Source organism: Misgurnus anguillicaudatus, chromosome 3 (genome assembly GCF_027580225.2).
Source record: "Misgurnus anguillicaudatus chromosome 3, ASM2758022v2, whole genome shotgun sequence".
Taxonomy (NCBI): domain Eukaryota; kingdom Metazoa; phylum Chordata; class Actinopteri; order Cypriniformes; family Cobitidae; genus Misgurnus; species Misgurnus anguillicaudatus.
The window spans coordinates 5,199,106-5,442,068 of NC_073339.2; the positions used below are offsets into that span (position 1 = coordinate 5,199,106).

Here is a 242,963-nt window from a genome sequence, read left to right on the forward strand (position 1 = left end):
TGTGCTGTTATTTAGATGATGTGTAAATATAAATTATTTCTATGTATATTTGCTTATTTTTGTTTAATTTTCTGTATTAAATTCAAATAAGACTGCACGTGGAACAAGCGCTCTTTAACATCAGGAAACAGAGTAAAGATAAGGAAACCTGAGGGAGAGAGATAAAGAGTTAAAATGCACAATAGGTGGACATGCGTATCTTCTGGAGATCATCTTAAATCAATGAAGGGAAAGTTTCCATCACACTAGGAAGGAATAGCTCTTTTGTTATTTTAAATGGATCACCATGTTGAAATACCGATTGCAACCAAATACATTTATTATAGCCTTTAATAATTCAAGAGATATTTAATTGGAGTATGTGTACACTTACAAAGAGGTTGGCATAAAACACTGTGTGGTCAATGATAATAAATATACTCAAAAGATTCAAAGTTTTTCTTCCTGAATTTATCCTTCAACAACAGCCACAAATATCTTCTTACATCATTACACTTTTCTCTGTTTAACAAAACCAAACAGTAATGCATTGTTTTTAAGGACAAGTGCTTAACAATAATAACATAGATTTATAAAAAATCACTATTAGTGTAATATCACAATACATACACTTAAACCATCCTAATAAAACAAAAAAAATTCTCCTGAGAGCTCCTGGGTACTCAAAACAAGACTGTACATTTTTAAATAAACTACTGTGATTGTAAACACTCTGTAGTCAGTCAATGTATGTCAATTTTGGTCAACCCACCCAACATATTTCTATATCTAGACTTTTTAATCATCATTGAAAGCAATGTTGATTTGTACTGTAAAGAAGTAGAAATATTTTAGTACACTTTAATTTCATTGACTAAATTGTTACAGACAGTTTTGACTCCCATAAAATGAATATGAGAAGACATCCTAAAAAAAGAAATCCATGCCAAACAAAACTAAAGTATAATTAATTTGGTCTTTACGATCTAGATATTGTGCGAATCTGGAATGTTCATAGAGTGGATTTGTGCATGGACTTTAATGTTCAGCCTTGACAGTCTTGCTGGTTTGGCTGGTGAGAAAGGTGGTTTTACGTCGAGGCATCAGATATCAGTTCAGCTTGGTGATGGTCACACTGCCACTGATCTGTATGGTGTCAATGGCTGTAATCGGTGTCACGCGATGATAGAAGTCAAAGAGCTGGTGACCGTCTACGAACACACGAAAGCGCGTGTGCTCGCAATGGATTTCCATCTGCACAGACAAAGCAAACAGAAAGAAAACATAAAATATTAGGTGTTAAAAATCAACTTTATTGTGTTCAAATATGATGATGACGATACAGACCCTAAAAGGTTGCCCTGCAATGAAGGGGAAATACGGTATCGACCTCTCCTCATCGCCCCAGGCATCAGAAACGCAGGCGTTGCGCAAAATATCATGGTCTTCAAACCGTACGCACATGTCTAGAGCCACATCCCCGCAACCGCAGGTCAGACTGATGTCAAAACTGTCAGAGACAGAGAGAAGATTAACAAACAGGTTTTCAGCTTGTCATGTCAAAATGTTTGAAATAAGCACGCATGTACGCCATCGTTAACTTTAGAACAAAATTTGTTGATAAGAAACAGTAATATTACAATAGCAATACTAAAACAGTTAAAGGCACAATAAGTAATTTTCACCGCTATAGGTCACTAAACAACAACAACGGGCACAATTTGATGACGTTAATTAAGAGCGTGAAACAATGGGAAATGAACAATGTATTCACCTTTTATGAAGGTGTCTTACGCCGATTATGCTCGTAATAAACTCATAATATGTGTGGTCATGTAAAAATGTTTTCTTTTATCGGGAAAAGTGTAATAAACAGCATAAGCAAACAACAATCGGCACAGGTAGTTTTTTGCTCATTACCATGATTTCGTGTTGCATGTAAACACTTAACCGACTTTTTTGCAGTTTTGTTCATACGTGCATGTCATTAGCAGGACACAGCGGAGAACCAGAAAAATATGAATTTTATTTTAGAAAATATGACGAATACATTTTTTTCGTAAATAAAATTAATTAACCTAAGAAATATACGCAATTAATACAAAACATAACTTATAATACTAAAACAGTGAATTTTTTTCTGCTAAATACACAATTTTATTTAATAAATGTTTTAATTGTTTATTTTAAAATATCCAGCCATTATATTCAGCCATTACAGGCGCACAATGAATCTTGGGATAGCCTCTGCTGTGAAGGATCCATTCGTTCTATCCTTAGCAGCGCAACAAAATTTTGAGGCTTTGTTTAGACATCCTTCAAATTGGGACGCCCTTACTAGCCTGAAGTCGCGCAGTTGTGATGCAATCGGTCTTAGAATACGTCCTTCGAAGGACGCAGCTTTCGAATTGGGACCCAGCTTGTACTATAGGCGGTGACGTTACTGCCTGCAAGAAGCCTGACAAATCTCCAAATCCGATGTAAATGCAGTTTTCTGCATAGCCGTTTTATTGATTTGCATGTAAACAGGTTTTTTCTATAGTAAGCAGATTTTTTTATAGTTATCTGGTTATTCTAGGAATCGATCCAACAGGACTTACAAATCACGTTCATGGATTGCATTAAAAAATAAAGTTTTATAACCGTTAAACTATAACGTAACAACGCTAGACGTTACTACTTCCGCAATCTGTATACTTCCGCATGCAAAAATCGGTCCACAACATCAAATAATCGTGAGATAGTTTCGTGAGCAATACTCTTGCGATAGTTTGATGCCATACGCTGATCAATAGGGATGGGCAAAAAAAATAGATTTTTCGATTAATCTTTTTTTTTACATGGTCGATTCAAAATTGATTCTCTAAGGCCATAAATCGATTTTTTTTATGAAATAGTCTGATTTTGTTTGATCAAGGAATGCAACTGTTCTGACTTTTTTCAGCATACATTTTTCATCTTGCATCAAAATTGTATTGTATTTAACATAATTGTATGCATTTGAAAATTAGAGATGTTTTAGGTACCCAAGTGTACCTAAAATAAAATAGTTTAATATACAGATTTGTGGCTCTTCATTTCTTTTTATTAATTACCCACTTGTAAACTTGTGTTCACTGTTCTTTTTTTATAAATATAGTATTTGTATGAAATCTATATTCATTTAGTTGAACCGAGTATAAAACCGCCCCAGAGAATCAGAATCAAACCGAGAATCGAACCGATAGCTCGTTAATCAAAATCAAATCGATCTGGAACATCTGAATCAATACCCAACCCTACTGATCAATCTGCACAGTGCCACATGAAGTCAAACAAATCTATGGTTTCTATTTCAGCAAAAGCAGAAACCGAGGATAATGACGGCATTGACAAGTGACACTATGAAGAGAAGTGGAATGTTTTATAGAACTGCAAAATACTCTGGATTCATACATTGTAAAAAACATTTGAGATAACATAAATAGACATGTGAGCTAGTCATTTTTGGATATTTTAATGCAAAAATCTTACATATTGTGCCATTAATTTAGACATATTGTTCGGAACAACTGCGTAAAAGAGCTCGGTGTGTAAGTAAAATGTAAATTATCTCCTTTAACACTCTCATGATGACGCTCAAATCTCGATTTAATCAGCAGATCATCAGTTAAACCTCATGCTTAACGTCCTACATAATCACTAACGCTACAGATTTGAAAAGAGATTTACAGGACATGATCAGGCTTTTACAATGAGGGTTGTGTTTTCAGGGCGTGTCCATGCACCTGTACGAGCCACGCATGCGTGCGTGCGTTGACAATAACTACCTGTCCGGGTCCGGGTTCACGGCGCCCATGATGGTGATTTTCTTTCCGGACCGCAGTCCACCCCGTATGCCTCCACAGAACGGCACACCCTATCACACGGGACAATGAGTATCCACTGCGAAACAGTGTACAGACTCAAATATTTAAATCAGAGTGAATGGGACATTACCAGTTTTTGTTGCTCATCTTTTTGGGGGGACATGTACTCAACTGAACTGCTCAGATTTCTGTCTCTCTGTGGAAGATAAAGTATAAACATGACGTATAAGTAAGCAGCCATTTACACAAAAAACATGCAAATCGTATGGAGACACAGAAGTTGGAGAGGAGTGTTACGGTGAAAGAAGTTTAAAACTATACATATTTGAAGCTTTTTGGGATGATATACATGATAAAAATATTTTAAATGTTAGTTCAACGGTATGCTATCAAAAACATCAGGACCATCACCGGAGGTCAACTAGTAAACAAAGGGTGCCGCCCTCAAAGCATATCTTTCTTGACACTGCAGGGTATCCTCATCCTCATAATTTCGCCCTGGCCCCATGAATTTTAGTGATGTCCCTGTTGGGAACACATTATATTTTTGCATTTGACAGACACTTTAATCCAAAGCAACTCACTGAGCATTACAAGCTATGCATTTTATTAGTATGCATGTACCCTGGGGATTGAACCCATGACCTTTGCTGATAAATGGACTTTGATTCTATTTTCCTTGTTGGAGCTCAACGATCCCAGTCCCCATTCTACCTCTGTTGTTGTGTATAAAAGCGACACGAACACTCTTTAAAAAGTCCCCTTTGTTTAAATTATTAAGTTGCCTAAGGTGAAATGGACAATGGGCTTCATTAGACACTAGGATTAGTGTGAGTTAAGTCTGACAGAATTGTATTTATTCGGGGTGCACTGGTTCTTTAAATCTCCAATCCATGCAATGCATTATTTCATAGTACAATGACCCAGCTGGTAAACTTATTTCCGTGTGCGAATGAATCAGGACAGACATTTTTCCAATATGAACAACTACAACCATTGAAAACACACACGTCACTCTTCTGTATGGAAATACTCACAAGTTCTTGTCGGACTGCGCTTAACTCCGCCATTTTATACAATAATCACAATCTGATGTCCAGTCGCTGGTTTTGGGACGGGGTTCGGCTTCGGTTCGAATAGAGTTTGGCTGTGTTTTTAGCAGTCAGAAGATGAAAGGTGCGCAGCAGCGAAGGAATGACATGACACGTGAAACGCGACCAATCAGGACGCGCCCAAGTGTAAGTTTGGATTGTGACGCACACAGATTGGGCGTTTTCGCCTTCAATGTGGCGCTGCGCAGATCGAACGGCGTATGATATCAGAGTACCGCGAGAGCACAGCGTTCGAATAGCTCTCGCGGTACTTTATGTCATATGGCGTCCAGTCTGCGCAGCGCTGTGTGAAGTCGAGCACGCCTTCGTGGTTTTAAACTTTAATGAGCTTAATGACTTTAGTCTTGGTTAATCCTGGTCGGAACCAGCGAATTTTTTTGGGAATTATTTATACGTCACGGTGTAAGTAGAATCAGAAGCGCATGACTTGTAACATGGAAAAAAGTAACGTGTAAAATAGAAAAAATATAACTATATATAACTATAACTTTTTTATATATAACTATATTAATTATTATTATTATAATAATTATATATAATTTATGGCTGTCAAAAAGTTGGGCTGTCTTAAATGTATACATGTATGTATGTATGTATTTATGTATACAAAATAATTACACATAGTGCACACACATATATTATGCAAAAACAAACTTTTATTTTGTATGCGATTATTTTGACAGCCCTAGTATTTTATATATTAAAAAGTAAAAAAATGTATAGTAAAAAAGGCATCATGAAGTAAAAACAACTTGGTTTTGCAAGTCAATTCAACCTAACTTATAAAAACAAGTTGAAATTGTTTAACATTATTTGTTAAGTTAAAGTAACATAAAAATATAGGGCTGTCAAAAATATACTTGCGCATAATATACTTGTGTGTATTGTGTGTAATTATCATCTTTATAAATACACACATACATGTATACATTTAAGAAAAAATGTTATGTATGTATATATATTTTTTAGGGCTGGGCATAGATTAATTTATAGATTATAAAATAAAAGTAATTTTTTTGCATAATATATGAGTTTGTAATGTGTGTAAATATTATGTATATTTAAACACACACACACACACACACACACACACACACACACACACACACACACACACACACATATATATACATTTAAGACATTTTTATTTATATATAGTTTTTTATTTATATATAATTTAGAATATATAAAAATATAAATAAATATATATGCACATGTATGTATTCTAAAATACATACATGAATGTGTGTGTATTTATATATACATAATAATTACACACAGCACAAACTCATATGTTATGCAAAAAAAATACTTTTATTTTGTATGAGATTAATCTATGCCAAGCTCTAATTTTTTTATTTAAATATAATATAAAATATATTTAAGTCTAAATAAATATTTATATACATGTAAATGCTTCTTAAATACATATATGCACGTGTGTGTTTTTATATATACAAAATAATTACACACAGTGCATACATATAAATAATGCAAAAACAAACTTTTATTTTGTATGCAATTGACAGCCCTAAAAAATATAAGTTGATTTGACAAAACTTTTTTTACAGTGTATTTATATATTATTTTTTATTGCACGCTTTGTACAGAACATGATAATTGACTGACGACTGAAGAGAAGATACTATGAAATTCTAAAAAAATAAAATGTAATTTAAAAGTTACAAATAAAATATTTTTTTTCCTGTATCTCAAATAGTAGAGCATGGCTGTCAACGCCAAGGAAACATGTTTAATTCCCAGATTATGAATGTGTAGCTTGAATGCACTATGAATCTCTTGGGATATACGTGTTCGTCAAATGCATGCATAAATATAAATTAATCCAATCCACCAAAAGAAACTTTAGAGATGTAAGTGATATGAATTTAAACCTTTTTTTAGACTGGCCATTCCAGCATTCCTACAGTTGCGTCATAGTGAATTTATAAACAAATCTTCAAAAATAGGAAAAGGCCCAAAGCAGTGGAAGGAAATATGTGATTGGACCTTTTAAGATTTACACTCTCCAGTTGAAAAACATTGCGTTCTGTAGCGCATTTGTGCCGATGGAGGACTTTGGACAAAACATACTGCACGTAACCCACAGAGATTTCACATAGTGTGCTGTAAACATCATAAATTGGCTACTTTGTGATCTGACCATTAATCTTGTAGGCAACACAGATGCCTGTTTTATGTTGTGGCTGTATAGTATATACAGCAGGTGGCAGTATACAGCAATTCTGTAGTTTCACTAATATAGTTTAATCCTGCTGATTTCTGTCTTCATATGGCCTGCAGAAGCTTGTCTCATTACACCCATATTCTCTCCTAAAACCCAAAGTGTAGTTTATTTACTTGTGCATGCTAGTTTACACCTGCTTAAGCTAACTAAAAGCCAAATGAAGTGTGAGTGTGTGTATATAATAATAATATAATATAATAATATATGCCTTGACACAACCTTATCTGACATTTAGGAACAAAAAGATTTTCTAAACAAACAAATTTTTAAACATCCCATTGTCGACCTATTTATTCAAAATTATGAGCGTGGCAGCTTTTTGTTTGATCAATTCTTTCTCCAGGGCCTTTTAATAAATCATAATTGTTTTGCTGTGTCATGGTTGACTGTTTTGTGCATGCGATGCATGACCGGACTCAATGTGCTTGCATGGTAACAAGTTGTGTTCAACAGACAAAAACCTCTAAGACAATATCTCTCTTTTCTATCTATCTCCAACGCCCAACTATCACACACACACACACACAGGCAGACATCAGGACTCCGGCCAACCGGTCCTTTTGTTTCCCTCCCAAGTCCAAGTTCAGGGTATTTAAAACACACTGTAAACACGCTGGTGCTCATGGCAACTGTCGCCATGACGGCGTGACAACAAGCCATTGGCAGCTGGGGTAACTTAATATTTGCCTTGCGTTAGCATAACATTTTCATTATGTAAGGCCGAGGCAGCGGGGCGGCGCGCACCCATTGAAGTTCAGAGCAGTCAACGGTTGCTATGTTGCTGTGTGTTGAGTTGCAACTGTGGCAACAAACCCATGTTGAAGTACTTCCTTTAGAGAACATCTGGTGAAAAAAATGTCCCCGGGGCGTAGTGTGCTCTGAGAGAGTGAGACAGAAAGGGGAGGGAGGGGTGAGAGACAGACAGACAGACAGACAAAGTGATATGAAACAGGCTCGTACTGTAGTTGTGCCTATACGGTGTACAGACGTGTTTGATTTCTGTTGCCATGTAATCTGACTCAGTTTAGTCGGTAATTGCATGACTGAGGAGAGACTAAAGGTTGTAAGGCAGTGTGAGTAAACCTGTTTATGTTTGTGTGGACTACACCCATGGCTACACCTGTGTGTCAATTCAGCACACCACAATGACACCCTGCCGATGCATGTAAAACAATATATTAGTCAAACATGCACTCAAAGGCTTTATGAGCTGTTGAGAAACAATTATGTGATTTCATTCCCACAATTTTTTTCTCCTAGGTTCCATTTTTATTGTATTAAAAAAAATATTATGAAATGTGATGTTTGGTTCAGTAAAATGTTCATTTAGACTTAGACTACTAACATAGAAGGCATCTTTATAGAGGTAGTCGAGTTAATTGTGGTGTGTCTCATATTACAAGCTGTTCATGAGTCATTGGGGCATAGGTAAATGAAGTAAAGGGTTAAGGACAAAGGATTAGCGCCTGGGACTACATTACCCACAATCCCCCGCGCACTCATTAGTGACGTCAGCTCTCACGTTTCGCAGACGGGAGCGCTGCTGATTATCTGGGCAACTGTCAGTGCAGACAGACCGCTGGCGAACCCGACAACCGCGCATCCAGCTTCATTCCTGACATGCTTTTTGTATTTTATCGGAAAAATAGAGCAACTGTAAACATTTATTTGCGAGAAGTCTTGCGTCAGTCCACCTGGAGTTTGTTTTAAATTGACGCATAACTGCGAAGGAAAGATTAAAAGTTATATTAGAGGTAAGCTTTTACCTTGAGTGAAGAATGCAAAGTATATTATAATGCAACCTTTGTATGTTTTTCTGCAATTAAAAATGTGTTGCATAAAAGTAAGTCAGCAGAATTTAGGAAGCTTATCAAAGTCTTGAGAATAGCTATTATACATTCTTGATAGGCTACACTGAATGTCATTACTAGTGATTTTATTTGTTATTTATGAACAAAGTTGAGCGAAACCAGCTACACTTTACATCAGATTTTTTTTAAACGTAGGCTATATAATTTATGTATAATCAGAGTATGGTTTATGTATTGTTCAATGTATTCACCTAACATTATAATTTGCATATAATTTTGTTGTAGTGAGTGGTTTGATTCATGAGTTGATTGACAGCTGTCTGCATACTTCTCATAATTGTCTCTGCCTGCCACCTTCAATGTTCGCCCAGGTTGTTCTCGGGTTTTGGTTGCCGCCCGTTTGAATGCTGCAGGAGTTTATAAATAAGCGCATCATGTTACTATGGGTCTCTGTCCGTGTTTCCATGCCTGAAAAGGCTCCGGATCAGCGTTTATTTCATCGCAGTGAAAGCCCCATTAACAGACGCGCGCAGGGCTGGATTGTGTGCGCGCGGGGCAGTGCCACCGTGCCATAGAAGAACAGCGTGCGCGCGTGTGTTTAACTGCAACTTCTGAGGTTGAAACAAGTATTTAGAAAACAAAAGTTTGCAAACAACTCTTACCCTGGCAACAATTCAAATATCAGGAACCAAATGCTACTTTTATAGCCCCAAACTGCATCACTGCACCACGTAGCCTATCATAATATAAACATTGCGCATGACATTTCCAACAAAAGGTTTTACATTTTAAAAAGTTACTATAATTGCATTCATGCTTTATGTGGTTGTTGCTGATTTGATCATAATATATTCCAAAGTACACACCGTCTTACAATTTTTAAATACTTTTTTTGCTTAAAATGAAAGGTTTTTATGCGAACTAGTTGGTTTGATGAAGAAGACCCAATTAAAGACCAATCACATATGAAGATATTATATAAAGGCCATGATTCCCTGGTTTGATGTGAAGACCCCTTCCAGATGATTTTACGCTAAACTGACAGATATTCATCCACCACATCCAACATAGCTGACAAAGGCTCTCATTGGGGTCTTTGTGTGGGGCTGACTGCGAAACAGGCGTTTTGGAAATGCTTTGGCAAGTGGGTTGGACACATTTACATCTTACAGACTTGTTTAGCAATGTGACACTTGCCTTAACAAACATCACTAACCTTATAAATGAATGTTCGTTTTGTAGCACCTAGACTTGAGAGTTTTTAAACATGTGTAAGGATCTCTATAAATACAGTGGATCAATTGAATACAGACTGTAAATGAGCAATTTTGGCCAACGGTGTTTAGCGTGGACTTCATCTCTGTATTAGCGAGGAGGTTGTGTGTGAAATGATTCTTTGTTGTTTGACAGTGAAGTCACTCTTTGACTTGCGTGTCCCGTTGGGTTGGGTCTGTCCTGAGCTCGGCACCCAGCAAGGGGCTTTTAGACTGTGTGAATGAAGCTCTATGTTGACCCACCTTCTCTCTGGAGGAAACGACTCACACTCATACTGGAGCTTTAGTTGTTGTTTTTAAAGAGAGGTGATCGAGGAGCTAATGTGACTGAAAAAACCCATGGACTATTACTGAATAAGTGACCTTTACGTTTCCCAAAATAATTTTGGATACAGGTTCAGTTATTTTAAACATACTTTAGCGATTCAGTGTTTTTAAAAGCCATAGTTAAATTGAACATTCGCAAAGTGTTTGTTTGGAAAAACAGCTCTTAACCTGTGGTTATAGTTTATATATGACAAGTATGATGAGAAATAAGTATTACCATATATATGTGACCCTGGACCACAAACCCAGTTATAAAGGTAATTTTGATAATGAGATTGAATAAATAAAAAAGCTTTCCATTGATGTGTGGTTTGTAAGGATAGGTCAATATTCGGCCGAGATACAACTATTTAAAAATGTGGAATCTGAGGGTACAAAAAAAATCTAAATTTGGATAAAATCACCTTTAAAGTTGGCCAAATGAAGTAGCAACACATATTATTACTAATGATAAATACATTTTTTATATATTTACAATTTACAATAAGTTTTAATGAAATATGATTTGCACTTAATATCCTGCGGTAAAATAATATTATTGTGGAAAAAGCTTTTTAACTCCACATACAGTACTTGAGTAAAGTACTTGACAAATGTAAATGTGAATGCGTCTTTTAACTTTCAAAAACTTGCAGCATAAATTAAAATAACTTGGTTTTGCAAGTCAATTCAGCATACTATTTTAAGATTTGTCTTGTGAAATGTTGACATAACTTATTAAATCAAGTTGAAACGTAATATTTTAGTTAAAGTAACATAAAAATATATGTTGATTTGACAAAAATGCTATGTGTTTTTTACAGTGATTTGCCGCAATAGCCAACAATACATTATATGGGTCGAAATTATAATTTTTTTAAATGCCAAAAATCATTTGGATATTAAGTGCAGATCATGTTGTTAATTTCCTACCATAAATATATCAAAAAGGTATTTATTATTAGTAATATGTGTTGCTAATGACTTCATTTGGACAACTTAAAATGTGATTTTCTCAATATTTAGATTTTTGCACTGACTCAAAACTCAAAATGTTATTTTTGGCCGAGGTACTACATTTTCAAATAGGCCTAGTTGTATCTCAGCCAAATATTGTCCTATCCTAACAAACCATACATCAATGGAAATCTTATTTACTTTCAGATTATTAATTAATTTTTGAATTACGAAATTGTCCATAAATTCCGAAAAATATATTACGCCATTATCTGGGTGATGTCATCAACAACGCCTGTGTATTGCCAGCACTCTTAAAAATAAAGTAGCATTGCCACAGAAGAACCATGTTTTTGCTTCTTAAAAGGAAGAACCTTTCTGTAACACAAAATCTTATTCGTATTGGATTCTTAAGGCTATAAAGAGATTAATTTAGGTTTATTTAACTTTTGATTAAATGGTTCCTTGAGGAATCAAAAAGGTTCTTTATGACATCACTGTGAAGAACCTTTATAGCACCTTTATTTTTAAGAGTGAACATTGTTTGAAAGATGCGTGTGCGACAAAGTTACTAGTTTCAAGAAAGGATGTAATAATGTAATAGATGTAATAAAATAAGTCTTTGGTGTCCCCAGAGTGCGTATGTGAAGTTTTAGCCCACAGATAATTATAGCAAGTTAAAATTGACATTTTGTAGGTGCGAACAAAAATGTCCTGTTGGGTGTGTCCTTTAAAATGCAAATGAGCGGATGAAATGCAAACACTGATCACCATGATGGTGACTTGTTGAAATTAAAACTCAGTTGTGCTGTCATATTTTTTTCTCTTTCTCCTTCTCTCTGCACTAAATGGCACTACCGTGGTTGAATATTGCAGATTAAAGGTTGGTAATATTGTATACTCAGTATCTACGTCACAAAACTGGCGAAATCTGAATGACCTATTTTTTCATGTGCTCGGAGAGAATGGTTTACCAAAACTGGGTTGATCTTTATCACATTTTCTAGGTTGATACAAGCACTGGGGACCCAATTATAGCACCTAAACATGAAAAACTTCAGTTTTCATGCTATGACCCCTTTAAAAACCTTAACATCAGCATAGCAACACCCTAGCAACCACCAGGAACACTACAGCATATAGAAATGTGCTAACTTTTAGAAAATTTTTGATTAATGATCACTGGAGCATAGACTCAGAAAACAGGTACTAAAGCTATCACAAAAAATTCATATTAGTACGTACATATCTGTTCCTAAAGGGTACCATCCTACTGTCCCAGTTAACAGCTTATGCATCTTTTTGCTGAGAGTGCAGGATAGTCATTTAACAGGTGCTTGTAACCAAAGCAACTCGCTCTTATTATAGAAGTTGCAGTAACTTAAGGTCATAATGCATCTTAAATTCACAATGGTGGTAGTTCATGGATTAAACCTTATAGGTTTGTAACATTAACCTTTCATTTATAAGCAAGCACAGATCTTCCTCAAAAGGTTAAACATGCACACGCTTGTGTGTGTGGTTTTAATATACTGGAACCACAGAAACCTCTCTTATAAATCACGGCTCATCATTTGCAAACGTCTCACCGGCCTCCATACTTCAAAGAGTATAAACTCAGAGAGGTGTGTGCCCTACATCATCCAGTGTATACTCTGTTGCTGAGGAAACGTTGTGCTGTGTTTAAGCCGGCTGGCAGGAGCGCAAGCAAATGTCTGGCATAGATACAGGGACCGAGGTTGGGGTGTGACACACACACACATAGACAGTACATACTGCCCCAAGGGCTGACAGTCTCCATTCTTAGGAAACATATTTGCCTTTGTGAGCTTAGTGTGTGACAGGAAAGAAGAGATATATCTCTGTCATCTCTATGATTAAGTGATTAAAATGAAGATTATATCTATACTGTTCTCTCGCTGTAATTCAGATAGACCTGCAAAAAGTGCAAATTTATTGCATGTGTTTTCGTGTTATTGCATTGCTATATATTTGGCACAAGCACTTTATTGACTGACATCATGGTGTTTTTGTTTCGGAGACGTCTGCTGTCTGCTATTTATACATTTGTGGTTTTATCGCGTGTCAAAGTCGGCCGACTTTCGTGACCACTTGACCCTGACAAATCATAACAGAACTGGTGCCAGCTCACATCGAGAGGAAGTGAAACAGTGCCACTGCTTATTTCTGGAAGATCTGCTGAAACATTGCCACTTTTTCATATTTAAATGATATTGGATGGGTGGTTTGCATGTAACATTATCATTTGTTATTTTGGGATTTATTCCTGAACTTTGTTTTTATTATTTTGTTTAGGCTCCTCTGCTTAAAAATGCTTCTCTGTTGCACCACCTTGCAGGTGGAAATGAGAATAGCATCCTTAACACTTGAACTTTTTAATTTGGAGGCGTGCATCGTGGGAAGAGACAAAAATAGTGAATCAGTCAGAGATGTTATCGGAGTCATCCATTGCTTAGACACGCTAAGCACCGGATTTAGTGCCACAGATGAACGTAACCTGTTCGTTTTTGTGCTTTTACTCATTTGCAGACGTCTTATGTTTAGACGTGGTGGTGATGGTGGAGCAGTGAGGAGACAAGACCAAGAGATAAAGAAGAAGGTGGAAAAGCTTAAAATATATTTATAGGAAGCCTCTGATAACTCTTGCTGAAGGCCAAACAAATGTTGGCTCCGGAAGAGGAGCTACTGAGCTCCTCTAAACCCACCAAATACGGAGAGCTCATCATTCTTGGGTAAGAGCATCGCTATTCCTTACATATATCAATTTATTATTGACTAAAATTCAAAAGCTAAGTAAAGCTTTCTAATTCATGATTTAAAAACTTTTCTTTGCCACACAGTTACAATGGCTCACTACTGAATGGAGATAGGGGCAGAAGGAGGAGTCGTTTCGCTTTATTTAAGAGACCCAAAGCTAACGGAGTCAAACCCAGCACCGTTCACACCGGGTGCAGTCCGCAGACTGCCAAGGTACATCATTTTCGATAATACATTTTTTGTTTGATAATCTGTATCTATACAGCTATTATTGGTTACCACCAATTATTACCACCATTATGGCGATCAGTGTTTGCATTAGCTCATTTGTATTTAATGGCACATTTTTGTTCGCACCTACAAAGTGACAGTTTTAACATGCTATAATCAATTATCTGTGGGGTGTTTTGAGCTAAAACTTCACATATGTACCCCAAAGTCTTATTTTACATCTTTAAAAAAAATCTCATAATATGACTCATTTAAGGGCATCTGCACAAAACAAATATTCTCTGATGTTATCGCTTACAACAGTTATAGGCAATACAAAATGTCATGATTTGCACACAGTGCTGTTAGAAATTCCCGCTGTTTTGCTAACTTCAATCACATACCATCCAGCCAAAACCCTTTTAAAGATATGGCAGCAAACTCAATGTCAACAAACCCAAGCACAATCAATGATTGGCAGGGTGAGATTGCTTATGATTGGCCCGTGTCTCTTTAATGTAATTTTTAAAGCTTTGGGTTGTCATCTTTTATGTGTGATAGTCCAAAACAAAATGCTTTGGGATTTTATCCAGAGCTCCTTACACAGATGTAAGCCATTTAGTCTGTTCTGTAGAGAATTAATGTTCATGTTGTACTGGTGTTTATTTAAACCTGTTTTAACCTGATATGATTTATGTCACTAAGTAAAATGTGTTTTTTTTTGACAAGCGTTTGGTGTTTTATATGCAGGCCATCAGTAACAAAGACCAGCACAGTGTATCATACACCTTATCTAGGGCACAGACCGTAGTTGTGGAGTACACACATGACAACACCACTGACATGTTTCAGGTACAGCAACATCTGTTCTCGCTTATTCATATCTGATGAGTTTAAGAGGAAGGATTTATTATCTCTCTATATAAACACCCACACATGATCACTGATATCATTCAAACTTTCCTTTCCCTCTCTTCTTATTTGCAGATCGGTCGATCCACTGAAAGCCCCATAGATTTTGTGGTGATAGACACGGTACCCGGCTGTCACGGTAAAAGCGACACGCTGTCGTCCCAGAGCACGATTTCACGATTCGCTTGTCGGATAGTGTGTCAGAGAGCGCCACCGTACGCAGCACGCATCTACGCCGCCGGCTTCGACTCGTCCAAAAGCATCTTTCTTGGGGTGGGTCAAAGTGCCTGTCTTGACACACTCTTCCAACACAAACTCTCTTCTCTCTAACAGTCTTTCATATTCATCCATCCATCTGCTCCACGATCCATTCATGTGTTCACCTGTCTCCTATCAATGCTCCTGGAGAGGCTGAAATGAACAAGTGAGTGATTGAAGAGTGATTGAAAGTTAGAGTGACTGACTGAGTGAGTGAGTGAGGTTAGTGAGTTAGTGAGTGTGTGAATGAGTGAGAGAGTTATGTGAGTGAGTGAGTTATGTGAGTGAGTGAGTGAGTGAGGGAGGTAAGTAAGTGAGTGAGGTAAGTGAATGAGTGAGGAAAGTGAGTGAGTGAGTGAGTGAGTGAGTGAGTGAGGTATGTGAATGAGTGAGTGAGGTATGTGAATGAGTAATTGAGTGAGTGAATGAGTGAGTGAGTGAGTGAGGTAAGTGAATGAATGAGTGAGGTAAGTGAATGAGTGAGTGAGTGAGTGAGTGAGTGAGGTATGTGAATGAGTGAGTGAGGTAAGTGAATAAGTGAGTGAGTTAGGTAAGTGAATAAGTGAGTGAGTGAGTGAGTGAGGTATGTGAATGAGTGAGTGAGGTAAGTGAATGAGTGAGTGAGGTAAGTGAATGAGTGAGTGAGGTAAGTGAATGAGTGAATAAGTTAAGTAAGTGAGTGAGGTAAGTGAATGAGTAAAGTGAGTGAGTGAGTGAGTGAGTGAGTGAGGTATGTGAATGAGTGAGTGAGTGAGGTAAGTGAGTGAGTGAGTGAGGTAAGTGAGTGAGGTATGTGAATGAGTGAGTGAGGTAAGTGAATAAGAGTGAGTGAGGTAAGTGGATATGTGAGTGAGTGAGTGAGTGAGTGAGGTATGTAAATGAGTGAGGTAGGTGAATGAGTGTGTGAGGTAAGTGAATGAGTGAGGTAAGTGAATAAGTGAGTGAGGTAAGTGAGTGAGTAAAGTGAGTGAGTGAGTGAGTGAGTTAGTGAGTGAGTTAGTGAGTGAGTGAGTGAGTGAGTGAGTGAATGAGTAAAGTGAGTGAGTGAGTGAGGTAAGTGAGTGAGTGAGTGAGTGAGTTATGTGAATGAGTGAGTGAGTAAGTGAGGTATGTGAATGAGTGAGTGATGTAAGTGAATAAGTGAGTGAGGTAAGTGAGTCAGTGAGGTAAGTGAATGAGTAAAGTGAGTGAGTGAGTGAGTGAGTGAGGTATGTGAATGAGTGAGTGAGGTAAGTGAATGAGTAAGTGAGGTAAGTGAATGAGTGAGTGAATGAGGTAGGTAAGTAAGTGAGTGAGGTTAGTGAGTAAGTGAATGAGGTAAGTGAATGAGTAAACGAGGTAAGTGAGTGAAGTAAGTGTGTGAGTGAGTGAGGTAAGTGAATGAGTGAGTAAACGAGGTAAGTGATTGAGTGAATGAGGTAAGTGAGTGAGTGAACAAGGTAAGTGAGTGAGTGAATGAGGTGAGTGAGTGAAGTAAGTGTGTGAGTGAGTGAGGTAAGTGAATGATTGAGTGAGGTAAGTAAATGAGTGAGTGAGGTAAGTGAGTGAACGAGGTGAGTGTGGTAAGTGAGTAAGTTAAGTGATTGAGGGAACGAGGTAAGTGAGTGAGGTAAGTGAGTCAGTGAGGTGAGTGAGTTAGGGAAGTGAGTGAGAAGGGTAAGGAAGGGAGGGGGTTGAGTAAGTGAAGGAGGGAGAGGGGTGGGTGGGTGGGTGAGGAAGGGAGGGGTAAGTGAGGTAAATAAGTGAGATGAATGAGGTGAGTTGAATGATTGAGTCAGTGAGGTAAGTGAGGGAGGTAGGGAGAAAGGGGGTTGTGAGAGTAAATGAGGGAGGGAGGTGAGGGAGTGGTGTAAATAAGTGAGGTGAATGAGTTGAGTTGAGTAAGTGATTTGAGAGAGGGAGGGGGGTGAGTGAGGGATGAGGGAGGTGATTGAGTGAATAATTAAGTAGGTGACTGAATGAGAGTTTGAATGATTGAATGGGTGAATTACTAAATGAGTAAGTCATCAAGTGCATTAATGAATGAATGTGTTGGTGAATGAGTGAGAGTTTGAAAGATTTAATCATTGTGTGTGTGAATAATTAAATGAGTGAGTCATCAAGTGCATGAATAAATTGATGAGTCAGTGAGTGAGATTTTGAATGATTGAATGGTGCGAACAAGCGAATGTGAGTGTATATGTGAGAGTTCATGATTAATTCCGTGCGAGGGCGAATAAGTGAGTAAATTAATGAATGAATGTGAGTGAATAAGAGTGAATGAATAAATGAGAGTTGATGATTGAATCAGTAAATGGCTGAATAAGTAAATGAGTGAGTGGATAAATAGAGGGAGAATGTATTAACAGGTGAATAAATGAGCGTGCCAATGAATGAATACAGTGTGGTAGCACAGGCCGTCTCAGTCCAGCTATTCCCTGTGTACACACTGTGCTCAATTTCATGTGTTTTTCAGGAGAAAGCAGCGAAATGGTGGTGCGCAGACAGCCAGATGGACGGACTGACCACAAACGGTGTATTAGTGATGCGTCCCCAACACGGCTTCACCTGCGAGTCCAATCCGGGCACCTGGAGAGAGATCTCGGTCTGTGGAAACGTCTTCGCGCTTAGAGAGACAAGGTCTGCACAGAAACCAGGCCAAGTGGTGAGTGCCAACACAAAAGCTGTCATTCTGTCTGTCTTACACATATACACTGGCCAGGATCCTCTTGGCTGCATTCCCATTGTTCTTATCGTAGTGGTGCATTAGAGACATATATTAAGTCATTTATCAAAAGTAACAGCAAAAATGTTGTCATTTTAAAAATATAACCATATCATGTGAAAAATCATGGTGAGCAAAGATATCTGATGATAAATCAGGTCTAGCAGAAATTTCCAAAACAAGGTCCAAGAGTCATCAAGGCCTCACATGGTCAAGAGGTTACCAGTGTGATGTTTTGGTAAACATGATTAGCATGACTTGTTACTTGAGAAGTGTCATCACCAGGACATCTAAAGGGAAATTTGCTGCTAATTTTTGTTCTAGAACATTCCAGCGATAATTCCAAAAATTCCTTATCACCTGTTAAAGAAAGTAACACTTCACTTCTGCATTGTGACAAAGTTGTAAATCAGCGATCGCCAACAGAGACAAAATCAAAAACAGAACATGTGTCCCGTGTGTGTGTGTGCGTGTGTATATGTGTGGTTGTGTGTGTGCGGTGTTGAGCGTGATATGGCTTCCACCCAACTGCAAAGTTTGTTGTGTTTTTAAAATCTTGTCTCCATGGAGTCATAAGTCCGGGTCTGTAACCTCGCCATGCAGCTTTTTTTCTGGATGAACAGTGTGGGACGTTATGAAATGACGGTCGGTGGTAAACAACTGCAATTCGAAAAATCTCCCCAGTTCCTCTTGGAAAACCATCGAAAACATTTGTTAATATTTATAACTGAGGTTTAAAGCTCAGATGTAAATTGTAATGTTTTAGGGTAAATCTTATTTCTAAATTAAACTAAATAAAAATGCATTATGCAAATACATAAAATATGCAAACAATACTCTATTAATTCTATCTTAGGACAATGTTAATGTCATTTTCTTTGCAATTAGTCACATTTTCCTCACGACTTCTCGTGACTGTAATGGGAAAACATCTGATTCTCATTACTGTAATACTATAATGAAAATAATCCTTTCTGCACACACTTTTTAAAGTAAAAATCATCCCACTCACGATACATTAAACGATACATTGTTTGTTAATTACAGTAAATTGTTGTTTGATTATGATCATCTGTTTATTGCTTCATATAACCAAATTAACCTAGATTGCATAAAAGTTTGTAATGATTTTTATCTCCTGCTTAAACTTTAATAATAAAAAAAAATGTTAGAGAGCAGACCTTTTTTCAATTTTTTCTAATTACAGTAATACATTTTTTTAAAAAGGGGACATATTATGAAAATCTGACTTTTTTCATGTTTAAGTGCAGTAATTGTGTCCCCAGTGCTTCTATCAACCTAGAAAATGTGAAAAAGATCAACCCAGTAACCAGAGGTGGAAACTACTTAAGTATTTTTACTTTCTACATAAAAGTAAATTTTTAAGTATTCGTATTTTATCAGTGTTTTTCTCTGGAAAACATCCATTCCAAAGCATATTATCATAATTTTAACTCCACTACATTTCATAATTTCAAGTTTTTGGTTTATATTTAATATTTAAGTACATTAAACATCTAGTATTTTTTTACTTTTACTTAAGTAAAAAGTAATTTTGTACTTTTACTCAAGAAAAGTAAAAGTACAGATTTTATGTAATTAGGTATTAAATCAATTTTAATATGCAATATAAAAGGAATACACAGTGTGATTCTATGCTTTAGAATGTAGTGAACATTTGTTAGTGAAGTAATTTTTTCCCAAGACAAACACTCTACAAAGGACAGATGCTTGAAAAATGTACTTAAAATACTCAAGTAGTGTCCTGGCAGAGGCGGACACTTAGTTTTGGTAAACCATTCTCTGCAAGCATGTCAAAAAATTGAAATCTGGCTCCCCTTGTGATGTCAGAAGGGGATAATACCGCCCACTAATCTGCGCTATCCAACCACGGCACTGCCATTTAGTGCAGAGATCAACTCATTTGCATTTTAAAGGACACAAAACGGCAGTGTCAATTTTAAAATGCTATAATAAAATATAAAATAAAATATCTACATGGTATTTTGAGTAAAAAAACTTCACATACGTATTCTAGGGACACCAATGATTTATTTCACATTTTTAAAAAGTCTGGTGAAATGTCCCCTTTAAATAACATTTTGCAGTAAAAAATGAATATTTTTTTACACTACAATAGGTTATTAATAATCCCACGTTTAATCTTCGAAATATGCTTAGTTTTCTTAATATTTTTTTATTTAGGGGTTAAACCTAACCTGTACGTGTTTTTGACAGATTCCTCCTTGAAAGCAAATGTCACATTAAGCAGAGATAGTTTCGCACTTGTCAAAGTGCAGTATTGATGTAGTTCCAGCTGGGAAACGGTTTAATGGTAGGACAGCTTGTTTCGTGTGTGTTCATCTGGCTGAGAATCGGAGATGTCGGCTTGATTTGTGAGGTCTGGCTGAGACAGCGGTCTGTATGCAGACCTGAGGTGATGCTGGAATGTTTTAGTTGATATGTTTTGTTCTCTAAATAGTGGATGTGGTTTGGACTCAGTCCATGGTGACTCTGTGTGGATTCGCTGGAGATGCGAGTGATCATGTTTGTGTATCAGAGAGAGCCCTCTAGTGGCTGTTCAGAGTCATGAGATGTTTTGCATTAAGAGGTCACAGATGATGTTCTCAACTCATGTCAAAACACAAACAAATTCAAGCATTCAAGCTAAATTCTTTCTATCTCTCTCTTTTTCTCTATAGGTTGAAAATGAATGTCAGGAGCTGGTCGACGGCTCTTTAATCGATCTGTGTGGTGCGACTCTTTTGTGGAGGTCAGCAGAAGGCCTCTCTCGAACACCCACTGTCAAACACCTTGAAGCGCTTCGAAGGGAACTGAACGCTGCGCGGCCCCAATGTCCTGTAGGGTTACAAACTCTGGCCTTCCCCAGTTTAGATCGCTCCATCAGGGGTTCACCCCACGAGGACCAGCCCTGGGCGTATCTTCATTGCGGACACGTGCACGGCTACCATGCCTGGAAAGGGCGCCACAGGTTCATGAAAGTGGGCTCGACCGAAGAGGAGGAGGATGAGTCCGAGACGAAAGAAGCGATGGAGACAGAACTATTGATGGAGGGGGAGAGAGAGTGTCCGCTGTGCCGTACGCGGGGTTTGTACGTTCCCTTAAAGTTAGGCCGCGAGTCGGGCTTCTACCTGGACGCTGCTCCTCCAACACACGCTTTTAATCCGTGCGGTCACGTGTGTTCAGAACGAACGGCAGCGTTTTGGAGTAAACTGCCAATACCGCACGGAGCTCAAGGTTTTTACCCATCATGCCCGTTTTGTATGAAACCCCTCGCTCGGGACAGGAAGTACGTCAGACTTATATTTCAGGGACTTACGGATTAAGTGTATGTGTGTGTGTAAGTGACTTCACTGGACTAGCAGTGCTCCTACATGCTGCTCCTCAAAAGCCTAAGTTACATATTTAACCCACATCACTGTTTTTCACACAAGCATGTTCTCTGCACTGCCGACTGCCTCGTGCTGCCTGATTGGACGACGCGAAACGTTCGCTGTACTTTTGGTAGTTTACTGTTAAATGTGTCTGCGGTTGAGCTGAAATAAATACAAATACATGGTTACAAGATGACACAATCATTTTTACTTCTTTACTTGATCAGGAATTTGAGCTTATGCACGTCAAATAGTGGTCGACAGATATGTTTCTTTTGGGGGGGGGGTGCCGATATTTAGAAAGCAATGTGGCCGATATAACACAAATGTAGAAACAAGAAATGAGATCCAAATAGAAAATTGGTTAAACTACATAAACTTTCGTTATGCATAATATTTATTGACGGTTTCATCGGACGCACGTGCGTTGTCACAGTTACGCACCTGGCTCGAATTTAACTTCCAGTATGTGTTTGTTTAGCGTTCTGGCTAGCAGCTAAACTGAACTCTGGAACAAATACGTTGTCAAAAATAAAAATGTTTTCATTTTGTAGACGAGGGGAGACAGTGAGCATGAATCACTGCTGTGTAAAGAGAGGGTTGCAAGGCGGGTTATAATTCAAGGATCTGTAGATTTGTATACATCAATTTTACACAGTAATGTTAGCTCATTGTAGCACCTGATACACTTTAGCCATGATTTGTAATTTACTTGTTATTTATTTAGCTTATTATCAGAAATAATTTACTCTAAAAGGACTCAGGTTGTTATTCTTTGCGGACATCTACCAGAAGTTAAGTTTGGGCCACGAAAGTCGTTTGTTTATGTTGTTGCCACCGAAACCGTCTAAACTTCCCCAATACTTGAAAAATATTTAAAAGACAAACGATACATCACATTACTGTGTTGATCTGTGTAACACAACGTAACATCATGGGAAAAAATGAAGTATGATTGGTGAAAGGATTTACCCCCTAATGCCGTGAATAAAAAATATATTGGCAGATATATCGGCAACTGTAATATATCGGTCTATCACTAACATTAATGCACTTGTTGTCTGATTTATTGTTTTGGTCTCATTTTCTGTGCTTGATATTTCAAACTGCAACAGATTATCTCAAAATACCAAACATGTTTATCATTATTGAGTTTAATTTGAGATTTTCACTCTACAAAATATTATATTATTGTTACGTTATATTATTATTATATATATTATAATATTATGTGGGTTAAACTGTATTGTTGCATTTTCTCAAAAATGTTTTTGTATCATTCTTAAAGAATAAAGTTTTTATTTTAATGAGTGCCCATCCACTTTTTGTTATATATGTAATGTGGTCATTCAAACAGAACACTGCATCATATACATTATAGATAGATAGATAGATAGATAGATAGATAGATAGATAGATAGATAGATAGATAGATAGATAAGTAGATAGATAAGTAGATAGATAAGTAGATAGATAAGTAGATAGATAAGTAGATAGATAAGTAGATAGATAAGTAGATAGATAAGTAGATAGATAAATAAGTAGAGAGAGATCAGACAGAAAATCTGACAGACTGAGTGAAAAGAAATAAAGCAAAACACGAATACACGAATGAATGAATGAATTTATAAAAGAATGAAAAAAATTACAGAATGATAACATTAAATACATAAAGAAAAGGTAAATGACTAAATAATAAACAACAGATTAAGAGAGAGAGAGACAGACAGAGAGAGATAAAAACAGACAGAGAGAAGAGAGAGATCAGTCAGAAAATCTGACAGACTGACAGAAACAAACAAACAGCAGAAACGAATTAATTAATTAATTTTTAAACTAATGAAAATATAAAATACAGAATGGCAACATTAAATAGACAAAGAAAAATAACAAATAAATAATAAACAACAAAAAGAATAGTGTTGATTGACGTGGCGCGTGCAGCGTAAGCCGGAAGTGTGTTGCGCGCGGTGCATTGTGGGTGACTGGCCGGCGGAGCGCAGAGTATCACAGCGCTATCGAGATGTGAGAGAGACGTGATGAGATTATGATCACCAGGAGCCTCTTTATTTCACATAACAGGTACTAAACATCTCAAACACACAGCCTGCGGCGTTCACGAGCGTTTTAATCGCGGTTCAGATAATGTTTATTATCATTAGCTAACATGCTAACGCTCATTACGTGTAAACACAATAACAAACTCAACAAACTCCACAGAACACCGTAAATCACAAGTGTACGCGCTTATTGGGGATTATTTTACGTTGGTGTATTAATTAAAGCTAATGGGATGATACATTAGCGCAAAGGTGGTTTGTTTTGATTTTTATATTTATTTTAACTATTAATTATTGTGTCGAAATGCTTATACATCATGTCTAGCATCTTTAGATCAACATTTATTTGTTTTTTTACCGTTTTACAGTAAATCATTAAGACTGAGTAAAATACAGGTTTAGGCATTTGTTAAGCAAGTTGTTCATTCATAAGAATTTCATTGTACCAAAGTACAGATTGCAATGAAGATCTTTAATCTTTATAGTTTGACAGGTCTCTTCTCTGACTGATATTTTCAAACCACAGGCTTGTGGAGATGAAACCTCTGCACTTTCGTTTCACGTTTTAAAGCCCGTGTCAGCCTTTGACATTCATAAATACAGCCACAGATATCTAGAGTTACATCTAGACATTTAACCCAAAACACAGCTCAGAGCAAATGCGACTGCAGTTTTCTGTTGTGCAGTTCTGTGCAGACAAGCACCTGCAACAAACTGTTGACTGTAAAAATATTTGGATCAGTTCTCACACAGCTGCTGGTTTATTCAGGACACCGTGTATCTTAACCGTGTTCCTCTTTCGATTTTATTATGAGTTTTTATGCCCCTGTTTTTCAAGTGCATAACCACAAATTATGATCAGATATGAAGGGGATTTTTTTAGTTATTTCCGCTAGGTGATTCACGGAAACTAATCTTTTTCATTGTTTTGGTGTCATGGTATAAATCAGAGATGTTATTTTAACATTTTTAGCGTTAAACGTGAAACTAAAAACGTGAAATCAGAGATGTTATTTGAACATTTTTAACGTTAAACGTGAAACTACTTCAATCAATAATGAAGAAAGCATAATGACCAAAAGCACATTAAAATCATTGTGATATTCACTATTAATTTATTTTATTTGTCAGCAAGATGATTAATTTATTGCACAACGTTACATGCTATATTAATATCATATTGGTGTTATTCTTAGTTTTAGTCTTGCTTTCTGTCATACCAAATAAGGAGCCCTTTATACAACAACGTTTTCAACCTAAACTGTTTAAAAAAAAAGTTTTTATTCGGTTCCTGAAACAGCAAAATTTTGATGACGGGTTAAAAGTGTTTTGAAAATTAACTACGTAAACGTAAATCTGTGATAGCAGTGACATCATGCACATTGTGAAAAATGCAATGCATCTCCTAAGCTACACACTACATTTGGGGCTGCTCGATTATGGGCAAAATTATAATAACTTGGTATCATTATGAGTCTGAGTCGTTTATAACGTGGATTAAAAAAAGCAACACTCGTTATACAAAATCATTCAAAACATTGTTTATTATCATGAAAATACCTGAAACATTCATTGAGAAAACGCGCATTTGCATGGTTAATCGTTACATCCCTAACGCGTAGGTCATGCATGCACGTGCAAGAGATGGAGTTAGCGCTGTGCAATTAATCGTTTTGTACCGTATTTTCCGCACTATAAGGCGCACCGGATTATAAGGCGCACCTTCATTTAAGGACCTATTTTAGAACTGTTTTCATATATAGGGCGCACTGGATTATAAGGCGCAAAGAATAGAAGATACTGCAGTCAAACGTTTGACTGGGTTTGCGTTATGCATCTACTAGATGGAGCTGTGCTAAAGGGAATGTCAACAAAACAGTCAGATAAAGTCAAACTTTATTAAGCATTCTGACAACTCCGTTCACTCCCATGGTAACGTTGCTTAAACGTTAATGTGCATATTAACAATATCTCACCTCAAAACGTGGAGGGGAACCTTTCCCTAATTCAGTTAACACGTAGTAAAAGAAACAGTCTGTGAGAAAGCACAGTACCTGTGTTTACTGACTACGGTAGCCGTAATGCTGCAAGCGCTGCATTTTTATATATGAAAAATGCCGCGCTTGATCCATATATAAGGCATACCGGATTATTAGGCGCACTGTCGTTTTTTGAGGAAATTAAAAGGCTTTTAAGTGCGCCTTATAGTGCGATAAATACGGTAATTGTCAGAACTACAAAATTGCACAGCGCTAACTACATTCTCTTGTACGTGCATGCATGATCTACACGTACCAAGTATGCTCCGTTACAAAAGCCAGTTGGTGTGCGTACAGTGCGTGCGTACTTTTTTGATGACGAAATTTGCATCACGCACACTGTATGCGGACCCTCGCATATGCGTAAAAACTGAACTATACTTCTAGCTTTAGGCGTGCACGAATATAACCAAAACTACAATGGCGGCCTACAAGACTGTGTTTGTGCTGCTTAAGATATGATGCTTTTTCCATCTTGATCGTTTGTATTTATCATTCTGTACAAGAATGCACATAGGTAGTGTTTCTTTACAAACTAACATCGCCTTTTGGTGGCCTGGCACGCATAATACAGCATTTTTTGTCGTATTCGCGGATTGGTGTAAATACGGATCCCTTTGGCAGAGTTGTTGTGTCTATACGCAAAAGTTTTTTGTTGTTTACTACATTGTCTTGTAAACGTAGCATAAGACAGCTACTTCCTGTGATATCAGGATTTTGTATTCTTATTCATGGTTTTTCTTTCAGCCAGCCTCGTATGTGAGGAATCTGCAGTGATGTCCTCCAGTCAGGGCTCATCTCCGCTGCCTAAGTCCAGCGGAGGAAGAGGCACAAGCGATGGGCTTTTCCGCAAACCTAGGGAACCCTCCACGGCCTCCAGACACTACCGACCACCACGATCCCTTCCGGATGTCTGTCCTAAGGAGCCCACTGGTTGGATTTCACAAATTCCTTTTTATATCTATTTTTTTTTGCATATGTCTTCCTGTGCCACTTACATGAATACAAGTTTTATTAAATAGTCTGGATGGACTGTGTTACTCGAAATGTAAACTTCTGCTATCTCTATACAGGTGACGGACGTGGCCTCTGTGATGGCCCGTCTGTGGTGGCCGACCAGCATCGCTGGACTGTGTATAACTCTAAAGTGAACCTTCCCGCAGCCCTGAATGACCCCAGACTGGCCAAGAGAGAGTCAGACTTCTTCACTAAGACCTGGGGCCTGGACTTCGCCGAGACTGAAGTCATGCCTTCATTTTACCTGCCCAACATCACCCGAGAACACTTCAGCTCCTACCTTCAGGAGACGGCTCAGGTGACACGGCCATCTGAATTATTCAGACACAAAAAGACAAGAGAGTGAACTCTCTACATAGCCCAGAAACTCACACGTCTCTCACAGTGACTGTTTGTGTTTGTCTCAGAGGGAGAAGATTCACGAGCGCTGTAAGAATATTTGCCCGAACAAAGACGATCTGTCGGTGCCCACCATCACAAACAATCACGGTATGGTTTACAGAACATTCAATGAGAAGTAATGAGATATTGTATAAAAATAACAGATGACAAATCAGACAAAGAGGAAACGGCTGACAAGTATATATAGATGATGACACAAACAGAGAGGTTATGTGCTTTGAAAACGTCCTAAATTTGATCTAATGATCATTTCTCAAAAGCGTGCATGTGTGATTCATAAAACGGATGTATGCATAGAAAATGCATGTACGCTTCACTTTCAGACGTGAAATTTCCACCTTTAAACGAATTAATTTCACTGACATATTAAACATTGACAGGTGCTCTTTTATAAGTTTTTGAGCAGCAAAAAAGACTTATATTTAAAAAAAAAAAACAAGCAATCGGGCAAGCAAAAGTACGAACGTCTGCTCAGCACTAAGCACTTTTCCACATCAAAGACAGTTTTTATAAATATGAAATTTGCCGTGGATTTTTGTGTACGCACAATTTACAATCAAATCTGTGTAAATGCACGCTTTATAAATGAGGACCCAGTACAGATGCTGTTTTGTGATTATTTTATCGTAATTAATGTGATAATAAATATTTTAGTTGAAAACAGAGAAAGTGATGGACATTAATGAAATAATATTTATGTGTGTTCGTGGCTTATTTATCTAGATAAAGCCAGAGCTGAACTGGAGCAGGTGCCTAAGGTGAGAACTGAAGCTACTGAACATTTTAAACTAATCAAAATCAAAATTTTACTACTCAAGGCTTGGGTATACTTCACTTTTTAAGCATATGCAAGGTTTCAGTACATGTGGCGCTTATTTCATTATTGGAGTAGTATGCGCTAGTCGGAGCTGATGATGTAGTGGGCAGCGCTCTGACGTGTGGTGCTTTCGCACTTTCTGCAACCCGATTCCTGGCTCGTGGTCATTTGCCGATCCCATACCCCTTTCTCCTCCCTGTATCTTTCTGCCCTCTCCTTAATCACTGTCAAATAAAGACAAAAATATCCAAAAGATATCACTTTTAAAAAGAATAGTACACGCTACACACTGCAAAAAATTATTTTCAAGAAAAAAAATTCTTAGTATTTTTGTCTTGTTTTCAGTAAAAATATCTAAACATTCTTAAATCAAGAAAATAAGTTTAGTTTTTAGACCAAAAATATCAAATTTAAGTGATTTTGTGCATAAAACAAGCAAAAAAAAATCTGCCAATGGGGTAAGCAAATTTTTCTTGAATTTAGTATTTAAGAAAAATGTTCGAGATTTTTTGCTTACCCCTTTGGCATATGACTTAGTATATTGGTGCGGTTTTCAGTAGAAAATCTAAAAATTCTTAAACAAAGATTTATACAAATTAAAGGTGCTCTAAGGGAATTCACGTGTTTCAGACCAGTGGTTTTTAAACTGGGGGCCGCGAGATGGTGCCAGGGGGCCCCAGTTTTATGACATTTTATGAAATACATTAATTTATCATCAATTCTGTGTAGTTAAACCTAAAAAAATAAGGCTACTAACCAAAAGCACTACTTTTTTGTATAATTTAATTAAAATGTTAAGTTTTAGAACAGTTTTTTGTCACAAATTAGAGTTAGCTACGCTCCGTTTGTTTAAAAACATTTCAAACATCAACAAAAAGTGACGTCACACAGATTCGCTTAAAGCACCTTTAAGTGAAGAAGTGTTTAAGAAAAAAGAAACTTATTTCAAGATTTTTTTCTTACCCCATTGGCAGATCATTTAGCTTGTTTTAAGCACAAATTCACTTAAATATGTATATTTTTTTCTAAAAACTAGACTTATTTTCTTAGGTCAATTTGCTCATCAAAAAACACATCTCAATATAAGAATTTTTAGATGTTTCTACTGAAAACAAAACAAAAATACTAAGTAAGATTTTTTTTTTTGCAGTGTAAAGCCTGAAGTGTAGTCCCATTTTACGCGTACGTTAGGGTCCGGGTGCAGTGCGCATGACGCATATTTCGTCATCAGAATAATATTCGGACACTGTACGAAAAACTGCCGAATTTTTGTAACTGCACATTTATGAGTGTCGGTGTATGCAGACAAGTCAAAGGCTGTGTGTTTAACTTTACGTGTACGCTTACGTAAAAAAAAAACGGACTATACTTCAGGCTTTACTGTACCTGGACTTGTGCATCACCGATTTTTGTAACTGCACGTACTTTGTACGCGCAGGTCACGCATCCACAGACAGGAGTATGTAGTATGTAGACCAGTAGCGATGTTACAATTTGTCGCAATGCCCATGTGTTAACGCCTCTGTTTGAGTACTTTGCAAGGCTGTGCATTAGACTGTGTGAAAAAATGAAGTATACTTGGGCCTTTAGAATGAATGAACAGTTTTGTATAATAAGATTATTTAATTCCCCAATAAAAGTAAGCAGTCTTGGAATAGTGGAATAAAGAGTGGCAATCACACCTCTTCATTTTACACTTCTCTCTTTTTCTTAGATATTTATGAGGCCTGAGTTTGTCCTGAATGATCCTGCCACATTTAACGCCGTGCTGCCGTGGTCTCACTTCAGCATCGCCGGCAGCAAGAACAACCGAGATGTGGCGTCATCACGGTTACTACAGGAAAAGGTGCTGTCTGTTGTCATCTGGTGTGGGGTTATTATATCAAAGTTTTACCAATTTGAAACTAATATCCCATTGAATATACTTTATTTATGAAGTTAAATAGAAAATCGAGTATTTCCCAAAGTACAAAAACATATGAACTTAACTTGATATGTTCTTTATATTTGTCCTCTGCGAAGTTGAGTCACTACCTGGACGTGGTGGAGGTGAGCATCGCCCGACAGATCTCTCTTCGCTCCGAAGCATTCTTCCATGCCATGTCGTCTCAGCACGAGCTCCAGGACCGCCTCAGAGAGACGGCCAATGCGGTCGCAAAGCTACGGGCGCGCACCACCGCAATCGACCGGGTGATGTGTCGAGGACCGTTGCGCGTCCTGCGGGACGCCCTGACCCGTGACAACTGTGTAAAACTACACAATAAACTTAAGCTGATGGCCGCTGTGCACCAGACGCAGCCCACCGTGCAGTTACTCCTCTCCACCTCAGAGTTTGTGGGGGCGCTAGAGCTCATCGCCACCACCAAAGAAGTACTGCAGCAGGAACTGCAGGGGATTCACAGCTTCAGGTGACGCTGACACATATGTAACAGGACACGGATAAATAAGACATTAGGGTTTTAAGTTCACTTATAGACTTGACTAATATGTATTTTCTCTTATTCATCTTTTTGCAGACATTTGGGTTCTCAGCTGTGTGAGATGGAGCGGTTGATCGATAAGATGATGGTTGCTGATTTCTCCACGTATGCTCAAAGCGATCTCAACCGACCCTGTGAAGAGGACGCTCAGGTTCTGGAAAAGGTCAGTTTGCTTTTTTAATTAAAATATTAAAGGTATCATTGATAATGGACATCCGGGCATGTTATTCCACTATCTTGGACTATCTGTGTATTTTTCATTTTTGTTCATGTTAAAGTAATGCAGTAGTACATTTACGTTTATGCATTACGGTGGTTTACAAATATTTCCGCTTTTTATATCCATGTGTGTATTTCCTGGGTTGCAACCCTTTGCAACATTAATGCAATGCTCTATCACTGAGCAATACGGGACCACAACCACAAGCAAACCACAGCAGGTGTTTCCAGGTTGTAATCTAGTAAATCAGATCACTTTTACCTAGAATGAGTTTTACAGTGTGGGATTTTCTCATGTAGGTCACAAAGCCATCTGCAGCGTCAGGAAAGGTTGGTTTACCCCGAGAGTGAGACGTTTTTTTTCACTGCCCTAATTCCCACGCTGATGAATCAACCAAATGTTTACCCGCTCCAAACCGCAGAATATATTTCCTCAACAAGAAATTATCAGTTCATCCACTATCAAATCTATTATTGATCGAATCAATGTAGACAGCATGAATCGATAGCTGATTGTATTCATTTTTGTGTGCCGTCGTATCTGCTGTATGGTGACCCCTCAATTGGGTCGTTTCTGCAGTTGAGGGGTCAGTGGTTATAGCGAAGGTGTGTTTGTGTGTGTAAAAGGATCGTCTACAGTCTCTGGTCTTTGGGTTGCTGAGACAAAGGAAGCTGGATTTCCTGGACATTTACAGTGAAGAGATGAACCATGCAGCGAAGAACCTTGTACGGCAGGTACAGTACACGGGAAGGAGGGGCAGGAAATAAGGCGGGGACTGGACAGGAAATGGCTCACAGGGGTGTGAAATAGGGTGCAGGAAATGAGCCGGGGACAGATGCATGAACAGGAACTCGAGTCGAGACAGATCTTTTCAGTTCTTGTTGTTGTGTTATGATTTGATTTTGTTTTGTCTCTGTTGCCAGAGTGTTTTGAAGTCTGTGTCCCAGATCAATGAGACCGATGCAAACACAATCAAGTGAGTATAGTAATACTCTGAGATTGTTAGTGAACTGTGTATCACAACAATATCACAACTGACTCTGTGTGTGTTTGTGTCAGATTGCATGAGCAGATGCGTCTGATGACGTTCCAACGATGGTTTGATCTGCTGCTGGATATATTCGAAAATTTTGTCTTGTTTCTCAAAAGGATCAAGGTAACAAAACTCAACAAAAAGACACACAACTCAACTTTTCTCTTCTTGTGCAACAGTTGTGGTTGACAATAACCTTTATAGATCTAAAATCTAGTGAGCTTACTAACTATGATTTATTTACAACATGATTTGAAAGCCATTCCAAACAATAAAATGCATTGCATTTGGCCAAATTTTATAGTAGCATCACGCATTGATGTATGCAAATGAGGTCAATTGTATGCAAATTTTATTCTGTAAAAATTATATTGAATAATCCACATATCACATTATCTGTCTGTGTAGAACGTCCTAAATCAAACAGGTTTACTTAGGAGGCAGCTGTAAACTTTAGGCAGTAAAGCAACTTGTGTGTTTGTTGTAGGTCACGCTCAGCGTTATCCGAAATGTCGTGTTGGAAGTTCTCGACAGCAGCCAGAGGAGTCGACTAGCTGAAGCTACCCTGGCGATAAATCATTCTGACAGCAGGGCTAATGAGGATGAAGAGGAGGAGGAGTCAGGTAGTGTCCGTTCAGGAGAGGCGGAGCTTGCCTATCTAACCCACGAGGGGCTTTTCATAAGCGATGCACTAAATGAAGCTGAACAACGGGCCGGCGCATCCACGCAAACTCAGTCCAGAGCGCAGGTGCGCTTAGAGGCCTGTGGGAGCGACTCGGCCTCCGCAACCACCGAATCTTCCTCCAGCAGGGAACACAACTCCAACACTACCTCCTCCCTGCCCATAGGGGGCGCCGGTGCAATTAGTGAGTTAAACAGTACATAAAAATTACGCTTGATGGATTTTGCGCAATCCTGTATGTGTATAAATTAGAGATGCACCGATATATCGGCCAATAATTGATATGAGACGATAAAAGCACTATTGGCTATCGGCTGATAGTTTAAACAGCCGATAGTCGTGGTCGATATATCCTGACAATGAAAAGAGAACAGGAAAATGCGATGAATTGTATAGAAAATGTAACATCACTAGATTAATGCTCAATATTATTGGTCATCATATGAATGAATAACATTCAGAATTTAATTTAATGCAAGTTAATATATCATCCACCAAACTGAATTTGCAGATAGCAGTGTGGAAAAAAATCGGCTATTGGTTAGGGCTGGGCAAAAAAAATATTTTTTGATTAATCGTTTTTTTACGTGGTCGATTCAAAATCGATTCTCAGGCCATGAATCGATTCCCCCCCCCCCATATTCATTCCGCAAACATTGAACGTAAGATTAACGTTTATCTAATTACTAGACTTCTCCACTAGATGTCACCCTTTTTTTGCCTTGCGCGATGTTACCGAGGAGTGAGAGGCGAGCCTGTCATTCATTCATTCAGTCTATATTATAATAATATCATATAATATTCTATGTATTCTATATTCATTGAGTTATATTGAGTATGAAAACCGCCCCGAGAATCGAAATCCGAATCGATTTGATAGCTTGTGAATCGAAATCGAATCGATCTGGAACATCTGAATCGATACCCAGTAATATCAGCGCATCTCTAGTATAAATACCAACGCTATCTTACGAGAATTCGTACATATTTCATGAGTTGGCTAATCCGTATTAATTCATATGACCACATTCGTAAGTTTTTGTATGATTTGCCTTGACCCCTGTGGCGTTGGGGTTAGGTGCGTGTTTAGGGGTTTGGTTTTGTTATGAGAGTTGTAAGTTTTTGCACGATTTACTTTGTATGAATTTATACAAATTCGTAAAATATACGAATTCTCATGAGGTCAGGCTGATAAATTCATACCTTCATATATCATTTAGCTGCAGTACATTAACACTTTATCTTTTTCTAACAGTAGTGAGGACGTTATGCCATCTGATCTTGAGTTGGGTCAAGTGGCCAATAACATCCAGGAGCTGCTTTACAAGGCATCTGACGTCAGTCATGACCGCTGCGCCAAAGTACTCATGACCCGAGCTAAGGTACACAAACTGGTGCATACTTTTGTGCTTTAGTTAAAGACACACCTTTAGTTTTGGACACACCTGTCATTTTTCAGTTAAGGGGAACCAGTTCCATCAGTTTATCAAATGCTGTCAAAGTTAGTTTTCTCATCTCATTTAAGTTACACAATGTTTTCACAGTGAATTAAAACAACAATATACAACATGTCAATCAATCTCTCTGCAGGACGGCTCTCTGGAGCGCTTGAGTTCCTCTGAGTTTGTGTGTTTAAGTCAGGCCGTGGAGTCGTTCGTCAAAGACACAGAGGAGCTGTGCGGTAGACGCAGTGTCAGCCTGAGGGGGGCGCTGCAGAGTCAGGCACACCGATTCGTACAGCGCTTTCACGAGGAACGCAAGAATAAACTCAGGTATACGGTGATGCATGATGACACTCGTTTACTGACAAATAAAGCGATTCTGACTCATTGGTGTGTGTGTGTGTGCGTGTGCGTGTGTTTAGTCTGCTGCTGGATAATGAGAGGTGGAAACAGGCGGATGTTCCCGCTGAGTTTCAGGATTTGGTCGACTCCATCGCTGATGGACGCATCAGTCTGCCTGAACGCAAACTCACAGGTACTGTGAATCTGAAACCCAGTGACAAGATGTTTTATTTGGAATACATCAGATATCACTACAGATTATTGAGGTTCATGCTGTTTAATGAAAACGTTTGTGGTTTTTTAGGCTCTGAGGACCGGAAACCCAGTGAGTTTCTGTGTGTTGATGGGCAGAAATACGCTGTGGTCGGGTAGGTACTTAATTTCACCAGCACCTCCCACCAAATCTTGTTCCTGTGTGACCTTTTCCCTCTGCTCTCTGATAGGACGGTGCTGCTGTTGATCCGGATGTTTCTGGAATACTGTCAATGTGTAAACGACATTCCCTCCATCACTACTGACATCTTAACACGACTCGCTGACCTGCTTAAGGTGTGTGTATGTTTAAGTGTTAGGTGACTGAAATTCAGAAATAACTTTTAGTCATTGCTTTATTTCTTGCTATTGACACTGCTAGGAATTAGGGAGGATTCATATTAGGTTCGATTGCCTGGTCCGAATCCGAGTTCAATTGTTTCCCCCTCCCTCTTCGCATGCTGGTCTCTCTTCAGATATCCGCAAGCGCTTGTCATCAATGTAAATGAGCAAAAAAACACCCATATGTGTCATAAATAGCTGTTCACTTCTGTGATTTAGTTCAATTGTGTTCATATCAGCAGCGCTGTTCCCAACATCCAAAAAGAACCAAGCTCAGACGTGAAATGACCCAGGTGCGCACCAAAAGTGCTAATGTAAACCAAACCTTACTCTCCAAGCAAACCAACGTTTTTTATAACTAACATTGTGCATTATTAACTATTATACCACGGGTCTGTTGAATGCTGCATTCTGATTGGCTGAGAAATGTTCTATGGGTGTTGATTATTTTTCTGTAAACCGCACACCTATCTTTTCAAATGTCTTAAAAATAGGCACCAGAGCAATGTTTGTGGTAACCGTGGTATAAGCGGAATAATTGACTCCGGTCCTTTGAATTATTTGAAAATAATGCACACCTGCGGTGTAACGGCACTCCGCTTCGCGTCGTGCCGCATTACCACCTTGGTGTGCATTATTTTCTTATAATTCAATGGCCTGTCGTCAATTATTCCTTACATAATAAATCAGTCCCTCCAGAAAAACGCGATTGTGCGATCGCGCGATATATTGCATAATCAGCCAAAGTCCGCATATTTATGCGGGGCTGCATTTTTTCCAAATATGACGCACTTTCGCCGCATTAATTACATATTTCCGCACACAAAATATGTGTGGCTTGCATGATTTCATAATCTCCGCATTTTCGTAGCAAAAAGTCACATATATATTAGCAGAAAGTTGAAAAATGTTGCATTTACTTCCCAAAAGCGCAGTCGTGTCCTCTATTGCCATGGGAACGTTATGAAGTGACGTGATTATGTGACATGAACATCATTGCAGTATTTGCAAGTTCCGCAATATTTGCAAATTCCCGCAATTCCATCGCATAAATTGCATAAATATCCTGCATATTCCATCGCATTTTTTAAGAAAACATGCCGCAAAATCAAGGATTTTTGCCCGCAACAATCACAAAAAAACTCCGCGTTTTTCTGGAAGGACTGATAAATTAACCAATTCATTGATATTAAAAGTAAGCTTTGTATGAATTACAACCTACATGGGTTTTTATAATAAACAATGGCAATATTAAAGGAACAGTATGTAAGAAATTTATATCAATAAATCATAAAATGGCCCTGATATGTCACTAGACATTAAGAAATCATTTTCATTTCAAATACTTATATCACTGACAACAGTGGTCTGGCCAGGATATTGTCATTTAAAAAATGGAGTTGCAGCCCTCAACTGATGTTTATGTTGTCATTTTGTGTATTGGCCACCAGTTGTGTGATTGCAGTACCAGTTTTAGCCACAAGTTTTGTGATTGCAATACCAGTTTTGGCCACAATCCTACATACTGTTCCTTTAAGAGAGCAATATAACAGAGTGACTGACGTGATTCCAAAATAAAATAAATTGATTACTTTAAAAGAGAGACAAACAAAAAATTAGTGAAACTGAATAAACATTTATTATAAATATTATAAATACACATATTAAGGTACAAATAAAAAACAAAGCTTTTCACAGCGTGACATCACAATGAAAACTAAAATTATGATTCATCATTTTACCCCCAGTCAGACATTGACTTTACATCTAAGAGTCATTTCATTATGATAAACAATTTTAAGGAACCAAATGATTTATTGGCTGATGAAGAAGAATAAACTACTGATGCTCATAATAAAAAATTGTCCCTCACCAATATATCATCTACCATTATTGTCTACTACGAGTTGGTTTTTGGTTATATTAAACTGTTACCTGTTTGGTGTACCTGTATGCCATATTAAGTAACCTAAAGTGTAAATAATTGGTAAATGAAACTGTGACATCACTTGAATGGCATCATGTGGTTTGTTTCATGGTCACAGCACTTCAACTCTCGGAGCTGCCAGCTGGTGTTGGGGGCGGGCGCTCTACAGGTTGTGGGGCTGAAAACCATCACCACCAGAAACCTAGGTAAGAAACCACACATGCACAAAGAGGGTTGTAAGTCTTCCTGAATACATTCATGACACTGTTGTATCTCCACAGCTTTGGCCTCTCGCTGTTTGCAGCTGGTGGTTTACTACATCCCTGTGATCAGAGCACACTTTGAGACCAGACTGCAGCCCAAACAGTACAGCATACTACGTCACTTTGACCACATCACTAAGGTAACCGCACCCTTTTTAACACCACACACCGATGCCACATGTCTGTGCTACTAACATAGCCTTTAAACATCAAAACATTCAACTGGTGCCAGTTTATTTGGTAATTATAGCAGGGTGAGAGAGAGAAAGACAGGATGTTGAAGGAGAAAGTGTAATAAATTGGGACACAGCCCAGACTATTATTTTACTTACTGCTTCACACCTCTGACTGCATTTTTACATAAACAAACATGAACATAATACATTGAATTAGGTGTCCACAGGTCACCATAAGCTTTAATGCAGTGGTCTGAAGATTAAAAAAATTGGTTCATAAAACAATTTTATTGTAGACTGACAGATAATAGGAATAGAAAGATTAAATGTCAAGTTATCTGGTGGATACACACACCATTATAACTATACTGAAACAGGAACAATAACACATGATTTCCTCTCTGTGCAGGACTACAATGATCACATCTCAGAGATCTCTGCTAAACTTGTAGCCATCATGGAGAGCATGTTCGAAAAAGCTCTTTCTAAGGTAAGTTTGGAGGTCTACGCTTTGTGAGTCGAGTGTCACGAATAATCGCAAATCTATAAAAAGTAACTTTCATGTTTACTAGTTAAAATACACTATATGGATAAATGTATTGGGACACCCCTTCAAACAGGTTTGACTATTACAAATCCTAAATGCTACAGCGTATAATGATATTCTAGAGAATTGTGTGCTGCTAATTTTATAGCAACAGTTTAAGCAAGTCCAACTTATAAATGCCTCTATACAAAAAAAAAGAAAGGGCCCAGAACTGAACCCTGCTTAACACCTTTGGTATTACATGCAGGCTTTCAGATACACACTCGTAACTCAAACCAATCAATGACTTGTACACAGGGATAAAGTTATTGCAGATCAGAAGAAGACTCTTTTAAAAAATTTGTTAAAAAATTTTATGGTATTTTTAGATATAGCATTAGTATTTGTTTTGATGTGCGCTCGAGGTTGTGACTCTCTTGATGACTTTCTTGAGTTTTATAACCAAACATTTTTCTCTGCAGTATGAAGTGAAGGCTCCCATGCCGTCTGCATGTTTGCGTAATGTGTGTAAACAGATTGCAAAAATGCACGAAGCCATTTTTGAGCTCTTACCTGAGGAGCAGTCACAGGTGAGATGCTGAATGTCTGAATCCCCCTTTTGAGTGAATCACAGACTACAAACTCATACTTTGTGTGTGTCTGTGTGTAGATGTTGTTCCTCAGGATAAACGCCAGCTTTAAGCTGCAGCTGAAGAGACAGTTAGGTCGTTTGGGGGTCATAAATGACGGAGGACCCCAATACGGGTGAGTTTTGGTCTCTCTTTTATACACGCTCATTCACAGGTAGCTGCTTTTTAAGGCTGAACACACAACATGGATATATTGTGTAAAATGCAATGCATTATGGGAATCTTTAAGTCTCTCTCATGCTTTAACAACACTTTGCTCTCTGCAGGTTGGTCATGGTGGACGTGGCGTTTTACTCCGAGAACGTGCAAGCTTTGCGCTCCCTGGAACACCTGGACTTAAACATGCCTGAGATCTGGGAGCAGAAGAGGTGATGATGGAGCGCTTCGCCTAGGCCAGTCAGGCCTCTCTGCCACGTCCACCATCACAGTGACCTGCTCCGCCCTCGTGTTTGAGCAGGAAGTGAGGTCAGCAGGTTACAGGAAGAGGAAGTGGTCAGACTCAGGACTCAAGGTCTTGTTGATTATACCTCTGTGACACTGGAGTGGCATCTCGCACCTCTTTCCACAGTGAGAACGAGCACTTTTTCTGGACCTGGGGGTCACCAAGATGCCTCTCTTTCTCCTAACAGGACGTGTCCGGGAGGTACTAACATTTTTACTGTGGAGACCAAATCAGGACACGCTTGTGGGGTTGACCAATCTCGTCGCAGCTGGGAATTGTGGAAAATCTGTTTGTTGTTTATCTTAAAGCGGAGATGTGTACGCAGTGCCTCTTTAAGTACCGTTACTACAGTGCAACTTTCCATTCATGTGCAATTCTGTCTGTTATTTAATCGCTGTCAAATGAAACACTTAATTGTTATTTATTTAAATTGGTCGATTGATTTGATTTGGGTTTTTTCTGAGTAAAGCTTTCAGGTGATCAGCGTCAACTCTAGTACAAAAAGTGGGTTTTAAAATGTTTTTTGTTTTGCACTAGTGTAATAATGATTTTACTGCCTTCATGTTGATTTTTTTTCATGTTCATGAATGCCGAATTGATGAAGTATGAAATCTCTGGGCGTTAAAGGTCATGGATGCTAATCCAAGTTTTTTGTCTTTAAATGAATATGGATATTTAAATATATGGACTGCGTAAATGAGGATCTTCTGTAAGGCATCTAAACCTGTAAATGTGAAGATTCTCCCAACAATCTCAGTTTAAACGTTCATAAGCTTTAGGTAAGTAAGGGGAAAATATTATTCAAGATAAAGGTCTTAATAGTTATTGGCTATGTTTAAAACACAGTAATTTACTGTCAATATGAATCGAATCTGAATGATTCTTTATAACCACTACACCTGCTCTACGATTCGTTTTTGGACACATTACCCTGTTTACTCTAGAGTAAGAGGAGATCTATTGAGACATGCAAAGATGTAGCTAAGTTTTAGAGTTCTCATGATTGTAAGCTCGTTTCTCAAACCACAGTATTACCATAACCCTGTTTCTTCTACAGTGGGATCCATTTACTAGCTTGGTTATTTGAATAAATCAAGGTGTTGAAGGAGACTGTGAATATGAGGATTCATAGAGGTGTACTGTATCAAACCCCTTTCTGTTTTGCTGTGAGCTTTGGTCATTGACCTTGGATTTCTGTATCCATGTATGTCAAACACTCGTGCTGTCCCGTTGAAAAGTGCCTACCTTTTATTTGATATCAAAGACTACTTCTGATTTAAATGGTACATTTGATGGCTATAATGCCGTGTGTGTGCGCGTGTGTGCGTATTTTGGGGGCTCTCGTTGCCCCTCATCTGAACAAATTAAGAAGTAAACTGATGGGAAATATTGTGGCATGCTTGACCCTTTTAAACGGTGGCACTTTTTAATATTAATAAAGCCACAGGAAAAATAAATAGTTGTTCAGTTTATTTCTTTTCACTTTTTACTTTGTCTATTTTATTACTGCATACTGTGTGCTGGTTTTAAAATATACTGTCTAGAAATATTACTTTTAAATATTATATCTTTTTATATATATTTTATTCAGATTATCCTCTACATTTTCTCCGGTATAATGTAGGACTTTAATTTTATATTTCGCACTAGGGAACCGTAAAGGCTTTTATTCTGTTTCTTCTCTTACTTCCGTCCGCGATCAGATCGCAGAAATGGCTCAAGGTAAACAGAAATTTAAGGCGCAGCGTCCCGGAGGAGCAAAAAAGCAACAAAACAAACCGAAAGGACCCAAGAAAGGAGGTAAAACGTTTGTGTTTTCGAGTACACGATTATTATGAGATTAAAAATAGCGACATTGACACGGGCATGCACGTGCACGACACTTCCGCTTTAAACACTTTTCGTTTACTCTGGTTATATCAGGGAGGATAATCGCTCCCAAAAAAGCTCAAGTGGTCCAACAACAGAAGCTCAAGAAGGTACGATACACACACTGTTATTTAATAATGGTAAAAAAACTTGTGTGTATATATATATATATAGAGAGAGAGAGAGATACACATACATATATTGCATAATACAGTTTCCTCCCAGACTTTATACGTTTTTATGCTGTCTTCTCAGCTTAATTGCATGTTATATGAATTATATTAATAATAATGGTGTATGTGTTGGTTTTCTCTGCAGGGTTTGGAGGTGGCCATTAGAAATAAGATTGAACATGAAGTCACACAGAGGGCCAGCTCATCTCTTCATAAGAAACTGAGTGTGCTGAAAACTCCAGGAGGAAGGGGTGGACCAGGCGGACCCCCAAAATCTGCTTCGGGATCCTCCAAAACCTGACAATATACATGACTGACCATCTTAAAAGTCGTGTGTAATGTACTGTATGGCCACCAGGGGGCCGCATCACATAAAGACTGATGGGTTCAACTTTGTTGATTCAACAGAAATATTGTATGGATTTATTCCTTATAGCTTAGTCCGGGTGTAGGCAAGTTCGGTCCTACAGAGCCGCAGTCCTGCAGAGTTTAGTTCCAACCCTAATCAAACACACCTGAACAAGCTAATCAATGTCTTTAGGATTTAGACATCAGGTTAGATTATCAGTGCTTAGGCTAAAATATGCAGGACTGCGGCTCTCTAGGACCGAACTTGCCTACCCCTGGCTTAGTCTGTCATAGCAGACTCACACATTCATCATGATCTTATAAACTCTATATCTTATATTTATAGAATAAAACCACAACTGATGATCTTTTATCATATAAGTTTTCACCCTTTTAAACGTCAGCGTGAAGTCGTTCACATTTTTTGTGGTACAGACCTGAATCACAAGTCGGTTCATACTTTTCTAAACAAATGAAATGGATATAAACATCATAGACACTCTTGACATCAGCACAGCAATGCATTAAAGAGCCCACAGTGTCCTAACATGGAATTAATGAGGAGCAGACTTTTTTTAAACAGTTCAAGGTTTTGCGTAAATACCCTGAAGGTCTTCCCATTATTGTCAAGGATGCAGCTCTTGCTGTTTATTAGCTGAAACTCATAGTTCCCCTCCTGCTCTATTTCCTTTTCTTTGTTCAGCCTTGATTTTATTGTGAGACCTGAATGGCTCTTTGTATAGCCAACACTTAGTTTTTATGGCACACGTTCATCTCTTTTGAAATGAATACTTTTATTAAATCATCTGGTTTAAAGATATAAAGGACCCGTGAGAGACTACTGACAAAATAGTGCTCATATGGCAAAGACAATGATTAGTATCCATCAAACATTTACATAAACCAAACTACATCCTACCTGGCTGGAGTTAAAAGGTTACAAGTGATGATGCAAATTTATACAAGTAATGAAGCACATCAATAGCCCGAAAGGTTCGTGACAGGTTCTGTCTCACAGGGCTTGGAGAGGCTAATGAGTGTAAGTGGACCGCAGAAAACGCGGGAATGAATCTTTAGCCATCAGAGTGAAGATCCGGTGCTGAGCTTCATCAAAGGTCTCAGCTGTGGGTGTCTCCATCAGGTCCGTTAACATCTCACGGGTCTCGCTGTCCAGATTCACCTGAAAACCACCCACATGACAATCATACTTTATTTAAACTAAGAAAATACACATTATGTGTACTGGCTTTAAAGTATGTTGATATTTAAAGGGGACATGTCATGGAAATCTGACTTTTTCAATGTTTAAGTGCTATAATTGGTTCACCAGTGCTTCTATCAACCTAGAAAATGTGAAAAAGATCAACCCAGTAGCTCAGTTTTGGTAAACCATTCTCTGCAAGCATGTGAAAAAATAGGTCGTTTAGATTTTGCTCCCTATGTGACATAGAAGGGGGAACTTATTATGATAATATCACCCCTTAATCTGAACTATCCAACCATGGCACTGCCATTTAGTGCAGAGAGAAAGAGAGAGAATAATTGACAGCACAATTGAGTTTCTATTACAACAAACTACTATTATGGTGATCTGTGTTTGCATTAGCTCATTTGTATTTAATGGGACATTCCCCAAAAATGGCAAATTTTTGCTCAGAACTATAAAGTGGCAATTTTAACATGCGATTATAAATTCTTTGTGGGCTATTTTGAGCTAAAGCTTCACAAATGCACTCCGGGGACACTGAAGACTTATTTTACAAGTCTTGTGAAATGTCCACTTTAAAGAAAACTCCTTTAAAGTAACAAAGAATTTAGGATAAAACTTAATTAATTTATTAATAGTAACGTAAAAGAAATATCTTAAAATAGGCTTTGTGTCCATTAAAGACTTTAAGGGTTAAATATAAAGAATATGTGCTGTCTCTCACCTCACGGGGAGCATCTGGGTTGATGAACCGGTTGTAGATGTTCTGGGCTTTGGATGCCAGTTTAGACCCGGATGAGTTCTTGTAGTCTTCACATGCCAGCCAGAACTCCAAGTTCTCCTCACTGAACTCCGAACGCAGGAACCATCGGAAAGCTTGAATGCCCACTGAAGAAAAATAAAAAAATGTGTTCCTTAATTGATGTTGGGTTGGATGTTAAAATATATATGAATAAGCAAATACATCTTACTTTTGCTGTTAAGCAAAGTCTCCAGGTCATGTGGCAGCTTTTCTTCAGTTCTGTGAAGGATAAATATGATTTTTATATCGGTTTTATATTGTAAATTAGTGCAGAATTACTCTCTTACCTGTGTTTATGAACCCACTCTTGTTTTTCGGCCAGGTGAGTCAGTTTAACTTTCATACCCTTTGCCCTGTAATACACAATCAATTCAATTACACCCCAAACAGTTTACAGTAATACAATATTGTTATCCAATTGTTAGTTCAGCAACACTCCGTCTCACTGCAAATCCTCATACTCACTTTTCCAGGCATGAGGACTGGATGGCGGAGAGGCCCTTACACATCACACACGGTGAAATATACCCAAATGAAAAGAAAATGTAACACCAGATGTGTCCAGTATGGTATATGTTACTTCACCTGTCCTCTTCTTATATACCGAAATTAATCTGATCCTGACATCATGGCACACTATACAGGTCACACACTCAAGTGCCCTTCAACAATATCACCAAATTAAACCTTATTGGTGGGGATTGTGGACAGTGTTTACCGTCAATGACGTCTGTGCAGGTAGTGTGGACAGCAGATCTATTGCATGTGCCTGTCACCTCTGTTTGCGTCTGGTATGATGACTGAAGCAACAGGTGTGTAGCAGGTTATCTGTGTCTTTATCTAAACCTGTGGTTGGGACCTTTTCATTTATTCATGGAATACATTGTTTCCAGTCGCTTACACACAAAACCCTTTTGATGAGTGTGAATACAGATAATAATAGTATGTTGCATATGTTTAGAATCTAATATTCATACAGTTAAACCACAGCAAAAAAAGACTTTCTTACTTAGTATTTCTGTCTTGTTTCCAGGACAAATATTTTTTAATTCTTAAAGGGGACATTGCGCAATACTTTTTTAAGATGTAAAATAAATATTTGGTGTCCCCAGAGTGCATATGTGAAGTTTTAGCTCAAAATACCCCACAGACAATTTATTATAAGATGTTAAAATTGACACTTTGTAGGTGTGAGCAAAAATGTACTGTTTTTGGTGTGTCTCCTGTAAAATGCAAATGAGCTGATGAAATGCAAACACTGATCACCATAATGATAGTTTGTTGAAATTGAAACTTAATTGTGCTGTCAATTTTTTCTCTCTGTCATGGTTGGAGAGTGCAGATTAAGGTGTAATAAGATCCCCTTCTGACATCACAAAGGGAGCCACATTTCAATGAGCTATTTGTTCATGCTTGCAGAGAATGGTTGTCAAAACTGGGTTGATCACATTTTCTATAGGTTGATAGAAGCACTGGGGACCCAAATATAGCACTTAAACATGAAAAGTCATATTTTCTTGATATGTCCCCTTTAAATCAAAGATGTATTCCCTTGATGAGCATAATGACATAAGAAAAGAAGTCTAGTTTCTAAACAAAAAATTAAGTGAATTTGTGCTTAAAACAAACAAAAAATCTACCAATGAGGTAAGATTTTTTTTTTAGTTTTTCTTGAATTAAGTGTTTAAAAAAGTAAACTTATTTCAAGATATTTTTGCTCGGTTTATACACACATTCACTTACATTCTCTATTTTGTGTCTAGACTTATTTTCTTATGTCATTTTGCTCATCAAGAAAAGTCATCTTGATTTAAGAGTTTTTAGATATTTGTACTGACAACAAGAATACAAAATACTAAGCAAGAAAGTCATTTTTGCAGTGAAGGATAGTTCACCTCAAAATTTAAATTCTGTCATTGTTTACTCGTTCTCATGTTGTTACAAACCTGTTTTCATTTCTTTGTTCTGTTGAACACAAATTAAGATATTTTGAGCAACGTTTGTAACCAAACCTTTTTTGAGTCTTGACTTTAGTAGTATTTTTCTTATACAATGGAAGTCAATGGTGTTTCTGTTTCCTGCTTCATTACAAATATGTGTTCAGCGGAAACACATATGTATACAAAAGAAATGTATACAACCTAAGAGTGAGTAAATTATGACAGAATTTTCATTTTTGGGTGAACTATATATTCCTTTAACCTGAATGTGATCTGGGTAACATGAGCACAATACACAATCATAACATTGACGTTAGGTCGTGAGTTTATTCAGCAATTTTTTTGCTGGTCTTCCTGTACAAACCACTTTTAACCTATATTTTTTACAGTCTATGCTTTTACACGGACATCTGGCGACCTATCTACTGTAGATAAACCTGGACCACAAACCATGTAAATCCAGTTATAACCTTAATTTGCATTGACTGTATGTTTTACCTCATTTCTGCAGTATTTTATCTCTCCCCGCACTGTTTTACTGAGGTCATTCATGTGATATTTGATTCTTGATCAGTTTTGCTTGTTTCTGAACTCTGATCTTTCTCTGTGCTTCAGATAAGAGTTGGGATACAGTTTCACTCAATACTAAAAATACTAGTCCTAGGTAAAACAGATGGCATACTGAATTCTTTATGAACTGAAATTATTTTATAAACACCAAATGACTTGAATCGTGAGGTCTGCACTGCAAAAATTACTTTCTTAGTATGTTTGTCTTGATTTTTAGTACAAATCAAGATGCATTTTCTTGATGAGCAAAGTTACGTTACAAAATAAGTCTAGTTTTTAGACAAAAAAATGTAAAATGTAAGTGAATGTGTTCTCAAAACAAGCAAAAAAAATCTGCCAATGGAGTAAGCGATTTTTTTCTTGAATTAAGTGTTCAAGAAACACGGTTGCCATATTGTTTTATTCACTTGAATTTGATTTGACTTAGTTTCTTATGTAATTTTGATATCAAGAAAATGCATCTTAAGAATTATTATATATTTATACAGTATTTTTTTGCAGTGTGGTCTTATTTGTGTACATTTGTATTTTATTCATTTGCACAGCAAATAGTGACTAAAGTTCATCTGCTCAAAAGATAAGAGATAAGATCATCAGACATGATCACACACATTTTACAGTGTTTCTCTGAAACTGCTTAGCATATTCTGTCTCCACCCTGCATGTTGAAAATACAACAGAAACCATCATATGAATGGGAACTATAGCTAATGATCTTTGTTTGGGTCTCTACTGATAATGAGTTGGGTTATGTTGTAGGATGTAATCTGTCCCAGTAGATCCCCATGAAATCCTATTGGAATAAGATCCAAAACACAACATGTAATGGTTTAAATGGTAGAATCTGATGGTTCATAATGGCATTCTTAACGGAACCAGTAGAGATTATGCATAGTGTATATAGCATGCAGTTTAGGAAGAAGGAAGCGATCAACACAGAGTCCTGAAGGCAGTGTTTGGTGTAACCTGAAGCCGCTGTTGTAGGCTCTGCAGCTGAAGATCCCAAAACGCGTTTCACGCGTGTTTTGACGCATACATCACACGAGTTTCAGCTAAATTTGAACTGCCGTTTTGCTGACGGACGAGAAAAAGTAGCGCATGCATTATCTGCAAAGCGCTTCCTGGTTCTTGCAGAATACGCAGCTGTTTTAAACCATCTGGGCGACGCGAGGGGCGTTATTTCGGCAAACACTCCTTTTTTGGACTCTCGCGAAAAGCCCGGTCCGTGGGGTCTTCACGGTGCATGCGTCTCAGTGCGTGAGCGTGCGGTGCACGGACATCATGGGTCAACGGCGCGGCTGGATCCGGGCGCGCTGCCAAGACAGCGGGGTCGATCCTGAGCGCGAGCGGCTCTGGGCCGATCTCTTCGACCAGCTGGACCTGAACAAGGACGGACGGATCGACGTGAACGAGCTGCGCATCGGATTTGCCGGTCGGGGGATGTCGTCGAGCTCGGTGGAGGAGGTAGGAAACATAACACCTATATTCATAACGGAGGGGTATTTATAGCGCTGTGACCGGGAGTAAACAAGGTGTTTTTAAAAAAACGTCATGACCTGGCTGTCAGATGCAGATGTAAAGTGGGTTCGATTCGATGCGGTGCTGCGCAGACCGTTACATTGATGTATCGCGACAGTTGCGCTTTAGAATCTCTCTCGCGATACTTGGATGTCATACGACGATTGCTCTGCGCAGCACAGGATGATCTCACACCGTCGTTCCCAACCAGCGCGACGCGATTATTTCGTTGAAATTCTATGCGAAATCACAGCCAATCCAAACTTGTTTCATGTTATTATACAGTTATGAGAAGGATTTCTACCAATGAGATTTCACTGTGGGCCGGGCTACTCTGCCTGCTGTCAGTAATCAAAAAATTGGGCCAGTTTAACAAATCAGACATGTGTCTATGGCGTTTGTTTTTATTAAAGATTAAAAATAATTGAAAAATAATACATATAATTCGTTGGTAGATACATTTATAATTTCTATTACATTACTACTATAACTTTAATCTATGGGGGCCCTAAAGTGCGTGGGCCCTTAATCATCCTATCCCCCTCCCCTCTTTATTGGCTCCCCTGAGTGTCAGATCAACATCACAGGGTCTCCATCTGCCCTTTAACAATTTCCTAAATTTTAGGGCGAAGCCTCCACCCACTTTACCAGTGTGATATAATCTGTATACAAACCAATTAGAGGAATTTGCTAAGATAAGCATTGCTATTTTATTATATAGTGCCGCAGGGATGTCATATTTATGTAGGCAAACCTGAAATTAGTGGAGCACTGGTTCCCTTGCAAAAAAGGCCATTAATTTTTCCTATAGACTTCTGGATTATCACAAAAAATAATCTCTGTGTTGAACAAAAATTAAAGACATTTACATGTTTTGTCCAACAAGATAACTTTCACTGATGAATACAAATTTCATGAATTTTGAAGTGTAAATGTGTTTACTAGAATTTTTTACTTCATAAATGTGGTGTTCATCTGGGAAGATTAACTTGTTTGACAAAAGTGTAACTGTCATAAACTGTTGTTAAACAGAGTTATTTTTGAGTCCCACTAACTTAGCCTACAAAAATATGTCATCCGTGCTGCACTCTGTACACTTACTTATAGTTAGCATTAGCTGTTTAAACAAACCTTAGGCATCAAATTCCTCCGAAAACATTTCAGGAATTTTATTGCGTCCCAATTTGCATACTTTTAAGCCGCGGTCACACTAGACTTTTCGTCCCATTGACTTCCATTCAAATGCAAGCTCGTGCGAAGATATTTGCAGGTCACTGCGTATCAAAGTTCAAGTATGGTGAACTCTGACTTGCGAATTCGTATCTCATGGAGGTTTGTGACCAGTACAAAACAAGTATGTCACTGCGTGACCTTTCTCTCGGCTAAAAGCACAAATGGATGAAGCCAAAGATCATATTGATGAGTTGTTTCGCGCCCACTCCCCACAGCAACGTCTGACAAATACCCGCAGGCTTAAAGTCAAGTGTGACCGCGGCTATATTCTGCCTTAAAAGTACATACTGTTTTTGTTCAGGAAAGCACATACATTTTAGTGCATAACAAAATAGTTTGCAAGTTCTAGTACATACATAGTGTAAGTGAGCATTGTTGCCTAGACACTGATCGTTGCAAACTACACATATAAACATACTACTACTTGCATTTTGCTTTTCTTTCTTTATTTGGCTATTTGTTATGTAATGTTATCTCTATTCTCTATAATGTAATATATTAAATTAGTCAAGCATCACTTATTTGATTTATTATTACAGTGTAGCGTCACTATATTCCTGTCTCACAATGAACTGTGGAATGTATCAGTAATTGTTTTAAGAGAACTTTCACTGGATATAGTGGACCATTCACATACTTTTCAGATGACTTATTTCAACATACTACGATCTGGATCATAACATTTTTATTTCAAATAATATTTAGGACACATAGTATGCGATTTGGGATGAAGTAACCCATTATTAGCAACCACATAGCAATGAACCACCCACATCAGCCCAGCTTCAATATGGCGTCTTTTGTACCTTTGTGTGTTTACTGTTGTGTGTTTACTGATCTGTTGAGTGAGAAACACGTGCATGTGAATGTGTGTGCATGTTTTTGCACGAGTAGGCAAATGTAGATTGAGAAGAAAGCATACAACCTTCACGCAAACACACACACAGAAAGTTTACAGAGTGAGTAAAAGGTCAGCTTCTTGGAGTCAGTCCATGTGAGACACACACACACACACACACACACACAGATATGCATGAGTAGTTTGTGAACGTCTGCCCACAGTGAAGGCAAAACACACCAAATAACCTGCATTACTTTCTCTCGAAACACACAGACAAAACTTTTCCTTACTATAAAACCCCAAATTGTACAATTTAGCCGATGTCACAAACTCACAGAGCCTCCATTATCTTGAAGCTCAGGATAAACAAGTTCAGACACGATGCACCAATGAGCTTCTGGCATTTTGAAGAGCCGTGAGACCCCACCCTGTAAAAAATAAAAACGTGGTGGTGACTGAGACATTCGTGGACTCCTGTAAATTTGGACATGATATCTACGAACTCAAATTACAGTACATTAGAGCCACTTTACTGTTTTTGAGCCCCTCTTACCTTACATTGTAGGCAAACAATTTCATGTACTTAAAGGGATAGTTCACCTAAAATTTAAATTCTGTCATCATTTACTCACTTTCATGCTGTTACAAACCTGTATAAATGTCTTTGTTCTGATGAACACAAATGAAGAAGTTTTGAGGAATGTTTGTAACCAAACCAATCAGAAACCTATGGAAGTCAGTGGTGCCCAAGATCTGTTTGGTTACAAATATTTATTTTTTAAATATCTTCCTTTTGTTCATTAGAACAAAGACATTTATACAGGTTTGTAACAACTTGAGAGTGAGTAAATGATGACAGAATTTACATTTTTAGGGTGAACTATCCCTTTAACTCTAACCCCGCCGGCATTTAAAAAAAAAAGTCACCAGCATTTTTCATGATTTTCACAAAGATTTAATGCCAGCCTATTTGAGAAAAGTTGCCCACCCGCATTTTTGTGATTTTAACAAAAGTTTCACAAAATTCCTTTCAGGAAAAATTATCTTCTATAAATATATAAATATACAAATATATCAAATGAAAGAACACACCCTCTGCTTTCAAACAAACAATAAACAAACAAACACACAAACAAAATGGGGAAAAACGTTTCATTATATATTTACTTTTTCCACTTAATTTAACCACTGAAATATGGATATTTCTATTTAAAAATACAACATTTTGAGCAAAAAGCTAAAAAATTGTGTTTTTGTAAAGGAATTAATGTTAGAGATCAGACTTAGAATGACTATCAAACATAAAGGCAGTTAAAATAAATCATTAAATCTTTTTAACTTCCGGTTTTTATGAATTCGGTTTGGCGCCATCTAGTGGATAAAAGCACACTTTCACTTTGAAATTTGTCCAGAAAGGCATATTTATCAGTTAAATATGAACTCATAATTGACGAGATAACGAGATAACTCGTCAATGGCGGGGAAAGGGTTAAATATATAAACATACAATATATCAAATGAAAAAACAGACGTTTCATCCTACCTTCATTAGTTCTTTTTTTAATCACCTCTCAAATATGGGTAGGTTTCTTCAAAAACACCCAATTTTGAGCAAAAAGCTGAGATAATTCCATTTTTGCAAAGGACTTTTGATAGAGATCAGATGCAAAGCGATCTTTAAAACATACACAGTGTTCTTACTTTTCACATGAGGCGTTACTTACAGGTTGTAAAAGCCACCTGGTGGATAATAGCGGTATTGCGGAAAGCCGGAAATTCTTGTCATTGGCATGTATGCGTTTTCTCTCAATTGACAAGATAACTCGTCAATGGCGGGGAAAGAGTTAAACACATTTCCTTAAAGTCATACCTAATTGACTGTTTCAGGTCTTGGTGTCTGTTTGTTGTCAGCTGTTTTTATGGGCTGTGGGCTTTGCATGGGTTTAATGTGCTTTTCTCCTTCATTTGCATCCTTCCTCCCTCCATCCTACCTTTCCTAATGATTCCTGGCATCCCTATTTCTCCCATCTCTCTCTCTCCCTCTCTCTATATGCCGAATATTCAGCAGGTTGTACGAGCTGGAGACACTAATCAAGATGGTCAGCTGGATTTTGAGGAGTTCATCGAGTTTCTGCGCTCGCAGGAGAAACGTCTCAAACTTATGTTTCGTAGTTTGGACCGCAACAATGATGGTAAGTTATATCATAAACCTCATGTAGTGTTTGCATTTATAACTAACACTCACAATGTTTGACCCTAAAGGGATAGTTCATTCAAAAAGTTATTTACTCACCCTTTTGTCATAGTATTATTTTTTCCTTCTATGAAAGTCAATGGTGCCACAGATCTGCTTGGTTACAAAAATTGTTCTAAATATCTTCATTTGTAACAATAATAATACTATGGAAGTCAATGGTGCCCCAGATCTGTTTGCTTACAAACATTTTTAAAAATATCTTCATTTGTGTTTATCAGAACAAAGACATTTATACAGGTTTGTAACAAATTAAGAGTGAGTAAATGATGACAGAATTAAAATGTATTTGGTGAACTATCCCTTTAATTAACCACAATTCTCATTTTATTCTTAGTAGCATTTGGTTTCAGTATTATGCTAGTCGATATTTATATATTTTTTAGAAGTACAATATTACACTGTGTATATCTGTGTGATTGTAGGTGAAATAGATGTCGGGGAGATCCAGCAGTCATTACATAATCTTGGAGTAGACATCACATTGGAACAGGCTGCAAAAATATTGCAAAGGTTTGTGTTATTGCTATACCGTGCCTTGTGTGTTTATGTTATGTCGCTGTATTATATCATACGAGTCACTGTGTGTGCTGTGTTCATATAGTATGGACAAAGATCACTCCATGACTGTCGACTGGGCGGAGTGGCGAGATCATTTTCTGTTTAATCCTCTGCACAACATGGAGGAGATCGCACAATACTGGAAACACTCTGTGGTACGAATTAAAAAATGCTTGCCAATAAAAGTGTACAAATAAACAATGCCACCCTTATATAAATGCAGTTGTGTCTTTTTGTGTAGATGTTGGACATCGGAGAGCATTTAACTGTTCCAGATGAGTTCACTGAGAAGGAGAAACAGTCGGGGTTTGTTTGGAGGCAGCTGATGGCCGGAGCCGTGGCGGGATCTGTTTCCAGAACGGGCACAGCACCGCTGGACAGGCTTAAGGTCTTTCTTCAGGTGAGACAGTGCTGGTCTAAGATCAGTTTTTTATGTGTGCCATGCACAAGCAGTAAAGCTGATGTTTCTCATTAGGCAGGTTCACACTTAGTGAACTCTCACACTTTTAGCTCCAGTGAGTATTTCACAGGGTTGGTTTATTTCTGTACAGGTGCAAACCTTTTTGGCTACTAAAAGCTTTCGAATATCCAGTTTATTTTTGCCTAGGGTTTAATTAAATCACACCGATCTTAAGTGAGAAAATTTTTTAATATCTCTACATGTTTCATGAATGACTCAATTGAGAGATTAACCATGTAAAGGTTATGGGTTCGATCCCAGGGATGATAGTGAGCATACATATTGATAAAAATGTATAGATTAAAGCACTGTTAAGTTGATTTGAATCCCAGACAGTAGATGACTCCGGGCCAGATCTGTCCCAAAGTCAGCAGCTCTGGTGCGGATCCGGTGCAGGTCCGGACCAGAGTCGTGTGCTGTCTGAGAAGCTGCCAGCCCGGCAAATGTGTGAATATAACATAATGTAAAATAGTACGTGGATGTGTTGTAAAGTTTGTAAATCAATTAATTCTTCTTCATGGAATCGGACAGCGCTTGCTCGAAAATAAAATATAATTTGAGTTGGTGTTAGTGAAGTCGCGCCACTAGGGGGCCATGTTAGCAAAGCGTCCGGGCAGTTTTTTTTCTTTCGTCCGGGCAGTTATTTCAGTCATACATGACTAAAGTCTTATCTACTAGTCTTTATCGATTGATTATTGGTTCTTTTAACTTGAAGGCGGGACTTCCTTTGCCAAAGCGGCCATATTGAGGGTTGCAATGTCCCCTATTTGGCCCTGTCCCAAATGGCACACTCCGGACTTGTGGTCCTCCTCAGAGTCCACACTTTGATAACATCATAGAGTGCAGACTTTGGGGACCCTTGATGCGAGTCACGCTTGTTAAGCGTCACTCCGGAAATAAGAAGTTGCCCGTCAGTGTGAACTCCTCCCTTTTGTCGTCTGATTGGTCTGATTGCTCTTTCGCAAGGACTTATGGGTTGGCAAAGTGCGCAAAGCCTGCTACAGTGCAGGCTTCGCCGGAGACCGCATCAAGGGGGCAAAAGAGGCGCTGATGAGCACACTTCAAAGCGTAAAAATGACAGATGGGACACCCTACGGACTCGTGGACTAAGCGAGCACGCGCAATTTAAGGCCACGAGACCGAAAGTCCACATGAAGTGCGCCATTTGGGACAGGGCCTATGTCTTCTGATTGCTCTTTCGCAAGGACTTCTGGGTTGGCAAAGTGCGCGAAGCCTGCATCAAGGGGGCGCTGATGAGCACACTTTAAAGCATAAAAATGACAGATGGGACACCCTACGGACTCGTAGATAAAGAGCACGCGCAATTTAAGTCCACGAGACCGAAAGTCCCCATGAAGTGCGCCATTTGGTACAGGGCCAGTATAGTATTAGGAGTGCTCAATCTTGTTATGTCAATTATCTTTGTTTTTTGATGGTTTAGGATTATTACTGCTCACACAGAGGTCTCAGGTTTAATCCTTGATATCAGTAACCCACTTAGCAGAATTTACTAAGGATTTAATTTACTTAAGATTGTACAAGATGGGCAGTCCGTGCAGTTGTTGGACTGTATGTTGCTGGCATGAGAAAATAAATGCAAATTACCATGTTTATACGATATTGTTGTGATTATGCCACAATGAATGTGTGTAAGGATGTAACTGTCCTACAGGTGAGGATTTCTTATAGCACAGTGACCCCTGGTGGTCAAATGAGACACAGCAAGCAAACACACAGCTGTTCTGTCGTGGAGTTGTCATTTTATTATAATACTGATGATTTTTTTAACATACAATCTGAATAATTTGATATTAAATACTTAACTAAATTGGTGTTTGGTGCGCAGGTGCACGGGCAGACCTCTGATAAAGGGAATGTATGGAGTGGTCTTCGAGCGATGGTGAAGGAGGGAGGTCTCACTGCGCTGTGGAGGGGAAACGGCATTAATGTGCTAAAAATCGCTCCGGAAACGGCCATCAAATTTCTTGCGTATGAACAGGTACAGCTTTTTTCTCTCTGTCTCCCACATGTACATCCACAAAAACCAAACAGGGGATAACACTCTAGTCCTCTGACATCAGACGACTCGGGGCCGTATCTGCACCGGAACTGCTGACTTCGGTGCGGATCCGGCCCGCAGTCATCTGTTGTAAAATAATCCTGATTTAATAGTCTGATTCAGTGAACTTTTCTCTGTATGTGTGTAGATTAAGTGTTTAATGCGAGGCAGTAAAGAAGGAGGAACTTTAAAGGTTCAGGAGAGATTCCTCGCCGGATCACTGGCTGGAGCCACAGCTCAAACTATTATATATCCTATGGAGGTATATACACACTCACAAGATCCTGTGATGCTGTTTTGTTTTTTCGTTTGCCAACTTCTCAGTGTCATAGCATGCACAGACTTTCATTCATAAAGTAATAATCTTTCTCTCCCTACCATGTCCTGTATTTTAGGTGCTGAAAACACGCCTCACCTTGCGTAAAACAGGACAATATTCGAGCGTTGCAGACTGTGCAAAGCAGATCCTTCAGAAAGAGGGTGTTCGGGCCTTTTATAAAGGGTATCTTCCCAACATCCTGGGCATCATCCCCTACGCAGGCATAGACCTCGCAGTCTATGAGGTGTGTAAGCGTTTGTTTGAATGGGTATCGAATAGGGCTGTCAAAAATGTATCACGATTAATCACATACAAAATAAAAGTTTGTTTTTGCATAATATATGTGTGTTATTAATATTTTGTATATATAAATACACACACTTGTCAGAGCCGATTATGTAGTGGACAGTCCCAGAGACGTATGGTGCAGACACACTTCCGGCGACCCGAGTTTAAATCCCAGCTCGTGGTCCTTTGCCGTTCCCATACCCCTACTTTCCTGTTGTCTCCTTAAATACGGTCTATCAAATAAAAGAAAAAAAGGCCCCAAAAAAACTGGAAAAAAAACATACACACTTGCATGTATGTACTTACATGTGTGTGTATATAAATATGCAAACACAAACTTTAATTTTGTATGCGATTATTCATGATTAATCTTTTGACAGCACTAGGATTGAATATTTCCTCCATAAAGACTGACGCTATATTTCACTTTCTCAGACACTGAAGAACTCCTGGTTACAGAGGCATACGGCTACGTCAGCTGACCCCGGCGTTCTGGTGCTGGTGGGTTGTGGAACTGTTTCAAGTACCTGCGGACAGCTGGCATCCTACCCGCTCGCCCTCATCCGAACACGCATGCAGGCTCAGGGTGAGTATCTCTAATGCTAACCAGACGTTTTGGTCAAACTCGGGTTTTATAAACAAACTCATTTTAGAAATGATTAGCTATGTTTTGACGTTGTAGTTGTATCATATAGATTTGTCATAATGTAGAAAAACAAAATAATACCACAAAGTCCTTTTCCAAAAAACATTCCAATTTTTCCCAACAGAAGTGATGTCAATTCCTCTAGGATTATGTCATCCTCTGGTTGTTTTATTAGTCCCCATGAAATCAAAACCCAATTCTTATTTTTTAATGAAATATTGCAGCATTTATTTTAAATAATTTATTACCTCTGTGTAATTTCCCTTATGGCAAGAAAATACATTGGCCAAAAATATGTTTTAAATATATGCTAAATAAATTTGTAGAAAGTAAACCTTAATTAAATATATTTTTGAATTTGAAAATATATTTAGTTTTAACTTGAATGTATTAATATATTTGAAAATGTACTTCAGGGGGAACAAATAAATTTCTAATTTTACATCCTATACGGTAACAAATATATTTTTCCTGGACAAAAGATAAAAGTTTGTATAAAATGTATATAAAATATGAAATATTATTATTTAATTTTAATCTTTTCAAAGCAGGTTTGTAACATACAAATAGTTTCTTTTAATGCAACATGCATATAAATGCTTTAATGTAAAATTCAAAATATACAAAAAATGGCCAAAAATTATATTGGTGAAAAACATTGATATATGCCGTACTGTGCAAAAGTCTTAGGCCACCATAAGATGTGTGGGTTTTGCATGTTATAGTGATCATGTATCATTTTTTATCAATCTCTTTAATAGAATACATCAAGAAAATACAGGAAATGTGTATGTAGTATTAAAAACTGAATAAAAATGTAAACTGATGCGTCAAGGTTTTAGGGTAAACTCCCCTTCCACTTGAGCAACACTAGAACTGCGGGATCTCTTAAACATAAATACAATTATTACTTTTTACTTCATTCTGCTCAAAGAGAGGTCACACTAAACACCGCCGATACCTAAAGAAGACATTTAGTCCTGAAAATGTATTTTTTTTTTTTTGTACAGATTTTCTGTATTTTCTGTTTGTATCTTAATAAAATAGATTGATAAATAAAATGGATGGACATTAAAACTTCTAAAACAACAAGTCTGGTGGTGGTGGCCTATAAGACTTTTGCACAATACTGTATTTCAGTACATAGATTTTTTTTGGCCATTTTTTGTATATTTTGAAAAAAATTATATTTGAATATATATATATATATATATATATATATATATATATATATATATATATATATATATATATATATATATATATATATATATATATATATATATATATATATATATATTTGCTGTATGTGTTGTATTATTTAATAACGTTGCCTTTCTTTCTGTCTCAGCGTCGGTGAAGGGTGGACCTCAGATGTCCATGTTGACCCTGTTCAGGAGTATAATAGCTCAGGAGGGCGTGGTGGGACTTTACAGAGGCATCGCTCCGAACTTTCTCAAAGTCATACCTGCAGTCAGCATCTCCTACGTCGTCTACGAGCACATGAGGAAAGTACTGGGAGTTGGGACCTGAGAGAGAGTATACAGACAAAAAATAACACCAAACCTATTTTATTCTGAATTAAGATGGACAAGAAAGGATTGTAAGGGTTGTTTATTTAAATCTGAATCATAGCCTATCAGAGGACTGACTTTACTGAGAGATATCTACTGAGGATCTACTGTTGCACTGCTCGAGGATGAGAAACCAAATGTCGGAGCTTGATATTTAAAAGCGAAATATGCTGAATCTGACAGGTGCTTTTCTGAATCATTCCTGAATGATGCATTCTTTATTTTGTGTTTGTTTTGTTGGTCAACAGGGCCCTGATATTCAGGTATACGGGGTATACATCCATGGATGCGGTAAAATAAGCGCTGTGTGTGGGAGATTGTGTGAGCATGTGTATTGTGTGTGTTTAACAAACTACTGAACAAACCAATGATCTGTTTTTTAAAACATTAATATTAGAGACTCATTTGTTTTCAACCCCTTTGAATTGACTGTGATAGTGCCTCTTTCCAGAGATACCTTTCCACCGAGTGCATTAAATAACCTGATCAATACCCCCCTATACTAGTTAATAATATGACGATAACCCTCCAAATCCATCAATACAATGAAACAAGCCCACACTGTAAAATCTGATATGTACGAATTTGCATATTTTAGTCAGTGTGAGATAAAATCAACCAAGCATGAGAAGAACAATTGTTTATGTAAATCATTTGCAAAAACACTTTTTTGATTTGTTTGTTTACACAAATATATACAGAAGTTATTTCTGTCTGTGTCTTATACACTTCCCTAAAGGATTATTAGGAACACCATACTAATACTGTGTTTGACCCCCTCTCGCCTTCAGAACTGCATTAATTCTACGTGGCATTGATTCAACAAGGTGCTGAAAGCATTCTTTAGAAATGTTGGCCCATATTGATAGGATAGCATCTTGCAGTTGATGGAGATTTGTGGGATGCACATCCAGGGCACGAAGCTCCCGTTCACCCACATCCCAAAGATGCTCTATTGGGTTGAGATCTGGTGACTGTGGGGGCCATTTTAGTACAGTGAACTCATTGTCATATTCAAGAAACCAATTTGAAATGATTCAAGCTTTATGACAAGGTGCATTATCCTGCTGGAAGTACCCATCAGAGGATGAGTACATGGTGGTCATAAAGGGATGGACATGGTCAGAAACAATGCTCAGGTAGGCCGTGGCATTTAAACGATGCCCAATTGGCACTAAGGGGCCTAAAGTGTGCCAAGAACACCATTACACCATTGCATTAATGAGAAATTTAACAGGTGTTCCTAATAATCCTTTAGGTGAGTGTACATATAGCAATAGTATGTCAGATGGAGGCATTGGTGTATTATTAAAGTGTGCATCCATGCATGCTTTTTGGCGAATATTTTTCCCACGATCACCTGCACTATGAAAAAGTTTATGAGCGTTCTCTCTGGACTATTTCAGGTGAAGAAAGGTGTTGAGAGAAAACAGTTTTATTTAATGTATGTCATTTTGAATTAAGCTATATACTAACAGTGATATACGAATGCAATGAGTGTGTAACAAATGGGTTTGTGTTACTAAGATACTAATGTATGACCTAATAGTAGTGTACTGTCTCTTTAAATACTTAAAAGTATGTACTTCCCATCACTAGCAAAGTACATATTTTTAGTGCAAAGAATTTTATAGTGTTTAAAATGGGGACGCAGCTCTGAAGTTGTTTTTACATAACTGTTTCCCTCAAGACTATTTTGAGCAATTGGGAGATGAGACAATGTACTGTCAACTTTATCACCTCAACAAAATGTTCAGATAATCTGTTTAGAACTGTTACATTAAGGTCGGTCATTTCAGGTAAAATGTTAATTATATAACTTCCATGAAATCTCTTGATGAGTTTTTTTCTATTGATAGAGAAAGTGTTGAATGGCAAACATAATTCTTTTTTATTTTTCAAAAGCTTTGAGTTTACTTTAGAGTTGTTTCAGGTGATACTACAGTATTTGACATGCCCCCGAGTGCATGATGATGTCATTGATTTTTCTGGACTGTTTTTCTAATCTTGTATTTCATGCTGCAGAATTGCACAACATTGTTGAAATGTTTTAAACATCCGGGCCTGCTCAGTTGGTTCTGTATACAGACATGAATGGTTTTATGTAAACAAAAACAAAACTGTATTGAAATGATTTCTGCTGTCAGTGTACTTGCAAACTACAATCTTATATTGAATGCATGCCAAAAGAATGTATGTAGATTAAATTATTAAACTGTATTTTGCCTATGTTGGCTGAAAAAATATTCTCATGCAGTTTGATGATGTATTTGTGCGTAAATTGTGTATCACAAACCCATAAAAATGGCAAGAAATGCACAGGGCAGCAAAATCAACTATCAAGGTTAAAAGACCCCGTATTGCCTATTTGCTGATTCACACGTCAATCATTGTCAATCAGCGTTCCCCTTGTACCCCATTGGTCTATTTAATGAGCTTTCGCGCATTGATTGGCTCTCCATCGGTGAGAGTCGATTTGGTCAACCCTTCATAAAAATTGTATTGATCATTGGCTAACCGGTCAACTCGCATCCAATGATCACGCCTCGTCCCTCCCCACCTGCTCTCTGATTGGTTACTTCGACGGCTTCTCATTACGAACGCCTATAGGAGACGTCTTTCGACCCCCGCAGGTCTTTTGTCCCTCCCATGCGTTTGTCTCGCTCGTCTTCCCGCGTCTGCGCACCTCCGCCCGGCCTAGAGTACCCGCCGCATCCCGCACACCTCACGATTCTGCACGGACAGCATGTCTGAGTACAGCGCGCCGCCCGGAGCCGCTCTAGGAGCCGGTGGACTGAAGAAAGACGCATTCGCCGACGCGGTGCAGCGCGCCCGGCAGGTGAGTGATCCGCAGTGCTTGTTTGTGGGTCAGCAGCGCGTGTCGCGCAAGGCCGCGCGCACATAAACCGGCGTGCCTGACGGTAATCTGGTAGCATTACTTAAAATCTCTCATAAATGTGTTGTATTTTTACATTTAAAACGGTTTACATTCACAGAAATTATCGTAGAAGTGTAACAATCGCGTGAGATGTGACACGAGGCACCGCACTCATACCGTGGTATTCACGCGCTGCTCTCGTGTATTTTAACGAGTACAGCGATGCTCACCCGCTCCAAACCCAAGCAAAGCGTTTAATACAATAACCGTAGTTGAACAACGGTTTGTGTAGCTACCGCATATTTATCATGGTCTCACTACAGTAACAATAACTATTCTTAATACTGTGGTAATGCAAATGGTAATCAATCCACAAAAAAGTCATCGTTACTGTAGTTTTACAACAATGAAACCATATTTAACTTTCATAAGGGATGCATCATACTAACATTGACAAACATGTTTATGAAAATTAATCATGGTTTTATTATAATAGAAGTATTGTAAGCATGTCTTTGATGGATTGATTAGCATTTCTATTATCAAATACTACAAATACCATAGTTAATATCTGGTTACTGTAGGTAAACAATGGTTCAATTTCATACTGCACATTGCATTTGTAGTACTATTGTTTTTCTCATTAGTAGGGTAAATAGTACTCAGTATTGTGGTTTCACTGTACAGTAAAGGTATGAAGTAGTAATAACACGGTGCTTTACCATAATACAGAGTATTGATAATTTTTAAATACCATGCTGTTTATGTCGGACTACAGTTTTAAAGAATACAACTTGGTGAAATTTCTATCAACAACGTTATGAGAGTGATGTTGATATCATGTAGTAATATATAGTTTATAGAAAACTAGAGTTGTGACGATAACTGCATTAGCGCAGTAATGAGTGATGGTTGTAATAAACACCGCACAACCGCGGTGGTGAAGTGGGACCCACGATGGTGTGCACATCACAAAAAATTAAATATAAAAAGTTGTCTAAGTTCATGTGAACACAAACGGCCAGCAGACTGAGAGTTAAGCCCAATTTATAGTCGTGCGTAAATTCTATGGCATAGGTTATGCGTAGCCTGACGTGCACCTCGCAAAAAATTTAACGGCGTGTCTGATCTACGTGGACCGCAAGTGCTGTGATTGGTCCACCAGAACCCCTCCTGTCAGGTAAAAAAAACTGCGTCGTAGGTATTTCCGTTTGTGACGGTGAAAACAAAGATGAGCCAAGTTGAGGAGTGATTTAACTGCATTTAACGGCATCAAAAGTCGTTCTTTACTTACATCATTGCTGGTCTTCTCAAATTATACACAACAAGTTGCTGTTTCCTTCTTCGTTTGTGGGTTAACTTGCTTAGCCTCTTCTTTGACGTTCGTGCTGCTACTGTGGTTACACGCGACGACGCAAAAGTACAAATGAAAACTGATGCGGAACCTACGCCGTAGGACCTACGCACAACTATAACGAGCCCTTTAGTGCGCTATTTGCAAGGGGAGGCAACCAATATCAGTGACAACTGTGCCGCTTTCCTCCTTTTTAAAGCGTGTGGCAGCTCCACAGCATTTGTCGTTGCCAAGTATCCTAAAGATTCCACTGCCGAAAAACGAAACCGGCGCCTGTAAACACGCACGTTTGTTAAATGTATATCTGACCCTTGTTTACATTTTAATAATTTAAAATACATGTGTGTGCATTATCTATAAGCTTATATGCATCAATGTGCATGTGTGGATTGGTGCATTACCACCGCGGTGGTAAAATACTGCCATCATCACAGCCCTAATGCCTACCGCGGTGCTGAGGTCATCATTGTCATCACCGCACATTTATATGCGTTGTGCGGTTAACTGCATGATTTGTTGCTTCTTTGTCGCGGTAAGAAAAAATTCCATACCATCACAGACCTAAACACTATATGTAGGTTATATAGATGCAATATAAAGCTTTTCATAGATATTTGTCAAGTGCCATTTCCACCTACTATGTATGCTGCTTTGTTTTAAACATTGAAACACTGTTCCCTAGGGGTGTAAATCGGCCATCTTGTCACAATACGATGTTTGCTGATACAGCAAAAAAAATGATTTCGATTTGGGGGTATATGGATCAGTGATGTGCGGGTCAATGTATAAACAACCTGACCGACGTTTTCATCTAACCCGCCTATATATATATTTTGTACCCGACCCGCTATCTGGCCCACATTTTTTAAAAGTAGTAATTGTTTAAAATATTTAACTTAATTGGCTTTTTTTATTGCAAACGACCCAACTCAAATATCATAAAAAATATTTTTGGTTGACTCGTAACTGCAGGCCCCCGCTCATTTTGGATCAACCCACGCATCACTGATATGGATTCATAGATCAATTTTTATAGTTTTCTGTCTTTTTGCTGCCAAATTGATTTTTCAATTTCAATGTTTGATTCAAACAATTACAAAAACAAGGTAGTCAAGGTAAAACAGTTATTCTGCATTTAAAAAATAAATTGCGTGCTGCTGGACCAACGTGTTTTAAGGCACTTTGAAGGCACCGCACATGTAGCCTATTGCAACACTTACTTCATAAAAAAGGTACATAAATGCATGTTTTCAAAGCCACAGAGTAATTACGTTAAATAATCGGGATTTATGATTTTAATCAAAATAATCAAGATTATGAATTTTTTTGCATAAATAAATGTGATTATGATGTTTATCAAAATAATCATGATTATGATTTTGCCCATAATCAAGGAGCCCTAACTTAAACATGAGTAAAGTGTCAAAATAAAGGTACTTTTGGTTGTCTGGTTATATAATAATGGGAAAACATGGAAATATCTGAACTATACAGTGTAAATTTACAGTTCTGTGTAAAAATGTTTTAAAAATGAACAAAATCGAGAGGTGCCATTAGAATGTCTAAAGTGAATATTGTTTTTGTGCAACCTTGAATTTCAATTCAAAGTAACGTGCGCACATCCAAAGAACTTTCCGCAAGTGCTCAACCAAAACAACGAATCAAAACTTAGTGGGCCATTAGTTTGGCATTTTGTTAATTTGTGCTCCCCAAAAATGTTACGTTATGACCAACATGGTTTTCGTTATGTCAATATATTGATGTAAAAATATCAGCGTGCTGGTATTTTGTGAGTGTGATCCCTATAAAATGTGCTACAAAAGTCTGAACAACTTGAGTCAACTGAACAAAACATTTTCTCAGAGACCAACTCGCTTGCGTCCAATTGATTTTCATGTCTTGCTGTGTTCGTGTTTTATCTCATAGTAATCACAATCTTTGTTCCTTCTCGTAGATTGCAGCGAAAATCGGCGGTGACGTTACCGGTCCCCCTATGAGCAATAACGGAGGAGCGGAGAATTATCCCTTCAACGCACAGAAACGATCGCTGGAGGACGGAGGTACAGGACGAGATCTTGTTTGTGTATCTCTCTCTCTCTCTCTCGCTCGTTCTGAATTGTTGTTGTGTTTATCCTCAGATCAACCTGAGAGCAAAAAGATGGCATCTGACAGAGACAGCGCAGCAGCCTTGTGTACGAGTTATACTTTCTTTCAGTGACTTGCATGTGTGTTTATATTTAGAGCAATGATTTTATCCTCGTCTCATTCGCAGCTATCGGAGCCCAGCTGGCTGCCCTTTCTCAGCAGAGGTAAGTTTGTCGTTTACAAAGTGTTTACAAGCCTTACCTGGCTTTTGCTTTCTGGAAAGTGATCAGTGATTTTTATGTAGTGGATGATAAAGCAGGCAAAATCCTATAAACTTGAACTGAAAGGGGGATCCCAACTGTATTTGGAGTATAATCGTTCTTAACATGCTAAAGACTGCTTTAACCAATGTAGCAACCGAATACCATTTATGAATTTCAAGTTTGTTTGTTTATTGATATTTAGATGTTTGTTTTGTCCCTCAGTGTTCGTCCTTCCACCATGACAGAAGATTACAGAGTACCTGATGGAATGGTTGGCCTCAGTAAGTTCATACTACCCATAATGCACTGCTATATGTCAGAAATGTGTCCGGGTCATATTTTACATCACAAGAAGTTAGATTTGGCTTAAAATGTTTGTAATGCCCTTTAGATTTGAATCTTCTGTCCTTTTTTGCGTTGTGCTTTTCATGGACATTTAGGTCCTCTAAATGTAAATGTCAAAGGCTGCCCATGTACGCTTGGGCATGGGCCAGTATCAAGATATACTGTGGTTTAAAAGAGTCAAGGTTACAAAATTGATTTGATGTTTACATTTACTCAATTATAACATGCATTATAAAATATTTTTTTTTAAGTCTTTACATTTTATCTTTAAGCAACATACAACAGGTATGCCAGGTAAAAATATTGTGCCCAGTTGAAATGTTGTTTTGTAAACATACATTTGAAAATATCACATTTTAGTTATGAAATACAGCAACACCATAAAACCATGGTTTTGTTGCTTAAGGTTATCATAATGCCAAAATCTCATACCTCCCCATCCTATAGGGCCATTATCCTGTATGATTTTAACTTTTGCTTAACCTTTAGCCTCATGAACGTTTATATGTGACCCTGGACTACAAATCCAGTCGTATGGGTCAATTTTGTCCATTTATGTATGGTTTGTTAGGATAGGACAATATTTGGCAGAGATGCAACTATTTTAAGATCTGGAATCTGAGAATGCAAAAAATCTGTATTTGAATAACTTTGAAGGCGATTTTCTCAAAATTAAGTCGTTAGCAACACGTATTACTAATAATAAACACGTTTATATTTATGGTAGAAAAGAGACACTATATTTACCTAATATCCTAATGATTTTTGGCATAAAAAGAGTTTCAACCGTACAACGTATTGTTAGTGGGGTGTGACGGATCACAAAACTCACATTTCGGATCACATTACGGTTTTTGAGGCATGGATTGGATCAGCAAAAAAGGGGTGTGGAAAAATTTTATGATAACAAAGAAATTACAAACATTTATAAAAAATAACAAAGTTGCACATTAAGTAAGGGCTAAAATTAGCATTAGGTACAGAAATCTGATCAAATGGTTCATAACACTGTCTTTATTGTATAAATATAATTATTTTCAAGCGCTACAAAAGTGAATTTTCTCTTTCTTTGGTTGTTTGAATAACATTAATGACACAGACTTAAGAAGGTTAATTGAGATTACTGTCTCTTTGAGATAAACACGGATGGGTTTCTGCCTAATCTTTACATACACTTTTTTTTTTTTTAGAAAAAGAATACTGTGAGGATCATTTTGTTTGTATGTGCCCTGTCAAGAACAGAAAGATTTTGTTCGCTTGCTTTTTGAAACGCGTCTCCTTGTGTGCACTACTGAATGCACTTAAGCGTGCTCACACACAGACGGAAGGCAAATTCCAAACGGCGAAGCATAAACAGTCGCTCCACAGAAAAGTGTTAAGTTGTTCTTTTTTTAGTGCTCTATTCACCAAATATATTTTAATTGACTACAGTATGAGACACAGTAGCGCAAATCTCCTTATAGTTTACACATCACGAGTTCTGATCTTTGAAGGGCATAGGGTTGATCACATCTTACTGGATCTCGACCGGACACATTCATCTGCATAGCCTTTTTTGTCTAAATTGTTTAAAATCACTTGAATGTTAACATCTGCAAGCCTTTAAAATGCCTGCAAATGATAAACTTTCCCTATTTGTGTATTAATCCGCGAATCGCATGCGAGCCAAACCGTGGATCGTAATCAACTGCTATTCGTCACAGCACTAATTGTTGGCTATTGCTACAAATATACCCATCTGACTTATGACTGGTTTTGTGGTCCAGGGTCTCACATGTATTCTGTTTCTGATTATAGTTATTGGTCGGGGTGGAGAACAGATCAATAAGATCCAGCAGGACTCGGGCTGTAAAGTACAGATCGCTCCAGGTGAGTTGCACCTTTTCTAAATTCGCAGGCACTTTGGTTTGGGTTTCTTCTTGCAGAGCTGTCTAGATGTGGTGTGACATCCTGGTTATGTGTGCGTTTCAGACAGTGGTGGGCTTCCAGACAGGAGCGTCTCTCTCACCGGTTCTCCTGATGCTATTGGGTACGTTGCTTCTTACCAGACATTAAATAAACTTCTTGAATTTGATGCGATTCTTGAGTTTTGACCTTTGACCTGTCAATGCAGGAGGGCCAAAATGCTATTGGATGATATTGTGTCTCGAGGACGGGGCACTCCTCCCTCCTTCCACGAGTCGTCTAATGGCGGCGGTGGTGGTGGTGGTCACATGCAGGAAATGATCATTCCTGCTGGAAAAGCAGGTCTCATCATCGGTAAAGGAGGAGAGACCATCAAACAACTGCAGGTAGATGTCATGTACAGTTTTTTTTGTTTGTTTCAGAAAAGTTGTCTCTTTCTAAGCAAGAAATGGGTTTGTTTTTTAGGAGCGAGCTGGTGTGAAGATGATTTTAATTCAAGATGCTTCTCAGGGGCCAAATATCGACAAGCCGCTGCGCATCATAGGCGATCCTTACAAAGTGCAGGTCGGGCATTTTTCTCCATGCATGCTTTTTTTAATGTGTCCTGCCATTAAGTTTGTAAATTTGACCTAAATTAATTAAAACCCTTTTGATGAAAAGTGGATGTGAACTGACATAAAGACGTTTAAACCTTTAAGTGTGACATCACATCCAGCTGGCCATGCTTGGAAGTGTAAATTGTGTTTGATAATGCTCAAAGGTCGCATGATTTTCTCTTTCTAGCAAGCTCGTGAGATGGTGGAGGAGATCTTGAGAGATCGGGATCAACCTGGATTTGAAAGAAACGAGTATGGTTCCCATATGGGAGGTGGTGGTGGTGGTGGAGGAGGAGGAGGCCTCGAGGTGTGTGTGTGATGTATTAATCTGCCGTTTGCTGCGCGAATGCAAATTTGTTTCCTGACTCTGTCATCATGTTCTGATTGGACAGGTGCCTGTTCCACGTCACTCTGTGGGTGTTGTGATTGGCAGAAGCGGAGAGATGATAAAGAAGATTCAGAACGATGCTGGTGTGAGGATACAGTTTAAACCAGGTTAGTTTGGCTTCTTGAAGTCTTTGTATAAGGTGAGTGTGGTTTACTGTGATTGTAACTTCAGTACCGTCTTTGTGTAGATGATGGTACCGGTCCAGAGAAGATCGCTACTATTATGGGTCCTCCTGACCGCTGCGAGCACGCCGCCAGTATAATCAACGAACTTCTGCAGAGCATCAGAGTACGAGAGGAAGGTGGAGGGGTAAGAGAGATGTTTAACTGCATTTAGCATACTACTTGATACAGTCTTTATAATATTATGCATGTTTATTTGCTCATCTTTAGGGTCCTCCTGGCGCTGGGATGCCCCCGGGCGGACGCGGTAGAGGGCGTGGTCCAGGCAACTGGGGCCCACCCGGTGGCGAGATGACGTTTTCAATCCCCGCCCACAAATGTGGCCTCGTGATTGGCCGAGGAGGGGAAAACGTTAAGGCCATCAACCAGCAGACCGGCGCGTTCGTAGAGATCTCACGCCAACCGCCGCCCAACGGCGACCCGAATTTCAAACTGTTTACCATTAGGGGGTCACCTCAACAGATCGATCATGCCAAGCAGCTCATTGAAGACAAGATTGAGGTATGACAACTGCATGATATATTTATTTTATCCTATTTAGCTCGTTTGAACTTGTTTAAAACATTCTCTATCTCTTCTTAGGGACCCCTGTGCCCTCTTGGCCCTGGACCAGGTGGTCCAGGTCCTGGTGGACCGATGGGCCCCTACAACCCAAATCCATACCAGCCAGGACCTCCTGGCGGACCCCCACAGTCAGTACTGCATTAAAATTCTTTCATGAAGTTAATCTAGCATTAGTTAATTTGTTAAAGTGTTTCTAATTGTATGTATTTACCTTCGTTAGTGGTGGTCCTCCTGGTGGTCAGTATCCTCAGGGATGGGGAAATACATACCAGCAGTGGCAGCCACATGATCCCAGTAAGATTTTATGCATTTATGTGCTACTATACTATAATGCTGAGGTAAATCAGAGACCAAAGCACAATATTTTCATTCTCGAGTCGATGCAAAAGTGTCTCTCTTTCAGGTAAAGCAGCGACCGATCCTAACGCAGCCTGGGCGGCTTATTACGCACAGTACTACCAGCAGCCTGCGGGAGGCCCTATGCCCGGCCAGGCGCCTGCGGCCCAGCCGGCTGCACCAGCTACTGCTGACCAGAATCAAGCTGCGCCTGGGACCGCCCAACCTGACTACACCAAGGCCTGGGAGGAGTATTACAAGAAGATGGGTGAGAGTATGTTTGCGCACAACCACACTACAAACTATTTTCCAATAAATTTTGTATGACGATGCCAAAATAATTGCGAAAGTTTTGCTTATAAATATTGATGTGCACCTTGCTCTTACAGCTCAAGCAGGAGGTGGTGCAGCACCGCAGGCAGGGGGCGCTCCAGCCGCTGGCGCCGCAGCAGCAGGACAGACGGATTATAGCGCCGCATGGGCCGAATATTACAGACAGCAGGCTGCTTATTACGGACAGACGGGACAGACACCCGGACAGCCAGGTGCGACGCCGCAGGGCCAGCAGGTATCTCTACATGTTCATGCAATCACTACACTCCAATTAATTTGCTGATCGAACAATTTACATGAAACTGCAAGAAGTCATTTTAATATCTTTCTCTTTCAGGCTCAGTAAAAGACTCTTGTTGAAATCTCATCCGTCCGCCCTGGCATCACTCCTCCATGATCTTGCTCTCCTGAGAAAAGGACAAAATTTCTTCTTTCTGTTGTTTATTTTTTTCTTGCTGTATCCAGCAGGAAGTTGCGTGACTTTATTTCTGCCGGATGTACAAACACTGATGAACTCGAATCGAACTCTGCCTTCCCCCTCCTCAGCAGCTTCATCCCTCCTCTTCCTCACGTTAATGTGACTCATCGCCAGGGAGGCACAAGGAAATGTCGCTAACTTCCTCACACGAGCGTGCACTTCCTGTTTTGCGTTTCTTTAAGGAATCGTTTTTGAGAGAAAAGGTCCATACGAGGAAATCTTCAGGTGTTATAACTAACTACTGTTTATAACTCGACGAGTAACTGTTTTTTGCTTTTAGTCCTTTTTCTTTTTAAAAATATTTGATTGCGCTCGAACATTCCCGTTGTTTATTTTTTAAGTCATTAAGTGAGTTTTTATTTGATTTTCTGTGATTATCAAGTGACTTCGATGTGTGAGGATGCATTTGCGTGTATGTTGGTGCTTTTCCCGCGTGTGTATGCGAGAGTGTTCGGTACTGGCCCGTTTCGCCTCACTATTAAAACAAGGATTTCTTTTTGTTTCCACCCCCACGTCATTTGGAAGTCATGATGTTATATAAAAGTATATAAATTGTATGCTTTTTTTTACTGCTTGTTTTTAAAAACTACAAAATAAAAACGTTACAGAATCCTCATCAGATCACACAGCTGCTGTTCAGTCTGAAAGCGTTTTCTCTTTATATTAGCATTGCATAGGAAATCCTTGTGCATTGATTATATTTTCAGTGGCCCATTCAAGTATACTTTTACACAGGTCCATTTACACAAATGCACTTAAAATATACTTTAATACCAAAGGTAAAGGTTGTGCACTACAAATATATTACAAGTATAGTTCTACTTTAACACATCAGTGCACTTGAAAAGTATACTAAATACAAGTAATACACAGAGGTTTGGTTCAAAACTCACAGTGGCACAGTTGAGTACAATTTTGTTAATATTAAATGAAAAAATTAGGTTTTTGTATGTATAAGTAAAAAATTAGTGCATGAAAAAGTACATTTACTAAGTGTATTTTAAGGTAATTTATTAACTAGAGTTATGTTACTTCAGGCTTGCATAGAAAATGCTTTCGCATTGAGAGTTTTACCATTAGTTCCTTTTATCACATAGACTTCAAAGTGTTTCCTTTAACATTTGTGTTTAGAAACAATTTTTTTTAATAATAATTTATAGATATATTGCTGAATATCTGGGTGGTTTATAACACATTTCTGTGGTGTGACAAAATGAGAACACATTTACTATCAGACTTTACACAGACGTTTGATTTAAAAGGGACATTTTACAAGACTTTTTTTAAGGTCCCCAGAGTGCGTCTGTGAAGTTCTAGCTAAAAATCAACATACATAGTGTATTATAACATTTTTGGGTGTGTTATTTTAAATGCAAATGAGCTGATCTCTGCACTAAATGGCAGTGCAGTGGTTGGATAGTGCATTTTAAGGGGTGGTATTTCTGACATCACAAGGGGAGCCAAATTTCAATGACCTATTTTTTCACATGCTTGCAGAAAATAGGCTTGTTCGACTTCATGTGGTGCCGCAACAACCGACAGGCGGATGACGTCAAAGTTCCGTGAGAACGATTTACAATCAAACTCCGTATGATTTCGCGAATCGCTCTGGCGTTACTTTGACGTCATCCAGCTGTTGATTCTTGCCGCGCCGCATGAAGTCGAACAAGCCTAATGTTTTACCAAAACTAAGTTATTTGGTTGATAATTCTCACATTCTCTAGGATAACAGAAGCACTGGGGACACAATTATAGCACTGACTTTTTCCATGTTTAAGTGCTATAATTGGGTCCCCGGTGCTTCTATCAACCTAGAAAATGTGATAATATCAACCCAGTAACTTTGTTTGGGTAAGCCATTTTCTGCAAGCATGTGAACAATTAGGTTGTTCAGATTTCGACTGTTTTGTGAGGTAGGTAGTAAGGCGAATTACGATAATACCGCACCCCTTAATCTGCGCTATTCAACTACAGCACTGCCATTTAGTGCAGAGAGAAAGAAAAAAATACTTGACGGCACAATTGAGTTTCAATTACAACAAACCACCATCATTGTGATCAGGGAATGCTCTTCATCAGCTCATTTGCATTTTAAAGGACACACCCAAAACAACACATTTTTGCTCAGGCCTACAAAGTGGCAAATTAAACATGCTATAATAAATTATTTGTGGGGTATTTTGAGCTAGAACTTCACTTATGCACTCTGGGGATACCAAAGATTTATTTTACACTTTAAAAAAATCTCATATGACCCCTTTAAACACAAAAAGTCAGATTTTCATGAAATGTCCCCTTTAATCTGTCATGAACCACATTGAACCTTAGTAATACAAGCAAAGACTGCACTCTGCATTCCCGTCCGTGTAAACAGATCTATGGGCAATCGATATCCGAATAAAACTTTTGTGAATAAAATGGCACAAAATTAACATTTGCAAATGAACATTTTATTTCGATCACAGCTGGACAATCCAGTGCATGAGAAATGTGTCTAAATAAACGTGTTAGATCAAAGTCAAACCATGATGTTTGTGTTCAACCTGGTACCTGAACTTTACAAACTTGAGCCATTGAGAGAAAATCACACAAAGCTTTATTCTAGGCTGGTTCACAAGTGTTAACTGGTATTAAACAAAATGTTTAAGTCAAATTCATATGATCCCATTTTAGGAAATTTTAAAACCTTGTAATAGTGACACTTGCAATAAATGCATCTCACCAGATTTGTGTTAATATATTTTTGTAATGAGTCTGGACAGTTATTCTTAGATTTAAAAAAAAATGAATTCAAAAAATGAATGCAAATGAAAATCAATACAATAAATACTACCATGATGTATAAATGGTTTGCAATTAAAAAAATATTCTGCATTGCAGTACAGTTATTAAAATGTCAAAAACGTCACAATGCAAAAAGTCTTAACCTCTTAGCATTCTTGTAAAATGCTAAAAAAATTTGCCTAAAAAGGACATTAATTGTACCTGCTGTGTTGATTGATTCAAAAGAATCTCAGCTTTTCAAAGATATGTGACGTAATTTTTTAATTTTGTATGTCATGAAGTTTACTGTCAAAGAATGCAATGTTTCGCCTACGGTAGATTGGAACTTTAGGGTCCTAAAAATGTTATGTTATGTGTGCAATATAGGGGTAAAATATGCCCATGCTATTCTATTAAGATGTGAGATGAGATCTAGTTAAATCCAAAATCACAAACCAACCCACACAGCAGACGATTCCGGCCAGATCTGCGCCGAAGTCAGCGGTTCCGGTGCAGATCCGGCCTGGAGTCGTCTGCGGTCTGTGTAACATTACTGTTCAAGCTGACTGGTAGCTTTGACGCAAGCGTACAGTAATGTAAAAAACCATCAAAAATGTATTTTTAACCGCAAGCATTTACTGAGAAAAAATTTAAATGACAAAATCTCCCTGTTCAAGCCCGTATGGCTGTCTCATGACCCCCCTTCCTCTGGCTTTGGTTCGGTCTGTTGTGTTGGGTTTGGCAGTAGTCCTGATTCACTCAGCTCCTGCTGAGGGGGAGACATTTCTGACATCAGTACAGGAAGAGTCTGAATCCTACAGACCTCAACCCAGAATCTACAACAGACACACAGATAGAGGACGTCAGACCTGAACTGAACCTTCAAATGCGTCAACCTAAATAAAGAGTTGTTGGCAAAATAAACACGCACCTGTAGTGCCTTCACTGGCCTTCCCATGCGTCCTCACGCTGTTTAGCGGCCAAACGCTTTTGCTCTGATGAGAAAACACATGGACACCGGATCAACCTAAATCTTATACTATTTTGGCATCTTTCATATTTCTCTCAAGTCTGTATTTTATTTAGCAGAAAAAAACATGAAATTTAAGTGATTAATGTTTGATTTGTCACCTTTTGCTTGTTGTAGTTTTTTCCTCTCAGCCTCTCGGTCTTCTTTGGTCTGGTTGCTCTTCACACCCAATGCACCGATCACCAGCCGGCGAGCCAGAGCTGCACTGGTCTGAGGACGCTCTTTAGCTGGGAGAAGATAATCTAAAGACAAAGAGATGATGAGATATAAATTTCAAGTTTGGTAAAAAAAAGAAGCAAAATATTTTTTTTAAAAAGCCATACCAGAGCAGCTGCGAGCTTTGGCTTTAGTGGCATTTGATGACTTGGAAAGAGGCCTGATCTTCATCATGGGGTTCTTCGTCCTCAAAGCATCACGAGCTACACACAGAATGAGCATTAATAACTATAGAGACCTTATGAGCATCACAAAACACACACAACATCCACACCAACCTGCTATCGGACTGGAGAACAAACCCAGAACGTGTGTATCATCGATCCATTTAATGTCAAACCCCTTCTGCCTGAAAACACACACACAAACACGGTTAAAACCAACACTAGTTAGTGAAAAATATACATTAGTTTAGATGATTCACTGACTGGAAAGAGCTGAAGGATCTGATCAAGTCCTCCGTCTTGAACTCGGATGGAAAATCGTAAATCTCTACGATGTGTGACAGCTCGTCATCACGAAGCTCCACCTCTTCGTCATCCTGAGGCGACCAGTTATAGTAGTCGAAACGGGGGTCCTGTTTGGAGTTCTTCTGGTGGCCCTCCGTCAGGGACATCTGTGACAGGAAAGTAAAGTGACATTAAACAGATGAGGTGGAATAAACTATGCTTTTTAAAGTATACAAACATGCACATAGGTCAATGTATTGGCTTTAACGTGGTTTAATATTAGTATTCTTTACCTCCTCTAGTAAATTGGGTTCAAGACAGTCACCATCATCATTAAACATTGAATCCCAGTTATCTGCTGTATCCTCCTCCTCGTCTTCTTCTTCTTTGGGTATCTCTTCATCATCTGCTGTTTTGGGGTCATCATTGATATTTGTATTCACAGTTTCTGATGGGATGTCTGTGTGACCCTCGTTATTTTCTTTTGAATTCTCTTCATCCCCCTCTTTTGTCCCTGCATTGACCTGTTTTACCTCTCCGTTCTGGTTCTCTCCAGCTTTGGCTTTGTCTTTCTTGCTCTTGCGGGCTTTGTCAGTGTAACGGGGCCTGGGTCGGGATTTTTTGTCATCAGCCGTGTGATGTTTCTCCTGGGGATCTGTTTTCTCGGTTTGGCGTTTCTTGGGCACGTAGAGATCCATGGTGGGCTTTTTAGTTCGGGTTGAGGCGGTGGTTTTGGACGCCTCCTCAGGCTGGGCTACTTCATCCGTCTCCATTAAGATCTGATTTAGAGAAGTGTGTCAGTATGTAAGGAAAAATGTTATGATGAGAATAGGCAGACTATAGATAACCTATGACAGTCGCCATAGGTGACTATGAAGTGTGCAGTATACAACATAAGTATACAGTATACAATAGACAATATCGGTCTGCTTTTCTTTGCCAATCTGGGTGCAATGTATATAAACATATACTCCAGAAATAGTACAAGTAGTGTGCTGTTTTGATAATTATAATCATTTTTGTAAACAGTAACCAGTATGAAGAAGACTAGAAGTGTATACATCCACAGCATTTTCAAATTCAACAAATCTATAATTTAATGATTTAACAAATATTCACATAACGTTACCGATTATTCTGTGTCTTTTATAAATGTAAACACGAATGCAGTTTTATTTGAGATATCATCAGAACTGATCGTGATTCATCAGGAGTTGAATCCAACATGAACGTTCACAGTGAGCAACACAAATACCGAACATGACTCCTCTCTTCAAAAACAACTATTTATTCTCTTAAAATAAACACCAGGCATAATAAACACGTAACATAGTTGTAAACAACATATTGCACCGTAAATTCAATGTGAAATGGATTTATAAAACCGAGGTTCGCAGTGTATTTCGACTTACATTTAATGTTTTCCTGTTCGCCGATGCGTTGAAATCATGACCGGATGTTTGGAGACGCAAAGGCGTCTTGGCGTCACTATCCGGCAAGGGTTTGTGGGAAATGTGGTTTCACGATTATTAAAATTTTTATTGATTTAATAACGATATTAAAAACAAAAATCACATTTTGCTTAATGCCACATGAACAAGATGTAATAGTCACACATGTTACCAGAGAAAAAAAGAGGAAAAACTACTTTAAAAAGTACTTTTAAAATATTAAATGTTTTCAGAGCTTTTTTACTTTTCCAAAGGGGTACTGTATAATTTAAAATAATTCATAAAATTTGACACGATTATTAACTTTAACCATCGTTATCAGTTTTAGTCACGTATCAGTTAGGATAAAATGTAACACGTTATATTAATTCACAATCACAATAATAAAAAATAAAACAGAAATATATTTCTTAAAGACATACAGATTTATTAACTAAATTATTCTGAGCCTTGGAAGTTATTATATGAGTAAAAAATATTTATTTGTGTTTGTTTGCCAAGATCCATATGGGCGGGTCATATCCACGCTCGTTTTCTCTGGCAGGTCGATGATTGGTCAAAGCTCCAGCACATTTAAATCTCTCGAATGTGATTGGACGGTTGCTTACACAAGCTCTTGTGTAATGCATTAGCATTGAAGTTGTGTAAGGTGAAGGATATATAACAGAAATCACACAGTTTGCAAAGTACTCAGGTGAAGTGTCGTACTTCAAACACGGGGTCACGTAAGTAGCCTATTTAAATCATAAGAATGTTTAAACATCGATCTTTATAAAGGCAAATAAAAGGTAATGCATTTCAGCCATGCAAACTATCATATTTTAAGTCTTTTCTTTACAACAAATCAACAAATTTCCGATTTTATGATGCATCCTTTTCCCTTAGTTTATATGCACGTGCAATATCTGTATTCGTACCATAAAATGAGCAAGGACTGCCATCAAATTAATCTTTTAAGTTTTATGCATAATAATCATAAAAGTTTAAAAGCATTATTTATATTAAATTAGTAATTAATAATTACTAATCAATGGCAATATGAAAATGCTGGTAAATTTGACCTGTCATGTAAATGCTGAGCACAATCATCAGTAACTTTAATAACTTTAATTCTCAGGGAAAGTTTACTTTGGAATTTCAAGTAAATTTTACTCACTTGTCATATTTAACCCAGATAGCAGTAAACGTCACATTTGCACCCACAATTTTAATAAAAAACAACCATTATGGGGATCAGTGTTTGCTTAAGGATTCTTGACTCTTGTCTTTTAAAAGGTTAAAAGGCTTTATTTATCTCTCATAATGGTCATTTTGATGTCTGTATTTGATTGACACATGGAGATGAGCATGTGGTGGGCGTGTCTTCTTTGTTTAGGGCTGTTTGGTCAGACTCGAGCTCAACCCATGTTCTCTGTCAATACTGACACAGTTCTGCCGCCTCATGCTCTTCACAACCCCACCCAGAGGAATTATGGGATGGCAGTGACAGATGTGGATGGAGACGGAAGTCTGGAAGTGGTGGTGGCCGGGTAAAGACTACAGCAGGGCTTTACATTAGTGTTGTAAATGAAAAAGAAAATGTGTTTTGATTGAGGTGTACACAAGATAACTGCATTGCAATTGTCAGGTATAACGGCCCAAACTTGGTTCTGAAGTATGACAGTACCCAGAAAAAACTGGTGAACATTGCCATAGACGATCCCAGTTCTCCTTATTACGGCCTGAGAGACCCACAGGGAAACGCCATAGGAGTGACGGCCTGTGATGTAGATGGAGACGGAAGAGAGGAGATCTACTTTCTCAACACCAACAACGCATTCTCAGGTGCCATGTGATGACTTGAAGACTCTTTGCGTCACTCCTTACATTCTTCAACATTAACAAAACAATTTAAATTTCTTTAAAGGTCAGGCAACGTACGCAGACAAACTCTTCAAATATCGTAATGGCCGTTTTGAGGATTTGCTCAGTGATGATGTTAACGTGCGCAGGGGCGTAGCCAATCGCATGGCCGGACGCTCTGTTGCTTGTATCGACCGAAAGGTTTTTATTATAGGGGACAGGTCGTTACTCGATTTACGTAGCAAACTATGCCAGCGGGAACGTCGGACCGCACGCACTGATAGAAATTGATGAAGCCGCCAGTGATGTCGAAAAGGGCATCATTGTACTCTCTGATGTTGCGCCGCAAGCCAACGTCAACAAGTACACAGGTCAGATAGACGTCACAAAGGGCATATACGTGTATACTTTACGTTTTCTGAAAAATCGATTTTAGCAATTATCATTTGTATTAGCTGTCATGGTCTATATCGTGAGTTCTTCATCCACCTCCAGGTGGGCGTGGTGTAACTGTTGGTCCAATCCTCAGCGAAACAAAGTCAGACATTTTTTGCGACAATGAAAATGGACCAAACTTCCTGTTTCACAACAACGGCGATGGAACGTTCAAAGACGTAGCTGCCGATGCAGGTATGCAAGCAATTTTTAAACATCTGTTTGATTGTTTACACCTCAACATGAAGGAATTGTTATTATAACATCAATGCATCACTGTTTTTGAGTCAGCGCATATACAAGATGTTTATGTTTGATTGTTAACAGGAGTTGAAGATAGATATCAGCACGGTAGAGGTGTGGCTCTGGCCGACTTTAATGGCGATGGGAAAACAGACATTGTTTATGGCAACTGGAACGGTCCACATCGCCTTTACCTGCAGGACAGCCAGCAGAAATTCAGGGTGAGAGATCTGAAGGATCCTCAAATAATGCAGGCTTTTACTTTTTTGGGGGCTCTTCAGCTAAATCATTGTGTCCTGTAGAATATCGCCACACCGGCCTTCTCATCTCCCTCACCCGTTCGTACTGTTATCGCTGCCGATTTCGACAACGACCTGCAGCTTGAGGTGTTCTTCAATAACATTGCTTACAGAGGACACGCCCCCAACAGAATCTTCAGGTACAAACGTGACAAAATTTTAAATACTTTCTCATTTGTATGTCGCTTTGGATAAAAACCATGCAATTTGTCGCTGTGTCTGTTCAGGGTGTCGAGGAAGCAGGATTCTGACCCTGACATTACAGAGCTGGATGTGGGTGATGCGTCTGAACCTCAGGGGCGGGGCACAGGTGAGACCACCTGATGCATATCCCATGACCCTCTCCTCAGCCAATCAGAACACTGTATCGAATAGAAAGTGTTCTATTTCAAGTCAATACATAACAAACCAAAGATCACTGTTAATTTGACTGATGTGTCTTGTGTGGTGTAACAGGTGCCACAGTAACAGACTTTGATGGCGACGGTCTGTTGGATTTATTGGTGGCTCATGGTGAGAGCGCATCACAGCCAATCTCTGTTTTTAAAGTCAACCAGGTACCGTTAATACATCCCACTTGTAGGTAAAACTATTTTTATTGTCTCCTGCTCTTCATCTATCTTGGCTTTTCTGCAGGGCTCTACTAACAAATGGCTGCGTGTGGTGCCCCGTACACGTTTTGGGGCATACGCCCGCGGAGCAAAGGTGGTGATGTACACCAAACAAAGCGGCACACATACACGCATTATTGATGGAGGGTCAGGTTACTTGTGTGAGATGGAGCCCGTGGCTCACTTTGGATTAGGTAAACATGCTTAACATATGCCCGACAGATAACCTGGGTCAAACCTGCCTGTGTACTCAATGCTGAGATATAAAGATACTTTAAATAGCAAAATTCTGTTCTGATTTGCCTATAGGAAGTGATGAGGCAACTAGCATTAAAGTCTATTGGCCAGATGGTCGTTCAGTGGTTCGTCCACTTGAGTCTGCGGATATAAACACGACCATTGAGATTTTATACCCTCAAGAAGGGGAGGAGTCAACGCTCACTCGTGATGAACAGGTATGGATGTATGCAAATGAGGAGGAGGTGCCAATGCACATCTTAAATAGATAGATATGAAGAGTATTTTTTATCATTTGAGTGAAGCTTTTTTTAAAGTTCAGATCACATTTCTCAATTAAATAAAATTTGACATTTTTGCAGTGTGAAGCGGGATTTACTGTGGACACAAATGGCCGTTGTGTTGACAAGCTCTCCACGCAACATGCTTCTCATTTTGTGTGAAATACAGGCATGTGCATGAATATAAATGTTTGACATATATGTATTTAAAATTTAAGCTAACAAGAATGTCTGGAGTAATTTGTTTAGAAAATATTGGCGATGTGACACTGAAATTATTTGGTAGCAAATTAGTTAAAGGGGACATATTATGAGATTTTTTTGAAGATGTAAAATATTAAAATGCAAATGAGCTGATGAAATGCAAACACTGATCGCCATGATGGTGGTTTGTTGAAACTCACAATTGTGCTGTCAATTATTTTTTTCTCTTTCTTTCTGCAAAACACTCCCTAATATCAGAGGAAAGTCTGTATAAAGTTTTTTTTCTGTTTGTCACACCACAGAAAAATTTGTTTAAAAAATATTTATTAACCACCAGGCCAACTTTGAATGATTAAAATAATGGCAAGTAAATAATACCAGTTATCAAAATCTTTGAAAAACAGGCAGGATTCTATGCTTTCAAATGCTAGGGGGGTGTCCGCTTTTTGCGCTGAAGCCACACCCACTCGCAGGAAGGCTGGGTTGTGGCTAATAGGGATACAGCTATGGCCATGTCGCCGGATAAGCGCTGTTTTTATCCTAATGCTAACCCTAAATCCCATTTAGGTTAAACCCAACATTTCACAGGATTTACCCAATAGATGTTTCCTATCTAGTCAGAACCGAAAAGGTGTCATTCCTTTTAACTTTCAGATGCGATTGTGTTAGGGGCGGGGCCATGCTCGGTGGCTCCAGTGCATCATCGAGCCACCGTTTTAGCCCCGCCCCAATGTGGAAGGCACACAAAAATGTGAAAAAACTGTTTAACGTTCTAACTCCACCAATCAGTACTACATCGTTCACATACTTTGTAATGTTTTTCAGCAATACAGTTCTAATGTTTATAATGTTTTTAAAAACAAATTCTCTGAAATGTCTTTACACTGACTTTGAATGAAATATAAACTCTCAAACTCTGTAATTTGAGTTAAATTATTTATTCGTTGTTCATTTATTCACTTTGTTACGCAACAGAAAAAGCACTCATAATTATTTCGAGTTAACTTCTCTTTGCATAAATAAAGGCCAAATGTTCTCAATAAGAAATGGAAGCTCACAATGAAGGTAAATGCCTTGGCAGTGAAGTGTTCATTTTTTCGCTCTATTGTTATGAGTATAAAGCTAATGGTTTCTACACCACAATATAAAATTGATGTAAAGTCATACATAACCCAAATGCTATCAGATGGCAGTGTGTGAAGCCTTTATAAAATATCTACTGTAGGCATGGCCACACTCATCTTGTTCTTTCTTTAATTACCAAATGTAATATTTTTCAAAAAAAAAATTTAAGTAAGAATGCTCTTCTCCAAACACATAAAAACAAAAGGTCAAAAATAAAAAACAATATTAAAGTACAATGGAAGACTCTTGCATGCTACATCACACGGCAGGGTTGAAGTTGCATATCACAGGGGGTGGAAGTTAATGTCAACTTTACCCAGAATGCTACAGTATATGACTTAGATGTGTGCAACAACTGTAGAGGTCTGAAGGTGCTGGAAGATCACGTAGAGATGTTATTACGATGGTAACATCTGTCCTGATGAAGTACAGGTCTGAGGTAATGATGTGTTGGATACAGCTGATGTGACGTGTCTCAGTGCAGTTTCGGTTTGGCGATGCTGATGTTTCAACGAGCATCAGTATGAAGGCAGACATGGGCCACGAGAACACATGAGGAAGGGTGAGGATTACAGTGCGCATTTGTGTGTGAATTATCGTCCGCTGCTGCTAGTTGTGCTGCTGCCTGAGCTCGAACCGCTCGATCCACGATCCTCATACACACTTATTTCAATCTAAAACACACTCGGGTTAAGGGAATAACATAGCTTGCATCACTAACATAAATCAAACACTACAAAGTAGTAAATGTACACATGCACACACCTATACTGGGTGCTATCATGTCACACACACAAACTTCTTTTAGCTTCAGTAAGGATACGACTCGCATGCCTCTTTCTATAGGGTCGGTAATGAGTAAACCTCGAGGAGCGTAGATCTTCTCATTCTGCTCCTGAATGTACCGCGAGATCTTCTTCAGCACCTGCTCGCATACAAATAAATACAAAACTTTGCATTTTAATACAATTATACCCCAATAAAATACAGGCATGGGGAGAAGGCGCAGTATAAATAAGTACACAGATTGTGGGCATTCCTAACCTGAACACACGTACCTTTTCATATTGTGTCTCTATGCACAGGAAGATGAGGTAAACCGTGAGGCAAGCGAGGCAGCCCTCGAGATAGGACTGTCCTCCGATCTTCTCCGCCTCAGCATAGTAATTATTCAGCGTCTTCACCGTGTCCTCAAACAGTGTCCTTTCAATCTGACCAATCAGAGGCAGGGGACAAGGCTCATCAGCCAATCAAAGTGCAGCAGAGGGTTCATATGTGACCATATATATATTTGCGGTAATAGCCAAAAATACATTGCATGGGTTAAAATTATTGATTTTACTTTTATGCAAAAATAATTAAGATATTAAAGGTGCAGTGTGTAGATTTTAGCGGCATCTAGCAGCGAGATTCGCCAAAATGCGCCCTGTAGAGCAGTTTGTCCGTTTAGTGCTACTGTAGAAACATGGCGGCACAAAATGGCGACTTTCATGTGAGGGGACCCACGGTGTATGTAGATAAAAACGGCTCATTCTATGAGAATAAAAACAATACAATTCATTATGTAAGGTCTTTATACACCACTAATATTATAGTTATGTATATTATATTGCATTTCTGTCAAGAGATCTTCCTAAAAGTTACACACTGCACCTTTAAGCAAAGATTATGTTGCATTAAGATATTTTGTAAATTTCCTATACCGTAAATATATCAGAACGTATATTTTTGTAAGTGGATGCAGTGCCAAGGACTTCATTTCATTCAAAAAAATAAATGTTTTCCTCTTTCTCCCTCATTTTTACTCAGCAAGTCTTTACTGGCTCTCAGTAATATGATCTTACACCTTTAAACGGCTCTATTAGCAGCTCATTATGTGTCTGTTGTGTGGAGTTTGCGAGGTCAGCAGTGTGTGAGCAGGGTTTTATCTGAGTCAAGAGTCCTGTTGTGTTTATCTCCCTTGTTTTTTGTGCCGCCGTCTCTCTTTTGCTATTCTGCATAAAGACGCACACACTTACCCTGCTGTCTAACTCTGAAGGAAACTTGGTCTGAAACTTGCAGACTGTGCCGTCTGTGTAGTCTCGCTGAATGAAGACCTTGTTGGCCAAAGATGCGCTATGTCTCAGCTCCTGAAGATTATGAAACTACAGCAGAGAAACACAGAAGGAAAATGTAATACGTCAGAATAAAACGGCTTGTACTGTTATATATTTAATAAAAATAAATAAATCACAAATTGGTTTGAATCAATGCAACATCCTTTCTGCAGAGTAATGTTGTGATGTCATCATCACTAGCCCATAGGGTAATGTAGTGATGTCACTGATCATCAGCTCAAAGTAATGTGACTCCAGACAAATACACACACCAGCACTATTTCTGGTGCCCTTTTACCATTTAATAAAACCTTTTTAGCACAGCATCTGATGTTATTTATTTATATGTTATCTATTTTTGGCTATAATACCATATATTCCCTATATATTTCACTATGTTCAAATTTCCATATGTCTCTGCTGTCTGTACTATCCTGCATTTGCCTCAAAGATGCTTTGTAACAGTACAAATTGTAAAAAGTGCTAAAAATAAAATTTAAATAAATTTTATTTACATTAAAGTGAGATAAAGGTTTTTCAGATTGCAAGCCATGATAAAATTATCCAAGCAACCTTGACAACCTGTTTATTTTAAAAGTGAGTCTGTTTTAGTAGCAAGGCAGGCTGGTGCTCATTTTGTCTGATATAGTAACAGGACGAGAGAAAATACACACACACACAAAGAGAGAGAGAGAGAGAGAGAGAGACTATACGTAGCTCTTCAGTGCTGTATTCGATCAATCTCTGGCACTGAACTCTTGCAGATCTCAAAAATGCTGACACAGCTCAAATCTGCTTAGATGTATCTGGTGTCAAATGCACAACATTAAACTGAAAAACTTGTTGAAACCCTTTTAAAACTTGTTGATAGCCATATGTAACCTTTTTTGTTTTATGAGAAGTTTCTCATTATTATTATGAGTTAAAATAATGACTTATAGGTTTTCTCTTTATTATTTTGACAGTTTCTCGTTATTTTGAGAAAGTAAGCCAATATTTTGACAGGTTCTCGTTATTTTGAGATAAAGGTTTTCGTTATTATAAGTCATTATTATGAGAAAGTTTCTAATTATTACGAGACACTGAGTCAATGACTTATTATATCATTATTATGACTTAGAAAAGCTACAAATGTTAACCAAACGTGGCGGAAACAGGCTTCCATAGTTAAACGATGGTTACTATAATACCATAAATAGCCTGCCCTACTATAATAAAATGACAAGGCAGGATTTTAAATCTTTGAAAAGATCTTGAATATGGATATGCTATGTGGAATATGGTAAATAGTGTTATCATCTGATATCATAGCTGTTGCATGGTATCACCAGAGTATTTTTGGAAAGGTAAACCGAGCCTTGTGTCTAATCACGACTATACGCGGTCTGTTGTTGCTAAACGCCTCATTAATAATGCATGCAAACCGCGCGCGGTAACTGCTAGAGATTCCCGCGAGCACAACGGATCGATCGCGAGGAGACGATATCCTTGAACACTGATACCAAATCCATCAAAACACACTCTAATCTCCGAGTATAAACTTTACACACCAATTATTGATGTTACCGGGATGAGCGTGTTTGTTTTCACCACGCTTGACATTAAACAAAGATCTCGGTTGGGAACGCAACAACGCGCGCGTTCAAGGTTACTCTAAGTCATCGGGACGGCGGACGCACGTTTGGTAACATAAATGTCAAAATAACTTTAGTTTTAACCACAGGAAATTACGTGTATCGCTTCATATATATTCACTTAGTGATTTTTTTAAATACATGGAATTTAAACAATCTCTTACAGACTCGTGGCAGTACGGGAGTTTTGTTGCTGTCCGCGGTGCTGAAATCATTCCTTCACCGGTCACAGATCAGAAACGAAGAAAGAGGAAAAACACAAAAATACTGTATGTGTGTTCACTGAGCTTAACGGGACACAAGCACAGACGCTTTGATCCTCTCTGATGTCCAGCTGCGCGTGCGGCTGCGTCACGACACACACACACGCGCGCGCACACACACACAGGCTCGCGCTAGACTTCTACTGGCCGACGGAAGCTGATTTAAATATGGCACGAGACCCTTCTCATTCTTCATGTGACCTGCTGCCAGTCTGAGTTTGTAAAATAAATGATAAATCAGCTTAAAAAAGTAAGTTTGTCAACACAACGCCTGAGTTTTTTCATTTATGTTTAAAATATACACATAATTAATTTCCAGACAGCCTATAAAATGAACGTAAAATAAGCTATCTATCTATCTATCTATCTATCTATCTATCTATCTATCTATCTATCTATCTATCTATCTATCTATCTATCTATCTATCATCGCATATTGCACATTAAATTTAACCCTGCCCATTTTGTTCACTGGGTTAGGCGCATGGGTTCTGGGTTCGAATCCCAAAGAAACACAAACACCTATTTATTTTATACGTATGATTGCACTGTTTGTCGTTTAAGATTAAAGCATCTTTCAAATGGATAAATGAAAATCTAGATCCCTTTACTTCTGCCTGTAACGTCACGTACCGATCCGTGATCTCCAGTTTAGATTTTAATCCTCACTGAAATGACCGACGCTAATTCAGACATCCTCCCAAAAAACGGAATCATCTTGAACACGTTTGATAGAGAAATAACAAAATAAAGGCCTGTCTCTCACCTCCGTGGCCATGTTGCCATGCGTCTGCCACCGTGTTGGAAACGGGTTCAGCGTTCAGGGGAATAATCGTTTGCGCTGGAGATAAACGGGGCGGTGGGCGGAGCCGGAAACAATGACGCGCTGGAAGGAGTAAGCAGACTGCAGTGTGAGCACAAGGTAAGATGCGAATCTCAGTGTTTATTAAAGTAACAAGTGGTTACAGTGTTTTTACCATATACATGTTTTCTTATGTATGAGTTTATCCATTATTGTGGCAAAGAATTAAATCACGTGAACTCTAGAAAAAACACTGTTCAATAAACAAAAATAAGTACTGAAAATAACTGTTTGTCGGGCTGTGTTTGCATAAAGAACCTTAAATATCTACAGAACTTTTCTGCTGCAAAATTATTATTTGCAATAAATTAAATGATCTACAGACTTTGACTAAAATGGTTTTATGTAGCATCGCTTTTTGGCAACTTAGTATTTTTTACTGGAACAATTTTCTATCATCATACACCATTCCTCAAGGAAGTCCACATTTATAAGAATATTTAATAAAGTTTATTACTGTAACAGTATAGATTTGACCAGTGAAACACAGAGCACGATTGTTATATGAAACCCAACAGATCTGACACGGAGAGTAGACGTGTTTAAATAAATAGAGTATAGCACAAGTGTATGATATACTGTACACAATCCTCTTTTACTGCTTAAACACTGATTTTACATTCAGCTTCGGCTTACAGACAGTAATCAGATCGACAAATAAAATAACACAGAAGACAAAACACAATTCATAACCTCAACGCATGTTGAACAAAAAAACCCCAATAAACACAATTAACACATGAAGTTATGGTATCGGCAGCGGTTAATACAGCGATGTGCCTAGTTATCCAAAAGAAATGTTACATCAGCAAAGACAGGATTTTATAATGCAATACAATATCGGATTAAATGATTTACTGTGATTATTTGTCATCATGCACTGCAAAAAATTATTTTCTGCCTTAATCAGTTGAATCAACTCAAGATTTACAAGTCATTTAACTTGCTATTATTTATCTTGATAAGAGACGAGTTGCTATAACTTATAAAATAAAGTTGACTTCTTTCGAATATATTTTATAAGTTTTAACAACTCGTCTCTAGTCAAGACAAACAATAGCAAGCCAAAATAACTTGTAAATCTGAGTTGATTCAACTAAACATTTTAAGGCAGCCAAGAATGTTTTACAGTGTGATCTCATACTATACCCATTGACCAACAGATCACTTATAATACAATAACATTATTTTGATTTGTGTAAAATTAAGAACTGGTTGTAAGAAGTCCCATAAAAGTTTGTTTAGACATAATCACATAAATAATAGAAACAATATACAATCAACTTTTAAACAATCAAGGGACAGAAATCAAAGCAGACAGAAAACTGAAGAGTTTAGGTCAAAGGTGAAAAATCTATCAACTCATTTAAGCAGCATATTTCAAAATCTTTTAACCGAAATTAATAAATAAATAAAATTCATTTATAATGCTCAGATCTGAAATCAACATTGGAGTTTGTATCCAGTACAGTGATCTTGATATAACTCCTATAAAGGGCTGCAATTCAGAAAGGGATGCTCAATAAAGAGGCCAAAAAAGGGTTTTGGTGTTGGGGTTGCCTGGGAAAGCTTTTTTAGATATGCCCCATGGAAATGTCATCAACCAGAAGTAAAGGACTGCATTTAGGGTCCACAACTTTTTTGGGCAGACACGATAAAGCAGAGGCAGGATCAAACGCAGGATTTCGGTCCTCCATGTCAAATATTCCCTAACCAGCCCACTCGTAGTTTATGCTGTTGAGGGGCTTGCACAGGTTTGCAATGGTCATTTGGGTATGGGGGAGACCTACTTGGTGTTCAGGAAGATATTACACATATTACACACAAACACGGTCTCTCTTTGGGCCTCAGGAGCTGAAGAAGCAGAAAAAGAAAGATGCATTAAACAAGGTTTTAAGTTGGATATGCTCAGGAACATACAGGTGTTGTTCTCACCTGTGGCTCCCATACTGGACTTGAACACTTTGTAAGAGCAACAGCGAGCACAGAAACTGACACCACAGTTACTGCAGCTCCTCTGCAAAAATGAAACAATATTATACTAAATAAATCCATTAAAATAACAATAAAAACATAATGGTAATATTAAAATAGAAAATCATGTTTAAAGGGGTCATATTATAAGATTTTTTCCAAAGATGTAAAATAATTCTTTGATATCCCCAGTGCGCATATGTGAAGTTTTAGCTCAAAATACCCCACAGATAATTTTTTATAGCATGTTAAAATTGACACTTTGTTGGTGTCAGCAAAAACGTGCCGTTTTTGGGTGTCTGCTTTAAAAAGCAAATAAGCTGATAAAATGCAAACACTGATCACCATAATTGTGAAACTGAAGAGTGCTGTAAATCATTAATTTTCCTCTCTCTCTGCAAAAAAAATTGCAGTGGCGTGTTTAAATAGTGCAGATTAAGGGGCGGTATTATTGTAATAAAACATGCAACCAACGTCACAAAACATGTGAAATCTGAATGACCTAATTTTTCACATGCTTGCAGAGAATGGTTTACCAAAACTAAGTTACTGTGTTGATCTTTTTCACTTTTTTAAGTTGATAGAAGCACTGGGACCCAATTATAGCACTTAAAATGGATTTTCATGCTATGACCCCTTTAATAAGGACTGGAGGTTGTACCCTTTTCTTTAAAACAGAAAACGCTGAATTACACTGGAAACAGTTTCCTGTGAAGAGATAAATGAATTATGGTTATAAACAGAGGGATATGTTTGTATATAATGTGTACTTTCAAATGTACTATGTATAAAGCAACTAAGTTGTGGCTAAATAAAAATCAAGTATCTGATCATTGAGGTGAATTTTATAATGTGGTATGGTGAATGTATTTGATGAAATTGTGATTTCTTTAATTTGTCTTTTTTTTTATTTTCTCTTGTATATTATAGTGTAAATTTATGTATCTGCAGATGCAAACTAGCTTTATTGCTAACTCTGGCATAACACTTTTGGTATGCATGGTCCCTGTTAAATAAAAATACAAAAATATAAAGAAGTAAATAAAGTAAGAGAAGTGTAAGAGACCGGTGTTAGAGGGAACCCGCTTGCGTAGCTTCTCCGTGAGTTTGGAGACTTTACTTCGGATGGGCTCGTTTCTACTCAACAACCCGTTGTCAGATACGGTGTCAAACTCAGGAGTGACAGAAGACACGTCATCATCATCCTATCAGACATAAACACACAGAAATATATCAGATTCATCATGAGACTAACAGCAAGAGAGTACAGTGATGAAAGAGGTAAACCCATGAGCTCCAAAAGATCACTCAACATACCAGCACATGAAAAAACCTGCACACCTCGGTTTTATCACAATGTAATACTTTTCATGATATGGCTTGAATAATAGGAATTGTTAAAAAAATCAAACCAGAAAGTCAGTGTTAGAAATCTTGGAAATCTACATTTGTTAGTGACACAAATGCAAAAAGCAGCATACTGTTGAAGGTCAGATGTAAAGGTGTGTGAAGGTTATTTCTCTGCATTAGTCAATGTTTTTATCTCTGTATCTAGAGGGCTTTGAGTTTAAACAGCTGATTTACTGAAGTCATCAGAAAACCTGAGGTTTCCATCAGCATACAGTATGGATGTATGTGACTGACTTTAGTAAATCTGAGCCCATGTTTTTGGGCTGCTGAGCTTTATAATGATTTCCTGCAGTCATTCGATAACTGTGAAAGTTCTCAGATTTCTTTGTGCCAAGCACGACATTGTAATAATACTTAAAAGCCCTCTAAATACAGAGTCTAGTGAAGGTTAGGCTGATTTCATTTTAAATGACATGTAAAACATCATTTCTAGGCACTAATAATATCAGTGTCATCATTTATCTACCCAAATGTCATTACAAACCAAATTTAAGGCTAAAATATCTTCTAAGCTTCCTCGAAGTAAAACTCATAAAGGTTTGAAACGACATGATGGTGAGTAAATGATGACAGAATTTTCATTCATTGATGAAAGGTGGGACAAGATGGGGTTAAAATGCAGCCCAGCTCTTCACCAAATCTCTAGTAAGACCCAAGCCTTCTCACAGTGAGATTAAAATTACCTTTCGAAAGGAATATTGTGAGAATTGACCCTGACCTGAAGGAAGTGTCACCAATTTTTGTGTCATCATTGTTAACAAAAACCACCAAATGAGAAAAGTATGAAGGGTGTGGTTAGTACACCCGGAGATTATGATTGACAATGTTTTTTTGGGCACCTTATGGACTCTGCGCCTCCAAAGAACCTTTGGTAGTAAATAGGTTACAGGCCCCACCTACATTACATTCAAAACAAGGGCCAGACAGTTTTAAACATGCCCCACATAACAAAACACATGATTGATTACAATAAAAACCTGAGGGTGTGGTCAGAGGTTATTTGTGGTCAGACTCAACAATATGGGTACACATACATGGGCATCTCAAGAACATGTCCTGACCATATTAAACATCTTATTTTAATTTGGGGTGAAATACAACCATGTCATGTTCTCAACAGGTTATGTGAAATTTACACGCAGGCAGACAAAACATATTTATGACATCAATTTCACGTCTTGAAAAACGTGCGTTCAGTTACATTCATTTATAAACATGCACACACTAAGATAGACACACACCAAGCCAACAGGCTGGTTTTGAACAGTTTTTTTAACCATACCATTGGTTAAAGTAAGTAATTGTCACCATTTCTTTGGCCAATTTTGCACGTTTAATCGGCGTTGGCGCTCGTGGGAGTCAGATAATTCTGATTGGCTGCTTGCCATAGCCAACCAGTGCATAAGAGAAATGGCAAGCAGAAATGGCTATTTTCAGACGGAGGGATTCTAGTGGACGAATCAAAGCGTTTGCATTCCACGTAGAACGAACCCGTTGTTAAATTTTTGGCGAGGTTCGCGTCAGGCTTTGCACAGCCGACTATAAATGCCACTTAAGCCAACATCACAGTCTACGCTACTTTGTTGGCGTCGGTTTGGTGTGTCCCTAACCTTACACACACAAAGACAAATGTTGGAGAGCATGAGGTTTCTACACTCATGTACAGAGTTTGTGAAAATGTACTTTAATACTAACAGCTCTTGTTAGCTATATTACTTACCACTAAAGCCAGAGGAGTTTCCTTGGAAAGCAAAGTAAAGGTCAAAGGTCAAAAACTTTAAGTACATACCATATAATTCTCCATCCAACTAAAACCACTACTGACCAATGGTAGTTAGTAAAAGATTAATATCTACACTCGTGCACACAAACACATACATTATCTGTACACTCAGTCTAACGATAACGCTACAAGTCTCCATTCCACTAGAGGGAGCTACTCACCGGCAGCACCAGCTGAGTTTCCTTGAGTAAGCCAATAGCAGAAATAAGAGAACGTGTAAGATCAAAAGTACAAAGAGAAAAAACTAGGGCTGACAAACGATTAATCGCGATTAATCACATACAAAATAGAAGTTTGTGTTTGCATAATTTATGTGTGTGTACTGTATTTAATACTTATATAGGTTTTATTTATATATTATATAAATATATAAAATATAAATATATAAACACACACACAGGTTTATGTTTCTTACATATACAGATGAATGTTTGTATTTTTACATATAATTAATAAATAAACACATATATTATGCAAACACAAACCTCCATTTTGTATGTAAACACAATTAATCATTTGACAGCCCTCGAAAGAACAAATACAGAGAAAGAGAGAGGTTTTCCTGACCTCTATAGCATCTTTAAACTCATCATCAGGCTCCGCCTCTTCTGCCTCTTCAATGTTGCCAGGCGACAGATCCTTAATAGGAAATATAATCATATAGAGTACATGGAAAGACATTATAGAAGTAGTGAAAGACACTTTTAGGCTAATTGTGCCAATAACCATTAATTTACTGTATAATACACATGCTCAGTAATGATAACAATATGGGCGCTGAATTAACCGACTTGTCTATATAAACCAGAGGTGCCCAAACTAGGGCCCGTGGGCCAAAGTTGGCCCGCAATGACCCTTTAATTTGGCCTGTCATGCCACGTGAGATAAAGAAAAAGGATAAACGTCACTGACGCAGATGTTTATATTTCTAATTAAACATTTTATAAAATGTAAATTTTGTTTGTTTTATTTGTACATTACAAAAATGTAAATTGTAATAAATGCAAGGAATTAAAGTGAATATTTTTTAAATTTACATGCATACTTGAAGGTGTATAGCATACGCCATGAAATTATTTCTTTTTTTTACAACAGTTACCTTTAAAAAAAATTGCATTCGTTATGCATAAACAGAATAATAATTGGTTTTTTTCAAATATTAGAAAATTATAAATTACAATTTTAATATAACACAGCAACATTTACTTTCGGGCCCACAGCCCTCAGTAAGGTTAATTTTTGGTCCTTAGTTGGTAGTGAAAAGTTTGGGCACCCCTGATATAAACAGAGCACCACAGACAGAAAGCAACACATGTGCGGTTTTGTTGACATCATAAGCCAGATTTTATATTTGTTTGAGTGAAATTCTCAGATGTTTAATCTAACTGTAAGATAAACTCTCAGTCATTTTCTCTCACCTCCACACTGGTAGGAGTGGGTGTGCGGTCCTGCAGTTGTCCCTGATCAGACTCGCATGGTTCAGCTTCCTCCGCTAGCTGGACCTGACTCGGATGAACAAACTCCTTCAGCTCCAAAAGAACTGCAGGAATAAAAACATCAGGTGAGAAAGGTGCTATGCGTGGTTGATTTTGTACACAAACTCAAGAGATAAATATTTGTTTGCAATGAGTCTTGCTAAGACAGACTTGCTAAGGCCCTAGGTTATTATGGCCAAGGACTTCCCACAGGATGAGACTTAGTTAAAGTTACTAACCTCTGCAGAAGTCTTTGTTCCAAAAGAAGAGGGCGCTGTTGAGTACAGACAGACTAAAACCCGCAGGAGCCGTGTACAGTACACAAACCGCAGCCAGTACAGAACCGTAAAACCTGCACACATCCAAACACCATAAATAATACCTTTTATTCATCACATGATCATTTGTGCTTGTACAATGGCAGAAGTTTTTGTTTTAACACCAGACTTCACACTACACAAAAACCAACAGCAAATAAAATAAAGTGGGTAGGAGAGACGTTTGTGTGCGAGGTTTAATACTCACATGGAAGACACTGCATGGCTCTCCCAATATAACACCTTATACACAGATTCTGCATACACACACGCCTGGGTCAAGAGATCATCTATGCGTTTTAGCCTGTAACAAAAACACAATTTTAGCTCAGTATAACTTTTTAAACTCTTCTACGAACATGAACGTCCTGAACACCTACATGCCCTTGACCTCCAGCATGGCCTCTTGTTTGCTCATGTGGACCGTCTGAAGATCTCTGCGCTGGACCGCGTAGTGTTTCTTCCTCTGGACCGCCATCTCGCTGGTGACGCCCTTACAGCGGTCGCCCATATAACCCAACACAGCTGGAGTTGAGATCCCCAACAAGAGCAGAGAGACCCACAACCCTGAGGACGTACCGAAATAAGTGTTTATGACACGCCTCTTTTGAGAATACTTGATTCTGATTGGACAAAACATTTTGTCGGATTTATGCCCATCTTACCTTCACTCAGAGTCAAGAAAAGGACGTTGAGCAGGATGCAACTAAACATGGAGAACAGGGGCATTCTCCATCTAAAAATACACAATCACAGGGTGACAGCTGTTTACACAGGATACATCTATCAGCATGAATAATTCAGAAATACATTTAGTAGCTAGCCGGGACAATAAGCATTCATTCACCTACAGTATAGATAGGAGAAATGCATGATGGGATCGAACCTACACATAATAAGGTCATGACTTCTCACCCGAGCAGGTACCGCAGCACCTCCGCTGTGTCAGTGATGGGCTCCAGGTAGATGGCCATCCGCTTGAAGGAGATCACCATGTTGAGCAGGTCAAAGGTCAATGCTTTGGGGCTGGCCAACTCTGATGAGCTGTCCCCAGATGAAGCATCTTTAGTGGTGAGCTGGGTTAGTTCGGCTCGGTCTCCACCCGTCTGTGGGGTCTCAGGAGGAGAGGAAATACTGCTTTGCATGCTGGGACACTAGATAACTGTGATACACAGAGATGCTATTATGTTACATTATTTAACATGTTTGTATACTTTAATTTTTCAAACATATTTATTTCTGTGTAAATGTAATGTTTCCGCCATGATTTGGCAACGTGAAGACACGTTTAACCATGCCAATAAAGCTGTGAATCTAAATATAAAAACTGTTATTAACACTACATACAGTCATAACACTGGCTTCGCGCGGTGATCAAAATTAAAACACGCTTATAAACTTTTCTTTATCATGAAACATAAAAACGTGATAATAAAACGTGAACATTATTAAATAAACACACTGCATACTTCTGTTACTTACACATAAACAGACAAACATGAAGCACAACTAACTCACCTTTATATCTTGAAAACAACGTTTCTTCCCGTCACAAGTTCATTAAACACTAACTGTACGTCTTTAACCTTAAAATGAGATTACATATCGAATAAATGCTCTTTAGGATACAAAATTAATATGGAATTACACAGGTCTGCGATGATATCGACAGCTTCTTCCGCACTTCACAGGCTGATGAGTGGATGTCAGAGAGACACACACGATCAGCCTCAAGAGAAGAGCGACGATTTCATCGATGCTTCTGCCGTTCGTCACTCGCTCGATACTAAAAGCGCGTTCATCTTTAAAGAGGATATATAGCCTATGTTTGAGACTTGGGGGGTAAGTAAACCTCACTCCTCGACCACAAGTGGTCTTAGCTTAGTGATGGGAGAAACGAAGCGTTTCAATGCTTCGAATCAATTGAACCAATTGCTTCGAAAATTGATTCAGTTTTTCGAAGCGTTCGAAACACCACACACGTTGGCGACACCTGCTGATCAAAATAGAGTAAAAGCAGATCTGTCCCAACATTTTACACTTCTTTTTACAAAATAGTCGTCAGATTGAATTTAGTTTAAAAAAAAGGAACTTAATATAGATATAATTAAAAGTGTATTATGTGTTTTTAGTTTTTTTAGGGCAAACAAATCATTAAAACTAACTTCGCTTTTAATTATGCAGAATTTTGTCATTAAATCTGTCTATAAACAAAAAGTAGACTAAATTGTATTGTTATTAGTCAGAAGGACGCATGTTTTATGACCTTAATAATAAAACTGACCCGAGTTCACCCCATATTTGACACTGGTCATTTCCCAGCGGGCACCTTGACGTCAATTTGACATCAACAAATAGTCAAGATTTTGACCACCATGTATGACGTGCATGAATATGCATATTTTCATTATATTTTGTAATTATTTCCTTGTGGTTGTAAAGAGGCCCAACAAAGGTATCAAACTGACATGTTTTTTGTGGTCCCTATATCTCAGGTCAATATCATTGACATTAAATTGATGTTGATTTGATGTCAGGAAATAAGATGTCAAATTGATGTTAAATTTATGTCAAAACAATGTCTGAAAAAGTATATTTATTATTCATGGTAAATCAATGCGACTCATTTTTAACATCTTGAAAGTTGTAATGGGGAGAGTTAAAAATGTAATAAACACGTGCAAATAAACTATTATTGTTTTTTATTATTATTATATTTTCATCACAGTGTCTAAAATATAACATTTTAAATATAAATTTGAAGAATACCATTAATAATAAAATAACATCAAGACGTTTATATGTTTCATTCATACAAGTCAGTTTGGAATGTTTGATCCTGACAAAAAAGAAGCGAAGTAATCTCGCGAGATTACACGAGACTGGAGAGTTTAACGGCTGTCTGCCTGATCTGCGAGAAAGTGCATTAAGATATCAAGTCATTAAGTCAATGTTTAAAACGCGTAACATTATTTTATTCACATATAAAAGGTTGTATGACAAAAAGCACGATGCCAATTAATTGTGTTTTTCTGTAAGTTGTAAACGTATCCGTTATAATGGTTGATTCGCTATTCCCGCCGAAATTGGACTAACGTTACGGTTACATTTATATGATTGTAATATAAATATTAATCAATTAATATGATATCTGGTGTTATCAACTTAACCACTTGGTTGTTTATTGCTTCAGAAAAGCACCAAGTTATAAATGTAAGGGCTTTTTGTACAACTGTTCGGTAGAAAAGCGTTGATATCGTAGTTCAGTCAGTTTAAGTTATCCGAGAGGTCTTACAGGCGCCACAGACACCTCTGTCAGAGTCATTTGTAAAGAGGAGCAGCATGGCAGCTGGATGAGTGCGGTCAGTTAATTAATGCTGCTTGCTTAATTTCGTGTTACTGATTAAGTGTTTATACTTAAAGTTAGATGATATGTTGGTGTTTTATGGCTCGCGAATTTGCAATAACTGCATTTATCAGGCAATCACACGTTACGTCACACGCTTATGCTTGTACCTGCGGTCGCTCGCGCTGTATCCATGATTTAAAGAAGAAAATAGACTCTTAACTCCCTTGTAAGAAAAAGTCAAGCAGTGTAAGTTTTTGGTATGTGCTATTTGAATTGAAATGAAGTGTAATGGTGCTATTTTGCTTACTTCTCTTGATGAATAATTAGCACGTTTAATGAAACTTGAAAATATTAGTTATATATGTAACGGAGTTTAAATAATATTGTTAAATTCATGCATTAATTGGGAAAACTCGACGTTGGCTGTTACGTCACCCGCATTTACGTGCACGATATTACAGGGGCGGAGCTACATCACCAGCAGCAGTTGTTTACATCTCTTGCTGCTGGTAAGTCGCATCAAAGATTGCTGCGTCTTGACAATTGAGTTTAAACTGTTTTTAAGTGCAAGGTTTGACTTTTATACTACACACAATGTTATATCATTTGTCTGTCAGTTCTTAGTCCTGTCAGTCGAGTCAAATGTGTTATTTGCAATGATAAAATGAAGTGTGTGTGTGTGCTAACCTGCTTGTGAACTCCGAATCTCTGTTTATTTTATTTAAGACATCTATGCCACGTGATGCACTGTACGTTAACCAGCTTTTGGTCGTGTTTGTTACAGGTATGTTTTAATCAGATTTGTTGTGTTCTGTGTAAAATATATTAACTGAATCGAGTGTTAGATTTAGTACACGTGCGATTTGCTCACACGTGCGATTTGCTCACACGTGCTGCTGAACTGTGTATCTGCACCATTTTAGATCTGTTCTTCATTTTCTGTTTCATTTATACAAAAAGATATGTAAAATTATGGTTACTTAAGTTTATAATATTTCTGTATTTATGTGAAATGATGAGGACAAAGACAGTGACTTTAATGTATGTTTTATTTGAGTTTTTGTCCACTATATGTTCACAATCATTTCGAATGAGCAGTTGTTTACATCTCTTGCTGCTGACATCTATGCCACGTGATGCACTGTACGTTAACCAGCTTTTGGTCGTGTTTGTTACAGATCTCTCACTGCTGGCTCAGTAAAGTGCAATTTTGAGTAACCATCCACCTGCTCTCAGAGTGATTTCATCCCTACACATACAAACACAGTCACATTGGTGCTGTGACCCGTTGTTTCTTCAATCAAGATGGCTTGTGAAGCGGCCGAGGGTTCATCTTAAAATACTTGCTGGAGACAGGTGGACACAATTTTGCTTAGGGACAGTGAACTAGAAGAAAAGAAAAAGAGAATTTAATTTTAGTGCCTGCAATTGAGAAATTTGCAGTGTTTGCAAAAGACAATTTGCCTTATGATCAACAACATTTTCTAAACTTTGTTTATTGTATTCATTTTTTTTGCAAGTTCTGATATTCATTATGAGTAATTTTGATAACTATCACACCCCAGTCTATAGTAGTAAAGGTAGAGGATGGGGTTTATTGAATGTGCCAAAGTCATTACAGTTCAGTGGGCCTGATGTTCAAAGTGATGCTCACGTAATGATTGACAGTCACACTTCCAGTTCAGATCCATTCGTTTGTGAGGGTCCATCCACAAGTTATGATTCAAGAGAGCAACAGGGTGTGTTTTCATCTACTCCATGCACTAATGCACAGCCACAAAATGTAATTACTGCAATGACTGACATTATCAGCCAGGTTGGTCAACAAATTGCTGATAGTATAGTCTCCAGACTAAACACAACACACAAAGTTGATGAACATTCAGTTAATAATTCCTCAAACAATGTGACGGCAGATGGAACAGCTTCACAAATGATGGACCTGTTACAAAGTCAATTGTCCTTTTCCAAAAATGTGAGAGAACCTCCTAGCTTTAGGGGAGAAGTTTCTGACCCTGTTGACTTAAATGAGTGGATAGATATCATGAGAGACTACATTAAACGCAATAATTTGAGAACAGAGCATCAAGCGGAGGAGATTATGGCCCATCTAAGAGGCAAAGCAAGAGATGTAGTCAAGTTTGGCATAAGAAACTGTGACATTGATATTGTGCATAAACCTGATGCAATTTTTAGTATTCTCAGGAAACACTTTGAAACTGCTCCTTGCTCTTCTCTCCCACTGGCTGACTTTTACACCACTTTACCCAGATCGGATGAGGGTGCTTACGAGTACTGGATCAGGCTAAACCGTGCAGTCGACATCGCTGCTGAGCGCTTGAAAGAACAGGGTAAAGTACTGGATTGTCCAGGAACAGAGGTAACCCGCATGTTCATCAGACACTGCCCATGTAAAGAGCTTGCCATCACCTTTCGATCGAAAACAATCAGTGCATGGTCCGTTCGAGAAGTTCAGGATATTTTGAACGAATATCACTCAGATTACAATTTTGTACCTAAAGTTAGAGATGCAGCACCCATAAAAATTCCTGTGAACAGAACTGAAGTGGAACTGTCGTCTGCAGCACGTCCAACACTTTCAGCTTCTTCTGAAATCCAGCAGTCCAGATCTCTGGAAGTGTCTGCGTTAGAGCGAGTCATGAGCTTGTTGGAAAAAGTCCTGTTAAAAGAATCTGAAAGTAAAGTGCAGAGTCCACGTGTTAAGACCAAAGTAAGTCTACCTCGAGTAAAAGGCCTCAATGACCTGCCATGCTCTGTCTGTTCTAGCCCCGACCATTCTGGTCTCACGCATTGTCTTGACAAAAAGTTGTGCTTCCAATGTCACTCTCCTGACCATACCCGCTTCGTCTGTCCTGAGAGAGTGAAATCGCTGTCATCTCAAGGAATGGGAAACTAGAAGATCTGCACTCAAGGGAGGACAGTGCAGATCTTGAGTTTATTCCTCCTACCCAGTGTTGTATGAATGACCCAACCTCAGTTTACAGTCTTTCTAGTTCCGTTGAGCCTGCAGGGAAAACTATAATTTTTCAGAACACGCACAGAGTACAGCGAATTGATAGTCTGTTTTACACAACGGCGATTGTATGGGACGACCTTCAACTGAAAGCCATGGTTGACAGCGGCTCCATGGCGTGCACGATGAGTGTAGCTGCTGAACGTCTCTTGTTGCAGCGTAGGCCAACTTTACAAAAGTTCCCTGTCAGTGACGTCGTCATTATTGGTTGTGGCGGTCAACGTGTTACACCAACAGTTATGTATGAACTTGAGCTCTCAGTTTATGCCTGCAAGATGGTTGTTCCAGTTTTAGTGGTTCCAGGCCAAACTGATGATTTGATCTTGGGCAGCAATGCTATCAAGTGGCTGATTCATAAAATGAAAGAGACAGACGGATACTGGAGACTTGTGTCCACCCCAATTAACTCAGATGATGTTGAATGTCACCAATTCCTGTCCCTGATTTCAAATATTGAACGATGGAAGGGTGAAAACATACCTGATAGGGTAGGTACAGCCAAGTTGAAAGAGAAAATAACTCTGGAACCACACCATGAACATCTCGCTTGGGCTCAGCTTCCGGAATCAACAGCTGTTTCTGTGGGGAGCACAGTCATTGTTGAGCCAACCCTCAGTAAATGCCGTCCGAGGAGCGTGATTATAGGAAGAGTCATCACGCCTATGTGGGGCAGTAGATGGGTGCCTTTCAAAATAATGAACCCAACAGACAAAGTAATCATTCTTAAGAAGAACACGAAAATTGTGGATGTTTTTACTTGTATAGCTGTGGAAGAGTTGTCCACACCAGAGTCCCTGAAAACTAATGTTCAGTGTGCTGCAAGTTCTGTAAATCATGTACGGACCAGTGATGAAAGGAGAAACGTGCTGGATAAACTAGAACTGCAGGATTTGAATCTGGATGATTGTGAAGTGTCAGAGGAGTGGAAGGATAGACTTCTGAATCTCATTGAGAAGTATGAGTCAACCTTTTCACGTGGAAAGATGGATTGTGGGGAAGCTACCGACTTTGTCCACAAAATCCACTTGGTGGATGAGAAGCCATTTCGACTACCTTATCGACGTGTAGCCCCCAGCCAGTATGATAAGCTGCGCACTGCCTTGAGTGAGATGGAGGTTAAAGGAATTATAAGGAAGTCTCAGAGTGAATATGCATCTCCTTTAGTTCTAGTGTGGAAAAGGAATGGTGACCTTCGTATTTGTACAGATTTCAGATGGCTGAATGCTAAGACAGTGAAGGACGCTCACCCACTTCCACACCAGGCTGATGCACTCGCAGCTTTGGGTGGCAACGTTTTCTTTTCAACCATGGACTTGACTTCTGGCTTTTATAATGTTCCCTTGTTTGAAGAACATAAGAAGTACACTGCTTTCTCCTCTCCTTTTGGACTCCACGAGTACAACCGTCTACCTCAGGGTTTGACGAACAGTCCAGCAACCTTTATGAGGATGATGATGTCCATTTTCGGGGATAAAAATTTCACAAGCCTTCTCTGCTATTTGGATGATCTGATGGTCTTTGCTCCAAATGAGCAAGTAGCTCTTGACCGGCTTGAACTAGTACTCTCACGCCTGTCTAAGCACAACTTAAAGCTTGCGCCAAAGAAATGCATGTTCCTCAGAAGATCTGTCAGGTTTTTGGGACACGTTGTAACAGGAGATGGTGTTCAGACTGACCCAGAAAAGGTGAAGGTGATCAGTGACATTCAGACTGCCGATTTAATGGAAGCGGATGGCATAACCCCTTCTCAAAAGAAAATCAGATCTTTCCTGGGTATGATTTTATATTATCAGCATTTCATTAATGACTGCTCGGCTAAGGCAAAACCTCTTTTCAGTCTTCTATCAGATCGGTCGAAAAAAACAGCTCAAAGGAAGCGTGGTCGGTTGAGGAAGTCACTCAGTGTCGTGAAGCTTTCTCCCGAGGATTGGACTAGTAAGTGTGAAACGGCTTTTGAAATTTTAAAGCAAGATCTACTGTGCAGTGTGACTCTAGCACACCCAGATTTCAGTCGTGACTTTATTCTCTCTGTTGACGCTTCATTTGATGGCATAGGAGCGGTGTTATCTCAGGTGCCTCCTGGAGAGAAAATTGCACGTCCCGTTGCTTTTGCCAGCAAAACGCTCTCCAAGTCTCAAATGAACTATCCAGCACATAGACTTGAATTTCTGGCTTTAAAGTGGGCCATTTGTGACAAGTTTAGCCACTGGCTAAAAGGTAGACATTTCACTGCATGGTCTGATAATAATCCTTTGACCTACATTTTAACCAAACCCAGATTAGATGCGTGTGAACAGCGATGGGTGGCAAAGCTCGCTGCATACGACTTTGACCTGAAGTACGTGCCAGGAACAAAAAACATTGTTGCAGATGCCCTGAGCAGAGAGCCATTTGTCAAGTCTTGTGTCAGCCATCGTCTGTTGAAAGAACCATACATTTCTCTTTTGGATAAGGTCAATGGTGTTGTTACCGGAACTGTGCAAGATGCCTTTCGTGTAACGAACAACTGTCAGAATGTGCAGGCTACCAGTGATGGCGAAACTGAGAATGAGCTGCAGGATGACGTGAATGACTCGTGTCCAGGATCCTTCGATGCTACTGAAGTTTCTGCTGTCCTGGGTGCTTTCTGCAATGGTGGAGTTAGTCAGTTACCTGTGGCCAGTCCGACGTCACTCCAGCTCCCTGATGAAGATCCATCTGTTGCAATTCCGTTTTCCAGACTTGCTAATCTCCAAGAGCAAGATAGCGTAGTTGGTAGAGTCATCAACTATGTTCTGAGGCATAAACGTCCTTCAAAGTGTGACAAAGCAAAGGAAACTAGCTCTGTGACAAACCTGTTGAAGCACTGGAAAAAGCTTAAGATTCGTAATCATGTGCTGTACAGAGTAAAGATGGATCGAGTGATGAATAAGAAAATCTTTCAATTTGTTGTACCTGATTCTCTGAAGCATGATGTTCTTCGTGGTGTTCATGATGCAGCTGGACATCAGGGGGGTGCAAGAACTCTCTCCCTCGCAGTTGAAAGGTTCTTTTGGCCAGGAATGAGTAAAGACATCAAGCTTTATGTGAAGAACTGCCATAGATGTGTTGTCGGGAAAACTCCTGAACCAAATGCTCGTGCGCCCCTTGAACATATTCGAACCTCTGAGCCTATGGAACTAGTATGCATAGACTTCTGGAGTGCTGAACAAACTTCTGGAAAGGTCGTTGATGTCCTAGTGGTGACAGATCATTTTTCGAAGATGGCGCATGCCTTCCCTTGTCGCAACCAGTCAGCTAAGCAAGTTGCCCATCGCCTTTGGAATGACCTTTTCTGCATTTATGGATTTCCAAAGAGAATACATTCAGACCAGGGTGCAAATTTTGAAAGCAAACTAATTAAGAACTTACTTGAGATGGCTGGTGTCCAAAAATCACACACCACACCATACCACCCTATGGGTAACGGTCTGGCAGAACGTTTCAATAGGACCTTGGGTAATATGATAAGGGCTCTTCCAGTGGAATCCAAGGCGAGGTGGCCACAGCTTCTGAGAACATTAACCTTCAGTTACAATTGTACGGTGCATGAAACAACCGGGTTCGCCCCTTTTTATCTTATGTTTGGGCGTATCCCGAGGCTGCCAATCGATATCATGTTTCAGCATGTCCTTTGTGATGAGAAGGTGGTCAGCCACCATGGATTTGTCACTGCACTGAAATCTGATCTGAGCACAGCTGCAGAAATTGCCCGGAAACACTGTCTTAAAGAGCAGAATCGCCACGCCATTCTTTACAATCGGAAAGTCAGGGGTTCACCTTTGACAATGGGAGATAGAGTTTTACTGGCTAACCGTGGAGAGAAAGGCAAGAGGAAAGTTTCGGACAAGTGGGACTCTGTTTTATATGAGGTTCAATCAGTGAGACCAGAGATTAACGTGTACAGGATTAAGGATGTTCAGACTGGCAAAGAAAAAGTGGTGCACAGAAATCTGTTGCTCCCAGTGAATTTCTTATCCTGGAATGATAGTGAGGAAGAATCAGTTCGATCAGATTCTACTGGTGCTACTTGTGGCAGTGCTCTCGATTCCGCTCTGATAGATAATTCTGATCCTGTTTCAAAGACATCAGAGTGGTTATCACAGATGGACAGAACACATGACCCTGATGGAATGCAGGATGCCACTTGTGATGGAGTTTCAGACATTTCTGATGAGATGTTTCCTGAGCGTTCTGACAATGACCAGTGCAAACAAGACAATGAACATGTTTCTGAACCTGCTGAGAGTACAGGGAGTTTACATGCAACCATGCCAAATGAGTACCCCAGTTGTTTGCAAGAACCTGATCAGAGCCTTACCCCTGTCATTTGCAATCAGCCCACAAGCACAAATACAGGCCACATCACTACACGATTAGGGAGATCAGTTAAGCCCCCTAATAGACTTATTTGTGAAATTGAAAGTCAGGAAATTGTGAAAAATGATGCACAAGTTATTTTTCAAGGGAGTAACTTTGTAGTGGAGTTGTTTAGGAACATTTTTGTTTAAAACGTTTAAGTGATGATTCATACCTAAGAGCCAACTGTGACATTAAGAGTGACTTTTAAGTACGTTTTGCTTCTCTGTGAAAGAGTCTGAGGAGTTTGTTGTTTACATTGACTTATATGTATATTTGAAGAGCAAAGATACATTTGTTACCACTAGGAGCGTGTAGACTGCACCTCCTATAGTCTGTGTTAAGTGTGGAACCTGGTGCCATTTCATTCTTACACACTTCCTGGGAAGAGATAAATTATCTGACATGCTGTATTGTAAAGCTCTTTTTCTCACACCTGTCTTTAATAGTTTTTCTTCTTTTCTCTTCTCTGAGATTTTCTTTATATTTTGGTTGTTACATATGCTGGTTTGAGCCCAATTTAGCAGAATTTAGGGGGGTGTATGTAACGGAGTTTAAATAATGTTGTTAAATTCATGCATTAATTGGGAAAACTCGACATTGGCTGTTACGTCACCCGCATTTACGTGCACGATATTACAGGGGCGGAGCTACATCACCAGCAGCAGTTGTTTACATCTCTTGCTGCTGGTAAGTCGCATCAAAGATTGCTGCGTCTTCACAATTGAGTTTAAACTGTTTTTAAGTGCAAGGTTTGACTTTTATACTACACACAATGTTATATCATTTGTCTGTCAGTTCTTAGTTCTGTCAGTCGAGTCAAATGTGTTATTTGCAATGATAAAATGAAGTGTGTGTGTGTGTGCTAACCTGCTTGTGAACTCCGAATCTCTGTTTATTTTATTTAAGACATCTATGCCACGTGATGCACTGTACGTTAACCAGCTTTTGGTCGTGTTTGTTACAGGTATGTTTTAATCGGATTTGTTGTGTTCTGTGTAAAATATATTAACTGAATCGAGTGTTAGATTTAGTACACGTGCGATTTGCTCACACGTGCGATTTGCTCACACGTGCTGCTGAACTGTGTATCTGCACCATTTTAGATCTGTTCTTCATTTTCTGTTTCATTTATACAAAAAGATATGTAAAATTATGGTTACTTAAGTTTATAATATTTCTGTATTTATGTGAAATGATGAGGACAAAGACAGTGACTTTAATGTATGTTTTATTTGAGTTTTTGTCCACTATATGTTCTCATTTCGAATGAGCAGTTGTTTACATCTCTTGCTGCTGACATCTATGCCACGTGATGCACTGTACGTTAACCAGCTTTTGGTCGTGTTTGTTACAGATCTCTCACTGCTGGCTCAGTAAAGTGCAATTTTAAGTAACCATCCACCTGCTCTCAGAGTGATTTCATCCCTACACATACAAACACAGTCACATATATAAATGTGCTCTTGTTTTCAGTGTATTTTTATAAATCTTTTGTAATGTCTTTGTTATCAGAGCCCTTCAAATTAAACATAGTGATGGTGATCTTGTCAATGCTGAGATTTTAATGCATCAACAGCAATTACATCTGTCTGGATCAGGTAATGTTGTGACATGTTAACCCTGATATTTTACAGTATATACTTAAATGCATTATGCAAGTGTATGCATTACATTCTGATAAAGGTCATCATTTATAGAATTATCTTTTACTATTGCACTAATTTTACTTTTTTATATGTTGTCAGGATTGAACAAGAAACAGACAACAAGAGTTGTCAGGTCAGAAACGTGATGACACACAAACATAAGAAACTTCACAGGTGAGCTTTTTAAAAACACCTGCTACTTGTTTCTCAGTACTGGTTTATCATTGTCATTAGGAAAATATAAGAAAATAATTCAGTATGCAATGGTCACTGTTCAGCACAGCACTTAATTTCTTCTGTATGTCACTATTCCCTCTATAGTATATACATGTTTCAGACCCTTCGTTTTCAATAGACAGACACAGAAGTTAATTCATAGTTCAGAGTGGATGTTGATGCAAGTTTTAAAGAGGCTTCATATTGACAGACAAAATGGATCTTTGTGGTTGTGTACATAACAGCATTTCTTTCTGTCTTATCTTTATTATGGCTGTGACAGTATTTTACCATACATAATTATATAATGTGTTTGTGTGAGGGGGGAGGTATATATCTTTATATATATATATAATATATATATATTAAAAATAAAAAATGTAAACAAAGATCATATATGATGTTTCTTAACAAACGTGTGTGTTCATAGGCGGCAATTTCTTTTTCCACCGGTGGGTGCTCATCACAACCTCCAGCTTTACTTAGCAACCCCTGGTGCTCTGGAGCGCTCAAAAGCTTTGAAGAGGTGGAAAGCAGTGCAGTCACGTTTTCGTGTGATTTTAGATGCGAATATTAAAGTTAAAGGTAATGTTTTTTCTGTGTTTTTGATTGTGTTCATGTTTTGTGTGTAAAAAACAATATTTTTCACACAATTTACTGTATAGCGCTGTTTTCACTGTCCTCACAACGGGCTGATGTCTTCCTTGTTCTATGAAGTCCCTCCTTCAGAATTATGTGACGAGTTCTGCTTGTGTAGTTTGTTTAGTGTGTTTTGACAGCAGCTTAGCTTAGCCAGAGCTAGGGCTGCACGATTAATGGCACGTGATTGTCACGCGCATCTCGTCAGTAAAGCTGGTTTCTTGATAAGTAATAAATCACCATCAGCTGCTTTCAGATGGAGCGCCATTTACTACACAGCGCCATAGTTCACTGACAAAAGGGGAAATAAATATCGCATTCATAGTCGGCAATGAATTTCCCCTTTTGTCAGTAAACTACGGGTCTGTGTAGTAAATGGCGCTTCATATGAAAGTAGCTGATGGTGATTTATTACTTATAAAGGAACTGGCTTTACTGACGAAATGCGCGTGACAATCGTGTGTAATTAATTGTGCAGCCAGAGCCATTTGAGCTTAGCTGACGCCTGATGTGTTCCTGTGGGCAGAGGTTAGTCAAAGCTCATCATTCAACTTGGAAGTAGAGGGCTGTAGTACAAACTGGCCGTTCGCTGTAGGATTTTGTCACAGGTGGGAGTGGAGCGGACCGCCCCTGTCGCGGGTCATGCTCCTCCTTCTGTTTCCACCCCGAGGACGTCCCAAAATGCCCCAATGACCAAACAGACAAGAGGAATAAAATGTAACAGTCTTTATTTAATTAAAAACAGGGAAAAGGGGAAGGGTTCTTAAAATGGTGAGCTTTCTGGAACTGAGGGAACAGTGATCCGAGTCACTTCTGACTCTTCACGTGGACTGCAGGTAAGTCTTCCTGACTTTCCCTCTCTCTTCGTCTCCACGTGAACTACAGGTAAGTCGTCCCGGCTTCCTCTCTTTGCGTCTCACAGGTGAACTACAAGTGAACGTTTCTAGCCTCTTTTCCTGAGCTCAGAAGGATAGATACAGGTAAGTACACTGGTAAGTAAGCAGGTAAGTACACTGGGCTTGCAGCTTCGGGCGTACAGGGAGGTATACAGGTGAGTACACTGGTAAGTGGCTTTGGGCGTACAGGGAGGTATGCAGGTGAGTACACTGGTAAGTAGCTTTGAGCGTATAGGGAGGTATGCAGGTGAGTACACTGGTAAGTAGCTTCGGGCGTACAAGGAGGTCTACAGGTGAGTACACTGGGGAGTAGCTCTAGGCGTAGAGGGAGGTATACAGGTGCGTACACTGGTGAGTAGCTTTGGGCGTGCAAGGAGGTATACAGGTAAGTACACTGTTAGGTAGCTTTTGGGGTACACAGGGGAGTATACAGGTAAGTACACTGGGCTTTAGGCGTACAGGGAGGTATACGGGTGGGTACACTGGTAAGTAGCTTTGGGCGTACACAGGGGAGTATACAGGTGGGTACACTGGTAGGTAGCTTTGGGCGTACACAGAGGAGTATACAGGTAAGTACACTGGGCTTTTAGCTTTTAGACATACAGGGAGGTATACAGGTGGGTACACTGGTAAGTAGCTTTGCAACTTGAACTTACTGGCAAGGGAATGGGCGGATGTACAAGGCTTATCCTTCTTGACACTCTGGTGGTTGGAGCAGACGTATAGGCACACAACGACTTCTAGTCTTCCTCTCTCGGACAGACTTACGACGACCACTTAGGCGCCGACTTCAGGGCATAGGATAACACAATCCCACGACGACACAGAGCCCTTGGCTCGGACCTGCAGGCTAGCAGCAAAGACACACAATCTCTTCGACAATAACAATACTTCAAGGAACATGCAAGGAGGATTACACCACCTCTTAGCTTCAGGCAGGAAAGGGGCAGATGGAGGCACCGGGTGAGGCGGCTTTGTTGTTTAGACAAACGCACCCACTAGATGGGGTTACAGTGGTAGGTAGATGGAGGTGGGGGTCGTACGGTACAGCGTGCTACAAGAGCGGGGCCAGCCACTTCACCTCAACTTTCTTTCAGACAACCAGGCAGAAGATATGGACATAGATTGACATCTGGAAACACTCGACACGTGTATAGTTATACACAACAACAGTAAGTACACTTTTCCCCAACACAAATAGATAGATACAAGCTCTCCCTCTGCAGATGTCGAACACAATGTTCACAGCCCAGCCTTACTTGCTACAGTCGAGGCGCCACCACAGGCGGGGGGTGAGTTGAATCGGTCCCAGTCGTATAGGAATAAAAGACGGCTGTCCAGTGCCACCACTCTGCTCTTCGGAAACAGGTCTCTTTCTTCAGCCTGGGAAGTGATCGCTGACAACACTGACAATACACAGCACTCCAAAAATCCAAGTGTACACTCTCACAAAATAATCACCCACCGCACTCCACGCACTCACGGTGATGAAGGTCAGGGTCACCCGTTGGGCCGTGTTCAGAGTCCTGTATCGTTCGATGACTAAGGCAGAAGACAACCATATGTAAACGTCAAGGCCACGACTACTTGAGCCCTCCCCTTCCTCGGCCGACTCCAATGTGTCAATGAATTTTCACAACAAGCTGGGGGCTAACACACTCAATCAGGGAACAAAGACAAACTAAGAGGACAGTATGGTTAATATTGCAAGTGACAGAGTGATAACAAGACAAACTCCAACGTATCGCACTGTTCCTTTAACTCCTTCCCTTTTTCCTAACAGATGTCCCAACCATCCAGGGCCTTGTTTATGCAGACTCCTCCATCCTTTCGACATATAAGATTCCTTCAACATACACTGTAGAATCAACAGCGCATCACTGCAGTATAAATGAGTTCAGCACTTATCTCCGTCTTTATTTCAGCCCAATTCTCCCGTCTTGATTTCGCCCAGCCTACAAATCCACACAAAAGATGTCTCTCCAAACACACCATAGACCTCCTCTTCACACACAGGGATCGACGGAAAACGAGCACCCAGACGCGTCTTTTCGGCCACCGTGGTTTCTCCGCTTCGCTCTTCCGCGAACGCCGGAACAAACGTGGCTTTTCACTCCTTCGTTGAAGGCTACTTTTCATCTGCCATTGGCTTCCTTCATCCAGATGCTCGTCTTTACTCTTCGTTTCGTTTTTCCGGCTTGCCCTCACCCACCCCCTTTCACAACAATCCAGCGGGCTCCCAAAGCGAACTCGTGGAACAACTGCTCTCCTTCAGTTTCTTTCACGCCCTTTTTATGGGCCTCCTCTCCTCTTCAAAGCCGAATCATCGATTGCCACACTTGCTTAACACACCTGATCCTTCTAATCCTCGATTTGTTTACCCGGAGTTGGCCGGAACCGACCTGGTGTTTCATTAAAATTCATGCGGGCGGAAGGATCTTTGCCCTTTTCGTTCCGCCGATAAAAGTTACTCCATTGACTCCGACAGTTTGAAAGGGGAATATATTGCTTGGCAGTGAACTTAGAGCATAAATAATACCTTAGCTCAAACAGCAAGATTACACACTAACTAAAGTTGCGATCAGGGAAAACCGTACCTTTAATGTGAATAAACTGAGCATATGTGCTTTGCCATTTTGCTGGGTGCTAGAGCCGAGCTTCTGAGCACCCACGGGATTGGCGCCTATGTGTGTGTTTATTGTAGCACTTCAAACCATGAAACAAAAAGTGAGAAACCTTATTGGGGTTATAATGTTTCCAGCAGCACTAAAAACATGTTCCGATGGTGTACGGGTAGCGCAGATTGATACTTTTTCACAACCTTGAGTGACCAAGAAAGAATATTTTGCCTTTGTTCTGCTCGACAGCTAGCGGGTCATCACTGATATCAGTTGCAAATAGCGCTCTAACTCTGAATCTCCTGGTGTTTGCATTCACACACACTTGAAGATATCTCGCTGGGGGAGATTGTACTTTATATTTTTTCATAGTTTGTGACGTGCACGCAACCGCAGGGCTCTCCTGATTTTGCCAAGTGGTTGATGTCCTCAGGGCAACATTATGTTGACCTTGGGACAACATTTCAATCAACCAATCAGATTTCAGAAATAAGTTTAAAGTTTGTTTTAAGTTTAAGCTTACAACCAGGATTAGCTGTTTCTATACCATTGTTTTTCACTTATCATGTCCATCTGATTTTAGGGTTTGGTTAGGGTTGGGGTTTGAGGTGGGTTTAGGTTTTATTTAGAAAATTGTTGTCCTTGGGTCAACACAATATGTTGCCCTGAGGACATCAACCACTTGGCAAAATCAGTTCAAGCCAACCGCAGGCTGCAGTTTACCATATGTATTATGGCTCTAATCATCACTTTTAAAATGATGGCTATGTCCATGAGTTATAAAATTAAAGTTACCACCAACCATTGTAATCCACCACCAAGCTATCATGTTTTAATGGAACCTTACAATATATTTTGTACTTGTTTTGGATTGTATTCAGATCAAATTCTAGTTATCCAAATAATTAAGATGCAGTGTTTTGTATTTCACAATTTATGTTAAAAGGGGCTATGACTTGTTTTTTATTTTATTATGTGTTTTATTGTAGGCAGATCACCGTGCAACTTGGTGAAGTCATGTGTCTTTCCAGAAGCCAAAATCTGTACCCCTCAAAAAGTAAGTAAATAATAATGGTGTCCCGTGACAAAAAATGGAAACATTCTTTATTTTTAATAGTTGTACTTGGGCCAGTTTTTTGTATGTTTCTGTACTAATGAAATATGTTTTTTTAAGGACTTTATTAAATGCCATGATAGCCAAGATGAGCCTGAAGAGGAGATTTGGGAAGATGCTGTTTCATAAGTCTTTGCTTTGCCAGATTATCTGTGGTAAGTTTGTAAAATGTGTATTAAAAATAGGACAAGAACATCTCCTAATCAAAAATTTTTGATCAGGTAGGGGTGTCTGCCAACGTGATGCCTTGCTGGTCTGGTTTGAGTTTGAAGTCTCTCACAGACAGTCCAGAAGGTCTGGAGTCCATCTTAGCTTTCATTGGTAAGTGACTGCATGACTGCACAAGAGGCTGTTTGACCCACACATAAGGCAAACAGTCAATGTTTGCTTTGTTTAGCATCTAAATTTGGGGCGGTAACAATATAAAGTCAATATCACCCAAGTATTCAGACCCTTTACTCTGTACTTAGTTAACGCACCTTTTGAAGCAGCAGTTACAGCCTCAGGTCTTTTTGGGTAGGATGCAGCAAACTTTGCAACACCTGGATTTGTTTGTAACCAAACCGTTCAGAAGCACCATTCACTTCCATAGTATTCTTTTATCCTGCTATGGAAGTCAATGGTGCTTCTGGTCAGTTTGGTTACAGACATTCCTCAAAATATCTTTGTGTTCATCAGAACCCTTTAAGGTGTAGAAACATCAAGACCAATAGGAGACACCTGAGCTAAATTCCAGGTATTGTTGCAAAGGGTCTGAATATGTATAATGTAAAAATGATATTTCAGTTTTTCTTTTTTGATACATTTGCAAACGTTTTAAAAATCAATTTTATGAGAAAAAAATGTAAACAATTGAAGTATCATGCAACAACATAACAACATTGAAAAGTGAAGGGGGTGTTAATACTTTCTGAATGCACTGTAGATTATCTTAATTAAAGCTCATTGTCACATTTGTAAACACAACAGCTTTCTTCCTTCATCAGACAGTTATGCTATGTTTTTAGTCAGACCATTAAAGAACACACATCGGTAACACTTTAAAATAATGTTCATTAGTTAATATTAGTTAACTACATTAGTTAACATGAATTAATGATGAACTGCAATCATACAGCATTTATTAATCTTTATTAATGTTAATTTCAACAATTACTAATACTTTATTAAAATTTGGTTAACGTTAGTTAATGCACTGTGAACTAACATGAACAAACAATGAACAGCTTTATTTCTATTAACTAACATTAACAAAGATTAATAAATACTGTAACAAATGTATTGCTCATGGTTTGTTGATGTTAGTTAATACCAGAACTAATGTTAACTAATGAACATTATAATAAAGTGTTACCCACACATCTTGCCTTAATGTGCAATAAAAAAAAATTATACATGGGCTAAAAAAACATAGCATTTTTGACAACGGAATAACATGTGGTTTGTTTTTCCTCTTTAGATGCTGTCATCATATTTTAAGTGCATAAGCCAGAATGGATGGGTGGTGGTGACCATAAAAAGACTGTCAACTAAACCAACAACAAAATTCATATTTGCAGTTATAAATAAAATGACTTTTAAACATGATTTTGTTATCTTATTTTATGATTTTACTTTATATTTGGAATATTCCACTTTTGCACTACTAACTGGAAACTGTTTGAAAGAATGTGTTTTTATCTATAAAAGATAAAATTCAATGGTGAATCAACATTAAAATGCCGGCTGGAATATCAAAATAGCATTAAAATGACATCAACATCATAACATCCTGATGTCAAATAGATGTAGAATTGACATCAAAATGACATCAGCAGAGGTCAAAATCTTGACATCAAATTGACATCGACACTTTGACGTCAAAATGACTTTCATTTTTGACCTATTCTGTGACGTAATTTTGACGTCGATGTTTGATGTCAAATTGATGTTAAATTGACATCAAATGCCCGCTGGGTTGTGATCAACTCCCCCTAGTGGTGAATCATCGGAATTTTGAGACGTAATGAAGCATCGTTTGCTCAAATCACATGACTTGGCTAGTTTGAAACATGCCCCGAACCAATTGATTCGAAACAAAAGATTCGTAAAAGTTTCATAGCCTCATCATTTTGACAAATGGCTTAAATACACTGTATACACAAAACCATATCACTGCTGCGGCAGGCCATCATTTGTCCCATATTTCAGAATGAAAAAGATGGCAATCTTAAATATAATGTTCTTTGTGAAAGCAAGTGATTCTCACATTCATATGTAATGTTATTTAATGTGACTGTTAAAATAGCATAGAGCAGATGATAATAAAGATGTGAGTTAACTCATTACTTTATTGAGGAGGTGTCCTTCTGGTCAGCCATGACATTATTCATTTCAATTTTCAATGTTCACCCTGGAAAAGTCATCTTTTTCACCAGCCATTACTCTAGTTTATAGCTGGAAGGTGTATACGGCTAGTCAGATTCCATAATAATTCTTAATTTTATTTACAAATAGAAATAAAGTGCCCTCATATTATTAATGAATTGTTAGAGGGTTTTATGGTCGGTTTAAACTTTCAGGAGTTCATACTAAAATCTGAATAAATTTTTCTTTAGTGTTTTTTTATTGCAAAGAATGTACAGAACACAGAGTAAACAAACATAGTCACAACTACATAAACAAGAAGACATAACACAAGAAATAAAATACATAAAAATACAAAGGAAATTAAAGCTGCAAGCAGGGATGGAAGGGCCCTCGCACGCATGTGCACCGCCACCTGATGGCCTTAAGAAAAACAGTGAACAGTGGGGATAGGAACTGTAGTGTGTAAATATGTGTGGATATTGTAATTAGACTGACCAAATATGATGTTGATATTGTTACATTTCTTAGAGCAGTAAATCACAGTGTTTCCTGCTGCCTCTAGGTGGCGCTATGACTGTATCTGTATTTTGCTATGTTGATGTGTTTAGGCCAGGACTCTTATTAACTGTGTGAAGTATGGGGCAGGTCAGACATTGTATGCCTGAATTACAACAACTTCCAGTTTCATGGTGAAACATCAAACTTTGCCAGGCCGCCACGGACACACCCTTCAACGAACATTCAGATCTATAAAATTTATCATCACAAAGTCTTTAAGATCTGTCTGACCAAATAAGATGATGATCTACACGACTGCTCAGTGGAGGAAGTCCGAGCAGTTATTTGTGTGCTTCGGTTCACCCAGGAGAGGTCTCCCGGCAACCAAGCAGGCTCTGAGCAAGTGGATTGTCGACACAATCTCATTTGCCTATAAACATCAGAGGATTCCCTCACTCGTTGCTGTGAGGGGCTACTACACACGGGGTATGGCTGCCTCTAAGGCCTTATGGACAGGCACGTCACTTCAGGATGTATGTGATGTGGTCGGTTGGTTTTCACCGATCACTTACTTTAGATTTTTTAATTTAGACCTAGACCCCTCTTTAGAGTCCCAGGTTCTTTTGCCTTGACTGTGTTCAGTTATACACGCTACAGGCATTTGGTAGTATGGAAGCATGGGCATCTCTTTCCCCAAGCGTTGCTATGGCGACGCAGCTCGAGTTCCTCGAAAGGGAACCCTGTGTTCCCTGAGAAGGGAACGAGACGCTGCGTCTCCATGCCACACTCCCTGCATCCCTGTAGGCACTTGCTTCAGCACTTGGTAGCAAGTGTGTTTGTGTGGGATGCCTTCTTATACCCCTGGTCCGCTTCAGATCAGTCACGCCGAGGCGTTCCCCAAAGTGTTGCTATGGCGACGCAGCATCTCGTTCCCTTATCAGGGAACCAGGGTTACATACGTAACCTGAGACGTTTTTGTTATTTACAAATCTTGTTTTAAAACTTAAAAAAATGAATAAATTGATATAAAAATAACAAATACCAGTAACCAAGATCTTTTATTCTTTGAAATGAGACTTTACTCAGACTTTACCCAACTTCTGAGTCCCCTATGATCATGAATAATAAATATTTACACTTTCACTGGACAGATAACATGAGTCTCTTATCAACACACCTTAAACCATCTCACATTCACTTTCCTATGATTGATTTATCATTTATTCATTATAAAATTTTAATATCTCTTGGGTTCTGTAAGGTTGTTAGATCAGGTCTCCACACCTGACAAAATATTTCTGATCCAGCCCCGGATGCCAGATCCCGTCAGAAAATATAACTTTGTTTGTTCAATAGTCTTCTGTCAGTTAAGAGGTTAATCAATCAAAGCTAGAGAAGAACACAAGCCAAACACCTGACAAAGTTTATGATGGTAAAATAGGAACAGAGTTTTATTGAACAGTCTCAGTGGCATATGTCTCAATGTTCAAACATCGTCCAACCAGCATGAATTCAACATACACTGTTATACCAAAACTGCTTAATAGCAACATCCCATAAGTTTTCATAAACATTCTCTTTATCTATCTCTGTTTACAGGCAGGACAGCTCATGAAACTTCACAAATATGAGATTGAACAACAATTAAATTAGTAAGACATCAAATAAAGAAATATATTTGAAAAAATTAATAAACATAAAATATAGAAATAAAAGGAATGAGTGAATAAAAAATAATATGATACAAATGATAATAATGAAATTGATGATAATAATAATAGTGATGAATAATCAATCAAGGTGTATAAAGGATTCTCTATCTGAAATGTGTATATGTAACAGGTATAGAAATAACACTGTTAAATATAAGAAATCACACAAAATTGTATATATATCTCATATGGTTGCCTGATTAAAATGAGCGTTTCCCCTTTAAGAGTTGTGATGTCTCATGTTGACTTAACTTCCTCTGCTACTACATCCTCTTCTCTTTTGTACTGTTATCTTGTTGAAGAGGTAGGTTTTTCTTTAGTCTCCTGATATATTATTTATTTTTAATCTTCTGAACTTATATTTTCACTTGAATTAATTTTGTGTAATGTTATTTTATCTGTGTGGTTAATCGTGTCATTTTATACTTTTTGGGGCAGTTTCACGTATGGACAGGGATTAGCTTAAGTCAGGACTAGGCCTTAGTTAAATTAGGCTATTTAAGACATTTTTAAAAGCATAATTTACAAACAAAAACAAATATTACTGGTGTGCATCTTCAGACACAACACTCAGACTGATTTATTTTAATATATGTCAGAGCAAGTTGTTGTCGGTTAAGACAACACTAACATTTAAGTTAGTCTGGGAAACAGCCCCTTTGAGTAATAATCTTGTCTTTAAGTATGTGGAAGAGCGAGCACATGGTGATAAATGTACAACGTGTGTATTTTAGAATGAAAAGGGCAATACCATCTAAAGAGGCTGCTTATTTGTTTCATGTGTCAGGTAATAAAAATACCCTTGGAGAAGAACCGAAGCCTGCTGTCCTGTGTCTGATTTCGTAAAGTCACAATGCAGAGTCCAGTTATTCCACCGCTGTCGCTGGCTGCATGTAAAGTTTGTTTCACCGGTTACATAAATGGCTAGTCAGACTGACTTATAAACCTTCGTGTTTACAAATAGAAATAAAATGCTCTCAGATTACATGATGTATTGTTAGAGGTTTTATGATCTCTGTATACTTTCAGGAGTTAATACTGAAATCTGAACTCATGTGTCTTCAGTGTTTGTTCATTCTGTTGAATGAGTTGTGACATCACTGTAGTGGCTCCATCATCATCATCACCACCAGATCCTGAAGAGATCATCATCATAATCTTCATCATCAAAATCAGTCCAATTATAAGATGTGTCCCAAATGACACACTATATGAACTTGATCATGTAGGGTATGAATTTTAGAAGAGCAGTATCATCTCAAATTGAAAACTTAATGGTTTTGTAAATATAAGATGTAAATATAAGGGCAAATTAAGTCAGATGGATAGTACAACACAGGCAAGTCAATAAAAATCAATTTGCAGTGACTGTTTAGTGTATAAAGTGTCCAGCATTGCACACTTCGAATTTTCTGTTGAATAAGTGCATCATCCGGATACTTAAAGTACGCTTTCTTTTGTGGTATTTTCAGTGTGAACACAGTACTAAAACTTTTTTATTCTAGAAAATGATGTAGAATAGTGCATACGTGTGTGATTTGGGATTCAACTTTAAACATTTTAATAACCAGTCCATAAAATCATAATAATCATTCAACAATCACTTTAGAAAATGTGACAACAAAGACAATTATTTACTTACTCCAGTGTCTCTAGTTTATAATGTGAATCCTCCTTTAAATCTGAGAGCAGCTTCTTTCCTGAATCACTTAGTTTATTCCCATAGAGACTCAGTTCTCTCAGATGTGATGGGTTTGATCTCAGAGCTGAAGCCAAAGCTGCACAACCTTCATCTGTGACATCACAACACCACATCCTGTAGAGAACAATAACACACAATGAACTCTCTCACTTTACAACACATCACATAAGTTCAGATTTAAAGTCTCTGAAAAAAAAATAAGCAAAATCACCCATCAATGGTGCTTATCAATGTTTCTTTAAATTTGTTTAATTAATGAATGAAATCAAAACACAGCTCAGCTTTAAATAAATGATTGTTTAGTTTGTTTATATACAAAAAGAGAGAAACTGAGAGGAAACACTGTAAAAATCAAAACTGTGTTATTAAATAATATCAGTAAAGAATCACTGAAGACAAATGTGATGATATAAACCCACAAAAGTCATCTGTTAAAGATGTGATGAAACTCATTTATGATCTTACTTCAGTTTCTCCAGTTTACAGTTTGGATTCTTCAGTCCATCACAGAGCCGCTTCACTCCTGAATCACTTAGACTATTATCAGACAGATTCAGATCTCTCAGATGTGAGTTTGATCTCAGAGCTGAAGCCAAAGCTGCACAACCTTCATCTGTGACACCACAACTATACAACCTGTAGAGAACAATAACACACACTAAACTCTCTCACTTTACTACACATCACATAAGTTCAAATTTAAAGTCTCTGAAAAAATAAGCAAATCACCCATCAATAGTGCTTATCAGTGTTTCTTTAAATTAGTTTAAATTAATGAATAAAATCAAAACACAACTCAGCTTTAAATAAATTATTGTTTACTTTGTTTGTTTATATACAAAAAGAGAGAAACTGGTAGGAAACACTGTAAAAATCAAAACTGTGTTATTAAAAATATCAGTAAAGAATCACTGAAGACAAATGTGATGATATTAACCCACAAAAGTCATCTGTTAAAGATGTGATGAAACTCATTTATGATCTTACTTCAGTTTCTCCAGTTTACAGTTTGGATTCTTCAGTCCATCACAGATCAGCTTCACTCCTGAATCACTTAGTTGTTCATTCTCAGACAGATCCAGATCTCTCAGATGTGTGTTTGATGTCAGAGCTGAAGCCAAAGCTGCACAACCTTCATCTGTGACATCACAACAACCCAACCTGTAGAGAACAATAACACACACTGAACTCTCTCACTTTACTACACATCACATAAATTCAGATTTAAAGTCTCTGGAAAAAATAAGCAAAATCACCCATCAATGATGCTTATCAATGTTTCTTTAAATTTGTTTAAATTAATGAATGAAATCAAAAGACAGCTCAGCTTTAAATAAATGATTTATTTTGTTTGTTTATTTACAAAAAAAGGGAAACTGAGAGGAAACACTGTAAAAATCAAAACTGTGTTATTTAAAAAATATCAGTAAAGAATCACTGAAGATAAATGTGATGATATAAACCCACAAAAGTCATCTGTTAAAGATGTGATGAAACTCATTTATGATCTTACTTCAGTTTCTCCAGTTTACAGTTTGGATTCTTCAGTCCATCACAGATCAGCTTCACTCCTGAATCTCTTAGATTATTATCAGACAGATTCAGATCTCTCAGATGTGTGTTTGATCTCAGAGCTGAAGCCAAAGCTGCACAACCTTCATCTGTGACATCACAATAACTCAACCTGTAGAGAACAATAACACACAGTGAACTCTCTCACTTTACTACACATCACATAAATTCAGATTTAAAGTCTCTAAAAAAAATAAGCAAAATCACCCATCAATGATGCTTATCAATGTTTCTTTACATTTGTTTAAATTAATGAATGAAATCAAAAGACAGCTCAGCTTTAAATAAATGATTTTGTTTGTTTGCTTATATACAAAAAGAGAGAAACTGTGAAGAAACACTGTAAAAATCAAAACTGTGTGATTAAATAATATCAGTAAAGAATCACTGAAAACCAATGTGATGATATAAACCCACAAAAGTCATCTGTTAAAGGTAGGGTAACAGATTTGATCCTGAAACATTTTTAGTTATGCTGGTTAAAAGTCTCCTCACATCCTGATAGCAATCACTGTGTTAAGTTGTTTAAATGTATTTGTAGAAATGTATGTTATCTGTGAAAGGCGTAGGACCAAAAAATGTTCAACAAATCATAGATTTCGGTCCGAACGGACGTTTCCATTTTTGTCCCTCATACGTAAGCATAATTTGAATGCCCACCGCGCAGCGAGTCCACGCAGACACCATACACCATCAGCGCGTTCACGTGCGCTCACCTTCTGTCTGTAAACGGCGAGAACAGCAAACTTTTCTGCTGAAATGACAACCTACACTGAAGCCACAAATTAAAGGCATCTTTTTTACTGCAAAAACTGCCTGGATCAGCAAAGAGCAAAAACCCAAATTAACATCAGTAACTTTACTGCTTTACCACGAGATGCAAACAGCTGCAGGAGGCAAAGGGGCTGAAAGGGTCTTGGCACTGTTAATTTTGGTAAGGAAGGTACGCGATATGTTTGTATTGAGATGGATTCAGATATTCTACTTTGATGAAACATTGTGTTGCTTATGAAATTTGTGTTCGTTTATGGATTAGCATAACGATATAGTTACTACGTCTACACAACCGAACGTGTGCTTAAACTAATTCTGATGTAAACCAGTTGTTTATGTTGGGTATTTTGGAAGTGTTATTCACTTTGTACTGCAAAGTTTTCTCACTGGTGAATGAGACATGAGACGTGACCGTCTGATCTGTGCGTGTTCATGTGTTTTGAAAGAGGCGTGACTTTGGATGGCGATTTGACTTGAGGGTGGGATCGGGATTTCATTGCTAGGCGGCTACCGTTAGCATTTTTCAAAATGTGTTACCCTACCTTTAAAGATGTGATGAAACTCATTTATGATCTTACTTCAGTGTCTCCAGTTTACAGTTTGGATTCTTCAGTCCATCAGAGAGCAGCTTCACTCCTGAATCTCTTAGATTATTCCAAGACAGATCCAGATCTCTCAGACATGAAGATTTTGAAGTTAGTACTGAAGTCAGATCAGAACAGCTTTTCTCTGACAGTCCACACATATAAAGCCTGAAAATGACAAAATATTAGAGATACAATTTAAATCCACAAAATACAGAAAAAAACAAAACATGCACGCACACCCACACACACACACGCTTAATGATTGCACCCATTGTGACTTACACAGCTGATCTTGATGCTTCAACCACAGGCAGCAGCTTCTGAAGAACTTCATCTGATGTCATGTGATCTTTGTGATCTTTGTTAGAGTATCTGTTTATGTATTTACTTAAATGAAACACATCTAACTGCTCTGATGTCAGCAAAATGAAAACCACTGCTGACCACTGAGAAGAGGAGAGTTTCTTGTTTGAAAGATTTCCAGACTGTATATACTTCTGGACTTCATTCACAAGAGACTGATCACCCAGTTCATTTAAAGAGTGAAACAGATTGATGGATTTATCTGGATTTAGCTTTATTCTGATTTTAATGTAGTCAACAGTTTTCTCTTTGCTCCAGGAGATTTTCTCTTTGTGTTTCAGAAGATCCTGCAGAAGTTTCTGATTGGACTCCAGTGAGAGACCCAGAAGAAATCTGAGGAAAAGATCCAGATGTCCATTCTTACTCTGTAGAGATTTATCCACAGCTCTCTGATGCAGATCTGATATTGTGTCACATGTGAACTCGTTTGCATATTTTGATGGTAAACATTCATTGAGTAGATCCCTCTTATACAGGAATGAATACAGCACATATAGAGCTGCTAGATGTTCCTGAATGCTCAGATGAACAAAGCAGTAAACTTTCCCCTGATACAAACCAAACTCCTCTCTGAAGATCTGAGTACACAATCCTGAGTAAACTGATGCTTCTGATACATCAATGCCACAATCTCTCAGGTCTTCATCATAGAAGATCAGATTGCCTTTCACAAGCTGCTCAAACGCCAGTTTACCCAGTTTAAAGATCATCTCTTCATCTTTCACTTTCTTCTCATAGTCCTTCTGATGTTTGATGTTTGTCTGAATGATCAGGAAGTGTGTGTACATTTCAGTGAGAGTCTTGGGGATCTCTTGACTCTTTGCTTCACTCATCATTCTCTCTAGAACAGTGACTGAAATCCAGCAGAAGACTGGGATGTGACACATGATGTAGAGACTCCTGGATGACTTCAGGTGTGAGATGATTTGATCAGACAGACTCTCATCACTGATTCTCTTCCTGAAGTATTCCTCCTTCTGTGGATCACTGAAGCCTCTTATCTCTGTGACTCGATCAACACACTCAGAGGGGATGAGATGAGCTGCTGCTGGTCTGGAGGTGATCCAGATGAGAGCAGAAGGAAACAGATTCCCCTTGATGAGGTTTGTCAGCATCACGTCCACTGAAGTTGATTCACTTACATCACACAACCTCACACTGCTGTGAAAATCCAGAGACAGACGACACTCATCCAAACCATCAAAGATGAACAACACTTTATATTTATCACTGAAGATTTCCATTTCTTTTGTTTGTGGGAAGAAAAGATGAAGAAGATCTAAAAGACTGAGTGTTTTGTTCTTCATCAAATTGATCTCTCTGAAAGGAAGTGGAAATATGAGGTGGACGTCCTGATTCTCTTTCTCTTCAGCCCAGTCCAGAATGAACTTCTGTACAGAGACTGTTTTTCCAATGCCAGCGACTCCCTTTGTCAGCACACTTCTGATGTGTTTGTGTTGTTCAGGTAAAGGTTTAAAGATGTCATTACATTTGATTGGTGTCTCCTCTGTTGTTGTTCTTCTGGATTGTGTCTCAATCTGTCTCACTTCATGTTCATTATTGATCTCTCCACTTTCACTCTCTGTGATGTAAAGCTCTGTGTAGATCTCATTCAGTAGTGTTGGGTTTCTCTGCATTGATGTTCCTTCACACAAACACTCAAACTTCTTCTGTAGATTTGATTTAAATGTTTCGAGGACTTCAAGACATTTAGGCTCAGGGCTGTTAAATGAACAAAAGAGTTAGAATGGTAACTGTACCGAGATATAAAGAGCAAAATTTCATAAAGAAACTGAAACAGCTTTCATTTTAAATGTGAGCTGATTGCAAATTTGTGGTGTAAAAAGGGTCTACAATCCCATCTGCTATATTATTACATTTTAGGCCCCCAAACTACTGAACTATTAGATATATTTTACACATTTGTTTTTTCTTTATTATCTTTCTTTATATTTACTGTGTTTATCAGTGCCCACTTGCAAGAAATCCCTAAGATATAAGGTTATGGGTAACCTTAATGAAACATGAGTTGAAAGAAAAAAAAAAGGGTTTACTTAGGCTGGGTACACACCAAAAGATTTTTTACATCTTATGAGATTTAAAAAATGTGATGGACCACAAACTTGAGGATAAAAAATCCTAGATTTATCCGTTTTGCTCCTATAATGTGTGGTGTGCCATTATGTGTTAAAGACAGCACACCACACACAAACATATTTTTAATCAGAGTCTCGACTGTGAACACAGGAAATCCCACAAAATCTTGCAAGACTTCAAAACAAGCATGGCGGATGATATGCAGGAAGACATTTCAATGATAGTGCTTGGAATAATTTTTACAAGACAAGTTGTATAAACATTCATGCTGTTGCCACAAATCAACAAGCTGATCCTCCATCTCTGCTGTCCACATCAACTTCACTTTGGCTGTTTCTCAATCCGAAGGCTGTAGCCTGCGGAGGTCGCATATGCAGGCTGCATACGTCACAAAACCTGGTTTAATCAAGTTAACTGAGCATTACATTCACAAGTCATAAGTTTATTAAAACAATATACGACGAACAAGGAATAATAGCCAATTTTATATATTCTGAAATAAGACAGTCTTGATGACGTATATACAGCCTGGAAATGCGACCTACGGATTGAGAAGCGGCCTTTGTGCTGCAGCATGACTGCTTCCGTCTTCCCCCATCTCGCTTTCTGATTGGATATGGTTTCGTTTCACATGATAATCTCAATAGCGTGCTCGCGTTTGTCCTCGGGATTCCCCACAAACATCAGGATTTCTGATCGTAAATATTCAACATGTTGAATAGTTACGATTCGCGATCGGCGCGACTCCGACGTTCTTCCGAGCAGGTTCGGACACTCTTAACACACCTCACACGAAGGGACAATCTGATAAAATAATCTGTAGAACCATAGCGATACTCAGTAAATATCTAGGATTGTCGGAAGGGGGGAAATCGGCCCAAAATAAGCCCGATTATCTTTTGGTGTGTACCCAGCCTTAAGCAACATAAGGCTGTCAATAAGTATTTACCCTTAAATGCTACATAAAAAATTGTTGCAACAAAGTCCTTAGTACCCATTTTCCCTTAAAAACGTAAGGGGCTATAACAGGTCCCTTAACGTCACACGCGATGTCTGATTTTATAGTTATTTAAGAAGAGGAGTACCGTGGCGCACTTCTACCGATCAAAATAATCCCTTGGAGAAAAGTGATGTGCAGTTATAAGGAGAATAGCGGTTTGATTGTTAGTCAATCCAAAGTGCTTCAAGTTTGAATTACTTTGAGGTTTAACTTTACACTCTGTTTTTGTGTCATTTCATTGTACACAAATCCGCCGTCTGTTGAGCTGTGTTCGTTGATTTTTTTTTACACTGTAAGGTTTTGTAACTATAGCAACTGCTTCTCCATTGCCGTATTTTGACACAGACTACAACTTTGTATATACACTTAGGTTAAGGTTAAGACGTTTGTTGCAACGCTGTTAAAGAAATCCCTTACCTCATGGATCTTTTCTCCCTCAGGGAAACCCTCACAGAATCTTTAAATTATTTCACAGATAAATATTTAAATGCTGCTATTAATGACCAGAAACAGCGTAAAAATACAGTAAAGTCTTGATGTAATTAATGTACCTAATATCTAGAATTTTTTTCTGGATAGGTGCAGACTGGTTCATGGACACACAGATGGGTTCTGGTGACTCTGAAATTTGCAGTTTGTTCTGACCCCCAAAAACATTCAAGAGAAAGTTCATGAAAACTGATAACTGAATGAATAATTCCAACCTCATTATTATTCTTATGAATAAATTATTCTTACAACAATTTTCTATTGTTGTAAACATGTACTAGTATAAAACACATACACAATGGTTAAAAGACATTTTTACGATTACTTATTTAAATATGATTTAATAAGGTCAACATGTTTGGTGTATCATTTACCCAAAGTCAAGATCATTATGTTTCTGTAACTTAGGTGGAGGATCCATAGACCGGTCACTCTTCATGGACACACAGCTGGGGTCTGACCCGTCCATCTGTACTCGACTGTGACAAAACATAAAAAGAATAAACATTATACAATGTTTTTTACTCAATTCTTATAAGAATAAAACCTATTGCAGGTCCAGACTTTTTATTACACACACAAAAAAATGGTGCTAAACAGCACTAATAGTGTATACCATGTTCACAATCTTAAGAGGGAAAAACCATTAGGTGCTATCAGTGTTTCTTTATCTGATCTCCGCTGTCTGCTTTTATCCATCTCTTTACCATTGTGTATATCCAGCTCAGTCTGCACAACAAACCTTGTGTTAACATGTTTGGTGTATCATTTACCCAAAGCCAACTTTATTGTGTTCCTGTACCCAGATGGATGATCCATAGACTGGTCACTCTTCATGGGTTGTTTCGACAATTTTTATAAACATAAACTAGTACAATAGATATACATAACAAAGGCTGGATGTCTCATCCGCACTGCTGGCCAATGGAGGTCAACGTCCGCACATAGCGGCCATCCTGTCACAGGTATCTCATAACATTGACCGCGTTTACATGCACCCTAATAATGCGATTATAATGGAATTTTGTCAATACTGCGATTATACTTTACCTCATGTAAACGCAATAATTCGATAAAAATAATGCGATTAAGCTCATAATCGCAGTAAGTGTAATCGCATTAAAAGAGGTGGCGTACGCCGTTTATAATCGCAGTATGCGTCCATGTAAACGCTTTAATCACATTTATACCGCACTAATTAAGTGCACGTGTGTTTTAGTCACGCACCTTAACCACAAATTCGTTTTAAACTTGACATTAGGAAGTTTTACGTGAACTCTGCCAACACGACTCGCTGTCAACAGTCTGTCTTCATTCAGAAATAGCTCAAATAACACGACAGTGTATTAAACCATTAAGGGACATTATAACAATAATTACAACGATAAATATATAGTGACCACATCATAATGATAACTTCATGCTAATTCGCTCAACCAGCAGCACGGCATTACCTATTGGATATTTCTTGTAATAAAAACTTTTTTGCAATTGTTTACATGTCACTGAATAGAACTGTTCTTGTTGCATTTACACAGCGGGAAACCAGCAGATGTCCTCAACTCGCTGCGTTTCGCGTAACTAAACAATGAATGTAGTAGGTTAATATCTTACCTTTTGGCGTAGTCAGTGCGGAAGAAAAATTTCACAGCAACAACTGCATCAGCTCTGGATACCTGAGGTAATTTTATGTTATAACCTCAGCAATGAATGAGCTTTCTTCTGCATTTTAAGTGCACGTGCACTTCAAGTTCAAATAGATTTGATTGGCTGTCAATCAGGCCCGGGGTGGGTAATCGGGAGAACCGGGAGAATTCCCGGTGGGCCGCTTCACTTTTGGGCCGGTCGAGTTTTTTTTTTTTTTTTTTTTTTTACATTTGTCACGTTAGTAAGTCTATCTTCTCTTAAATGACACTTCACACGTTTAGCTTTGACACTGCAGCGCGCAGCCTCTGCATGGGTTGTACCATGTGAGGGAGTTTTCCCCTCCCCTCCCATAGAGTTGGTTCGGTCCATCCATAGCGCGTCCAAGAAAACTTTTCTCCGGTAGGCTGGGCCGGCCCTACCGAAACAATAGACGGGTTGCACGGCGACGTCACTAACTGGTTGCGCGCGCAACCGAGAGGCAGAAAGAAGAGAAGTGCATTGTGTTGTATGCTAGTAGCGGTGTCTGTAAGTCAAAATGGCAAGGAGTTGTTGCGTGGAAAATAGTACCAACAGAGTCAGTGCTGGGTGCCTGATGTTAACATACCAGTAGATGCGACTATTACGTTACTAGCATTAAAATTATAACATTATAATTCATACATGTATCACAGTAACACTGCAAAAATAAAGACAGAAAAACAGATCCAACTAAAATCAAGTCTTATTTATATACAAACAATAAAGAACGCTTCAATAATTAAGGTTGTTGCAGTAGCGGATCAGCTCACCCATCGGGCATTCTGCCTCCTGGATGCGCGCGCACCCTGCAATGTTTGTAAACTTGCAACCCCTCTATACGCGTCTGAGAGGAGGAGGGCATAAAAAACAGGTTGAAGAAAAAATCCTTTTGAGGATGATGCTCCCAAATGTGCCAAACTTACAGATTAATTTCAAGAGGACAACAACAGGTAACTTAAAGAGAAATATGCCTAGTAATGATTAGCATTAGCAACGTAATTCGGCTAATACCGTTGTCAAACTATTTACAAGCCAACATTTTTTTTGTTAAAATATTAGCCTTCTGTGTATACATTCATAGACTTATGCAAATATTATGCAAGCAGCTTCTGAGCAGTAGATAAGCCAATCCCCGCTGAAAATGAGGAGGCCATGAGAAAACAATATGAATTAAAGTTATTTAAGCCTCAGGTTGTGTTCAGAACTATATAACATCTTTTGTGTTCCCAATGACCAGCCGAAAAATTCAATGTTCAAAATTGGATTCAATGTTTTTGTCAAATTGTTTTCTTTTTTAATTAGTACTGGGTTTTATATTTCTATTTGCATCTGATTAATCATAGCCCTCATCGCCTTAGCAATGCTAATAATTTATCAACCTTTTCTTGTGGAATAGACTCCTAAAAGGGCTGGATTATTTTTGACCCATAATGGGTAAATTTTGGACAGAACATGCTGCTGGGTTAAAATTGACCCAATGCTGGGTTGTTTTAACCCAACGGTTGGGTTATTATTAATCCATGGTTGCATAACAACAATCCAACATTGGGTTATTTTTAACCCAGCATGTGTCTGTCCAATATTTACCCATTATGGGTCAAAAATAACCCAGCCTTTTTTAGAGTGTAGAGGAATATTTTTGTAAACTTCTAATCTTAAGTTAAATATAATTTAACATTTACCTTATTTGTTTAACCATGATATTAATAGAAACTATAGTAAGAGCTTAACTGCTTTATTTATCCAATTTGAAAAAAGTGCTAATTTGGAATAACATATGGAAAAAGTGGGCCGGTCTTGGGCCTGAAACTCCCGGGCTGAAAAGTGGCCCCACTCCGGCCCTGCTGTCAATGGTTTATTGTTCATCATGTGCCAAAATCGCTATCGTTATAGTTGTTGTGTGAGCTCTGCTATTATCTTTAATATAAAACGATTTTTAAAACTATATTTTTATTTCATGTGAACGCCCTTTACAGGCACTGTCATATTTATATCTTCATCACGGCACCGGATAATGAATCTATAACAACGTGTTTGTCATTTAACGTAAGTAAATTAAAACAGTGGACCATATATGTGAGTTCATCATTTGTGCTCTGCATTAGGCTATGTGTGAATGATCTGAAAATAAAAACTGCGTGTAAACCGGAGTGAAGAGGTTAGCTCCAGTCATGTAAACATCTTACTGCGATTAAGACCTTACTCGCATTATTGGAAATAATCGCATTATTAGTGTGCATGTAAACGTGGTCATTGTTTTAATGGTGCATGCACTTGTTAAATAACCAAAACTTGCTCAATTTTCTACCAATTTTCAAAGTGTTTGGTTTGTTATAAATGTCAGAGATGTACTTATGACACTGCATCAGGGCCAGATTAACACTTTGTTATACCCTGGGCAACAATATTCAAGAGCCCCATCATCACGACCCCAGGATCACCATAATATGGTCATATACAGAATATATTACTGTATTATACAGTACATATACTCAATACTTCAAATTCTAACTGTCATCAGATGTATTTTGATTTACAAATATTTAAATGCTTATACAAATGCACTACTATGTCCCCTATCAAAGACATTCACTTACATATGATGCTATGAAAACAAAACACATCAGCATCTGTATAATCTCCGGGCTGTAAACATAAGATGGCGGTGTAGAAAAGTCCTGGCTAACTTAACTGAGTTGTCCTCGTCGTTGACGGAATCTGACTTAACAGAACTTTTTAATTAATACACATGTAAGATGACCATGGTCATTGATATAAAAAGCTTATTTTTTTGCATATACAAGCATTGTCTAAAAATGAAAATAGGCTTTTACTTAATTATTATTACAAGACCATCATATAGCCTAATATTAGACACCCAAACCAAAGTGAAGAAAATGATCTTTAATTTAAAGTCTGAACTGAACATCAACGCAGACATGATTTCTCTCACAGAAGTTTAAGATCATATAGGCTACATCTTGAACGTAGATATATAAGTGAACACAGGGAAAGTAAGTTTAACACTGTGAAGCACACATGCTAGAAGGCAGCTAAAAACCATCAGGACATAAACACGGGCTTATTTTATTTTATTGGAGCCTTACCTCCAGATAATAAACTGGATTGATGATTTAAATGTTGTTTACTCACATGTGCGTTGTTAACTCTCCGGATTTTATGTTGTGCACTGCTTCACTCGTTCACTTCTCCACATGGACTGTTTGTTTACAGTGTCGCGTGAGCAGCTACACTGCAGGTTCGACTTCATTTGGCACTAAGCAGACCTCTTGATGATGTCAAAGTACAGCGAGAGCGATTCAAAGCAGATTTCTCCTTGTGATAACTGGAATCGCTCTCGCGGTGCTTTGCTGTCACTCACATGTGAGTTCTCTGCTCCCCAGTCACTTTTGCGCCGCTATAGTAATTTGATTTCATACGCCGATCGTATCGCGCAGATACCTGCATATCACATAGACTACACCACTGTTTATACTTTACATTTTCTGCGTTTCTGATGTCCTTTTCCTTTTTTAATTTCCACTTCGCGCTCCCACAAAGCTTCTCCGTGGCTGAATCCTAAACCGCCTACTTCCATACTATACAGTACGCAAAGTAGCGCTTTTTACATACTATATAGTATGGAAGTAGGCGGTTTGGGATTCAGCCAGAGTCTCGTTTTTTCTGTTGTACCAACGCCTTGCGTCACGTAATGCTCGGCGAATCTTTGACCCACCTCATGCGGACTGACCAATGAGGAGAGGGTCTTAACCTGAGGCCCTCTCTTCATTGGTCAGTCCGCATGAGACTCAACCGCTCTCAACTCACGTTCAAAGTAATAAGCGCAGCGTCTCTCTTTGCAGCGCAAAACCCCGTGTTGACAGTTTTTTTAATATAAAGCGGCGAGCAGAAGATTACCAGATACAGTATTTTGCTCGTGCCCTTGCTGCCCTGGGCCCTTTGGAGGTCTTGGGCCCCTGGGCAATTGCCCAGTTGCCAGTATGGTTAATCCGGCCCTGCACTGCATAGTTATGAATAATGTTCATGGAATATGTTCAATAATACAGAATTATGACCACGTTAATAACGTTTGTAAGAAACCAAACCATTTATAAATCCATCAAGGTTTCAGAGAGATAAGAGTATTTATGTTCGTGATGATCACTCATCTTACATCAGGTACCACAGAGCACGCTGGAAAGCTTGCCTGTGACAAAATGGCCGCTGGTGATGACATTACAGACTTTGCAGTAAGACATCTAGCCTTTACTATGTATATCTATGGCTTGGAACCCCAACCGAGGTAGTACTACCAGGGTTCCCACACCTTAGTTAACTTCAAATTCAAGGACCTTTCAAGGACTTTCCAGGTCCAATACCCTCAAATTCAAGGACTAAATATGGGGACACATTTCAAGTGAGAGCAAGGTTACATTGTGTTATCTTTAAAGATACATTGTTACAGTTCCCTTTCGAGGAAACTCGCGCTGCGTCACTGCAGTGACACTTTGGGGACGCCTTCTAGGGTAAGTGCGTCTAAATGTGTATATCAAATTGAACCAATGGTGAGGCTTAACAACAAAGACAGGGTGACACAGGAGCCAGGAAGTATATCGCTATCTGAAATATTGCCAAAGACGGCGTTACAGGGACGCATGAAGTATGGCAAGGGAGATGCAGCGCCTCATTCCATTCTCAGGGAACAACAGTTAGGCCGGTGACATGGCGTTTCTGTGGCGTGTCAGTTGCGTGGTGGCTGCATCGCGTTTTCTGTGACTTAACACACCAGAACCGTGTCTGACGCGGAGCTGGCACGCTGCTGCTGCTGTAGGTGACATAGAGGGAACCCGCCGACAGTGCTCTTGTCTTCGCAACAACAATTTCAACTTCATGTTAAGCATAAATATAAAGCTGATAAAGAAGACATTAAACAGTATTGATGGCAAAATGGACTATGTTTGATTTGAAAATCGATCATTATTTATTTATGTATATTTTAAATTGCATTTATATCTGAATGTATGTCAACCTATAGACTTTCAAACATCAAAATGTCATTCATTTAAATGTATTTGTGTACAAAATGACATATAAACATATTTTCCTATTCTATTTTGCCTGGAAATGCTTCCAACACGCTTGCGTCTCGCGTGAAAAATAGGCGTCGGTTCTATTTCTAGCAAGCACGCGTTTTCCGTGCATCTCACGCAGGCAGTCTGCAAGCTTTAACCTGTTAACATGGGAGCCAAATTGAAAACGGACACGCCACGCAGTTGAGACGCTTACGCCACGCATCCAGTGTGTCACCGGCTTTACATACATAACCCGAGACATTTTCATTTGTCAAACACAGCTATGCAAAAAAAGCATTTTGGTATGAATCAACATTAGCATACAAAATATATAAGCACTAAAAGTAGGGCTGCAACTAACGATTATTTTAATAATCGATTAAAGGGATACTTCACCGATTTAGCATTCAGCTTTGTATCTGTAGAAACCCGGCAGTATTACTGAATGACCATGTTTCCCTCCATCATTTCCCCCTGAGAGGAGAGATATCTGCATTTTGGTTCTGCAAAAAAGTCCTCCGATGATGTAATATGACGATTTTTGCATCATCGGAGGACTTTTTTGCAGAACCAAAATGCAGATATCTCTCCTCTCAGGGGGAAATGATGGAGGGAAACATGGTCATTCAGTAATACTGCCGGGTTTCTACAGATACAAAGCTGAATGCTAAATTGGTGAAGTATCCCTTTAATCTGTCAATTATTTGTTTGATTAATCGATGAATCGGATAAAAAACAAAAAAACAAGAAAAGCATTAATTTCCAACCCCTTATTCAAAACAGAAATCTTTAGAAATTGCATAAACATGTTGCTCCTTGACAGAGGCGGACAGAGTACACAGCTTCAGTACTACAGTCAGATGTCTACTTAAGTAAAAGTACAAAAGTACTTGTTTTTAAAAGTACTTGAGTATCAAGAGTACAAGAGTACATTTTCTAAATGTTGCATTACTACTGCCACGGTGCACGTTGAACCACGTGAGATGATTGACAGCTGTACAGCAAATGATAGAGCTCTGAGGTCAAATCTGATGCAAATCAGGAAGAGGAGACATAAATTGCTCTGTTCACTGTTTGAGCTCTTCAGATCGCATAAATCAGTGGAAAATTAATAGAAATGTTATTCTGTAAGACTAAATATTTTACTAACATGTGATAATTAATCATTATTTCCCCAAATATGCTCACCATTGTACTAATAGCCCTGGCGGATTCTGTATATTTTATCTATTTGAACACAAATAAACCGGAGAAGACGAGAATAAATGTTTTACGGATGATGATTTCTATTCAAAATAACGAGCGTTACAGATTCATTATTATGGACTCCTGGCATAAATTAAGAAATTAATGTTACTGCAAACCAGTTTAATCATAAACAGTGGTCAAATGTTGAAGCTGGAGTCTTGTGATGCTGAGTTTGTCCAGATCAAGTAAGAGTGTGATGTTTTGACGAGTAATTCATTTTGAACAACAATAATCCGGGCTCACCAGTGATTCCTGCCGCTGAAGTTTTGTTTTGGTAAACACACACTCTAAAAACCGTTGGGTTATTTGTTTTACCCAACAGATGGGTTAAACATATTGGGTTGTTGTGTTGGGTTATTCCTAGCTTGTATTGGGTTATTTCTATAACAACCCTTACAGATGGTTTATAATCGTGCTCTCGTCACTATCTTTGAATTTCAATGGTCGACTGGTGACACTGCTGAGTGCGGACTGACTCGAGAGGTACGTTTTAAAATATATATCTCTGTGTAATGTTTTATTTGCTACAAAGTGTCTTTGAGCTCTAACACATAGTAAACTATCAGCCACGTTTTCTACAAATACTTGTACAAAAACGCTGTTGTCTAGTTTTTGTCCGTTACACCTGTTCCATTAATTAACTGTTACCGATGCCAACACGCGTTTTTAAGCCATCATAAAGGTAGAAAAACATCGCAATTTATTTTAATACTAAACAGCACCAACAGCATGATCCCTTACGAAAATGAATCATGTCTTTTTTTAGTAGTATAACGTCAGTTTAATGACGTATTGATTGCCATATTGCTTTACCATGGTTTCTGTAACAGACAATGCTTTTTTGTTTAAAGTGTAGTAAAAACCGTTTTTAACTTTTGTAAGGGATGCAACCGGCTGTTTTTGGCTCCAAATATTTTTTTTAGCCGGTCTGTGTTATAGAAACAGAGCTGTAATATAAATGTGCTTCTGAATGGAAATGCCTTAAGAAATGACTCAATGCTATTTTATTGTCGTCTTACCTCAGTATAATCCCTGATAAAGCGCTGTTTAATCCTGATCTGCACGTCTACTAACTGTTTACTGTAACCCCGGTAACGGTTGAATTTACTCTTCAGCGACATCTAAGCCGTTTCTCAATACCAAGTACGCCAAGTTCGGACTTGTGTCCTTCCTAATTCGGACTTGCAAGTTCAGACTCGGAAGAACGAACTTCTGACGCGAAATGCATTCTGGGAAATGTCGCTGTCATAAGTCCACACAAGTCTCCTCTGATGCATCCTCGATAAAATGGGCGGATCAAGAATACATCCGGGGATTTTATGTGAACTTGGGCTTGATGCAAACTTTGAATTGGAACAGTACTTGGGCCGTGACTGATGACGTTTCACAAGTCCACAAGAACGCAAGTACAGACAAGAACGCATATTGAGAAACGGCTCTACTGTCAAAGTAGAGTATTTATTCAGCGTGCCAGATGTGTTTGCTTTGAGATTTAATTCATTATTCTTTTCATTAAATGTAGACATTCTTGGAGATGTTGCATTAAAAACCTTACAAAATGGCCAGCAAGATGGTTCAGCCTTCCTACAGTACCAAGAGCCAAAGCAAACATTTATTAATTTTCAACATGTCAGAAAACAAACATAATTCAGTATTTGGAGGAGGAGGTATGACGAAGACCCCATGTCCTGCTATGGGATGAATTCGACTAATCACAAGCCTTTGTTATCGTGGGGAGGCATGGCCCAGGAGCAAGACCAGCAGTTGACATGTGCTTTAATATTTTTTACATTTTAGACAGAGTATCCCAAGCCTTTCACTACTGTTAAGTAGTTTCTGTAACACACAATACATTTTGTACCAGGTGATGTTTCCTTAACACACTGTCACCTGCTTAAAGGGACAGTTCCCCCAAAAATGAAAATTCTGTCATAATTTTCTTCCTCTCCTGTTCTGATGACCACAAAGGAAGATATTTTGAGTAATGTTTAAAACCAAACAGATCATGAACCCCATTGACTGTCATAGTAGGAAAAAAGAATACTATGAAAATGAATGGGGCTCATGATCGGTTTGATTTCAAACATTCTTTGAAATATACCTTTGTGGTTATCAAAATAAAGACTTATATACAGGTTAATAACAACATGAGAGGATGAAAATGATGACAAATGTGTGAACTCTGCTTTTAAGCAGTTTTTAGTTGGGTAAGATGGAGTAAATTTGTTCTGTTCTTATGTTTTTGTTTATTTATGTATGTATATATGTATGTATGTGTGTGTGTATGTATTTATGCTTCTAAACATGTATGTATTTAAATGCAGGTGCAAATGACTAAATGAAAATAAAGCATTATAAATGTATTTGTAAGTTTTGTATTATTTATTTATAAAGCAAAAAATAGTAATAAATAATAATAATAATTAAAATAATAATAATAATGGGGTTAAAACAGCATTGCAAAAATAACCCAACAAATTGGTAATTTCATAACCCAACTAATTGGGTAAAAATTTCTACCCAATGCATTGGGTTAAAATAACCCAACAAAGGGTCGGTGCTATAGTAACCCATTGGGTTATTTATTGGGTTATTTTTAACCCAACTGTTTTTAGTGAGCAGCAAACACTTGAAAAGAAAACTATCATTAACTTGTTCAGAAAATTTTAAATAGTCTGGCGAGGTGGGGCCACGGGTTGACACATTCCCAGAATGGACCTGCTGCGTCTTCATCCATTGTTCCGTGAGTGGTTTCGTCTCTTTTCTAAATCTGACCATAGTTACTTTGGTGGAAAGCTGAAGGTGATTGCTGATAGGCTGTCCCAATCAGTTGCGCCTGCACAATCCAATCACGTTTAAGAGAGGGAAACAACAAATTGAGGGTTTCTGAGATTTTTTTTTAAGAAAAAGTAACGGGTACTTACGGTTATGGATAGAAATGTAGTGGAGTAAAGAGTAAAATATTTGCCTCTCAAATGTACTTGAGTAAAGTCATGAGTACTTCAAAAAAATGATACTCGAGTAAAGTAAAGATCCCTCAAAATTGTACTCAAGTACTGTACTCAAGTAAATGTACTCCGTTACTGTCCGGCTCTGCTCCTTGAACATACTTTAGCTGTTACAATAATAATAAAATAAAATAAAAATGGACTAACACAAAAAAATACACATGTATGCTTTACATCTGCCAAATATATAGACTTTTTATGATGCATTTCCCATCAAGAAGCCTCTCTTGATGGGATCAAAAAGATAGTATATGAGTACACTCTCAGAAATAAAGGTACAAAAGTTGTCACTGCACAGAACCCTTTCAAAAAGGTACACCTTTGTACCCAAAAAGTGCATATTAGTACTTCAAAAGTACATATTGGCAGTTTAAAGATACATATTTGTACCTAAATGGTACATATTAGGACCTTTTATAAAGGGTACTGCCCCAGTGACAGCTTTGTACCTTTATATTTGACTTTATGTGTTTTCTCTGATCGGATAGCTATCTCATTTGTTAAAACGTTTCCATTTACATTTGGCCACATAAATGCATGCATCTTGTGAAAACTGAAAATGCGTCTTCTACTCCCACGCAAAATTCAAATACACCATTCATTACTTCGGCTTAAAAAATAAGACGATGTTTATGCAACAAAAGGCAGCACTAACTGTATGTTGTACTGTATGTTGGGCCGGGCACATGCGTCTCCTTGCTCAACATGAGCTGGAGCGCGCAGTACAGAGCAGCAGAAGAGTGACGGCGCGATGATTTAACATACAGGTCCATGACGGGGAAAAGCATTCATACAACTCTCTCTCTCAACGTTTTATTTCTTTGTTTAATATCATTGGAGTTTGTCATTGGAGTTTTTTATTCGTTCTAGAAACTTTTTTTTACTCGCTGTCGTCGCTCTATAAAGCATAAGCGTGTTGTCTTTGTTTGTTTACCTCTTTGCCAGCTAAAGCCCGATTTATAGTTGTGCACAGGTTCTATGCTGTAGCTGCGGCGTAGGCTATCCGTAGCCTGGTGCGTAGCTCTGCGTAGCCTGACGTGCACCTCGCAAAAATTTTAACAGCGCGTCAGATCAACGCGGACCGCAAGCGCTGTGATTGGTCCACCAGAAGCCGTCCTGTCAGGTAAAAAAACTGCGTCACAGGTATTTCCATTTGTGACGGTGAAAACAAACATGAGCCAAGCTGAGGAGTGATTTAACTCAAACTGCATCAAAAGGTCGTTGTTTATTTACTTCCATCATTGCTGGTCTTCTCAAATTATACACAACAAGTTGCTGTTTCTTCTTCGTTTGTGGGTTAACTTGCTAAGCTTCTTCTTCTTTGACATTCGCGCTGCTACTGTGGTTACACGCGTGGTTACTGACTACCAGCGGTCTGCGCGTGTGTTTGCACGTCGACGCGGACGACGACGCAAAAGTATAAATGAAAACCGACACGGAACCTACGCCGTCCTGGCTACGCTGTAGGGACCTACTCACAACTATAACAAGCACTTAACTTCCAGGTGACGTGCTTACGTTTGGGATGAGTAAAACACTGACATGTGGTTTTCCTCTACCTTTGCTGTTTTTTAATCTTTTCTTCGCCGCCCTGTCTTTTCTCCACCCTGTCTATGACCGACGCTCCGTCCCAAACCGCATACTTCCATACTATATAGTAGGCGAAAAGAACTACTTCTCGTACTCTTTGCCTACTATATAGTAAGTAGGCGGTTTGGGACGCAGTGCGAGTGTGTTCACTCCGCTCCGCACTTAACTGAAGTTTTTCTTTTTTTTATAATTTAACGTCTCTGTGTCGCGTGACACAACAAATCGATTATGAAATTCGCTGCCAACTCTTTTAGAAATCGATTTTTATTGATTTAATCGATTCGTTGTTGTGGCCCAAAGCGAACAGTTTAGCACATGAATCTTTATGATATTATCCTAAATTACACAGGGAATAATATGGATTTTTTCCAGCAAACTTCTTGCATAAAATAGATTAAAGCACTTTCAATTACCTGTATTTTAGTGCTGGGCAAAGATTAATCGCGATTAATCGCATAAAAAATAAAAGTGTTTTTTGCATAATATATGTGCATGTACTGTGTCTAATTATTATGTATATTTAACCACACACACATTCATATATTAATTTCAGAATTGTTTTATTTATATATCAGTTTTTTTATTTATATTTAATATATATTATATAAAAATATAAATAAATATATATAAACATGTAAATGTTTCTTAAATACATACATGAATGTGTGTGTATATATTCATACATAATTAGACACAGCACACACTCATATATTATACCAATAATCACTTTTATTTTGTATGCTATTAATCGCGATTAATCTTTGCCCAGCACTAAATGTATGAATATTTTCAAAAACTTTCCAGGGCCTTGAATTTTTTTCCCCCAGATTCACAAACTTTCAAGGATTTCAAGGACCTGTGGGAAACCTGTACTACAAAAAGTATTGGGTACTATGTACTGCACCCAGTGGAAAAGCCCCCAAAAGTAAGCTGATCCAAACCTAAACCGTGGGATACTATGCAATGGAAAAGCGCCATAATACACAATACCCTCACAAACACTAGTTTTAAAAGACAAATGGTTATTATTTAAATATGAAGCAATAAGGTCAACATGTTTGGTGTATTATTTACCCAAAGCCACGTTTATTATGTTTCTGTAAGTTAGGTGGAGGATCCATAGACCAGTCACTCTTCATGGACACACAGCTGGGGTCTGATCCATTCATCTGGACTTGACTGTGAAAAAACATGAAGAGAAACCGCAATGATAGAATAGTTTTTCCTCATTTATTATAAGAATAAAACCTATTGTAGCTCCAGACTTTTTATCACACACACACACACACACACACACACACACACACACACACACACACGCACACACGCACGCACACACACACACGCACACACACACACGCACGCACAAAAAAAATGGTGCTTAACAGCATTAAAAGTGGTTCACTAGCTCACAATCATAGGGGCTGTTTACACTTGGTATTAAGTAGGGCTGGACGATATGGCAAAAATTCTTATCGCCGGTATACTTCTAAATTGGGATAAACTGCAAAAAATCCCCACAACAAATGTCTGTACCTACAAACTTTTAAACAGGAATGGAAGGAAGGAATTTGCCAATGAAGCCTCCTCCTATAAAACAAAATAATATTTTTTTTAAATTATAAATAGTATAAATTGATGTTCATCTTTAATTTGTATTGAGCCTTCATATAAAATGAAATGTAAACTCACTGTCAAATAAACATAAGACTTTAATGCTGCATTCCAGGCAGGTTTTTGCGCCCGTGAATTACGACTTCAAAACCACGACTCTGAACTGGGAGTATGCGTTCTTTCTACCTTCTACTTGTGAAAGTGCACTGTAACGGCACTCAAACATGTGACTTCCCACCCGTGAACTCGTACTAGATCGATGTACTCCCAGTTCAGAGTTGTGAGTCGTGGTTTTAAAGTCGTGATTAACGGGTTACAGGTTGCCTGGAACGCAGCATAAGGCTCATCTTTAATATTAATAAGGTGCACCTGAACATTAGTCAGTGATAAATGCTGTAATGCAGGGATTTCTTCAGTCACAGTTGGACAGAAAAATTTATATTAAAGCTCTATTTGTAATTGCATAGCAAGCTACATAAGGATTAGATAGCATACTACATTATATACATATATTATACTCATAATGAGATGAATGTCATAGCTGCATACATTTATCTTTTGCATGTTTCTTATCTTTCCTCTTTTTTAACCCGGGAAACAGATTTTTCTTATCCGTAGTTCAATTTGTGTTGCATTACATCTCCTGTTCTCCCTCCCTGGTGTCACTATTGGAAGCTGTGACTTGACATGAACTAACCCCGCAACTCCTCCTCGTACTTTTGAGTGACAGCTCATCTCCGAGCAAACACTCCGAAGTCCCAGCAAGATTCATTGATCGCATAATATGATTTGACGCGAGGTACTGATCCGATCAGGCATTACCTCACCGAGCACGGCTCATGTTTGCTTAGCTACACAACACGGCACGGTAGCGCGCTTTGGAAGGAAGAAGCGCCTTGACCCACGTTTAATACGTGTTTTAGACGTGACATGCGAACGGCCACGGAGCGCTGTAATGTATATCGAAATATCGGAAATGTGTTTGGAAACCATATCACCGTTATTGAAAAAAATATATACCATGAAATATATATTGATATTAAATAATCGTCCAGCCCTAGTATTAAAATGTGTTTTCATCGATCGGAACAAGCTGACGAGAGAGACACATCCCGTTTACACCTGGTATTTAAATCCGTCTCTTTTGTCCCCTTTTGACCGCTTCTGTCCTGAATACTTTGAAGGGGTGGTCTGTCAGATGGTGGGCGAGTCTCTCTGCTGTCATTTAAACGCGAGCGGGTAATGAGTTTATATGGACGCAAACTAATATTATGTTGGAGTCCACTGCTGGTGTTGTAAGTTAACATGCTGCACAGTGTTTTGTACATGTATATGTTAGAGCTTTCTCTGATATTTCAGCACAATTGATGAAATAAGATCGCGCAACTTCCACACGCTTGCAAAACGAAGCTACGCGGAGATCAGCCGCTTTAGTTGTATCAATGAAAGGCTAAAAATAGCGCTGTAACCTGTGTTCGCACCAGAAGTCAGAAAAGACATAAAACATTGTGTTCAGTACCTCAAATTAGATAAATGGGTGGAGAGAAGGCGGTCTTCTGTGGCTGTTCGAACACATTCAACCACATGTGCGTTTACTTGGGATGCACCGAAATGAAAATTCTTGTCTGAAACCCAAAAAAAAGAGGAAACCAAGGCCGAAAACCGAAACACCAAAAGAAATGATTATTCTAATTATTAGTACCATTGCATTTACGGCTATCACTGTGTACTAACTTTACTAGGGGTGTGACGGATCACAAAACTGGGAAAATCTAATAACAAATAAAGAAATTGCAAACATTTATAAAAAAGAACAAAGTTGCACATTAAGTAAGTTCTGAAATTAACATTAGGTACAGAAATCTAATTAAATGAATCATAACACTGTCTTTATTATATAAATTAAATATAATTATTATTTTTAGAGCTGCAGAAGTGATTTTCTTTTTGTCTTTGGTTGTTTGATTGACATTAATGACACAGACTTGAGTAGGTTAATTGAGGTTACAGTCTCTTTAAGACCAAATAAGCTCTGACTATAATCTATACATAAACTTAAAACATAAACAAATGTTTTTATTAGAAAAAGCATACTGTGGAGATCATTTTGTTTGTATGTGCCCTGTCAATAACAGAAAGATTTTTATGTTCGCTTGCTTTTTGAAAGGCGTCTCTAGTATGCACTACTGAGTGCCCATAAACGTGCATGCACACAGAGACCGAGGGTGAATCCCAAACAGCGCAGCATAAACAGTCGCTCCACATAAAAACGTTACATTGTTTTTCATTGCTTTATTCGCCAAATGTATGTTAAATGGACAGTATGAGACACATTAGCACAACTCTCTGAAGTTTACACATGAAGAGTTCTGATCGATCACGTCTGATACATTGAACCGCATGTGCCTCTGTGCCTACAGAAAGCTGCTCACTTTAGCGCCGTTTTGCGGAAAATATGTCCACACCGCAGATGTTGCTTCAGACAAGCACGTGCAGGTCGTGGTTTCTGTTTGCGTCATCACAACATTTCGACCGTATTGTTTCGGTGATAAAAGTCTTTCGGTCAAAAAACGAAAATGCTATTGGGCTATTTTCGGCCGAAAATTTTTCGGTGGCCGAATATTTGGTGCATCCCTAGCGTTTACACTACAAAAGCAATCCAATCCAAAGTGTTTTCGACTACCTCTGAATGTGGTTGAAAGTGGTCCAAAGTGGACGAGCTCAAAACGTTTTGAACACCGTTTACACCTGGCATTAACGTTGTCCACTTGTGTTCCAAATCGACGAAAACGCATGTTAATGCCAAGTTTAAACAGCCTCTAGAGAGGAAAATATTGGTTAACGTCTGTAAAATTACAGACCAATGGTGTTCGAACTCACGGAAGGGGCGGGGCTTATGCCCTGTATAAGTGCGGGTAGAACACTGGCACGGTACCTGATTCAACTGAAGCGCGTAGTCGAATAAAGCTCGCTGTGACGCCGTTTATAGCATGACCAGCTACGCAATGCTTGTTCCCATTATTTCAGGGAACCATGATTACGTGAGTAACCTAAATGTTCCCTTTCCGGTTCACTTCGCATAGCGTCAGTTTGCTGACGCTGTGGGGGAACATCATCCCATCACGGCGTGCATATACAACGGTTTAAAATGCCTTACTGGAGAGACGCCGAACGGGGCTGATTACAGTCTATACACGGCTTCATGCTGAAGCCTGAGTATAAACACCATAATGATATGCATACAATGAAGCCTTTGACGCACCGCTATGCATCATGTGGTAATATACAAGCCGGCGAGTTCCCAGAGTGCGGCGCATGTGTGTACATGTAAATAGAAAGTATGACGGTGAGTTAGCTAAACGCACTGTGATGTGTAATACAATAGAGAGTATGACAGTGAATTAACTAGATGCACTGTGACGCAAACAATTATACAATAGCGGGCATACAGGTGGAATCAGCGAGTGCACTGTGATGCGAGTGTATGAGTTTAAGCTGACAGAACCTGCGCTTGTAGAGCAGGGACATCTAAGCTGTAAAATCTGACAAATGTAGACGACGATGACCAGTCGGCCGTGTCGCAAATGTCAAAGATGGAAATCCCTGTAGACCAAGCCCATGAAGAGGCCATACTCTGACACCAAGAGGGCATTGTTCAATAAGGGAGACACACACCAGAGGATAGCCTTGACGATCCATTTAGATAGCCGCTGTTTAGTAACCAGCATACCTAGTGAGTGATCTGTGTAGCTCACGAACAACTGATCTGACTACGAAATACAGCAGAACGGTCCGTGTAACGTGAGATTATACAGATAATACAATAGTGTGCACACAGGTGAGCCCGAGCGCACCGGGATGCATATACCGTACTTTCCGGACTATAAACCGCACCAGAGTATAAGCCGCATCATTCAAAAATGCGTCATTAAGACGAAATAACATGTATAAGTCACAGTGGACTATACGTCGCAATTATTTAGAAAAATATTCCACAACATCCACGCCAAAAAACAGATATTTAATCTGGAAAGGCAAGTTATTCAACTAAGCAATAGCAGACAGAATAGCAGGATGAATAGATGTCCGTACGTTAAAGTAATATTATCCGTTATTTAAACGATAAACTATAGCATACAGAACTTACCTGGAAGGTTGAATAGGCTAAATTAACCGAACAAGCCAACTAGCGTGAAGTTCGCATACTCGTCATTCCACATTACTTAACCCATTGAATTACATAAATACAGAAGCAGCATATGGCGGACTATCGTGGCTGTAGATGGTAATGATGTCTCTTGCCTCATAAATGTCAAAATTAATTCATATTGACTTACAAGAGGCACCTGACTATAAGACACAGCACCAGCCAAGTTATGGAAAAAATGTAAATGTGTACTGATAATAAAATTGCGTGCACACAGGTGAACCCTCGAGTGCACTGTGAATGCATATAGATAAATCACAGTGCACAGAGTGTGCCGTGAATCTGTACAGATATAATTAGTGAACGTGCAAGGCAGGGACATCTAAGCTGTAAATCTGAAAACGTGGAAAGCGAGGACCAGCCGGCCATGTCACAAATGTCTAGAAATTAAAACCTCAAAGACCATGCCCATGGTAAAGCCTCAGGTAGAGTAGGCTTTAACCCAGAGTGAGCATCGCTTGTTAAGAGAGGCGATAACTTCGACGATCCATAGATAGCCTGTGCTGATAGGCACGCTTAGTGAGTGATCTGCGAAGCTTACGAACAGCTGATCTGCCTAATATATGGCAGAACGGTTATTGAAAACTCACAGAGTGTTTTTTTGTGTTGTGGTTGTCCGCCGTCCGCTAAAGAGAGGGCGAGAGGAAAAAAACACTGCACAGCGCCTTCAGGACCTTGGACAGGTCCCAAGACGGGACCGAGCGCTGCGGGCACCCTTCGCGGGCGCATCTGAGAATTGACAGGTTTGTGTTTTTAATAGAATGGCCGGCTATAAAAAGCGTGGTTCGCTGTTATCGCTGCCACATAGATAGCATAGAGGGCAAGGGCTGTCGTCCATCAAGCTCTTATAATGAGGAGAAATGTGCTCTTCACCACAATTCGCAGGGTCTAGACTTTTTGCCGTACACCAGACAGAGATAGACCATTTTTGTGCATAGGGGCGCCTTGTGAAAGGGGTCCTAGCTGCTGTAAAGTGTCAGCGCTCATCATGAAAGGCACGTATTTCTCCCGCCGTTATGGGAGAGCATGTCTGCACCGTGGTGGCTATGCACGAGATGCGCATCACTCTGATTGAACGTACCATAAAGGCGATGAGGCCGTAAAAGGCGAAGAGCCCATAAAAGGCGATGAGCTCCTAAAAGGAGTTGACTCGTCAGCTTGTATAGGGGTGAGATCTCAGCCTGTCTTGGTGATTATGAATGAAACCACCGTCATTTTGCCCGAGCGCACTAAAATGGATAACTTGGTCGAGAATGCTGCACAACTAGAATCACCCCATTACGAGGTAATTGATATTGAGGGGCGGCAGTGGCTCAGTGGTTCATGTAGGTTGTCTACAAACCGGAAGGTTGGTGGTTCAATCCCCGGCTCCACCGGACTAAGTGTCGAGGTGTCCTTGAGCAAGACACCTAACCCCAGCTGCTCCCGACGAGATGGATGGCGCCTTGCATGGCTGACACCGCCGTCGGTGTATGAATGTGTGTGTGAATGGGTGAATGTGAGGCAAACATGTAAAGCGCTTTGGATGGCCATAGGTCTGTTAAAAGCGCTATATAAATGCAGTCCATTTACCATTTTACCATTTACCATATGAAACAGACGAGTGTTCCACGCGTCGAAGGCTGGTTGCCATCGCAATGTGTGCCCACCCTGCCGCAGATGCATTTGTATGCCGAACGAGCTCTGTGCTCGAGAGGATGGGCGAGGAGATGCTCATATCGATAGCACTTCATGCAGCCCTGTGTAACTTTAAGCATAAGCGCCCTGACGGTCAGCTCGGGGCAGGACTCTTGCCTTAGCCAAAACTGAAGTGGTCTCACGAACAGTATGCCCAGAGGTATATATGGGGTTGCCCTTGCCACAAGATTTAGCATTCTTTGGACTCGTTTGGGGGGGTAAGTAAGCCGCTTTAAACGAACGCCTGGTGTTAAGCTCGCGTCCTGTTGGAGCCAAGCGTCATAATAAAAACAAAACTTGTTGTGCCGGGATAAGCAAACTCACTTGGAGGTTGATTTTTACCCTTAAATTCTCCAAATGTTGGAGCAGAATGGACGTGTGAGCGTTTTTCGGATCCACTGATATAAACCAGTCATCTGGCTGAAAACACCGAAAACACTGAAAATCCGCTTGGCTGTAAGCATTTTGAATGGCCATCTGGAGAGAGAGCAATTCAAAACGCTTGGAATTATGGATGGTCTGAGGCCGCCGTTTTTCTTAGGAAGAGAAAATAACAGCCGTAAGACACTGCTCGCTTTGCATTGTCAGTACCGTCTCCATTGCGTCTCCAAGTCGTGTTTTTTGATGCATTTTAAGATGGCGCCGTTGTGTATGGCCTGCCGTCTGTTTCTCCATGTACTATCTGTTAGTTTGTTCGTTTTAATATGTTTTATCTGTCAGCCGCTGCATGTCTCATCACTGAGGTCGTGCTGTTCGCTGTCGCTCCCTGGACCCATTAAGGGAGTGGATAATCCCATTGGTTCCGACTTCTACGGTCCCGCTCTCCGGTATATTCTCCTGTCTTTTCCCCTTGTTTTTATCACGGAGGAGGAGTATGTTTGGAACATCTTCGACCTGTACCTCGGGCACAGCAATGCAAGGTATCTACCTTAAATCCACTGCTTTTAAGGATGGCTTTGATTAACACGAGATCGGTGAGTTACAAGACCTTTATCTTAAGTGAGTTGTTCTGTACTCGGAGCTTGGATTTTTTATTTCTTACTGAAACCTGGCTCTGTCCAGGTGATCTGAGCCCTTTCTCTGAACTTTTGCCATCCAAATGTTTGTTTTTTAATTCCCCACCCAACACTGGTCGGGGCGGCGGTCTTGAATCTATTTATAAAGATCTTTTTTTTTTTTGGTCCATCTGATTCTTCAAATTCCCCAAAACTGGATTTTGGAGAGATGTCTATGTGCCTGAAACCCTGGGTAAAAAATCTTGGTTTCATTTTTGATGATGGCTTAAAGCTTGACAGACAAATAAACTCAGTTGTTAAGGCCTGCTTTTTTCAGTTGCGTTTGTTATCCAAAGCTAAAGGCCAATTTATACTTTTGCGTTAGGTGCCGTTATAGGTACGCCGTAACATACACATAGACGCGAACCCTGTCGCTGTAGCCTTCGCAGTACCTGACGTGCACCTCCTCAAAAATGTAACTACACATCGAAACGACGCGGACCGCAAGATCTGTGATTTCTTTCCTTTAAAGATTTTGAGAAAGTCATTCATGTTTTTATTTCATCTAGATTGGACTATTGCAACTCACTTTATATTGAGATTAGCCAGACAGCTTTATCCCGCTTGCAGCTTGTCCAAAATGCTGCGGCTAGACTCTTGTGTGGGGTCAAAAAAAAGGAGCATATTACCCCTGTTTTATGTTCACTACATTGGTTACCTGTTTAGTCGATTTTAAGGTTTTGTCCTTGTTTACAAATCTTTGAATGGTTTGGCCCCCCCTTATCTTGGGGAGTTACTGATTGAGTATCAACCTACTAGGTCCCTTCGGTCTTCCAACCAAGAACTTTTGGTCACTCCTAAGTCGAGGTCGCATAAACGGCAGTATTCATATTGTGTATGCTCCTGGGTAAACAGTAGGGGTGGGAATCGCTTGGACCCTCATGAATCGATTCAGAATCGATTCTTAGGGTCCCGATTCGATTCAGAATTTATTCTTGACGTACAATTTGCATATCTGTGACGTCAGTACGTCACATTTGCTATCAAAGCCAGGTTAATGTTTGCGCTTTTGCTACTAGTCTCTAAACTGTCATATACTTTACTTTAATGCAACTAAGAGATAAATAATGTCATTCTTATATACATATATGTCCTGTTTCTGTTGTAAGACATTACAACCAGTAAAAATAGTAATTAAATGTGACATATTAATTCTATATGTTAACCGGAATTAACTTCCACGAACTGACTAACGTTAAGCGTCTAATCATCATCATTTTACACAGTGATTGGCAGTATTACTGTATTTATATAATGCAGCGCGCCCAGCGACTGAATAACAAACTATGTGCATATTTTTACAGAAATATATTCATGTTATATCTAAACAGTCAGCGGATAGTTTAGGGCAGGGGTGTCCAATACGTCGATCGCAAAGGCAATGCCGGTAGATCGCACATAACTGCTGCTCCACGCGCGAAATTCTCATTATGATCTTTTAGAGTAATTCTGAAACACGCAGGTCTTTTTGAGTTGCTGCGCCTTATGTCTCAAATGTGTTTGGCCAGGCCATTGCAGCTCAGTCGTTTTTTAACTTCCACAATTAACAAGGATGCGCATTCTTGTCTCACGCAGGAGTTGATCCACGCGCACGGTGTCTGTGTGTGTGTGAGCGAGCAAACGAGAGAGGGAGAGAGGCAGCGTAGCGCTGATTTGAATGCTTCTGATACTGTTGTAATTTTCTAGTTTGTTTTACTAAACCGTATCTCCGCTATTTTAAGGAGTACTCGACATGTACTCAATGATTTTTTTAAAAACTCCTAAAAAAGAATAGAGATATATGCAGTATAGTCCTACAAGCATTTAAAGTGTTCTTTCTCTTCTGCTCTTGTAAGCTCCGCTTGGTGCTCGTGCAGTGCACGCTCTCTTAAGTTGTCCGTGTGCATCACCGCTCCTCCTGTTGAGTTCCGCCTTTTGGTTCTGATAATGTCACGTTATTATTTTGTAAAATAACATATAAGAATCGATTCTTGTCATTTGTGAATCGATTCAGAATCGGCCCAAGTCCAAATCGCGATTCATCTAAGAATCGATTTTTTGTCCCACCCCTAGTAAACAGGGCACACAAAAATACTTCAGGGTAGTAGAGGTGAGGCGTGACTTAACTCTTTCTCTCCCAGACAGTCTGTTATCTGCTGCCGCTGCGCCTATTCTTCAAATGAGGCCATAGGCATCACTTATAACAACACGGCTGGCCATGTCATGGGCAGCAATTCAGGTGGTGATCTGAGTGGCTCGCAGAGCAGTCTGTCTTGGTGGTTTGATGTGTGACTCTAACTTGTCTATGCAGAGAAGGAGTCTGGCATGAGGCCTGCGGTATTGCCATTGATTAAAAGGGCAGAAAACCGGAGTATATAATTGATGTACCAATATTCAGCGCAGCGATGTAGAATGGGACTGAATAAAGGGAGACCGCTTCGGAGGCATGTGTCTGCTGCACAGAGCCCATACCACGACAAGCGAAGGCTTATCTTCGGTAGGGGAAGACGCTGGGCCTGGATTCCGCTGCAGGGCTTAGATCGACGGCGAGCAGGAAAGGCTTCTTCTTTGGAGCAGTGAGAAGGATCGCGCTGAAGGAGAAATAAGCTACCGAGCCGGGGTTCTATCCGCATTTATATAGGGCGTAAGCCCTGCCCCTTCCGCAGGTTCGAACACCATTAGTCTATAATTTTACAGATGTTAACCAATAGGCTTCAATCACTGAGTAAACAGGAGTTTCCTCCCATAGTGTCAGCAAACTGACGCAATGTGAAGTTAACCGTATTGAAAGGGAACCATTTTAAGTGCTATCAGTGTTCATCTTTCTTTATCTGACCTCCGCTGTCTGTTTTTATCCGTCTCTTTATCATTGTATCTATCCAGCTCAGTCAGCACAACAAACCCTGTGACATCACAAGAGGAGGTACGGCAAGATGGCGGCACCCTTGCATTGAAAACTCTAACAAAACCTTTATTTACTATTAAATGATTACATTTATGGTATTTGTTATATATTTTTCCAACAGGGTATAAACCCAACAAGGTAACAGACCTGTATAACCATAAAGTGATTCAATCATTTTGTGATAACAACCGAATGGAGGCACATTATCCCTTTAATTACACTTCAGTGTGTTCCTGTGTGTTGGATGATAAACAGACCGGTCACTTTTCACTGACACACAGCTGGGTTGTTTCGACAATTTTTATGTACTAGTATAATACACAATACACCCTTACAAACACTAGATTTGGTTCCAAGACAAATTATTGCTTATTTTAATAAGATATAATAAGGTCAACATGTTTGGTGTATCATTTACCCAAAGCCACATTTATTGTGTTCCTGTAACTTAGGTGGAGGATCCATAGACCAGTTACTCTTCATGGACACACAGCTGGGGTCTGATCGGTCCATCTGGACTCGGCTGTGACAAAACATGAAGAGAAATGTGACAAAGATAGTGTAATAATGATAGACTGTATAAGATAGGATGTCCGGCTGACTTTTTTTCATAATAAATTTGTTCAATGACAAAGATATAGCTCAAAGCAGTGATGGTGGGCCAATGCACAACACTTCATGATGTCTTAGAAAACAATGCAGTAAGTGTGTAAATATGACCCTGTCTGTACAATTTAGGTTAAAGCCTCAAAATATAAATGTAATGATATTACAAGCATCAGAGTTTGATTTCACTCATTGATTTCAATCTTTGACATGGCCTTACTCGGCCATTATTAAACGTGGAAAAGAGGATGTTTGTTTAATACATTTTTGCAATGTTACCTGAAACTGTCTTTACTAAATGATAAAAGACTATTTATTAGGCGCACTGAAAGTAATAAAATTAATATATGTCATCTGTGCATAAGGTAGGGCCTTAAAAACATCAGCCAATCGTTGATGCAATCATCGCAATCGTCATTGGCCCTCTGGCTTGTCAATCACTGCCATTACGTTTCTTGGGAGAGACGTGCGCGCTCCAGTAACGTTACACGAGTGACGCATGCGCATAGCGCATGAAACTCCGTCTTAAGTTTCGGTTTATTTTCATTTTCGCTCCTGCTTTCCTCCTCGAATCTGCACCATGGAAGAGAAGAAACCCGAAGGAGGACGCAAAAGAAAGAGTTTTTAAGTCGCTGAGAAGAGGAGAAATTTGTCAGAAGAATGTTATCTAACCAGAGTCGTTATTGGAGAAACATTTCAACACTGGAGAGCAATGAAGGAACAGAGAGGTGTCAGACGCGCAGGTCGCAAAAATTTTCTTCGACAGGTAACAGTGATTATTCTTTCTTTGTGGAATAATTATTGTTGTACTGTTATTCAGGTATATCGACGTTGTTCTTGTACTGTAGTTGTAAGTGACCAGGCTGCTACACGCTAGTTGAAATGGGAGTAGCGTCGACTGATCTAACTTTACGTCTTATGTGTTTATTATCATATCTTTTCACATAATGAATCCACTGACGCGACACAGCATATGCCAGTGGTAAACAAACACTCGTGTTCAAATACTCGTGCACGAGTTATGGAAGGCGTTTCCTAGATATGAGCTGTGAAGGAGGGAGGCTGTTCTTGCGCATGCGCTTATTTAAAAAACTCAGTAACGGTCTTTGGATTCTCAGTCGGCGGAAACATCCTCTTTTAGTCCAGGCAAAATAGCGTTTTACGACAGACTAATTGTAAAAGAATTTTTTTCAGCCTGGATCATTTCTATGAGGTGTCCAGAACAACATACTAAAAGTCCTAAGAAATCCTAGTTGAGGAAATATGTTAATTTTTCATCAATCCGAAATGTGTGCCAATAAGGCCAGACTACAATACACCCCAATGGGGCTATTTTTTCCTTTACTCCTATCAAAATGAAACTTTACACAATGAAAGTACCCATGAAAAGTAATTTTTTTTGTATTACAAGTTGTTTTGAAAACCAAATTCAATATGCAAATGAGCTACACACCAATCGAACATGCCCAAAATACACCCAAAAGTAACTTTTTGGTATTACAAGTTTCTTTTGAAATGAATTTGAATATTCACATGAGCTTTACACTTATTTAATATGTCCTAATTTGCATAGACAGAAACACCATTCATATGTATGATAAATATATATTGGCCCAATGTTCATCCAATCATCCTGCTGCTTTTAGACAGGCCTCTACCTAACCTACATTTTTTTCAATTCAATTTTATTTATATAGCGCTTTTCACAATTTGGTACCTTTGCGTATGTGTTTAGTCATAGCAGTGATTAACAATCCCTACTGAAAAATTTAGCTAAGACCAGCATAAGCTGGTAGCTGTTTTTTGCTGATTTAAGGTGGCAGTAGCTGGTTTAAGCTGGTCCTCCCAGCCTGGCAAAAAGTAACCTGGTGTTGGCTCGTTACGCTGCTTGGCTGATCAGTCATTATTGGCATTAATCTCCCATCCAAAACATGGCACCCCCAAGGTTTTGGGTCCATAGGTTCACTTCCCCCTTTCCACTTCATCATTTGGTAAAAGACCCGGAGACTATGGAACTTTGCAGCTGCTGACGTTGGAGGGAGAGATTGAGCTTCCACTGGAGATGAGTTCTGAGTTACTTTAAGAAAGAATTGCCTGTATCTTAGCATGTCCAGTGATTCATCCTTTTGCCCCCATACAGTGATACTAGAGCTTTTTCACCTGCAATGATGATGCCTTTTCCCACATTTTCCTGTGACTGGCTAAACACCTTAACTTGTTTGAGAAAGCTAGTGTCATTCTTTACTTTTTTCAATGCCATCCCTTTCCTATGCCAAATAGACGAGATGTAGAATTACAGCCTCAAAATGATTAGGGTTGGATTGTTTGAAGAGCTCGATGTGTCATCTTGAATGGAAAAAGTTTGAAATCATTTAGTTGCTTTTAAATAAATATCTATAATACGGTAGTGTTTTCGTTCCCTGATTAAAATGTAAGTATGGAAAACAATCAATTACACATTCTTAATAAAAATGTCATTTCAATTCTGAAACATAAGAGGATTTTATATAAATTGTTTCAGCACTGACCCATAATAGTGCCCCAACAAAATAAATGGCCAATTGCACTGCATTGTAATGAATGTATTTTGCAATGCAATTTTTTTTACCCATATCAATGCTGCAAGGAAACCTCAGGTACATTTATGCTGTTATACTAGTGACCTTAAGAAAAAAAGGAATCAGTCTTTCTTGTGTTTTGTTAATGATTTACTGTGTTGATCTATTTTCTAACTTAACATGCATTTAAATTGTACAGATTTTGCTAGTCCTGCAATTCAGATTGCTTTAGTGAGGCAATTTTATCAGATGAATATAACCCAGAGGGGAAGAACCAAGTAAAGAACAAACCAGGAAATGATATGGGGGTGCCCGAACCAAAAGCCACAAAGAAGGGGTTGAGGATCCAGGCTGGATAAAAAACATAAAAAAATTAAAAAACAAAAACACACACAAAAAACACAACCCTCCCCTTCTGTTCAGGCTTGTGTTCCTCCGTGAACCTGAAGATAATACCGGCGGGGGTTATACAGCTGGCAGGAACTACCAAGCCAGGCAGTTTTCAGGTTAGAGGCCAGTTTGAAAGCAGCAGGTTGATTGGATGAACATTGGGCCGATATATTTATCATACATATGAATTATGTTTCTGCCTATGCAAATTAGGACATATTAAATAAGTGTAAAGCTCATGTGGATATTCAAATTCATTTCAAAAGAAACTTGTAATACCAAAAAGTTACTTTTCATGGGTACTTTCATTGTGTAAAGTTTCATTTTGATAGGAGTAAAGGAAAAAATAGCCCCATTGGGGTGTATTGTAGTCTGGCCTTATTGGCACACATTTCGGATTGATGAGAAATTAACATATTTCCTCAACTAGGATTTCTAAGGACTTTTAGTATGTTGTTCTGGACACCTCATAGAAATGATCTAGGCTGAAAAAAAATCTTTTACAATTACTTCTATTTTTTGCTCCAAAATGGGTTAGTTTGCCTGGACTATTTTGCGCCTTTAACTCTTTCCCTGCCATTGACGAGGTAACTCTTCAATTAAGAGAAAACGCTTTCCTGCCAATGGCGAGTTTTTCCCGCAATACCGCTTTTATTCACCAGATGCGCTCTTAAGCAACTTATGCAACCCCTCCCCCCAAACAGTTCAGACAGCGTGTGTTTTGATCGTCGCTCTTAATCTGATTTCTAACAGAAGTCTTTAAAAAAACGTAATTATCTCAGCTTTTTGCCCAAAATTTTGTCTTTTTGAAGAAACCTACTCATATTTGAGAGGTGATAAAAAAAGAACAAATGAAGGTAGGATGAAACTTTTTTGAAAGCAGAGGATTTGTTCTTTAATTTTATATATTTTATGTTTATATACTGAAAGAAGAACAACTTTTTTTAAAAAAACACTGGCAGGGAAAGAGTTAAAGATATCAGGGTTATATTTTCACAGAATGTTTTTTACATTATGTAGTACAGGTTGACTGATATGTTTTTTCTCTGGCCAATGCCGATATTTAGAAATCATAAAAACTATTATGACTTTTTACAATGCTTTTTTTGCTTTGTAGTATAAAATCTTTTTTGGTATACCTGATAAATTATTTAATCATAAAGTTAACATAGTAAACGTCTATTATTTAGTTTAGACTGTTATTTAGGGCAAATCTTTCTAAACACTCTCAAAGCACATTTACATTCTCATTTCTGAGATGCTGTGAGTGATGAATTGTGCTGACTGTGACGTCTTGTACTGGCTGCTTTAAATTTGCGGGATCACGCTATTGTTTACTAAAGCTATTTGTAAACAAGGCACGGCTAAAGTCTCATACGTCATTGGTCAGGGAGAGATCTGCTTGTAGCAAGAAGCGGCATCACGACTTCTACGTCACAAAGTCTTCGATCTCATTCTTCATTTAGTGACATTAACTTAAATATGTGTGGACAAGATTATATTTTAATGATTTCCAATCTGTAAAGTGTTTATTTATCTGTCAATAAATATCTGTTTTAAAGTCCTCTATATCGTGTTGAAGTCAATTATTTATATATTTGACAAAATACAATGTTATCTAAATACGTATTCTCGGAACAATAAACACTGTTTAACATCAGATTTTTAGAATGATTATTTGCATTCAGGCAAATCACAATATAAAGGTTGTCATTTATGTAGTTATGTACTTTAATTTTGCATTTTTAGTTTAATTATTTGCATTCAGGCATAACAATATAGAGGTTAGGGAATGTTATTAGAACATTGAGGCAACGTTCCCCTAACTTTCGCACAAGGTTAAGGGAACGTTCCCTAAACCTAGAGGAAAACGTTCTATTGACGTCAAAAAAACTTTTCTGTGGAACCAGCAGGGGACGTTAGGTAGTGATGGGAGAAACAAAGCTTTTCGAAACTTCGAATCAATTGAACCAATTACTTCGAAAATTGATTCAATTTTTCGAAGCAGTTCGAAACTCACACACGCTGGCGACCCCTGCTGGTCAAAATAGTGTAAAAGCAGATGTGTCCAAACAGTTTACACTTTTTTTCCCTAAATAATAGCAAGATTTTTATTAAAATATGTTAAAAAAATGGTTTAACTTAATTAAGACATAGTTAAAAGTGTATTATGTGTTTTTAGTTTTATTTAGGGCAAACAAGTGAATAAAACTAACTACCCTTTTAATTATGCATATTTTTGTCATTAAATTTGTCTATAAACAAAAAGTAGACAGTATTAGTCAGAAGGATAAATGTTTTATGAACTTTTATAATAAAACTGACCCGAGTTCATCTAAACATATTAGACACTGGTCATGTGATCAACTCCCCCTAGTGGTGAACCATCGGATTTTCGAAACGTTTCGAAACAGTTATGACGTAATGAAGCCTCGTTTGCCAAACTCACGTGACTTGGGCCAGTTTGAAACAAGCTCCAAACCACTAATTCGAAACAAAAGATTCGTAAATGTTTCGAAGCCTCATGAAGCAGTGCTTCGAAAACGGGACATAATTTTAAGCTTTACGTTAGGGTATCTGTTCTGGTAAACAAGCGCTAACGTTCCCCAAACGTTCTGGGAACAAAAAATTGTTAGCTGGGAGGTTGCCCCTCATTAAGAACTCAAAACACAGGTTGCTATCTAAACTAGACATTTCACATTCTGGTTTTAAGTTTATTGATTGCATGACACTATGCGCAAATATTCATACCTCATGTTTTAATGCGAAACAGAAACAGTACGAGGAAACGGAAACACCCACTGGAATGCTAAATAAATGTTGAATCAGATATACTCTGACCTGCCATCTGGAAAAAATTAAATTTAAATAGCAATTAGAATGAGACAAATAAAAATATGTAACAGTAAGAACAGAGAACAACATATATAGAGATCATCAGATGTGTCACGCCATGACAGTCCCATCTTGTTTTTATGGCGTCGTTCATCGATGCACTTCAACATACCGTATTCCAGGGACGTGCACAGGAATTTTTAGGGGCAGTTGCTCTGTCCTAAAAAAAAGGGCACACCCCTGAAAAAAAAACTTACGGCCTATATGAAGGACTGAGAATAACAGGGTCTTTATTAAAATCACCAAACATGTTTGCGTAATGCCTACCAAAAAAACAGTAGCCTAGGCTGCTTGTCTGCAAGCTATGATAGCTAGCTGCTATCTGTCTAATATTTAGACTAACATGGCAAACTCAGCCTGGATTTATGAAGATTTTAACAGAGGTGGAAAGAGTAGCCAATAACTTTACTTAAGTAAAAGTACAAGTGAGTAAAGAAATAATTACTCAAGTAGAAGTAAAAAGTATGCAATGAAAATAATACTCAAGTAGCGAGTTAATATGAAAAAATAAATCTAGGTATACATACATGCACACGCACACACACCCACAATACAGTGCCCTCCACAAGTATCAGAACAGTAAAGACAACCTTTTTCTTTTTGCTGTGGAGACCTGATATTGGTAAGATAAATATCAGTATGTCAGAAGTTTAGAATGTCACATTTTATTAATCTTTGTTTATGTTTTCAACACATACATGCTTTAACAACAAAGAACAACAGAATTAAATGCTGACTTATGTGTTGTACCCAAATGCACACAAGTGAATCAAACTGATCCTACACTGATCCTACACATTTTATGCTTTTCATGTGTAAACAATCAGGACACCGCTCAGTGCCCATAAAAAATAATGTGACAGATTCTGTACTTTTGTATCATGTTCATCTTTTAATGTTTAGACATTTCTTGACTCCACAGCAAACAGAGGAATACTTATGAAGGGTACTTATACATTATGTGTAAAACATACACAAACAGTACAGAAAAAAGAATACAAACACAAAATAGACAAGCATTACAAATTAACTCTAGTCTCAATGTTGATGTAGCTTATAGCTGAAATATCAGACTGTAAACTGATAAGAGTTTTGCATTCACTATATATAAAGTAATCTCCTAAGATGGTCTGAGGACATTGACAGTTTACACTTACACAATACAAACTGATTTTAGACAAAACTCATGTTTTCTTATGTTGTCATGTCACGTGTGTTTTGTGAGAATCACTTACATCATTACAGTATACAGCGAATCAGACGTCAATCATCGATGGATTTTCTGGAGGCTGCGCGCGTTTAACTGTGTTTGACGACGAACAGGTCACGCGTATATAATGGCGGGTACATGTGTGAAGTTCTGCTTTTAGTTAAAAGACTGGTAAATTCATATCCACCTCACCCAAAACTGTTTATGTTCTGCGTGTTTCTACATAGGCTACGAGTAAAACAGCATCAGATGATTCCGTGTTTGCAGCGATCTGAACAATTCATTCAAACTGATTCGCGAACCAATTCAAACGTTTGGCCCATTTGCTTTGTAAAGAATCGATTCAAAAGACTCATTTATTTGCAACACTTTGTAAGGAAACGACTCAAACGAGTCCTTAATTCGCGAATGCCTCAGAAACACGAGACAGCAATTTAAAAATAAAATGTACATTTCGTAATTAATTAAAATACAGTAACGAAGGAACGCTGCACAATGTAAACGAAGTAAAAGTAAAAAAATTCCACCTCGGAAGGGCAACTTGAGTCGAGAAGGGCATATGGGCAGTTGCCCGGGCAACCTGAGCAACCCCCCTGTGCACGTCCCTGCCGTATTCACACACTTACCTATGTCGAAATAAGAGTTGTCCTGTCTGGAACAAAGCGTACATTTCTTTTAAACGCGTTTTTAACAATCTATTTTAACATAAGTGTTTAATAATCGCAGTATTAAAATCATTTTCATAAAATGGCGCCGCCACCAGGCGAAGTTTACTTTCACTTTTAACTGTGCGTCTCTGCTCCCACCCCATCTGAGGCTGAAAACGAGTTGAATGTTACGTTCGTGAACGAATCGTTCTTTTTGAACAAATCTTTTAGGTGAACGAATCGTTCTCGTTCACACCATCCATTGACTCATATTTCTCGTTCACTGAAATTTCCCTCCCCTCTTGAGGAGCACGGACAAATAAAGCGCGACCATCTTTATGCCTTCAAAGAGTGACAAAAGTACGAGCCAATGGCAATCGAGTATGAGCTGTGGCTGAGCATATGATTGGCTCAACGTCCTGAATGAATACGCCCTTCACTGACCGAGCCGCTGTTTTGAGTCTGAACGAACGAACGAACGAACGAGAGAGAGAGAGATCGCATTCTTAAACAAACTGAATGACTGGTACAAGTTACAACATAATGAATGAGAGGGATCGTACAGAAGCGAGTGCAATGTAAACAATCTTGTGAAATAATCATGTGGTTTTATTTAATAAAGTTATAGTGACCATGTTTAGGCGGACTACCCAGCGGGCACCTTGACGTCAATTTGACATCAACAAATAGTCAAGATTTTGACCACCATGTATGACGTGCATGAATATGCATATTTTCATTATATTTTGTAATTATTTCCTTGTGGTTGTAAAGAGGCCCAACAAAGGTATCAAACTGACATGTTTTTTGTGGTCCCTATATCTCAGGTCAATATCATTGACATTAAATTGATGTTGATTTGATGTCAGGAAATAAGATGTCAAATTGATGTTAAATTTATGTCAAAACAATGTCTGAAAAAGTATATTTATTATTCATGGTAAATCAATGCGACTCATTTTTAACATCTTGAAAGTTGTAATGGGGAGAGTTAAAAATGTAATAAACACGTGCAAATAAACTATTATTGTTTTTTATTATTATTATATTTTCATCACAGTGTCTAAAATATAACATTTTAAATATAAATTTGAAGAATACCATTAATAATAAAATAACATCAAGACGTTTATATGTTTCATTCATACAAGTCAGACTGGAATGTTACAGTTTGATCCTGACTAAAAAGGTAGCGAAGTAATCTCGCGAGATTACACGAGACTGGAGAGTTTAACGGCTGTCTGCCTGATCTGCGAGAAAGTGCATTAAGATATCAAGTCATTAAGTCAATGTTTAAAACGCGTAACATTATTTTATTTACATATAAAAGGTTGTATGACAAAAAGCACGATGCAAATTCATTGTGTTTTTCTGTAAGTTGTAAACGTATCCGTTATAATGGTTGATTCGCTATTCCCGCCGAAATTGGACTAACGTTACGGTTACATTAATATGATTGTAATATGAATATTAATCAATTAATATTATATCGGGTGTTATCAACTTAACCACATTGTTGTTTATTGCTTCAGAAAAGCACATAAATGTAAGGGCTTTTTGGACAACTGTTCGGTAGAAAAGCGTTGATATCGTAGTTCAGTCAGTTTAAGTTATCCGAGAGGTCTTACAGGCGCCACAGACACCTCTGTCAGAGTCATTTGTAAAGAGGAGCAGCATGGCAGCTGGATGAGTGCGGTCAGTTAATTAATGCTGCTTGCTTAATTTCGTGTTACTGATTAAGTGTTCATACTTAAAGTTAGATGATATGTTGGTGTTTTATGGCTCGCGAATTTGTAATAACTGCATTTATCAGGCAATCACACGTTACGTCACACGCTTATGCTTGTACCTGCGGTCGCTCGCGCTGTATCCATGATTTAAAGAAGAAAATAGACTCTTAACTCCCTTGTAAGAAAAAGTCAAGCAGTGTAAGTTTTTGGTATGTGCTATTTGAATTGAAATGAAGTGTAATGGTGCTATTTTGCTTACTTCTCTTGATGAATAATTAGCACGTTTAATGAAACTTGAAAATATTAGTTATATATGTAACGGAGTTTAAATAATGTTGTTAAATTCATGCATTAATTGGGAAAACTCGACATTGGCTGTTACGTCACCCGCATTTACGTGCACGATATTACAGGGGCGGAGCTACATCACCAGCAGCAGTTGTTTACATCTCTTGCTGCTGGTAAGTCGCATCAAAGATTGCTGCGTCTTGACAATTGAGTTTAAACTGTTTTTAAGTGCAAGGTTTGACTTTTATACTACACACAATGTTATATCATTTGTCTGTCAGTTCTTAGTTCTGTCAGTCGAGTCAAATGTGTTATTTGCAATGATAAAATGAAGTGTGTGTGTGTGTGTGCTAACCTGCTTGTGAACTCCGAATCTCTGTTTATTTTATTTAAGACATCTATGCCACGTGATGCACTGTACGTTAACCAGCTTTTGGTCGTGTTTGTTACAGGTATGTTTTAATCGGATTTGTTGTGTTCTGTGTAAAATATATTAACTGAATCGAGTGTTAGATTTAGTACACGTGCGATTTGCTCACACGTGCGATTTGCTCACACGTGCTGCTGAACTGTGTATCTGCACCATTTTAGATCTGGTCTTCATTTTCTGTGTTTCATTTATACAAAAAGATATGTAAAATTATGGTTACTTAAGTTTATAATATTTCTGTATTTATGTGAAATGATGAGGACAAAGACAGTGACTTTAATGTATGTTTTATTTGAGTTTTTGTCCACTATATGTTCACAATCATTTCGAATGAGCAGTTGTTTACATCTCTTGCTGCTGACATCTATGCCACGTGATGCACTGTACGTTAACCAGCTTTTGGTCGTGTTTGTTACAGATCTCTCACTGCTGGCTCAGTAAAGTGCAATTTTGAGTAACCATCCACCTGCTCTCAGAGTGATTTCATCCCTACACATACAAACACAGTCACATTGGTGCTGTGACCCGTTGTTTCTTCAATCAAGATGGCTTGTGAAGCGGCCGAGGGTTCATCTTTAAATACTTGCTGGAGACAGGTGGACACAATTTTGCTCAGGGACAGTGAACTAGACGAAAAGAAAAAGAGAATATAATTTTAGTGCCTGCAATTGAGTAATTTGCAGTGTTTGCAAAAGACAATTTGCCTTATGATCAACAACATTTTCTGAATTTTGTTTATTGTATTCATTTTTTTTGCAAGTTCTGATATTCATTATGAGTAATTTTGATAACTATCACACCCCAGTCTATAGTAGTAAAGGTAGAGGATGGGGTTTATTGAATGTGCCAAAGTCATTACAGTTCAGTGGGCCTGATGTTCAAAGTGATGCTCACGTAATGATTGACAGTCACACTTCCAGTTCAGATCCATTCGTTTGTGAGGGTCCATCCACAAGTTATGATTCAAGAGAGCAACAGGGTGTGTTTTCATCTACTCCATGCACTAATGCACAGCCACAAAATGTAATTACTGCAATGACTGACATTATCAGCCAGGTTGGTCAACAAATTGCTGATAGTATAGTCTCCAGACTAAACACAACACACAAAGTTGATGAACATTCAGTTAATAATTCCTCAAACAATGTGACGGCAGATGGAACAGCTTCACAAATGATGGACCTGTTACAAAGTCAATTGTCCTTTTCCAAAAATGTGAGAGAACCTCCTAGCTTTAGGGGAGAAGTTTCTGACCCTGTTGACTTAAATGAGTGGATAGATATCATGAGAGACTACATTAAACGCAATAATTTGACAACAGAGCATCAAGCGGAGGAGATTATGGCCCATCTAAGAGGCAAAGCAAGAGATGTAGTCAAGTTTGGCATAAGAAACTGTGACATTGATATTGTGCATAAACCTGATGCAATTTTTAGTATTCTCAGGAAACACTTTGAAACTGCTCCTTGCTCTTCTCTCCCACTGGCTGACTTTTACACCACTTTACCCAGATCGGATGAGGGTGCTTACGAGTACTGGATCAGGCTAAACCGTGCAGTCGACATCGCTGCTGAGCGCTTGAAAGAACAGGGTAAAGTACTGGATTGTCCAGGAACAGAGGTAACCCGCATGTTCATCAGACACTGCCCATGTAAAGAGCTTGCCATCACCTTTCGATCGAAAACAATCAGTGCATGGTCCGTTCGAGAAGTTCAGGATATTTTGAACGAATATCACTCAGATTACAATTTTGTACCTAAAGTTAGAGATGCAGCACCCATAAAAATTCCTGTTAACAGAACTGAAGTGGAACTGTCGTCTGCAGCACGTCCAACACTTTCAGCTTCTTCTGAAATCCAGCAGTCCAGATCTCTGGAAGTGTCTGCATTAGAGCGAGTCATGAGCTTGTTGGAAAAAGTCCTGTTAAAAGAATCTGAAAGTAAAGTGCAGAGTCCACGTGTTAAGACCAAAGTAAGTCTACCTCGAGTAAAAGGCCTCAATGACCTGCCATGCTCTGTCTGTTCTAGCCCCGACCATTCTGGTCTCACGCATTGTCTTGACAAAAAGTTGTGCTTCCAATGTCACTCTCCTGACCATACCCGCTTCGTCTGTCCTGAGAGAGTGAAATCGCTGTCATCTCAAGGAATGGGAAACTAGAAGATCTGCACTCAAGGGAGGACAGTGCAGATCTTGAGTTTATTCCTCCTACCCAGTGTTGTATGAATGACCCAACCTCAGTTTACAGTCTTTCTAGTTCCGTTGAGCCTGCAGGGAAAACTATAATTTTTCAGAACACGCACAGAGTACAGCGAATTGATAGTCTGTTTTACACAACGGCGATAGTATGGGGCGACCTTCAACTGAAAGCCATGGTTGACAGCGGCTCCATGGCATGCACGATGAGTGTAGCTGCTGAACGTCTCTTGTTGCAGCGTAGGCCAACTTTACAAAAGTTCCCTGTCAGTGACGTCGTCATTATTGGTTGTGGCGGTCAACGTGTTACACCAACAGTTATGTATGAACTTGAGCTCTCAGTTTATGCCTGCAAGATGGTTGTTCCAGTTTTAGTGGTTCCAGGCCAAACTGATGATTTGATCTTGGGCAGCAATGCTATCAAGTGGCTGATTCATAAAATGAAAGAGACAGACGGATACTGGAGACTTGTGTCCACCCCAATTAACTCAGATGATGTTGAATGTCACCAATTCCTGTCCCTGATTTCAAATATTGAACGATGGAAGGGTGAAAACATACCTGATAGGGTAGGTACAGCCAAGTTGAAAGAGAAAATAACTCTGGAACCACACCATGAACATCTCGCTTGGGCTCAGCTTCCGGAATCAACAGCTGTTTCTGTGGGGAGCACAGTCATTGTTGAGCCAACCCTCAGTAAATGCCGTCCGAGGAGCGTGATTATAGGAAGAGTCATCACGCCTATGTGGGGCAGTAGATGGGTGCCTTTCAAAATAATGAACCCAACAGACAAAGTAATCATTCTTAAGAAGAACACGAAAATTGTGGATGTTTTTACTTGTATAGCTGTGGAAGAGTTGTCCACACCAGAGTCCCTGAAAACTAATGTTCAGTGTGCTGCAAGTTCTGTAAATCATGTACGGACCAGTGATGAAAGGAGAAACGTGCTGGATAAACTAGAACTGCAGGATTTGAATCTGGATGATTGTGAAGTGTCAGAGGAGTGGAAGGATAGACTTCTGAATCTCATTGAGAAGTATGAGTCAACCTTTTCACGTGGAAAGATGGATTGTGGGGAAGCTACCGACTTTGTCCACAAAATCCACTTGGTGGATGAGAAGCCATTTCGACTACCTTATCGACGTGTAGCCCCCAGCCAGTATGATAAGCTGCGCACTGCCTTGAGTGAGATGGAGGTTAAAGGAATTATAAGGAAGTCTCAGAGTGAATATGCATCTCCTTTAGTTCTAGTGTGGAAAAGGAATGGTGACCTTCGTATTTGTACAGATTTCAGATGGCTGAATGCTAAGACAGTGAAGGACGCTCACCCACTTCCACACCAGGCTGATGCACTCGCAGCTTTGGGTGGCAACGTTTTCTTTTCAACCATGGACTTGACTTCTGGCTTTTATAATGTTCCCTTGTTTGAAGAACATAAGAAGTACACTGCTTTCTCCTCTCCTTTTGGACTCCACGAGTACAACCGTCTACCTCAGGGTTTGACGAACAGTCCAGCAACCTTTATGAGGATGATGATGTCCATTTTCGGGGATAAAAATTTCACAAGCCTTCTCTGCTATTTGGATGATCTGATGGTCTTTGCTCCAAATGAGCAAGTAGCTCTTGACCGGCTTGAACTAGTACTCTCACGCCTGTCTAAGCACAACTTAAAGCTTGCGCCAAAGAAATGCATGTTCCTCAGAAGATCTGTCAGGTTTTTGGGACACGTTGTAACAGGAGATGGTGTTCAGACTGACCCAGAAAAGGTGAAGGTGATCAGTGACATTCAGACTGCCGATTTAATGGAAGCGGATGGCATAACCCCTTCTCAAAAGAAAATCAGATCTTTCCTGGGTATGATTTTATATTATCAGCATTTCATTAATGACTGCTCGGCTAAGGCAAAACCTCTTTTCAGTCTTCTATCAGATCGGTCGAAAAAAACAGCTCAAAGGAAGCGTGGTCGGTTGAGGAAGTCACTCAATGTCGTGAAGCTTTCTCCCGAGGATTGGACTAGTAAGTGTGAAACGGCTTTTGAAATTTTAAAGCAAGATCTACTGTGCAGTGTGACTCTAGCACACCCAGATTTCAGTCGTGATTTTATTCTCTCTGTTGACGCTTCATTTGATGGCATAGGAGCGGTGTTATCTCAGGTGCCTCCTGGAGAGAAAATTGCACGTCCCGTTGCTTTTGCCAGCAAAACGCTCTCCAAGTCTCAAATGAACTATCCAGCACATAGACTTGAATTTCTGGCTTTAAAGTGGGCCATTTGTGACAAGTTTAGCCACTGGCTAAAAGGTAGACATTTCACTGCATGGTCTGATAATAATCCTTTGACCTACATTTTAACCAAACCCAGATTAGATGCGTGTGAACAGCGATGGGTGGCAAAGCTCGCTGCATACGACTTTGACCTGAAGTACGTGCCAGGAACAAAAAACATTGTTGCAGATGCCCTGAGCAGAGAGCCATTTGTCAAGTCTTGTGTCAGCCATCGTCTGTTGAAAGAACCATACATTTCTCTTTTGGATAAAGTCAATGGTATTGTTACCGGAACTGTGCAAGATGCCTTTCGTGTCACGAACAACTGTCAGAATGTGCAGGCTACCAGTGATGGCGAAACTGAGAATGAGCTGCAGGATGACGTGAATGACTCGTGTCCAGGATCCTTCGATGCTACTGAAGTTTCTGCTGTTCTGGGTGCTTTCTGCAATGGTGGAGTTAGTCAGTTACCTGTGGCCAGTCCGACGTCACTCCAGCTCCCTGATGAAGATCCATCTGTTGCAATTCCGTTTTCCAGACTTGCTAATCTTCAAGAGCAAGATAGCGTAGTCGGTAGAGTCATCAACTATGTTCTGAGGCATAAACGTCCTTCAAAGTGTGACAAAGCAAAGGAAACTAGCTCTGTGATAAACCTGTTGAAGCACTGGAAAAAGCTGAAGATTCGTAATCATGTGCTGTACAGAGTAAAGATGGATCGAGTGATGAATAAGAAAATCTTTCAATTTGTTGTACCTGATTCTCTGAAGCATGATGTTCTTCGTGGTGTTCATGATGCAGCTGGACATCAGGGGGGTGCAAGAACTCTCTCCCTCGCAGTTGAAAGGTTCTTTTGGCCAGGAATGAGTAAAGACATCAAGCTTTATGTGAAGAACTGCCATAGATGTGTTGTCGGGAAAACTCCTGAACCAAATGCTCGTGCGCCCCTTGAACATATTCGAACCTCTGAGCCTATGGAACTAGTATGCATAGACTTCTGGAGTGCTGAACAAACTTCTGGAAAGGTCGTTGATGTCCTAGTGGTGACAGATCATTTTTCTAAGATGGCGCATGCCTTCCCTTGTCGCAACCAGTCAGCTAAGCAAGTTGCCCATCGCCTTTGGAATGACCTTTTCTGCATTTATGGATTTCCAAAGAGAATACATTCAGACCAGGGTGCAAATTTTGAAAGCAAACTAATTAAGAACTTACTTGAGATGGCTGGTGTCCAAAAATCACACACCACACCATACCACCCTATGGGTAACGGTCTGGCAGAACGTTTCAATAGGACCTTGGGTAATATGATAAGGGCTCTTCCAGTGGAATCCAAGGCGAGGTGGCCACAGCTTCTGAGAACATTAACATTCAGTTACAATTGTACGGTGCATGAAACAACCGGGTTCGCCCCTTTTTATCTTATGTTTGGGCGTATCCCGAGGCTGCCAATCGATATCATGTTTCAGCATGTCCTTTGTGATGAGAAGGTGGTCAGCCACCATGGATTTGTCACTGCACTGAAATCTGATCTGAGCACAGCTGCAGAAATTGCCCGGAAACACTGTCTTAAAGAGCAGAATCGCCACGCCATTCTTTACAATCGGAAAGTCAGGGGTTCACCTTTGACAATGGGAGATAGAGTTTTACTGGCTAACCGTGGAGAGAAAGGCAAGAGGAAAGTTTCGGACAAGTGGGACTCTGTTTTATATGAGGTTCAATCAGTGAGACCAGAGATTAACGTGTACAGGATTAAGGATGTTCAGACTGGCAAAGAAAAAGTGGTGCACAGAAATCTGTTGCTCCCAGTGAATTTCTTATCCTGGAATGATAGTGAGGAAGAATCAGTTCGATCAGATTCTACTGGTGCTACTTGTGGCAGTGCTCTCGATTCCGCTCTGATAGATAATTCTGATCCTGTTTCAAAGACATCAGAGTGGTTATCACAGATGGACAGAACACATGACCCTGATGAAATGCAGGATGCCACTTGTGATGGAGTTTCAGACATTTCTGATGAGATGTTTCCTGAGCGTTCTGACAATGACCAGTGCAAACAAGACAATGAACATGTTTCTGAACCTGCTGAGAGTACAGTGAGTTTACATGCAACCATGCCAAATGAGTACCCCAGTTGTTTGCAAGAACCTGATCAGAGCCTTACCCCTGTCATTTGCAATCAGCCCACAAGCACAAATACAGGCCACATCACTACACGATTAGGGAGATCAGTTAAGCCCCCTAATAGACTTATTTGTGAAATTGAAAGTCAGGAAATTGTGAAAAATGATGCACAAGTTATTTTTCAAGGGAGTAACTTTGTAGTGGAGTTGTTTAGGAACATTTTTGTTTAAAACGTTTAAGTGATGATTCATACCTAAGAGCCAACTGTGACATTAAGAGTGACTTTTAAGTACGTTTTGCTTCTCTGAGAAAGAGTCTGAGGAGTTTGTTGTTTACATTGACTTATATGTATATTTGAAGAGCAAAGATACATTTGTTACCACTAGGAGCGTGTAGACTGCACCTCCTATAGTCTGTGTTAAGTGTGGAACCTGGTGCCATTTCATTCTTACACACTTCCTGGGAAGAGATAAATTATCTGACATGCTGTATTGTAAAGCTCTTTTTCTCACACCTGTCTTTAATAGTTTTTCTTCTTTTCTCTTCTCTGAGATTTTCTTTATATTTTGGTTGTTACATATGCTGGTTTGAGCCCAATTTAGCAGAATTTAGGGGGGTGTATGTAACGGAGTTTAAATAATATTGTTAAATTCATGCATTAATTGGGAAAACTCGACGTTGGCTGTTACGTCACCCGCATTTACGTGCACGATATTACAGGGGCGGAGCTACATCACCAGCAGCAGTTGTTTACATCTCTTGCTGCTGGTAAGTCGCATCAAAGATTGCTGCGTCTTCACAATTGAGTTTAAACTGTTTTTAAGTGCAAGGTTTGACTTTTATACTACACACAATGTTATATCATTTGTCTGTCAGTTCTTAGTTCTGTCAGTCGAGTCAAATGTGTTATTTGCAATGATAAAATGAAGTGTGTGTGTGTGTGCTAACCTGCTTGTGAACTCCGAATCTCTGTTTATTTTATTTAAGACATCTATGCCACGTGATGCACTGTACGTTAACCAGCTTTTGGTCGTGTTTGTTACAGGTATGTTTTAATCAGATTTGTTGTGTTCTGTGTAAAATATATTAACTGAATCGAGTGTTAGATTTAGTACACGTGCGATTTGCTCACACGTGCGATTTGCTCACACGTGCTGCTGAACTGTGTATCTGCACCATTTTAGATCTGTTCTTCATTTTCTGTTTCATTTATACAAAAAGATATGTAAAATTATGGTTACTTAAGTTTATAATATTTCTGTATTTATGTGAAATGATGAGGACAAAGACAGTGACTTTAATGTATGTTTTATTTGAGTTTTTGTCCACTATATGTTCTCATTTCGAATGAGCAGTTGTTTACATCTCTTGCTGCTGACATCTATGCCACGTGATGCACTGTACGTTAACCAGCTTTTGGTCGTGTTTGTTACAGATCTCTCACTGCTGGCTCAGTAAAGTGCAATTTTGAGTAACCATCCACCTGCTCTCAGAGTGATTTCATCCCTACACATACAAACACAGTCACATATATAAATGTGCTCTTGTTTTCAGTGTATTTTTATAAATCTTTTGTAATGTCTTTGTTATCAGAGCCCTTCAAATTAAACATAGTGATGGTGATCTTGTCAATGCTGAGATTTTAATGCATCAACAGCAATTACATCTGTCTGGATCAGGTAATGTTGTGACATGTTAACCCTGATATTTTACAGTATATACTTAAATGCATTATGCAAGTGTATGCATTACATTCTGATAAAGGTCATCATTTATAGAATTATCTTTTACTATTGCACTAATTTTACTTTTTTATATGTTGTCAGGATTGAACAAGAAACAGACAACAAGAGTTGTCAGGTCAGAAACGTGATGACACACAAACATAAGAAACTTCACAGGTGAGCTTTTTAAAAACACCTGCTACTTGTTTCTCAGTACTGGTTTATCATTGTCATTAGGAAAATATAAGAAAATAATTCAGTATGCAATGGTCACTGTTCAGCACAGCACTTAATTTCTTCTGTATGTCACTATTCCCTCTATAGTATATACATGTTTCAGACCCTTCGTTTTCAATAGACAGACACAGAAGTTAATTCATAGTTCAGAGTGGATGTTGATGCAAGTTTTAAAGAGGCTTCATATTGACAGACAAAATGGATCTTTGTGGTTGTGTACATAACAGCATTTCTTTCTGTCTTATCTTTATTATGGCTGTGACAGTATTTTACCATACATAATTATATAATGTGTTTGTGTGAGGGGGGAGGTATATATCTTTATATATATATATAATATATATATATTAAAAATAAAAAATGTAAACAAAGATCATATATGATGTTTCTTAACAAACGTGTGTGTTCATAGGCGGCAATTTCTTTTTCCACCGGTGGGTGCTCATCACAACCTCCAGCTTTACTTAGCAACCCCTGGTGCTCTGGAGCGCTCAAAAGCTTTGAAGAGGTGGAAAGCAGTGCAGTCACGTTTTCGTGTGATTTTAGATGCGAATATTAAAGTTAAAGGTAATGTTTTTTCTGTGTTTTTGATTGTGTTCATGTTTTGTGTGTAAAAAACAATATTTTTCACACAATTTACTGTATAGCGCTGTTTTCACTGTCCTCACAACGGGCTGATGTCTTCCTTGTTCTATGAAGTCCCTCCTTCAGAATTATGTGACGAGTTCTGCTTGTGTAGTTTGTTTAGTGTGTTTTGACAGCAGCTTAGCTTAGCCAGAGCTAGGGCTGCACGATTAATGGCACGTGATTGTCACGCGCATCTCGTCAGTAAAGCTGGTTTCTTGATAAGTAATAAATCACCATCAGCTGCTTTCAGATGGAGCGCCATTTACTACACAGCGCCATAGTTCACTGACAAAAGGGGAAATAAATATCGCATTCATAGTCGGCAATGAATTTCCCCTTTTGTCAGTAAACTACGGGTCTGTGTAGTAAATGGCGCTTCATATGAAAGTAGCTGATGGTGATTTATTACTTATAAAGGAACTGGCTTTACTGACGAAATGCGCGTGACAATCGTGTGTAATTAATTGTGCAGCCAGAGCCATTTGAGCTTAGCTGACGCCTGACGTGTTCCTGTGGGCAGAGGTTAGTCAAAGCTCATCATTCAACTTGGAAGTAGAGGGCTGTAGTACAAACTGGTCGTTCGCTGTAGGATTTTGTCACAGGTGGGAGCGGAGCGGACCGCCCCTGTCGCGGGTCATGCTCCTCCTTCTGTTTCCACCCCGAGGACGTCCCAAAATGCCCCAATGACCAAACAGACAAGAGGAATAAAATGTAACAGTCTTTATTTAATTAAAAACAGGGAAAAGGGGAAGGGTTCTTAAAATGGTGAGCTTTCTGGAACTGAGGGAACAGTGATCCGAGTCACTTCTGACTCTTCACGTGGACTGCAGGTAAGTCTTCCTGACTTTCCCTCTCTCTTCGTCTCCACGTGAACTACAGGTAAGTCTTCCCGGCTTCCTCTCTTTGCGTCTCACAGGTGAACTACAAGTGAACGTTTCTAGCCTCTTTTCCTGAGCTCAGAAGGATAGATACAGGTAAGTACACTGGTAAGTAAGCAGGTAAGTACACTGGGCGTGCAGCTTTGGGCGTACAGGGAGGTATACAGGTGAGTACACTGGTAAGTGGCTTTGGGCGTACAGGGAGGTATGCAGGTGAGTACACTGGTAAGTAGCTTTGAGCGTATAGGGAGGTATGCAGGTGAGTACACTGGTAAGTAGCTTCGGGCGTACAAGGAGGTCTACAGGTGAGTACACTGGGGAGTAGCTCTAGGCGTAGAGGGAGGTATACAGGTGCGTACACTGGTGAGTAGCTTTGGGCGTGCAAGGAGGTATACAGGTAAGTACACTGTTAGGTAGCTTTTGGGGTACACAGGGGAGTATACAGGTAAGTACACTGGGCTTTAGGCGTACAGGGAGGTATACGGGTGGGTACACTGGTAAGTAGCTTTGGGCGTACACAGGGGAGTATACAGGTGGGTACACTGGTAGGTAGCTTTGGGCGTACACAGAGGAGTATACAGGTAAGTACACTGGGCTTTTAGCTTTTAGACATACAGGGAGGTATACAGGTGGGTACACTGGTAAGTAGCTTTGCAACTTGAACTTACTGGCAAGGGAATGGGCGGATGTACAAGGCTTATCCTTCTTGACACTCTGGTGGTTGGAGCAGACGTATAGGCACACAAGGACTTCTAGTCTTCCTCTCTTGGACAGACTTACGACGACCACTTAGGCGCTGACTTCAGGGCATAGGATAACACAATCCCACGACGACACAGAGCCCTTGGCTCGGACCTGCAGGCTGGCAGCAAAGACACACAATCTCTTCGACAATAACAATACTTCAAGGAACATGCAAGGAGGATTACACCACCTCTTAGCTTCAGGCAGGAAAGGGGCAGATGGAGGCACCGGGTGAGGCGGCTTTGTTGTTTAGACAAACGCACCCACTAGATGGGGTCACAGAGGTAGGTAGATGGAGGTGGGGGGTCGTACGGTACAGCGTGCTACACGAGCGGGGCCAGCCACTTCACCTCAACTTTCTTTCAGACAACCAGGCAGAAGATATGGACATAGATTGTCATCTGGAAACACTCGACACGTGTATAGTTATACACAACAACAGTAAGTACACTTTTCCCCAACACAAATAGATAGATACAAGCTCTCCCTCTGCAGATGTCGAACACAATGTTCACAGCCCAGCCTTACTTGCTACAGTCGAGGCGCCACCACAGGCGGGGGGGGAGTTGAATCGGTCCCAGTCGTATAGGAATAAAAGACAGCTGTCCAGTGCCACCACTTTGCTCTTCGGAAACAGGTCTCTTTCTTCAGCCTGGGAAGTGATCGCTGACAACACTGACAATACACAGCACTCCAAAAATCCAAGTGTACACTCTCACAAAATAATCACCCACCGCACTCCACGCACTCACGGTGATGAAGGTCAGGGTCACCCGTTGGGCCGTGTTCAGAGTCCTGTATCGTTCGATGACTAAGGCAGAAGACAACCATATGTAAACGTCAAGGCCACGACTACTTGAGCCCTCCCCTTCCTCGGCCGACTCCAATGTGTCAATGAATTTTCACAACAAGCTGGGGGCTAACACACTCAATCAGGGAACAAAGACAAACTAAGAGGACAGTATGGTTAATATTGCAAGTGACAGAGTGATAACAAGACAAACTCCAACGTATCGCACTGTTCCTTTAACTCCTTCCCTTTTTCCTAACAGATGTCCCAACCATCCAGGGCCTTGTTTATGCAGACTCCTCCATCCTTTCGACATATAAGATTCCTTCAACATACACTGTAGAATCAACAGCGCATCACTGCAGTATAAATGAGTTCAGCACTTATCTCCGTCTTTATTTCAGCCCAATTCTCCCGTCTTGATTTCGCCCAGCCTACAAATCCACACAAAAGATGTCTCTCCAAACACACCATAGACCTCCTCTTCACACACAGGGATCGACGGAAAACGAGCACCCAGACGCGTCTTTTCGGCCACCGTGGTTTCTCCGCTTCGCTCTTCCGCGAACGCCGGAACAAACGTGGCTTTTCACTCCTTCGTTGAAGGCTACTTTTCATCTGCCATTGGCTTCCTTCATCCAGATGCTCGTCTTTACTCTTCGTTTCGTTTTTCCGGCTTGCCCTCACCCACCCCCTTTCACAACAATCCAGCGGGCTCCCAAAGCGAACTCGTGGAACAACTGCTCTCCTTCAGTTTCTTTCACGCCCTTTTTATGGGCCTCCTCTCCTCTTCAAAGCCGAATCATCGATTGCCACACTTGCTTAACACACCTGATCCTTCTAATCCTCGATTTGTTTACCCGGAGTTGGCCGGAACCGACCTGGTGTTTCATTAAAATTCATGCGGGCGGAAGGATCTTTGCCCTTTTCGTTCCGCCGATAAAAGTTACTCCATTGACTCCGACAGTTTGAAAGGGGAATATATTGCTTGGCAGTGAACTTAGAGCATAAATAATACCTTAGCTCAAACAGCAAGATTACACACTAACTAAAGTTGCGATCAGGGAAAACCGTACCTTTAATGTGAATAAACTGAGCATATGTGCTTTGCCATTTTGCTGGGTGCTAGAGCCGAGCTTCTGAGCACCCACGGGATTGGCGCCTATGTGTGTGTTTATTGTAGCACTTCAAACCATGAAACAAAAAGTGAGAAACCTTATTGGGGTTATAATGTTTCCAGCAGCACTAAAAACATGTTCTGATGGTGTACGGGTAGCGCAGATTGATACTTTTTCACAACCTTGAGTGACCAAGAAAGAATATTTTGCCTTTGTTCTGCTCGAAAGCTAGCGGGTCATCACTGATATCAGTTGCAAATAGCGCTCTAACTCTGAATCTCCTGGCTGTTTGCGTTCACACAAACTTGAAGATATCTCGCTGGGGGAGATTGTACTTTATATTTTTTCATAGTTTGTGACGTGCACGCAACCGCAGGGCTCTCCTGATTTTGCCAAGTGGTTGATGTCCTCAGGGCAACATTATGTTGACCTTGGGACAACATTTCAATCAACCAATCAGATTTCAGAAATAAGTTTAAAGTTTGTTTTAAGTTTAAGCTTACAACCAGGATTAGCTGTTTCTATACCATTGTTTTTCACTTATCATGTCCATCTGATTTTAGGGTTTGGTTAGGGTTGGGGTTTGAGGTGGGTTTAGGTTTTATTTAGAAAATTGTTGTCCTTGGGTCAACACAATATGTTGCCCTGAGGACATCAACCACTTGGCAAAATCAGTTCAAGCCAACCGCAGGCTGCAGTTTACCATATGTATTATGGCTCTAATCATCACTTTTAAAATGATGGCTATGTCCATGAGTTATAAAATTAAAGTTACCACCAACCATTGTAATCCACCACCAAGCTATCATGTTTTAATGGAACCTTACAATATATTTTGTACTTGTTTTGGATTGTATTCAGATCAAATTCTAGTTATCCAAATAATTAAGATGCAGTGTTTTGTATTTCACAATTTATGTTAAAAGGGGCTATGACTTGTTTTTTATTTTATTATGTGTTTTATTGTAGGCAGATCACCGTGCAACTTGGTGAAGTCATGTGTCTTTCCAGAAGCCAAAATCTGTACCCCTCAAAAAGTAAGTAAATAATAATGGTGTCCCGTGACAAAAAATGGAAACATTCTTTATTTTTAATAGTTGTACTTGGGCCAGTTTTTTGTATGTTTCTGTACTAATGAAATATGTTTTTTTAAGGACTTTATTAAATGCCATGATAGCCAAGATGAGCCTGAAGAGGAGATTTGGGAAGATGCTGTTTCATAAGTCTTTGCTTTGCCAGATTATCTGTGGTAAGTTTGTAAAATGTGTATTAAAAATAGGACAAGAACATCTCCTAATCAAAAATTTTTGATCAGGTAGGGGTGTCTGCCAACGTGATGCCTTGCTGGTCTGGTTTGAGTTTGAAGTCTCTCACAGACAGTCCAGAAGGTCTGGAGTCCATCTTAGCTTTCATTGGTAAGTGACTGCATGACTGCACAAGAGGCTGTTTGACCCACACATAAGGCAAACAGTCAATGTTTGCTTTGTTTAGCATCTAAATTTGGGGCGGTAACAATATAAAGTCAATATCACCCAAGTATTCAGACCCTTTACTCTGTACTTAGTTAACGCACCTTTTGAAGCAGCAGTTACAGCCTCAGGTCTTTTTGGGTAGGATGCAGCAAACTTTGCAACACCTGGATTTGTTTGTAACCAAACCGTTCAGAAGCACCATTCACTTCCATAGTATTCTTTTATCCTGCTATGGAAGTCAATGGTGCTTCTGGTCAGTTTGGTTACAGACATTCCTCAAAATATCTTTGTGTTCATCAGAACCCTTTAAGGTGTAGAAACATCAAGACCAATAGGAGACACCTGAGCTAAATTCCAGGTATTGTTGCAAAGGGTCTGAATATGTATAATGTAAAAATGATATTTCAGTTTTTCTTTTTTGATACATTTGCAAACGTTTTAAAAATCAATTTTATGAGAAAAAAATGTAAACAATTGAAGTATCATGCAACAACATAACAACATTGAAAAGTGAAGGGGGTGTTAATACTTTCTGAATGCACTGTAGATTATCTTAATTAAAGCTCATTGTCACATTTGTAAACACAACAGCTTTCTTCCTTCATCAGACAGTTATGCTATGTTTTTAGTCAGACCATTAAAGAACACACATCGGTAACACTTTAAAATAATGTTCATTAGTTAATATTAGTTAACTACATTAGTTAACATGAATTAATGATGAACTGCAATCATACAGCATTTATTAATCTTTATTAATGTTAATTTCAACAATTACTAATACTTTATTAAAATTTGGTTAACGTTAGTTAATGCACTGTGAACTAACATGAACAAACAATGAACAGCTTTATTTCTATTAACTAACATTAACAAAGATTAATAAATAGTGTAACAAATGTATTGCTCATGGTTTGTTGATGTTAGTTAATACCAGAACTAATGTTAACTAATGAACATTATAATAAAGTGTTACCCACACATCTTGCCTTAATGTGCAATAAAAAAAAATTATACATGGGCTAAAAAAACATAGCATTTTTGACAACGGAATAACATGTGGTTTGTTTTTCCTCTTTAGATGCTGTCATCATATTTTAAGTGCATAAGCCAGAATGGATGGGTGGTGGTGACCATAAAAAGACTGTCAACTAAACCAACAACAAAATTCATATTTGCAGTTATAAATAAAATGACTTTTAAACATGATCTTGTTTTCTTATTTTATGATTTTACTTTATATTTGGAATATTCCACTTTTGCACTACTAACTGGAAACTGTTTGAAAGAATGTGTTTTTATCTATAAAAGATAAAATTCAATGGTGAATCAACATTAAAATGCCGGCTGGAATATCAAAATAGCATTAAAATGACATCAACATCATAACATCCTGATGTCAAATAGATGTAGAATTGACATCAAAATGACATCAGCAGAGGTCAAAATCTTGACATCAAATTGACATCGACACTTTGACGTCAAAATGACTTTCATTTTTGACCTATTCTGTGACGTAATTTTGACGTCGATGTTTGATGTCAAATTGATGTTAAATTGACATCAAATGCCCGCTGGGTATTTACCTTAATACAAATGATTATCAAGGTAATTACTGTAGTAAAATGTGGTATTTCTGTTTAATATAGTTTTAATACAACTATCTTGGTCACTCTGGTTACTGTAGTAAAAACGAATTAAATGCATTAAATGTGTGGCTACTGTTGTTCGCTTGAGCCAGTCTCTGAGTTTGGGCTGTAGTAAGAATATTGGTTTGAGCTGCTGAACGAATCCACTGAACTTAAGTCAGTCATCTGCGTCTGAACGAAGTCATGAACGACATGACCGAAGTTATATGAACGAGGATCTGATGACTGACTGAACCAGAGGAGGCCTGTCTAAGGTAAAGATACAAAATATAATGACAACAGGGCCGGATTAACCATACGGGCAACTGGGCAATTGCCCAGGGGCCCAAGACCTCCAAAGGGCCCAGGGCAGAATGGGCACGAGCAAAATACTGTATCTGATAAGCTCCCGCTGGCCACTTTATATTAAACAAACTGTCAACACGGGCTTTTGCGCTGCAAAGAGAGACGCTGCGATATGACTTTGAACGTGAGTTGAGAGCGGGTGACAGTCAGTCTCATGCAGACTGACCAATGAAGAGAGGGCCTCAAGTTAAGACCCTCTCCTCACTGGTCAGTCCACATGAGGTGGGTCAAAGGTTTGCCGAGCGTTACGTGACGCAAGGCGTTGCTACTACAGAAAAAAACGAGACATAGGCCTAGTCCACACGGACACGGGTATTTTTATAACCGTGAGTTTTTTCACGCGGTTCAGCCGTTCGTCCACACGAAACCGCAGCATCAGGGCACTGAAACCGAGCATATTTGAAAACCCCGGCCAGGGTGAGCTTTTTAAGAAACCCCGGTTACAGTGGTGTCGTGTAGAGAGTAAAACTGGGGGTTTTGCCTTGCGATGTCAGAGTGCGCGCCGTTATCCACTGTGTTTGACGTCAAGATTGTGCGCCATCATTGAAAAGTATTTTAGAAGTAGGATCAAGCGGGAGGGGAAAACATTATTTTTTCAAATTTTTGATAGATACTGGGTTGTATTACCGAATATAGTGTAGTAAGGTGCTAGTCCCGTAGATGGCAGCAATGCAACTTTTTTGGATGCCGGCTGCCGTAAAACCGCAAAGAAGAAGAAGAAGAAGAAGAAGATTGTGCGCCGCTGACTCCTTTGTTGATGATTCTGTGCAATGGCGGACGTATCTTGCTAATTATAACTATGCTAACAGGGCTTCTAACATGTACACTGATAGATGCTCAGTTATCTCACTATATAGACCCCTTCAAGGTTTGTAAACATTGAATGACTATCGGGTGCGCGCGCAGCACGGGGTCGAACTGTTCATACCATTTAGGCTTTATAATTTAATCTAACAGTGCTGAAAATGATGACTTACCTCAAATGAGGTGAGCACTACAAACACAAGCCTCTTTGATCTTTGCATTGTCCCAGTCTGCACGTAAATTGCTTGCAGACGCAGATGTTGTATTTTTTTGTTTTTGAGATTCTGCATGAATCGCGAAAACTTAACGGAAGACCTGGTGCGAATTTCACAGCCCACGACGTAAGTAGGCATTTTTGACGATACCGAATAATACGCAACTCAATCTGCTGTAATGACTTTTCTGACCCCGACATGCGCAGTGGGAACAGCCTGTGACGTGAACCGTGAAGGGGTCTATTGCGGAACATGATTTGGATTATATCCCCGCCTGCTGGTGTGGCATGCTCTTGACAGCGCTTGATAGCGTGCTTTTGGCTTATCGTGTGGATGAATATTTAATTTAAACCGAGCACGTGTGGACGGGATTTTTTTTTAGGGAAAACTCCGGTTATAAATATACCCGTGTCCGTGTGGACTTGGCCATAGAGAAGCTAAGTGGGAGCGCGAAGCGGAAATTAATAATAATAATAATTCATTTTATTTATGGGCGCCTTTCACGACACTCAAGGACACCTTACAATAAAAACAATGGTCAAAATACATAATACAAATAAGTCATACATCAGTTACACAAATAAAAAGCCTGCCTAAAAAGATGAGTCTTAAAGGGATACTTCACCGATTTAGCATTCAGCTTTGTATCTGTAGAAACCCGGCAGTATTACTGAATGACCATGTTTCCCTCCCTCATTTCCCCCTGAGAGGAGAGATATCTGCATTTTGGTTCTGCAAAAAAGTCCTCCGATGATGTAATATGACGATTTTTGCATCATCGGAGGACTTTTTTGCAGAACCAAAATGCAGATATCTCTCCTCTCAGGGGGAAATGATGGAGGGAAACATGGTCATTCAGTAATACTGCCGGGTTTCTACAGATACAAAGCTGAATGCTAAATCGGTGAAGTATCCCTTTAAGTCTAGTTTTAAAAAGAGTCAGATTTTCACTGGTCCGTATATCTATAGATTAGTGATAAGCTGCTGTGTAGCTTAGCTTAGCTTATAGCTAATGTTAAGGTTTGAAAGATAGCACTGTTAGCCTGTTATATCGAATTAGTACACCCGATTGTTAAAATTTTAAACAATACTAAAACATATAAACAAGTCAAATAAAATAAAATAAACAAGTAAAACAAAAAAGTTTTAAGTAGACTATATCAAAAAGTAGCCCTCCAGATTGTTTTATACATTGTGGTAGCCCTTGCTTATAAAAAGGTTGGAGACCCCTGGTTTAGAGGTTGTAAGGCTTTTACCTAACTTAACTGAATTTAGTATTAATGATGCTGCATTCTTTCCTCAGAAGCTAAAGTTTTTCAAAGACATTTGTAGGGAGGACTTTGCAGCTAATGGTAAGTCATTTTAAACTCTTTAGATATAATAATTCATTCGTAGTAGTAAATCAAGCTTCAGTTTAGATAACGTTATATACATATTGAGGCGGTTTCCCGGACAGGGATTAGACTGGCCCTAGACCAAAACAAATGCAAGAGCCGTCCAAACTGAAAACAACTTGCAATGACATATCTTAAAATACACCAGTGTCCTTTGTTTTGCCTCAAAATGCACACAGGCAATGTCCCTATTAAGGCATGTTTTTCGAAACTAGTTATATTTCCTAATTAAACTAAGGCCTAGTCATGTTTCAAGCCAATCCCTTTCCAGGAAACCACCCAATTGTCTGCTTGTTGCATTTTCTTTTTGACTAGTTTTACATTTAAATTTAATACAATAAAATCTTTCTTTAGGAGCTGAAGTATTTTATGTAACGAGGATTTTGCAGCCCATATAGGCAAGTCATTATAATGAAAACTTTTACGGGTGGTTTCCCGGACAGGGATTAGCTCCATCCAGGACTAGACCTTAGTTTAATTAGGATAGTTTTAACAAGCGTGCCTTTCTAGAAACATTACTTGTGTGCATTGCGATGTAGAACGGGGGGCACTGATGTGTTTTGAGATATGTCGGAGCAGGTTGTTTTCAGTTTGGACAGCTCTTACATTTATTTTAGTCTAGGACTAGTCTAATTCCTGTCTGGGAAACCGCCCCTTAATATATATGATGACATTTTAGTCAAGCTCTAGTTTAGGTAAAAATATATCTGCTATACAATCTCTGCCAGTAAACTATAGATTTAATACAGTAAGTCTTAAATAAATGTAATGTTTTAATATTAAACACTTTTTAATTGAGCTTATTGTCTATCTTTTTCAGATTTCCTAAGGCTGAACCAAAACCTGTCAGACTAAAGTTGATTTGGGAGAGAAAGACGTTGTAAACTTAATCATCTTGACATTCTTCAATGAGTAATTGTTCAATTTTTAGGCAAATACTGTACACTTTGAATGCTGTGAATAAAACTGTATTTTAAATATATTTAAAATGAATTGTTTTTGACTGTTTTAATCAGCTTTTATTTATTTGGAAAAATTATTTTGGTTATGTTACCAGCAAGTAATCTATTCCCAAAATAGCACTCTTTAAGTTAACTAATTATTAACGCACTTGAAGTATACTCATTACTAATCTAGCTGCAGGTATGTAAAAGTATACAAAATGTAATGTACTTGGCATATTCATTTTTCACCAGGGCAGTTTTTAGAATTTTGGATTGGCCAAAAATATATAGAATGTATGCAAACCGTCTATTTAAGGTATACTGATTGTATGTTTGCAGGACACTCATAATACATTTGTAATGTACTCCTAACATAAATAAAACACACTCTAAATCCACTTATCAAGCATGAGTTTAGCACAAAAACAGTCATGTACTTAAATTGTACTAAATACACTTAAAGTTGTTCCACTTTAGCACACAAAAGTACACTAAATACACTTAAAGTTGTACTTTGTTACAATTAATATACAACTAAAATATATTAAGTACAAAATTAGTTGTTCCAAAATAGCACTCTTTAAATAAACTAATCAATAGCACACTTTAAGTATACTGGTCATTAGTGTGACTGCAAGAATACTTAAGTATATCAAAATTAAATATATTTAGCATACTATTTTTTCACCAGGGTAGTGGTAGCGTATTCCACAGGTAAGGGGCTGCATGGCTAGACGCTCGTGTCCCGAAGGATTTTGTACAGGCACGTGCAGAGGGGGGGGGGGGGGCGGTGGGTGCCCAAGCACCTGCCCCTTGACCCCTGGATGATCAAAGTGCCCTTTTTGTCAAGGCATTTTTTTGTAATTAAATGCCCTTTTGTGAAGGCCTGCTCAATCTAACTATTAGTAAAATTAATAAAAAATAATTTAGACGCAAATAAAATTAGTCACATGATGACGTATTGAGCTTTCATTGGACAATCTCTTTTTAGGGACGATCACTAGCTAGCTCACAGCGTTAACAGCGCCCACACGTGCACGACACGGTGCGCAGTAGAGGGAGGATCCCCCTCGAGCCGGCATTGAACCGAAGCGATGCTTGTTATATTGTTATTATTTTACAAGAACAACGTGAGGAGAGCATGCACAGCTTTTGTTTATTGCTGTCTGTGTGTATTAACATCTCTAGAACTTTAGATGCAAACAGGGCTCTCAAGTCTCACGCATTCGGCGTGAGACACACGCATTTCAGCCAGTTCAGGCCACACCTTGCATTTCTCACGCTGAAAATAAAATATTCTTCCCATATAAAAACAATGGATGAAGCAAAGGCAGGGACGTTCTCTGCCGGGAGTTCATACAGGTAGCTGTCTCGAGTTTTTAGGTGTGCTCAACTTCACGCAGCAATGCAAGAACCGAAACGCACATGACATCAAAGTACCGCGAGAAATATTCGGGAGATCATACGGAGGAGTTTGATTTCAAATTGCTCTCGAGCTGTCATCCACCTGTCACGCGGAGGTTGTTGGAAGAGCAAGATCCGACGAATATGGTAAAAAACTTGTTTAATTTTTGTATCATATTGAATTTACGATTCCTGGACTCGCCTTTGATAAAAGACAATGTGAGCTAATGTTGGGTAATATAGCCATACTCGTGCTAAATTATTAACTCAGTCAAAAACTCTCCAGCTTTGCAACCAGTTTTAGTTTACCTGAAAATAAATAAAGTAGTCGAGGCTTCATGAAATGAATGAAAGGATAGATGAATGTCATTATTTTATTGCCCTGTCATCAAGGCATCAAAGTGTGCAAAAACACAACACAAACACGATTCAAAACTAAAATATGTAGACTACTCTCTTTGTATACAAATTTCGAACAGGATTAGAATAGAATTATATTTTAAAGGGGCCATGGCATGAAAATCTGACTTTTTCCATGTTTAAGTGCTATGATTCGGGCCCTTGTGCTGCTATCATCCTAGAAAATTTGAAAAAGATCAACCCAGTAACTTAGTTTTGGTAAACCATTCTCTACAAGCACATGAAAAAATAGGTCGTTGAAACTTGGCTCTCCTTATGATGTCATAAGGAGCTCTTATTATAATAATACCACCCCTTAATCCAACCACAGCAATGCCATTTAGTGCAGAGAGAAAATAATTCACAGAACAATTGAGTTTCAATTTCAACAAACTACCATCGTTGTGATCAGTGTTTGCACTTCATCTGCTCATGTGCATTTTAAAGGACACACCCAAAACGGCAAATTTTTGCACATACTTACTAAGTGGCAATTTTAACTTGCTATAATAAATTATTTATATGGTATTTTGAGCTAAAACTTCACATATGTGCTCTGGGCACACCAAAAATTTATTTTTCATCTTAAAAAAGTCCTGTGACATGGGCCCTTTAAATATGACAACAAAACACAAGCCTGTAAACGTAATAATATCTTAATGTCACAATGCAATAATATCATATAATTTTAAAACTGCACACTGTTGACACACACAAACACAAAATGAAATGCACTGTAAGTCGTTTTGGATAAAAGTGGCTGCCAAATGCATAAATATATAGATATAAAACTCAGTCTATATATTTTTCTGTCTCACTCTATTTGCAAGGAAAATAAAGAAAAACGTTAGACTTAAAATCATCTTTCTATTCTGTATTACTGTATTATTTGTTTCAGTTGTGTGCTTGCGTATCAGCGAGCAAAGTGCCCTTTTTATTCTTTGAGCACCTGCCCCTCCAATTGTCTCTGCACGGCCCTGATTTTGTATAGATCCGGGGAGGAGCTAGAGCTAAGGAATTAGCTGATCTTATTTGCGCGGGATGGAGTGTAGTGCCTTATAAGATCAGTTAAATAAGAAGGTGCTTGATTGTTAAGTGCTTTGTGAGGTGAGAAGAAGTAGTTTAAAATCAATGCGGTATTTAATTGGAAGCCAATGTAACTCTACTAATACTGGTGTAATATGATCAGCCAAACAGGATCTACTAACGATACGTGCGGCTGCATTTTGGACCAATTGTAGTTTGTTCAGGACCCTGGTAGGCCATACAGTAGTGAATTACAGAAATCAATTCGCGAGGTGACTAAAGCGTGAACCAAGATTTACCAAAACCAACGGTTTATGTTGCGAAGGTGAAAGTATGCAGTACGTACCACGTTATTAAAAAAGGAAAATGACATCAGAAACGCAGAAAATGTAAAGTATAAACAGTGATGTAGTCTACATGATACGCAGGCATCTGCGCGATCCGATCAGCGTATGAAACATAGACCGTAAAAAAATATGGACGTAGTGTCTGTGACGTCACCCATTGGTTTGTGAAGATCGCTTTTGAAGCTTAAAGGAATACTTCACCAATTTAGCATTCAGCTTTGTATCAGTAGAAACCTGGCAGTATTTCTGAATGACCGCCCAGATAGCAAGCATATGTGGGCCACATGTGGATTTCAGCAGTCACATTTGGTCGAGATATGGCATGGCTGAACATATATGGGCCAAATGGTAACCATATCGGTTTTGCCATAGCTTCAGAAATGGCGAGAATGTTCTTGTGGTTCACATGTCATTTTGAGGTATATGGCCCACATAACAAAAAATACATGAGAACCACATCTGTTTTAGATATGGCACACCGTAGAAAACAACGGGTTCTGGTTGTGGTCGACATTTGGGTTGCACTTGGCATTTTTGTAAGCCAACCCCGTAAATTAGCGGGTTCTCACCAGCTCATTATAATATGTGTTTACAAAAAGTTTGTTTTGTCCTCACAGATGAATACAATTTGTATAATATTTATAAAAGTCTAAATTCATTCAAATGAAAAGCAAAAAACTAATTTAGATAATTCAAATAAAAAATCCGCGGCACTCAGGTGAGGCGTGTATCTGGCAGTCCACGCCTAGGCCATATCTGTCCTCTCATTGGTGGATCAGTGACGCAATGGCAGCGCAGACCATTTGACCGTAAGGCGCCATTTTACACTACTCGTACTCCAGGTAAGTGGTTTTAACATTTTCGGATTGTTTCGAAATATAACTTTTCAGAAATATTTAATGTTATGTGACAGTATGTCAGTTGTTAGGGTTTACGTATTTGTTTTATTAAGAAGGGTGTTCGCAAAAATTTACTTAAACGTATGAGCAAAATCTCTTAAGCTAGTCTGCTGTGAAAACGTTTGTGTTCGACAGTGCCTTAATTTGAATCAAATCTGAAAATGAATTGACCAATATTTACTCTGTACAACTGGAAAGAAAGCTGTAAACACTATGGTGAATTTAGCAAACATGTTGTTAGGCACACGGAGCGGAGTTTTCTGGTAACGTTAACTGCTTTTATTTGGCTGCGTTTATTTGAGCCCAGACGGTTGCGTTTACACGCAGTTCGGTTATTTAACTTGACAACCGCATTCAATAACCGACCTCACACCAATAAATTTTCGGATTTCACGACCGCATTTACAGAGAAGCTGTACTGTGTGAATGGAATCGCACTGGACAACTAGTTGTCTGTCACGTCATCCGGTGCTCTCTGTTATAGTGCATGAAAATGATTGCAAACTGCGAATTGCTCCACAAGGTTAATGCGATATTGCCTTCATAGACGCCACAGAGCGTATTACATTGCGCAGAGAGTACCGCGTGTAGCCCAGTAAGTGAGTTATATATAGGGTTTTGCTCTGCAAAAGTATAAAACCTTTAAAGTGGACGATTAATATAATGTTAAGTGAATAATTAAAGGGATAGTTCACCCAAAATAAAACGTGGCTATTTATTTACTTACCTTTTTTCTTCAGTAGTAAAGCAATACAGAAGTTATTTTGCAGAAACCCCATCTGTGATTCATATAATCAATGGAAGTCAACCAATCTGCCACTTTGAAAGCGCAAAAAGCAGATAAATCCAATACAAAAGTAATCTCATGTGTCCTGGTGACATATGGACGTCGTGTGAAGCAAAGCAGTCGGTTTTTGCTGGATATTGAACGCTATTTACTACATTATTAGCGTTAAAGGGATAGTTTGACCAAAAATTATATTAAACCCAAGATTTACTCACCTCAAGCTGTCCGAGATGCAACACATTTTCAGTTATTTTAGAAAATGTCTTAGATGTTTCAGTTAATCAAATGTTAAGTTACGGGGTCCACGTCTTTCAAGTCCAAAAAAAAACGTGGTTTTATCCTTCCCCATAGAAATCCTAACGGCTCCAGGATGATAAACAAAGGCCTTCTGATGGTAATCCACGCGGTGGTGTTGTAGAAATATCCATATTTAAAACTTTATAAACGAAAATACTAGCTTCCGGTAATGCCGCCATCTTAGACTCCTCTGTATTCAGGAGAGAGTATTAGCGTAGTGTACGCACTTGTCTTAGTGATGTATGACAAATTCAGAGGGTTTGGGCACAGAGCAGCAGCAGATAAGCCCTTGTAAGCTGCGTACACGCTCATATTGAATGTGGATGCGACTAAAATGGCGGCGTTACAGGAAGCTTGTTATTTTCATTTATAAAGTTTTAAATACAGATATTACTACAACAACACCACACAGATGACCCTCAGAAGGCCTTTGTTTATCATCCTGGAGCTGCTTGGATTTCTTTGGGGAAGGATACATTTTTTGCCTTCTGCATTTTTTGGACTTGGAGGACGTGGACCCCGTGGCTTGGCATTTGATTGGCTGAGGCATCTAGGACATTTTCTAAAATAGCTGAAAATTTGTTTGTCTGAAAAATGATGGACATATGCATCTCGGACTGCCTATTAACTGCTGTTCCGTTATTTCCCGTTTTGATTAATATCTGAATGAATATGTAAATGTATGAATCAGAATGTATTTTTGTTTCTCCACCCTTGTTTTTCCAACAGAACCTGAGTGTCTATGCTGCTTTGTGAGACTTTTACCTGTAAATTATTGACATGGACAAGTACAAATCCAAAAAACTAAGGAGGAGGGCTGTTAAAAGAGTGAATTGTTTTATTGAATCACTTGAAGGGGTTCAGAATAGTGAGGAGTTGGACTTGGATCAGGTAGATGTTACATCAGATCCTGAGGACCTATTAGATCAGTTAGATGTTACATCAGATCCTGAAGAGCTAAGTGTTGACTCGTCGTCATCAGAGACACTTTTTGATGATGAGCAACCTGATGATATGATTTCAGAGAGTGATGATTTGGTTGCTTCACTGGCTGGCTGGGCTGTTAATTTCGGAGTTTCACTGGTTGCTTTATCTGCGCTTTTGAGCATACTTAGGGTGCATCTCCCTTTCCTTCCTAAAGATGGTAGAACTCTGCTTAGAACTAAAACATCATATGTGACACACATGATAGCTGGAGGAGATTTCTATTACTTTGGTGTGCTGAAAACACTAATGACCACCATTGCTTTAGACTGCAGTTAAATTTTGATGGCATTCCTCTTTTTAAGAGCAATTCTGTACAGCTCTGGCCAATACTTGGCATGATTCAAGACTTCAAAGTAAAAAGACCATTTGTAATAGGCATGTTTTGCGGTAGCTCCAAACCTAAATCTTTGGATGAATATATGAAAGATCTTGTGAATGAAATAAAAACACTAGCCCATGGGTTTGAGATTGAAGGCAAAAGATTCTTTCTACAAGTTAGTTCTGTTGTATGTGATGCCCCTGCAAGGGCTTTTGTCAAAGCCATCAAAAGTCACAATGGCCACTCTGCCTGTGGTAAATGTACTCAGACTGGCCTGTATCTGAATCACAGAATGACCTTTCCAGAAACAAACGCCCGCTTAGAACAGACCTCTCTTTCCGACAGATGTTAGATGAAGACCATCATCTTGCAAAATCCCCTTTAGTAGAAACAAATGTTGACATGGTTGGTGGTTTTCCGCATGACTACATGCATCTTGTTTGTCTTGGGGTGATGCGGAAACTCTTAGATCTTTGGCTTAGTTCAGGACCACTTCGTGTTCGTGTATCTTCCCGGCCAAGTCAGATAATTTCAGACTCTCTTGTAGGGTTGAGATCTTACATACCCTTTGACTTTGCTCGTAAACCAAGGCCACTAACATATAGACTGAGGTGGAAAGCTACAGAACTTAGGCAGTTTTTGTTATACACTGGTCCAGTGGTCCTTCGTGATGTCCTGCCCTCACCAGTTTACAGTCACTTTATGCTTTTGTCAGTTGCTGTTTATATTCTTCTCAGTCCAAAATTTTGTTTTCTGTTCAACGACTTTGCTCATAGATGTCTAGTGTCTTTTGTTGAACATTTTAGTGTGTTATATGGTCAGGAATTTTTGTGTTACAATGTGCATGGATTAGTGCATCTCGCTGAGGACGTAAAGCAACATGGTAATTTGGATGGATTTTCTGCCTTTCCATTTGAAAATTACTTGGGATGTCTTAAAAAGCTTGTCAGAAGACCTTGCAATCCTTTGGCTCAGGTCATTCGGAGGCTATCAGAAATAGATGCCCACAGGTGTACAGGAGAGGAGGAGAACTTTAAAAGAAGCCTCAGACTGGAACACAATAATGGCCCAGTTCCTTTGCTATTTTCCAAAGCCGTTAATCAGTTTCGAGAGGCCATTCTTGGTGATTTGATCATTAAAACAACAGATGGAGACAACTGTGTGAAAATTCAGAATAGTATTGCTGTTATTGTCAACATTATTTTGAATGGAGGAAAAATGTTTCTTGTATACAGGGAGTATAGACAAAGAAGTTCATTTTTTGATTATCCAATGAGTTCATGTGACTTGGGAATTTATTTTGTGAGGGGACTCTCTGAAGATTTGCTCGTCTCAGAGTTCAATGACACTGTTGAGAAGTATGTTAGGTTACCTCTGCAAGATGGTTTTGTTGTTGTACCATTACTGCATACGGCACAAGTTCATGAAAAGGAAGATTAAACAGAATATGTGGTCACACAAACCATGGAGCCGTTGGTAAGTATTTTTTCAAATGTTCTTTCTATTTATTTTTACAGTACCGTTTCATCCAAGTCTCCAATCAATAATTCCTGTTATTCCAAGATAAAACGAGTTTGGAGGATCAAAAGAAGCTTTTAAGGAGAACAAAGTAAGTTAAAACTGCAAATGTTTTACTCTCAGTCCTTTTTTGCATGATTAAAGAGGACTTAGTTTGAAAACTTCCTAATAGTTCATTGAAAAAAGCAAAGTATCTCATAATTTACACACACATACCATCCTAGGTGTATTTGACTTAAAATTTTGTGAATAAAAAATCCTAACCCTCATTTATAAACTCCAATACCTATTTAATTTAACATTATAAGCTAGGAAGAGCAGGAAATTTAGTATTACATTTAGCATTTACATTACATTATGTAGTAGCTACTTTTATCTAAAGTGACTTAAAGTTAAAGACTTGGAGTTTAATAATAGTGAAAAACAAACCATGCTCCTCAAATACATGTACTATTACTGCCGTATAGTGTTAATACATTGAAAATATACATGTAAACACAGTACCGTTCAACAGTTTAGGGACACTTTATATTTCTTCAAAGTAGCTATTACTGTTGTTCTCATATCGTTCTCATGTTCTCATATCGTTCAGTGTCTTGAGGTTTCACCCTGAGATGCTTTTTAAACAGTAGTTCACATCTATATTAAGTCAGTAACTAAAGCCCGGTATACACTGTGTGATTTTAAATAGTCCTTTAGGATTGTTGCTTGCCACACTGTGCGATTAAGATCTTAGTTAAAGCAACACCAAAGAGTTTTTTTTTACCTTAAAATAACGTTTCCAAAAAAGTTTCAGTGGTTCATCCACTCAAAACAGGGTGAATGGCACTTTCACATTCGCTTTGCAGCCCTCTATCGGCCAAAACCGCACTAAAGAAGTTTCCAACCGTCGGGTAGTGGTCCTGTAGTTCGAGTGAAAACTACAAAAACTTGTTTTACGGCAGACCTACAATCCAATCAGAGCCAGCTATGCTGCAGTATTTACGACAGTGGTAATGAACAATTACGCTTCTAACCTGTAGGGGGAGCAAAGAGCCAGAGTTCTTTAGTGTTGCTTTAAGTCAATGTCACACTGTATGATCTCAGTTTCCATCAATGTCAGACTGTACGAGTTTAAAGACTTTTAAAAATCGGATGCACGCAAACAAATGTGTCCGCAGTTTTACGTCATTGATCGATGACGGCTGGGCGAACACACACACACTAAAGCGAAGGCTAGCAAACTGAAACAACATCTACCGTTCATTATAATCATAATAAATCATTAATGAATAAAAAAAAACGGAAAAACGAAGGAGACAAGTACCTGGCATTTGTATTTCCAGTGTGATTTCTCTCCAGGCTGCTTCATTTTTTTATCCTATCATGGTACAGTGGTGATGACACATTGTACAAACACTCTTTATCTTTCCATAACTCTACAAGTTTCTCCTTTTGCTATACAGTCTACCTAGCTCTTTTTGACATTTGTCTGCATTGATTTGTTGTTGTCCCCGCACTAATTGCTTGTAATGAATCTTGTTTTATACATTTTTTGTTCTTTAGGAATGTTTCATATCGTTTCATTTTTGGAAACAAATGAGGTGGAAGTTGTGCCTACTGGCTGGGTAGATGGTGACCAGTGTGTTTGGCCAACCCTAAAAGGAGATAGCCTGACAAAAGCAGTGAAAATGAACATGAAACCAAAAAAAGACTGGAAAAAATATAAAGTTAAGCTTCTCTACACAACAGGTAGTTGTTTAATATCTAACAGTAATATGTAATGTCTGTATATAAGTCTTAGTTTATCTTGTGTTTTTAGACAACTATGAAGATGCCAGAAGAAAACTTCCTGATGCAGAAATGTTTACAGACATTCAGTCTGATGCAGAAGGTGATGGAAAAAAACAAAGAAGAGTTATGTAAGTATGTTTCCAACACTTTTATTTCAGGAATTTACCAAATACAATATTCAAAGGTTTAGGGTTACTTGACCAAATTTTTTGTAAACTTATTTTGTTCTGAGGATGTATGCTTGAATAGTTTAAATAGACTTTGTAGACAAATCGTGCCAACATATTCTATTACAAAGATTTAAAAAAAAGAATGTTTTTGAATGAAATGACTAAGGGTGTTTTCACACTGACACTGTTTAGGTCGGGTTAAATAAGCTTTCGGTCCAAGTACGGTTCGTTTGGGTCAGTGTGAACACAACAGCCGCATTCTGTTGCGGACTAAACGGCCGCTACTAGACCGCTCTAAACAGGTGGTCTTGAAGCAGCTGTCGTCGAACTCTGGTGCTGTCTATCTGTGTTGTGAACGCTGCTTGACCTCAGGCCAAATCGAAATACAGGAAGTTCTCCACATGTTTGAGCCACTGGGCTTCCGTCGTGACGTGAGCCAGGTGTTATATTGTGGATAAACAATAAACAAGGAAATCTTGGTTCGTTACAGAGATTCGCTGTCTCCTGGAGGTTTGAGCTAATGATTTCATAAATGCACAGCTGTCCTCCACACACAAAAATAGTGCCATTTACAGGATTTTTAGCAAACGGCTCTGTGAGAAGGGCTTTAATAGAACAGTTGCGAAATTTCACAAAGACATGCTACTTTTATCTCTTTATCTTGCTAGCTTCACTCTTCGTGTCAGGCTGGCTGGTTGTCATGTCATGGTGGTCATGGGGCTAGAGCAGTCAGAGACCAATGACAGCGCTGATAGTTGTCACATGGTGTACAGTGCAGCGTTTCTAGTACGTTAAAAACAACAAATGTGAACACGAACCGCACCAACTCAAAAATTATACAATGAACCAACATGTGTGAAAACACCTGAGGCCGATCTTACAATTTAGGTTTTTTTTTAAATCCTGGGAGATTGACATCTGATTACAGCGCACACAAAGAGAATCTTGACGGATTTTCTTCTTTCAAATCTTAAATGTCAAGATACGGCGGCCATGCCGCTAGCTTCTAGCAATTAGCATAGTGTCCACAAGCAGTATACCTCCCCCGCCGGGTCTAAATTTCTGTAATTCGCGAAAATAATGCGTTTGAAAATGTTTTATAAATGGGAATATGTAAGCATTGTCCAGGGCAAAACAAGTGTATTGTTGAGACTGCTACATCACAATTTACTCTCGAATCATTGTGTCATAAGTTTCTTCTCCTGGAGTTTACTTATTAGTGATACTTTTTGCTTGATTTGTCTGTTGGCAATACATAAAACGTTCACAATAATAATAATAATAATATATAATAATATACAGTATATGGTCTGTACTGCTCGCGCGATACCATTGCGCGTGCGCACGTGATGTTAGTAGTGGGGCGTGGCCAATGGAGCAGCAGCTCATACATATGTAATGACCATCTCAAAACGGCACAATCTAAGGCTACAAGAGATGGCTATTTCAAGCAAACAACTTCTGAAACATGTTTTATGGAACTCATACACCTATTTAACTTGTGGAAAAGCAGGCATAATATGGGCATTTTTAAAAACATCTCGGGTTAAAGGAGATTAGTCCTTTAGTCGGAAAAAAAAAATCCAGATAATTATGTCATCCAAAATGTTGATGTCTTTCATTGTTCAGTCGAGAAGAAATAATGTTTTTTGAGGAAAATATTTTAGGATTTTTTCTCATTTTAATAGACTTCATTAGAACCCAACACTTTACAGCAGGGGTGTCCACTCCTGCTCCTGGAGGGCCGGTGTCTCTGCAGTTTTATTCCAACCCTAATCAAACACACATGATCCAGCTAATCAAGGTCTTACTAGGCAGACTAGATACTTTGAGGCAGGTATGTTGAGGGAAGTTTTAGCTAAACTCTGCAGGACACAGGCCCTCCAGGACCGACTTTGGACACCCCTGCTTTACAGTTTCAATGCAGTTTAAAATTTGCAGTTTCAAAGGACTCTAAACGGTCCCAATCGAGGCATAAGGGTCTTATCCTGTAAAAATTTTAAATTTTTGGCCAGAAATATGCACATTTTAACCACAAATTCTCATCTTCCACCGGCCGTGTGACACGCCAGTGCGACCTCACGTAATATGTCATTACATCAAGAGGTCACGGATGACATATACAAAATTGCCGTCCCAGTGTTTACAAGTGTGGAGAAGAGGACCGTTCTGACGTTATTGTATGTGGAATGATACTAATTAATGTCTTTGTGTCAGTTTATTGTTTAAAATGGTCCGCAAATGTGCGTATCATATATGTAACACGTGACGTTTTGACTTGATGACGTATTACGTGAGGTCGCCGGTGGAAGATGAGAAGTTTTGCATTTTTTTTCTGGTCAAAAATTACAATCTTTTCGCTAGAGAAAAACTTTTTTAAACTTAATTTCTTCTCGACTGAACAAAGAAAGACACCAGCTTTTGGATGACGGGGGTAAATTATCTGGATTTTTTTTAAGAAAATGAACTAATCCTTTAAGAATTTAAGAAGCTGCTTGATAAAATGAAGAAAGAATGTGCAAATTATAGATAAGGGTGAAACAATGAAAAAATATAATTGTTTTAATTCATTTTTTGTTGCAGAAGATAAATGTGTGTTATGTTATATAGCTTTGACTTTACTAATTTTCTAACCTGTGCAAAAAAATGAATAAGTGAAGAAATGGAAAAACTTTTGAAAGATCTCTTTCAATAAACTTCATTTTTTAATTTTAGGAAAAGCTTAAGGCTTCGAGACTTTAAACTTTTGAGTAATAGTGACAGTGATGAAGATGATCGGCAGAATTTGACAGTCCTGGAACCACCACCTCCTATACAGCCACCCACATTTCAAATGACTCAGTCGATTTCAAGCCCCTCTACACCACAACATCAGCCATCTGTCTACCAGCCACCAGTAAGTAACAAACCATATTTTTACAAATCATATAGTCGTCACACCATTGAATGACCATCCATCTTTTTACCAGTCAGCCAGTTGGTCATCAAAGAGTCAACAGTCATCTCTTTACCAGCCAGACAGTCAGCCATCAGCTAGTCAACAGCAGTCTCTTTTTCAGCCAGCCAGTCAGCCATTAACGGATCAACAGCCAACTCTTTACCAGCCAGTCAGTCATCCATCAACGAGTCCACAGCAGTCTCTTTACCAGCCAGCCAGTCATCCATCACTAAGTCCACAGCAGTCTCTTTACCAGCCAGCCAGTCAGCCATCACTGAGTCCACAGCAGTATCTTTACCAGCCAGCCAGTCAGCCATCAAAAAGTCCACAGCAGTCTTTTTACCAGCCAGCCAGTCAGCCATCACCGAGTCCACAGCAGTCTCTGTACCAGCCAGCCAGTCAGCCATCACCGAGTCCACAGCAGTCTCTGTACCAGCCAGCCAGTCAGCCATCAATGAGCCCACAGCAGTCTCTTTACCAGCCAGCCAGTCATCCATCACTAAGTCCACAGCAGTATCTTTACCAGCCAGCCAGTCAGCCATCAAAAAGTCCACAGCAGTCTTTTTACCAGCCAGCCAGTCAGCCATCACCGAGTCCACAGCAGTCTCTGTACCAGCCAGCCAGTCAGCCATCACCGAGTCCACAGCAGTCTCTGTACCAGCCAGCCAGTCATCCATCAACGAGTCCACAGCAGTCTCTTTACCAGCCAGCCAGTCATCCATCACTAAGTCCACAGCAGTCTCTTTACCAGCCAGCCAGTCAGCCATCACTGAGTCCACAGCAGTATCTTTACCAGCCAGCCAGTCAGCCATCAAAAAGTCCACAGCAGTCTTTTTACCAGCCAACCAGTCAGCCATCACCGAGTCCACAGCAGTCTCTGTACCAGCCAGCCAGTCAGCCATCACCGAGTCCACAGCAGTCTCTGTACCAGCCAGCCAGTCAGCCATCAATGAGCCCACAGCAGTCTTTTTATCAGCCAGCCATTCAGCCATCAAAGAATCGACAGAAGTCTCTGTACCAGCAAGCCAGTCAGCCATCAAGTCGACAGACACCTTTCTCTCACTCAGCTAGTCGGACGTTAAGGCAACATCTAACTTTTCATCAGCCAGCTATTCAGGCTTCACCATCTCAACAGCCATTTCTCTATCAGCCAACTAGTCAGCCTAGTTTAGAAAGCCATCAAACAAGCCATGCCCAAAGTCAGTCACCAACAGAAATGGATCCAGTAGGCCCAGAATCTGTCCTAAGAGCAATCCAACCACTTCAAAGTATGTTATGCAGTTGTACGACTTGAAAGTAAACTGATTTAATATGTAAGGAATATTTGACGACAGGCCATTGAATTATAAGAAAATAATGCACACCCAAGGTGCAGTTACACCGCAGGTGTTCATTATTTTCAAATAATTCAAAGTACCAGAGTCAAATATTCCTCTTATACCACGGTTACCACAAACATTGCTCTGGTGCCTATTTTTAAGACAATTGACAAGTTAGGTGTGCAGTTATCAGAAATTAATGCATACGCACTGAACATTTCTCAGACAATCAGAATACAGCATTCAACAGACCCGTGGTATAAGGTTTCCAGATAGCATGCAACCATTCAAACAATGTTCAAAACCGTTGATTTGTCAATGTTAAACAATTCAATCAATATCACGTTTGCACCCTCCATTAATATTGAAAAAAAAAAAGAAATTTCAACAGATCAACATTATTGTGAACAGTGTTTGCTTTAGTTGGGTCATTGACTCTTGACATTAACTAAGCTAATTTTTTATTTTCTTTTTTTTTTTAGTGTTTGTATGTGTATAAGTAGAAACACATGTGCATTGGTCAAGAAAGATGTGTTTCAAAGTCAAGTTGAAACTGATAGTTTTTTTTGTGAAGATATCAAGATGATATAAAATTAAGCTGCTTTACATGATTATGTTGATCCATTTTTGACAATTATAATTGTTTTGGTTTGTAAATCCACTGTGACAAGACAAACAGAAAAAATGCTGACACATTTAGACATCATTACTCATCCTACAAATCTCAACAATGGTGACAATCATCAAACAAATTCAGATAAAACGATCAAATGCAATGCATGCTAGGAGTCATAAACTACACCAGTCAACATTTGTAGTGGATCAAAACCTTTTGTAAAAGTTATTTTAAAACCAATACCCCAAAAACAACTTTGATGAACCTTTTTGATCCACTTGAAATGTTGAGTAGTATAGTTTAGTACTACGATGATACCCAGCATGCATTGCCGCATGAAGCTTTCTTTTGTTGATCGTCACCATTGATGAGATTCATTGACCGATTCATGATGTCAGAGATAGATTCAGTAATTTAACCTTCTAAACGTTTTTATAATTCTCAAAATAACAGACCTGACCCTGCTTCCAACTAGTACTGCAATAACCATTTCTTACACATCTTTAACCTTATTTCATTAATATTATTTAGGTATAACTACAAGAATTAAACTACTTGATAACATTAGATCTTTGTTTTCTTTGCAATAGCAGACGAATTTTAAAACACTGCTTCAGCAGCCAAAGAAAACTTACCATTCAAACACAAGAGTCAAGGGCCCAACTAAAGCCAACACTGATCACGATAATGGTGATTTGTTGAAATTATGTTTTTTCAATATTAATTGAGGGTGCAAACGTGATATTGATTAAATGGTATTGATATTGACAAATCAATGATTTTTAACATTGTTTCAATGGTTGCATGCTATCTGGGTTGATTAATGTGCAATATCAGTGGTTGCTAAGAATAATTTTTTTCGACCTATAACAATCAGAAAGATATTTATTATATCTATATTGTTCTGGAGAGTATATCATATTCCAGTTCTACACACTGACTTTAATGATTTCTGTCAACTAATGTTAATTTCTTGCAGTTATGCTAAAGGAGATTTTGACCAAACAAGAAATGGTTCTTGACCAACAAAAAAACAATTCTTAGAATTCTGCATTCAACAAATCGCCCAAATTCTGATGTCCATGATGGGGCCACGTTCAAAAATCATCTTCCATTAAAAGATACAGAGTCTCTCCAGTGCCTAGAAGCAGAGCTGAAGACAAACACCAATATTAAATCAGAATTGGTAAGAATTCTTTATTTTATATAAAATTTGTATGGATGCTATAACTTCATAATTAAAGCAAAAGTAAAGAATTATGCATTAATTTGAATAAAAGCATATTTGTTTGTCATATTACTAGAAAAACAAACAGAGACTTCTGTCTTTCTCTTTTTTTGGTAATTTGGCATATCAGGGTAATAGTTGTGTAGTACAGTGCTTCCCAATCCTGGTCCTTGCGTACCCCCTTCCAGAAAGTTTTATGGTGCGTTTACACCATCCGCGTTTCAGGCATCAAAATCGTGTCTACTGCGCCTAGTTTGCCGCTTGAACAGTTTGAATGCATTTGCGTGTGTAGAGCGAAGTAGGTGCGTGGAAAAAGCAAGCATTTGACACGCGTCAGAGGCAAAATCCGCTTCTTGTGGGAGGGGCAAGTGCTATGTGGTTGTCTGTTTGCAAGATGACTGATGTTGATTGTGCATTTATTGAGAGAGTTACCGGTTTGTATTTGGTAACCTTACTATAGGGTGAAAATAAACGGCGCGGGTCGATAAACGTCACGTGACTCAAAAGTGAAATGTGTATTACAACTTACCAGGTTGTCCGAAGTCCTCACTGACACTCTTCCAAGCGTGGTCCCTTTATTCCTTTCTCTATAGAAATAAGAAATTGTGTCGTATAGCTCCGGGTGACTGTTCACTGACAATATCAAGTGTTCCTTCAGGTTGAATGAGTGACTCCGGGCGGGGCTGCTTCCACAGAAGCAAGCAGGCTCCTGATTGGTTAATGCGGCACGAAATTCCGCCAAAGTTCTAATTTTTCAACTCGCGCGTCAGCCGCAAATTCTCATGAACCACAAAATGCACAAAAAGCACCATTCGTGCGTACAATGCTCAATTCGCGCGAGCTAGACGCGCGAATGAGGCGGAAATGCGTCTTCCACGCCGCCAGACCTCCAGATGCGCGTCTTCACATTGACTTAACATTGAAATCACTTGCGCTTCATGCCTCTACCGCGGTTGGTGTAAACGCAGCATAAGATGTTATCTTTTTTAAAACACCTGATTAATCTAATCAGCCTCTTTCCAGAATGGTTAGCATGTCTCCCTAACAAGCTGATGAGTTAGATCAGGTGTTTTAAAGGACAAGATTGGTATTTTACACTTAAAGCCCTGTTTTCCGATTGTTTATGATGAAACGGAACGGTTTTGACTTTGACTAATGCATTACATTTTTTACAAAGACGTGAAACTCATCGAGTGGTCGGGGGTGTTCACTGGTGTGCTCGCACGGGAATCGCTGCAAAAGACGTATTCCAACAGGTTTTATTGTAGTTTTGTCCAACTCCATTGACTTGTATTAGATGTGCTGTGAGGTACGGTATTAGTACTCAGCGCCGGTAACGTTGTTTGTATTCTTGCAATTGGTAAAGGTGGATTAGCGCCACCAACTGGGCTGGAGTGTCTATTATTCAAGCTCTCAATGGAAGAATGTACGGGTGTGAGGTGTTTGGAAAAATAGGTCCACAAGTTTACAATGAAGGGTTAAACACCTGTTGGAACGCATCTTTTGCAGCAATTTTTGTGTGAGCATATCAGTGAACACCCCTGACCACTCGATGAGTTTCACGTCTTTGTAAAAAATGTAATGCACACCCCGGTGAGTTTCACGTCTTTGTAAACAAAAGTTTAATGCATTTTAGGAAGGATTGTTCCAGTGCACCATTAAACCCATTGTAAAGGTGGGAGGTGAAACAACAAACACCCGAAAGTTCTCGGGCCAGCATCATATGTCCAAATTTCAGTCAAAACCGTTCTATTTCATCATAAACAATCTGAAAACAGGGCTTTAAGTGTAAAATACCGAACTTGTCCTTTAAATAAGAAGACATCTAAAATATTCTGGGAGGGGGTACACAAGGACCAGGAGTGGGAAACACTGGTGTAGTATACCACTTTTAATCACGGATGTAAATTTTCTGTGTAAATATGGATTTCTGTAGTTTATGATTTCAGTGGGATGGATGACTTTAAATCACATAAATTCAATGAGCTTTATTTTTGTGATTGTAACATGTATTCCTGACGTTAGGTTTGTTTGACTTAATGCAGTGCCGCAAAAACCGACAGATGGGTGATTTCAAAGTACCACGAGAGTGATTCAAAAAATCAAAAACAGTCTGCTTTCGTATTGCTCTCGCGCTACTTTAATATCATCCACCTTGTTTGCGTTGTTCATCATACACATGCATGTTGAGGATCCGCAGAGCGACTACATTCGAGATGGAAAGTCGTCAGTTGAGTATAAGACAAAACGATGTAAAACCTTATCACTGTGGAATTCTGAGGCGTCAATGATGTCAATTAAAACATGTATACATAGACTGACAATGCAAAGTGATCTGAAAGAATTTTATTGGAATGGTTTGTAACAAATGATGGACACACACTCGTAGAATGGATGTGTTAAAAACAACACAATCAGTGTTAGTTAAGGGACAACATACTATAGGGCAGGGCTATTCAATTAGTTTTTCGTGGGGGCCAGTTCATGAAAAGCATCACAAATGAGGGGCCGGAGAAATAACAGTGATGTAACGGAGATATACATTTTCCTACATTTAAACATACTAATGTTATATTCTGAAACTACATAAAAACAAAATCAGTGCATTGTACAATAGGCTTTTTCTACAAACATGTATTTTCAGACTGCATTCAACAACATAAGTGCATTGTTAGATGTCTAAGTAGGATTTTCTACATCCAGACATGTTCATATGTTATTAATAAATATTTTAAATTTTGCATAACAACATAAGTGCATTGTAAAATGCCCATGTAAGCTTTATTTTACATTTAAATAGGTAAATAAGATCCATATCACACTCATTGAGAATTTAACTTATTTACTCACTTAAGTACACATAACAAAACAGTTTATAATATGGAACATAATTGTTTTATGCTGTTTTTTGTCAAAGCTAATTATTACAGTAGCCATATTTACACTACAACCGCCATCTTAATAACTGGCAAACATTAGGCTAGCTTCTAATAAGACAGAATATGTTTTTAGATTTCGCAAGAGCAGTAAAATCAGTTGTATGTTTGTCAGCGCGATGCACATACAGTGGTGCAGGTGCTGGGCTGTGAGCTATGGGCGATTAACTCGTTTGAATTGCATTCTTGTGTGAGAACGATGACTCGCATAATATTTGAGCATTTAGTCTGCTTTGAATTTTGGAGAAACTTTTTGTCTAGTTCACAAAATCGTTTCAACGAGTTTCCTTTATTAAGACATCTAACGTAAATGTCATTGTGGATAAGCAAGTCATTGAGCTGACATATCAGACAACAATTGTCGGAAAAGGCAGCGTTTTTAAGCTGGAAATACAACAAATAAAGTTAAAACAGCCATAGAGACCGGTCTCTTAACTCACCACTGTCAGCTATTGCATCTTGAGACGCGGGCGCGAGCGGGGGAGACCAAAGCGCGAATATAAACACGTGACACAGCTGCTCGCACCAGTCACGTGACTCGCGCTCTGCAGCTCATGCTGTATGAAACAGACGCACGCGCATCAACTCGTAACTGTACGGCCCGTTCTCTAACTTACTAAATTTATTCTAGAGATGTCTTTTTTACAGACTACATAAAGGGCCGGATCAAATTACCTGGGGGGCCGGGTTTGGCCCGCGGGCCGCCAATTGAATAGCCCTGCTATAGGGGGTCGCACACCGGACGTGCAGCTCAGCGCCGTGTCGCGTCTAGGACAACTCAGATAGCGTCTAAAACAACTCAGACTGCAAAATGCAAAATATCAGCCAATGTTACTCGTTAATGTTTTTTTAATCCTTTATTTAACCAGATGATCTCACTAGGTACGTTTCCATGCAGCCAAATAATCTGTTGGTAATCGTATTGATGGCTCAATCGTATTGAAAAGCCTTCATGTAAACACCTTAATCCAGTGGTTCTCAAACTGGGGGCCGCGAGATGGTGCCAGGGGGCCCCAGTTTTATGACATTTTACAAATACATTAATTTATCATAAATTCTGTGTAATTAAACCTAAAATAAATAGGGCAACTAACCAACAGCACTACTTTGTATAACTTAATGGTTTGTTTAATTAAAATGTTACATTTTAGAACTGTTTTTTGTCATACATTTTCTTTGGGGGGGCCGCAAAGGAATGCACCATATACTGTACAAGGGCGGCCGCACGCGGAAAAAGTTTGAGAACCACTGCCTTAATCAATACGATTGAGGACGATCTGATGCAAATTTGGATCGTGTTGAAGGGGGTGGTGTAGTCTGATCTGTATTCCGATCATTAGGATAAAAGTATGCATGTAAATGCGTGAATCGTAGTATTTTCTAAATCTGATGCAAAAATACCTTGTGCACATGTGCAGAAGAATTGTTCTCCAAGTTCACGTGTTATATTTACCTCTTATCACATTCTCATCACAGAAACACGCAATAGCAAGGCAATAGCATCACGTGCATTATTAAGGTAACGTTAATGGGGTCACGCGCTGCACTAAATTCTGCAACCTTTATGTATACTTTTAAAACATTAGGCTACTTAAAGTAATAAAATAGTGTTGTGCCTTTTGAAAAGTGTGTTTTCATTACCTATATCTGAAAACTTCTAATACAACTTTATTCAACTCCGTTTTGACTTTTATTCATAGATAAAGCGTGAACTCAACGAGAGATGCTGTCCGCACCGTAGCGTTGCCAAGTCCTCTGCTTTTTTCGAATTTAGATTTGGGCTACTGTTTAAACTGTTTTCACCAGTTGTTTTTTTTCTGCGGGTTAAAGATGAAAGTATTTCGTTCATTAGTTATTGGTATTTGGGCTGTGAATAGTCATTGGGGTGCATTTGGGCTAGTTTTGAATGTCCATTCGGATGGTTTTGATACGCGAATGTGGCAATGCGCTTGTGCAGACGTTTGGTTCGGATTGTATAGAACAGGAGTGGGGAACCCTGGGTCCTAGAGGGCCACTGTCCTGCAGATTTAGTTCCAACCCTAATCAAACACACCTGAATTTTATTTCCAAGTGATCGTGAAGACTTGAATTAGATTTTCAGGTGTGTTTAATTAGGGTTGGAACAAAACTCTGCAGGACAATGGCCCTCCAGGACCAGGGTTCCCCACCCCTGGTATAGAATGTACATGTAAACAAACATTTTAATCAGATTGCAATGTTTTGGGCACATGTAAACTCTCAATTCAAGTCATCATAACCTTCAATCGTATTACATACAGTCGGATTGACAATTTTGTGCATGTAAACATAGCCAAGAGAGACTTGGCCAAAATGGCAGCATAATTTCTGAGCTGCATGTCCGGTGTGCGACCCCCTTCATTCAGACCCCCTAATCACACCAAAAGTGCTTTAGATGGTTGGAAACGACGCACTGCTTTTTTAAAATAGAGCAGTGCGGCCCGGCTTTTTATATTGCTAAGCAACCACCGAGTCAGCTGTCTTGTCAATCAAATATTGAAGCGTGAGCGTTCTTTTGCTGTTAACTGTCATATTAGCAGAAACTTTAAAAAGAGGGCGCTTGCTCTGACCTTGTTTGAGGGTGAGAGGTGCACAAACACGCAGGAGACAGTAAGCGAGTGGAGTCTGGTTCTTCAAAGCAACTGTAAACTTGCCTCACCACAACGTAAGGCCCGCCTCTCCCCTCATTAGATTGGACAATGGAAAGACGCTAATGATATCGGCGCTTCTCTGCTCTCAGCACTCCTTCAAAAGCATGTGCTGCGGCTGGCAAACGCTCCCTGCCCATAGAATATCATTCATAAAAGGTGCCTGCAACTGCCATAAACGCTTTTGGTGTGATCAGCCCCTTAAAGGATAATTCCGGTATTTAACACGTTGAGTCTCATTTTTGTTTTGTTTTGGATGAACTACAGCAGGGGTGGGCATCGAGGGCCACAGTCCTGCAGAGTGTAGCTTCAACCTTAATCGAACACACCTGAATGTCATTTCCAAACAGTCCTGAAGACTTCAATTAGATTTTTCAGCTGTGTTTGATTAGGGTTGGAGCTAAACTCTGCAGGGCTGTGGCCCTCAGGACCAGGAATTGCCCACCCCTGAACTACAGTGATTGGCACTGAAATTTTGACACTGGGTCATGTCTTGACTTTTTGACTTGTTTAGAAGCGTCTCTTGAATGCTTCAGAATGGAGGTAAAGGGCCATGCACAAACATGTCATTAAAACAACACCTAACGTTTATTTTCAAAACTGTGCTACTCACCGAGTGGTTCGTGGTGTTCATTGATGATTAAAAACATATATATCAGCGCAATGTATAATTTCAATCTGTGTTATTTGCTATAGTGGATTTATTTTTTTCAGATACCTCACAATCACATATATACTTCCACTCTATATTTGAAGCGTTAGCACACTCCCGAACACTTGATGGCGACAACCACTTTCAAAATCAAACGGGTCATCCAGAATCCACATTTCATAAACCAATTTAGATGTAAGGATTTTTGAAAAATTAAATGTTTGTTTATTTCGCTACTCCGAGGGCACAGTTGCTCTGCTCACGCTAGCCTTCTGAGAGAAACAGAGCGAAAAAACTACAACCACATGTAAACAGACCCCTTTTTCGTATGCGGCGGGGGATGATATATCAGCGAGCAATGAGTCTTCCAAGAGAAGTCAATGAAATTTTACAAAATGCCAAATAAAACACGACAGAAACTGTATTTCGCTACACTACTTCTTTTTAGTCATCAACGAACACCACAAACCACTCTGTGAGTAGCACAGTTTTGAAAATGAACGTTAAGTGTTGTTTTAATGACATGTTTGTGCAGGGCCATTGACTTCCATTCTGAAGCAGGCAAGAGTTGCTTCTAAATGAGTCAAAAAGTCAAGACACGACCCATTGTCAAAATTTTTGTGTCCATAACTGTGGTTCATACAAAACAAACCAGAAATGAGACTCAAAGTGTTAAATACCGGAATTATCCTTTAAGGGGCTGTTTACACTTGGTATTAAGATGTGTTTTCGTCGAACGGATCACAAGTGGACGAGAGAAACACATCACTTTTACACTTAATTTAAATTTGTTTCTTTTGTCCACTTTTGACCGCTTTTGTCCTGATTACTGAGGGGATGGTCTGTGGAGAATGTGGGCTAGTCCGTCAGCTTTCGTTTAAACGTGAGCAGGAGAAATTACGAGTTTAGGTGGACACAAACTAATATTATGTCAGAGTCTGCTGTTTGTGTTGTAAGTAAACATGCTGCACAGTGTTTTGTACATGTATATGTAAGAGCTTTCTCTGAGATTTATGCACAGTTAATGAAATAAGGTTGCACAACTTTCACACGCTCACAAAATGAAACTAATGAAAAAAGTCGGTTTAGTTTTATCAATGAAAGCCTGAAGATAGCGCTGTAGAGTAGACTGTGTGTTTTGCGCTAGAAGTCAGAAAAGATATAAAACATTGTTCTCAATACCTCAGATTAGATGCATAGGTGGAGAGTAGGTGGTCTTTTGTGACGGCTCGAACACATTTAACAACATGCACAAAAGCAATCCGATCAAATGGGTTTTCGACTACTTCCGAAAGGTCAAAACGTTTTGAACTCCATTTACACTAGGGATGTCACAATTCTAATATTGAACCGTTTGGTTCGACCCTCATGGTCCAATACGCGCATGTGAATTGCGGTTGCTTTTTTTCACTTGCTTTTTTGTCGCTAGCTGCTTTAACTCTGATTGCAATGCTGGTGTCAGATTTAATGTGTTTACAGTGCGCAGATGTGTGTTCATGTTTCACGTTGAAAACACAAAAAACTAATTTTTTTACACAATTTTTAATTATCACTATACTGCTGTTTTCAGTGTCCTAAAAACCGGGGCTGATGTCTTCCTTGTTCTATGAAGTCCCTCCTTCGTTTGAGCTTAGCTGGCTCCTAACGTATTCCTGTGAGCGGAGTTTAGTCAAACACTCTTGCTTTGACATCATTTAACCGGGAAGTAGAGTACTGTAGTCCAAACCAGCCATTCGCTGTAGGCTTTGAAAGGGGAATTTTATTTAAAAAAATCACCTGGCAGTGAACTTTGAGCTTTATCATTTTACAGGTATTAATTATGCTCTAACAGCAACATTACACACTAACTAAAGTTTGAAAAATGGGATCAGGAAAAACGTTACCTTTTAAAATGATCTTTAAAAAGTTCTACTGGAACTATGTACATCCATAGTTAAGTAATCTATAAAATCATGCAAACTTGCAGTGTGTTATTTACCACCCAAGGTGTTGAAGCGGAGTTTCGCTACACTGCGGTTTTGCATTTTCAAATAATTCAAAGATCCGGAGTCAATTATTCTGCTTATGCCACAGTTACTACAGACATTGCGGGCGGCAGTGGCTCAGTGGTTCAAGTGGGTTGTCTACAAACCGGAAGGTTGGTGGTTCAATCCCCGGCTCCACCGGACCAAGTGTCGAGGTGTCCTTGAGCAAGTCACCTAACCCCAACTGCTCCCGACGAGCTGGATGGCGCCTTGCATGGCTGACACCGCCGTCGGTGTATGAATGTGGGAGTGAATGGGTGAATGTGAGGCAACTTGTAAAGCGCTTTCACTCAAAAAAATATTTAGGCCTAATTCATAAGCTTTATGTATTTTGATTACATGTAGAATTTCCATCCATTTGGATTACATACTTCTAATCTAAAAAAAACAAATAAACTTTATATGATAGATATTTTTTAGATATATGTAAATGAAACCAATAAAATTTATGTAATAGTTTTACTTAATCCAATGTGTTTTAAATGCATTAAAAAAATGGATTATGTATTCTTTATTAATAAACCCAATTCACTTAAAATGCATTACATTTAGATATCTTACTAATAAACCATTTATACATTTATATATTCCTCCCCCATTCACCCTCCTAAATCACAATATGCTATAACAAAAAAAACACAAAAAATAAAAGAAGAGCCAGACCACTTGGTTTTACATTTTATCAATTTATTTAATACTTCAAGGCATTACTCATAAGGCAGCAAAAAAGAGCAGCTAACAACTAGCATGACAGCCATGGCTTATACACCTCGTAATGTGTGCAAAAATTAAATAAATAAGTGTGTTTCAGACATTTCAGCCACAATCAACCTCAATCCACAAATAAGTGCAAACATTTTGAGCAAACAGGCTGCAGAAATACAAAAAACCCTGTAAAACTCGAGGTAGACATAAATCAGGGACAACAACATTACTTTAACATTTTCAGAAATCTGTGACATGATGTAATAATAGTTTATAATGTAAAAAATGGCACATTGCTTAGTGTTTTGAGTGGCTGTGTGCCATTAACAATTTTCATGCATCTCTAATTACATGTTAGATATACATCAATTACATTTTTCAAAAACTTTTCAACTTTTAAAATTGTTAAAGCAATATTCCAATTTAATAAAACAAAAATCCCGATAATTTTCTAACCCCATATGTTTATGTTTTACTTTGTTCAGTCAAGAAGAAATAAAGTTTGAGTTAAAGATTTTTCTCAATTTAAGACTATTTGACCTCAAGTTTACAGTTTCAATGCAGATTTAAAAGGGCTCTAAATTATACCGAATAAGGCATAAGGGTCTCATCTAGCCAAATGATCGTCATTTTCAAAAATAAAAATAAAAGAGGACTTTTAACTCACAACAAATTTTCACTAGCTGTGTGACACGCTAGCATGACATAATTGAAACTACCGCTCCAGCGTTTACAAGCGAGGAGAAAGAGGAGCGTTCAGATGTTGTTGTATGCGAAATGATACTACTTAATGTCTTTGGGTCCGTTTATTATTTAAAATGGTCCACAAATGTGCGTTTCACATTTGTGATGTGTAAACTTCAACGTTATTACGTAGTACACAATGTCACACTGTGTATCACATGGATAATGCAAGACAAGTTGTTGCGTTTTAAAAGTTTTCTTGCCAAAAATGATAATCTTTTGAATAACCCTTATGCCTCGATTGGGATCGTTTAGAGCCCTTTAAAGCTGCCTTGAAACTTAACTGTTGAGGTCCAATAAGGTCTATTAAATTAAGAAAAATCCTGGAATGTTTTTCTCAAAAAAAAAAACAATTTCTTCTCGACTGAACAAAAAAAGACAAGCATTTTCGATGACAGACAGTAAATTATCAGGATTTTTGTTTAATGAAAGTGCAATATTCCTTTAATGTTAAAAAGTTTACTTGTAAATGTACAAAAATGTACCCACTTTGAGGGGGATGCATCAGCGTGTCTGTCAGGTATTCACTGAAGCATCTTTCAGTGATTGCTTGGTTGTATCAAGTCCAGTTCCATTAGGATTTTTTGAAAGGTCAAAGGTGCACCTGATGTTCTTCTGGTAGTTCAGTTTAAGTGCATAAATGAGTCCAAAAAGTAATTTCACACCAATGTGTGACAGCAAGTAGGTTTTGCAGAACTTCCACTGTCTGTGCAATCCCCAACTCACCAATTTCACAATTCTGGAGAAGAACAACAAAAAAATCAGTCCCAATAGCAGTCAAAGTGAAATTTTCAAAAATGTGCAGGCAAATTGTTTTACAAACTCTGATATTTAAAATATGTAGACTGATTCAAATGTGTAAAATAATAGAACATTAGTCACAAAACCATCAAAAGACCTGAAAACAGATAATCACCTTGTTTAAACATCTAGTTATCCATAAGATATTTATATACACACACGTGCACATACATACATATATATATAAATAAATAGATATAAAAATAGAGTAGGTTGACATACACTTACCACATATTCTTTAATGTGTCTCTCCATGCCTTCTTTGAGGTAGATACAGATGTCTTCAACTAGAACAAGACAAAAAACCCACATTATTTAATGATTTTCTTTAACAATATTTTATGTAGATAATAGTTTTTATAGAGACAGATAAAGATTTTGTGAGACGAAGAGTATGTATTTTTCTGTTTCAGAAATATTGTGTCCCAGCATGTGTGTACACTACCGGTGAAATGTTTGGAAATAAGCCTCTTATGCTTATCATAACTGCATTTATTGAAAAAAAACCCCACCTGTTTCCAATATTGACAATAAATCATCATATTAAAATGATTTCTAAATGATCATTTGACACTGGAATGATGAAAATCCAGCTTTGCATCAGAAATCAATATCTTTGTAGCATAACTTACATACCATGTCTAGCAGGTTGTCCCACCATATAGACGATGAAATGATGCTGTATCTGTAAAAAAAAGGTTTTAGTTAGACACACAATGCACTCAACAACATAGTATAATTGTAACATTCTTTTGTTAATAAAGTCACAGAGATTATGATTATTTTATTCTGATAAGCCTATAGTAGCCTATGACTTTATTTATTTCTTAGGTTTCAAACATTAAACCACAAAAATTAACCAATAAAAGCAACAGACATTGCAGGGTAACTTCCAACAGACCGTTTGTGTAGTGAGGTGTATTTTACTCTGAAACATGCAACGCGTCACACATGTAATTAAACAACAGACAATTATATTTTAGATAATCACATCAAACTTGTTAACTTTACTCACCTACAATTTGGCGATTGTAGACTAGTGAGATGACGATCCAGTCCAATGCAAAATGGCGAAGTCCATGTGTAGGTATGTGACAAAATGACGTAATACGCACGAGCGCTTTGTTCCCACGGCTGTGTTCCCAGCAGGTATTCAGCGCCAGACGCGTTGGTGACTTAGGAAATCTGTCATATCTTTGCTTTGTGAATACCTTTAAAGCCCATATACTAGTGACATAAATTACTTCCTCACGTTGATTCTCACGTTCGAATTTCCAAGATTGCTGTGGTAAGAAGAAAGTTATAAGCGAAGCAAAATTTCTCTCGTGTTTGGCATTGAAATCCTCTATGAAGGCGAGTATTTTTTTGTTTCAAACCAAATACTTTTGATAGAATATACATTTAACTTGAATTAGGTGAAGTTTGGGATTGATTGGAACATTCGCATGTGCTTTTTTAAGATCCGCAAGTGACGTTGTCAAAAGCAGAATCGCCCATTCAATCATATTGGCTTCCAAAACTTCTCCGTTTTCATCAATCCGTGCATTATTTTTCAAAGTAATCATATAGAATCTCTAGATTACATTATTGGCATAATTTTGTCAAACATATAAATAAATACATGCATGCAACGTGCATGCATTTATTGATTTATTAATGATAAATAACATAATCATCAATTAATGTATTCATAATATCTGACCATTTAAATTGCTCGCCAGCATTATTAGTCAATTAAGAAATATTAGAGAAACAATGAAATGTTTCTTTAATATATAAAATATAGCTTTTATTTGAGAGGGCTTTCATTTCATATGGAAAGATATGCGTGGATTGATGCTCTCGGTTTCATTCATTAGTGGTTAATCAAAAATAATAACATATGTTTTAAAAAGATGTCATCTTAATCTTGTTGGGCTTTTAATTACCTACAATGTGGCGTTTGAATTATGCAAATAGACCAAGAAATGAGAAAGTTATGATATTTTAAAGTGTTTGGTCAAACGGAAGAGGTCACAGTTTTTCATAGTTTTACCGTTTTAATTGGGTACAAAAATGCCCCCTAATTTTCGAGTTAAAAAATGGCATAACTTTCTTAAGAATTATCCGATTTTAATAATTTAAAAACCATGTTAAAGTTCTTTTTATTATCTATCACGTGGTTATAATTATATTAGAATTTTCTAGTATTTATATTTTTTGTCACATACCTACCATGTGCTGTAGCGTCTATTTTTGATTTTGGCGCCACCTCCTGACTGGAGTGTGAATAGACGTCATTTCCGCTTCTACTAAAGTCAGTTTCCTGAAATTTGTATGTAAACCAATCTCATAGAATTTATCCGGTTTGTGTCACGGCTAGATTTATTTAATTCATATTCATACATTTTAACTGATTAAATCTAATACTTTTTAAATTGAACAGATTTATATATATTCTAATAAATCGGATTACATATATTTTAAAAACCGAGTATTTAAATAAAATCTAAATGATCCAAATACTTAAAAGCTAATATTGCCAGGAATCGTTTTTTTGAGTGTTGGATGGCCATAGGTCTGTTAAAAGCGCTATATAAATGCAGTCCATTTACCATTTATTATTGCTAATACATGCTCTAGTGGTTATTTTAAGACATTTGACAGGTTAAGTGTGCGTTTATATCGAAAAATAATGCATACTCGTGGAACATGTCTCAATCAATCAGAATAAAGAATTCGACAGCCCCAAGGTATAAAAAATTATAATGTAGTTATCATTTGTGATATATTGAATTCCAATCAAGCCCCACTTCAATGCAAAACAGAAATTATTTTACTGTAATTTGTACTAACTCGGGTGTTATTCACCATTTTTGAGGTTTGGGAGCAACCAGGCCTAGATTTGAATTGTGGGTGGGCTAAATTTATGACTTAAATTTCAATATTACACATGTAGACTGGTCTGAACACTTGGGTGTATGCCATTGTTATATGACTTAAAAAACAGCATTTTTGTGTGTGTGGGGGGGTAAAATGCACTCGATGTAGGAATACATAATATACACCAATGCACAATGTTTTTTCCCTCTTAGATTAACTACCTGGGTCTGATTGGTGGTGTTGATGTAAGAGACACCGTATGGAGAGTGTTAAAAGCCACTTTCTCAACCACTGTGGCACGTGGCATGAATTGGAGAGGAGTAAATGGCAAGGTCTGTTTCCAGCGCCTGGTCTTGAAAGAAGTTGTCATTGGTGAGAATAAATTTTTATTTGTATACAGGAGCACTTCACGCACCATTTCATAATTCGCCTTTATAATTCGATATAATTTTGACTGAAAAAATAGAACAAAGAGGATTGTGACAATATATCATTATATCTCCTTCAGTTTGTTAAATTTAATTAATATTGTATTCAAGGCGGAGTCCCCGATGTTTGAAAAACGCGTTGGAAAAGGAGACGGGCCGACTACCAAAACACACTTATAGCCAATCAAATCAAATCAAATGCCGGGTTGCGTATGTGTGGGGCGGGTCTTTTAAAAGAAGGTCCAGATTCTATTGGGGTAGGGGCGTGTTTGTTTAGGTGATTTCAAATAGCAACATTGGCTTTCAAACATCATGGACTCCGCCTTTAATCACACTTATATTATCAAAGGAAATAACTTACCCATCCACTCACTCAACATTCGGTGAACAGGCTCTATGGCAGCTGTCACAGGAGGCAATTGATGATTTTTGGAGACAGAAAGACTATATATCATCTCGAAATCACCAAAATGAAATTAACTATGCATGGGAGGGTTATATTAATAATTTTATTGTTGAGAAAGTCGATGAAAAGCTTCAGCTCCACACAAAAATTTACAGGTGATAGTGTAACATGCTATCAACATGCTATTACAAATAACATTTTTATCTCGGTTATTTACAGATATGTTAATGAAGCTTAGTGACATGATGTACAACGCAGCTAGAAGCTAACATTAACATTTTCTAATATTAGCCTAACGTAACGTTAGAGATGTTAACCCTTATGTGTTGTTGGGGCCATTTTTTGCCATTTTTGTTATTTTTTTAGTGGTAATTTGGCCACAACTTTCTCTGTGTTTCAGCAAATTAAATGATTTTTGGTGACAAATCTTATATTTACACATATTTTAAGAAAATGTTTGAAAATTTTTCACAAACTTAAAAATATACCGTGGGCAAATTTACTACCCTTACGTGTTGTTAAAGGCCAAAAATGGGCACTAAATTAAACTGCTGTAAAAATGTATCGGATTTTTTTTCCAATTTTTTTTGTATAAATCTGTTAATCAACCTCAGTACTGATCAAAGCTACCAAATGTTTACAAAAATTCCATGATTTTACCATATTTTCCGGACTATAAGTCGCTCCGGAGTATAAGTCGTATCAGTCGTATCAGTCAAAAAATGCACCATGAAAAGGAAAAAACCACATATAAGTTGAACTGGAATATAAGTCACATTTTTTTAGAAAATTATTATTCTTTTGGGGGACATTTTGTTTAAGTCTTTCTCCATTGTCTTAAAGTTAATGTTTCAGTTAAGTTTTTTTGAGGGGTAGGCTACAGAAGCAACATATAGTGCCCTCTCATGGCTGTAGACAGTAATGTTTTCCTTTGGTTCATGTTAGTCAGTATGAATAAATTTTGACATATAAGTCGCACCTGACAATAATTCGTAGGACCAACCAAACTATGAAAAAAGGTGCGACTTATAATCCGGAAAATACGGTAACTCTTTCATTGCCAAGTTGCAGTTTCATTGCAGTGATGTCGCTGATTTGGGGGGAAAAAACACACAACACAACATTTTCAATATAAAAAGAAATTGTGGACTGGATTTTACCAGTTTACCTTTTTCACAGTCTTGGGCATGTCAAAGATTGGTAAAAACATTGGCTTTGATGCATTTTTAGTTTTTGTGCAGCATCAGATTTTTTCTCCTTCATTTATTGTTTGGGGCCATTTTTCCCCCCATTGACTTCCATTATAACAACATTTTTTGATTGCAGAGCCATGACACCTTATTACCATGCATTTTTGATTCTTTGTGGTTTTACCTTTTGCAAAGAGGTAACATTTGTAATTTTTACTGTTAATCACCATGTGGCACCATTAACCCTTTAGTAGGCCTGTGCAAAAAAACAGAGCTTAAATTCTGGCTTGTACAAGGTTAATGGTGCCACATGATGTTCAACAGTAAAAATTAAAAAATTTTACCTCTTTCCAAAAGGAAAGGCCACAAAGAATGCATGATAATAAGGTGTCATGACTCTGCAATCAAAAAACATTGTTATAATGGAAGTCAATGGGGCAAGAATGGGCACAAACAATAAATGAGGGAGAAAAAACTAAAATCTGGCTTTGATGCATTTTTAGTTTTTGTGCAGCATCAATGTTTTTACTAATCTTTGGCATGCCCTAGAATGTGAAAAAGGTGAGAAAAATCCAGTCCACAATCACTTATCAGTTCACAATCACTATTTATTTTGAAAATCAGTGATTTTGTGTTTTTTTATTCTTAAATCAGTGGCATCACTTATGAGATTGGCAATTAAAGGGTTAAAATAAGGAATTTTTTGGATACATTTGGTAGTTTTGATCAGTACTGAGGTTGATTAACAGATTTATGCAAAAAAATAAAAAAAAATATTAATCTGATACATTTTTACAGACGTTTAAATTAGTGGCCATTTTTGGCCGCTAACAACACGAAAGGGTAGTGAATTGGAACAAGGCACAAGGGTTAAAGATAACGTTCAAATACATTGTTGACTTAGCTTGTAAAAGATGTAAACATCCTTGTTTAATTTATCCACGTTTAGTTGATGTTGTGGTTTACCGCATAACTTAATCCTGAGCAAACACTTATTTTGGTTGAGATGTGGCTTGGGAAAGGGTAAATAATACGGGTAAAAAATACACAACGTTTCCAGCATCTTGGGATACCTAGAGTTGGAGTTGCATGTGCCCCATGCACACCATTTTGACTATTTAAAACTTAAAATGACAAGAAAAAACATAAAAATGAATGAAAACCAACTGCAATGCATTTCAATGGACGTGAAAACAGAATGTCTGAGTGTATTGGGTTAGCTAGCGCACTGTGATTGTCTCATCGCGTTTGGGGGTGTGGTTTAGCCATAGGTCAAGTATGATTCTGTCATAGTTATGCAGCTTTTGTTTCCAGGTTAAATTGCAGCTAACATTGTCTAAATTCCTCTTCACTGCAGGTGCAGTCAGGCAGAATCCACAAACACGGGCGTCTACCCAAAAGGAGATCGAACTAACAATTATAAAATGGCTCCATCTGGCTGGAGACCGTGATGGTGGGAGGAGGGAGCGAATGAAACGCCCCTTGGCCACTCAAGTACAATTACAAGAATAATCAATCGTCTGTCATGATTTCGGTCTTACCGGTTGGCTGTGTGTCTGTTTTCCTTTGTTGTCGTGTATGTTTGTCATAAGCATGGTTATTGTGCTAATTGTCCGGTTCCAATAAAAACAAAACAAAATTTTTTTCTGTAATATAAATTACAGATAACATGATATACAAGTTCATTGTATGATGATAATAAAAAATTATTTGTAACACATTTGTAGTTGTTTGGTTTATTGGGGAAACAGATGGCTTTTACATAAGAATAATATTATAATAATGATATTTATTTTGTGTGTAATACCATTTGATTTGTTTTAAAAAGTATATTTGAAATAAATTAGGTGTGGTATAAATATGGTTAAATTATGGCATATTTCTGTCTTTTGGTCTGTCAGCCACATTTGGGCCACATAAAGACCGTCAGTTTTTTACTAAAGTCAGCCATACAATAATTACATACAAGGACCACATGTTGGCCACATAATTGTTTATTATATGGCTCACTGCTGGTAAAAGTGTGATTGAGATTTGGTTCTGATGTGAATAAAAAGAAGTGGGCCAGATATGGGCCGGGGAACACTTTCTTAAGTGGGCCACAGGCCAGCTGTTTATTTGGACCAGGTCTTTGCCAAAGGAAATTTGCTGACTGGGCGTGTTTCCCTACCTCATGTCCCCGTGAGAGGAGAGATATCTGTATTCTGGTTGTGCAAAAAAGTCCTCCGATGACGCAAAATGACGATTTTTGCGTCATCGGAGGAGATTTTGGCCAGAGGCAAAGGCTGTTTCTCAATTCCAAGAACGCAAAGAACGGACTTGCATCCTCGTGGAGATCGGTCTTGCCAGGCGACCTTGGAAGAACGAACTCGGAAGTTTTGCCGCAATGACTTGTGGGGCGTAAAGCGATTTCAGCAAGTCTGCACTCGATGCATCCTCGATATCAAGAACACATCCGGGTATTTTCATGCGTCCTCTGTCCTTGCGTTCTTGAGAATTGGAATGAACTTCGACCGTTAATGATGACGTAGAGCGAGGACACGAGGACGCAAGATCGCTGAAGAACGCATATTGAGAAACAGCCTTTGGCTGTTTCTCAATTCCAAGAACGCAAAGAACGGACTTGCGTCCTCGTGGAGATCGGTCTTGCCAGGCGACCTTGGAAGAACGAACTCGGGAGGTTTGCCGCAATGACTTCTGGGGCGTAAAGCGATTTCAGCTGCACTCGATGCATCCTCGATATCAAGAACACATCCGGGTAGTGATGGCCAAACGAGGCTTCCTGAACCAATGAGGCTTTCCAGCCCATTGGTTCGCCAAAAGGTTCATTTACCCGAAGCCTCATGAAACACTGTGCTCTCCAGTGACCCCTGCTGTGCAAAGCAATGTATCGCACACGCACACAAATCTATTCATTTTGAGCAACCAAATTGTCATGGTGTGGGCTTTTGAATAAAGTATATTAAAGAAAGTATTTTACTCTGCTTGTGTTAACCTATGTACACACAACTCACACATACACAACTTTGTGTTCAACTATACAGTAGTTCTTGAGTTAGTGATAACAGTGAATGCACAAAATAAAGAAATGAAGAGTTTCGTTGCAAAACGAGATAAATCCATTTTTTAACATTTTTGTCAAAACATGTTTATTATTACGTTATCATGTTATTATTTTGTTTTATGGTGCTACTTAGCTGTATTTTTTAAGTTATGAAGGTTTAAATCAAAACAAACCAACTGCAGTTGCATTGAAATTAATTGGAATGCACAACCAAAAAACAAGATTTCTGAACAATTAAAAAACGGTGGTTATATAGTTTTACACGAAACTCTTCAAATTATCGTGAGTGCAGTGCTTATTGAACTGGGGCTGCAATAGTGCAATGCTTATGGGACTGGAAGTGTGGAACAGCAAAATGCAACATGGAAAAGGGTTTACTTGTTTTAATTTAAAAACAAAAGTTTTTTAACAGTATTTGGATTGAGGCGGTTTCTGTTTTTAGAAAACACCCTATCACAGGGCACTGATGATGATGCTGGACAACATAAGAAGATCAGTGCCAGCTAATATAAATTGGGATATTGGACCTTTGTTCCAATATCCCAATGGATCCTCAGTCCTTCTAGGTTATCCCTTATACAGTCTAGTCTTATAATAATAATAACAGCAGCAATAATATAAAATAATAAATATAGGCTATATAATATAATTACGTATTATTAGAACTAGACATGTGCTAATTTACTCTAATGATCTACTGAACTAGGCTATGTATAATTTACTCTAATAATCTACTAAACTAAGTGTAATATAATATATAATACAGGCTATTATATATAATGATAACTATACTAGAAACTCACTACATCCTCGCCACTACTCGCTACAACCAACACTTTAACATCAATGCAAACGTACTGCAAAACCCACAAGAGGCGCGAGTTTCGAACCGTAAGCGAAACTCAGAATGAAGCAGTGACGTATTCAACAGAAAACGAGGCCTCGTTTGTCATCGTCACGTGATTTTCACGGAAACGATACAAGCCTCGAATCGGGGCTTCATCTGGAACGCTCCTTTTTGCTCGACACAAGCTCCGGAGCCTCGCTTCAGATGTCCCATCACTACATCCGGGTATTTTCATGCGTCCTCTGTCCTTGCGTTCTTGAGAATTGGAATTGAACTTCGACCGTTAATGATGACGTAGAGCGAGGACACGAGGACGCAAGATCGCTGAAGAACGCATATTGAGAAACAGCCAAAGACTACAGCCAGTATTAGGAGCTACTTCCGCATGTTTTTTCCCCGCCCATAGGGGTTGGACTGCGAGTCCATTCGGAAAAGCCCGAATCAAAACGAGAGTCAGCCATCTTTAATCTTCGCTAAGCTAAGCTAGCCTGGATCTTGCTTTGTGGAGAAAGCAGAGTAAACAAACCACGACGGCAGAGTGTAGTTTTGAAAACGGATGGCAGAAGGGGATTTTGTTGCTCAGGATGACCTGTTGCTCGAATCTGATGGTGGTGGTTACCTGTACCAGCCGCAATACAACGATGAGCAGAACGGATGATCGAGGAACAAGAGGCTGCCACCGCGGCTGCTGTAGCCGAGGTGGGGCCGGTCTGTTGGTTTTACGTGCTCTCGCTGTGCGCCTCGCTGTTGCTCGAATCTGATGGTCGTGGTACCTGTACGAGCCGCAATACAACGAGGAACAGTTACGGATGATTGAGCAACAAGAGGCTGCCACCGCGGCTGCTGTAGCCGAGGTGGTGCCGGTCTGGTGGTGTGAGCGCTCTCGCTGTGCGCCTATGGACACCGAAAGAGAATCATATTGCTGTCGCGAATTTCAGCGATGGCATTTTCTTCTTGAACCCCGCAAGGAGAAACGGAGGCATTAGTATAAAGCGAGTATTTTGTTTTTCATGTCCGTCAGCTGAGCTATGGTTATTATATTTACACCTATGTTAGCCTATTGTATGTGAAAATAGCTTGCATTGCTAACGTCATGCTTGCTGTTTTTAGACAATCGACTTACATCCTATCGTCATTTCTTGGAATGAGTTTTGCAAGGCAAAAGACTGGGGAAAGGACATCGACTTGTTTTACCTGCCTGTGCTCGTTGTCCAGGACATCAGACGTAGATATCCAGCTCCTCACGGACATTATAGCGACTATAAATAAACGGATGAAGCTCTGGATGAGCTATAAGTGTGAATTGTTTATGTTTTTTAATAAAAAGTTAAAACTCACATTGATTGTGGTTCGCGTTATAGTCCTTATTGCTGCTACATTAGAGTGACTGCAATTTGAGGAAAGCATTCTTGCCTTTTTTTAAAAGTTTAAGTCTAAATTGTGTAACAAACATAATATTTGGCTTTATTTTTAACCCAAATGATTTTGTAAAGTAAGTAATGACAGCTAAATCACAGTAACAGTAATCATTGCACCTCTACAAGTCTATAATGTATACATTTGGTGTACAAAAGACAAGAGTTAGATGAAGATATTTATTTTCTATTATTCACAAAGGAAAAATATTGTGTCACCAGTGAAAAGAACACATTAAAATAAACAATGACATAATTTACATCTAAAAATGTCCTGCACAAAATAAAAACAAAGCAAAAATATATACAAAAACATTGTGTATATATACACACAGTATAATAATAATATAAATATAAAGAGTGGTGGCAGAATCTGATTAGACACAGCAATAGGACTCAGGGAAGAGGTGATTTTTATTATTATTAGAAAGTGTCAGTCTCAGAAGCGACTTTTGAAAGAAGTCGTGGCAGCCTCCTTTGATGGTTTAGGCACTGGTGCAATGTTGGGTGGCAGCGCAGGCTGTGGCAGGGCAAGTGAGGACGTTGGCACTTTGAACACAATGTTTGGATTGAGTCTTGTCAATGGCCTTCTGGATGAGTTCGTCTACAAACTGTGTGGTGTGTGGTATGAAGCTTTTCTTCAAGACCCACTGCTTGGATTTCTTGCAGAACATTTGGTTGAACCGTGCTTCTCCTGTAAAGGGTAGGAAATTAGATTAGATTGTCATAATGCAGAGTACAAGTACAAAAATAACAAAGTGTAATTTGTTTTTCAACCAGAACTGCAAAAAAAATATAGTGCAGTATAGACAGTAGTATACTGTTTGTTTACAGAAGGTGGTTAGAGTAATATAAACAAAATATAAATGTGTGCAGTTTATTAGCTGGTACCTTGTAAGAGCAGAATAAATATGGATTTGTAATATGAAGCATGTATGAACAACATGTACAGATATGTGTGATTTAGTAGCAGTAACCTAATAGTAGTATAAATAATATTGATGTAGTGTATAAACAGAATATATTATAAGAAAAACACAATAAATATTCATATTCAGCAAGAACCATATAGATAAGATATGTACAGCTATGGGCAGTGTGGTACCATTGTAGTGCAGGAACTAACATTATAAGAGTAGTAATATAATATTATGTTTAATATATGGTGTAGAATGGACTTCCACCGGCATTTCAGTACCTGCATGAAAATATGATTATTATCAATAAGTCTAGAAAAATCTTTTTTCCTAAAAAAAGAAACAAATCAGAATCAAATGTCTTACCTCGACGTCCCCCTTACTGGTTGCACAGGAAAACCACATATGATTTATGGCAGACCTATGAAAGATAATACAATTAGTAACTTTGAACCTTGCAAACCATGTAAAGTCTGCCACATTACAAACCAACACTGACCTGGTCCATGCAAAGAGGATTTCATTGTTCTTTTTTCCCCTTCTTCTGCATCTTCTTCCGGAAACCTGTGAGTAAATGCAGAACAATACTTTTGCATTACTTTCACCAAAATAACAGCAGAAGTTTGACTTTGCATGTAGTTTTTTAATTTATCAACACCACCTTATCAATAAAGTCTGAATAAGAATATGGTACGTGTAGCAAGCATAAATATTATTGAATTAATAATGTACATCTCGCAAATGTATCTGCATTTATCGCGAATAACTTCCCAGCAAGCAATAGCCGTCATTTCAACGTCTCGTTTCAGTATAGACCCGATATAGCCGGGCTGTGCCTAGCCCATATCTAGCCCAAATAAACTTTAATTTGGTTACATGTGGTTTTTGACAAAAAAATTTGTGAGATGTATGCTATTTCATCATGTAAGAAAAGTTAACAGCGATTACAAGGTATTTCGTTTCATTTCTATAAAGTGTTTTATGCATCGTCTGTACGTAGTCACAATTTAGCTCATAAATAGACCGACTACGAATAAACCAGGTTTAGCCCAGAAATAACCATGAATTTAATTACATGTTGTTTTTCCAAAATGATTTGTGAGATGTATGATATTTAATCATGTAAACAAAGTTCAAAGCGATTAAGGTATTTTGTTTCATTTCTTTAAAGTGTTTTATGCACCGTCTGTACTTAGCCACTATTTAGCTTACAAATAGACCGACTACGAATAACCCACGTTTAGCCCAGAAATAACCATTAATGTAATTACATGTGGTTTTTGCCAAATAACTTGTGAGATGTATGGTATTTCATTGTGTAAGCAAAGTTAACAGCGATTACAAGGTTTGTTTAATTTCTTTAAAGTGTTTTATGCACCGTCGTACATAGCCACTATTTAGCTCATAAATAGACCGACTACGAACAAACCATGTTTAGCCCAGAATAACCTTGAATTTAATACAATTTTGTTTTTACCAAAATAACTTGCAAGATGTATGATATTTCATCAGGCATGCAAAGACACCAGTGAATTCAAGATGTTTGGTTTTATTTATCTTATCTGAATATCTGCTGTCACGCATAACATTCATTATTGATATACAAAATCCAGTTACAACTCCGAACCGCTAGATGGCAGCTGCAGTACACAAACACGAGGCCAGATCTCGCGAGAAAGATTTCCGCTGTTTGAAAATCAACAGCGAGCAGCCAGGAGGAAAGCAATCTTCCACACGCGTTTGATCTTGTAAGTGGTTTTTATTATTTTATTTTACATGTGTTTAAAATGTATTTACTTTATTTGTTGTTGGAATCGCGACATTCTTGCGGGTAACTTAACGTTAGAGTAAGTAACCCATGTTTTATAAAACCTAAACAGTACAACCTGCAATGTAATCAAATAGTGGAGGTAAATGAGTCTATGTAACGTTACACTGAAGATTAACATGAGTGATTTGTAGGCTGCTTTTTAGTAACAGCAGTAACTTAGCTAAGTTATTACTGTGTTGCTTACTGTAATGTGGGCAGTTGTGCTTTACAATTATGCATACAGAGATAGATTGTGGGGGAAAGCTATTTTTCCATATGGATTTAACTTACAAGCCTTCAGTTTGTTGGAAAAAAGAGTTTTATTGTGTTAGTGAGGGCAAACTTGCAGGTCAGTGGGCATTAACCTTAAAGGTTGGTAAACACTTGTACACTGAAGCATACATTACCAGGGCTCTCAAGTGTCACGCATTGAGCGTGACAGTCACTCATTTCGGTCTTTTGTCACGCACTCCCGCCACACATTGTATTTCTCACGCAGAAAGACTATTTATAATATATTTAATATATGCCGCAGCGCACAAAAGTTATCTGGTCGCGCCGCTCTCACTATGGAAACCGGCAGGAATCAAGCGCGTATCCCCTAGAGCCTGCCACTTATCAGCCAATCAAAAAAAAAGAAATAGGCTACACAATAGCCAATCAGAAAATAGCACTATTGTATCTGGGTAAGATTTAACGCAACAACCAATGAAAGGCGGCATGCTGCGTCAAGTTTCGTCTCCTCCCCTGATCTGAGTCAGCAGCATGGATTTAGCGCGTTTATCAATCCGCAGGGGGCCGAGCAGAGCGAACATCAGTAGTACAAGGTGTGTGCAGGGCGGACTGGCCATGTTGACCTGGCGGCTGTTCTGACCCGCCGTGCAGTCATCTCAGGTTGACATGTGAAAGAGAGAGAGAGAGACAGACGCAGCGAGATGCTGCAAAAATCAATCACAGAAATATTCTCCAGGAAGGGAGCAGGTCAGTCACCAGTAAAAGCACGCGTCTATATATTGCTTATTAACGTAACAGGTTTTAAAGTCATGTGCTGGCGTGATGCATTGCATTATGTACAGTTGTTGTACTGAACGCATCAGGCAGATCATTTCATGCAGCGAAACACCAGGTGATTGTGAAGTTTATCCTTTTATAAAACTAGTTTTTTTTTTTGTGGAAAAACTGGATCAAACGTGCAAATTGAGCTTTTAATGGGCATTTCACCTTATATTTGCAGTAAAATAACTTTTTTAAAATCTAATAATATAATTAAATTATAGCTTATTAAATATGTTTGTTTCATTTCATTTAAAATATTAATATTTTAACATTTGAACTCCTTCCTTTTAAAAAGTGTAAGGCACCTGTGTATTTGTCTTTGCTATGGTAGTATAATGTGTATTCCTAGTAAGTTTTTGAGGGTTCAACATGGTATTTTTAATATTAGCTTGGCTTGGTTTACCTATCTTAACATTTTAAACAATACTAAAACGTATCAACAAGTAAAGTAAAATAAAACAACAAGTAAAAGAAAAACGTTTTGATTAAACTATATCAGAAAGTAGTAAGTACCCATCCAGATTGTTTTATCCATTGTGGTAGCCCTTGCTTATAAAAAGGTTGGAGACCCCTGACCTACAGTATAGACATAGGGGCTGTTTCCCAAACAGGGCTTAAGTCTTGTTCAAGACTAAAATCCCTGTTTGAGTTTTAGTTCTTAACTAAAAGTAGCTTGCACTAACATATCTTAAAATACATCAGTCACGTTGTTTTGTCTCAAGATGCACACCTGTACTATTTTTGTGCTTGTAAAAACTACATAAACATCCTAATATAACTAAGGCCTTGTCCTGGCTTAATCTAAACCCTGTCCTGAAAACCACATCATAATGCATCTTGACAACTCAGTATTAAGGTAGATCACTTGTTGGTCAGTCCCCTTTTCTAAATTTTAGATCTGTATAATTTCCAGATTAACACAGTGGCTATCAACTAATAATATTAACCTATAAGATTAGCAAATCCGGTTTATGTTTACATTTATGTGAACACACACATTTATCTTATTTTCTGGTTAAAAGTTTATTTTGTCAAAAAAAATCCTTGGCTAAGGTTTCTATGTGAGCATAGAAATGCAAACAGTAAAATGATGTGAATTACACAGTGAATAATGAATCAGGAAGTCTTCATTGTAAAAAAATCTCCATTCCCAAATGAAAATTAGTCCCATAAATGACACACAGGGAATACAATGGAATAGTGGATTGCAATAAGGTTAGTAGTATACAACCTAATAGTTAAATAATATTTGGGGTGGTGGTGGGGGGGGGGGGGTATTTGGAGGGGTGTCACTCTTGCCTGTCTTCAAAACTTGAGAGCCCTGCATTACTGTACAATTACTGACATATGCATGTGCTATTCAGGTGTCAAAGCTGTGTGAAACTGGAGGGAGAAACTTGAGAGACCGTGCCGGAAGAATGCTGGACAGGTAAATTCTATAAACATGCAATATTAATCAGACATTGTGGTGTCAACGCAGTCTTTCATGTGGTCTCAAAAAAATATGTCAGTCTGCAAATGTTAACGACATTATTTTTTGTATTTTAGAGTTCACTAAGATTCATTAATTTCAAAGTTCAACATGAATGGTGGTGGTCCACTGCAGAAGCAAGCATTTGAAAAAACATCAGTTCTCAGTTATTAAAGGTAAGTGTGTTTGTATGTAGTTTTAGGCTGAATGGTGTTTCACAAAATAATACTTTTAATATGACATTAGGCTATGTGAGGTGTAATTGACGACAGTCCGGTACTGCCTTAATATTTTCTAAATATTAAAAGCCCCAGATTAAATTACTCTTTGCCGATACAACAGTTAACTCACCCATACAATATTGTTTAGATGTTTTATGTCCATAAGATTGTATTGTGAATATTTTATGCTTGGCATCTTAAAGGAATAGTCTACCCTTTTGCCATATTAAACTATGTTATTACCTCAACCTAGACGAATTAACCTATCTTTTTCAATGCGTGCACTGTACAGTGTGTTGTTAATGTGTTAGCATTTAGCCTAGCCCCATTCATTCCTATGGTACCAAAAAAAAGTTTTATTTTGTGGCACCATACTTACTGGTATAACTCCTCATGTAACAGTCTTTAAATAGGGAAAACACGGAAGTGTTTGGTGGCTTCCCTGTTTGGTACCATAGGAATGAATGGGTCTAGGCTAAATGCTAACACATTCACGACGCGCTATACAGTGCACGCATTGAAAAAAGATAGATATGTATTAATTTGTCTAAGTTGAGGTAATAACATAGTTTAATATGGCAAAAGGGTAGACTATTCCTTTAAAGGGCAGGGTATTTGATTTTGAAAAATACTAACTTTAGCCTACACGCACCAACCAGAAGCACACTCCTATCTCATTAACCAGTAAGACTGACAAAGTGAATAACATTACCAAAATAACCAAATTAAAAACAGCACGTTTAGAAATTTGAAAAGATAAATATCATTGCACTAATTCGTAAAGGAACACAAACTACATAAGCAACACGTTTCATTAAAATACAATCTGAATCCATCAAAATAGAATCACACTGTATACCTACCTTTCCAAAAGAAACACTGCAACGACCCTTTCAGACCTGTAGCTGTTTCCATCTTGCAGAAAAGCAGTGAAGTTACCAATGTTAATTTGGGTTTTTGCTCTTTGCTCATCCAGATGTTTTTTTTTGTTGTTGTTTCAAAATGTTTGAACAGGGTGTGAAGTGGCATGCAAAACACGTTCACAGAAGAGGGGCAAAAATTTAATGCGTCCAATTAGGCATGGGCCGGAATGAGATTCTGGATGATAACCATAAGCAAAAATACCACGGTGTTGCGGTATTGCCATTGTGACACTAAAATGTGTTATTTTCAAATGTCTGCATATTAAAACATCAACTTTTCAACTGGACACAATACATTTTATTTTTAAACAACAAACAACGTTTATGCCAGTTTAAAATAAAGCCTTTAAATGATAATATTCTTTCAGTTGTAAATGTAAACATGAATTCAATTACATGATTTAATTCACTTTGTGTAAACACAGTTCATACATTGAAAACGGTATCACAGAAATTTTTTGTGGTTTTTAAAACCTTGACTCTGAAAATCTCGGTATACCTTTAAACTGGTAACTGGCCCATGTCCAAATATTGCATTGGGTCGGGGTTCAATGATTTGTTGAACGTTTTTTGGTCCTACGCCTTTTACAGATGACACAAATATATAAAAATACACATTAGACAACTTAACATAGTGATTGCTATCAAGACTTGAGGAGACTTTCAACCAGCATAACTAAAATGTTTCTGGATCAAAATCAGATACCCTGCCTTTAAGCCTCTTTTGCTAGTTCCAAATTGTCATTAAACACACACAGAGAAACATGCACTTGTGTTTGTAGTAATGAGAACGGTATGATTACTGTTGCCTGTCAATATTTATATATGACTTTTTCCAAAGAGAATGACTATCACATTTAATATAAAGCAAAAATACTTGTCTCATGCATTCTTTTCATATTTGGCAGATGCTGTGTTGAACAACTTCCCAGCAGCAACAGAACTGGAAGTGAAGGATGCCAATGGGGGCATTTCAAACAGGCACCAGGGAGGACGTGGTGTATAGAAATTAGTACAATTAATAAGTTGAAGTGAACTGAAGATAGTTTGTTAATGTTTAGATGTTATTTCATTTTTAAAATTGTATTTTGTTATTTATTCCTTTATTTTGTTACTGTTTTATTCTTTTTGTTAAAAGTAGTTTTTCTTATCATTTTGTCTTATCTGAATTTCTATTGTATTAACAATATTTTTTGTAATAAATTGCATGATTGTATGTTTATGAGAACCTGTTTTAATGGATTAAAAAGAATTTTTTAGCAATTCTTTTGTTGTTTATTAGACACATATGTGTAGTCATTTAATAGCCGTCTATTTAACGGCTAGTCTATTTTTGGGCTATGATAGACGTCTACTAGATTTTCACTGACAGCCCAAAATTAGCCTTGTTTTAGCCTAGACCCACATTCACCGTCTATTAGACGTATATATGTAGACGTTTAATAGTCGTCTATTTAACGGCTAGTCTATTCTTGGGCTATGATAGACGTCTACTAGATTTTCACTGACAGCCCAAAATTAGCCTTGTTTTAGCCTAGACGTCAGGGGGGTGTTTAGACGGCTACTAGACGTCTATTAGACGCAAAATTGCTTGCTGGGTTTACAGCAACAGGCTTGCGTGGTAAAGTAAAACTCTAGAAGTAGCTCGGTAGCTAACAGTTGTTTTATGTTGAGAACAGACAACTTATATGTCATTGTCTATCTAGCGTTACTTTGCTAACTTTACTGCTTACAACTGTATCACTATGTAAAGGCTACTGTGCGATCAGAAACGAGTATTAGCAAAAGTCTTACCTCTAACGTAGACGAATGCGTTTGATGCCAGATGGCCCCGGCTGTTCGTCGTGTCTGTGAAGGTACATCCCAGCTAACAATTTTTGGTTCCCAAAACGTTCCCCTAACGTTAGTTTTTGGTTCTCCAAACGTTCCCCTAACGTTAGTTTTTGGTTCCCATAACGTTATTTTCCAAGGTTTGTTTTTGGTTAGCCAGGAAAGTTTTCTTTACAGAAATAGAACGTTGTTTTTAGGTTATTTTAACGTTTTCCTAACGTTAGGAGAACGTTTTCCTAACGTTAGGAGAACGTTAGGAGAACGTTATATTACCGTTCTCCTAACGTTAGGAAAACGTTAAAATAACCTAAAAACAACGTTCTATTTCTGTAAAGAAAACCCTCCTGGCCAACCAAAAACAAACCCCGGAAAATGCACAGCTGACATGGAGTGAAAAATGATCTCACCAGGGCGCGAGGGCGATCTCACCAGGGCGCGAGGGCGCGTTGCCGCGGCTCCGTGCACGCACTGACAGAGCGCGCAAGACTCCAGCCTCAGTGAAGAAGTGAAGGCTTACAAAAGTACGGCACGTCTATTAGTACATCCCATGCTGTGTTTTGGTTGTTTTTTATCTATCATATCTATCTAAACTAAGTAAAACACATTTCCGTATAAGGAGGAATAAAATAATTTATTTAATACAAAATCTATAATAATTAAATTATGCTATTACTGGAAAAAATGTCTATTAAAATATTATACCATTATATAACACAGGTTATTTTATATAAAAATACCTCAACACATCACATATTATGTATTTAGATAACATTATATTTTATCAAATATATAATAGTGACTTCAACACAATAAAGAAGAGTTAAAACAGATATTTATTGAAAATATATAAACATGTAATTCACTTTAGTTTAACAGACCTTACAGCAGCCGCCTCTCCATTATTAAGTAACAACAATCAGCATCTCTCTCTCAGTTTTTACAATAATCAAAAGCTTCTAACTTCATATTCTCTTCATGGAAATAATTAAAATATATTTTCGTTTTCACATATTTAAGCTACTAATGAAGAAACAAAAAAGAAATCGCTAGAATGATATACTCTGAAGTTAAAACGCAATGAGAACTAAATCAGTCACTTTAGGTTAAAAGATCTTACCACAGTTAGTCGGCTATCCGTTTTTACAACAATAAAAAGTTTCTAACATTATATTATCCTCAAATTCTCCTCAAATCGATTGGAAATCACTCGTATATATATTTCTTCTCACATATTTAAGTTACTAAATCAAGAAAGAGGCAAAAGAACCGCTAAAATAATGTTAGTCTCTGAGGTAAAAACGAAAGGACCGTTATTTTTTAAATTAACGACTTTTCCTGAGCACAAGATAAAGCGGGTACTCGTGAAGAAGGCGGTAAGCTCGTGCAGACAAGCACGCGGCATATTAGACGTGCACACTAAAGGAATTATGGGTTTAATTGTGCATTCACTTCATTTCCTAAAAAAAAATACATAACCAAAAAATAACCATTAGAGAACGTTATGTGTAAGTTATTTTTAGGTTATTTTATGGTTCCAGAAAACCAAAAAATAACCAAAAAATAACGTTCTGTATAAGTTATTTTTAGGTTATTTTAAAAATAACCACCCTGCAACGTTATGGGAACGTTATTTTATGGTTCCAAAAAAATAACCAAAAAAGAAACAAAAAATAACGTTCTGTATAAGTTATTTTTAGGTTATTTTAAAAATAACCACCCTGCAACGTTATGGGAACGCCACTTTATGGTTCCAAAAAAAGAACCAAAAAATAACGCTCTGTATAAGTTATTTTTAGGTTATTTTAAAAATAACCACCCTGCAACGTTATGGGAACGTTATTTTATGGTTCCAAAAAAATAACCAAAAAAGAACCAAAAAATAACGTTCTGTATAAGTTATTTTTAGGTTATTTTAAAAATAACCACCCTGCAACGTTATGGGAACGTTATTTTATGGTTCCAAAAAAATAACCAAAAAATAACCAAAAAATAACGTTCTGTATAAGTTATTTTTAGGTTATTTTAAAAATAACCACCCTGCAACGTTATGGGAACATTATTTTATGGTTCCAAAAAAATAACCAAAAAATAACCAAAAAATAACGTTCTGTATAAGTTATTTTTAGGTTATTTTAAAAATAACCACCCTGCAACGTTATGGGAACGTTATTTTATGGTTCCAAAAAAATAACCAAAAAAGAACCAAAAAATAACGTTCTGTATAAGTTATTTTTAGGTTATTTAAAAATAACCACCCTACAACGTTATGGGAACGTTATTTTATGGTTGCAAAAAATAAAACCTAAAAATAACGTTCCCAAAAAAATAACCAAAATATAACCAAAAACTAACGTTAGGGGAATGTTCTGTGTTTGCTGGGATATAGACGGAATTGCAGTGTCCTTTAGCGTGTTTCGCTTCATTCCGAGTACATTGGGTTCGATATCTTCCAGCTTTAAATGGAGACTGCAAACCCTCAGGTTTTTCAATTTTAACGCATCGTTGTCTTCTCTGAACTTTGCGTGGTTGATAGCCCGCAGCCATTGTTTACACCGCGGCAAATGATGAAAACTTACTGCTTGTCCTTTCCCGGTTTTGGTTGAACATCCCGTTACAACGCAACGTATCATCATTTCAATGTGGAAAAGGTAGTATTTATAATAATATATCAACTAAATCGTTGCAGACGTGTCTGTAAAAGTTGTATTTAGCCGAGTTGAATCTCCCTCCCTCCCTCCTGCCGTCTCGAACCGGTAGGCGTGACTAGGGAGTGGCCTCGTAGAGCAGCGAAGCAATGCATTCTGGGACTTGGTGTTTTTCATCCACATGAGCAAAAAAACACATTTTCTGACTTTTCTCGGCCTAGAAGGCACAAATTTCTAAAATAACTCCACAGTTCTACTACATAGGTGACACAATTTAATAATATATTCAAATTTCAATTGGATGAAGAATTCCTTTAAAGTAGGCGTTGCCTGCCGTCGCCATCTTGGCCGCGCGTCCCCGCGAATTATACTCGCGGAAAACCGAAAATGGGTAAAGAGGCGGGACATGGGTGAAGCTGAGGTGAAACCACGCCCGCCTAGCGCGAGTCTAGTGACAGCAGTGGCTGTTCAACCGACACTCAAGCGGCCCGCCCTTAATTATGCAAAAGTTTAAGTTAAGGCTTAATATAATCTAAACGGGTGAGTTACAAAAAAATTCACCCCCCTCACAGTTGTCATGAAGGGCAAAATTAGCAATATAGTCCGAGTTGGCTTCATTAGAGAGATAGGAAGGTTGCCCCTCGGTATGAAATCAAATTACTAGCGGCGCGAAAGTGACTGGGGAGCAGACTGGTGTGGCCCCACAAGAACCCACTGGCGAGTGACAGCAATAAGTACCGCGAGAGCGATTGCAGTTATCATATGGAGAAATCTGCTTTGAATCGCTCTCGCGGTACTTTGACATCACCAAGAGGTCTGCTTAGCGCCAAATGAAGTCGAACCTGCAGTGTAGCTGCTCACACGACACTGTAAAAAAACAGACAGACCATGTGGAGAGTTGAACGAGTGGAGCAGTGCACAACGTAAAATCCGGAGAGTTCACAACACACATGTGAGTAAACAACATTTAAATCATCAGTCCAGTTTATTACTTTATCTCGAGGTAAGGCTCCAATAAAATAAAATAAGCCGGTGTTTATGTCCTGATGGTTTTTAGCTGCCTTCCAGCATGTTTGCTTGTGCTTCACAGTGTTAAACTTACTTTCTCTGTGTTCATTTGTAGATCTACGTTCAAGATGTAGCCTATATGATCTTAAACTTCTGTGAGGAAATTCATGTCTGCGTGTTGATGTTCAGTTCAGACTTGCAAATTAAAGATAATTTTCTTCACTTTGGTTTGGGTGTCTATTAGGCTATATGATGTTCTTGTAATAATAATTAAGTAAAAGCCTATTTTAATTTTTAGACAATGGTAGTGCATTTGTATGAGCATTTAAATATTTGTAAATCAAAATACACCTGATGACAGTTAGAATTTGAAGTATTGAGTATATTTACTGTATATTACAGTAATATATTCTGTATATGACCATATTATGGTGATCCTGGGGTCGTGATGATCATGGGGACCTTGAATATTGTTGCCCAGGGTATAACAAAGTGTTAATCTGGCCCTGAATGACAAGAGTCTGCATTGATCTGCCTTCATGCGTTTATTACATAAAATGGTTTCAGATGAGTTTAGTTCAGTAATTCAGATTTTAAATGTTTATTGATATTTTAATCGCAGTAGTATTTTGTTATTTGATTTGTTCATATTTGCCTGTTCAGCAGGGCCGGATTAACCATACGGGCAACTGGGCAATTGCCCAGGGGCCCAAGACCTCCAAAGGGCCCAGGGCAGCAAGGGCACGAGCAAAATACTGTATCTGGTAATCTCCCGCTCGCCGCTTTATATTAAACAAACTGTCAACACGGGCTTTTGCGCTGCAAAGAGAGACGCTGCGCTTATTACTTTGAACGTGAGTTGAGAGCGGTTGAGTCTCATGCGGACTGACCAATGAAGAGAGGGCCTTAGGTTAAGACCCTCTCCTCATTGGTCAGTCCGCATGAGGTGGGTCAAAGGTTCGCCGAGCATTACGGCAGGGCTCAAAATTAACTTTTTTATTTGGTAGCACTGGTGCTCCCAACTTTAAAGAGTTAGGAGCACCAGCAAAAATTTAGGCGCATCCATCCAAAAATTATAAAACACCACAACTACAATGTAAATGTTAATAAATGTATTCTTTACACATCCAGGCTTTACACATGCTATGGCCAGCATTTAAAATTTGGTCTTCTATTTTATTTTTATTTATTTTTTTGCTGCATAGATTCCTAAATTAATACCCAAATGCTGTTGAAATAGTATAGCAGCAATAATAATTTAACAATTACAGGTAACATGATTAAGATTACAATAGAAAATCTAGCAAACACGTAAAACACTGATTAATTGTGACATTACAAAAGTGACCTTAATATAGAAGGCTAATATATATTGCAGGGCTATTCAATTAGTTTGTCGTGGGGGCCAGTTCATAAAAAGCATCTTAAATGAGGGGCCGGAGATATAACAGTGATGATGACTAAATTTTCCTACATTTAAACATATTCATGTTGTATCTTGAAAGTGCATAACAACAAAATCAGTGCATTGTACAATAGGCATTGCATTTTTCTACAAACATGTATTTTGAAACTGCATTCAACAACATTAGTGCATTGTTAAATCTCAAAGTAGGCTTTTTCTACATCCAGACATGTTCATATGTTGTATTTTAAAATTGCATAACAACATAAGTGCATTGTAAGATGCCCAAGTAAGCTTTATTCTACATTTAAATGGGTAAATAAGATCCATATCACACTTATTGAGAATTTAACTCATTTACTCACTTCAGTGCACATAACAAAAAAGTTTATAATATGGAACATAATTGTTTTATGCTGTTTTTTTTGTCAAAAGCTAATTATTACAGTAGCCCTATTTATTTAAACTTCAACAGCTATCTTAATAATTGGCAAACATTAGGCTAACTTACCTTCTAATAAACAGAATATGTTTTTAGATTTCGCAAGAGCAGTAAAATCAGGTGTATGTTTGTCAGCGCGATACGCATAAAGTGGTGCAGGTGCTGAGCTGTGAGCGATGGGCGCTTAACTGTTACTTGTTTTAATTGCATAATATTTAAGCCTTTGTCTGCTTTGAATTTTGGAGAAACGGCAGGATCTTTTGGTCTAGTTCACAAAATCGTTTCAACGAGTTTCCTTCATTAAGACATTTAACGTTAATGTCATTGTGGATAAGCATAAACATATCAGACAACAATTGTCGGAAAAGGCAGTGTTTTAAGCTGAAAATACAACAAATAAAGTTAAAACAACCATATAGTCCGATCTCTTAACTCACCACTGTCAGCTCTCGCGTCTTGAGACACCTGCGCAAGCGGGGGAGGCGATCGCTTTGAACTTGTGGACCAAAGCGCGCAATATAATCACGTGACACAGCTGTTCGCACCAGTCACGTGACTCGCGCTCTGCAGCTCATGCTGTATGAAACATACGCACGCGCATCAACTCGTAACTGTACTGCCCGTTGTCTAACTTACTAAATTTATTTTAGAGATGTCTTTTTTACAGACTGCATAAAGGGCCGGATCAAATTACCTTGGGGGCCGGGTTTGGCCCGCGGGCCGCCAATTGAATAGCCCTGATATATTGGTATTGATAACTGCATACCAGGATGCTATTACTACTAAATAGGCAATGTTTTAAAAATACAACAAAAACATACCATATCAGCATTGTCGTGTTCCACATAAACATGGGCCACAAGGATGTTTGTCGAATGTCTATTCATCACCAGTGCATGCGCACATACACTATCAAACACTGACAGACAGGTCGGTGTCTCCATTAATAATGAACACATTTGTCACGACACGTCTTGTGTTTTTGGCACTTTCGGCATGTTTAAGCAAGGTCTGGCGCTTAAAATATTTTGATTCCGCCACCAACACCGTTTTACAGGATTTACAATAAAACACAGTAAGTACAACGAGCCATTTTCATAGCGGAACCACTCGTAATCTTTAAGCCCCTCTCCGGTGGTGAAGTCGCATTTGAATCCGGATCGTCGTCATTAATTACAGTAGTAACATTGGCTGTAATCGGCTCGTTCTCGTCATGCTCGCGGTTCGTCTTTTCATATTTCCGCGCTTCACATACCAACGTAGCACGGCAACTAGGAATGACTGACGCTCATATAAGCCAATCTGCGGTCTTCATTAAACGCAAGAACTTAATGGTGAAATTTGATTGGTAATGTAACGTTGGAGAGAACACTGAATCTGGGACAGCGCCAGCACGCAGCATCTCAATATCAAGTCGCACCACAACAAAATGGGCAGTCGCACAAATGCTCCCAAATATATTTTAAGGTCGCAAAGATTCAATTTGGGTCGCATATGCGACCAAAATGGTCGCAATTTCGAGCCCTGATTACGTGACACAAGGCGTTGGTACAACAGAAAAAACGAGACATGGAGAAGCTAAGTGGGAGCGCGAAGCGGAAATTAGAAAAGGAAAAGGACATCAGAAACGCAGAAAATGTAAAGTATAAACAGTGGTGTAGTCTACGTGATACGCAGGTATCTGCGCGATCCGATCGGCGTTTGAAATCAAATTACTATAGCGGCGCAAAAGTGACTGGGGAGCAGAGAACCCACAGGCGAGTGACAGCAAAGTAGCGCGAGAGCGATTCCAGTTATCACATGGAGAAATCTGCTTTGAATCGCTCTCGCGGTACTTTGACATCATCAAGAGGTCTGCTTATGCTGCGTTCCAGAGCCCATCCAAACCAGTGGGATGTAGGACTTATCCTACCTCCAACTAGGAAAAGTGCACTGGAATGCCTGTCAAAGTGGAACCTCCTACTGGCGAACTCGGGGGAGTTCGACCTACCCCGACTTCAGAAAAATAAGTCGGAGGACAATGGCGGCGCCCATAGATCGCGTCGTCGTGAGAGGAAATCTTTAAGGAATAGACTATAAATTGTACTTCTGTGCTTGTATGGTTGTTTTAGACACTGTAATTTTAACACAACTTGGTTTTTTATATTATGGCGTGAAATTATGTCGTTATTATCTGTTACCATGAAACTACGGTAAAAATATAAAAAAGTTACTTAGCGACATGCAGCGCTTTTATATAATGGCTCCAGAACACTTTGTAAAGATGTTTAACTTGTTGTTTTACTGTAGTGTGAACTGCACAGTTCGGACCGACGTTTAAAAGTTATGTAGTCTGTACGAGCCTTAAGAAGACCGGTCGGTCGTCCATGTTGTCTGTTTACGTTCCACTTCAAATGTCTGGAATGCTTTGAAGTAGGAGCTAGGACACTTCAAGAAGGATAAATCCCACGTCCCACTGGTTTGGATGGGCTCTGGAACGCAGCATTAGCGCCACATGAAGTCGAACCTGCAGTGTAGGTGCTCACGCGACACTGTCAACAAACCGACCATGTGGAAAAGTGAACGAGTGAAGCAGTGCACAACATAAAATCCGGAGAGTTAACAACGCACATGTGAGTAAACAACATTTAAATCATCAATCCAGTTCAGTGTTGGGGAAAGTTACTTTTAAAAGTAATGCGTTACAATATTAAGTTACTCCCAAAAAAAGTAACTAATTGCATTACTTAGTTACTTTTCATGGAAAGTAATGCTTACGTTACTTTTAGTTACTTTTGCGTTACTTTTTCTTGGCTAAAGCTTGATCTCTTTCAGGCCTTGCAGGTGTTTTTATGACTGAAAAGTTCTGCATTCAGAAATTGCATATTTCATCACAAAAATGTTTAGCTCTGGCCTTGCCATCTCAGTTTCTGACTCAAACTGTTTCCACACAGGCACAGAGAGTGCATACGTTTAGTTTAATTCAGTACATATTTTTTAATCAAATTAATTAAACTAAATAAGTAACTTGAGTTACTTTTTTGAAAAAGTAACTCAAATAATAATGTGTACTTTTAAAAAGTAATGCGTTACTTTACTCGTTACTTCAGAAAAGTAATATTATTACGTAACTCAAGTTACTTGTAATGCGTTACCCCCAACACTGATCCAGTTTATTACTTTATCTGGAGGTAAGGCTCCAATAAAATAAAATAAGCCCGTGTTTATGTCCTGATGGTTTTTAGCTGCCTTCCAGCATGTTTGCTTGTGCTTCACAGTGTTAAACTTACTTTCTCTGTGTTCATTTATATATCTACGTTCAAGATGTAGCCTATATGATCTTAAACTTCTGTGAGAGAAATCATGTCTGCGTTGATGTTCAGTTCAGACTTCAAATTAAAGATCATTTTCTTTACTTTAGTTTGGGTGTCTATTATTAGGCTATATGATGGTCTTGTAATAACAATTAAGTAAAAGCCTATTTTTATTTTTAGACAATGCTTGTATATGCAAAAAATAAGCTTTTTATATCAATGACTGTGCAAATTAGAGTTAATCCATGGTCATCTTAAATGTGTATTAATTTAAAAGTTCTGTCAAGTGAGCTTCGGTCAACGACGAGGACAACTCAGCTAAGTTAGCCAGGACTTTTCTACACCGCCAGCTTACTTTTACAGCCCGGAGATTATACAGATGCTGATGTGTTTTGTTTTCATAGCATCATATGTGAGTGAATGTCTTTGATAAGGGACATAGTAGTGCATTTGTATGAGCATTTAAATATTTGTAAATCAAAATACACCTGATGACAGTTAGAATTTGAAGTATTGAGTATATGTACTGTATAATACAGTAATATATTCTGTACATGACCATATTATGGTGATCCTTGGGTCGTGATGATGGGGCCCTTGAATATTGTTGCCCAGGGTATAACAAAGTGTTAATCTGGCCCTGCTGTTCAGCATAAAGCTCCGTGTTTATTTGCCTCCGCTGTCACTGTGAGAAAAAAAAACATAAATTCATCTGCTTCTTGTGATGGTGAAGTGATGCACGGTCTCCGTTTATCTGTTCTCTAAACAAATGAATAAACACATTTGACTTGTATGCTCGTCTTGTAAGTTTATGATTAGAAATGGACATGTGAACGAAAATGAAAATAATTAAAACATGAAATGACGGATAATAAATGATTGTGAAGGACTCTTTACAACGTTTATCAAAAAAATGACGGAGATTGAAAATGTCTATCGCAACCTCTCTGTGTGTGTGTGTGTGTGCGCGTGTGTGTGCGTGCGTGCGTGCGAATGATTACCTTGATATTAGTTCATTACAGATTCATAGTACATTTATTTCGTGCGTTTGATTTCAACTGTAACATTTTCAGCATTAAATGCTAATGATACTCTTCACCTGATAAATGGCTATTAAAAGTACTGCATTACTACAGTAAAAGTTTGATTTTGAGTGTGTTTGCGCCCCCCAAATTTTTTTAGCACCAGCCGCCACTGGTATCAGGAATAAATTATAGGATTTAAAATAGTTTAAGGGCAGTTTGATTTAACAGGGTTCTGTGTATGGACTGGAGGAGCTGGAGACGCAGCGTCAGTTTATACCGGAATTCAGGGTTTTTTTACGTATAAAATAAGGGAAATGTATAATACGAAACAGTAGGTGGCGGTATGTGCTTAGTTCACCAGTCCGCCAGAAAACGAAAGAACTATGCTGCGTCCGAAACCGCCTACTTCATACTATATAATACGTGAAAAGCAGTAGGCGAGGCGAGTAGTATGTCCGAATACATAGTATTCGAAAAACAGTATGCGAAAAGTACCCGGATGACCTACTACTTCCGGTTAGATTTTGTAGTGTGCATACGATGGACGCTTCACTATCCCATGATGCCCCGAGAGAGGAGTTATCCAACGAAGAAGAAGAGGCATGCGGCTGTTTTCACGCTGAAATGACATGACGTGATGACGACGTATGTCACGTGATGTAGCAACATGGCGCATGTAGTACGCCGAATCTCATTCATAATACCAGGATTCATACTATACAGTACCTACTGTTTTAACGCCAAGTAAGTAGGTACTTCATCTAATTCAGTACCTACTATACAGTATGCGGTTTCGGACGCAGCCAGTGTGATGGAAATTTTCGTTCATGTAAGTGACTCGTTCATTTTCAATTCATTCACCAAAATGATTCGTTCAGTGACCATTTCTTTATTTTACATAAATACACCAATAGGTGGCGAAGATGTCCTTATGTGTTATAAGACAATGAAAGATGTTTTACAAAACTCATTTGTTTTTAATAAAGCTCAAAATGTGAAATACTAAGCATAATTTTATCAAGCTACAGAATATATTAAAGCAACACTAAAGAACTCTGGCTCTTTGCTCCCCCTACAGGTTAGAAGCGTAATTGTTCATTACCACTTTCGTAAATACTGCAGCATAGCTGGCTCTGATTGGATTGTAGGTCTGCCGTAAAGCAAGTTTTTGTAGTTTTCACTCGAACTACAGGACCACTACCCGACGGTTGGAAACTTCTTTAGTGCGGTTTTGGCCGATAGAGGGCTGCAAAGCGAATGTGAAAGTGCCATTCACCCTGTTTTGTGTGGATGAACCACTGAAACTTTTTTGGAAACGTTATTTTAAGGTAAAAAAAACTCTTTGGTGTTGCTTTAAGACACACGTACATTTATAGTACATCTAAGTTAACCTGGATTTGTTGCAAATAAAGATTTGCGTGCTTTGAGCATAGGCGGAAATCCCGGGGGGGGGGGGGGGGGGGGGGGTGACAGGACCCCTCATCTGAGGGTTGCCCCCCAAAATATCATTAAAATATGTGTATTGAAAATAATTTAATGATTTATAATACTTAAATAGTTGTGTAAGAAGTAAAACAATACAAATGCAAACGGAGCAACAACAAAAACGTTGTAAACATTTGGATTCCCCCCTCCCTTGCCTCACAGTGGTTTGGTCCACTGCCAGCGCCACACAGTCGGGTGGTTGAGAAGTGTACGGAGCCGACGCGTTAATCAACTATATACCTACAAACCAACGTTTCCCACCACTTATCAGTTTATCCTCATATGTTTTAAAACTGGTCTGGACATATAAACATGAACATATTTTGTTTTATGAGAGCAGAAGCAGATAAACGAACAAGAAAACATTTTTATGCATTCATGCAGAGGTGAGGCAGAGCTGAAAGTAACAAATTACATTTACTCACGTTGCTGTAATTGGGTTTTGAGTAGTTTTTAAAATCTGTACTTTTACTTTTACTTAAAGCAACACTATGTAGTTTTTTTACCTTTAAATAATGTCTCTAAAATTATTTCAGTGATAGAACAACTTTTAACTGAACGAATTGTACTGTTGCTGCAACCTGAGCAGCCTGCTAGCTGCTACAAGCACACTCTGAAAGTGGCGGTGGAGGGTAGAGCACACAGCCCCCCCCTCCCCCTGCCTGCAGAACAGTGTCTGATATCAGGCACTGTTGCGCTTTTCAACCACATGGGGGAGCTGTAAGTTATTTTTACATGGAAACTACATAGTGTTGCTTTAAGTATGTTTTGTTTAAAGTATTGTAGGCTACTTCGCTACATTTTAAATCATATCCGTTACTGAGTAAAAAATAAAACAAAAAAGCAAGGTGATAAAGAAGCGCCACGGATGATTGATTGATGGGCGGGGGAACGCGCAAAAAGAGCCATGGAGAGGGACGAGACAGGCGCGCGCTAATGCAGACCCTCAATTCAATTCTTATGAAAGAAACCCCTGGCCATTGACGCGAAGCGATTGTTTCATTCAGGCTCTTGAATTGCCGACCGGGTTTTTACCGCTAATTTCCACGACGCGTTTTTAATACATGCGCATTATCCTTCGAGGTCTAGCAGCTTCGTGTCAAGTCAAACATAACTTAAGAACGTCCTCGGGAATGCGCAGGTCATTAGACATTGCAGAGACAGAGAGAGAGCGAGAGAGAGAGAGAGATTGAAAGACACCGGGTACACAGATCAGGGAAGCTTGAATACAATAAATGTGTACAGGATAAAATTATCATGGCACTCATCTGTTGATATGCTCATTTAAAGTAGGTATATAGTTTAATAAAATAATGTATGTTACCAGCAATACATCAATTACAACCTTACTATAGTGATTGTATTTAGCTGCTGAATCATATTATTTTTGCTTCAAAAGTGCATAATTCACCTGTAAAAATCATTAAATAATTCCATAACTGTTTCTTAGTTATAAAAAAGCTTTTATTTTATTAACTTTTTGTTATTGCACATTAATTGTAAAGATGTTCCTACAATAAAAAACAACTAGTTTGAGATTTATATTTCCTGTCGTTTTTGAACTATACCAGAAACCTCTCCCCGCTGTAAAAAAGTAACTTTTTACTCTGGGTAAAATTAAAATGACTTACTTTTTACTTTTACATGAGTATTTTTAGACCAGTAACTTTACTTTTACTTAAGTAGAATATTATTAAAGTAACTTTACTTTTACTTAAGTGGAATATTTTATTACTCTTTCCACCTCTGCATTCATGTGTATTAAAATTACATTTGCGTCCGTTCATAGAGAAAGAGAAACGTTTTATCTGTACACATTTCTTTGCAAGTACAATTTTGCCTGTATTATTGGTGTCCCCTTCAAAAAAAATTCTTGAAACTTTGTTTATTGCCCCCCCCAACATTTAGATGAAAATTTCGCCCCTGGCTGTGAGTGATTGACATCCCAGCCAACATTGCAAGGTGGGGCCCATGTGGGCTTCCTATGTGGGCCCTATATCGGTTTGTCCATGGGTTCCACTATGGCCTGAGTGGGGCTTATGTGGGGCCCAGTTGGGCAACACACATGGGGCCCATATTGGCCCCACCTAATGAAACCCACATTATTTACCAGGGCCCAGTATGGGTTTTTAATGGGTACTGGACTGGTCCCTTATTATGAAATAATTATACTTTTAATGTTTAATTGTAATTTACTTAAATAATATATTTGTTTTAAATTGAAAACCGATAAAAGCAAATCATTTCAGTTCAGTAAATATCAGTAACATCACAAAACATGAAGGAGGTGCAATCACAAAACATGAAGGAGGTGCAATATGAGAAATCAAATTAAAAAACTGTAAAGGTTCAATATAACAAAATACTTTATTGTCAATTTATAACAATACAATGCTAAAATAATCATGAACATTCCAAAACTGCTGAGGCAGGTAATGACTAACAATTTAACATAACATTTAAAATAAGCATTGAAAGAAGTCAAACTCTTAAAATACTTGAGACTCAAAAACAACACAAATATTGCTCACTGTTCTGGAGATGATCTTAATTCTGATCATTATTAAACTTTCAAGAGTTTATACTGAAATCTCATGTGTCTTCAGTGTTGGTTTATTCCGTTGAAAGAGCTGGGACATCACTGTAGTGGCTCCATCATCATCATCAGATCCTAAAGAGATCATTATTATAATCTTCATCATCAAAATCAGTTCAATCATAAGCTGTGTCCCAATTGACACACTATACACTATATGTACTATGAACTTGATCATGTAGGGAATTAATTTGGGACACAGTATCATCTCAAATTAAAAACGTAATTTTTTTTTACTAACTGTAAATGTAAGCGTTTACAAAACGAGGGCAAAATAATTCAAACACATTATAGGGCAAATAAATGAAAATCTATTTGTACAGTTCTTTTAGGGCGTTTTCACATTAGCACTTTTGGTGCGCACCCGGGTTCGATTGACATCAGAGTTCGGTACATTTGGATGATGTGAACGCCGTCTTCCGAACTCGGGTGCGCACCCGCGAAACGTACTCGAGTCCGCTTAAAAAGGGTGGTCTGGGGATCGTTTCATGTGGACTCCAGATCGGTTCGCTGCTAATGTGAGCGCAATCGTACCAAATCGCGGAAGTGAACCACTGTTAATTACGTATTATATAGAATGTCCCACCAAAACAGACGTGTGTGTTTGTGTGTGTGCACTTACCTTGACAACAAAATGCATAGAATGCTTGCTTGAGTTTTGTTCTTATTTTTTTAAACCTTTGGTTTTGTTTTCGAAGAAATAATACAGAAACGCACTTTTGTCTGTCTGCCGCAAACATACTAAAGTCGTTTCAATGACAACGCTCTGTCCGCCGACGTCAATTTTTGCAGAGGCATTCAGAAATCATCTCTCTCTGCTTGCAGTTAGTCAATCACGCTTGTCGTCTTCTCGTTTACGGCGCATTCACACGGGGCGTCAGCGTTAACGCTTAACGGAAGGCTTGTCTGAAGCGTGGCCAACAGCCAATCACTACACATGCTCCGTTCTTCCATAAACGTAATTGGCTGGCTCTGCCTAGGTTATTTGCATAAGGCGATCTGATTGGCTGACGCACGAGTTGTTGCTTGAAAAGTTGAGAATGTTCAACTTCTGCCGCGAGCAACGGCAGTGACACGGCGCCGACGGATCCACAATTCAGTTCGGCATTGCTTGATGTCACCCATTAAAAGTGAATGGAAAGCGTTAACGCTTACGCCCCGTGTGAATGCGCCGTTACAGCGGGTGCCAACCAACATGAGAACGTGCCGGCTGCAGCTTGATGATGCAAGTGTACCGCGGTTCGGATGCAAAAATAATATGTGAAAACAGTCCATGGGGGGCATGGGGAGGGGGGAGCAATCGAACTCGGGTTCGGACCAGGCAATCGCACCAAATGTGAAACCGTCCTTAAATGTTATTTGTTTTGTTCAACATGACTTCATTTAGTGTCTCCGCAGGTAAACTTTGCTCTCTTACAGAATCTGATAGCCCGCCTCTCTTCTGTTACATAAGCAAAGCAGCGACTGTTGAGTGTATAAAGTGTCCAGCGTTGCAAACTTAAATTTTCTGTTGAATAAGTGCACCATCTGGGTACTTCAAGTACACTTTCTTTTCTGGTATTTTCAGTGTGAACACAATACTTAAACTTTTTTTATTAGAAAATGACCTAAAATAGTGCATACGTGTGTGATTTGAAACGCAACTTTAATCATTTTAATAACCAGTCCATTAAAAATCATAATAATCATTCAACAATCACTTCAGAAAATGTGCTAAAACACAATTATTTACTTACCTCAGTGTCTCTAGTTTATAATGTGAATCCTCCTTTAAATCTGAGAGCAGCTTCTTTCCTGAATCTCTTATTTGTTTATTCCCAGACAGATTCAGATCTCTCAGATGTGTGTTTGATCTCAGAGCTGAAGCCAAAGCTGCACAACCTTCATCTGTGACAACACAACCACTCAACCTGTAGAAAACAAAAACACACTCTGAACTCTGTAACTTTACTAAACATCACATAAGTTAAGATTTAAAGTCTCTCAAAAAAATAAGCAAAATCACCCATCAATGGTGCTTATCAAAGCTTCTTTTAATGTGTTTAAATTAATGAATGAAATCAAAAGACAGCTCAGCTTTAAATAAATGATTGTTTTGTTTGTTTATATACAAAAAGAGAGAAACTGAGAGAAAACACTGTAAAAATCAAAACTGTGTTATTAAATAATATCAGTAAAGAATCACTAAAGACAAATGTGATGATATAAACCCACAAAAGTCATCTTTTAAAGATGTGATGAAACTCATTTATGATCTTACTTCAGTTTCTCCAGTTTACAGTTTGGATTCTTCAGTACATCACAGATCAGCTTCACTCCTGAATCTCTTATTTGTTTATTATAATATAGATCCAGATCTCTCAGATGTGTGTTTGATATCAGTGCTGAAGCCAAAACTGCACAACCTTTATCTGTGACATTACACTTACACAACCTGTAGAGAACAATAACACACACTGAACTCTCTCACTTTACTACACATCACATAAATTCACATTTAAAGTCTCTCAAAAAAATGTACATATCACTCATCAATGGTGCTTATCAATGTTTCTTTAAATGTGTTTAAATTAATGGAGGAAATCAAAAGACAGCTCAGCTTTAAATAAATTATTTTGTTTGTTTGTTTATTTACAAAAAGAGGGAAACTGAGAGGAAACACTGTAAAAATCAAAACTGTGTTATTAAATAATATCAGTAAAGATTCACTGAAGACAAATGTGATGATATAAACCCACAAAAGTCATCTGTTAAAGATGTGATGAAACTTATATATGATCTTACTTCAGTTTCTCCAGTTTACAGTTTGGATTCTTCAGTCCATCACAGATCAGCTTCACTCCTGAATCTCTTAGATTATTAAAAGACAGATTCAGATCTCTCAGATGTGAAGATTTTGAAGTTAGTACTGAAGTCAGACCAGAACAGCTTTTCTCTGACAGTTCACAACGAGTAAGACTGAGAATGACAAAATATTAGAGATACAATTTAAATCCACAAAATACAGAAAACACACACACACACACACACACACACACACACACACACACACACACACACACACACACACACACACACACACACACTTAATGATTGCACACATTGTGACTTACACAGCTGATCTTGATGCTTCAACCACAGGCAGCAGCTTCTGAAGAACTTCATCTGATGTCATGTTATCTTTGTGGTCTTTGTTGAAGTATCTGCTTATGTATTTACTTAACTCAAACACATCTAACTGCTCTGAGGTCAGCAAAATGAAAACCACTGCTGACCACTGAGAAGAGGTGATTTTCTTGTTTGAAAGATTTCCAGACTGTATATACTTCTGGACTTCATTCACAAGAGACTGATCACCCAGTTCATTTAAAGAGTGAAACAGATTGATGGATTTATCTGGATTTAGCTTTATTCTGATTTTAATGTACTCAACAGTTTTCTCTTTGCTCCAGGAGATTTTCTCTTTGTGTTTCAGAAGATCCTGCAGAAGTTTCTGATTGGACTCCAATGAGAGACCCAGAAGAAATCTGAGGAAAAGATCCAGATGTCCATTCTCACTCTGTAGAGATTTATCCACAGCTCTCTGATGCAGATCTGATATTGTGTCATATGTGAACTCGTTTGCATATTTTGACGGTAAACATTCATTTAGTAGATCCCTCTTATACAGGAATGAATACAGCACATATAGAGCTGCTAGATGTTCCTGAATGCTCAGATGAACAAAGCAGTAAACTTTCCCCTGATACAAACCAAACTCCTCTCTGAAGATCTGAGTACACAATCCTGAGTAAACTGATGCTTCTGATACATCAATGCCACAATCTCTCAGGTCTTCATCATAGAAGATCAGATTGCCTTTCACAAGCTGCTCAAAAGCCAGTTTACCCAGTTTAAAGATCATGTCTTCATCCTTCACTTTCTTCTCATAGTCCTTCTGATGTTTGATGTTTGTCTGAATGATCAGGAAGTGTGTGTACATTTCAGTGAGAGTCTTGGGGATCTCTTGACTCTCTGCTTCACTCATCATTCTCTCTAGAACAGTGACTGAAATCCAGCAGAAGACTGGGATGTGACACATGATGTAGAGACTCCTGGATGACTTCAGGTGTGAGACGATTCGATCAGACAGACTCTTATCACTGATTCTCTTCCTGAAGTATTCCTCCTTTTGTGGATCACTGAAGCCTCTTATCTCTGTGACTCGATCAACACACTCAGAGGGGATGAGATCAGCTGCTGCTGGTCTGGAGGTGATCCAGATGAGAGCAGAGGGAAACAGATTCCCCTTGATGAGGTTTGTCAGCATCACGTCCACTGAGGTTGATTTACTTACATCACACAACCTCACACTGCTGTGAAAATCCAGAGACAGACGACACTCATCCAAACCATCAAAGATGAACAACACTTTATATTCATCACTGAAGATTTCCATTTCTTTTGTTTGTGGGAAGAAAAGATGAAGAAGATCTAAAAGACTGAGTGTTTTGTCCTTCATCAAATTGATCTCTCTGAAAGGAAGTGGAAATATGAGGTGGACGTCCTGATTCTCTTTCTCTTCAGCCCAGTCCAGAATGAACTTCTGTACAGAGACTGTTTTTCCAATGCCAGCGACTCCCTTTGTCAGCACACTTCTGATGTGTTTGTCTTGTTCAGGTAAAGGTTTAAAGATGTCATTACATTTGATTGGTGTCTCCTCTGTTGTTGTTCTTCTGGATTGTGTCTCAATCTGTCTCACTTCATGTTCATTACTGATCTCTCCACTTTCACTCTCTGTGATGTAAAGCTCTGTGTAGATCTCATTCAGTAGTGTTGGGTTTCCCTGCATTGATGTTCCTTCACACAAACACTGAAACTTCTTCTGCAGATTTGATTTAAATATTTCGAGGACTTCAAGACATTTAGGCTTAGGGCTGTTAAAGGAACAAAAGAGTTAAAATGGTAACTGTACAGAGATATAAAGAGCAACATTTCATAGAGAAACAGAAAAAGCTTTCATTCCAAATGTGAGCTGATTGCAAATTTGTGGTGTAAAAAGCGTCTATAATACCATCCGATATATTGTTTCATTTTAAGCTTTTAAAGTACTGAACTATTAGATATATTTTACAAATTTGTTTTATCTTTCTTTGTATATTTACTGCACTGTGTTTATCAGTGCCCGGTTGGATGAGAGTCCTTAAGCTAAGAAATCCCTAATGCTGAGTTTACATCAATCGCATTTCAGGTGTCAAAATCACGTCTACCGTGCGTGGTTTGCCGCTTGAACAATTTGAATCCATTCGCGCGTGTAAAGCGGAGTAGATGCGCGGAAAAAGCAAGCATTTGACGCGCGTAAGAGGCAAACTCCCCTTCTTGTGGGAGGGGCAAGTGTTATGCGGTTGTCTGTTTGCAAAATGACTGATGTTGATTGTGCATTTATCTAGAGAGTTACCAGATTGTATTTGGTAACAGTGTTGCCAGATTGGGCGGTTTTGAATTTGATTGTGCGGGTAAAAATTGGCTTGGGCGGGTGTGCAAATATTAGGCTGGTTTGGGATCAGTTGGGCGGGTTTAAAACGTGCATTTTATAGGCTAATTGTTTAACAAAAAACCCAAGTGTGCATGTATTTCATCTGACGTTACTAAACACGCGCCCTCTGCGTGTGTTTGTATGGACGCCACGCCGATGATGAGTCCGGAGGTCGCATTTCTAGGCTCCATACGTCATCAAGACTAGGGTTGGGTACCATTATGGCACCGAAGCCTTTATGGGCGGTACCTACCGGACCGAATCAGAACAGATTTCGGTGCCTCATTTCGGTGCCTCTTAATGCATGAACGGTTGACTGAAGTATTTTGCTCTCTGTAGCGCAAAAAGCATAATCACACAAGCACAGCACAATCGCTAGTTAAATTATACTGCACTCATATGGTGTTAATCATTTCCTCACTTACAAAATTTACGTGAATGTGAAAGTCGGAAAGATTTGATAATACAGAGCATTCAAGTTTGATTTCTTCGCTTAACTTAGGTGAGTTTGTTCATATTTTACATTATTGTAGTTTTATATTGATAAAAAACGGAAACCAATCATTTTTTTTTTTAAATCTAAGGATCTTAGATTTATTTATGTTATAGGGCGGGTAAAATGTTTTCCGTCTATTCGTTTTTGTTAAACGTTTGGTTTAATATAAGCAAGTCATTTTACATTTTTATTGTTGTTCTGTTTTAATAAAAAAAAAAAATGAACAAATAAGCATTCGTAGTAATGAAAATTATGTCAATTAAATCTTTCATTTATTTGTGTTTTAACGCAGATACCATCCGTCGAATTAGTTTTATTAATAAACAAGCAATATAAGCAAGTTTGTCATTGGAGCTACTATTTTATTGGAGTTGAGTTTTCGTTTAGAGTAATAATGAACAAACATTTAAAAAATTTATTTTATTAATAAATGGAAATATTAAATAATCTAATGTTAAAGAT

At 38.5% G+C, this 242,963-nt stretch overlaps 13 protein-coding genes and 3 long non-coding RNA genes across 28 annotated transcripts; 8 read left to right on the top strand and 8 right to left on the bottom strand.

Moving 5' to 3' along the window:
* Positions 1-295: 295 nt before the first annotated feature.
* On the bottom strand, positions 296-5,054 carry lgalsla (lectin, galactoside-binding-like a). Its single transcript, XM_055204200.2, has 5 exons — positions 4,865-5,054; positions 3,958-4,023; positions 3,789-3,877; positions 1,327-1,489; positions 296-1,233 (listed from the first exon to the last, which is right to left on the bottom strand). Exons 1-5 carry the CDS (start codon positions 4,895-4,897, stop codon positions 1,090-1,092), a joined length of 495 nt encoding a protein of 164 aa, XP_055060175.1. The 5' UTR covers positions 4,898-5,054; the 3' UTR covers positions 296-1,089.
* A 3,666-nt stretch (positions 5,055-8,720) lies between these two features.
* Positions 8,721-23,099, top strand: peli1a (pellino E3 ubiquitin protein ligase 1a). The gene is made up of 7 exons (XM_055204201.2): positions 8,721-8,941; positions 14,086-14,288; positions 14,397-14,526; positions 15,274-15,375; positions 15,511-15,708; positions 18,149-18,337; positions 21,100-23,099. Exons 2-7 carry the CDS (start codon positions 14,218-14,220, stop codon positions 21,742-21,744), a joined length of 1,335 nt encoding a protein of 444 aa, XP_055060176.1. The 5' UTR covers positions 8,721-8,941; positions 14,086-14,217; the 3' UTR covers positions 21,745-23,099.
* A 617-nt stretch (positions 23,100-23,716) lies between these two features.
* On the top strand, positions 23,717-40,361 carry vps54 (VPS54 subunit of GARP complex). 3 transcript variants are annotated; one of them, XM_055204204.2, is made up of 24 exons: positions 23,717-23,874; positions 26,639-26,824; positions 26,965-27,206; positions 27,316-27,397; positions 28,034-28,068; positions 29,842-29,973; positions 30,150-30,535; positions 30,644-30,770; positions 31,127-31,156; positions 31,454-31,561; positions 31,751-31,803; positions 31,887-31,983; positions 32,348-32,724; positions 33,798-33,924; positions 34,133-34,314; positions 34,407-34,519; positions 34,631-34,694; positions 34,770-34,875; positions 36,966-37,053; positions 37,129-37,250; positions 37,696-37,776; positions 38,295-38,402; positions 38,483-38,577; positions 38,729-40,361. In XM_055204204.2, the coding sequence occupies exons 2-24, from the start codon at positions 26,668-26,670 to the stop codon at positions 38,832-38,834; spliced, it is 3,018 nt and encodes a 1,005-aa protein (XP_055060179.2). In that variant the 5' UTR covers positions 23,717-23,874; positions 26,639-26,667; the 3' UTR covers positions 38,835-40,361. The 3 variants fall into 3 exon arrangements, with proteins under 3 accessions (XP_055060179.2, XP_055060177.2, XP_055060178.2); XM_055204202.2 differs by having other exon boundaries at positions 23,730-23,874; positions 26,643-26,824; XM_055204203.2 differs by lacking the exon at positions 31,127-31,156 and having other exon boundaries at positions 23,730-23,874; positions 26,643-26,824.
* A 186-nt stretch (positions 40,362-40,547) lies between these two features.
* On the top strand, positions 40,548-41,665 carry c3h19orf53 (chromosome 3 C19orf53 homolog). The gene is made up of 4 exons (XM_073860181.1): positions 40,548-40,704; positions 40,828-40,883; positions 41,092-41,386; positions 41,579-41,665. Exons 1-3 carry the CDS (start codon positions 40,617-40,619, stop codon positions 41,245-41,247), a joined length of 300 nt encoding a protein of 99 aa, XP_073716282.1. The 5' UTR covers positions 40,548-40,616; the 3' UTR covers positions 41,248-41,386; positions 41,579-41,665.
* A 265-nt stretch (positions 41,666-41,930) lies between these two features.
* LOC129443933 (regulator of G-protein signaling 16) lies at positions 41,931-44,713 on the bottom strand. The gene is made up of 5 exons (XM_055204210.2): positions 43,769-44,713; positions 43,591-43,656; positions 43,473-43,522; positions 43,226-43,389; positions 41,931-42,474 (listed from the first exon to the last, which is right to left on the bottom strand). The coding sequence occupies exons 1-5, from the start codon at positions 43,810-43,812 to the stop codon at positions 42,325-42,327; spliced, it is 474 nt and encodes a 157-aa protein (XP_055060185.1). The 5' UTR covers positions 43,813-44,713; the 3' UTR covers positions 41,931-42,324.
* Positions 44,714-46,703: 1,990 nt separating this feature from the next.
* Positions 46,704-59,812, top strand: slc25a23a (solute carrier family 25 member 23a). 4 transcript variants are annotated; one of them, XM_055204205.2, is made up of 11 exons: positions 46,704-47,277; positions 51,471-51,597; positions 52,085-52,172; positions 52,264-52,375; positions 52,462-52,620; positions 54,527-54,679; positions 54,888-55,001; positions 55,135-55,302; positions 55,782-55,932; positions 57,344-57,498; positions 57,813-59,812. In XM_055204205.2, exons 1-11 carry the CDS (start codon positions 47,095-47,097, stop codon positions 57,864-57,866), a joined length of 1,464 nt encoding a protein of 487 aa, XP_055060180.2. In that variant the 5' UTR covers positions 46,704-47,094; the 3' UTR covers positions 57,867-59,812. The 4 variants fall into 4 exon arrangements, with proteins under 4 accessions (XP_055060180.2, XP_055060181.2, XP_055060182.2 ...); XM_055204206.2 differs by having other exon boundaries at positions 51,474-51,597; XM_055204207.2 differs by having other exon boundaries at positions 57,344-59,812.
* Positions 59,813-60,189: 377 nt separating this feature from the next.
* khsrp (KH-type splicing regulatory protein) lies at positions 60,190-69,266 on the top strand. 2 transcript variants are annotated; one of them, XM_073860182.1, is made up of 18 exons: positions 60,190-60,405; positions 63,753-63,858; positions 63,937-63,990; positions 64,071-64,107; positions 64,369-64,427; positions 66,289-66,360; positions 66,463-66,520; positions 66,605-66,782; positions 66,862-66,960; positions 67,180-67,299; positions 67,385-67,487; positions 67,568-67,689; positions 67,773-68,063; positions 68,145-68,254; positions 68,347-68,420; positions 68,530-68,736; positions 68,852-69,030; positions 69,133-69,266. In XM_073860182.1, the coding sequence occupies exons 1-18, from the start codon at positions 60,313-60,315 to the stop codon at positions 69,139-69,141; spliced, it is 1,971 nt and encodes a 656-aa protein (XP_073716283.1). In that variant the 5' UTR covers positions 60,190-60,312; the 3' UTR covers positions 69,142-69,266. The 2 variants fall into 2 exon arrangements, with proteins under 2 accessions (XP_073716283.1, XP_055060187.2); XM_055204212.2 differs by having other exon boundaries at positions 68,530-68,730.
* Positions 69,267-71,701: 2,435 nt separating this feature from the next.
* r3hcc1l (R3H domain and coiled-coil containing 1-like) lies at positions 71,702-75,275 on the bottom strand. Its single transcript, XM_055204213.2, has 8 exons — positions 75,144-75,275; positions 74,025-74,510; positions 73,711-73,898; positions 73,561-73,631; positions 73,390-73,485; positions 73,168-73,308; positions 72,968-73,031; positions 71,702-72,872 (listed from the first exon to the last, which is right to left on the bottom strand). The coding sequence occupies exons 2-7, from the start codon at positions 74,502-74,504 to the stop codon at positions 72,979-72,981; spliced, it is 1,029 nt and encodes a 342-aa protein (XP_055060188.2). The 5' UTR covers positions 74,505-74,510; positions 75,144-75,275; the 3' UTR covers positions 71,702-72,872; positions 72,968-72,978.
* Positions 75,276-75,767: 492 nt separating this feature from the next.
* crtac1a (cartilage acidic protein 1a) lies at positions 75,768-80,577 on the top strand. Its single transcript, XM_073860183.1, is given in 13 exon segments — positions 75,768-75,904; positions 76,515-76,711; positions 76,810-77,006; positions 77,089-77,225; positions 77,227-77,395; positions 77,520-77,654; positions 77,787-77,923; positions 78,005-78,141; positions 78,229-78,311; positions 78,458-78,558; positions 78,638-78,806; positions 78,922-79,067; positions 79,212-80,577. Coding segments are annotated over 12 exon segments (1,686 nt in total). The 5' UTR covers positions 75,768-75,904; positions 76,515-76,517; the 3' UTR covers positions 79,293-80,577.
* Positions 80,257-85,353, bottom strand: golga7ba (golgin A7 family, member Ba). 2 transcript variants are annotated; one of them, XM_073860186.1, is made up of 5 exons: positions 85,219-85,353; positions 82,478-82,603; positions 81,518-81,670; positions 81,283-81,384; positions 80,257-81,133 (listed from the first exon to the last, which is right to left on the bottom strand). In XM_073860186.1, exons 1-5 carry the CDS (start codon positions 85,228-85,230, stop codon positions 81,053-81,055), a joined length of 474 nt encoding a protein of 157 aa, XP_073716287.1. In that variant the 5' UTR covers positions 85,231-85,353; the 3' UTR covers positions 80,257-81,052. The 2 variants fall into 2 exon arrangements, with proteins under 2 accessions (XP_073716287.1, XP_073716286.1); XM_073860185.1 differs by lacking the exon at positions 85,219-85,353 and adding an exon at positions 84,354-84,576.
* A 388-nt stretch (positions 85,354-85,741) lies between these two features.
* On the bottom strand, positions 85,742-94,079 carry zfyve27 (zinc finger, FYVE domain containing 27). 5 transcript variants are annotated; one of them, XM_055204230.2, is made up of 14 exons: positions 93,792-94,068; positions 93,189-93,435; positions 92,939-93,009; positions 92,654-92,840; positions 92,482-92,577; positions 92,196-92,308; positions 91,900-92,021; positions 91,049-91,120; positions 90,643-90,663; positions 90,419-90,439; positions 88,355-88,493; positions 87,950-87,996; positions 87,250-87,331; positions 85,742-87,168 (listed from the first exon to the last, which is right to left on the bottom strand). In XM_055204230.2, the coding sequence occupies exons 2-14, from the start codon at positions 93,416-93,418 to the stop codon at positions 87,101-87,103; spliced, it is 1,269 nt and encodes a 422-aa protein (XP_055060205.2). In that variant the 5' UTR covers positions 93,419-93,435; positions 93,792-94,068; the 3' UTR covers positions 85,742-87,100. The 5 variants fall into 5 exon arrangements, with proteins under 5 accessions (XP_055060205.2, XP_055060204.2, XP_055060203.2 ...); XM_055204229.2 differs by lacking the exons at positions 90,419-90,439; positions 90,643-90,663 and adding an exon at positions 89,538-89,594 and having other exon boundaries at positions 93,922-94,079; XM_055204228.2 differs by lacking the exons at positions 90,419-90,439; positions 90,643-90,663 and adding an exon at positions 89,538-89,594 and having other exon boundaries at positions 93,792-94,067.
* A 20,356-nt stretch (positions 94,080-114,435) lies between these two features.
* Positions 114,436-241,424, bottom strand: LOC141357933 (NACHT, LRR and PYD domains-containing protein 3-like). Of its 2 annotated transcripts, none has more exons than XM_073860193.1 (6): positions 239,604-241,424; positions 239,275-239,448; positions 238,751-238,924; positions 118,082-118,110; positions 116,367-116,511; positions 114,436-115,860 (listed from the first exon to the last, which is right to left on the bottom strand). In XM_073860193.1, the coding sequence occupies exons 1-6, from the start codon at positions 241,319-241,321 to the stop codon at positions 115,848-115,850; spliced, it is 2,253 nt and encodes a 750-aa protein (XP_073716294.1). In that variant the 5' UTR covers positions 241,322-241,424; the 3' UTR covers positions 114,436-115,847. The 2 variants fall into 2 exon arrangements, with proteins under 2 accessions (XP_073716294.1, XP_073716293.1); XM_073860192.1 differs by lacking the exons at positions 238,751-238,924; positions 239,275-239,448; positions 239,604-241,424 and adding exons at positions 119,351-119,524; positions 119,642-121,444; positions 123,371-123,615.
* LOC141354314 (uncharacterized) lies at positions 185,546-193,575 on the top strand. Its single transcript, XM_073860025.1, has 6 exons — positions 185,546-185,670; positions 187,125-187,310; positions 187,381-187,480; positions 190,238-190,418; positions 190,492-191,728; positions 193,375-193,575. Exons 2-6 carry the CDS (start codon positions 187,127-187,129, stop codon positions 193,437-193,439), a joined length of 1,767 nt encoding a protein of 588 aa, XP_073716126.1. The 5' UTR covers positions 185,546-185,670; positions 187,125-187,126; the 3' UTR covers positions 193,440-193,575.
* On the bottom strand, positions 203,582-205,232 carry LOC141357802 (uncharacterized). Its single transcript, XR_012364293.1, has 3 exons — positions 205,167-205,232; positions 204,788-204,836; positions 203,582-204,438 (listed from the first exon to the last, which is right to left on the bottom strand). It is a non-coding gene; the product is annotated as an uncharacterized lncRNA (long non-coding RNA).
* On the top strand, positions 216,767-222,008 carry LOC141357813 (uncharacterized). The gene is made up of 4 exons (XR_012364304.1): positions 216,767-217,028; positions 219,511-219,575; positions 219,695-219,793; positions 221,670-222,008. It is a non-coding gene; the product is annotated as an uncharacterized lncRNA (long non-coding RNA).
* On the bottom strand, positions 236,243-238,395 carry LOC141358339 (uncharacterized). Its single transcript, XR_012364837.1, has 2 exons — positions 238,227-238,395; positions 236,243-236,565 (listed from the first exon to the last, which is right to left on the bottom strand). It is a non-coding gene; the product is annotated as an uncharacterized lncRNA (long non-coding RNA).
* Positions 241,425-242,963: the final 1,539 nt, after the last annotated feature.

What these genes read in the sequence shown, in the direction of transcription:
- lgalsla (XM_055204200.2), bottom strand. Translation starts at nt 4,897, where the DNA reads ATGGCGGAGTTAAGCGCAGTCCGACAAGAACTT. An exon ending in GTGAACCCGGACCCGGACAG is followed by an intron (nt 1,490 to 3,788) that starts GTAGTTATTGTC and finishes TGTCTCTGACAG; the next exon opens with TTTTGACATCAGTCTGACCT. An exon ending in TTGCAGGGCAACCTTTTAGG is followed by an intron (nt 1,234 to 1,326) that starts GTCTGTATCGTC and finishes TTGTCTGTGCAG; the next exon opens with ATGGAAATCCATTGCGAGCA.
- peli1a (XM_055204201.2), top strand. Translation starts at nt 14,218, where the DNA reads ATGTTGGCTCCGGAAGAGGAGCTACTGAGCTCCTCTAAACCCACCAAA. An exon ending in ACACCACTGACATGTTTCAG is followed by an intron (nt 15,376 to 15,510) that starts GTACAGCAACAT and finishes TCTTATTTGCAG; the next exon opens with ATCGGTCGATCCACTGAAAG. An exon ending in CCAAAAGCATCTTTCTTGGG is followed by an intron (nt 15,709 to 18,148) that starts GTGGGTCAAAGT and finishes TGTGTTTTTCAG; the next exon opens with GAGAAAGCAGCGAAATGGTG.
- vps54 (XM_055204202.2), top strand. Translation starts at nt 23,840, where the DNA reads ATGATCACCAGGAGCCTCTTTATTTCACATAACAG. An exon ending in TACCTGAGGAGCAGTCACAG is followed by an intron (nt 38,403 to 38,482) that starts GTGAGATGCTGA and finishes GTCTGTGTGTAG; the next exon opens with ATGTTGTTCCTCAGGATAAA. An exon ending in GACGGAGGACCCCAATACGG is followed by an intron (nt 38,578 to 38,728) that starts GTGAGTTTTGGT and finishes TGCTCTCTGCAG; the next exon opens with GTTGGTCATGGTGGACGTGG.
- c3h19orf53 (XM_073860181.1), top strand. Translation starts at nt 40,617, where the DNA reads ATGGCTCAAGGTAAACAGAAATTTAAGGCGCAGCGTCCCGGAGGAGCA. An exon ending in GAAAGGACCCAAGAAAGGAG is followed by an intron (nt 40,705 to 40,827) that starts GTAAAACGTTTG and finishes TGGTTATATCAG; the next exon opens with GGAGGATAATCGCTCCCAAA. An exon ending in AACAACAGAAGCTCAAGAAG is followed by an intron (nt 40,884 to 41,091) that starts GTACGATACACA and finishes TTTTCTCTGCAG; the next exon opens with GGTTTGGAGGTGGCCATTAG.
- LOC129443933 (XM_055204210.2), bottom strand. Translation starts at nt 43,812, where the DNA reads ATGTGTAAGGGCCTCTCCGCCATCCAGTCCTCATGCCTGGAAAA. An exon ending in GAGTGGGTTCATAAACACAG is followed by an intron (nt 43,523 to 43,590) that starts GTAAGAGAGTAA and finishes TATCCTTCACAG; the next exon opens with AACTGAAGAAAAGCTGCCAC. An exon ending in ACCCAGATGCTCCCCGTGAG is followed by an intron (nt 42,475 to 43,225) that starts GTGAGAGACAGC and finishes GGTGGTTTTCAG; the next exon opens with GTGAATCTGGACAGCGAGAC.
- slc25a23a (XM_055204205.2), top strand. Translation starts at nt 47,095, where the DNA reads ATGGGTCAACGGCGCGGCTGGATCCGGGCGCGCTGCCAAGACAGCGGG. An exon ending in GCTGCAAAAATATTGCAAAG is followed by an intron (nt 52,173 to 52,263) that starts GTTTGTGTTATT and finishes GTGTTCATATAG; the next exon opens with TATGGACAAAGATCACTCCA. An exon ending in AATTTCTTGCGTATGAACAG is followed by an intron (nt 54,680 to 54,887) that starts GTACAGCTTTTT and finishes GTATGTGTGTAG; the next exon opens with ATTAAGTGTTTAATGCGAGG.
- khsrp (XM_073860182.1), top strand. Translation starts at nt 60,313, where the DNA reads ATGTCTGAGTACAGCGCGCCGCCCGGAGCCGCTCTAGGAGCCGGTGGA. An exon ending in AGACAGCGCAGCAGCCTTGT is followed by an intron (nt 63,991 to 64,070) that starts GTACGAGTTATA and finishes TCTCATTCGCAG; the next exon opens with CTATCGGAGCCCAGCTGGCT. An exon ending in CCTCCTGGCGGACCCCCACA is followed by an intron (nt 68,255 to 68,346) that starts GTCAGTACTGCA and finishes TACCTTCGTTAG; the next exon opens with TGGTGGTCCTCCTGGTGGTC.
- r3hcc1l (XM_055204213.2), bottom strand. Translation starts at nt 74,504, where the DNA reads ATGGAGACGGATGAAGTAGCCCAGCCTGAGGAGGCGTCCAAAACCACC. An exon ending in AACCCAATTTACTAGAGGAG is followed by an intron (nt 73,899 to 74,024) that starts GTAAAGAATACT and finishes TTCCTGTCACAG; the next exon opens with ATGTCCCTGACGGAGGGCCA. An exon ending in AGATCCTTCAGCTCTTTCCA is followed by an intron (nt 73,632 to 73,710) that starts GTCAGTGAATCA and finishes GTGTGTTTTCAG; the next exon opens with GCAGAAGGGGTTTGACATTA.
- golga7ba (XM_073860185.1), bottom strand. Translation starts at nt 84,404, where the DNA reads ATGATTTCAGCACCGCGGACAGCAACAAAACTCCCGTACTGCCACGAG. An exon ending in TCCCGTACTGCCACGAGTCT is followed by an intron (nt 82,604 to 84,353) that starts GTAAGAGATTGT and finishes TCTCTGCTGTAG; the next exon opens with TTTCATAATCTTCAGGAGCT. An exon ending in CTTCAGAGTTAGACAGCAGG is followed by an intron (nt 81,671 to 82,477) that starts GTAAGTGTGTGC and finishes CTGATTGGTCAG; the next exon opens with ATTGAAAGGACACTGTTTGA.
- zfyve27 (XM_055204229.2), bottom strand. Translation starts at nt 93,418, where the DNA reads ATGCAAAGCAGTATTTCCTCTCCTCCTGAGACCCCACAGACGGGTGGA. An exon ending in AGTTTAAAGATGCTATAGAG is followed by an intron (nt 89,595 to 91,048) that starts GTCAGGAAAACC and finishes AATGTAATGTAG; the next exon opens with GTGGGGCCTGTAACCTATTT. An exon ending in TTTCTGTTTTAAAGAAAAGG is followed by an intron (nt 87,332 to 87,949) that starts GTACAACCTCCA and finishes TCATTTTTGCAG; the next exon opens with AGGAGCTGCAGTAACTGTGG.
- LOC141357933 (XM_073860192.1), bottom strand. Translation starts at nt 123,582, where the DNA reads ATGTTTACAACAATAGAAAATTGTTGTAAGAATAATTTATTCATAAGA. An exon ending in AAAAAAATTCTAGATATTAG is followed by an intron (nt 121,445 to 123,370) that starts GTACATTAATTA and finishes TTCATTTAACAG; the next exon opens with CCCTGAGCCTAAATGTCTTG. An exon ending in TTGTGATGTCACAGATGAAG is followed by an intron (nt 116,512 to 118,081) that starts GTTGTGCAGCTT and finishes TCACAGATGAAG; the next exon opens with GTTGTGCAGCTTTGGCTTCA.
- LOC141354314 (XM_073860025.1), top strand. Translation starts at nt 187,127, where the DNA reads ATGTTTCATATCGTTTCATTTTTGGAAACAAATGAGGTGGAAGTTGTG. An exon ending in AAAAAACAAAGAAGAGTTAT is followed by an intron (nt 187,481 to 190,237) that starts GTAAGTATGTTT and finishes TTTTAATTTTAG; the next exon opens with GAAAAGCTTAAGGCTTCGAG. An exon ending in CATCTGTCTACCAGCCACCA is followed by an intron (nt 190,419 to 190,491) that starts GTAAGTAACAAA and finishes TCTTTTTACCAG; the next exon opens with TCAGCCAGTTGGTCATCAAA.